Source organism: Macrosteles quadrilineatus, unplaced genomic scaffold, assembly GCF_028750875.1.
Source record: "Macrosteles quadrilineatus isolate MER2022 unplaced genomic scaffold, UCM_ALF_1.0 Scaffold_5__1_contigs__length_97177068, whole genome shotgun sequence".
NCBI lineage: Eukaryota > Metazoa > Arthropoda > Insecta > Hemiptera > Cicadellidae > Macrosteles > Macrosteles quadrilineatus.
In genome coordinates this window covers 21718771-22007128 of record NW_026542598.1, presented here as the reverse complement: position 1 = coordinate 22007128, position 288358 = coordinate 21718771, and the positions used below count along the sequence as shown (strand labels likewise).

The 288358-nt window shown below is 31.7% G+C and overlaps 1 protein-coding gene across 2 annotated transcripts; it reads right to left on the bottom strand.

Annotated features, from left to right (window-relative positions):
• Nucleotides 1–147522: 147522 nt before the first annotated feature.
• LOC128995955 (neuropilin and tolloid-like protein 2) lies at nucleotides 147523–254387 on the bottom strand. 2 transcript variants are annotated; one of them, XM_054421030.1, is made up of 11 exons: nucleotides 254233–254387; nucleotides 175322–175611; nucleotides 159859–160053; nucleotides 158495–158752; nucleotides 156461–156624; nucleotides 153909–154152; nucleotides 152809–152927; nucleotides 151667–151813; nucleotides 150833–151039; nucleotides 148990–149117; nucleotides 147523–148137 (listed from the first exon to the last, which is right to left on the bottom strand). In XM_054421030.1, exons 2-11 carry the CDS (start codon nucleotides 175380–175382, stop codon nucleotides 147942–147944), a joined length of 1719 nt encoding a protein of 572 aa, XP_054277005.1. In that variant the 5' UTR covers nucleotides 175383–175611; nucleotides 254233–254387; the 3' UTR covers nucleotides 147523–147941. The 2 variants fall into 2 exon arrangements, with proteins under 2 accessions (XP_054277005.1, XP_054277006.1); XM_054421031.1 differs by lacking the exon at nucleotides 254233–254387 and adding an exon at nucleotides 207415–207449.
• Between the last annotated feature and the right edge of the window lie 33971 nt (nucleotides 254388–288358).

The following is a 288358-nucleotide window of genomic DNA, read 5'->3' as shown; positions in this document are numbered from 1 at the left end:
ATATTATAGTATACAAAACCACACATTTACGTAATTGTTTTAAACTTTTGACATATAATCAAAATAATTTACTCACGACTAAAAAGCCTTACAAGTGTGTAAACAATGAAATGATTCAACAATTGTATTGTTAAGTGAATTCAAAAGAAGCTTTCGACTTTAAGCAGCACAATTCTCGACGAAGGTCTTCTTTGATGTCAGTAGCAGACTTGAATGCAATATCTCTTGTAATGGCTTTTGAATGTGGTTGTTACATTAATAGTACTCACATTGCTGTATAATAAAACACACATTACAAGTATGCAATATTTAAATCCACCATTTGAGTTGAGCAAACAAAGATGTAAACAAATAGTCTTATTTATCCTATTTTTAATTATTTTTAACATATCTCAGATATAACATAACAATTTAATCTATAAGTATAATATCTCATAATAGTAAACATAAGAATGATTAATACAATTTTTATCATATGAGTTCGTAATTCATTTGAAACCCGACGTTACAAGCAATATTCCTCTCTTTCTATCTCCTTTTTCATCACTGTCTATGAATGATCTTGACTATGCTTGTAACTCTCCCTTTTGAAAATGGCTCAATCAGCAAACCCTCAATGGTTCTTACTTTTAACAAAACTACATAAGTCAAATCTGTGATTTTCCAGGCCAACTACAGCCTTAAGTGCATCCTTGGCCACCAAAATAAGATCCACATATTTATATCTCTCTTACAACTTCCTCTAAAGCACTATTTATTTTCTTATAATTTGTCATTGTACATACACGTTGTTACTTAGTAGCCATCAAGGCAACCGATAATCCTTAATGTCAAAACGTGTATTGCTATGTTAGTTTAAATTCTTAAGACATTATCAAATTGGGATTAATTAATAAAATAAACACATTCTCATTGTAGAACTAACCTTGGTAAGTCTGGCTAAGATATGTATGTTCAGCCGGAATTGCGTGATGAGATTAGAAAATTTGCGTAAGGTCCGATATAAATTAGCCATTAAATTGCATTTATTGAATAGCAAGGACCGTGATCAAGCAGAAGTGATGCATTAAACTAAACATCGTTAGGTTAAAATTATTGTACAAAAATTACGATAAAAAGTGTATAACGTGATTAAATTAAATATATGCAATTGATGATTTGGTACGCATAGTTCCATAGACGTAAGAAAGTTTTTACAATAACTAGCCTGTTACCCACGGGCATCACCCCGTTTAACTTCATAAGCATTAATGAAATTATTGATTGGTTATGTTAAGCTGAAATAAACAAAACAGAATACAGTAATACAAACAAATTAGTACAGCTGAGGTATTAGGTATATGGAAAGTTCCCATTTAGAAAGGAATTACGACCTTGAAGGACAAGTTTATGAAATAATGGATAGTTTTGCGCAAGGTTTCTCGTCATGACGAACATTTTAAGTATATGGTTAATGGAGGTGTGACTTATAGTTTTCTCAAAAGTTCATGGGTACTTTTGGCTTTATATATAGAGAATAGTATGAATATGAGCAAGTACTTTAAGTAACCGAGATTCATACAGTGTGTTTAGTTTGACGCAGAAGGAATTTGAATTAAAGAATTCAATTTAGCACATTCCAAACATTGCCCAGCACACCACATTAAACAGTAGAGAGGGAGAAAGAAAACTTTGTTAAAGCGGTTTTATATGAAACAGCTAAAAATTTCATTCGATTGTAAAGAGCTAAATTTTTTCGCTGTTCTTTCTTTGCTTCTGTGTTTTTTCTGTTTTTGTTGTACATAGCTTATTTGTTTTAAATTTCTCCCATCAAACTAGAGGGACAAAACGGTATTTTCTGCCCGACTCTTTACTTTTACAAATTCATTTCAAAAACAGCTCACCGGATGATGACAACAATATTTCAAATTGAATCACCTGCATCTGTTCTTCGGGTAAAAAATTTATGGTGCAATAGTATAGAGCTATTAACGTATAAATTATAATCCCCCTTGAAAGATGGTGGCCAAAATACGGTTTACAACAACCAGTATACAATATTGTTTAATAACGTAAAAATTTAATAAGTAAGTAAAAATGCAACAAGTCAGAGTTATAAGTAAACGTTTTCAACTTCTTAATTGATATGGATTTGTAAAATGTTAAATTAGAAAGATTTATGTGAAAAATACCAATAGAGTTGTTTATTGCAGTACAACCTCGATAAGAAGACCCTCAATAACAAGTCACCCTTGATAACAAGAGTCATTTTCAAATCCCCTTGTAATTATTTTACCCTTAATCACATGTTATAGCTAACCTCGATAAGAAGTCAACCATGATAACAAGTCTTATTTTATGTTCCCTATGAGAGTCTTGTTATCAAGGTTCTACTGTATTTTAATCCCAGAAACATCATTGCTGTTTTTAAGTTCGATAGTAGAATATTGAGATAAACCACTGCCCGCTAAAGTTTAATTGGAAACTGAATCAAGTGAAGTGACAAAGTAAAGAGGGATTCCGAGCGAAATTAACATTAATTGGACGTTTGAAGTTACACCTGAAGATTAACTTTCCTTTGTGCCTTAAGTATCTCGGGAGGTCTAAAAAGCTCGATCATTCATTTTAAATATAGTTTATAACAAGGGTAAAATAAACAATAATAATAATAATAAATCAAACTCTTCATTAATAATAATTAATGTACATGGTTTGTTTAACTAGTTTTTTTTTTTGAAAATTGAACTATTTAGAAGAGTTATAAAAACATTAAAATTAAGATATTAAATCCTTCATAACTAACGCGTTTTAAATGAATAAAACTTTTTTCTCTCAATCTAATTTCTTGTCTAGGACCGAAAATGAGGTTTTGCTGGCTCGAGATAGTTTGTAAGTTTGAGACGAAGTCGAGAACTTAAAATGATCGAGAGCTGCAAATCATTTCGGTCCGTGGTACGAACGCTATTTTTCACCACACTATACCCTTTTACCACTATTCATCACAATAACAATGCACACTGATAGTCAACACAACTACAAATTTAAGGTTATGTGAAGATATAATTTAAGGAATCAGCAAAAAAAATAATAAATAGTTGCTCTGAAATGGTGACAATAACACAATTATATTACAATGCTATGGATACTGATTGTGTATTTAATATGCATTCATGTTTTAAGAAAGTAAGCGGACAGCTGATATTGTGGCCATAGGGATGTAAAAACCTGCTCAGTTCCCAAATTACTTACAGCTGGTATGCCCAGCAAAACGTAGCTTTCAGCCACCAATTAACGTATGTAAAACAGCTAAAAACATCATAGTGTGGTGAAATATGATAAGCAGTCGTAGACCAAATCAATTGCAAGATGTTCATCTAACCAGCAAGAAAACTTGTACTATGCTAGTCTTTCATTATAATTAAGTATACAATTATCTAAAGGGGTTTTCATATTTTTATTCATAAAGCACTGTTATGACGCTTTTCAGTTAATAAATTATTCATACAGCGTACGAGGGAATTAATAAAGCCTTCGGGCAAGGAATAAATCATCGAGTTTTATTTAATCCTAATAGTACTGAACAACACATTATTTAAATCCAGTCAGAAGATTATTAACAAATAGACGTATATTTTCTACCAACTTTACATTATTACACGATTTTACTTTACACTAAATTGGTATCACCATATAGTTGTAGATGAAATGTTACTCGTATTTAGATCACGATAAAAACTAACGAATGATAAAAAAATCCTCGTATATTAATTTTTATAAGGAAGGAATTATACAAAGGGAACCAAGATTTCATACAGTTGCTAAAATAATGTGTTGATAAAATTCTTGGATAAAACCATTGACAACTTATTACGAGAGCAGTTTGCAACTTGTAACTCTCCTAAAGGTCTTTATAGATTCTTTGATATTCGACCCAACTGTAAAGCAAGTAGAGCCAAACCTCCTCGGAACCAATGTATTTCAAACAATTGTTTCTTTCTGGGACAAGTACGTTGTTTGAGACACCATCTTAATGATTTACCACCCTACAATTATATATGTAAAAAATAATTTTGATACAACTATGCATACATTTATGTTTTTAATTTATTTCTATTTACAGTTGTTATCACTTATTGTTGGCACATTAATTCTAACGTGTTTTCTTACTCAATATAACACTGCAGCTGACTATGACAGCATATATTTTACTTTAAGTTTGTGTGAAATGACAAGCTACGTTAAGGAAAATGGTCCAAAGTGGGTTGGTTGGAGCTTCGTGGGTTGTTTATGGTTCTGACGCCACATAACTTGTGTAGTTAGGAAAGTGCTTACAACACCCACATGGTCACATACGCCAACATAACATTACACTACCCAAGGTATAAGACAAAACATGACATAAGTAATTTACGATTATTTTTAATGATGTACAACGCTGCATTCAAATGTTTATTATCTTATGACAACAAGCCAAACTGTACTTAAATATTAATTTTGCATATACATTTCACTATCTCTTCGAAATATGTCTGGCAAATGCTATATTGCTGTAAGCCTAGCACCCAATTTTGCTGAATATAGAATGTAATTTTCATAAAGATGACACTTTAAGATTTAACATTAGTTTCAATTGGCCTTAAAAATATAGTTATCAAATACATCTTTTAAATTGGCCGATAATTATTATCATACTTGAATTCCAAATGCACTTGTAAATTCTATATTACTTTTCTCCGTCAGTTTTATTAAAATTACAGCATCTAATAGGTTTTTAATTTGTCTTTAGCTTACCCCTACAACCATTTCAATTATCTACCCATTTACCGTATTTAAAAGAAAATCTCATTTCAAAAGGAACACTAAAAAGTGTCAAAGATAATCATCTTTGTTTTACCAAAACTATGCTAAAAACTACTAAGATCTTATCTTACTTTATTTTTTATTAAAATGGTATAATATTACCTGTTTCCGTCTGTGATCCTACATTTGTTGTATAGAGCAACCGGTTTCAAGGTTATAACCTCATCTTCAGGCTCTTGTTGTCACTCTTTTCGAGATCGTCGAGTTTTATGAACACACAAAAACACTAACATTGAAATAAATAAACACGAGACATTGACAGACGAAGACGATTAACATAAATTCGGGATCTAGTTCCACACACAACGCGGCACGGGCAAACGTTTTGTCATGACTTTTGATTATAACTTATTATTATTATTGATTATAGCTTTTGATTTGAGTCGTGACTAAACGTTTGCCCGTGCCGCGTCGTGTGTGAAACTAGTTCCCGAATTTATATGTTAATCGTCTTCGTCTGTCAATGTCTCGTGTTTATTTATTTCAATGCTAGTGTTTTTGTGTGTTCATAAAACTCAACGATCTCGCAAGAGTGACAACAAGAGCCTGAAGATGAGGTTATAACCTTGAAACCGGTTGCTCTGTACAACAAATATAGGATCACAGACGGACACAGGTAATATTATACCATTTTAATATTCAAGAAGTGATCCGGGACCAATTAACATCAATGTTTATTTTTTAAACGGTGTCACTTTATTACATTGGCACTTAAGGATGAAATTTGTTTCACATCATAAGTAATTATTACATGATACATTACTAGCAGATATAGATAAATTGTGGAGAATTATCATTACAAATAGTCCTTGAAATCCATAATATACCTTCGAGTGTTATTAAATTAATAGCGTATGTCGCTGTGTTGAAGAGTCGATACTTATTTATATTAGCGTGTCCAAGCAACACACCAATACACAGAGCAGCAATACGTGTATTAGCAGTTATTTTGATAAGTCATTTTAAAATTACTTTTTAGTTTCACAAAAATTGCAAAAAGTATGAACATCCTCAACAGTTTCCTCCATGTTGCCTATTTCTATCTTATGGTGGCTGGTGTTCCGCTTGTTGCAAAAGATAATAGGATCATGGCATGGATGCGATATTTGTTCACATCATTTCTTATCGGAACTTACTTTCCAATGGGTTTCACTTGTTTTTATAATCTAGTCAGGACAATTTATCATGCTTTCGGGTTTACAGCACTCCTAAACTCGTTTTCGACTTGGATATTGGCTGTTTGTGTAATCATATCTGTAATTTCACAAAGGAAAAACATTAGTAAGCTGTTCCGAGACATGTACGAGATTCACCAACATATGAACGACACCAGTAAGAACAAGGTTGGATGGTTTATGATCTTTTCATTGTTAATGCCCCTTACATATACAGCCTTATTAGTTTGTAATTTGAGTATAAGCAGAAAGGCGTACGTCAAGAAGATAGGAATGCAGTCTAACGCACGAGAACTTGCTGCTCTTCTGGCATTTATTCCAATACTGGTTTTCTGGAGTTCTTTTAATTACAACATGAATGTTTTAAACGTGTTTGAGCTTAAAGTCCTGAAAAGCCTAGTCAGAAGAGTGTTCTCTACTAGCCTCTTTCAAACAGCGGACAGACAATTTTTGGTCGATGGAAACAGAAGATGGCATGACCAAAATGATCTGCTAAAAGAAATGGGTAGCTACGGGCAAGTACAGTCACTGAGGTATGACAAGTTTTTGTTGACTGATATATCCAAGATGAAGAAATTGAGGTATCTAAGGAATAAGATTTACCATTTTCCTTGTGAGTTGGTTATCATAGTTACTATAAGTGGTCTCATGAACATTATTTTATTCGAAGATAAAACTATCAGAATCAAAGCTGGCCTGTCATTGTTAGTTAAAGTTGGTTTGTCAACTTCACTTGCAGTATCAATGTTTGTTTTCAACTGCTTATATTCAACCGAAAAAATATCATGTTCGACTAGACTGAAGCAAAAACTGCTTGTTACACAAAACATGAAAATGAGGAGATTCTTTTGTAAAATCAACTGTAGCATGGGTGACCCTTATCCTGAATGTAGCGGCATCCTATTCGATTTTGATGTTTCGATGCTGGTTTTGGTGGTAGACACTCTTAGTGTTTTAATCACTGCACTGTATGCAGGATGACGTGTTTTAATCTAGTTTCTTGAGTACATTTACTTTCCATAAACTCGCCGTTATTTAAACATTGAATGTCAATTTCAATTAATCGTTGTAACCTTGAAAAATATATGTTATTTACCCTTTAATGTTTACTCTTTACACAGACCTTTCCACATACGCAAAATATGCTTTATTTGAATATTTTTTACCAGTACAGACTTTTATTTTGCAATAAGTATTTACAAAATTAGTCCAGCATTTATGATGCGTTGAATATGAACTGAGAGTGTAACGCTTTTTGACTTGAATTGTTGTTGGGGGCATCTTGGAGATGACAAAACCTATGTTGTCGCCCAGTATGTCCCAAAAATGGAAGAAAGGGGGGGGGAAGTAGTGCGGAGGCGCGTTCTAGAAAATTGCTCATATCTCGTAAACTGGAAACGATGGAAACACGCTCTAACCGGCATTGAATTACAAACTCCATCTGCTTTAAAAACAATTGTGTATTAGACAAATCTTTTTTTCTCAAATTTGTTTGCATGTCACATGCAAAAAGGTTAACATTGCAGTCAATGACATGGCTCGGATTGTAACTGGGTGTTTGAAACCAACCCCAGTACACAAACTCTATCCTATCATAAGGATCGTCCCTCCATCAATCTGACGTGATGTCGCTGCCGACGCAGAAAGGACTAAGCAAGAGACGGATCCTCGTCACCCATTACACGGCCATTAACCTGCAGAGCGACGGCTTCGGTCCAGAAAGAGCTTTTTATCACGGACACGAGTCCTGGATGGATCACTCTCAAGCAATCGGGTGGCAAGGTGGGAGGCCACGTTGACTAACCCTCCCATACCAGCCAGGGAGGAACTGGCTCCTGGTGGAGGCCTTCATTACACGGTGTGGAAGACCCTAAATCGTATTAGGGTTGAGGTACCAAAATGCAAGACAAACATGCAGAAATGGGGTCTCTTACCAGACGTAGAAAACATCTTGTGCGCGTGTGGTGCTGTTCAGGATCCTTTCCATCTGCTGATCTGTCCACGCCTAGACCAGTCTTGTACATTAGATGATCTTCTACATGCGAATGACAAAGCCATATCGGAAGCTAATTTTTGGAAAAGCGAAGTCTGATTTCCGGACACGGAAAGTAAGTAAGTATTAACCTACTGCACTTACAAGTAAACATTCATATCTATTAAAAACATTTAAACTTAATCTTAAAGGTATTGTTGGATGCAACGGTTTTTAGGCTCTCGGATAGTCCGTTGTACAATGTGGGTCCGAAATATGAGAAACTTTTCTTTCCCAATTCCAAGGTGACCCTTGGCAAGTGAAGCCTCCCACCATGACGTGTCCTACGTTGTATGATCTCATCCCAGACAGAAAGCCTCTCGCAAAGATAGTCGGGCTCACGGAGAGTCAGTAACCTGTGAGGCATGTAGCACGTCAAAAACCTGCACATGGCTTCCATGGGCAACATCCCGGCTGATTCAAGGAAAGGGGAAACATGATCAATTTTTTTTAAGACAGAATACAAATATGATTGCTGAGCATTGCATTCGCAGTATTCTGCACATGTCTTCCTTAGTGATACTATTGCCATATGCAGGGAAGCAGTAGTAGACTACTGACAATATCAGTGACTGCATGAGTTGAAGCTTTGCAGCCCTAGGCAGCATACCTCTGAACCTGTACAGACCTCTCAGTCTTCATATTGCTCGTTGGGAGACATGATCTTTAAAATTAAAATTTCTGTCAATAATGACGCCAAGAGTTTTGGCTTTGTCACAGACTGCCAGACTCCTGCCATCAAGATTGATGCTCAAGCCATTATCTCTTAGTGTCCGTACTAGGTTCACAGGGGCAGTATGAAGTACAGTGCACTTGTCTGGATTTAGCCTAAGCCCATTAATGCTAGACCATTTGGAGATGTTCTCCAGATAAGTGTTGATCTTGTCAATGGCCTCACTCATGTAACCAGGTTCATAAGACAAGTGCAACTGGCAACTGGGAATCATCTGCATACAAGTGTGCAGTACAATGTTTTACACAGCTGGGAAAGTCAGCTTGTACTGATAACAACAATAACAACTGATAAAATTAAAAATTAGCAGACCATTTCAGGTGATTGGATTTAATGGTGTATTTGGATAGATGGATAGTAGGCTACAATTTATTTTAAAAACCTACGTGTTTCTTACAACAATAAATAGTTTGGTATTAAATGGTAAAATGTTTTACACCCTAACAAAGTTTTTTCGTCACAAGCATGATTAAATGAACATGTCCTGTGCAGAGTAGTAATTTCACCAGTAAAACTGTAAAATGAACCTTACATAAAATTATAAACCATCTATGCTCCATAAGGAAGCGGTTTTACATTAGAATCAGACTATTTCAGATTATTTAGTTTCTAGTCGTGTTAACTGATACTGCTATTGATTACACGTTCTCACTATTATTCGTCGTTTTTTATGGTTCAATTGGCCACATTTTATCATAACTATCCCTCATAATTATGTTAGCAAGAACGCAGATTCTAAATAAATACTGAAGTCAAGACAATGTAAGAAAAGACTTTTGCGTTACAATGCTGGCAATATATTGATATATAAAGTCCAATACATTGAATTTAACACATTGGGTTAATTAAGTGGTATTTTCATTCATTTATCGTGTTATTAAATGTATAAGCCACCGTAAAAGTATATAATCGGGCATCTTATACAATGCCTAAAATGAATCTGGAAACCAATGAAATAAAGTTTATTACTGTATATAGATCCATGTATGGCTCTAGGTTCTATAGAATGGCCGTTGTCAATACAAGTAAAATATAAATGAGCTGTTGTAGGACTTGCCTTTTGTTTTCTTGATTGGCATTAACTAATATAATAAAACCAATCTATATACAAAATCCTATCGTACTCCATTTCACATTTTGCCTAAAAGCTTCATACAATGTATTGGATGCCTAATTGTTTTTATAGAATACCTTTATTATGTACTTTGCCAATAACATCTACAATTAGTGTCGTTTAACTTTCTACTGTCGTTTCACTGTTCCGTATACGACCTTTATAATTTTTTTGTCATAAAACATCAAACAAGGCAAATGATTGATTTCAAATCATCGAAACTATTAAAACTTGTGTTACTAAAATGTATTTAACGAAATACAAATTGCTTTTCATTTTTTACATGAGATAAGATCAAAGATGATCAACGATCAATACAGCAAAGGTCTTTTTTGCAAATGTTTCTGAAAGTATAACACCTAAGCACTTAATATAATGCTTATTATTACACTTATGTATTCTATAATTATGACACTTGCTATTGTAGTGTTTTATTGATCAAAAACAACATTTTTGAACAAATAAAAAACCTACACAAGGCAAAGTTAAAAAAAAACTTATTAATTGGATTCAAATGACTTAAGCAATGTCATGTGTAGGATTGATGGATGAGGTAAAACAAAACAGCCTGAAGGAGTTGCATGTGTTCTGTAATTGGGTTGTATCCAACTGCCGATGGAAATGCTGGGCAAACATGGTTCCAGATTCGGAACATACACGAAATTAAATTACAACATTTTAAAATAAAACTTAAATTAAAAATAGCCTATTATTCAATATCATCAAAAAGGTGGTTGATAAGTTATACAGGGTGAATAAAAAGTCAAGACCCCCCCCTCTAATATTTTTCCTAGTAAATATACAGATATATCCTTTTGGTAGTCGAGCAATCTTAGCAGGAAGTTTCATTTTATCATTTTGAAATTTTTGAGGGTCCCCCAAAAGGGGGGATTTGGGGGGCAACTCAAATATTTTAAAAGTAAACCCCCTTCAATTGACATCTCATTTTGAAGTGTTTACAAAAACTTAAAGAATGGTGAAAACCAGAGCTCGCTATCTCTTCTCTATCCAAAATGGCAGCCAATATTAACAATTTTACCATTGATTTTCCACAACATTTGACGGGCTACCATTTTGGATAGAGAAGAGATAGCGACCTCTAGTTTTCACCATTCTTTAAGTTTCTGTAAACACTTCAAAATGAGGTGTCACTTGAAGGGGGTTTACTTTTAAAATATTTGAGTTGCCCCCCAAATCCCCCCTTTTGGGGGGACCCTCAAAAATTTCGAAATGATAAAATGAAACTTCCTGCTAAGATTGCTCGACTACCAAAAGGATATCTCTGTATATTTACTAGGAAAAATATTAGAGGGGGGGGGTCTTGACTTTTTATTCACCCTGTATACAATTAGTGAGGTATTAAATTATTTAAGTTATTTATGGTTAAAAGATGTGTCAACGTTGATCAAACTTCAATTCAATTAGATTTATAATATTAAAACACCAGTAAAAAATTTATACACTAGGAATATGGGGGTTAGGCTCCTTAAACTCCTATGGCTTAAAATAGAAAGAGGATTTACAAAGCAGTTTCATTCCCTAAACCTCATATGGGTCGTTGTCTGCTGTACAAACCAATGTTGTTTTGATTTTTAAAATATAAACAATATGATGGTAGTAAGAAATGCAGGCAGTTTTTATTCGTTAAATATCTCGATATTGTTAAATAAGTAGTCTACAGACCTAAGAGTAATCGACATTAAATTTGCATGCTAATACAGGGTGGTTATTTTAACTTATCTATATAAATAAAATTAGAGTTTTGTCTGTACATTGCTTAGAATAATGAACTTTTTGGTTATTTTTACATTTCATAGGTCAGAGAAACCGAATCAAACCTTATCTCAATTTCTGTCTGTCTGTCTGTCTGTCTGTCTGTCTGTCTATCTGTCATTCTCTTGGTAACGCTAAAATACGCACTTTATTACAACTACTCCTCAATAACTATAGCACTGTCCCGCCTGAAACTTATTTTCCAAATACTATACATATATGAGATGGTTTTAGACGTATTTCATCGAATATGAGACAGTTAGATATTTAACAGTAAACCCTTGAAAATCAAGTTTTTGTCGATTTTTGACGTGGAATTTCTGGAAGCCCATGTTAACCTTATGAGAAATGAAATTATTGAATCTTAACAGCTGTTTCAATTAAACAAGTTGGTTCTGTTCTGTGATGTTCAATAGCATTAAAGTTACAAGGATTACCAACAGGGTGCAGCACTAGCACTATTATTTCTTTTACATTTATGACAACAGCTAATTTGCAACCTGGAGGCGAGTGAGCGTAGCGAACGAGCTAACCTGAAGGCAAGTGAGCGTAGCGAACGAGCTAACCTGAAGGAAAGTGAGCGCAGCGAACGAGCTCCAACATACAGGTGAGTGAGCGTAGCGAACGAACTTCAACCAGGACGTGATTGAGCCATGCAAACGAGATCAGATAGTAAAAATAAAAGTAAGCCTACCGTTATAGGATCGACCGGCAGACACAGAGGTAATTTAACCTTTTATTGATTGTCATACCGATCCGGAACAACAAAAAACAACATAAAATGAAGCTATGTATAATAGTTTGGCCAGCATATCTTAAAATATGCAAACCAACTGCTGTTCGTTATATAAGAAGGTTTCAACTGAATATTATAAGATCCCCGTGCGTAGAACGGGTACACAGCTAGTTCAAAATTAAAAGTACAGAGCGTTACCGTTTCGAAACATTAAATCTTACCAACATATACCAATATATCTGTATTATAATTCTTAAAAAATAAAAGATGAAACTAGCAATTAGATACAACTTAAAATTAGTGAAACTTCCCATATTTCAGTAGTAACAAGAAAATTTAAATGCTTTTCATACAATGAATTATGTACAAAATTATAAAAAACAAAGGTAGCTTGTGGTCTAAAACATTACACTTGAACTATGTTGTTAAGTTTCATATACGTTGGCTTAAAATGAAACAAAACTTCACAAAGCAGTTTCAGTCCACTACAAACGACATGGTGGGCCGTTATCTACCGTACAGTGACAATATAGCCGGGAGTAGGGACATTAGACCACCAAATTGTCCTCTACGGAATTACTCTGTGCAGAATACCTGAATGTAATACCTTTTGAATACGATGTATTTAAAGACATGTCAACATGGAAAACATCTGTAAATGTATACACAAAACTTATTTCATCTTGTGATCTTTGTTCGGTAAAAAAATATTAGAGATGCATTTTTTCACACCTACATTTAATCATTCCAACCATAACTAAACAAAAAGCTTTTGATTATACAATTGATATTTGTGGTAAATAGATTACCACATCAGTTCCCGACTATTTATTTGTATAAATCTACTATTATAAAATGGAGGTGGTGTCTGTTTGTCTGTCTTTCTGGGTGGCTGTCACGATTAAAATACTAAACCAATATAACCAATGTTAACCACAAAGATGGTCTATACAGGGTGTCCCGGAACTCTCTACCAATATTTTAGGGCATTGCTTCAGGGTAAGAAACATACCTAAATATCATATTTAAATTGTCCGGAAGTCCTTAGTTACTCACACAGCCGCCATTTTGTTTTTTCCAGTTATTAATTTTTTTCTACAGAATGGTTAAACATACGAAATGGAAACTTTGCACAAACATTAATGACAACTAGACAAAGCTACAAAAAAATTATGAAGATTTTTCAAATTCATAAAACAAAATGGCGACCATTTAAAATGTTGTTTCTTAAATAGTTCAAAAACCGTTGATTTAATAAAAATTTTAAATGGCCGCCATTTTGTTTTATGAATTTGAAAAATCGTCATAATTTTTTTGTAGCTTTGTCTAGTTGTCATTAATGTTTGTGCAAAGTTTCCATTTCGTATGTTTAACCATTCTGTAGAAAAAAAAATTAATAACTGGAAAAAACAAAATGGCGGCTGTGTGAGTAACTAAGGACTTCCGGACAATTTAAATATGATATTTAGGTATGTTTCTTACCCAGGAGCAATGCCCTAAAATATTGGTAGAGAGTTCCGGGACACCCTGTATATCTATGGACGTCACTGGACTATTCACTTCCTTGAGTTACCCTCGGGCTTTGTTCCGTAGATGACCGAAGTTTTGAGGTGAGGATTTCAAAAGTAAATATTGATTGGTCTCCAGGACAGAATGAGAAAATGAATTATGTTTATCTTTGCTTTGACATTTCAATATAAACAAGAAGAACTGCAAAATGCTAATTTCACAATTTCAGACAGCTGATCCAAAGAAATTAAACATATTTTGCACAACTATGTTGTAGGATTATTTAATCTAAATCTTTATCATAGATTATTTATTCTTAATCTATGTCAAGGACTAAGAAACTGATTTTTATTCCCGTTGCGAAGCACGGGTACAGCAGCTAGTTACTCATAAAGCCAAATGCAAATATCCAAATATAATACTGTTAAGCATGGTAAAACATGATGGAAAGATACAGCAGAATATTACAAGGTAAAATCAGAATATTAATAAATAAATCATAACAATAAGTAATTAAGTAGTTCTTTGCTATGCACTAAAGGATAACAAGAATGTTAAAGAAATCTGCTTAGTATTGTCTGAATAAGATTTGTTTATACTTTTTACCTGCATAGTAACGCTATAAAAATCTTATAGTATACTATAGGATATAATGATATATCAAAATATATATATATATAGATAACTAAGAGTAGGGACGTTATGAATCATCTGTTTAGAATATTTTATTTATTTAAAACCATAGTATCTTACTACAACTGAAATTCTCCAATTAATTAAAGAGTAATTTTTTTGTCTACAACCCAGTAAAATTCACTGTTTTTGTTATAAGTATAGTTAAGACCATGGCAATAAACAAGTGAAGGAAATATTAATCCATACCATCATTCTTAAATTGAAAACAAATCTAAGTTAACCAACTAGAGTGGAAGTATTCTGCAATTATTATTCATGTAGATCAAGTCATTGTTGTGGGAAGACCCAATGGTTAGGTTTATTGTTATCTGAGAGTAAAAGATTAAAAAGGTATAAATCCACTTTTGCTGTTCAAACCACTCTTAGGCCTATATATTATTGTTTTTGTTTGTAATAAAAATATAGATGGCAACCAACATATATTAAATTTACTTCATATAGACACATATAGAAAAAGTATTTTCTTGTATTGGTACAAGAAAAGACATATACTCTTTTAAATACGAGTGTTTAAACTAAAATATTTAGAACATTTTTCAAAAACTAAAACCAACATTAATTGAAAGATTTGAGTTGTACTGCATGATAGTAGAATATGCTAGTAGGAAAGATAAGAAACTGGTGTTATGTTTAAATGGAAGCGAGAACGAATATTTATATTAACTTTCTATATTAACATTTTTTTATATTAACATATTCGATCTAATTTGTTGTATAACTAATCCTTCGCGAAAATAATATAGCTTCGAAATCAATGTGATATTTACAATACCAATCCAAGCGTTCCGTAAAGTAAAATATCTGAAAAAAAAAATACTTTACGGTACAGTCAAGGATGTGTGTTGAAGCTTTGATGATCAAGATATACCCACTGCATACAAAAAATATAAAATAAATTAACTGGTGAAAATAGTTTTTCAACAACATCGTAACTTTTAAATGTCATATCGTAATAAAATAGTCAATATATAAGAGTCAAAAAGTAATACTAATGTATAATAAATGAAGAGAATATTAAAGATAGGTTTTCGATTTTAAGAAACTGTCAACGGTAAGCATTCAGAGAGCATTACGAATTCAAAATATGAGAAAGGAAACTCAGTCCAAAGCTCAAGTCTATTACCATTACTCAGGCTCAAGAGTTGACACCCGAAAGGGAACCACCATCTCTTACGCAATTTCTTCTTACATGCATTTCGAAAAATTTGTATATTCACTAGAAGATTTATTAATTAAAGGGCCCCTATAAACCTTAAAACGTTTTAGTTTGAATTCGGTAAATCAAGTGGTTGAAGTGTAATAACAACAGTGTAGTCAAAAAGTTGCTAGTTTATCATAAGAGCAGTTTAAAGTTCTGAACCCGTGATTTGCTAGCTCAGAACTGAACCCAGCTTTCCTTAATCATTTACTATTCTCTAACACATTATTCTAGTAAATGAGCCATCTGATTCTTGTCAGTGACATTATTTTTCAACACTTATCGCTTGTTTTACAGCATTCTTAATTTTATCATACCAAAAGAGAATTACGAAAATGAAAAACATTAAGAACTTAATTTTCAGTAATTACATACTAAATTATTAAAGATTAAAAATGTTTAATTCAAGTAACTAGGGGTAATTAGGGGGGTTTTTGGATCAGTTTTTTAAGTATAAGAGTTTAATTTTGAAGTCCGAGTTAAAATCGTGATAATTTGTTATTGCCACGTTGATCTGGTGGGGGGAGAGTTACATAGGGAGGGATTTAGTTTTGCCAACATATTAACAAATATGTCAAGTAAAATTACTATAACTTGTCTCCGATATCTTAGTGTTATGTAAATAAAAATATAGTGTAACGTAAATAAAAAATTTATCTGTATCCAAAAATTACGTTACTTTAGTTAGATAGACAACTTCCAAATCTAGCTAACTTCTTAAGTTAGCTACAGGCGAGTTTCTGAAACTCGAAATAAGTGTACCTTGGTTTGTAAGGCTTTTCAATACAAAGTCTAATACTCTTAGTTTTTGTAGTCATTGTAAATGCTCAGCAAGATACTTTTTATAGTAAACAATCGGATAGCGATACTTTTGAAAACTTATAAATGACTTGATGTTGCCATTTATAAGGTGATATTTTCCAATTCTGAATTCACACGAATTCCTTTTTCTAAGAACTAGGAAAGTTGGATATAAAATCAAAGTCGTAAACTCACAGTGTCAGGCACAGCTCTTGGTGTCCATTACATGATGAGATTTCTGTGACAAGATGAAGCTTTTGTTTCCCCGCAAAATAAAAAAAATACTTCGTTAGTACATGATACATGTAATTACATAAAAGTTTTCCTTAAATACACCATTAGTCACGAAGAAAACTCGTATATGTGCTAACACACAGATGTGTGATTACACACAGTTTTATCAGCTGATATAGTCTTTTTAAATGTGTGTGCTATGATTCTTTGTCTCACTTCAATGACATACTTTAAATGCAGTTATATACCTCCAGTTTGCGAAGGTTGGTGAAACTGTTTTGTTGAAATAATTACTAATGAAGAAACACTGTTGTATCTAACCACAAGGATAAAAGGAATCTTATTAATTTATAATAGGCTATGTCATTTTTTTATATAAAAAAAAAACCTTAATATTCATATTACATCACATAAATACGGTACCACTGACCATCTAAGTCATTTTAATTAAGATATATTTATTGAATATTTTTTCAATCATATTTTTATTAGCAAATAAGTTGGTTTTAACGAAATACATGTATTCTGCCTGTTTATGGCTCAGAGGGGTTTGAGTATGCAGTAACGTATACAAGATAGCATTATTGGATGTGTAAGTAACAACTTTAATACAAAGAGGAAGATAACAACTTTGGACAATCAACCACACTTACATATAGTTACTGTTAGTGGGACAAATCATTAAAGTTGCCCAAAGTCAAACATTGCATATTTTAGTAATAACTACTACCTTTCTTTTTGTCTTTTTGATTACCAGTCTTTTCGTGTAAGACACTTTAAGCTTTAAACCATATATTGGTTTTATGTTTCCATTTAATTTCGCCCTCAGATATGCTATTCATGGTTGAGTTGAATACGGGTTGTTTTTCATATTTCGAATAATATGTAATAAGTTTGACCTTTCATGCATTAAATTTCATACATTTATTATTCAACTATGGAAACATTATTTTTATTTAATATATATTTAATAATATGTCTTTAAAATATGGAAATATATATTTAAAGGTAAAAAGTACGAATCGAATAAGATTATTTTAGTTAAAGTTTCAAGAGGCCAAGTATTACATTACATCCTTCTTGTGAGTTCAAGAGTAAAAGCATGTTCTTCAGTAACGAGAACTACTTGGTGTATTTACTCTTACCGTGAGATGTTCCACGTACGTTAGCAGTAAAGTATAAAGTTTCGTATAGTGATCTTCATCCTTTTAGCGAATTTCCCTATAGGGAAGTAGCTATTACCGTAGGTGGCACGGTAAGACCTAGACCCGGGACCGATTTACTTTTTCATTTTGATGTCCCCAGAGACCAAATACACCATTCGTTCAAATTTTTATATATGTATATATATATATATATATATATATATATATATGACGTGTTTTAATCTAGTTTCTTGAGTACATTTACTTTCCATAAACTCGCCGTTATTTAAACATTGAATGTCAATTTCAATTAATCGTTGTAACCTTGAAAAATATATGTTATTTACCCTTTAATGTTTACTCTTTACACAGACCTTTCCACATACGCAAAATATGCTTTATTTGAATATTTTTTACCAGTACAGACTTTTATTTTGCAATAAGTATTTACAAAATTAGTCCAGCATTTATGATGCGTTGAATATGAACTGAGAGTGTAACGCTTTTTGACTTGAATTGTTGTTGGGGGCATCTTGGAGATGACAAAACCTATGTTGTCGCCCAGTATGTCCCAAACATGGAAGAAAGGGGGGGGAAGTAGTGCGGAGGCGCGTTCTAGAAAATTGCTCATATCTCGTAAACTGGAAACGATGGAAACACGCTCTAACCGGCATTGAATTACAAACTCCATCTGCTTTAAAAACAATTGTGTATTAGACAAATCTTTTTTTCTCAAATTTGTTTGCATGTCACATGCAAAAAGGTTAACATTGCAGTCAATGACATGGCTCGGATTGTAACTGGGTGTTTGAAACCAACCCCAGTACACAAACTCTATCCTATCATAAGGATCGTCCCTCCATCAATCTGACGTGATGTCGCTGCCGACGCAGAAAGGACTAAGCAAGAGACGGATCCTCGTCACCCATTACACGGCCATTAACCTGCAGAGCGACGGCTTCGGTCCAGAAAGAGCTTTTTATCACGGACACGAGTCCTGGATGGATCACTCTCAAGCAATCGGGTGGCAAGGTGGGAGGCCACGTTGACTAACCCTCCCATACCAGCCAGGGAGGAACTGGCTCCTGGTGGAGGCCTTCATTACACGGTGTGGAAGACCCTAAATCGTATTAGGGTTGAGGTACCAAAATGCAAGACAAACATGCAGAAATGGGGTCTCTTACCAGACGTAGAAAACATCTTGTGCGCGTGTGGTGCTGTTCAGGATCCTTTCCATCTGCTGATCTGTCCACGCATAGACCAGTCTTGTACATTAGATGATCTTCTACATGCGAATGACAAAGCCATATCGGAAGCTAATTTTTGGAAAAGCGAAGTCTGATTTCCGGACACGGAAAGTAAGTAAGTATTAACCTACTGCACTTACAAGTAAACATTCATATCTATTAAAAACATTTAAACTTAATCTTAAAGGTATTGTTGGATGCAACGGTTTTTAGGCTCTCGGATAGTCCGTTGTACAATGTGGGTCCGAAATATGAGAAACTTTTCTTTCCCAATTCCAAGGTGACCCTTGGCAAGTGAAGCCTCCCACCATGACGTGTCCTACGTTGTATGATCTCATCCCAGACAGAAAGCCTCTCGCAAAGATAGTCGGGCTCACGGAGAGTCAGTAACCTGTGAGGCATGTAGCACGTCAAAAACCTGCACATGGCTTCCATGGGCAACATCCCGGCTGATTCAAGGAAAGGGGAAACATGATCAATTTTTTTTAAGACAGAATACAAATATGATTGCTGAGCATTGCATTCGCAGTATTCTGCACATGTCTTCCTTAGTGATACTATTGCCATATGCAGGGAAGCAGTAGTAGACTACTGACAATATCAGTGACTGCATGAGTTGAAGCTTTGCAGCCCTAGGCAGCATACCTCTGAACCTGTACAGACCTCTCAGTCTTCATATTGCTCGTTGGGAGACATGATCTTTAAAATTAAAATTTCTGTCAATAATGACGCCAAGAGTTTTGGCTTTGTCACAGACTGCCAGACTCCTGCCATCAAGATTGATGCTCAAGCCATTATCTCTTAGTGTCCGTACTAGGTTCACAGGGGCAGTATGAAGTACAGTGCACTTGTCTGGATTTAGCCTAAGCCCATTAATGCTAGACCATTTGGAGATGTTCTCCAGATAAGTGTTGATCTTGTCAATGGCCTCACTCATGTAACCAGGTTCATAAGACAAGTGCAACTGGCAACTGGGAATCATCTGCATACAAGTGTGCAGTACAATGTTTTACACAGCTGGGAAAGTCAGCTTGTACTGATAACAACAATAACAACTGATAAAATTAAAAATTAGCAGACCATTTCAGGTGATTGGATTTAATGGTGTATTTGGATAGATGGATAGTAGGCTACAATTTATTTTAAAAACCTACGTGTTTCTTACAACAATAAATAGTTTGGTATTAAATGGTAAAATGTTTTACACCCTAACAAAGTTTTTTCGTCACAAGCATGATTAAATGAACATGTCCTGTGCAGAGTAGTAATTTCACCAGTAAAACTGTAAAATGAACCTTACATAAAATTATAAACCATCTATGCTCCATAAGGAAGCGGTTTTACATTAGAATCAGACTATTTCAGATTATTTAGTTTCTAGTCGTGTTAACTGATACTGCTATTGATTACACGTTCTCACTATTATTCGTCGTTTTTTATGGTTCAATTGGCCACATTTTATCATAACTATCCCTCATAATTATGTTAGCAAGAACGCAGATTCTAAATAAATACTGAAGTCAAGACAATGTAAGAAAAGACTTTTGCGTTACAATGCTGGCAATATATTGATATATAAAGTCCAATACATTGAATTTAACACATTGGGTTAATTAAGTGGTATTTTCATTCATTTATCGTGTTATTAAATGTATAAGCCACCGTAAAAGTATATAATCGGGCATCTTATACAATGCCTAAAATGAATCTGGAAACCAATGAAATAAAGTTTATTACTGTATATAGATCCATGTATGGCTCTAGGTTCTATAGAATGGCCGTTGTCAATACAAGTAAAATATAAATGAGCTGTTGTAGGACTTGCCTTTTGTTTTCTTGATTGGCATTAACTAATATAATAAAACCAATCTATATACAAAATCCTATCGTACTCCATTTCACATTTTGCCTAAAAGCTTCATACAATGTATTGGATGCCTAATTGTTTTTATAGAATACCTTTATTATGTACTTTGCCAATAACATCTACAATTAGTGTCGTTTAACTTTCTACTGTCGTTTCACTGTTCCGTATACGACCTTTATAATTTTTTTGTCATAAAACATCAAACAAGGCAAATGATTGATTTCAAATCATCGAAACTATTAAAACTTGTGTTACTAAAATGTATTTAACGAAATACAAATTGCTTTTCATTTTTTACATGAGATAAGATCAAAGATGATCAACGATCAATACAGCAAAGGTCTTTTTTGCAAATGTTTCTGAAAGTATAACACCTAAGCACTTAATATAATGCTTATTATTACACTTATGTATTCTATAATTATGACACTTGCTATTGTAGTGTTTTATTGATCAAAAACAACATTTTTGAACAAATAAAAAACCTACACAAGGCAAAGTTAAAAAAAAACTTATTAATTGGATTCAAATGACTTAAGCAATGTCATGTGTAGGATTGATGGATGAGGTAAAACAAAACAGCCTGAAGGAGTTGCATGTGTTCTGTAATTGGGTTGTATCCAACTGCCGATGGAAATGCTGGGCAAACATGGTTCCAGATTCGGAACATACACGAAATTAAATTACAACATTTTAAAATAAAACTTAAATTAAAAATAGCCTATTATTCAATATCATCAAAAAGGTGGTTGATAAGTTATACAGGGTGAATAAAAAGTCAAGACCCCCCCCTCTAATATTTTTCCTAGTAAATATACAGATATATCCTTTTGGTAGTCGAGCAATCTTAGCAGGAAGTTTCATTTTATCATTTTGAAATTTTTGAGGGTCCCCCAAAAGGGGGGATTTGGGGGGCAACTCAAATATTTTAAAAGTAAACCCCCTTCAATTGACATCTCATTTTGAAGTGTTTACAAAAACTTAAAGAATGGTGAAAACCAGAGCTCGCTATCTCTTCTCTATCCAAAATGGCAGCCAATATTAACAATTTTACCATTGATTTTCCACAACATTTGACGGGCTACCATTTTGGATAGAGAAGAGATAGCGACCTCTAGTTTTCACCATTCTTTAAGTTTCTGTAAACACTTCAAAATGAGGTGTCACTTGAAGGGGGTTTACTTTTAAAATATTTGAGTTGCCCCCCAAATCCCCCCTTTTGGGGGGACCCTCAAAAATTTCGAAATGATAAAATGAAACTTCCTGCTAAGATTGCTCGACTACCAAAAGGATATCTCTGTATATTTACTAGGAAAAATATTAGAGGGGGGGGGTCTTGACTTTTTATTCACCCTGTATACAATTAGTGAGGTATTAAATTATTTAAGTTATTTATGGTTAAAAGATGTGTCAACGTTGATCAAACTTCAATTCAATTAGATTTATAATATTAAAACACCAGTAAAAAATTTATACACTAGGAATATGGGGGTTAGGCTCCTTAAACTCCTATGGCTTAAAATAGAAAGAGGATTTACAAAGCAGTTTCATTCCCTAAACCTCATATGGGTCGTTGTCTGCTGTACAAACCAATGTTGTTTTGATTTTTAAAATATAAACAATATGATGGTAGTAAGAAATGCAGGCAGTTTTTATTCGTTAAATATCTCGATATTGTTAAATAAGTAGTCTACAGACCTAAGAGTAATCGACATTAAATTTGCATGCTAATACAGGGTGGTTATTTTAACTTATCTATATAAATAAAATTAGAGTTTTGTCTGTACATTGCTTAGAATAATGAACTTTTTGGTTATTTTTACATTTCATAGGTCAGAGAAACCGAATCAAACCTTATCTCAATTTCTGTCTGTCTGTCTGTCTGTCTGTCTGTCTGTCTATCTGTCATTCTCTTGGTAACGCTAAAATACGCACTTTATTACAACTACTCCTCAATAACTATAGCACTGTCCCGCCTGAAACTTATTTTCCAAATACTATACATATATGAGATGGTTTTAGACGTATTTCATCGAATATGAGACAGTTAGATATTTAACAGTAAACCCTTGAAAATCAAGTTTTTGTCGATTTTTGACGTGGAATTTCTGGAAGCCCATGTTAACCTTATGAGAAATGAAATTATTGAATCTTAACAGCTGTTTCAATTAAACAAGTTGGTTCTGTTCTGTGATGTTCAATAGCATTAAAGTTACAAGGATTACCAACAGGGTGCAGCACTAGCACTATTATTTCTTTTACATTTATGACAACAGCTAATTTGCAACCTGGAGGCGAGTGAGCGTAGCGAACGAGCTAACCTGAAGGCAAGTGAGCGTAGCGAACGAGCTAACCTGAAGGAAAGTGAGCGCAGCGAACGAGCTCCAACATACAGGTGAGTGAGCGTAGCGAACGAACTTCAACCAGGACGTGATTGAGCCATGCAAACGAGATCAGATAGTAAAAATAAAAGTAAGCCTACCGTTATAGGATCGACCGGCAGACACAGAGGTAATTTAACCTTTTATTGATTGTCATACCGATCCGGAACAACAAAAAACAACATAAAATGAAGCTATGTATAATAGTTTGGCCAGCATATCTTAAAATATGCAAACCAACTGCTGTTCGTTATATAAGAAGGTTTCAACTGAATATTATAAGATCCCCGTGCGTAGAACGGGTACACAGCTAGTTCAAAATTAAAAGTACAGAGCGTTACCGTTTCGAAACATTAAATCTTACCAACATATACCAATATATCTGTATTATAATTCTTAAAAAATAAAAGATGAAACTAGCAATTAGATACAACTTAAAATTAGTGAAACTTCCCATATTTCAGTAGTAACAAGAAAATTTAAATGCTTTTCATACAATGAATTATGTACAAAATTATAAAAAACAAAGGTAGCTTGTGGTCTAAAACATTACACTTGAACTATGTTGTTAAGTTTCATATACGTTGGCTTAAAATGAAACAAAACTTCACAAAGCAGTTTCAGTCCACTACAAACGACATGGTGGGCCGTTATCTACCGTACAGTGACAATATAGCCGGGAGTAGGGACATTAGACCACCAAATTGTCCTCTACGGAATTACTCTGTGCAGAATACCTGAATGTAATACCTTTTGAATACGATGTATTTAAAGACATGTCAACATGGAAAACATCTGTAAATGTATACACAAAACTTATTTCATCTTGTGATCTTTGTTCGGTAAAAAAATATTAGAGATGCATTTTTTCACACCTACATTTAATCATTCCAACCATAACTAAACAAAAAGCTTTTGATTATACAATTGATATTTGTGGTAAATAGATTACCACATCAGTTCCCGACTATTTATTTGTATAAATCTACTATTATAAAATGGAGGTGGTGTCTGTTTGTCTGTCTTTCTGGGTGGCTGTCACGATTAAAATACTAAACCAATATAACCAATGTTAACCACAAAGATGGTCTATACAGGGTGTCCCGGAACTCTCTACCAATATTTTAGGGCATTGCTTCAGGGTAAGAAACATACCTAAATATCATATTTAAATTGTCCGGAAGTCCTTAGTTACTCACACAGCCGCCATTTTGTTTTTTCCAGTTATTAATTTTTTTCTACAGAATGGTTAAACATACGAAATGGAAACTTTGCACAAACATTAATGACAACTAGACAAAGCTACAAAAAAATTATGAAGATTTTTCAAATTCATAAAACAAAATGGCGACCATTTAAAATGTTGTTTCTTAAATAGTTCAAAAACCGTTGATTTAATAAAAATTTTAAATGGCCGCCATTTTGTTTTACGAATTTGAAAAATCGTCATAATTTTTTTGTAGCTTTGTCTAGTTGTCATTAATGTTTGTGCAAAGTTTCCATTTCGTATGTTTAACCATTCTGTAGAAAAAAAAATTAATAACTGGAAAAAACAAAATGGCGGCTGTGTGAGTAACTAAGGACTTCCGGACAATTTAAATATGATATTTAGGTATGTTTCTTACCCAGGAGCAATGCCCTAAAATATTGGTAGAGAGTTCCGGGACACCCTGTATATCTATGGACGTCACTGGACTATTCACTTCCTTGAGTTACCCTCGGGCTTTGTTCCGTAGATGACCGAAGTTTTGAGGTGAGGATTTCAAAAGTAAATATTGATTGGTCTCCAGGACAGAATGAGAAAATGAATTATGTTTATCTTTGCTTTGACATTTCAATATAAACAAGAAGAACTGCAAAATGCTAATTTCACAATTTCAGACAGCTGATCCAAAGAAATTAAACATATTTTGCACAACTATGTTGTAGGATTATTTAATCTAAATCTTTATCATAGATTATTTATTCTTAATCTATGTCAAGGACTAAGAAACTGATTTTTATTCCCGTTGCGAAGCACGGGTACAGCAGCTAGTTACTCATAAAGCCAAATGCAAATATCCAAATATAATACTGTTAAGCATGGTAAAACATGATGGAAAGATACAGCAGAATATTACAAGGTAAAATCAGAATATTAATAAATAAATCATAACAATAAGTAATTAAGTAGTTCTTTGCTATGCACTAAAGGATAACAAGAATGTTAAAGAAATCTGCTTAGTATTGTCTGAATAAGATTTGTTTATACTTTTTACCTGCATAGTAACGCTATAAAAATCTTATAGTATACTATAGGATATAATGATATATCAAAATATATATATATATAGATAACTAAGAGTAGGGACGTTATGAATCATCTGTTTAGAATATTTTATTTATTTAAAACCATAGTATCTTACTACAACTGAAATTCTCCAATTAATTAAAGAGTAATTTTTTTGTCTACAACCCAGTAAAATTCACTGTTTTTGTTATAAGTATAGTTAAGACCATGGCAATAAACAAGTGAAGGAAATATTAATCCATACCATCATTCTTAAATTGAAAACAAATCTAAGTTAACCAACTAGAGTGGAAGTATTCTGCAATTATTATTCATGTAGATCAAGTCATTGTTGTGGGAAGACCCAATGGTTAGGTTTATTGTTATCTGAGAGTAAAAGATTAAAAAGGTATAAATCCACTTTTGCTGTTCAAACCACTCTTAGGCCTATATATTATTGTTTTTGTTTGTAATAAAAATATAGATGGCAACCAACATATATTAAATTTACTTCATATAGACACATATAGAAAAAGTATTTTCTTGTATTGGTACAAGAAAAGACATATACTCTTTTAAATACGAGTGTTTAAACTAAAATATTTAGAACATTTTTCAAAAACTAAAACCAACATTAATTGAAAGATTTGAGTTGTACTGCATGATAGTAGAATATGCTAGTAGGAAAGATAAGAAACTGGTGTTATGTTTAAATGGAAGCGAGAACGAATATTTATATTAACTTTCTATATTAACATTTTTTTATATTAACATATTCGATCTAATTTGTTGTATAACTAATCCTTCGCGAAAATAATATAGCTTCGAAATCAATGTGATATTTACAATACCAATCCAAGCGTTCCGTAAAGTAAAATATCTGAAAAAAAAAATACTTTACGGTACAGTCAAGGATGTGTGTTGAAGCTTTGATGATCAAGATATACCCACTGCATACAAAAAATATAAAATAAATTAACTGGTGAAAATAGTTTTTCAACAACATCGTAACTTTTAAATGTCATATCGTAATAAAATAGTCAATATATAAGAGTCAAAAAGTAATACTAATGTATAATAAATGAAGAGAATATTAAAGATAGGTTTTCGATTTTAAGAAACTGTCAACGGTAAGCATTCAGAGAGCATTACGAATTCAAAATATGAGAAAGGAAACTCAGTCCAAAGCTCAAGTCTATTACCATTACTCAGGCTCAAGAGTTGACACCCGAAAGGGAACCACCATCTCTTACGCAATTTCTTCTTACATGCATTTCGAAAAATTTGTATATTCACTAGAAGATTTATTAATTAAAGGGCCCCTATAAACCTTAAAACGTTTTAGTTTGAATTCGGTAAATCAAGTGGTTGAAGTGTAATAACAACAGTGTAGTCAAAAAGTTGCTAGTTTATCATAAGAGCAGTTTAAAGTTCTGAACCCGTGATTTGCTAGCTCAGAACTGAACCCAGCTTTCCTTAATCATTTACTATTCTCTAACACATTATTCTAGTAAATGAGCCATCTGATTCTTGTCAGTGACATTATTTTTCAACACTTATCGCTTGTTTTACAGCATTCTTAATTTTATCATACCAAAAGAGAATTACGAAAATGAAAAACATTAAGAACTTAATTTTCAGTAATTACATACTAAATTATTAAAGATTAAAAATGTTTAATTCAAGTAACTAGGGGTAATTAGGGGGGTTTTTGGATCAGTTTTTTAAGTATAAGAGTTTAATTTTGAAGTCCGAGTTAAAATCGTGATAATTTGTTATTGCCACGTTGATCTGGTGGGGGGAGAGTTACATAGGGAGGGATTTAGTTTTGCCAACATATTAACAAATATGTCAAGTAAAATTACTATAACTTGTCTCCGATATCTTAGTGTTATGTAAATAAAAATATAGTGTAACGTAAATAAAAAATTTATCTGTATCCAAAAATTACGTTACTTTAGTTAGATAGACAACTTCCAAATCTAGCTAACTTCTTAAGTTAGCTACAGGCGAGTTTCTGAAACTCGAAATAAGTGTACCTTGGTTTGTAAGGCTTTTCAATACAAAGTCTAATACTCTTAGTTTTTGTAGTCATTGTAAATGCTCAGCAAGATACTTTTTATAGTAAACAATCGGATAGCGATACTTTTGAAAACTTATAAATGACTTGATGTTGCCATTTATAAGGTGATATTTTCCAATTCTGAATTCACACGAATTCCTTTTTCTAAGAACTAGGAAAGTTGGATATAAAATCAAAGTCGTAAACTCACAGTGTCAGGCACAGCTCTTGGTGTCCATTACATGATGAGATTTCTGTGACAAGATGAAGCTTTTGTTTCCCCGCAAAATAAAAAAAATACTTCGTTAGTACATGATACATGTAATTACATAAAAGTTTTCCTTAAATACACCATTAGTCACGAAGAAAACTCGTATATGTGCTAACACACAGATGTGTGATTACACACAGTTTTATCAGCTGATATAGTCTTTTTAAATGTGTGTGCTATGATTCTTTGTCTCACTTCAATGACATACTTTAAATGCAGTTATATACCTCCAGTTTGCGAAGGTTGGTGAAACTGTTTTGTTGAAATAATTACTAATGAAGAAACACTGTTGTATCTAACCACAAGGATAAAAGGAATCTTATTAATTTATAATAGGCTATGTCATTTTTTTATATAAAAAAAAAACCTTAATATTCATATTACATCACATAAATACGGTACCACTGACCATCTAAGTCATTTTAATTAAGATATATTTATTGAATATTTTTTCAATCATATTTTTATTAGCAAATAAGTTGGTTTTAACGAAATACATGTATTCTGCCTGTTTATGGCTCAGAGGGGTTTGAGTATGCAGTAACGTATACAAGATAGCATTATTGGATGTGTAAGTAACAACTTTAATACAAAGAGGAAGATAACAACTTTGGACAATCAACCACACTTACATATAGTTACTGTTAGTGGGACAAATCATTAAAGTTGCCCAAAGTCAAACATTGCATATTTTAGTAATAACTACTACCTTTCTTTTTGTCTTTTTGATTACCAGTCTTTTCGTGTAAGACACTTTAAGCTTTAAACCATATATTGGTTTTATGTTTCCATTTAATTTCGCCCTCAGATATGCTATTCATGGTTGAGTTGAATACGGGTTGTTTTTCATATTTCGAATAATATGTAATAAGTTTGACCTTTCATGCATTAAATTTCATACATTTATTATTCAACTATGGAAACATTATTTTTATTTAATATATATTTAATAATATGTCTTTAAAATATGGAAATATATATTTAAAGGTAAAAAGTACGAATCGAATAAGATTATTTTAGTTAAAGTTTCAAGAGGCCAAGTATTACATTACATCCTTCTTGTGAGTTCAAGAGTAAAAGCATGTTCTTCAGTAACGAGAACTACTTGGTGTATTTACTCTTACCGTGAGATGTTCCACGTACGTTAGCAGTAAAGTATAAAGTTTCGTATAGTGATCTTCATCCTTTTAGCGAATTTCCCTATAGGGAAGTAGCTATTACCGTAGGTGGCACGGTAAGACCTAGACCCGGGACCGATTTACTTTTTCATTTTGATGTCCCCAGAGACCAAATACACCATTCGTTCAAATTTTTATATATGTATATATATATATATATATATATATATATATATAGACTTATATATATATATATACGTCCGTGAACGCGATAACTTGAGTAATTTTGGTCCGATTTTGATGAAATTTGGTTTAAAGGTGTAAAGCGAGATAAACTTGAATGAGTTCGCTAACCAGCATGATCGGACCATGGAAACGGGGCTTTAGGAGGGGTTTTATGGGGTAAAAATTGGTTTTTCTCACTTTTGACCCTCAAAACACAAAATTTCCCAATTTCTCTTTAGACCTTTTTAAAGAGCTTAAAAAAACAAATAATTTAGTATATAAAAGTATTTTTGTTCGATTATTAGTAACGGATTAAATTAAAAAAATTGTAAATTTAAAATTCCCATGTTATTCTTATGGAGAATATTGTCAAATGTTGTAATTTGCTTGTTTATGGATATATTTTGATTAAACTTGGCAAATTTATTTATTTTGTACTAAGCTATCAATATTTTACTCAAAAACACACTTTATTAGGTTCCTTGTAGCAGCAAACCTAGGTACTCGTTAAACCTAATGTTATTAAAATATATTTAACTGAAAATCAATTCAGACAAATGGAAATTCGCTTAGTCGGCAGGTTTGCTGCGGTGGGGGTATTTAATTTAGTTATTATTATTGAGCACTTTTTTCGTTATCGGATGACATGGAAAATGTGTATCCAATAGTCAATGGTAATACTTACTGTAATATATCAATTTAATTTTTTGAGTGTTCTCATTTCAACAAATAATCCAATAAGTAATGAGGGATGTAAGACGACAACGTTGAAATCAGCTGCGCAAACGTAATAATTGAAATAAAATGGGTCATTTTCCAAACAAAACATTAAACAGAAAATTCAAACAAATAAGTATAGCAAATTTGATAACTAAAACAGATAATTAGCATATAAATAAGTAAATAAACAAAAAAATAAACAGATCATACGATTAATGAAAGCAACTTAACTTCAATATAAATAAATTCAAATTAAACAATTAAAAGTTTTCTAGCGAAAGTGAAACTGACTTCAACACCACTCTATTAGCATGGATTCAACCTTTAGTAATAAATAAATTGGATCGTAAGGTAAGCCTTAGATTTAATTATGTCCAATAACGATCCAGAGGCTATATCTCCAAATCAACCTTTAGGTTATTCTCCAAATCGTATAACGAAGTTTCCACGTGGTATTATATTATTTATGAACAGCTGGTCAGGAGAGCTGAACTAGGTCACTATGTTAGTGTACCTCAGGGACTGCGGAACTGCTTGTTATTTTGCAGATTTATGGCTATTCCTTACCTACCTGACTGAGAAGTAGGAAATTCTACTTTCCAATAAACGATCCTGAAGAAGTTATACGATTTAAATGTAAGTTTACCTTGATGCTTCCTTGGTTGTTTACACAATTACTTTGAGACGTTGCAATAGTAAAAAAAAATTAAAAAATTGTTATAAACTCAACATAAATGGTAAAAACCAAAAAGTTTACAACCATAGAGTATTTTACGCGAACTAATAATTTAATAACACTCAAATTTAAAAAAGCAAGGTCAGCACAACTAGTTATTGTTTCATACGTAATAATGTATGAATTTTGATGTGGAAACCTATTTTAAAAAAAGTGATTCTTCTGCAGAAACCCAGAGATTGTTTGGACCACATTCCATCCTTGGTCAACATGGCGTTGTTCCCGCTTGGAAAACAATGGTGAACTGGGTAAAATTATTTAGGATAAACGCTTAAACCTAAAAAATAATTGGTGGGTGCCGCAAAACTATTTGTATACCAGCAATTGTTAAAAGAGTGCGAGTCGCAGTAACTCAAAGTCCAAAGGGATTTTCCAGGAAGCTTTTGTGGTTTAAAGCTTTACGTTGGCACTTTTTTGGGAGGAGGGGGTTTGTTCTAGTAAGCTACTTGAAGTTCGAGGCTTTTCTAAGTCGCCCCACAGATTTGCTTGAACTGAAGCTTGAAGAATCGTCCAAAAACTAAAGTGAATCTGAAGAAATGCTGGAGGAGTATTTGATGGAATGTCAAGTAGGACAAGGACGTCACATGCAGGATTTTGGTCTCAAGAAAGGGAAAAATGACTTTGTTAGTTTAAAATGGCAAAAGATAAGCTGTGTTTTTATGTGCTATTTATCTATAGGGTGATTATTATTGAGTTTGTACAACTTATAAATTGGGGTTCTTTCAATGCCCCACCCTGTATTTGGTATTGAAAAAAAAACATGTTTAGACAATATTAAATGTCGTTGGAATGTAACTTGAGTATTAAATTTGGTTTGAAGGTGTAAGGCGGGATAAACTGAATGAGTTCGTGAACCAGCATGATCGGACGATGGGAACGGGGTTTTACGGGTAGTTGTATGGGGTAAAAATTGGGTTTTCTAATTTTTTACCATCAAAACACAAAATTTCCCAACTTCTCTTTATTTTCTATGTGTTTGTTGCTATAAAAACTTGTAATACTATTATTTAATATTTTCTGTCGAAGATGAACCATGTAAGCTACTCCCGGTTTTTGGAATGACGGTGGCTACATTACAGCACGAACACGTACATAAGACAGCGAAGGTTGTGTTGAGAGCTCAAGTCATTTTACTTATAAGTTCGACCCAGAAAAAACTAGTTTCATATAACCTATGTTTCATGTTTGTAAGTTGTTGGATATAATATGAGGTATGCGCCAAAGTAGTGTAAAATCTAAGAGACGAACTTACATAAACCTCATTTGAATCTTAAAAATAAAGTACATGTGAAAACTTAATATTCAACCAAAATACATAAAACGAATACGAATGATTCCTCAAATAGTGATCAAACATTTTTCATTTCATTCACCTATAAAACTGTTAAATCTTTTTCTATCAACCTTAAAAGAATAACTTAAGTGCAGTTGTTAAAAGCATCGCAAGTTTTACACTAGTTATAAACGGGTTTGATCTAACGTAAATGATATATCCGTTTCAAAATCAGCTTTTGATATTCAATAAAAGTGCTTAATAGTCTGACTGATCCTTTACAACCAATCTTTAACTTAAGTTACTTTTTAGTTCCCTGTTTATTCTATAAAAACAAATCGTGACTAAATCTATTTTTAAATTAGAAACTCTGTCAAAATGTTGCATGTTTTGTTATAAAGGCGGATAAACTGTGACAAAAACAACTTTAAAAATCTATAATATTTAATAACATTTTTGTTGGAAAAATATTCCAGGAATTGATAATGACGAAGAAGGTAAATGTTAATGTTAATTTTTCATTGGATTTTGTAATCAAAGTGTTTTTGTGAATAATAAGTCTAAAGTCACAATAAAGCTTTCATTATCACTCAGTAATTATCATCATACTATATTTAATTTCTTAAAGAGTTTGTAACTATGGCTGTCTTTTTTAACGTGTGTAATAGCAGTTAAGTTCCAAGCGCAGTAAAAAGACCGCAATGCGGTGAAATATAAAAAATAATTAAGTTTTGTCTCAAAAAGTTAGTCTATTAAATAACCTTAATCTTGACCCCGACTTAATTATTATTCTCACTGCTCTTTATATTTGTAAGTTTAACAAACAATGATATTCTATGATGGTATTATCATCCAGATCACCAATAAGTATGAAAAGCTATGTGAACACCTGCTTATATAGTAATCCCTGTTATCGCATTTAACAAGTATTTTGGTCCCTTAGTTGGTGTTATTTTCAGGCTGTGCGTGAACAAGCAATCTTATGCTGATCACCTTATTTTTATTTTTAACTTAAAGGCAGATTTTTTGTGAACATTCATATACAAAAAATGTAAACACCCAGAGCACATTTACCCTGGACTGCAGTCAACCCGACTAAGGACCGATTATTTTTTATTATACCTAGCTGTAATCATGTACAGCTTGAAGCCACCAATTTGGCACTGAAACTAGTTTACATTTCCCATTCAAATCTGGTATTTAAGGATTTTTTAAACGTGTTTTTGGTATTATCAAAATACTTTTGTGTTTACAAACATCATATCATGTGATATGATGTTAAGTAGTGACATGTGTGGCAACCACTTGTGTATTAGTATAATATATGATTATATTCAGTACCATTTGTATTAGGCTATGTAGTATATTATGCACTATGTAGCTATGTAGTAGGCTAATGCAGACCAGTCCAGTTGGCAGAGATGATCTAGTAACGTGTTTAGCTTTAAGTTACCTTCTGTTAGTCCAACTCTGTGGATTTGATTAGTCCACATTACATGAGAACAGAAAATCTATTATGCTTCAAGAAACTACCTTTACATTCTCAGAGTTATAGAATGCAATTTCCTAAAAACAACTTTAGTCAATAGTTAGGCCTAATTTGAATACTCTCATCATCCATTCAACGTAATGTAGTTCATACAATAAATTGTGAAATACATTAATTATTTTAAAAAATATCCTGGATAATGAAACAGCTTATCTTAGTCAGTAATAAAGCTACTCGGATAAACACACTATATTCTAAACTCATACTTCACTCAGATTTGGGTTATAATACGCACTACAGGTTCAAATACGTGGTCTAATTATCTACGGCTTAATTGAGATGGTGGTAGGATGAATTAAGTTAAAGTGTAAAATACGCTCAAAATACTACATAGAAACATTCCATACACATCAGTAGTTTAAAATGGAATGCGATTTAACATAAAAGTTTGAGTCCATTCTAAACGACATGGTGGGCCGTTATCTACCGTACAATAATAACATAGCTTGGAGCAGGAAACATTAGACCAACATATTGACCACTACAGTATGGCCACGAGCAATATGCCTATTATCTGCATAAACTACTTGAAAAAAAAAAATTATTGTAAGTCACACAAAATGTTTGATTTGGTAATCAATTTGTTTTAAAGATGTGTTCTTAACGATTTTTTATCATTATGTATAAACATGATATTATTAACAAATTCTCTTTAACCACCCAATCTTTCTTAAGTATTGATACTATTGTTTTTTTAAAAGTAACAAGATGGTAGAATGGATGCCTTTATCATCCAATTATGTAAAGGCAAACAAAAAAGTAAACATTAGTTATTAATATCATCACTGTGATATAATATTTGGAATGCAAATAATATATTAAATGACTGAAGGAGAATGTCAAAGTTTGACGAGGTAAAAAAAACAGTAGGAGTATCGTGTTTATACCATGTTTGATATTATTATTATTATTCCCGTCAGAAGTTTTACAGTGCTTAGTGTCATAAGCACCGTGGGTTGGCGATTCAGTAGATAGTGCAAGAACTGTTCCAAAGTATCATTGAGATCTGCGTCCTGGTGCCGCCATTAATATTTTATAGCTGCAATTTATTCTTACATTGTCCCGGCTCACCTATAGCTTTGTTTTACACGTTCTACATATTGGGTTTTGATGTTCATATAGACGTGTAAATGTAAGATTGAAATAGATCCCCAGACAAACAAAAAATATACTTCCCGCACATAAAATATAATACTACTGCTGGTATTAAATAATCAACATATTACGCTACACTCCGTCCTTATATTCACTAGGTCTATTTCAGGGTTATTTTTGTATTTTCTTGTCACCAACAATGGATTTAAATGAAGCTAAATTAAACCGCCTGAACCGTATAAATTGCTCTACGGACTGCAATAAAGTTCACTTAGTCCCTATTGTTACTTGATCCTCGAACAAAACTGTTACTTTCTCTACTCGTCGACTTTTCCAGAACTGGGGGTGTTTTTTTAATCCTTATTTTCACCTTCCGTAATCATTCACATTTCACTTTGCGATTTAATTTTGCATTTTTAACTGGGTGATTTTAAAATCTATTCCGAGAGATAATGTAGAAAAAAAAACACATTTTTAAAATTGTGTTCAACAGTTGAGTTTATTCACTTTTACAGTGTTGCCAAGTTTGTTAAACTAAATATTTTTTGAACTATTTTTCTCAAATAAATGTTTCTGTGAACCAGTAGCCAAATAAAAGAAAGGTATTATACAGCTGAGAATACCGGTCACGTAATTATGTACAAATTCTATTTAATAACCAAATAAAAGGTTACAAATGTTGCCATTGAACTGATTGAGCCTAATTACAAATAAATTTATTTTTTGCCTATTAAAACATCTAAATTGTTCACGAAGTAACTTGAAATTTACCATGGCGTAAATAATAATATGAGTAACAAAAAAACTGTCGGACAACAAACTTGTGACCGATTATTTACAAATTTGAATGTAAACGTGGTTTTGGTTTTTATATAATAATTATCTCCCGGTTTTCTCAACACAATTTATGTTTATTATTCTGTATCTTTCACCACGTTCAATTATTGAACTTCGAGAGAATACAGCGTTGAGGAGGGGGGGGGGGTATTATATCATACTTTACTTTAGTATTGTTTAGTTACACAAAAAATTATATATACGTTTTAGCTTAAGTAAAAATGGATATAGTACAAACTAATTTATTACGTTAGAAGATTTAAGACTAGCATTATGTAGGCCTATTAACATTGAAATATGGTGTTATCTGTCAGGTTTGCAATTTATTTATTTTTCATAACATCTGCATTCTGCATACAAGGATTGCCGAGCATATACTCGTCTCAGTAGGTCAGTGTATATCTTGGTCTAATAAGCCAGACATTGCTGCCTTGAGACTGCTACACTATTGTATCACTTCGGTCCAATATGTTTTATACAGTAGTATACTATAACTATAGAGTATGTTAAATTTAAGGGTTATTTCTTTGCTGTTTAGGGATCGTCACACAGATCAGTTATCCACGGTGAGGGAAATTGAGGTTTATTTCAATACAAATAATATAGCTAATATTTAATATTTATTATGAAAATGTAGTATAACAGTAAAAATTAAATTTCTTCACTAATGCAAGCAGGAATGTTACCTAGGTTTTTAATATGTTTTTATTGATAGAAACCAAACTAAGAACATTTTTAAATCAATCTAGATTTACAAATGGTTTTAGGCAGGTAGAGCATTGTCTGGAAATATCCTAAAAGATATTATTTAAAAAATAAATTATTTATTTTTCACCAAACGACCTAACAAAGTAACATAAACCTTGGTCCCAATTAGCCAGGCCTAGTAGCTTTGTTGTACAATTTAAAGTGGCTTTTCAGCGTAACTACCTAAACTGCCGGGCTGCGAAATATGCCACACATACATTTCCTGACTGTGCTGTCTCGCTTTACCATACGGATTCCTATTGTTTTAAAACTCATATTAAATGTTTTTATTGTTCATGCTATGTTGGATAAATGCTAAAAACCATTGCCAGGCCTAATTAGTTAGCTAATTACCTTAAATTCCTTACGACAAATCTAGGCTACTTTAGATGTATAATATATTTTATGTTTTGTTGTGTTAGATGTTAGATATAAGAAATATCAATTGTCTTTTTAGACAAAAGAAATCATCTGAGAAACCCATAACAAACTTCGTAGATACTAAAAATCACAACTAAAAATTATTGTTATTATATGTTACATTACAGTGATTACGTTACTAATAAATGATCAATTAGAGATTTAAAAATAAATAATATAAAAAATGGTAAAATAATTATTTACTTATTCACGGAAACAGTACTTTTTACATATACATGCTCAAGAGCTCGCTAAATAAAATGAGGAAATTGGTAGATTAAAATCAATGTGGCTCCACTATTTATAGTAAACCTTATAATCCTCTGATAAACATGCTCACTTCTGTAGTATATGACAAACTAGTAGTAGGCATACATACACTATTTATGTACGCATTCGTTAAGGTGAGCTCTGGGAGCGAGCTGGTCTAGTGGTTAGAGCGCGGGACTTCAGTCCCTGAGGTCCCGGGTTCAAATCCCACCAAATCACCAACGGATTATATCTTAAGTGATAATGCCGCAACCCCTATGTGTAGCCTGAAGTAATGTGAAAAACAATTCCGGGCACGTGCCTAGCGTCTTAGGACAAAAAAGTGAGCTTCGAAATCAATGAACCCTAATACGACAATTTAATTAACCTTTTAATTGCAATAATGTGAGACATTCTCCAAACAACACATTGAATTGTAAATGCACTCGAATAAGTTTAGCAAGCACGTGATGAATAATTAAAAATAAAATACATTAAATAATTAAGCAATAAATAAACATGGTAAACGATGAATAAAAACAATTTTAACCATAATATCAATTCAAAGTAAAAACAAAAAAATATTCTCGAAAAAAACTCACTTGAATTGCACTCTCTTTCCATGATTGATTCAACCATTAGGCCAATGTCCCATATATAGAGAGGTTTCCGTGTGGCATTCATTATATTATTATAGACAGCTGGTCAGGAGAGCTGAACTAGGTTACTATGTTAGTGTATCTCAAGGACTGCAGAACAACTTGTTATTTTAAAGATTTATGACGATCCCCTACCTGACTGGAAACCAGAAAATTCTTTAACAGCAATAAAAAAACTTTACTTGAAAATTTAGGCTGTGATTCCATACAATTGTAAATCTACGTGTGTACTTAATAAATTTATGCATGTATGTGATGCATGATGCAGACCTAATTTATTAATTTATTTATTTCTTGTATGCTACTTGACTTTTATTGATGTGTGCGTTTTTGCAACATTTTGTAATTATTTTTTGTGACGAGACTGATAGCATGTAATTGTTGAATGGTCAATAAATTCTTGATTCTTGATTCTTGAAATTGATACATATTTATAAATAGTTGACAGAAAACATGTTAAAGTAAAGATAAAATGTTCATCTAAGTTTACTTTAAGGTTTCATTGGGTTCATCTACAAATACTTTGACCACAGTTAACACTCTAAACTGAAAATTTACAAAGAATACAAAATAGTTACAATCAAAAAAGCTTACAACCATTGACCAATTTTAATAATTTGATAAATATAAATTTGGAAATCCTAAAAATCATTTAGAAAAATGTATTTTACCTCACGTTAGGATCTTAAACTCCCTAACGCTGGCTTAGGCCTAACCTCTCTAACTGGACCCTGTCTTTGACAAACACCTAACACTTAATACTTCATAAAACTGCTTCTGATCAAGTACTCAGAATTTCTTAAAGCATCGGTGTTCCGCCGGTCAGCACAACTAGTTAAGTTTTTATAATAGTCAAAAGTTTTTCAAAATATTAAAACTAGTTTTCAAAGAAAGGTGGTAACAATAATTTAGAAGACATTTTACAATCCATATCTAAGTTGGGCCTTTAAAAATTGTAACCTAAAATGTGTTTTGCAAAAATTAGTTTTGCGAAACTTTTAGTTTTTCTGTGATGTTTTTAAGGTGTTATTTCTTAAATTTTATATTTAATGATATTGATAGGTTGACGAATTTCAATATTGTGACACAGTGCTGTACAAAAGTACAGAAATATAATTTTTTTTTACCTTTTGAAGATATACTTACTAATTATCAGTGCAGCCAGTGCATGCAGCACTCAGATGACCTAGGAACAGTTAGCCATCTGTGAAATGTATAACGTTTATCATAATAAAAAAGAAGGCAACGATAAAGAAACTAAAAAATCTGTGAAATAGTATTATTTAAGTTGGAAAAATCTCCAACCTCAATCGCTCGAGGACTAACATTAGGAGTTTGAAAGTTTTATGAATAATGCATGAAAGATGCTGGTGGGTTAGGATAGTTCTTCGGCTCGGAAATCATAAGGTTTACTTTAACTTAACGGCTTCCCTCTTTTAAAGTAAGAGTTGTATTTAGTTACTATTGTTAAGTCGAGTTTTTGTGGATATTAAAAGTTGATTAAATAGCTTGAAGTTGTAGTAAGATCATATAATAACGATTGATAACGTAGTGGGACTATGTAAAACTAAAATAACTTAAATAAATGTTTTTGCATTAAATATCCCTGAAATAGTAAATCTCTCTTCCTACATATGAACCAGTTGTCTTTTTCGATAGTTAAGGTAAAATAAGTAAAATCTATATTATGATTTTACTTTAATCGAAAAATACAGTGTTCAATATTTTTTTTCTTTAAATTTTTTAAAGTGATATTTAGTATCCTTTTCCAATAATAACCTAGTATAAAGCACTCCTGTTTTGGATTGATACAATTTAAACATAACACGTACGTACGTAACAAGAAGAGTAGCTTGTTATGACAGCACAAGTCATTTTACCGACTTTTAACCCAGTTGTATCTTCCAAGTTTCTAAGTTTCCTTAGTTTCTAAGCTAGGACAACGTTTTATGTTACTAAAGTTGTTAGATAAAACATGAAGTATGTGACGAAGTAGTGAAGTATACGAGACCAACATAAATAATGCTAGTCTTCTGCAAAAGAACAAAGCTTCTGTTGAAAAAATGCCATAGATACAAATGTCAAAAAATACTAAGATTAATTTACCAAATAATGAATAAGTGAATGAATATAGGCAGGTTATTTTTTTTTTCATCTCAAAACTATGATACTATGCAACTTGTTTTGGACTCATTTTTATCGAGCTTGAAAGAAATAGTGCACAGGTTCTTAATGATGCCATACAATGTCTAAGACAATAAAATAAACCTAATTGTGTTGTGTGTTGTGTATTATTTTTTACTAATTGATGTGTTGATAAAATTGCTCAAGAGATTTTGTTATCTTCACTTACCTTCTGAAGTTTACTAAAGTTTCTTGACAGCCAACTATTAATCACAGCTATCCGTCTACTTAATTTTATTCTAGATAAATAAAAATGTGATTAATTGGGTCACTAAGTATAAAGAACATTTTAAATAATAGGTTATATCATAAAAGTTATCATATTTGAAAAAAATGCTATATATAAAATCGTATGTTTAGAAAAAAAATTAGACTACAAATAACGTTATTTGTATCACCTTTCAGGATTTAATTCTTTAAAAATAAGCTATATGTATTTTTAAAATCAAAATAAAATATAGATCAACGATAATTTTTAGCTCATCTTCTGCTGAACACTCTCTTTTTCGAATACCATAAAGGTAAAACGGTAGAAACGGTTAGAGGACGAGTCTTTTGTGTAGTCACACTGACTAAGGAGGAAAATAATCTTATAATTTGCCATCCCTAGCGGTATTATATACAATTCAGTGTCAAAACTAGCAGTCAAGTACTATTTAAAGCATGTAATAACACAATAAAAGCATTACACATTACAATAACTATACGTGTACAACGTGGCATGCAATAAGATGTGTATAGTAACATGTGATAGCCGCATTAGTAATTGTAGTAACATGTGCAGTAACCTGAGTATTAGGCTGTGTACTAGTATAAGCACTTGGGTGACGTAGACCTGTCCAGTAGCCAGGGATTATCTGGGTCGTGTCAATGCAACTGTAGCCTAATTACTCTATAAGTCCATTTCTGAGGAATGTACAACATCATTCCTTTGTTTGAAGTTCATTGTTGATAATGGTGAGTTAATGTTGTTCAAAGGTTTATTGCGGACATTTTCCATCACGAATGTAAAAAACAATACACAACGTTTCGGGATCTGGAATCTGATCCCGTCCTAAGGTGAAAAAGCTTAATTAATACATCACAACTAACAATACACAAACGCCCAAGCTAAGTTGGAATACACTACAGAGGGTAGTAGTCAAAAATATGCACTGTATAGAAGTCAAGATACAACATGCAAATAATAACAAATCACAAAACACTATAATCTATAAAAGGTTTAACGCAAAAAGCTCACACAATGGAACGCTAATAGCACCGTTCGCAATGACTCCACCAATGAGACTGACCATACAACATCATATTATAATTGATTGTCCATTATACTTGTATAAACTGACTAGTCATAAAATCATTACATTTTAGACTGGATCACCCATTACTATTTTTTAAGTGACTGTCATGGTTTTCTTGAAAAAAAAATAGTTTCATATCAAATGAATTTAAGTAAATTTAAGTAGCAAATTTTACAACTATTGATTTATTAAACCGGGGTTAGGGCTAGGTTATTACCCCTTTTAGTCTAGCTTAGTCAAGTGGAAGATAACTCTAAAACGGTAGTATGTTCTATTCTTTTAGTTCCTAAATTATGAAACAAAATTGATAAAAGTATTTTAAGTGTGCAGATCGATACATTAGTGAAAGTCTTGTTAATACGAAAATAATAGACAACTATTTATCATCATTTATCTGCACATACATTATGCATTTATCTGGACCAAGATATACAGTTTCTGAATGACGTGAACCATTAGCAGTTCAGTGACATTAAGGCTAAACATCCCTGAAAAAGTTGTGTTTCTGGCCCGATAGATAGCAGCACCACAGTTGTGCAATGCGTTTCCGGTGATTCTAGACAACTCACCTTCCGGGCCTTGACAACTCGGGTCATTCTAGTTTGGCGATTTTCGGTTACAAAGTGAAACCATCACTCAATAAACAATCACGTCCTTTAGTAGAAGTTAAAAATTTCACAAACCATTTACTAAAAATAACACTGTAGGCTATAGAAACAAAATACTATTAACTATGTTTAACTAAACCAAAACGTTTCTTGCAGAAGAAGGATTGTTTTAATATCATTTTACGCGTTGGTGTTGCTATGCAAATTTAGAAAATATGTCCTTCGAAGCTATTTAATAAAGCTATATTAATAATGATATAGCTATATAATATAGCTATTAATAATGAAATAGGACTGTAAATAGATATAAAAATGTTATATGATCGATGATCGATCTCGAACAGTAATTTAATCCAAAATAATCTATGAACTAATATAATTTGCTTGAGTGATGGATGAGATAAAACAAAAACAGAAGAAAGGGATTTCATGTGTATTCCTCTAATTGGGTCATGTCCCACAACTAGTATGTCACCAATTCCAAAGAAAATCAATTACCAAAATTTCATTAGCTGAGTTTTATCAAATTAATATGAATCTTAAAATTTGATTCAGCATGTACTGAGAGAAAAATCAATATTAACAACACCTTGATTAACAATATCTGGACAACTATTTAGGTACCGGTAATCAATGATTTAAGATTTATCTTACCAATATAATACACATTATTTTATTTTACCTTTTTCTATTTTACATAAAAAGAAAATGTAACGTTTAAATTGATCAAACTGCAAATTGTTCAGAAACACTGCTGTTGCAAATGAAGTAGCTGACCATTATCTCTAAAATAAATTATCCATCAATTTATACTGCTCATGAGGTTTATCATAGATAAAAGGCATATTATTTGAGTTCACTTATAATATTGATATGCCGTCCAGTTACTAATCACAAATTTACTTCAGGGAGTTAATAGCTTTAACCAGTATTGGGAAGAATTTTATGTAATCAAGCAGTTTATAGACCGTCTTTTGGTAAAATATCTCGGTAGTATGTTGAAAGAAAATTGTTTTTTAAATTCAAGAATACTATAACTGCGATCTGATTCTTATTATTAATCATTACACAAAGTGTTTGTGATGAAGGTCAATCAACTTGGTGGTTCCAGATGTTCAAAATTAAACTTTATTTTAAATCAGGGTTAATCCATAGTAGGTTGTGGACCATTTAAGCCAAATACAATGCATGGCTTGGCGTTTTAAACCAAAAGCCTACCAAGAAAAGTTTTCGTTAGATTATGTTTAAAGTTTATGTTAAAGGATATACTTACAGATTGTAAAATAGGCTATTTAATTGATTGTTGAGAATTTTGTTTATCGTGATTGGAAAAACAAAGTTAACAGCACACAACAAAAACGTAACAAAGTACTTGGTTATAGATTTCAGGGCTAGTACAGTCTTTGAGTAATCAGCATTACTATTTAAGGTCTATGTCATCATAATTATACAGGATATTGTATGATATTGTATGATATGATATGATATGATATTATATGATGATCCTAATAAACTTAGTAAGCAGATAAACCTTAATAACTTGTTAAGCTCCACATATTCCGTTGGTTTTAAAATGAAACAAAATTTTACAAAGCAGTTTCAGTCCACTACAAACGACATGGTGGGCCGTTATCTACCGTACAGTGACAATATAGCCGGGAGTAGGGACATTAGACCACCATATTGTCCTCTACGGAATTACTCTGTGCAGAATATCTGAATGTGATAAATATAAAACAAATTCAATCAAAATAATCAATAAAGATTCAACTATATTAGTTGTTTTATATGCATCTTAAAATAAGTTATTTATTTTCAACGAAATGTATTTACAATAATAATCTCTATATATAAATTATTTTTATCACACTAAATAAATATAATTAACATAATAGTGGACAAAACTTGTCTAGAATGCTAAAACATTTTATTCCATTATTTTTGTATCTTAGATTAACTTTTAGTTTGAAATTAAGTTTCTTTGTAAGAGTTTCCGATTTTAAGTCGAGACAACGTCTTTGTCGACTAGCTTCAGAGTAGCCTCAGTGTTTATTTAAATTTCGATTCCTTCGGCTTATTTTATATTTGGTATATATAAATACATAATAAAATAGTAGGCTAACTATAAACATAAGTTTAAGATTGGAGACCCCACACATCATGAACACATTTTCTAGTAATTTTATGATTTATAAGGGTTAAAGGTTGAATTTTGTGGTTTCAAGTCAGGTAGGGAAAGAATGATCATAAATCTTTAAAATAACAAGCAGTTCCGCAGTCCCTGAGGTTCACTAACATAGTGACCTAGTTCAGCTTACCTGACCAGCTGTCTATAAAAAATATAATGGAACATAGTAAATAGTAAATAGTATATTTTATCACTAGGGCGTAAAGTGGCTCTTTTTGTCCTGAGGAAAAGCCGAGCTCGGAAAATGACTGTGGTTTGGCAAGGCATTTCGCCTGAGTGATGAACTATATTTTAAAAGTTATTATTTAGGTAAATCTTTAGATTTTAAGGTCCATTTATGCTGACAAACCTTTTTTACGTCATTCTTATGTCAGCTGTAATTTAATAATAGCTGATCCTTCAGTTGATTTTTTTAGATACAGTAGTATACTATTAGACGGAGCAGTTTATGAGAATTTGTTTTAAATGGCTACTTTTTCATATCATTGTAGCATAATAAGCAAGCAATCATAATATATTATGCAGATTTATCAAATAAAAAGTTATCTGTTTTAAATCATTATTTTTTTATTTTTCCATTTTAAAAATGTACAATCAATAAATGGTAAAAGAGAATAGTAATATCATTGGGTTCATTTTGCATTGGAAAATACATTTCTAATCCCTTTAAAAATGTGCAATTTGCGTACTGTACTCCATCCAGGTATTCTCGTTACATTTATTTGTATATATATGAATTATTTAATATTGCATCATTATTAATACCGGTAGCTACTCCAGTGAAATTCATCAACAAACCTGCACATACAGCTCGACGTTCAAAAATATATATTTTAAATTGGCACATCAGAGAAATAAACAAACACAACACCTGCAATTTCCAGCTATTAAATGTATGTGCAATCAAATTATGCACTTTTATAAAACATGTTTTATTAAATATATAGTCTGTTTAGTACAACCACTTTCGGGAAATTACAAGTAACACTCTCTATCTTAGTCGTGTTTGTTTGTAGGAAAAACAAAAGCGTTATCTTTTCACAGAAATCTCATCATGTAATGGACACTAAGAGCTGTGCCTGACACTGTAGGTTTACGATATCTAGCTTTCTTGGTTCTTGGAAATAGGATAGTTTGTAAATAAATAACAAATTGCAAAACGACTTTTTACAATTAAAAAAAAACGACCGGCTTTTACAAGTGTTGTAATGATTCAAAATGAGCCAAAGCTAATTAGATATTTTGCATTATATGGAAACCCCTTATTTCCCTTGTGAAGTGAGGTATATCTAGTTCAAGTTTCAGAAACTCACCTGTAGTTAAGCTAACATAACAAGTAAACTAAAGTTATAAGTTTTCAATCTAAGTAGCGTAATTTGTTTGAGGATGCAGTGTAGAAATGTTTACATTGAAGTACATAAAGTAGCACATTCAAAGCAGAAATCTTAATTATTACATAAAATATTGAGTTGACACAAACTTTAAATTATTGAAAGTGGTCATTTATATAAAACACATTATATACAAGTACTTACTCTAAAAAGAAACATTCAAATTATTCTAACTTGTTTTATGTTATATAAGAAAATACGAGGGTTTAATATTCACATCTCCGAGCCATGACGTCATTGTACTGCAAATAACTGCCCAAAACGTCGTTTACATCGGACTTTAACCTAACTGCTTTGCAAAACGCCATTCCATTTTAAACCACCCAAACACTTGAAATTCAACCAGTTCGTAAGTTTTTATTACGTGCTAATGTTATAAAAATATAATGAAGCTGTAGACATTAAAAAGCAATTTATGTGTTGCTCTAAGAACCATAAGGCTAGAAATTAACAATGTAATAATTTAAAAAAATAGTAGGATATTTTGACATTTTACTAACAAAAACTATAAGATCTTTTTCTTCAGATACAACTATAGACTTGTATCTTACATACAAGTCAACAGATACAACTATGTAATTGGACTTAATGTTCATAATTATCCCATCATAAACAACAGAAGTTGTTAAATTTATGTTGTATATTCATGAATAAATTTTTAAAATTCATAAATTTCACTATACAATTTAGTAACAATTATATAAAATTCATTGTATATTCATACATTTCATGAATCAGAACACTGTTATATACAGAGTTTTTTACAAATATCGTTATTACAGTAGTAGGATATATCCCAATTAGTGATCGTACAGTCATGCAATTCAAATCCGTTACAGCTCGTGACACCTAAGCTGGCACTTGGCCTAGCGCGGGCAGTGTAGGTGGGAGGAGGGTGGAGGTAGGGAAAAGACCGGACTGCAAACATTTCCGCTGCCTCACGGGGTTGACTCCCCTTGTATTATGTACTTGAGCGCCTTCATATGGGTCGCGAGGCAAGTTGATGCAACCCGCTTAACGAGACATAATGTTTTTGAAAAAGGTACTATTAGCGATCGGCCAAGTGCCAGCTTAGATGTCACGAGCTGTACATGGTTTTGTTTTATGGCATCCATCAAAACACAGTATGATATCAGTTTTCACAGTTAGTTTTGGTTAAAGTTTTTGAGGTTTACACAATCGTAATATTCCTGAAGAATATGAAATAAAACAATCTGATAAATAGAATCGAAGAATCCTAGAATTTAATGTTACGTCAAAAAGTAAAAAACGTTTATTTGTTTTATTAAGGATATTATTCATAAACATTTTAAGTGGAGTGCTTTTATATGAATATTTAGGTCGCTCTTTTGATTTCCTCAGTCTCCAAATGTGCTTGATGGTGACCAGTGTAGCTTACAAAATCAATCAATTTTTATACATTTATATACGTGCTGGATAAATGTTATAACGAATAGTGATGAATATGTATTTAGGCCTACTCATGGCAGTAAAAATGCTGAAATACTAATCAAGACAATATTCATCCCATTTTTTCTAACAATACAGATTAATAAAAGTTTTAGTTGAAGATGTTGACACCAGTCAAAAAGTGAACATCTAGTATAGTGACCGATTGTTGATGGTTTCATTTGTAACCGTAAATCACCAAGTTTGAATGACCCGAGTTGTCAAGGTTACGTGGCTTTGTTTGGAATCACCGGGGACAACACTGAACAACTGTTAATTAAAGGCACTGAACTGTTAAACGGTTCTCTTCACTCCCAAACTACTATGTCTCCACTGGGACCTTTAAAACCATATAGTTTACTGTTATTTACGTAAACACTATGTTACTGTTCCTGTAAAAACTAAACTAGACTAATTATTTTGCTGGTGCTCATTGTAAATATGTCGAGAAATCTTTTATTATTTAAGAACTAAATTAATGGATTAAACAAGCTGCCCTTATAGACTTATCATAATTATTGCGGCCTTAGTCCCTAACAAGACTACAAGATAGCGCCACTCATCCTACACTCTTCTCCATTCATACTTGGCTTAAAATACCTACTGTGTATGGTCGCCATTTCAATGAAAAGTGTTAAAGATAAGATACAGTTTTTGGTTAGTTATATCTGGTTTTAAGTTGATTTGTTTTAACCATAGGTTTAATATTTTAAATTTAACTGGGTTTAATGGAATTTAGACAGAATATCATAATATATTGGTGTATTCAGTCGATATGTACTGGTAAAAGGAGTAAACCAAAAATCATAAAATAAAATAAAAAATTAAAATGGTAAAATTTTTCGGATTGGTCTTAGCAGTTATCTTTATGTAACTGTCTTAGGAAATTTATATTGTTTGATGAGAACTTTAAGGTATCAATAAAGGATAAAATGTAAATTATGATTAACAAAATTGCTAGTTATAAAAATTATTATTTATCAACGAAATGTTTTGCCGCTAGATGATAACAGAGCCCAAAGGTAACTATTGGTAGTTTTTACCTCCAATTCTCATCATTACATTACTTCTCTCTTTATTAGGTTGGTTTGTTAATTGCAAATAATATATCATTGAATATATATATAAAATATCTTCCTCGAATCTTGTAAAAAAAGGGTTGAAAATACTTCTATAAACCTATATTCCTTACAGTCCAGCACAAGACAGTTTACTTCAGTTTGGTATTCAAAGTAGCGCAACAAGCGTTTTGTTTTTACTATTCAATTTTTTATTACTAACCAACCTTAAAAATATTTTGACAGATCTTAAAAAATATAGGTTTATTGAATTATTTGCACACCGGCCTCATAATAAAAGAATTGACCACAAAAAGTTAAACATACCATACGAAGGAGGCAATCTTTGCGGGAATGTTGTCTGTGAATTTGTGGAATAAGATTGCCAAAACTAAACAACACAACCAACACTACAACCACAATGCAATTTTGGTAAGTCAGTAGATTTTTTCGATACGCGACAGACTCTGAGATCAAGGCTGTGATGTTGTGGGTTCGCTTCCTGGTACTGCCAATTAACATTTATCATTAACATTAATTATTAGCTATTTTCAGCTAAATACCCTCAACGGGTTGACAAATATACGTAAGACCTGTTTTAGAATTGATAAGATCAATTTGATGGAAACGCTAGTTAACTAAAATAAACGTTTATTATTTATTAAACAATATATGTTATCAATGGAGCAGAAAAAGGACTTAAGATAGCCTGTCCTGTTATTGATTTAAGTATCTCATTTTAATAAGCCGGCTCCTTTTAACGAAATGGACGTTCAGATCTAACAATATACAGCGCAATCAATTCCTCAGAGTTTGACTAATAGATCGAAATATACGGTTCAGTTCAACACGTTGATGCGATCAAGATAATCCATGGCAACTGGACTGGTCTACATTAGCCTGGTACATAAGCTGGAGCACAGCCTAACACACATGTTACAGATACTAATACACATGCGGTTACCACATATTTACTACACATATTATTTTATTTTGCGTTGCGTTTATTACAAAAAAATATAATCCTGTTACAAATATTAGCTTGAAGTGTTTTTGATAATTGTGCCTTTACAAACTATGAATTAACTTTGCGACTAGATTTTGACACTCATACAGCCAAGGTTGGTAGTATTTTCTTACTAAGTTTGTGTTTGCAGTGATGGCTCAACTTCCAACAGGTTTCGTAATATTGTATGTACTCCAATGTAGATTTATGTTTTTTAGAGACCATTAACAGAAGATAATAAAAATATGTTTTTGTACAGCCTGAGTAAGTTACAGCTTTGGTGAAAAAAACTAGCCAATTATAAAAAACTTAGGGATTTACCAAAAGAGATTCGTCATATTCCTTGGAAGAGGTGATAATATCATCATTAAGTATTTTTAATTTCTTTAACTTATTAAGATGAAAGAGTAGGAGGGACGCAAGCAGCGAAAAGCGTCATTACAAGTTGCAAGGGTCGTATTTTTATATAGAGTAACTTTTAAGGTGATCCCTTTATTAGTGTTTATACCACCACGCATTGCGGCTTTTTACTATACTGTTGAACAAAAAAGTAGTGCATGAATGTAAACAAAGAGAACGATTACAAACTAAAATTTCAAATAAAAATTTATATGTGCTATTGTACTGTGGGTTATTGTTCATACATAATTTGTAAAAATGTTATCGTGAGTTAACAATCTCTCTATTGTTTTAAAACCAAACGTAGCTGTCAAAAAGCGTCGTGAGATTTTGGCAAACGTTAACGTAGAGTAATAACTGAATACACTGATAAAAAATATCGAAAGTTATCTATAAAATTTAGGCTATTTCAAAATTTGTATTAAACGCAAAAATGTTAAAGATCGGAAATTATAGTGTGCAATTAATATACTATTGCACAAAATTATTGATTATAAGCTCTACAAAATTGTTGATTTAATTAAATTTTAAGGAATCAGAGATATAATAAAATCAGGAATTTATGAAATCAAATGTTCTGACTGTGATAAGTCGTACATTGGACAAACAAGCCGAAGTTTTGAAAAACGATTTAAAGAACACATTCAACCGTTAAGATCAGGAAACTGAACAACGATGAAATGTAACATTACAGCACATTTGATACAAACAGATCATGAATACAAAAGCATACATGAAACTTAACAAATTCTTCATATATGAAAAAAAACAAATCAAACTTACATGTTTAAGAAGATTTTTACATTTACACAACTATAAACAACACAGAAAATTTACCAAATAAAATGAACATTAATAAAAATATTTGAAAAATCCTGCAGTTAAATTAAGAATTAAAGTGATTATAGTATACAAACCATTTAAAAAAGACGAAATCACAATTTATCAATGCGTATTAAGTCAGATGATTTTATTTATTTATTTAGCAAAAATGTTTATTGTATTTGTTAAGATGGAAACAACATGACTATCTCTATAAAATGAGTTTCAAAAGGTTATTCATTTTTCAATAATGTATATATATCTCAAAATTGTAGCCCTAATCACTATAATTTTCATAATTGTTATTTTATTTTTTTCATACGAAAAAAGCTCTTAAAATAATATTTAAACCTGTTGCAAATCTTTTAGTTTTATTTGAATAATGGAATGTATATAATATAACATATTGCTTGAATCTTGTTAAGGGATTGAAAAAAGAAATGCTGAATCAACTTTCCTTAATAACTAACGCCATCAATCATTTCAGAGGACAGTCAAATCTTGATTGTTAAATAATTATTTCTTTTGAAAATGGAATATGGCCCATCCCGATACTGAAATCTAAATGTTTGCATTTAAAGATTGTCAATCTAAGAACTGTTATATGTTTGCGATTGTTTGTTGCAATCGTGTGTAAATTAATCGTCTAAAAATGTTGTGAGATAATAATAGATAGTAACAAATTTGGTCAGGTTTAATAATCTAACACAAATTTTTTTGAATAATAAAAAAAAAACGTAAATGTTATGAGAAATATAGCCTTGTTCAGTAGAACATAGGAACAATTAATTAATTGTGCATGATTTAGTTTTCACAATTTATTCATAAAAATGAAATATTTAATTTGCCTCCTTTACAATGCCAAAATTTATCCGTCCTCTATCTTTGTGTATAAAAGACTTGTGTATTCTTCGAGATCTTGTGTAGGATTAAAGTTCTCTCGTGTAGCTTTATTGGGTTAGGGAGGATGATATTTGCTCACACCGAATTTCTAAATAGGCCCCACTACAAGTAAAAGCAAATTATATCCTACCGTACGTTTATTCTGAGTACGACATTTTTCTTAGTGATGTGTGATCAAAAAGATGATGAAAGAATTATTTGTGTTAGTTTTTTTCATAAAATTGCTCATTTTGTTAGCTAATAAAACATACGTTGCACACACTATACTTAAGTTAGCTTGATTTAAATTATAACCTTTATAGTTTCATCAATTTGTCTGCATTCATTCTCTATTTAGATCAAAAGATTTAGATCAAAAGACGACATAAGTAGTCCTTGTGAAGTGATTAATACAAACTAAAACATAATACTTAAAGTCACTGTTAAAAAAAATTAAGCGAATTTCAACGAGTTTAAAAACCTTACACATTGCATTTCCTTAGTAACTAAGTTGGATGATAGGCATACTATTTTATTTAACGTGTGATCAACCGATGATTTTTTTTTTTTTAGGTAACCTTAGTAAACTTATTCATCAGTCAAGATCTCATCATTGCACAGTCTCCACATGATACAACTGACACAGACGTATGGCACAGGATTATGTTTAGACGATGCATGTCTACAAGCTGAGGTGATAATATGATGAAAGTGCTTGGTTAAACTTAATTAGTTTGTTTATACAGTTAAATAAACTTTCCACAGTCAGTAGGTCAATCACTTTATCGTATTCTGTTAAATAACATTGGAATAAACGCAGTGATCTTTTCAGTACCATTCTGAGAATAAAATGAAAGATGTATGAACAAAATCATTGGAAAGATTTTTAAAATGTTATCAAAGCTAGTGATAAATTCAAGGCATATTTTAATGAAGTGTATGTTTATTTTGGTTAACGTACACGTGCACAAGATTATGTGTATAATTAATCAGGTAATTCGGATTGAGTATTTTTTTTTTAGTCTAATTAAATCCTTAAATATTTGTGTTTTTTGTTGCTGTTCAATTCTAAATAGTAGACAGCTTAAAGAAATATAATAGTGGAACGATTTGTATTTTGCTTTGTGATCCAAACATTGATACGTTATTGATGTATTATTGCTCGATTTTTGCAAGCACCAACGACTCCTGTCAAAAGTAGGCCAACTGTAATGTGTATACGTTATGTCTGGGTACACTATTTATATTCTACTTTTGTGATTTATTATACATTTAATGGAATAATGTACACAAAATAAATAGTGTGACTACAGATAACGGCTAAAATTTTACTTAAACTTACATACAGAGAATTTTTTTTAGGGAGAGGAGGTAAACATGCTTTTACGCACACAGGTAGCCAGCCTGTAGTGTGAAAATCCTGAGCTTGTCAGACTACTCACTACAAAAAACCCTCTACTCTATTGGACACAGACCTGGGATTGTTTGTCATATTACTTCAGGTCAGGTCAACGTGTGACCTAAGCCCACAGGGCTCGCGCCGTTTCTGGCATTCAATTTCTTTATGACCTAGACTACAACTCGGTCAAGCTCTAGCTTCTTTGTGCGGAGAATACCCTGGACGAAATGGGACATACAGGTCCAATTGTCCTCACCCTCCGTCATCATCGGAATGACCGTGTCCACCAAAAACTGCCGTACATGTTGTTCAGCCTCCAGGCGGGAACCTTCCCAACGCTGGCAGTGGAAGAAGTTGTGCTCCGCGTCGGGAGTGCCTGGGCAGTAGATGCAATCGGGTGACACGACTTTGCCCTTCCTGAACAGGTACGACCGAAATAACCGTGACCTGTCAGAAACTGGGTAAGGTAATAGTCCACCTCACCGGTCAACATACAGAGACTGTGTTGTAAAAACATGATATATATATTTAATACGTAGGTTATGAAGTTATTCGCCAAAAAGAAACAAAATAAATTATACAGAATCTTTGGTAGCTGTAGACCGTACGGTTAGTATTTGATTAATAAATTTTGAATAAAACGATTTAATAAGTAAAAAAGTGTTTAAAATTGGTGAGTATTTGCTGTCAGGAACAGACTTCCGCGAATACAACGTCAATCCAGATGTCAATAGAAGTTGCATCATCGTAAAAAAATGAAACTTTTAGTAAAATAGGATACGTCATGCAAGGATTGGCCTTTTTTCAGTAATGCCATTTAAAACTGTAATCTCTGCCATAGAACTTTCTGTATACAATAATATAATCCAACGATTTGTTCATTTTTAATTATAATATAAGATTCATTTAATATTTGACATATTATAAAAGATGTTGATGAAACTTTGGTAGGCATAATACATTTATAGCCTACCATTGATTTATTGGGTACTATTGCAGTTAATAAACCTTGTTAAAACACCCATTGGATGGTTTGTTTCATGTTTTAAAATATCACACCAATGTTTTACAAAAACCTTTTTTATGAATCAAACCTATCGAACGAGAAAATACAGGAACATACATAACACTATACAGTTCAAAAAGTTGGTTTATAAGATATGTATGTAAGTACAAGACTGTCAACTATCTTATTTGTGTACTAGTGTTCTAGTTTCACTTTGTCTTTTCAAAGTTAAAATAAGCCAAGTATGTTACGTTATCTGCACTTCTGATACAAGTTATTGTGAACTTCATATAACATGTTTTATAGTAACATTTCTGAACAAATCTAAGTTTTATATAATATACTGCATAACATCTGTTGTTATTTGAAACACGTAATCCACCAGCACGACTTGGATAAGTTTGTTTATCTGTTACCAGTAGATGTTTTCTTTTAATTATTAGTTTTCAGTTATGTTTTTTATGTAGCTCTGAAATACATTTGTTGATAAATCATTATAGATCTAGCAATACAAATACGAAACGCGGAACCAACTTTGGTTCTTCCGCAAAAATGTTAGTACAATTACTGACCATATCTTATATAAAGTGAATAGTAGTTAACCTTTCAATTAGTTTGTGTAAAATGGTGTAAGATAAATGATGTTAATTTAAATAATTATATAACACTAGCAGAGTACCCGTCTTTCGTACGGGGTTGGCGTATAAGTATAAAATGCTTTTGCAGTTATACTCATGCTTTGCGTTTGCAATGGGGGAGGATAAGGTTTGAGAATATGTCGTTCTTTATATTTACGGTATGCTATTGCATTACACATCTACCAAAGCCATACTGTTATACCAATGCACCCAAACAATAGAACAGTAAAGTATAATAGTACAGCACTTAAAACAGTAAATCTTTAAAGATTCGCACAATATCACAAATTATTTATTTACTAAACAATACATTCCAAAGCCACTGGGGTGGAGCCTGAAAGGCTTTTTGAGATAAGAATATGCTTGTATGTTAATCAGGAATGTAAGCTCATCATGCCGAATTTCAGCCCAATCCAATAAATGTGTGTAAATGAGTGATTAAACTTCAAACAAACAAACACAGAAAATCAAATGCAAATATATTTATTTAAGATATTACAAGCATGGCCTCACCAAGTTTACAAAACTTGTCGTAGAGGACCAATATACCAATAAAATGACAAAGTTTACAGATTTTTTCTTTAGTTTTGTTTTCTGAGTGCAAAAAAATATGAAAATAGTCCTAAGGTGGTTTGTGGCAGGCACTTATTTATAAACAAGAGTATTTTGGCAGCTAGACTTAATTCTAAAGGTATTAAAAAGAAGTGTAACAATAAACAGTAACAAATAAAAAGATACACATTAATAATATTACTATGATAAAACATTATAAGTAACGCGTTGATTCTTAAAATTAATGTACGACAATGACTTAACATTTAAATTTAAATTAATACATATGCATGTTTATGATATGTAAAACAAATTAAAACAATTCAAAATGGTTATAATTTTTCTTAAAAAATATTAATTTAGGTATTTACTTACTGATAGTCTTCACCGTGTAATGTAATAATATGATTAAAAATTTCTAAATGAATCTAATTGTATTTTAATGACCATACAAACACATTAACTCAATAGAAATAACAGATAGAGTGAGCTTTTTATAATTGTAAAGTTTCGAAGACATTGTGTTGCTAAATGATATATTTTCCACAGCGTAGCATTTCGGGGCGTGTTACAAAGGCACAAGTCCTGATCTAAATTCCAATCAGCTACTGGCACATGCATTGAAACTATCACTCCACATTTGTGTTTGGTTTTTGCTCATAATGCTTCTAGGGACTAGGGTAAAACCAATTTTTATACGTGGTATGGTTTCTACAAGTCAAAAATTTACTTATAATCTATTTCCATTCAAAATGTTGTCTAATAAAAAGTATCTAAACATATTACGATAACTGGATAAACCTTCTTTGTCATTGTTTAACAAAATGTTATGTTTTGTTTCTAGTTATTGTAAATTATTGGAAATGAATAAATATCATCACTATATATATATCAGTGCTGCTATATGGTTTATGACCGTTGGTACAGGGAGTTCTGAAATTCAAAAAACGTTATATTCGTTGTAAAAACCTATTTCTTTGTTTTCTTGATAAGTAGCTTGAATGTAGTGTTGAACTTCTGAGTAACCAAGACATGTTCACAGCTAGAAGGAATTCATTTACGTGATTAGCGACTTGTGTACTTAGGCCTCCAGGATGGAAATCCTCTGATCTAACTAATATACTAGCCACGGCACCCTACGTTCAATAAATTTACCGTCCGATCCATGCGTGCCACGTATGAATAATTCATAGTCATAATAATTTACAGTATGTTATTTCTGTCATCCAATATATTATATAGTTTATTTGACTAAAGTAATTTAATTTTATATAGTTCAACTTGATTGATGCATATATCTTGTGAATATTGGAATTCCATCTTTGACTTACTAGAATTAAATGTAAATTAACATACAATTATAAAAAAAAAAACGTGTAAAATTCTGTTTAGTAGATGACTTCCATTTTAGCCTTTAACTTTGCTTTGGTTGAAACTAGTTAAGTGTGTTTAGGTAATTAAAGGACATGCCACAAAAGCTAGAGAATCGTATAAAAGATCTGCAATAAAATCACTGTGAAATAGAATTAACCATCTAAACCTTTTTGTTACAAACAAATTGATTCCGATAAATAAGAGGATGTACGAAAGCGTCCATAAATAATTTGTGTAACTAGTGCGGGAAGAGACTTCGCGCTTGTGTTATACGTTAGATTTTTTTCTACAGTCGCAATAAAGCTTTTAACTATGGGTAATTGTATGGGTAACTTGCTTGATGCAGGTTCACAAATTATCAAATCTAACCTAACTGGAATTATCTTACAAACGAACCCTAAATAAACCTGCATTAAATTGTTTCGAAATTAGCCAATAAAATGTAATTTCACTACCATAATGAATTTTAATCTTAACATCATTATTGGTTTGCTATGTTTATGTTAACACTCAACAACAGGTTATAGGTTCAGGTAGTCCAAAGCGTGAACCTTTGTTGAATGACAAATGAACACTGCACCAGTTAATCTAATTAATAGTGATGCCAACTTGTTTTCAATACACGCACACTATTTTGTGTTGTTTTACTGAAAAGTACGGAAAAGTAATACGAGTGCGAGAAATTTAAATGATTGCGTGAAAGAACAGTAAGTAAAAGCAATAGTCAACTACTTTGTGATAATCAGTGCAAAAAAGCCCGCTTTGTAAGGTAACTGTGAGGAAAAAATACACAGTTTTGTACATATAAAATCTGCTATAGCAACCAACCTTGACTTTAAATTTTCAAATGTGTTGTATTTTATGTTAAGCCCTATACTTTGTAATTATTTTAAATTAAATAAGTATAGATTATGAAATCAGGTGCTTTATAATAAATAATATTACATGTGAAGTGACTAATGAAAATGACATCCCTTTAATCTCTTAAAGTAAAGGGAATTTGCTCGGGCAAAATTCTTTTAGTTAGCAAAGTTAAATAAGAAATTGTTGATCAAACCTGACTTGGTTTGTGGACAAGGCTTGTCATGTTACTTAAACCTATTATAAGGAAAATACTTACCTTATAGAGTCGTGAAAGAAATTATCAATTATTTATGTAAACCGTTTTTCTTTGTATTACTAAATCTGTTACCTAAGGAAACATTGCAACATCAAAACATATACAAAAAGGGTGTATAACCCATTATGAACAACTCTTTTTTTTAATAAGCATTTTCGGAAAAAAAAGGTTTATGGTGTATGGATTTAATTTTATAATGAAATCAAATGAATGTGGTTTTAATAGGATTAGAAGTCAATCAACAAAACGAATCGATTGAATCAGATAATAGTTCAATGACAGCTGCCAGCAGTAATCTCCCGATTCAAACCAATACATTAAGAGTAATGGACGTAAATAATCTTGACATTAGCTTCATTTCCGTTGAACTCTTCAATCAGTAAAACATTCAATCATATTGTAGTGTTACTAAGTGTCAGTAACTCAGTTTAAATCCAAGTGTTTATAAATATTTTCTATATGAATCCTAAAAACATATGGACTTAAAATGTATAAAAGTTATACGTTGATAAAGCTTAAAATCCAGTGTTGTTATGTATTTTATTGAAATAAATATTTTTGACTGAAAAGGTTAGACCTATACTAAAACTTAATTATGTGTATTCGTTAGATAAGTGTAACGTTTAGATTATCTTAGTAACTCATATAATTTATAACAATTCATAGAAATAATTACATATATTAATCGCTACAGTTTTATCCTTGATAAAATATGAAATCCCTAAAATAACATCAATATGTTTAGGCTTGACTTAAATATCAACAATCAACTACACTTTTTAAAAATTATTTTGTATTTAAAATGTGAATGGTGAAAGTCTTTATTTATTAAAACAATATAAACCGTTGAAATGAGTGTTAACAATACTTATTATTACTGTTATGAAAACAGGGAATAATTCCTTTTCGTTCCATAAACACTTATTTATGGTGATGTTCGAAATCATTGTTTAAATTAATACTAGTGTACATGTTGCTCGAGTTCGAGCAATTGCAAAGTATTACAGGAGTTATTTCAAAACGAATAACAGTCATATTTACATTGAGTTTAAAAGAGTCAACTCAAAGATTACTGGCGTGTAACTCAGACCATGTTTATCTTCGTTATTGATAAACCTAAAGCATACAAGCCGGTTTTCTCCTTCTCAAAATGCCTCGCTGTACAGGCAACACAGGTCATTGATAGAGGGCCAATTAAGAACGAAAAGTCGTTTCGGGGTAGTGTTAGGGCCAATCTGTAACTTAATAGTTGAGATTGTCCAGGGTCAGGTGCTGACTGTGATGAGTTAAGCCTGCGCCACTGTTCTGTAGCTGCGGTCGTTATCACGATTACGCCTCCTGCCTATGTTTCGTTGTCGTCGCGTCGGAGGCATTTAAAAGAAAAAAAAAATAAACAAATTATAGCTACACAAAACAACGATAAATGCACAAATTTATGCTACAATCATGCTAACAGGATCCGTCATAGCGACAAAAAACAACGATAAATACACAAATTTAAGATACAACCATACTAACGGTCCGTCTTGGGGGTTATGTTAAAACAAACTCAAATAGTAAATAAATGTACTCAATGCAATTCATTGAATTGCAAAATAAATAACAGCAATTAAATTTTACAGCTGATCAATATGTAAACAATTATGCTCTTCATAAGGATAACATGGGAACTTTCAAAGCCACTGGGGCAGAGACCAATGGACTTTTTCAAAAATGTAAGGCCAGTTTGCAAATCTACGCGACACGCTCTTTCCAATGAATCTTCAATGGATAAAATCGGTTAAGAAATAGCAGAGGAGTTCAACCGACAAAGTTTCATGTAGCGTATTGATTATATTATAGATGTATACGGTAACTAATTATGCAGAGTGTCTCAGAAGTCCACATAAGCTTACAATTACTTTAAATTTAGTGTTTACTATGTTTGGTGCAATCAATTTCTTCCACTACTTTTATGTATTTAAATAATGGTTTCAGGTACAATTCCGCATGCTAAATTTAGGAGAACGTATAAAACGTATATAAAATGTTGTTGAAGTTAATATTCAACAACAATTCAGTATGTCAGTTGATGAACAACAACTGTCCAAGGAAGATGTCCTTTGATGTCAGTTGCAGGAGGTGGGCGGTAATATTCCTGGAGGGCTGTTGAATGTGTAATGATTACAAAAGTACATTTACTTTGTACTATGAGGAAATAGTTCACCGCAGTTTTGCCTAAGCGAACTTGTTGTATGAGATAGTAAAATGGTAAAACACATGTAACTACATTACATAGTACATCTTACATATTATTATTGAAGTGTGCACAAAGGTATTTATTTAACCATTTTATTACGCATGAGTATTGTATGTGTATTTATGACAAGGCTTGTGATACAACTAAATAGGGTTTGTATTCCACTGTATATACAAAACTGGGAAGGTTTTGAACTAAAAAAAAAAAACACCCGTAAGCCGTACAACTAACTATCAACTACATACTTGAATGAATGTTCTTGATGTAAAACTTCCCCGAAAAATATAAGTTTTTCAATAAACCCTCTTATAAGGGCAATAATATCAATTAAATTCGTGCATATTGTATCACATTGAGTTAACCTTTTGATTCTACCATAACATAGACAAACATTTTCTGCATAAAACATAAATTTTTCAATGTTCCAACATATTATGATACTGTTATATTACTTGCATAAAAACCTATGCTATATAAACTATAAATATAGTGGTGGTAACATTTCTAAAAAGGTTCATTATAAAACATATGTATCTATTAACCTTATGATGTTACATAAATACGACAAAAATGTAGACTTAAAAAGTTAAATAATGTAAACGTATGTACCAACTGGAAGTTCCATATAAATTATCAGTGTCATAGAAGCTAGAACGGAAATGACTTCGCAATCTGAAATTCAAAGCATGACAATATACATTTCTGAAGTTTCTACATGTTTGCACGATCAACTTCAAATACATGAAAACTTTGTTAACAGTAAACTGTTTGGCTTTGAGATTATGAGAGTTTTTCTTAATTTGTAAGATTCTTTCAAATAATGAAAGCATTTTGGAGTGATGGACAAAGAGATAATCGCTGTAATATAGATTCTCATCAGAATTGTGGTTACTTTTTAACTTAATGACTGTAATATACTTTATTCAGCATTGCCTACAGGATTAATTTAAGACAATATTAAATAGGTTTATATGCCTTGCGTCGTCAATCCTAGTATAGTCTCGGGCAAGTATGTAATATACTCTCAAAGTTGACAAAACTGCCAAATATGGAAAAGATTACTTAAATACAACATATAAATAATATTGTTTTATAGGGGCAATTTAAACTTAATGTAGTTCATATAGTCTGACAGAACCTAAATTCAAATATTATGAAAATAGCTCAAATTAACCAAATTAGTTTGAAATTAATGAAAAACACAAAGTATCAATCAATTACTTTTACAAAACCCAAAAACTGCATAATTTAGACACAAGTGCCCTTAAATAAAATACAGAACGATTTGATCCAGGATTATTGGATTCATGAAGGCTAGCTCCTCTATGTTGATTGCTTAATGTAGTTTGTTGGGAAATATTTGGGACTCATGAAGTCATGTTCTTTAATCAAAACACTCTTTGTTTAAAAACAAACTTTTTAATGGATACTTTAGCTTAAACATAAGGCAGGTCTCATAAAATCATATAGAATATTTCAAACTTACAACGAAATACACAATAAACAATGTTTTCCCTACAGTTACCTAACATAATGTACATGTTATCTCACTGATTTGAGAAAGCAAAGTGGCCAATTCGCTCACCAGTCACTCTAATTACTTTGTCTCACTCCAGATTTGCAACGTGAAGGCACGAAATAGTGAGCGCGTAGCATGCAGGCAAGGTCGTATGCGCGCGAAATACGTTGCCAGCACTGGCTGTAAATCAGCTGGTCAGCTGTTGTACTGTTGTATCATTAAATGTCATATTAAAAGTTCACTTCTGTGTAAATAGTATATTTTGTACCTAGGGCCGAAAATGAGGTTTTGCCGGCTCGAGATAGTTTTTAAGTTCGAGACGAAGTCGAGAACTTAAATCGATCGAGAGCTGCAAAACCATTTCGGTCCGTGGTACGAACGCTATTTTTCACCACACTGTACCCTATTACCACTATTCACCACTATAATAATGCACACTGATAGTCAACACCATTGAGATATAGATTATAACTGGAGTCACTACTCTCTGGTTAAACGTTGGAGAAAAACGTACCACAGTTTTGGCTGGTTTGTTTTTGGTGTTTCGTGTTGTTAGGTTGGCCGTGTGATCGGTTGGTGGGATGCTGTCAAATAATTCCAATTCATTCTAACCTAACGATACTATTTATTTGGGGTTATGTTATTTCAAGGACTTGTATCAACAACTTATTTAAGTTATTGCACGTTAAAACCTCTGTATTTAAAGTTATTTGAAACATTATAAATTGTTTTTGTTTGATAGTAAATAAATACTAACTTATTTACCTCTTTTCAAGCTATGTGGTGAAAATAGGCTAGTAAAATTTCCTGGTATGGAGATATTGGTTTAGGCCAATAGCCCTATGGCATTAAAATTAAATAACGACTATCGGTTTATGATCTTGTTAAAATGGGTTGCTCTTGCTCGTAAAATAAATAAATAAACCTATATTTCAATCATAATGTTGAGTTTGCAGAGTTTTGTTTGCTACTGTATCAACAAAACAGGATGACGCCATTTTGATCTTACCTCTAATTTGACAAGTCCCACCAACCCGATCACCCGGCCAACCTAACAAAACGAAACTCTGAAACAAAACCAGCAAAAACAGTGGTACGTTTTTAAAACACAGAGTGGTTACTCCAGTTATTATTATAGCTCAGTGGTCAACACAACTACAAGTTTAAGGTTATGTAAAGAAATAATTTGAGGAATCAGCAAAAATAAAAATAAATAGTTGCTAGGCAACGGTGACAATAACAAAATTCTATTGCAATGCTATGGATTTTGATTGTGTATTTAAAATGCATTCATGTTTTAAGTAAGTAAGCAGACAGCTGATTTTGCGGCCCCGGCCTGTAAAAACCTGCTCGGTCCCCAAATTACGATGACAGCTGAATGGCCAGCAAAACGTAACTTTCAGCCACCAATTAACGTATGTAATACAGCCAAAAACATCATAGTGTGGTGAAAAATATGTTACGTTTCTTTACCAATTTATTTGTTTTATGGTAACTGTAGGAAAAATATAATGTGCAACTCGAGTGCAAAGTGCAATTGCCTCACTCGAGATACCATTCCTCACTCGCCTACGACTCGTGAGTAAGTATTTCTCTCGAGTGAGTCAATTTCTCACTTTGCTCACTAGTTGCACAAATAACTATTGACAGACAGTGTTATCTAACTATCATTTCTTAGACAATCCAAATTTTATGAGTTAATTATGTAACCATTTTATTACTTCATGGATATCGTATGTGTATTATTATTATTGTATGAATATTGCACACTAAACAATTAAAAACTGAACTTGACTTTAATAACAATATACAAATATGTATACGATATGTATCCACAACAACACGTGTTATCCATACAACCGTGGCATACTTATACTTTCTGGTACATGTATTGTGAGTATTACTACTTGCACTAAAGTATTACAAACGACATTCTCCTTCCTGCTTTAATTTCAGTTTTTTTTATTTGAGAATTTAGATATAAAAAGCTAAGGTTTTATTATATAATTTGGATTTACGGAAAATAAAATAAACACTGTATGTATGGGATAGAATAAAGAGACAAACCCCCACTTAGCCTACTTCAGTGATAGCATCGTTAAGTCGATAGTTATCTCTTAAAATGTCATATGTTACTTGGAAGGAGGACATTAACGTTATAATTTTGCGTTTCTTGCCAATTTTTAAATTACCCTTTCAAAGTTAAAATTTATGTAAACGATAATCCATGTAATACAACTATTGAAGATAAATACCAAATAATATGTGTCACCTTTCTTGTGAAAATTCATGTTTCCACAATGCATTTTTGTACAGTAACTGAATGACTAACCAAAAGATAAGGGTACTTATTCCTTACAGCTCTTAACATAATTCAGTCAAAATACTTACCTAATAATTTTTTGAGTCTAGCATAATAGATTACGTAAAAAACTCATTAGTTTTTTTCGAGTAAATATTAATATTTGTAATATTCAGTAGGTTAAGACCAAGTTAAACAGTAATCAGTTTTCTTGGAAGAATAAAAAATGCTTCGAGTTAAAAGAAGAAATATTGAAAACGGGATTAGGAGACAATAATAATAAGACATCTTATGCGAATGAGGAGAGGGGTCTAACAGATACCCATCCAGATAAACATTCACTTTGTGAGATAAGTAATGTTTGCCAGTTCTGCTATGCAACTTACTTTGGAAGTGAAAAAATATACGAAGCACATAGTGTTGAGTAAACTTGCCTAATGTATGATCAAATGAATGCATGTAAGAAATGTTTACTTCTGACACTGACAGAATGAGATTTTTTTAAACATTTAAGAGAAACTAAAATTAATGCCTTGGCTATGATAAGTTCAAGTAGTAATATAATACCAAATCTTGGCGCACCTTATGTTTTTATTGTAAACTTTTTTATTAGTCGCTCTACTTCAATTGAGAAAAAATGCAAATAGATTGTTTACTTATAGGTTATGTTGCCAGTTCCTTGGACAAACTTATACAAAGTTTTTTGACTGAATTCACCAACACAATCCAGATATTTTAAGTGAAAATAAGAAGTTCCAACAAATCATTTGCTATTGAAAGTTTTAGTGGCAATATTCCACCAAAACACAAGTGAAGGAATTAGTGTTTATGTATTCAACGATCGAGTAGTTACGGTCAAGTTTATTTTTATGATTCGGGAGAGGCAATACGCTGTTCAAACAGAGAAAATGAGAATTGCTATCCAAATCTTATAGCTACAAGAGTTATCCAACCTATTTCGACAAATGAATCCATACTTTCAAAAGGAGAAACTCAATTGAACAACGTGAGAACGTTCTGATGCGGGGCATATACTGTGACTGACAGACGACACGTTAAAAATACCTTAACCAACTTTCAATGATGTTGCTGCTTCAGCCAATTCAAAGCAGATTATGACTGTCCAGTTGGTAATACAGAGTTTGTGTGTAAACAACGTAGCATATAAAATATATATATCACCCAAATTTTTAGGATGCTCTACGGAGAAAATTCGTTGGTTTATGGGGATGTCTCAAATTAAAGTAAAAAATGACCCAACTTAAATTACTTAACACAGGTTATCAGTAAGGCAAAAGTTTTCTTCAATTCTCGAAGCTGGAAAAACTTTGTTGCAACATGTTAACTCGAATTGAAGCAGATCCTTTAGCATTCATTAGAAGTTATGAGTTAAAACTGAGAGCAGAAATAATGCAGGTGAACCGGGACGACGCAAATGGAGATATTTCAAATTAGTTTCTAACAAGTGTAACTCTAAGATGTAACTAGAATTACTCGAATTTAAGCATAACGTTTCCTCGGCATTATATTTCATACTGTGCGGCTCATTGAGTCGGACGGGCTCTCTGGTATTAAAATAATTGAATTCCGTGAAAAATATTATGATTTTACTAACATCATGTGAAATGCGAGATGGTACTCTCATCTAAAGTTGTGATTTCCGAAAAAAAATCGCCAGTTAATTCCTTTCCTTAGCAATCTCCAGCCGTTGCTTTAAAATATTCTCTTTAAGTTGAATAAATATTCAGTTCGTACATTTCAAGTCTATCTGACCTTTACTTGCACACATCTGCAATGCTATTAATGCAGGGTGTCCCTAAACGTTCTACCAACCTTTTAAGGTATCGTTCCTGAGTCCGATACAAAATAAAAGATCATTTAAACATTTATAGAACTGAAAGGTCACCGGTACAGCCACCATTTTATTTTTTTCTTCAGATAACCATGTTAAATTTTTTACGGTTGTTTGAAGTGAATATAAAATTGGTACATAGACTACTGTACTAATGCACAGTCTCATTTTGAGAAAACATGTTATTTATTTGTAATAAAGAAACGTGCAAAGTATAAATTTCAAATATGTATTTCACATCTATATTGTCATTTTATCATACAGTTACAGTTCACGCGAACACGCAAAAACAGCAGCTGTCATCTTTCTGGCATTTAAGAAATTGTACGTTACATTAAAGAATATCACATGACACAATTATATTACGTACTGCCACTAGTTACAAATTAAATGTGAAAGACATATTTAAAATTTATACTTTGCACGTTTCTTCTCCCAGTCAATTATTGGTCACTGTAATTACTTTTTCCTACAAGAGATAAAGGTAATTAACAAACAGTCGCCTAAAGTCATTTCCCCTCGAGAGAATGTGATGAACACTTTCGATTATGCTACGTTTGTAACTGGGTTAATCGAGTACATAATGTAACTGCTTTAGGCCAAAAGCCCTGCACCAAGGCAGGAAAAATTGTTTACACAATAACATCAGTTTACAGAGCAATACCTGCATTACAGCTATAATGCCTTCGTGCAGGGTTTCAGGCCTAAAGCAATTAAAATATGTACTTGCTTAACCTCGTTACAAACATAGCAATTTCCTACCATTGACCTTTTATATCCAGGTTGTGTTTATATTATTAAATACGAAAGAAGTTAAACTGAATTGTTTTATGGTTTTCCAAAGGATTTGTCTGCAGCGTTCTTAATACAAAAATCAGGCAAAGTCCAACCCATGTTGCCATTATGGGTTTATTTATGTTTTTAATTTATGGAGGTACATTTAAAAGCATTTTCAGGCTATTCATGTAGGATAAACATAAGGTTTTTGTTAAAATTCAACGCGTCCATAAAAAGTTAATCTATCTTCACATAGGCGGTAGTAAAAAATGTCAAATTGTGTTTTAACTCAACAGACCGTTTTTGTATCCAATCAGAGTATCTAATGTAAACATTTGTTGGATATCCTGACAAATTGATAGTCTAATGACAATGGCATCTGGGTTCTGACCACTTGGATCAAAACATCGTACCTTAAAATTCGAAATAATCTACAATCAGACTCAGTTTTAAGTTACCCTGACCACCAAACAACTTTTGTTTTGTCTAAGTACTACAGTAACTAATAGTTAATAGCTTATTAAAATAGTAGCCTTAGTATGTTTTGTATTAACATATTTCCACAGAAAATATACAGTTGTTAGAGAATATATAACATATCAAAAGTATTATTTAAAATGTCCATATAGTGTGTCGGACCTTTTTATAAGCTACATTAAAAAGAATATTCAGTAAACATTTATACAATGTAGAGGTAGATAACCCCTGGATATAATTTCTCGTGTGGAAAGTTGTAGACATAAAGCAAGCTGTAAACATAAATTTCCTAAATACAGTACTGTTAAAATGTCTTAAGAGTTTCATAGTCTAGAGTAGGAATATTTATGACGTACAAGATGATAAAATGACGAATTTATGACGTATGATGGTAATGGTGAGTCATGATTTTGGTGAATAATCAAAAACCCTGGATACATACATTGATTTTTTTTTATGTTATAGTAAAAAACTTTTAAGTAATTTTAAATATGTTTATGCTAAAATTTGTAAACATCAAATGGATGAACACATTTTCCACAACAGTTTCTCATGTATTAATATTTGAAATTTAACGAAATAAAATCAATTTTCGGTATTCATACGAAACAATGAAGAAAAAGATGTTAATTATACCTGGTAAAATTGTAAAGGTCAAGTCATTATTACTCAATTACTGTTCGGGGTATAAATGTTTTAAATAAAAAATAACTAAATCACGTTGATCACTGATGTAAATGTTGTTAAATGTTTTGTTTATATATATTTTTTTTTATTCCTAATGTGAATTTTTGTAAGTAAAAATATTAGTTAGGGTATTGAATAATAAGTTATCTATTTGTATCAAGATATGTTTACCACTTCAAAATATTGCAAAATGTGCTTGAAGGAATTGTGATAATATAAGTGTAAGATTTTCCTCGTCGCGACTTTAAAAACACTATTTTAAGGGTTGTTCAATTCGTCCTTAAAATCGTTGCCTCTGCTTTGTTGGCTTTCAATAAGACCACACAACATTGGAACTGATAAAACATTGGATTCTTTATACGTGATTCATTATGTCGTACTTTTGTAAAAAATGATAAAATTATGTAAATGATCTACAGTTCAATTGGTAAGCAAAAATTTTTAATATAATTGATTAATTTTTCTAAATGATATAGATATTGTAATTCTCCATATCAGTTTAATTTATTTTAACCACTAGACACTCTTATCCAAATTTAAAATAATAATAGCACTGCAGATTGAAATTATAAAGTAAAGAACAATATAAAATGGTAAAATGATCTAAAATATTAATGGTTTGTTAGTTAGTCTTATAGTCGACTTTAGGCTACTTAAGGATGCAAAAAATGTGTTGTACCAACAAAACATTTATGATTTTGTTATGCAGATCTATGTTGTACGTGTATTGTTTCTATTATTTTCCTAGAAAGGAAGTAGAACCACGTTTCTTTAACGAAGCAAAGTTGCAAGTTATCCAGGTAACTTTTATTACTTGATCTTGTTAGACCTTCCTTAAGCTCTTTTCAAATAAGGATTGTTAACAGGAACCAATCACTCGCTGTATGCCTCGCTTTTCTTGATGTTTTGTAGTTATTATCATAGTTTGGAATTTATCTGAATACTATTAAATAGTTTTATTACGGCTAAGAATCAAAGAAATCAGTTAATTTTGCATTGGATGACATTTTTTGAATAGTTTAATAAATCTTTACAATTATTTACAATACTCTTAGAATATTTTTGGTACGACTAAACGTTATTGTAAAGTAAAAAAAAACTTGCTTCTATAAACTAACTTGGAGGTTGATAAACAAATTGTAAAAAGTGTATTTTAACTGTTAGCACTATTTATAAGATATAAAATCGTCTCAATTTAAGAAGGCTACACAATAGTTTGGAGGTAAAGCAAGATGGTTTTATCAGGTAATAAATTAACATTTTGATATTCACAGAAATATGAAGAAAGATATCATTTAAGATGTAACGATATACACGAGTAATTAAGTAATTTTTCATCGCATGTTTCTTTTTAACTGTCCTATACATTAAAATGTAAAGAGTGTTTACTTGAATGGACTAACTCAAGTTAATGTGCTGATTCGTTTATTCTTGTGTACACAACTAATACCTAATGTAATCTATGTCTAATGTGTATTAGTATAGTCAAAATGTATTAGGATATAAAATAAATAACAAGTTTTGAACTATTTTGTTATACAGTTATTACAATAGTAACCATTTAAATACAGATAGATGATCCCATTCCGTGATAAATCTTAAGATAACAATTATGTTACTTTTAAAACAAAAATGAACGCAGTTAAATGATAACTTATTGGTATTTCAAATCTCATCAACTAATAAAATATCAAACACTTAGTGAAAAAATTGAAAAAAACAGACTCTATGAGAAGCTTATTTTAATATGTTTTATTGAAATAAATCTTGGGTACGGCTGTTCTATATAAATGAGATATCTACTGCAGTATTCTCAAGTCAATAATAGGATCATACGATTATCATCATTTTTTGTTTTAGAAAGAAAACAAATTCTAAGACTAATATGTAATTTTTATTGCAAACTCTTCCCAACATGTGTTTGTGGCAGCCAATAAAAGATTAAAACATTTAGCACAGACCATCTAGTGTAACGATGCGGAAATGTTCCGGCTGTGTAACTTGTGTAAAACACATGTTTTGCAGTTATGTTATTATTTTTAGCTATTCGAGTGATAACATAAGTAATAACACTATGCACGATGTCTATGTTAATGTAAACTACTTATATTAATAAGGTGTAGGCTTTAAAAATAGATCATTTCATGTTTAAAATTGTAAATATAATATTTCTTTAAAAATCTTGGATGTTTACAGATGTAGCATGATATCTCACATAGTCCTGTGTAATTTCTAATGACAAGAATTACTTGACATTTCTACTTAAATACTACTATATTCGACCTACCGTATGTTCCGTGAATTAATGTTTTTATATTAGTCGTATGTTTAAAATGTTTAATAGCTATTTACATTACAGGTGTAGTAAAAGCGTTTTTACATCACGCAGGTCCTGCGAGTTGCATAAATCACCTAAGTGATGTAAACACGCTCTTGCGTAACTTGTAACGTACAAGATTTTACCTGACCCGACAATATACAGGGGGTTACATACAATATATTTTTCATTATCCATTTCACTCATCTTCTAACAGTAACGTTCTTTTACAAAAAAAGCTAGGTTAGGAAAATTCTTAAAGCATAATAATAAAATTCAAGCGCACAGCTGATTTCGAGCGTTGAACGTCGTAAGCTCCATAGAGGTATATCTTTTTAAGTTGTGCGCTCAATGTTATTTAAATGGGTTTCATTACTCCACCGAGTGAGTTTTTGAAACTTTACTTCACTCGTGAAGTAAAGAAGTTGGGTACATCACGCTTGGGATCGGGAAGTTTAACATGGCGGGTTAGGTAAAGAATATAACACGTGTTTAACCTTAAATAATATGAATTTGGTCAAATATAGTAGTTGAATGGCTGTGTTCTATTTACCAAATTCAGTTCTTCTTGTGTAAAATCATATGTCTACTGTGTATCGTTCTTAAAATGATACATAGCTCTAAAATCCTTCAAAATCCAAACGTTTTAATCACTCCAAAATATTAACTATTAAAACTAACTTAAGGTCTATTTTGAATTTTCAAAGTGTAATAGTTATCCAAATCTTCGTTGAATTACTCTAGTATTTTACGGGCTAGCATTACACGTGTATTCCTAAAGCAGTTACTAATTCATATTTGGAAATTTTATCATTTAAGAACTGGTTGATCTACTTTTCAACGGGACTAAAAGAAATATACTGCTGTTTTACTCCAATGAAAGTGGCAAAATTTAGACGTAACATCACCAATACATAGCATCAGTGAAAGGAATATAATAGGTTTTCTTAAACTTTTCAATAACCATAAATGCTGAACTTATGGAACTTACTAAATTTATTCTAACTTTTTAGATACCTAGGAAAAAAATATACTCGGCACACACAACACCACTCAGAAATTGTGTTACACTCCTGGCGCTCAAAGCCAGGCGTCATGTGTCCCCAAAAGCTCATTTCGTTCTTGTCTCGAAACAAAGTATCATAGCATTTTAAGCTGGCCTATGCTGCCCTTTTGAACCAGCAAAGTACATTTAAACTTTTACATAAAGTAAATAAACATTCGTCTAATAACAGTTAAAACGTATATTTACACTTTTGGATTCACAAAACAATAAATATTATAAGAGTTGGTAAATAAGGTAACTGATTTAGGTCAGGCGCTCCAATCGGAATAGATCACCACTGAAGAACGTTTCGTTATATGAATGAAACAATGATAAAGAATATACTAATTGTAAATTGTTTGTAATATTAACGAACAAATCATAAATAAAAAAGAGATAAACCAAATTGGTCTATTTGAACTATTAACTGATATTAACAACAAAATAATGTTTGGATTTATTTTATTAAAAATGGAAACTAATTTGCTGTTGTAGGCCTACTTAGGATTTAATGACATTTATGACAGAAAACCCCTCAGCAAAAGACCGTGATATCTGAATCGTTTTAAGAATCAACTCCTGAAAGTGTTTTTTTTTATAATCAAATAGCTGAATAGAAAATCTGCATTATTGTGGTTTATTGTAAAAGGATTAAAGTGTGTGAGTTCAAGGTAGGACTAATCTTTAACTATGTTTCACATTAACTTTCTAATTCAACAATGTTGTATACAATTTCACACTTGAGATGGAGAGACAGGTCTTAGAGGTAAGCATGAAAGCATTACAGCAACAATACACATTGTAACAAATAATCTCTATAATATACTCTAGACTAAGTCTCCATTGTTTGCATTGTTCGTTGTCACACAAGTTCATCGTCAAGCAATGTTTATTGTTAAGAAACATTTTGCTTGAATACAATGTTCCTCGGAAGAAAATGTAGTCTGTATTAAGAACATGTAGTCTGGTTATCCATAATGAATCATTCTAATTCACAATTTTCTTTTTTAACTATTTAAGTGAAAATTGTATCTTTTGAAATTTCTACTATGCTTTAGAATGTTTTTCGGATGTATTTTTCCCCGTATAGTATAAGTGTCTTGACATTAAATGTAGACTCATAAAAATTCAAATAATCCTTTGTAATAAAGAAAAGGCGAAAGAGTGTTTTTACAATTTATACTTATTTTCAATATTTGATTTTGTTTAACCGAGCTATCTTTCTAGGATGAAATTGTTTAGTATGTAAGCCACTTTAAAAGACATTTAAGACATTGGCTTTTTTTGTTGACAAAAGAATTATATCTGTGCGTTACAAAGACAAAAGAAGGTGTAAACCACCGACTCTTACACAGTTTCTAGCCGAGGTGTCTTCAAGGAAGTCTATTGTATCCTCATCACTTCATTTATATTGTGGTGGCTTCTGACAGACTACTCGTACAATCTTAGATCCTTCTACTCTTCAAAGTTTCTTCACGTTTAAATATGTTTAAATATGTTTTAAGACTTTATCATTAGTATATAAAACCCGAAGATTTTAAAAACTTCAATCATACGTTTTTCAAGTTTTCGGATTACCATTATTGACTTATGATAATATTACCCAAAATATATTTTTTTGTTAAAAATGAATGCAGCTCAGTATTTCAGAAATAGTTTAAAATTCAAGAATCAGTTTTTAAACCTTTATAAACTTTATATACCATTAATTTATATTCAATCCAATGACTGCTATGCTAAATTAAAACTAACACTATTGACAGATTTCCTCCACATTTATTGCATATTAAGGGTGTCAAGGTTGTCAAGTTAAGATAAAAACTATTTAGAAATTTTCTTACAGTCCGTCACAATTCATAACTAATCATTTTACAATAAAAACAACTGAATACTGTACTGGGTATAGCGGTTGGATATAACACTTTTAACTAAATGTTAAATGTTTATCAATATTGCTCTACTATACATTTATTGGTTACTGTACTGCATTATTTAACAAGTATACCCTTTAGTTAGCTATTTTAATGTCCAACATTTTTTTTACTATTGTTTAATCTGAGAGTAAAAGAAATACAAGAACATTCAAAACTAATTAGTCATCACTTATTTGCTCTGTGGTTAGGTATTTTTGGTTTACTATAATGAAGCACTTGAAAGGTTTGATGACAAACAAACACAATTAACATTCTCTAAATACAACAAATTTCTAAGTACTGTAAAGTAAAAAAAATGCAATGACAAGTATTTTATTTAAAAATCATAAAACCAAATTCAACTAGCATGGTAGCAAAAAGGGACAATTCCTACCTATTTTAATTAATAAGAAATGTTTATATATAACAAAAAAACTTAAAATTATACATAAAACACTATAGTGAAGTTAATCCCTAACCTACAGAGAGTAATGTCCAGTGACAAAGAGAATGATAAAGCTCATCTGAGAAGTGATGATGTACAGTCGGGTTGATTACTAGAGGGACCTCAAGCCGGACAACTGAGGGCAATGTTTTATTGTGAAACATAAAAAGTCTACTTATTTTACGTCTAAATACATTTCAAACTACTATTTTAATTAATTTAAGAGCCATTCCCTCAAAAAATTAAAGGTGTACTAGAGTCAATAGCTTCACAACGGGGTGATGATACAAAAGAGAATAAAGTGGGTCCTATTCCAGTACCTGGCTGTAAAGAGTCTTGAATATACCAGTTGTTTCAAAAATCAGTTTACCGAGTAAATGTATTTGTTTGAAGCAAATAATAAATAAATTTTATTTATATCATAGTTTTATTGAAACTGAATTTACACTACACATTGGTTTTAAACTTAAAACAATTGTTCAAAACAATTTCCACTAACTTAAATGCATTTTGCATCTAGTTTTTGTACACTTATAACAATTTTTTGCATAGATTTTGATTGCTATTTAAGGCTCAAATTCTCTTGCGATGGCTGCTCTCAACATCTAGGGGCCTAACTTTTTTTAATGATCCCCCAAATAGAAACGTCTAAAGGTATAAGATCGCAGTACCTTGGGGCCAATCAATTCACAAGATAATTTGACGCCTTAAAAAAACAATTAAAATCTATGCAAAAATATTGTATCAAGTGTAAAAATTGTTGTGAAAAATGCATTGAACTTAGTGAAAATCATTTTGAAGAATTTGTTTAAGTTTACAACCCGTGTGTAGTGTAAATTAAGTGTCAATAAATGATAATGTAAATAAAATGTATTTTTATTTGCTTCAAACACACACTCAATAAACAGATTTTTGAAACACCCGGTATTTATTTGATGTGTTATTCTATCGTAGTTTTTTATCATAAAATTTTAGGACCCAAATGAATAGTAATATGACAATCATCTGCTTTTCGAAGTTACATTTTGTAAAGTTAAGCTTAGGTGACATTATTCAAGAGATTATTCTGGAATGCCCATCATGATTCGAATTTTGCACGGGGTTTTTGGAGTCTCTGAAGTCCGATCCGATTTTAAAATGAGAAAGGATGACACTCATTTTAGCCATGCACTCATTATTAATGTGATTTTTGTCCACCAAAGCATTGTATGTTATATTCTACACAAAATATAATTAGAGAATACATAGAATCTCTTAATGACTTAAATATTGTGTACTAAGATTTATTAATGACTTAAATATTGTGTACTAAGATTTATTAAATAAATAGAAAAGTAAGGGACCTAAGTACCACATTAAATGTATTTACTAAACCCTGTATCCCGTATCAGAGGAAGCTGCTGAAAGCAAAATCTTATATTCCCTTTTGAATACAGATAAAGACGCGTATGAGGAGCGCTTTCTTTACGACCCTCGAGGTATTACCGAGAGAGAAAGCAGAAAATAAATTTCCTGCAAAGAACACGCGTGATAAACAAATCCCGTTTTAAAACATTCTTAAACATAATAACACTTTATTCATCCCACCTAATTTACGAAAAGTTTTCTTATGTAAGAATACTATTCGATTAAAAGGTTGTTTTTGCTCATTTGTGTTTGAAATACGTCACGTGCTTCAAAAATGGAAAAGAATAATTAAATGTTTTGCCTTGAATTCAGACTGGAAAATTTTAAACGTAAAACGTACTCAATAACTCATAGAACAACTCATAGAACAACAACTAATAGAAGTAAAAAATGGTCTTAGTCGCAACGACTTTAGTTGTAGTTTAGCTGAACCTATGATTAATAAAAGTTCATTCTGTATACCCATATTAGCATGATTTAAATAAAAAAAAAACTACTGATCATAATGAAAAGGTTTGATGGCAAGACAATATTTCCAATTTTGCTTTATTAACCCGGTAAACTAATTGGTATTTCTAAGCACAACATGTTTTTCAGGCGTATACTATGGAAAAACTCTCGTCAATAAAAAATATGGTTAAATGGTTCAATAAAGCTTTCTCGATACATTGTAAACAGCTTTATTAAATGAAAATATATGAGAAGGAAGTGTAAAAACTAATTTTTGTCTGAGGGTTTCAACGTTATATGCCAACTCACCTCTTCAGCTAACCATATGCATGTGGATAAATGGTGTACTATCTCAAGGTTATGGTTAAAATAAAAAAAAAACCAACAAAATTGACTTGCGCTATAATACGATCACAAAAGGTCTAATACAATTAACCCTCTTGAGATACAATATAAGGAATTAATTACTTCGGCGTCATAAATATAGCTGATATTCATCTCAGTAGCTTACTACAGTAGGTCATTAATGGTATGGTCAGGCTTGTGAGGTAAGTATAAAATATTGATTGATCTTAAACTTCTGAAAAGATCTTTTGTACTAAAGGAAAGAGAGGCGAATATTTCAAACTAATGTTCACAAACGCGACACAAAACATATTTATTATTATTGTCTTAATTATTAATTTTTTTTAATTATTTATGCGTATAAACCATTTTGCAATTTTTTTTGCTAGTTGTGGTAGATCATGAAAGAGTACACTCGATTAAAACATCAACTGTTATACTGTATACAAGTGTTGTATTCGTCAATGCTTTCAACCTCTCTCTCTGCTTTGTTAAACGTGGTGTGCTGCGTAGTGTTAGGAATGTGTTAAATTAAATTCTTCAAATAAAATGATTTTTGTTTGAAAATAAATTTTTTTATTGGTCTTATTGCAACTACGTAGAAAAAAAATTAACATTTCTTTAATATTTTATTTGCTTGAAAACATTTACGGGATGGTTTACTGATATCGCAGTAAGCCAGACAATAACCCTCATACTGTAAAGCGGTGGGATTATGATATAGGTAAAATTACAAAATTGCAATAACATTTTAACCTTAGATCTTTTAGTGTTGGAGGTTTTAACATTTCGTTAAGTAATAAAATATCTTTGAAGCCTTTTTGTGAAATCCAATTTCTCGTAATCTTTTGATAATATCACCATTAAATACAATGTATCCATAACCGGATCCTTTTTCCACTATCCTCACCGATAGCATTATCCATGTATATTTTAGAACAGTAACTATAGATCATAAACATAAACAAGTGACGAAAGTGGCCTGAATCTCATCCCAATGACTCAGGTTTGGACCTATTTGACAGCTCTATTTAAAAAGGACAAACATGTTTACTAAGCAAGAACTATACTGTGTGTGTTCTAGTATCCGTGTCATTGGCCCATTCAATGTTTATGTACTTGGGTCTGAGACTGATGGAGGCCCTGATTTATTTGTGAGCAGTAAATAAATAAACACTAGACCATTGACCTTAATTTCATAAATAAAAATCAAATACTCTTAATAGATTGAATTTTGATGAAACCCCTAAAAGAGTTATGAAAGCCTCTCAATATGAAAAAGTGCAAAAAGTTTTTGCATTAGATTTCTATTATTAGTGCAAACATGTAACTTAATAAATAATATTAACATTGAGTTGGTTGAATTAGTCAAAATTGATATTCCGTTGACTATATTTTTAATTATTATTATTGTTTATTCGTCCATTTTTAGTTTATAAAATAATGATATGGAAGATGTAAACATAAAAGAATGACTTTAACCCTACGCTTTGTAAATTGTAAAAATATGAAACATAAACAATTGAAACACACATTGACATAATGTGGTTACAGTTAGATTCCCGTAAATTACAGGCCGAGTCCTGCTCTCTTTTGGCAAAGACATAAATCTAAAAAGGAAAATAAATTACTCGAGCACCAATAGCTCCGTTTATAGAGATTCAGAGGCTTTTAGGTTTTTGGCTTTCGCTGTTCTAAGCTATCGGGAATTATGGCTTTAGCTTTTATACTTATAGTAAAAGTCAAATGTTTTTGGATGTTGTATATTATTCTGGCACTTTATAGTAATCGATTTATTGAAACAAACCTTGGCTGAAATATTTTCAGGATACTCAACATGTTGATATAGGCCTAATGTTTAAGGCAGGGAATGTACATAAGTGTGAAGTAAAGAATTATATGAAAATAGTTTTTAGTGATATGTCACAAATTGTCCAGTGACTGTACCGATGCTCAACAGTGTTTAGAATGCGTAAAAGAGTTGTTTGAAAATAAAATTACTTAAAAATTTAAGTGAACGTAAATAAATGGAAATAAATTCAAGTGGACTGTAAGTTAGTAGGATAGCTGAGCGGACATAACGGTAGAGATATACACGAGGCTAAAAATATGACAGGATGCATAATACATCACATAGACAGCTGCTGTCGTGTTTCTGTAATGTAACTTTGAGTTAGTCCATCTATAGTGGGTAAATATTTGCATCATTTTTTTCGCAATGCTTCCTTTGCAGGGCTGAACAGTTAAACACCTCTTAACTCAATAATATTTCAAATAAGGTATTTTTAACCTGGTCTAACCAGTTATTAAGGGTTTCGAAATTACTAACGTATAAGATAATCTACACAAACATGATATTCAAAAAATATTGAAGATCAAAATATTGTAATAGGTAATTGTTTTCATGAAAGAGGAAAGACAGGATGAATTTAACTCAATCTCTTTACTTAAGTATCTGTATGACAGACACGTCATTTCCCAGTGATGTGATGAATAATTCATAAATAAAACGAAAGGGTTAAAAACATTCGAGACGAGAGAAATGAATAATTTGACTTTTTGCATCAGAGGAAAAATTATTATTTTTCTACATAAGAGTCCAAGGTAAAGCGTGCATATATTTAGATTGCACATATCGTTTGTAAATATAAATTTCGAGTATTTGGGAAGGCATAGCCTACGATTAATGAGTCAGCATGAGCTATTAGGAATTTAGAGTATGAAACTTAAAAACATTCCAAGCTATTCTTGTTTAAAAGTATATTTTTAGCGTAAAATGTCAGCCTTTTATGGGTAGGCTGAAATATTAAACACTATGTAGTGTAATATAAATACTTATTGTGTTGTTTAAGACAATCTTTGGGATAGTCAATCTTTAGTTTTGTTTCGGTCCTATAATTTCAAGTTTTCCATAATTTCAATTTAATAAAGAATTACCCAACTAGTTTTCTACCAGCTATCGACCCCGTCGGTGTTTTAGGTTGTGTATGTTGGTTTAAACGTTTTGTTTAACAATTATAAACTACTAATATTACATGAAAAAATCTATGTAAAAAATAATTACCACTTTACGTACCGTCATGCCGTAAGGAGTAAATAGTAATGGTGGGGCAAAGTTTCTATATCTACTACCAAGTCATGTGGTAACCTATTAGTCTCGTAACACCTACCAACATGAATAGTCGACAAAGCATATGAGTAACAATGTGTTTATTTTTTACTGTTTTTACATCAACTAGCCATACGTTGACTCTAAAACTATTTAATAAGACTATCAAGTAACAAAAAATGTTATGTACAGAGACATAATGTGCAAGGTGTTGGAAGTAACAGAAAAACGAGCTATTTCCAGAATTATATTCAAGATTTTCTTTCATTGTTGTGGTAATAAAAGCGAAACTTCAAGGTAATTTTAGGTAGGGCCTACCACATGTTTCTCTCTTATATAGTTTTGTTGGATCCATTGTTTTAAACTTGCATTCTTGAACATGACGTGTAAGCTCCTTCCTCCAGTAAAGAAGTATATTAAAGAAAATATTGACGTATTCATTAAAGGTTTACTTTCAAAGTATAATACAAGAGTTCTTTAAAAAACATGGCTTCCCAAAATTGATAATGCTCACCAAACTTAATGCACACATACAAACACTTTCACCCTATCATCAAACTTGACGATTCGTTGATCTCTACGACTTAGCTGAGAGGTTCTACGTAATTATTTAATTTTAAATACTATTTATGTACCTATGTTGTAGTATCTCTGCTTTTCCTAAATGACGATTCTTGTCATCAAAGGTTAACGAAAGAATAGCAAAAGTTTTCCAATGAAAAAAAAAAATATATTTAGTTAATTTTTTAATAGAGACTCTGCACACACCATTTAGGGTTGTTAAATTTGTCCTTATCATCTCTGGCAACACTGTCTGGCTTCTGAGAGAGAATCAGCTGATTCTTAAAAGGTCCTAAAAATTTATTTGTTTGTTTGCTTTGTAAGTATCTGTGAAATTGAAGATTCCTTTATTTACAGCTTTATTGAGAAATTGTTCAAGACTATTCATATCAACAACGATAAATTAAACGATAAATTATGTAATATTTAGAAATCCTATTTAATAAACAGTATTATTACGGTTTAATTTCTTAGAACTGGGCTTATTTTCTTAGTTAAACTTAATTTAAGAGGTGATTACGAAAGGTTGTTTTACGTGCAATAAACAATCTCAAAATTTAAAATTTAAATCTAAACAGTAGGTTTTTATCCATTATTACTTCTTAATATTGCATACTACTAGGCATTTTGAATGAATGTAAGAATTAAAAATATATATTACGGAATTAAATTTATGTACGCTAAAAATGTTTTCTAGTCTTCATGAGTTTGAACGTATTTTTACTTAAATTCACAAAAAGTAAATTATTAAGCATGCCTTTTAAATGTTCTGAATTGTTTTCAATTTATGGATAACTTTAATTCCTTTAAACGCCACTAAACAAAAATTGAGATCCTAATTCTACAATTATAAATTATTTGTTTGTTACAACTCGATTTGTCTAGAAAGTCAATTACAGATGTGCAAGATACAAAACACACAACAAAATAAAAGTTTTATCAACATGTAATGCAATAAGAAATCATATCAAAATAATTATATTCATATATTTTTCATACTTTAAACAATTTACTTAAGTTATTCAATATGTGTGTCGTAAGTAATTCGTATCCATCGTGTCTGACGAGTAAGCAGGATAAATGACAGCAAACACATTAAGATACTCAAACATATATTCTAGCCAAAGTTAAATGTATTTTCAAACAGTTCCAAAGATATATCGTGATGACTAATGTGTATTCTCACAATACATATGCAGGCCTAACTTTCATAAATTATTGTTGTTGTGTTTTATAAAGAATATTATGTATAACAGATTACATATACATGTTGTGGCAGCATTGATTAATTGTCTTATTATAGTTAAATGTCTTTAAAAACTTAATTCTCACTAGGTAGTATTAGTGTACGATAAAAAGTAGGCTAACGTTATTTCTCTTGTATGATTTATAACATTATAATATTGTTTAGGGAATCAAATAATACCAGTAGAATAATCGTTTAAAAGTATAGAATTTGGTAAGTATAGAATTGGTTCAGTTTGACTGTTTTAAGCATCTTAAAACACATGCTTACTACATTATATTCTAACAAATGCATGAATCAGTTTTTACCAACCGGAGAGGTGTTCAGTTTATTTTTGCACATTCATCGGTGCAATGTTTCGTACTGGAACTGAAAAAAGTAATTTAATTTGAAATTTACATATGTCTAACTATTTGCATTCCGTTTTTGTATTCAGTTATGAAAAATAACAATTTCATTTGATCCACAACACATAGGGATACACCACATGTTTGCTGCAAAATTAATTGAATTATCAACTTAGATCAGTTACCGTATTAATTTACACTTACTTTTCTAATGGTTCGTTAGAAATAGTAAGGCTGTGATAACATGTTGTTATAATTTTAGTACAAACCAGTAGTATCCGAATAACCCAAAACCCAAATCCAAATTTTGATGTTTTTCGAAGCACGGGGTTGAAATAATAAAAGCATTCCTTGACAACTGACCTTGAGCTAAGTCAACTACAGTTATTGTTTGACGAAAACAAATTTTATATAGTTTAAAAACTTATTATAAAAATAAAATTTACTTGTTAGTTTTGCTTAAACGTTTAATTTTTATGGATAGTTATACTGTAGTACAAAATGGGGAAACTTCTACATGGAAATTCTTAGATGATAAAAAATACCCTTTGTAGTAGCTAAGATAAAATAAATGAAGATGATGAGGATAAAATTGAGTCCCCAGGGTTATGTCTCGTGGTGTTGTAGGGAGGGTGTTTTACGCTTTGTGATGTCTTTGTGTCGCAAAGATACAGTTTTGCTTTATAATAACAAATATAGTTTTAGGTTGGATCTCAAAAATCATTACTAATAAAATATTTTACATCCTAAAAAGGTAAATTAAATAAACATTTTGCTTATAGATACAACCAGAAATTTCATTCCAATGTCTAGGTCGTTGAAGAAAAATTTGATTTTTCTTCTGGGATTTTTCTTTAGTTTTAGACCGATGGAATTAAATTTACTGTTGTATCTATAGACATAGTTTTTATGTAATTAACCCTTACATATTTAACTTTCCATGGGATTTTAAGTAGTGCAAAACTGTGCTTAAAATTATAGACTTCAAATTCTACGGAAAGTTGAATAAATAAAATAACTTATACGTAAACTAATTATAAAGAATACATAGCCTACTAAGTAAGTTCAAAAGAACCGGCGGAAACAATTTTGGGACAACTTAGTCGTTTGTGCGAATAACAATAGAATGAACATAAGACCTAGTCTTGAATAAAACTAAACAAAGTAAGGGGATTTGTCATTAAAACACATTTAGCAATTCCTTGTAATGCACAAAATGTTTTATTGGTTACGATGTAAAAACCCCATAATATTCTTAATATTTAAGGATATTTACTATTGTATGTTTGAACTTAACGAGGGATGTATAATCGCAGTCAAATGGTCTAATGTTCCATGTAAATAAATCGTATACGAGTATTCGCTACCTTTACTTTACGATACCTTAAAGTTAACCTATACTTTACCTTACGATACATATACCCTAATGTCAAGCACTCTTATTTAAATAATAACGTAAACAATTATTTTAACAACGTACATTGTTTTTAACACTTCTAAACACTATGGTGAATTATACATTATGAACGAATTATATTACTTATGCTTTATATAAATGTTGTTATCAGTTTCTTTTATACGCTGAGAATATAGGAGATGATAGTGTTATTAAGCACATTCTGAGACGATATCTGGCCCAAGGGGTTCACCGTTATATCTGCTCACGCCTCCTCAGCTGAGAAGACTGTTGAGTAAAGATGATTGCGTGTTGACAAATTTCATCTGCCTATGGGAAAAAGTAAGTTAGTTGAGATAGTTTTGTGTATTTATTTTCTTGAGCATTTTTGGAGGTTTCATTGTTAAATCATATAAATCGTTGTTTTTTTAACTGTTTCATTATTAACTTAACCTTTAATCGATGATCTTAAATTTAATTAAGATATCTAGATATCAATAAACACTACATCTTGTTCAACCTGATCATGGGTTATACATTTTAAATCGTAACAGTGTACTTTCATGGTTTAAAGACTACTTAAACCATTTAGTTTATGACAATGTTCTCACTTAGTTGAAAATAAAATATATAAACACTTTTATACGTAATTTACCTGATTAAAATGCAAAGAATGGAAAACAGAGTGATGTATCAATTTATTCCACAAAAGGTTGTAAGAGTTTAAAACTTAAACTATATGTATAAAATAAAGTAACAGATAATTATGTTTTCTAAAATATGAGCTTAATGTGAAAAAACAATAGGAAACACGAGGACAAATAACTTCATAATTCATAGAAGATGTTAAAAGTTTCAATCTAAGGTATACTGTATGACATTCGTCAACATGGACCAAACCCTACCTGTGTGTTGCTGTAATCATTTAGCAACCTTAGCTGATTAATTTGTTAATTAGACGATGGTATATTAGGCCCTATTAATGAGTTTGAATTTTATTACCAAATGGATAGAAAGATCAATGTTATTTGAATTGACACATTATTGAACATAAGGGATCTATAAAAAAGGTCAAAAATGAACGTTTTAAGCAGTCCACCTTGAGTTTTAATTTTAAAATTTTTTTTTTACAAAACTTGTTGATTAATTCGTTCCATTTAATATTAGGCTTACAGCTACCTCAAATAACAATTTAAATATCTTGCATGCACCACTTTTTTTCTAACAGTCCGTATAACACACAACTTGAGAGGCTTTTACTACTGAATTTTCCTCCTCTTCTTTAAGGTCATTACTGACGCCCTTGTATCTTTCAATATCTTTATCACCCACCTAATTGGAAGGGTGTGTGGTTTATGCCTAATGACATAATTATCTTGGAAAGGAAGCAAAATAATCCATAAATCAATTGCAGTTAGTATTACGATGACTTATTTGGCTTTGAATTTTCCGATTTTGGCCATGATGCAAGGCCTACAATAATTGATGAAAAGTAATACGAATGATGTCAGTGGGAACATTTTAAACGTTAGTCGTTTTGATATTACAACTTAAGCCCCTTTAAAACATTACAAATATTTTATTTTGTACAGAAGGTTATAGTATTTCCACTTTTCATTTGCTTAAAGTATATTAAATGATACAAAGCTTACAGGTTTGTTTCTGGTCCCTTTGGCAAAGACATACATCTAAAACTCATTAAAGTAAACTACTTTTGTACTAATAGCTCAACTTTCAACGATGCCGATACTTTTAAGATTTTGGCCTTAGGTAAACGAAATTGTCGCTTTAACGGGCAAGACTTGGAGTAGCAGTGAAATCTCGTTATTTACATGTATTATTTGATTGCTTGAAAATTATAAATAAATAACGAATACCGGACTAACCTTTAAACGGGTTTTAACAATTATGAACAATAAGGATTAATTATCTTTTATTATAAAGGATTTAGGCTATAAGTTTTATTTTTTTTTTTTTTTTATATTATATATAGTTTAATGTAGGTGATAAAATACATAATGGCCATTCATTATGTTTGACTCGTTTTGCTTACATGAGGTGTATTGATATAAATGTGTATTGATCAAAACACATAAACCAAAATTTTTTTCACAACAAACGTTTTCTTTTAACAAGACTTTAAAAATGAGGGGTCACAACTTGGGTCTTTATATTTGAAAATTTTAAGTTGTCCTCTATCCATCCTAAAAGGGGAGGAGATGTAAAATTTAGATTTCTTGTAAAAACCAGAAAACTCATATTAGGTACAATGATATGTTTAAGTTGGAAAATATTTTCTTAAGCCGTTTGTTCACTTTACATTTTGTTGTGTCAAGACTTTTTCTACATACTGTATATTAATTTATGTATCTATTTATTAGTTAAACTAATTCACCAACCTACGTATGTACCTGTAATTGACTTAAGAAATTGTCATTTTTAAATGCCTTTTGAGGGAAAATCAATCAAGAATGAGGAATGAAGGTTAAATATATTTTTTGTGACTTAAAATGAAGTAGTTGATTTATACGTGACGACTGCTTTATTAAAGCTTTGTACGCTCAATGAATAATTTATAACTTCCACAGCGTAATGATTGTCCTTTTACGGTGATGAAAACATTTTGCATAAGTTTTTGATGAAAAGTTGCACATTCACGCTTACAGTAAATATATATTTTACAGGTACTGTATTACTTTAACAATACTAAATACTTATAGGCCAGTCAAATAGTACACTAGAAATAGCTAAAATCGCAAACACACGGCTAGTTCTGATTTTTTATTATATTGTTAGGACCACTACCAGTAGTGTATTTCCAAGTTTGCAGCTTCGAAAGACCTGTGCTAAAAGCGTAGCACTCGAAAAACCATATAATTTTAGCATTTTTTTAGTTTTCTTCGCTATATCTCTTAAAATATGGGATTTGCATGAAACATGTTAATTACATTTTTAAAGTGCATTAAATTTTCTAAAATTTGAGACCAAAACCACCTCTGTAGGAACAGTAGTTACCAATATACATCCCTCAAATGATTTACAATTTTTTGTAAACAAATTAAATTTTAAGAGTTGGTCAACTTTTAACACCAAAATCGGAGATAATACTCATTTACGACTTAAGTTATTTGGAACAGATGTTTTAGTACATTTAATTAGCTCTAATTTAAGCACAAAACGACGTCTCTCGGCCTGATAGTTCTCTCATAACGCTAATAAATAAAAATAATGGGAATCTGTATTTTTGTTAAAGTACTTGATTTTTAATAGCTTGATTTATTGCTAGGCTACCATAATAATCCAACATATAATTCTGCAAGCAAAGTGTTTAAGTAAAAATATTGTGTGATTTTGGCAAATCACAGGTCTCGATCCCAGTTACTTTGGAAAAGATAGTGGCATTTCTAAAAAGTTATCAGTTAACTAGATATTACATAAAATATCCCCCATAAGAAAAGCATAGGGATTTAAAAACAGCTGCTTTGTTTTCGAACCGACATGTGTTCCTACTTGAAGTTATGGGCCAAGGTCCCTCCAAGCCATTAGTTATTCCCATTGTTATTAGTAGATATTTTGTTTTGTTTTAAGTTTATATTGGTACACCTGCTTTGCTGGTGTTGTATAGCTGTACAGCTGACAGGTATTTCAATTTATCAGACAACCAATTGTTGTCTATTTAAGGTGTTTGTATTTTACAACATATGATAATACCAATGCATACCAAATCCCATTATTGTAATGTAAACAAGTACCATAATTAACTGGAGTAAGTGATTAGTTTGTGCGCGAATGAAATAATGTCGGCTCCGCCGGGATGTTGTTTTATTTGTAACAATACACTTGATGAAGGTAAAGTTGTGGTTGTTAAAACACGTGGGATTCTTTCTTTAATTGAAGTAAGTGACAAACGTGGCCTACTGCATAATAAACAGTTTCTGCAAGGGTTGGATGAAGTTGGTATTCACGACACATGCAGAAAGAGATACACGGTTGAAAGTAATATTGTAGCATCGGTTCGCCGTGGTGGTGATGAAGCTCCTAAACCATCAACATCCAGAGGATCAAGAGGCTCTTCAGGACAATGTAACCTGCAAAAAATTTGTTTCCTCTGTGGGGACGAAATCACCTCAGAATTTCTCAACCTCCAAAAAAAACTACCAGTTTCTCGACGGAATATTGTTCACACTGTTGAATCTCTGAACGTCAGGGCGACCATCCTTGAAGCAGCTGGGCGTCGAGGGGATGAATGGGCACAGCTAATTATTCATCGCCTTGCTTCTGTAAATGACCTAGTTGCAGCTGGTGCTAGGTACCACAGCCAATGCCGCCTTAAACTTTACAAACCTCCACCAAGCATTGCACTCAAAAGAGGACATTTTGAGCCAAATAACATCACTGAGAGTATGGACTATATATATTCTTTCCTGGCCGAAAACAGAGATGAATGCCAGTTCTCGTTAAACGACCTAATGGCCCAGATCAAAGGCGAGTTCAAGCCTGATGTCAGAACCGTCAAAAGTCATCTTGAAAAACATTTTGGAAACATGATAATGTTCTCTGAGATTGGCCGTGGCCACAGCCATCAAACAGTTCTTTGTTTTCGTGACATTGGGAAAAAGATCCTGTACGATACCTGGTATAATGATAGAAAAAGTAACCCTGAAGAAGAGCGACTAAGGGTGGTGAAGGCTGCTGCAGAAATACTTGTGCAAGACATTCGTTCAGTGGTATATAACGTCAGTGAGTATCCTCCATCCGATAATTTCTTAAAAGATGCTGACTCTGACATTCCTGAATCTGTGAAGCTGTTGCTCGAAACTATCGTGCTAAAAAATAAACGTAAGGGGCTTGAAGACTGGAGAAAGAAATGTGTGGGATTTGCTCACTTACTGATATCTGCAGTAAGGCCAACGTCTTTCGTTTCTTCGTTGAAGACCAGTTTTGGTACATACCTATACAGGAAGTTTGGTTCAAAACATCTCATTAACCTCTGCTCTGCAATGGGGTTTTCATGTAGTTACAGTGAAGCAGTGCGAATCGAAAGCTCAGCCATTGTACATGGAGAATCCTCACCCCACATTGAAAAAGGATCCTTCATGCAGTTCACATTTGACAATGCAGACTTTAATGTAAACACCTTGGATGGAGAAAACACGTTTCATGAGATGGGCGGCATCATGGTTATCACTCCATATACTGCTGTGATGCCCGGTAAGATAATCCCGCGCTTAAAGAGCTATGTCTCTGCTGACACAATTGCTTCTTACAATCTATCAGATGTGAAACAGTGCAACGTAAGAAAGAATGCTGGTTTGTCAGCTATACCTATCACTGATGTACATGAGATGTTCCAAGTTGCTGGTGAAATCCTGCCCTCACCAACATACTTGTTATGGTTGTAAGGAAAAGTGTCTCACTTACCACAAGTACCAGGCTGGAATGGGTTCATGGAGCAGGTAACAGAAAACCTTCAATTCGATCGTTCCAAGATTGTTTTCCTCCCATTTATTCACGCCCCACCCACCGACTATGACACCATTATGACAGCTCTGCTTGAGGCCAGTCAAAAAAGCAGGACACACTCCCAGAAAACTTGCTTCGTCACTTTCGACCAACCCCTCTACATGAAAGCCCGAGATATCGTTCAAAGCTGCCCGCATCCTGAGTTAAGTAATGTAGTGGTGCGTCTTGTTAGCTTCCACCTGTTAATGTCATACATGGGGAGCATCGGCGCGATAATGGCAGGTAGTGGCCTGAAGGAATTGCTGTTCACCATATACGCCGAAAACAGTGTAGACAAGATCCTCAATGGTCACGCCTATTCTAGGGCTGTACGAGCTCACATGCTCACTAACTTAGCTCTTGCTCACCTGATTTTAACTGATGAGGTTCACTTCACGGAGGAAGAAAAAGCTGAAATGGATAGGATCCTGTGTGACAGTGACAGGTCGACAATTCTCCTCATGGAAGACAGTGAAATATTACAGACTTTGAGTGCCAAATTTAAAACTGCCCTGGATAAAATGGAAGCAAATGGCCCAACATCAAAGCTGTGGGTTCAGTATTTTCGGATGACCACGCTAATGAAGCAATTCGTCCAAGCTGAAAGGATGGGGGATTGGAAGCTCCACCTAACCACAATTGGAAAAATGCTACCCTTTTTCCACTCTGCAGGTCACTTTTTTATGCAAAAAGTGCTAGGCTGTACCTACAAGACATGGAAGGTTTAGAAGAGAAGATGGACCCAAATGAATGGAGCATGTTCACAAAAGGAGCTTTTACGATTCGCCGCTCAGACAAATTGTGGTCGGGACTATGGTCAGATTTGACCATAGAACAAGTATTGATGAGGTCAATGAAAAGCCAGGGAGGGTTGACCCATGGTCGGAGGATATCAAGTAGCGTTCTTTCACGATGGACTGGAGGCATGGTGTTCATGCTCAATATATGCGAGAGCTTAGAGAGGTATTGGGACATTTCGTGTACAACCAGTGAGCAGCACGTTGATATGAGAGCAGCACAGATTGAAAGAGACGCTATTGATGTGGAGAAACTGAAGCACTACCTTGACATACACCCTCCATTTCCATTGACAGACAAACTGCTTTCCATCAGCAGTGGAATAGTTGGGGCCCCTGAGATTAATTGCCACATGGCTCGAGAAATGGGAATAGAAGGTGTCAAGAATATATCAGGCAATTCATTTGGAAAGGTTTCCTTCAAGCGAAAAGACAAAGTGCAAACTTTAGCATCAATGAGCACTTCCATCAAAGTAAGAGACAAACGTGTGGATGTAGAGCCACTAACTATCTTCCAGCGTTTGTGTATCATCAAACAGTCAGACAAAGAGTTGATGGAACATTTCAAGTACGAGTTGGCTCCGTACCCCATGGCATTGTTCACAGAAGAGGGTATGCGCAAAGGAACAAAATCAAAGTTCTTCTCAGCTTTCACTCCGCTCCCTCAAAATATCTCAGTAGCAGCCAACACGTTTGTTGTGGTAGATGGGGGTTACTTATTGCACAAGGTGATATGGCATCGTAACGACTCTATAAGGGGGATTGTCGACGGGTACGTCAGCTACACACTTAATCATTTCGGACGGAACGTTGCTGTGGTGTTTGACGGATATCCTGAGGATGGGGCAGAGATGAAAACAAAAACTGCCGAACGCATAAGGCGCTATGGTTCTCTGCAGTGCAACGAAATAATCTTTGAAGAGTCGACAACCATAAAAATGGCCCAGGAGAAGTTGCTGGCCAACGACAGAAACAAACGACGACTGATTTCTCTGATATGCTCCGCCTTCCAAAGACAGGGAATCGAGACGAAGCAGGCAGTCGAGGATGCTGACTGCGACATCGTCAAGTTGGCACTTGACAAAAGCACCTCTTTTAAATCTGTGCTAATCATTGGAGAGGATGTGGACCTCCTCGTTATTCTCAATGGTTTGGGATCAGCTGTGAAGAACGTTTTTTTCCAGAAAAGTGGCAGAGGTGAATGTGGTCCCTTACAGTATTCGTCAACCTCATTCAAACATGGAGTTTTGAAAGTCCCCTCAGGGTTTGAGTTATTTCTCCACGCCTTCACCGGATGTGACACCACCTCTGCCATTTTTGGGTACGGGAAGAATAAACTGTGGAGCGCCTTCGAGAAATATCCTGAACTTATCACCACAGCTGAAGTTTTCCTCCAACCAAATTCCACCCACCAAGCCATCTCAAATGCCGGAGCAAAGTGCCTAGTAGGTCTGTATGGAGGAGACTACAGTGTGGATACCCTCCAGAGACTGCGCTACAAAATCTTTGTAAAAACTGCCGCTTCTGCTAAGGTTGACCTCACCCGTTTGCCTCCAACAGAAGATGGTGCAAAATTCCACGCCTTTCGAACCTATCACCAAGTTCAGATGTGGTTTGGGGTGGAAAAAGATGCCACCCAATGGGGATGGAAGAAGACAGACCAGGGGCTCATTCCAATAAGAACGATGAATGAAGTGGCTCCCCCCTCCCTTCTAAAATTTATATCATGCGGGTGCAAGAAAGGCTGTAGTGTAGGTGGCTGTACGTGCCTAAAAGCAGGGCTCAAATGCTCGGCACTTTGCAAATTTTGCTCCGGCGTCTCTTGCCAAAACGGCACCGTGGTTCAGATTGCCGAAGAAGATGACGACGACGATCAACTACCGGTACCTATTTTTCAAACTGAATCAGACAAATTTGAACCACCCAGGAAGCGGGCAAAATGAACTACAGTATTCTAACCCAACAATATCCTTTGTACATATATGCATATTTTATTTATTTTAAACACTGTTCATTATTATAAGGCTGAATATATATTTATTTTGGATAAAATTGGGTTTTATTTCCAACCACCATCAAACCATCATGAGATCTCAACATAGCAAATTTGCGAAAGACATTTTGTTTTCTCAAATTTCTATATATTTTAGCATTGTGAAATGGCTATCAGGCCTACATACATCATTCTGGGCTTAAATTAAAACTCATAAAATTTGCTACAAGATCTTTACCAAAGGCTTTTTTTATTAAATAGGTAATTTCCCTGATTTTGGGGCTGGAAGTTGACCAAACCTTAAAATGTTACTTTTTAGAAAAACATCTCCAATTTTTGGAGGGCTGTATCTTAATAACTACTGTATCTACAGAGCTGGTTTTGGTCTCAAATTTTAGGAAATTTAATGCACTTTAAAAATGTAATTAACATGTTTTATGCAAGTCCCATATTTTAAGAGATATAGAGAAGAAAACTAAAAAAATGCTAAAATTAGATGGTTTTTCGAGTGCTACGCTTTTAGCACAGGTCTTTCGAAGCTGCAAACTTGGATATATACTACTGGTAGTGGTCCTAACAACATATTAAAAAATCAGAACTAGCCGATAGTTTGCGATTTTAATGTACTATATGACTGGCCTATTAAGGGCGGCAAGCTTTATGAAACTAGCATGTTGTTCATCAGAAAAACCTCATTACTTTTTCATTCAAATGATTGTTGACTTTTGAGTTATTGAGAATTACAGTATTGATTTATTGTGTTATATTGATTTAAGTAAATTAAACTCTAATACAGAGTAAGAAGTTAATTAAGCTTGATAGAGTTTAGGTTGATTGAAGAGTGGGCAAAAACAATACTTAACTTCTTAAAAATAGTGGTTGTTGGAATTTAAATAAGTTACACTTTATATAATTTCGTATTACTTAATCGATATTGTATATTATTTTTAACCAGTCTACGATATTTATACCCGTTTTAGAAACGTTTATTGGAGGTCGAAAGCTACGTATTGCTTACATGGTAGAAATGCCAGCTGAAATCGTCATTTGATTTTACATCGTATTGAACTTCGAAAAATCTATCTCGAGCCGGAAAAGTCTCGTTTTTGGCCCTAGGTAGGCTATATACAATTGGGTATTACCTGTCCGAAGACATTCTTATGACGTTATCTCACACATTTTAGATTATGCCTACTTATATTTAGTATAACTTGTAAATTTACAAGGAAGGATATCAATAATTTATTTAATCATTGGATGACATTAATTTGGCCTGTAATATAAATTTGATCTACTGCAATAAATGGATTGATAAATATTAGATAATATATGTTTTTTAATAAATTGTAACAAATATAATTACAATATAAGATAATGTAGAAATAACAAGAATACCTACTAGTAAGATCTATAGAAGTGAAGATCAGCTTAAAATAATTATTGTAAAGAAAAAAAATAAATCGCTGAATAAACTCTGTTCCTAATGACGGAAGCCATCAATCATATAAAAGTAAATGTCGATAACTTCATTGACTATTAAATCAGCTTTCAGATTTGAAAAGAAATATGATTAATGTCATCAGTTAGGGTTTATCGACAAACATAAAAACCTCTTGGTAGTATCATTGACTGTTAGTCAAAGGTAGTATAAAAATTGAATAGCATAATTTATCACATCTATATTATAAACTGTTATAAATTTAATATTTTGATATTTAATTCTATTTAAACACTGCCTCAATTGTCGTGTGTATTAAAATATGTGTATTTTGGAAAAACATGCTTATAGGTTTTTCCAAAATAGTACAAAACTTTGAAACTCACAGTTGTGTTAAATTAAAATCAAACGATTGATATGATCTTCTCAGTTCTATCCAACCAACCGTTTTAGTACAGTAGATAATAAATTACAAACATATGGTCTATTCTAATCAGAAATTGGCAAATAAACCATAAGACTCTTAACTTAACAACTTATGTACAATTAATGTAACAATTAATTGTATGTAAGGAATTCTAGCTTATGTAAAAATAGAAAAAACAGAAGAAGTATTATTTTTTTAATTAATGTGACTGTAAGTTAATACAAAAGTTGGTAATATAAAATTGAAATGAAGAGAAAGTGTTGTAAAATTGAATAATAAATACAACGTTTGACAGTTAATTGATTATCATTACTATTATACATTTCAGAAAGCATTTCGAAGGCATTTCGAGCTGATCACAAACTCTCTCTAACAGCTGTTTCTGGCAGTCAATAAATGATTGAAGCATTTACCACAGACCAGATGACGTAATGACCCGGAAATGTTCTGGCTTTCCAACACATGGAAAACATTACATCATTTTTGTTTTAGGGCTTCGAATTTTATCTGGGGAGGCAAAATCTTTTGTGATGCTTTGTTATGGTTTTTATTATTCTGCCATATATTAAAGAGGTTTGATAACTTCCTGAGCTATGTTGGCTTGGAGTAAGTGAATGGGCATTTACGTTTAACGCCATTATCTAATTGCAGTTAACAATATAAATTAATGTTTTCCTCATACTAGTATAAGGTGATTATTAATAAACTGCGAAATTCACATAAAATAAATACCTAAGTTTTGTTTGATAGACTGGCATTCGTTGAGCTCAAAATTTAATATACTTTGTTTATATTTTTACTGGAATCTTGTTTATATCGAAAGTTTTTCTATCCGTCTTAGTCGTGGCCGTTAAAAAGGTAAAAATTTAAAGTTTTCTTTAGGTTTGAGCTGGTTTAATGGTAGAGCACTGGATTTCGTTCCCTGATGCCCGGGTTCAAATCCCGCCGATTACTAATGCATATATGTCTGATATGATCCCTCTAAGCCCAGCCTGAAGTAATGTGTTAAACAAACGGTTCCGGGCTAGATCCTAGCATCCTCACATTTCAAGGTAAGGCCTAAAGTATATTATCTGTCAACGCTTACTCTATTTATAGGCTACCATTTATTTTATTAAGTTGAAACAAAAACATTATATTTTTGATTCAAGAGAAAAAAGGGGTTTTAAAGTGACATTATTGATGACTGTAGGTTAGAAACATATATATATATTTTTTTTTATCACAAGAACAGCTCTAAGTATCAAATCAGCCAAGCACTAAAACTGTCATCATTTAATGAAACCACTACTTTCAGATCAATGTTGTTCAAATTATACAGAAACTCATTTAAAATAGAAAATTTACAGCTAAGACATGATAGAAAATCTTGTATTGATTGACCTTTTTAAAAGACTATAAAGAAACTTAAGAATAATGATCAGTACTGTGTAACATCGTTTTACGAAAACAAAGAAGGGAGATAAAAATGCAGCGAAAACTATGTTGCCATGTATCTTAATGTTATTAGATTAATTATCTAGCGATATTCATACAAATTAACAATGCATAAAATGTATCAACATTATGCTGTGTGTTTTGTCTTTTTACTTTCTAAAACAGTAAAGTTCATCGCATGTGGAAGTTTTAGATGCATTATCAGAGGGATACATGTTAGGTTACAATACAAGTTACTCAAACCGGAAATTGCTTTACTGACACTTAAAGCATGACACTATATCCTAAAAGAGTATTCTGTGTGTCTGTTAAAAGCAAACTAGAGTAGCGCTTCTAGCTACCCTTATATATATAAACAACAAATGTGTTTATATATATAAACAATGGTGTTTGTTTCTAGAGTTAAACTTCAACTATCAAGCTTTTGGTAGGGGATAAAATTTTTTTGTATTTGATTTTAGGTTGTTAAAGCATTTCACATACTACCCAAAAAAAGCTTTTAATTATATATTTTATACATGCTAAGCGAAATAAAACATTAAATTTTAAACGTTTTTGCAACTATATTCATTAGTTATCAAAAATGTTTTCAAATAAATTATTTAATATATGTCCAACTTGATTTGTTTTGTCTGACTAGTAAACCCAATAAATTACAGAAAGTAAATTAAGACCCTCAACAATATATTCTAGCGTAATTTAAATGTATTTGGAAACAAGCCCAAAAGATATATTGTTTTGAGCAACATATTTGCGCAGAAATAAGAGGGGTTTATAAATTATTGCTGTTGTTACTTAGTCCCAGATATTTCTTGAAAAAATCTCATATTTTAATGCTGTAGCAGTCCCTTTTAAAAGATTATTTATTAGGTATTGTGTTTATTGTGTTTACGTTTGAGTATAAATATGTATATAATATTAATACGAAAGTAAAGCATATATAAATTAAAATAATCTTTATAAACGTATTATAGAATTTATAGCTCGGTGTGTTTTGTCGGATTAAAGATTATAAAGCATGTGAAGTGTATCTAATGTTCTTCTGTGAAAGATTTGTCCACTTTGGACCAGCCGTGGTCCCTACAGTTATCAACCTGACTGTACATCATCAGCTCTCAGACACTAAATAATTCTCTCTGAGACTGTACATTACTCTCCGTCGTTTAGATTCTTATTGTGTCATTTTGATTAGTTTATATACGTAGTCTAACAAAATGGTGAAAGAAGATTCGCACCACTCTGATTTCCTAGTTTTAATTATTACTAGCTGTTGTACCCGTGCTTTGCAACGGGAAGAGGACACGAAATATAAACATTTCGATCTTTTGATCTGTTGTGTAAAATAGTTACCCAAACATCCACCAACGCATTAAGAAACAATATTCAACCTTTATGTCCTTTATAGACACGTTTTATATCTTTAGTACACATTATTTCATTTACAAATGAAATTGAGCATTCAGATGACAGACAAAACGAATAAGATCATCAAAACATAAATGAACAAGTAATGTAATAGTAAGTAAAGTAGTTTCATGGCATCTCTGATTCTACTTTACAAAAATATCAACGAACAATATAATATAAAAACCACCGAGTAACATACAAATAAACTAAAATTGTAAGTACCTTGAGGGCAAATGTATTATTTTAAAAGTTTCTGAAAAACACTGAAACATTATTTTCTCTGAAAAACAGGGTGTTTCGGTACTTTAAAAAAATCATATAAACATAGGTACCTCAAGTGGTTCCAAAGCTATGGGAAGTTATGAAAAAAAAACATACACCGCAGACGGAAAACGAATTGAGATAGGGCATATGTTTATATAAAATTAATCTTTTCTTTGTTTTGACCTAAGGGACATGATTAAGGGGTTTGGGGAGAAGGTTTCAAAACACCCTGTATATGTTTAATTCACAGATGTTTGAATGATATATGGTAGAGTCTTAAAGAAAAATTAATGTAAATCTTAGTTACATTTCAAATTGGATACACTATCTCGAAGTAGACATTCCATTTACATTTTACAAAGGTGGCCGCCAGAGATAGGCCTATTTTTTTAAAAGTCCATTAAGTTTTTGGAATTGTTTAGTCTTTTTTTCATACAAATAAGATGACGTAGGTGACTTTCTTTCTTTTTTACCCTACATTAAGCATCCTGCTAGTTTATTAACTACCTAAAAATGTAAACATTTCACAATCATTGTGAAGTAATGTTTGGAATGGTTTATAATTGAAACTAACTTAACCATTTCTCCTAAATCCCCAAACTGTCCTGTGTATAAGGAGCTGCTGAAAACATCGTCTGATATTTCTTTGTGAATGCAGATAGAGAAGCTCGTATGTGACAAGCTTACTTTACAACCACACGTGATACTGTATTATCAACACAGAGATAACACCAACACAGTAATTCTCACGCTAAAACATCCTTGAACGTAAAAATGTGGTATGCATCGTCATCTTATAGTTTATTAGAAACGAAAAATTACCAATTCAGTAAAGTATAAATAACAAATTATGTAGAAATAACTGAATATAAAGAAATAGTTTTTAAGAAAGAATATACTTATTTAGGCTGGTAGCTTGGATTAGAATCAAACGGTTTGCGCCTTTTTATGCAATAGTAAATCTTTCTTTCTTCTCAGGGAGTAGGATATGATTTGTAATAATTATCTTGTATTCGTTTCTTTTGGAATTTCATTTAATACCACATGCTCATATTTTATTCCAAGTCAATTGGGTAATTTAATGTTTCGTATTTATAAATTACTATATAACAACGGTAGTAAGAAACAATATTTCTTTATGTATAATTCTTTATGAGTTTATTATTTTTACAGTTATTACGTTTAATATTTTAACAATCATTACCTTTACAAAAAAATCCTTTATAATTTATAAAACAAAAATACAAACTAAACATAGGTTATTAAACAAGTTGACAACGAATTTCAAAGCAAAAGGGTTCATGTGGTTAAGGTTGACAGCGACAGCACAGTCAGGAAATGTATGTGTGGCATATTTCGCCGCCCGGCAGTTTAGGTAGTTACGCTGAAAAGGCACTTTAAATTGTACAACAAAGCTACTAGGCTTGGCTAATTGGGAACAGGGTTTATGTTACTTTGTTTTGTAGTTGGGAAACATTTAAGTGATGACATGTTTAAATATAGACTTCAAGCATTGTATAAGTATGAATTTTGAAAAATAACATCACTTGACTACTGTGTGAATTTATTTTAACGCAATGAAAATGTCCCAATTTACATTATTTGTTTTGCTTTCAAGTTTAATATAGCTTGGCAGCTGAAAATTCAGGTGTAATTAGTTCGCAATAAACTTAAATACATAACAATCCACTTAATGAAATATTTCACATGAGTCATATGCGTGTGAAAGATTTTTTTAATACAGCAAAATGCCACTATGCGCAACAGTTAAAAAAAATAATTATTACCGTTGAACGCTGAAGTGCATAAATTTAGAATTCCATATGGAAACAGTAATTCCATGGACTAGCTGCAGACAATCATCAAACCAAAATATCATAATTGAATGTCATTTTCATAGAGAGGGGATTTATTTCCTCTTAAAATCGTAATTCTTTGTCAATCATAGGTAATATTTTATGATTTCGTCTAATATCTACCACAATTTGCTTATGGTACTATATATGTTCGGTGGTAGTAGTTGTGGACATAAAACATATATTATTTTACAGTAAATTGCTCTCAGTTTACACAGTTTTAAAGTTTTTGCATGTAAATTAAAAGAATATTTTACAGCCACTGTACTACTCGTACAGTGGGCCACTTCGGTGGCCCGGTTGAATTAACCCTTTCATTTGAAATATAATCAAAACATGGAGTCTCGATAACATCTTATACATTGTTCGGAATTTCAAAACTATCTAATTTCACACCTTGTTTCCGGTCAGCATTTATTGCAGTCTGACAAGTCATTCAGCATCTACTCCACAAAATTATGCAGAAAAATCAACTGTGCTTAATAATATTTGTTGACGTAAAAGGTTTTTTGAAGAATTGAATTTGAAGACGGAATTTTTCGAATAATTCAAATAATGAAAAAAATGCATCGGCTGTGCTAAGCCATAAATATGATTGTTAATAATACAAGACAACTTGTCGATAATACAGATTAGGATGTCACATTTCGACCATAAGTCATATTTTGCATCGTGTTTGAAATTGTCAACCCTATCGTTCAACCATATTACAGTAGTTGATTATAATTGACATTTGTCTTCATCTTGTCACATATCCCGACTCCCGAGATGCCACAGAAGAAGGAAGAACACTTCTGCTACAGTAGAACCAGAATATTACCTTGTAGCAGGCCATCCTCACGCTTCTCAGCTTTGTGGCGTTTCCACCAAGGAGAAAACTGGGAAATCCTTCACTAGATTGAGAACCAAATTATCACAGAATATTTTAAAGGTAAGCCTTTCGTTCTCGTAAAGCTTACTCTGGAACATGTAAATCGTTTTCCAACATTAATTCTTAATTATAAGTGGCCTTGACCAACTGAAGTTTTAGCCTTGTTGTCAAAATCAAATACACGCCCAGCTTACATAAAATGCTGCAAGTAAATACAGCAAAAACCAAGCCTAAAATAGAACTCAGCTGAGTAATTTATGTAATGTTTTAATTTAATTTAACTTGATTTCCTGTAAGCATACATTTGCAGATTTACAGTTATAATAAGCCAAAAACAGTACATTTGATAATAACCTATTTTATTAATGTATCCTGTGTATTCCTAAAGCAATATGTCACGGGGATTCATGTGGTCAACTAGTAAAAGGATATTGATTCTGGGAAACCAGAGATATTTGGTTCATAAATGATTTTGACAGTCAATGTCAAATGCCATCGTGATATCTGTAGAAGGAGGAAGCAGGAAAAGCCGTCATATTTGTGATTAAGGTTAGAATCAATAAATCATTTGATATGAAAATACAGTCCTGACAAAATTGCATTAGTTTTCAAACGGATAGTTTTGCGTTTTTTGAATATGCGTTTGTTGAATAACACAAGAATATTTTGTATACAACTTTCTATGTATAGAATGACGTTAAATATATTTATATTGACAAAACAAGTGTATTAAGGATACACTATTTAAACTATTGTATGTGCATTTATTTTACTTTCTCTCCCCCACTACATCATTACGAGTATATGGAAGAAGTAGTATTAATTCGCCAAAATGTTCAAGATTTAGTTTTTGGTGGAAATATTCGTTTTGGCTACCCTGTACTCAAAGTAAGTCTGTGAGGGGGGGGGGGGTCAGAGTTACAGACTTTCCAACAGTCAGGTTACTTTTTTTATTCGGTACAAGCCTACTAATCTATAGTATCTCCTGGCAATATTTTTATTTTCAAAAATTATTATTTTAAATGGTGTTTTCTCATAAAGTGACAGAAAAATCATATTTAAAAAAAAGAACACCCCCAATTACTTGGATTAGAATTCAGTAAATTATGCTCCTTTCAATTCTAAACTAAATAGAACAATTCGCAATGTTGTAAAAATTACGGTTCAAATTATATTGTCGTTTGTATGCTTTCCCTATTAGGTATAATATTTAATCACATCGCTTCCTCATTATACGGGTTGTTGTTAAGCTAATTGGAGAAAGTATGTGTCAATTTCCTGACACCGTCTATTTCGTTTCCCTTAACTAAAGTGTTAGAAGAAGGTTTACTGCAGAATGATTTTTTATTCCTTTTCAAAACGTTTGGTAATAGCTATTTGTGTATTAAAAGCGCAAAGTACGTCATTGCCACTCAAGAAATATAGATGAACTGTTTCAATAATTTATATTTTAGCTATTGAATAAATATCATTATGATAAACTCCATATTGAATGCTCGACCTAATCTAGGTATAATATGTTTTCTAGTGTAAAGAAATCTCTTAAAACACTATAGGACCATATTTCTATATTTCATCAGCAGACAATACCGAACACAAATTATTTAGCAGTGCAGTGATAATAGGTACTCACATTTTATACTTCAAACCCCAATTTAAAATGCCTCGACATTCTTTCTTAGACGTATAAGGCTTAAAGATTGATATGTGATAAGTAAATTATGCTTATGACAATTTCTTGAAACTTCACAAACAGTTTATTGTATAAACCGATGACATATAAGATGGAGGTGTTAAGCAAATGTTTAGATGATATCTGGCCCAAGGGGATCACTGTTGTATTATCATACGCCTCTTCTGCGGAATATACCGTAGATTATAAGATGAGTTTTATCTTATCATGTTACGAAAGGTACATTTATTTTTGTGAACTAGTTTTATGAACGTTTGAAAAGCCTTGATACTTTAACCTATGAATATTTTGGATAAGTGAAATAAAATGTATTAATTAGGTAAATAAAGATACGTCTTATAACACTTAAAACATGCAGTTGTACTTATAAAAATGTATTGGCCGGTGTTTCCAATAGGTATAATAGTAGCCAATAGGGTATAAGTAGGGACGCCATTCAAGATTCTTGTCATTCGCCTATTGGGTCTGATGATGATTAGAGTGTCCAATTGAAATCGATCACCTATTACCATCTTTGGTATATTTGCTGTCTTGTGAGTAACAGTATAAGCGTAAATATACGTTTTAAGTGTTATAAGACGTATCTTTATTTACTTTTCGTAAATTTAATAACACGTACAATGCTGATCAAGAAGTTATTAATTAGGTGTATTACTAGGCCGATTCTAGGACCATATTCATTTGAAATGTTCTAAGCTACTCTTTACCGTATCATGCATTATTTACGTGGTGAATGATTTCCGCATGCAATGTTTTAGAGTCCCAGCTTCATTATTAATCTGGTGATTTTTTTAAGTATTCGATACAAATTAAGTTTTATTGCTGTATGGCTTATATCAAGTTTCAGGGATACAAACTAACACAAATACGTTTCTTTGAGACATTGATGAGTTTTTTTACATTCATAGAAATTAATTTTATTACGTTTCTGATCATCTTGTAATAACCTTGTCTGTAATAAACCTTCTAAAAAAAAGTATTATCCAGACAACACAATGATACTCATCAATCCCAATAAATTTCCATAAAAACGTATCAAAGTAGCATCAGTTTTATAATGCTCACTCAAGAATGTTGTGAATAAATATTACTTACCCGATATTTGGTATCATAAAATAATTAATAGTATAAAGTGGACTTTGCACGGGTTTTAATAAAAAAGTTTCTTTAGGAATTTTTAGAGTAAGAGTGTTCAGTAGTTATTCCACGTACAGAAAAGAATAAGTTAGTTGAAGTTCCACCTAGTTCTCTTCTGAAGTTTTACAAGATTATTTCTAAGGTTAGGATCACCGGTCTTTCCGTGCAGGAAAACTAAAACTTTATATAAGTGTCCCAATCCGATAGTATTTACGTTTCAAATACATAAATCTCATAGGTACAGTCTCATAGAGACTAGAAAAGATTCTAAAAAAATATGTCATTATAATTGTCAAAAAACCAACCGTTATTTGAGTCACGGCTATTTAAAATGACATATAGTTTTTAATATTATCCAAAAACATATATTTCATAAAACCTTATGCAAATGATGATTCTTTTCTTCAATATTTCCTAAGTAATTCATATAACTTATTTTCTAGAATCATAGTTTGATTGATAACTGGACGAATTGGAAAGGCTTAGGGATATTTCTTATGTAAACCGTTTAAGGCAGACTAAACGATATTATTTTCCCATAAACCATTTAGATGCCGTTTAGCATACTGTAATGAGTCTTACAATTTAAGCCTTCATAGGAATTGTTATTCCGAACTTTACTAAATTTAGGATATCATGACAACAACAATATTAAGAATAAAATATTATACTGCTACTAACAGTAATTTATTACATTTAGGGCAATCAATAAAATTGTACTCTCCAGCTGTGCAAGTAAACAATATTAAGAACAACTATTGTAAACCAACCTCCAATATTAAGCTAAAATATCTTTTCACCACACTATCATATTTTTAGCTGTTTTACATACGTTAATTGGTAGCTCAAAGTTACGTTTTGCTGACCATGCCAGCTGTCATCGCCATTTGAGGACAGCAAAATCCGTTTTGAATCTGTTTTTACATCCCAAGGACCGCAAAATCAGCTGCCCGCTTACTTTCTTAAAACATGAATGCATATTAAATAAATATCCATAGCATTGCAATAGTATTGATTTATTGTCACCGCTGCTTAGCAACTATTTATTAGTATTTAAGGTGATTCCTCAAGTTATTTCTTCACATAACCTTAAAGTTGTAGTTGTGTTGACTATCAGTGTGCATTATTATTGTGGTGTATAGTGGTAATATGGTATAGTGTGGTGAAAAATAGCGTTCGTACCACGGACCGAAATGGTTTTTCAGCTCTCGATCATTCTAAATCTCGACTTCGTCTCGAACTTAAAAATTATCTCGAGCCGGCAAAACCTCATTTTCGGGCCTAGGTACGAAATATACTATCAACCAACTCTTAAGCTATTTTTAAAGTCTGTATGTAATGTGACAAAATTGAGACTTTAGGGAGAAAACTGTGCAGAACTTCCTTCTCTAAGTGGAAAATGAGGCCCCCCATAGCTTGTGTTCTTATCCCGAGTCACACCCAAAAGTAGACCATCCATAGTGGAAAATCGAAATAGTATTCATTCTGATAGCCCCTGGACTACGTATGTTGTTTCGTGTCCAAATCTCCCGTGTCCCCGAGTCGTGTATGTGTACTGTATTATGTGTAAATGTTGATGTTTTTGACGTGTTGCAAGCTCCGACGATGCTGCATTGCAACGAAGCATGTCAGCTTTGAACAATAAGTGAAGTTAGACACAATTTCGGACTACTGACGGTAAGCCTATATAAAGCCTATAAAGTAAAATATCAACCCTATTTCCAGGCGTATTTCACGTACCGTGGTGTTTGAGTGCACTGATGTACGTCGACTGTTGTGTTCTTGATAATGACATACCTATCATATTCTTGGATATAATTTTAACGATAAACGAATCATCTGTGTAAGGATAAAATTTGTCATTGATCATAACTATATTTTATAAAATGTAAAGTGAATAAAAAACAAAACAAAACAATAAAATTGTAGATGACATAAGTCTCAATTCAAATATTTTGTATTGTAAAATGCCTTTAAAAAGTCTACAGGTAATTACGGATGACAATAAGTTAATAAAGGAGTAAAATGTTTCTCCAATATTTTTTACCTGTTCAGAAGCAAAATGTATAAATTACAAGAGATATCGTATGGAATTCGATACAAGATATCGTACGGAATTTGTTTTAAAGTGTTACCTTTAACTATAACACCCGATTTATCAAAAGAATTTGAATATTAAATACGATGTAGGTGTACTTTATTTTACTTAAACCATTCATTAAAAGAGCTATTTAAATAACAGTGCTGATCAAAACAGAGTCTAAGATATAACAACTTATAATTAATTGGCATTTTATGAATTAAAATAGTGTAAAGTATTTCAGTATGGGTTACATTTTCTTTTCTTTATTGTTGAAAAGATAGTGCTACAAAGAAAGGAAATAATTTTTTTATCTAATAAGACTTTAATCAGAATTTATTTTTCTGCTATTACAACTGACTAATTACATATTGCGACACAATTCATAAACAGCATAAAATTTCATTAAATACTAATGTGTTACATAGCGTGAACGTTTTAAAAATACGAGTTAAGTGCTTATTTAGAAGCTGGAAAGAAATTCCAGCTCATTTGTGGACAAAGATCATACGAGTCTGATCGTGACGTTCTAGGAAAATGCTTAGGGCAGTGCAAAATGAAAAAATATTATTATAAACACAACATTTCAAAATGCGATGACCAAAAATAAGAAATACCAACAATCAAACTTAGAAATGGCCGTTTCTTTTATAATATTAGGGGTTAAAATATGAAACATTTCTCCCTCCTACATTGGGATATAAACAGTCATTTTCCTCCTTTGGAAAGAACTTGTACCCTACTTGACAGTCAGACAATTTTACATATGAGCGAACAGCAAAATAATAATCATTGTTAAATTAATTTTGTAATCCCTGACTTGTGATAGGAAACATGGTGTGCAACCAGTAAAGATGTCCTATTTAGAATGTTTTTGTTTTAACAGGATCACAAAGCCTTAGAAAAATAAGATATGGTAAGTTTGGGTAGTTATCATAACAATGCATGTAAGCAATTACCCAAGTCAAATTACAAGTCTCTTCGAGATTGTAAGTTCACTAACGATGTGTTGACTAAAGAGTTTACAGCAAACTGAAACTCTGCAATATAAGCAAAAACTTTTGATATGCTTCATCATTAGAACAATTAGGTTAGAATAGATTAATATTAGTACTATGCAAGTAAATGATGTAAGATGTATTATGTTTAACTGTGTTTTTTGTTACTGTTTATAAAAATAAAGCACTTCGTATTATATCTGTTTTTTTATTCTTACCACATGTTTGATCGGGGGAATCAATACTTAAGAAATGTAACAAAGTAATTACAGTCTTTATTCAATTAAAGTCTATATTCAAACTATACTATTCATTTCCCGAATGTACAAGTTGGTTGGTCATACTATTGCTACTGTTTTGTCTAAGAGTGAACCTCAAAACAGAACAAAATAATACTGGCCAGTGTTTAAATTGTAGGGACGCAAAAATGTGATTATAATATGACCATTGAAAACAAATTTTATTTACTGAAATATAATTTAAATAATTAGTTATGATAACAGAACAATGTTTTTAAAATCCTGAACGGTTTACCAAAGGTCCTTACTATGACACACAACCCAATTAGGAGCACAGCAACGCAACTCCTTCAGGCTGTTTGTTGTTTGGTCCCATCCGTCATGCAGACACATGGTTTGATTGATTCACGCTCCATTTCAGTTCAAACTTCCTCTACTCATACTATACAAAGGTTCTACTGCACAGTATTATTTCATCTGTTTGATCCGTAAGTGCCGCTTGTAAGTAGTTAATAAATATATACAGGGCGTCTAACCTAAAGCGAACTAATAGCCAACTTTTTTACTATGAGAAATAAAGTTACATACTTCTTAAGGGGCACTACTTTAATTTTTTTTTTAAAGTTTTATAGAATGGTTTGGAATTTAAAAATTATGTCTCCTATTTTAAAACATAGCCGACAACTTTGTTATGTTCTAAAGTACACCCTATATTTTATTTTAGAATATAAATATATTTTAAACACCTTTTGTATTGTAATTTTTTCTCTAAAGCTACTCGTTTAGGATTTACAGCGTGGTACACCTAAAAAATTGCTTGCGGTGTACATTCTGCATCCTGTAGCGCATAAACAAAACTAAAAAAAAAGTTAAAAGGTAAGGTTAGAGTGAAAATTCAAGGAATAAATGAGTCTTAAAATTGCATCTGTATTCTAAAATTGTTTGGAATCAAAAATATTGATTCAATCGTTTCAAAAATATTCACTAACCCTAGCATTATAACTTTGGTATTTTTTGTCATTTTAGATCACATATATTTGCAATTACAGTATAATTAATTTACATTATTTGTTGGAGTATAGCTCAAAATGCTTGTCATAAGCTTGGATAATCGTCTTATTACAATAAAGCATTTTGTGACTTGTCTGCTAACATGTATAATAAATCGTTTAGTTTCGAACAAGGGAATTACATAAAGCTCAGGATTAGTGTGTAGTTTATTAATTACTAGCAGAGTACCCGTCCTTCGTACGGGGTTGGAATATAAGTATAAAATGCTTATTGCAGTTATACTCAAGCTTTGCGTTTGCAATAAGGGAGGACACAGTTTGATAAAATTTGTTTTTTTAAATTTACAGTATTCTATAGTATTACACATCTACCATAGCCATAATGTTCTGCCACTTCACCTAAACAATAGAGAAAAATAAATTATCAACAATTCGCAAAATATCACAAATTATTCATGAAATGAAAAACATAAACATAACTGTAAACAATCCTACTTTGACAGTTCTCATTGCGAATCACAGTTTTTTTTGTTGCTGCTTAGTTCAAATTAGCTGTTTTCATAAATGCAAAAAATATAGTGCTGCACCCTGTTGGTAAATCTTATAACTTTTTAATGCTTTTCCATATCATAGAACCAACTTTTTTAGTTGAAACAGCTGACTATATTCTTTAATTCCCTTTAAATATGAATACTCATAAGGTTAACATGGGAAATTGAAATTACAGAGCCACTGAGGCGGAGCCCGAAAGGACTTTTGAGATAAGAATATGCCTATATATGTTAATCGGGAATGTAAGCTATCATCATGCCAAATTTAAGCCCAATCCGTCCAGTGGTTTATGCGTGATTGAACTTCAAACACACAAAAAAAACAAACACAAACTTTCACATTTTTATAATATTAGTAAGATAAGATTAATTATTTTGATATATAATAAAGATCATCTGTTAATGATTTGGAAAAAATATATAATCAGCATTATTTTGTTTAAATAACCAGAATACAGCAATGGAGAATGATATACAGTAGATTAATGGACAAAATGTTAGATGTGCTGAACAACCTGTTTTTAATCAGAATGTAAACAGTAACGTTTGTTCCAACGAAATTCTAACCAATTAATTTATTTAAAAAAAGATAAATGTATGTGATACAATAGGTGCAAAACTCGTACAAGGTGTCTATGCATCAAATTGCTAATGAAAGGAGTGATAATATTAACATAAATTAACATTCAACACAAATAAGTAAGAAGTGACCATTTTACTGTGAACTTAATAAGTAATCAACACAGTTCTTTGAGAGCCCTACACTGTTATATTGAGAAAGCGCCAAGCATAATACATATTATCATCAAACCACTGATAGTTGGTTTTAATCTAAAAAAAAAACCAAATATTTAGAAGGAAAAGACACATACAAATAAAGGGGTTTGCTGGTAAATGTAAAATAATTTTATCCTGTTTTACCATTGGTAAACGAGTAGAAATGTGTATCATCCTCATTGACTGACTTCGGGGTAACCCACAGTACTTTTTATGTTTAATCTTCTTTATATTTTATTTAAACATATATTTTAACTTAATAATGCAAATTTTACCCAAATCAGAACCATAAAATCTCTTAATAATACTACAAATACTTTACCATTAAAAGATTTTCACTCGGAAGTTGGTAAAAATTGAAAGTTATTCATTCTAATAAAAAAACAAGTTAAACTATACAATTAAAGTTTAAAGTAGAATTAGTTAGCTACGTATAAACTTCATGCTCTTATAAATATGATATAATATGGTGTTGTATATTTAAAAGCAAATTTGTTGTTATACAAGCAAAATAGTCCTTAAAAAATATAATTTCCCAAAGAAATCATTTAACATTAAGTTAACAAAACATTTTTGCATTTATGAAATCAATAACTTCTTTCTCCTATAGTAAAATTTAAATTATTTTAACTAATAGTTAGTCTAAACAACTTGAAAAAATAAACAATAGGCAATATGTCAACTCCGAAACTATAAACTAACTATGACTGCTCATTGAATAGAAACTTGTATAATTAATAATATCAAAAACTTTTATGTGTTTCATAGCATTCAAATATTAAACAACTCTAAATAAGCACTTGTAAACTTGTAAAACGTCAAGCATTTCTAAATTATATATGTTTCTCTGTTTTCCTAGGTTTTGTCTTTACCGGCTTATAAATTTCAAATATGTTAAAGCTGTTGATTTGTACGCTAATTAAATAAAAGAAATCTAACGAAAACTTAAAACAATATACTGTAACTGGCACAACTAGACAACATTTTGAATATATATGATAGATTGAGCCGTACTTAGCCAAAGTTCCATTACGTGCCTTGGACAGTTAGGTCCAAAGGACCCTTGACACTACCCATTGTTGTCTAATGATTGTCTTAATGTCTATCTGTAGTTACGTTAATTAGCTGGCATTTAACAGCCTACACACCCTCATTTGTATACCAATTTTCCTTTGAACTCACTTGATTGTTTGATTGGTTTGAAATTAAACTAAGTTTAGATGTACAGGAGTTTTAGGGAAAAACTATTGCACGGAAAAACAAATTTTAAAACATTCTTATATATTTGTAATTCATTCTAAACTTTGTACTGCTAGCACACACTGCATATTTACTGTGAATAGTGGCTATGCGGGTTGATTAGGGGGGGAAATTTTAAAAAGCAATACAGTTAAGTAAATCGTAACTTTAAATTGGCTAACAGTAGCTGCAAAAACGTTAGGACTATTAAGGGATGTTCATTACAATATTATTATTTTGGAAGATTACAGCTTTGAAATAAATACAGTATAATTCTATTTCAATATACAACTGTGCAATTTTTATTTGCAAACATTCTTACAGTTTTACTACATTGAAAAACTTGCATTTAGCTTGGTAATTATACATTTTCGGTTGACAACAAAGTGGTAAGTACAACCATTATTGTCTCAGTCACTATCATCATCAAAGATGGGTCAAAGTCAAAAAAGGTGCACGAATGCTTTGGGTAAGTATCGTCAATGTTCAAGATCAAATTGCAGAAGAACATTCTGCTTTTAGGAGTTTTAACCAGATACATCTCCCTTTTTAGCTTTGTTTTGTCTCTTCGTGTTGTGGAAATGTAACAACAATGATATGTGCACAATGACAAAGCAAAGAATGTAGCTAGCGGCATTTTACAAAGTAAATTCACATCAGTTTTCACAGTTAGAAACCTTTTAGTAAAATCAAAAACGCTGAAAAACCCGTAAGTAGCTAGAATGACTATAATTTCACAGGGGAAATGGAATATTTCATTTTTTAGATTTCGTAGATACTTCAGTTTTGCAATCGATTTCAAAAGTTTCTTAAAATATTCACTTGTGGTGTCTTTGTCGTATACGCTCAAACAATAATTGTTCCCAACAATAGTGTCCCTATTTGACACAGAAGATCTCCCGGTGAAGAGTTTTTGGTTGCATTCGATCTTTCCACAAATGTCGTCCAGGATTTGAAGCTCAAACAAGTTGAGTATGTTGATGTTGTAGAGAATGGAACACCAACATACGAATATTGGACCGAAAGTAAAAACGGTAAATATTTCTTTTCCACTGAATTGAACTCCCAATCTCTTTGAGTATGCGTCTATACTGTAAGCTAGGTTTAATGCAAACGATATCATGTACCCAACAGTTACAACTATTGTAAAGGAAAACAACAACTTGATTTTCTTAGTCATGCGTGTTACAGCGATAGTTTGTTGCAGGTCAAGCATATTTCTGAAAATTTGTCTTAGAGAATTTCTTTTTGAAATTAGATATATAACTATCGTGATTGTAGGGGTCCATATAAGGGCCGAAATCATGTACCCTTTCTTTCCACTTGAGGAGAATGCCAAATTGTACATCGCTAGAAAACCCACGGGTGAATACGAAGTGATCAGCAATGTCGTGAACAAGTATTGCAGCCATGTCAGGGTTCTGCGATCCTCTTCTAGAATCGGCATACCAGTCGCCACGAGGGAGAAGTATGCTACTTGTATGTAGAAGAAACCTTGTAATATATGCATGTTTGAATGTAGCCACGAAAAACTCAAAATCGTTTAACTTTTACTCAGAACCGTCAGAATAGTAAAGGTTTGCAATGTCTCTGTTCGGCTATTGATCGGTTTGATAGAGTTCCATGTTGTTGTATTAATATTCAAACGTTCTATGTTGATTGTTTCTCGGTTGCCTGGGTACATTGAATCGATGTAGTTATGAAAAGTAATGACAATACACTTAAGAATTATTATTATAGACACATGGATGTATTGGTTACATACTAAAGGCGGGCGTTTTGATGTGGGGTTTGTATAGTAGTTGCAACTAAAACACACTCTGATCAGAATTTTGAAAACATTTAGAATTCTAAATTGTAATAAAAAAAGTTCAAGTGTTAAGACACTTGGAAGATATACTGAAAAAAGTAAACACATTTGTTAAAATAGTCAAATATTACAGATTATATGGATAAGAGGTTCTTCTAATTCCCGTTCGACTACATGAGCTTACAAGGTGTCTTGCAGCTCATTTGGCAAAACAAGGCTCAGACCGCTCAATGCACGAACACAAAATAGTGATTGACTTGTAAATAGCCACACAAGAATAGACTTACAGGTTCTGTCAATATTAACAAAGAACAAAGCTACTTTTATTGTTTATCTTATACACCAAAAACAATATTGTTAAGATTAAAATTACACATGAACATGCAAACTATAACAAAAAATTGTTTTACTAAAATTATTAGGTTTTTCTTATCTAAAGGTGAGGTTCAAAAAAACAGATTCCAAATTAAACTAATGAAACCGTTGCTGATTTAATCCAACTACAGTGGGTCCTGAACTCGGTTGCTTTATGTTAACTTGTAAGATAGATTGCTAACTTATGGGTTTTTCCTGTTACAATTTAATTCTTCTATTTTACTAAAGCACATTTTGTAAACACATTTTACCTAAACAATATTCACCAATAATTCTCATTTAACAATACAATCTTAACTGTTTACACATGACCTACTGTTACCAACATAAATTAAATTAAATACAGCACAACTAATCAAGATTATATATGAAAATGATATAATAGTTAACTTTTTATACTATCTCTTTTACAATTAAAAGAGTTATCTAATAAAATGCAGTCGTAGGATCATAAAGGCAAGAGCTTAAAAAACCGTTAATTTTCTTACGGAGTGTACCGAACTGTGTTTGGTTGTAATGACGTTAAAATACAAAAATTAAAATATGTCATTTATTTAACTTTTGACTATTAGTGTTCTATATTGACTTTCAGGACTTTCAACAACACGACAAATCCTAATAACTAATTCTCTAAACCAAAACCATAAATAAATTAGCTGATGGCAGTGCTGCAGTTGATTTATTACTTCCATTGCCAACGAGGTTTATTCATGCACTGCCACTGGACTAATTGCTTTGTGGCTGCCTCGGCGTGGAACAGTTTTGTTCCTAGTTTCACTAACTAAAATTGCATTGTTTTCCTGAAACTACTGTTTCCTAGGTTTTGTCCGAATATAAGAAAATACATATTCCAACACAATACTATATAGTATTGACACTTATGATGTCAGCTACGCACAATTCAGTAATGTATATTTTTACTACAACGGCAACCAATCGGCCATCATTACACTTACTCGCACACTCTTTGTTCTGCATACAATATTGAATTACCGTATCACGAATTATGGAGATGAATTTCATACTGGACTTATTTTTACCCAGTTATCAATTATCGTTATGGTGGGGACGCCACCTAAGTGCGTATTTTAAACTAAATATGAACGAAACATGAGTAGTAGACGAGCACTATAACCACTCAGCTACCCAGCCAGTCTTTTAGTTATATTATTAGTAAAGTGTGAGTGTGGTATTAAGTCAGACGCCTCCATACTTTAATACTTTTCGATGAAAAGGCGCCATACAAAGTAGGTATTTTAAGCCAAGTATGAATGGAGATGAGTGTAGGATGAGTGGAGCGATCTTGTAGTCTTGTTAGTGACTAAGGCGGACATATTCCTTAGACACAGTTGTTAATTAATAGCCCATACAGCTAATGGCAACTAAGGGACCTACAGTTTAAAGTGGAATCCGAACCACATTTTTGCCTTGGTATATACGAATTGGTCTAATTATCAGGATAGTACTGCAGATAGTCGTAGTACTCACTCGTGCGGACGTTAATCCACACCGGAGAGTATCGCATCCACAGTGCATGCGTATAAATATCCACAATTCGTGACCTCCTAGTAGCTGGATTACAGGACGACGCCACCCGTCCCAGTCAATATACAGGGTGTTTTTTTTTTAAACTTGCATCTTAATTTATGTAAAAACTGCAATTGATAGAAATAGTCAGTTTGCGGGAATCATTTATTGACGTAGGGGGCCCATTTTTTTTAAAATTCAACGTTACCTTCACATCCCCCCCCCTTTTCCCCCTGCCCCCTACGTAATTTTTTCAATAGCCCTTGTGACATATCAAATAAAAGAGCATGAAAAAAGAAAATGTTTGATGAAAAAAATTGAAAATCGGTTCATAAATTTGTGAGATATAAACCCCCCCCCTCCCCGAAAATTATTTTTTTTTATAGCAAGGTACCCCTTGTGACATATCAAATGAAAGAGCATAAAAAAATGTTTGGTGAAAAAAAATGAAAATCGGCTCATGAATTCGTGAGATAATCTCCCCTCCTTTTCCCCTAGACCCATAACTTTTTTATAGCAAGGTACCCCTTGTGACTTATCAAATAAAAAATAAATTTTACCAAACATTTTCTTTTTTCATGCTCTTTAATTTGATATGTCACAAGGGATACCTTGCTATTAAAAACAAATAAAGTTCCGGGGAGGAGGGGGGGAATATCTCACAAATTTATAAACCGATTTTCAATTTTTATCATCAAGCATTTTCTTTTTTCGTGCTCTTTCATTTGATATGTCACAAGGGGTACCTTTGATATTTAAAAAAAAGTTAAGTTGGGGGCAGGGGGGGGAAAGGGGGGGAATGTGAATGTAACGTTGAATAAAAAAAAAAAATTGGGCCCCCTACGTCAATAGATGATTCCCGCAAACTGCATATTTCTATCTATTGCGGTTTTTACATAAATAAAGATGCAAGTAAAAAAAAACCCCTTAATAGTTTTGTTGCTGGCTAGAACCAACTGATTCGTCATACAGGACTACTTTTTAGAAGCACAAAAGATCAAGGATAGCTGAGTCTAGTTGAGAACCATCTAAAATCCAATGACTACTGGTGACCTAATGATTACTAGTATACGAACTATTGAAATATTAGATTTAAGTTTATTTTAATGTTTGATTCCTCAAGTTAGTGGAATAACTTGTTTTAGAAAACCAGCCCAAGTTTATAGGATGGAGAACAGTGGCAACAATGGGAAACAATACCCATAGCTAACAGATTGTATTAATTTGATACCTTATTAGGAAAAAAAATATCACAGGCCTATCACTCTAGAAGAGTGGAAAATAAATGGTGACCGTAAAAAATATGCAACATTTTCCACTAACACAGTTAACCTGAAGATACTATGTAGGTAGTATCAAAGAATGTGGTAGTAAAGACGTGTGTTACGTTTAACTTTGTTCTCATTAGTTCCCATTTATTTAATATCAATATCAATATGTATGCCCTTAAATGTTCTTCGACTTATACAGGGTTTTTTTAAAAACTTGCATCTTTATTTATGTAAAAACCGCATTAGATAGAAATATGCAGTTTGCAGGAATCATCTATTGACGTAGGGGGCCCAATTGTTTTGAATTCAACGTTACATTCACATTCCCCCCTTTTCCCCCCTGCCACCAACTTAATTTTTTTAAATAGCAAGGTACCCCTTGTGACATATCAAATGAAAGAGCATGAAAAAAGAAAATGTTTGATGAAAAAAATTGAAAATCGGTTCATAAATTTGCGAGATATTTCTCCCCCTTCCCCGGAACTTAATTTTTTTTAATGGCAAGGTACCCCTTGTGGCATATCAAATGAAAGAGCATGAAAAAAGAAAATGTTTGGTGAAATTTATTTTTAATTTGATATGTCACAAGGGCGGGTACCTTGCTATTAAAAAATAAGTTATGGGTAGGGGAAAAGGGGGGGGGATTATCTCACAAATTTATTAGCCGATTTTAATTTTTTTTCACCAAAAATTTTCTTTTTTCATGCTCTTTCATTTGATATGTCACAAGGGGTACCTTGCTTTAAAAAAAAATTAAGTTCCGGGGGGGGGGAATATCTCACAAATTTATAAACCGATTTTAAATTTTGTCCATCAAACATTTTCTTTTTTCGTCTTCTTTCATTTGAGCGTTGAATTAAAAAAAAAATGTGCCCCCTACGTCAATAGATGATTCCCGCCAACTGCATATTTCTATCTATTGCGGTTTTTACATAAATAAAGATGCAAGTTTAAAAAAAAACACCCTGTATAATCAAATCATAATGAGTGTTAAGCTTGATAATGTCGCTTTAGCAAGGTTTAAGGTGTCTGTGGTATAATGTGGTGCAGCTTAAGTCGTAAAACTTAAAGTATAAATTGAAACTACCTGCACACTTCTGCTATGAAATTATTATGAGTTGTACAAGGAGCTATACAGAATAACTACGAGTATATTACCTTAACATGAAAAGTTAAGATATAAAATCCTACTACGCAATAAATAATATATTATTTTAGAGTAATTTAAAAATAAACTTTGTTTGCTATAATATGACGTTATAGTATATTTCATAACAAGAGTAGGAAGTGACTTGCATATTTGAGACCTTATATTTGGAGTGCGAGATTTTTTGAACTCTACATGGCCGAGAATATTGTATAGACCCACTTTCACTAGTGTTTTGAACGATACTTTTCGCTACACTACAAAGACTAATTATTTTCTTAATTAAATGAGATATTGTATATTTCTTTATTACAGTTAATAATAATAATACATCTTTGTTTGTTTGTGTCAGTGAAATCCTAAAAGATAGTAAACATTAATTTCGAATAGTAAACATTCTTTTTTCGTAGTAAACAATGTAATGATGAATTTTTGCAGGTGATAAACATGTAACGAAAACAGGCCATTTCACAGTAGTGAAGCAAAAAATCAATTTACCTACCCTATATTAATTTATAATTCTTAATTGTTTTACTTTAGGAATCGAAAATGTCACGCACACTTTAATTTATTTCCGTAGCATTATTATTTTTAAGTAGATTAAAAAATAATTTAAAAATGTATTCGTAAATTTAATATTAAAATCAATTTATCATGAAGTTCACAAAAGAGTCTACTCATTTTATTGTATACAATGGTTTTTGTGACTGTCCCATCGGCTATTTTTATTGTTAGGTTGAATAAAAATGTATTTTAGTGATATAGTATTTTCTTGTGTTATAAAATCATTAAAATAATATTAATTATTTTAATGATTTTTATATATTATATTTTAATGATTATATATATTTTAATGATACTATCTTTAATAATATAGTGAGTAAAGATTTAATGATACATTTTGAGTGTCATTTTACTCACAAATAATAAATCTTTTAATTTACATCAGTTATAAACAATTACAGTATTTCCAAACTATAACTGAACCATAAAATTTAACATAATTATGACTATAATGTCTAGAGTGTTTCAACTAACAAATTAATTATCTCGATTTAAGGTTAACTAAATTAGTTTAGCCATAAAATAGAAGTTTACCATTTATTTTGTAAACTGGTCACTAAAAATATGCATTGCATTCAACCAGCGTTACAGATATTTTAATTTTCCTCCTACTTAACAAACTTGACATTATAATCAGTTTTTTTTTAATATTTTTATTATTATCATTAGGTATAATTATTGATTTATCTATAATGATATAACAGGTTTGCAGGATGTTATAAGTTAAACATTAGCTATATCTTCAACAAAGTAAATTATATATTTTCATAAAGTTCACAATCTATTACAGTTTTTAAAAATGGTTGACGAAAGCATTTTAATACGTGCTAAGCGTTCTTTGTTCCCTATGAAATTAGATTATACTAACTTTTGCATTAGATTTAGACGAGGTCAATCGATAAAGTATTAATTTTATTGGTGTACAATGAAACTAAATAGTTTACCCATAAACGAGAGACAGGGTCGTAGTTTGATCATTTACTTATCGATAAATTTATCTCGAATAGCTCCCACATTTCGATGCTTTGGTTCCTACATAATAACACAGCAAGACATAAACGAATGGGTAAAATTAATATTTGGACCGAAGATTCTTTAAACCTTATACAAAGTTTTAGTGTTTCACTAAAACTCTTTCATTCGCACTAGTTGTTTTCCATCAATATAATTCCTTTTTTATAAAGGCTAAATATAAAATATCAAATAAAAAGCTTTATTTATAGTATAGAGAAAAAAGTTCCCTGCCTTTCTTTGATAAAGACATAAATATAAAGCTGGAGAAAATAAATCACTGTTAGAGCAATGGCGCCACTTACAGCAGCGTAAAGACCCCTACCTTCTCCTTTGTATAGGTCTCAGTGCAGAAAATATCGTGTTAAACAGTGCTAATGTGTTTTTGTACATCACTAAATGTATATGTCTCTTTAGTTTTAGCTGTATTTAAATTCTATTCACATTAAAACTCATTATAAAAAGCTGTAGGCTATAAAATAATATGACTCTCTTCTTACCTTAAACAATTAATATAATGCTTACGAATTATATTACTAGAACAAAATCACTCATAAATAAAACACGTTTCGATTGCGTCCATTTAATAATTTTCAAAATTATTACATTTGTAGGTGGTACAATTCTAAACTCATTACTCATATATATGTGAAAAATTGCTTCTCTTAAAAGAATACCTATAAAAAACATTGCCCAATAAAGGATGTAACAGGGTGTGTTAGATGAAAGAATTAATGCAAGAAATGTTATATAATTGAGTATAAGTAGTTTTAAGTCTGAGAATATTATAGGAAATTATCACAAAGGGTAAAATGGAGGCCAAACTTTTGGTGGCAACATAAATAAATCAATGTATTCACTATTAACTATATCTTCACAAAAGAATACCAAATGCTTTAGACGAATAAAACACCTCTAACCAATGTAGGGCAAGACCTAGGAATCCAGTACTAAGGGAGTTGAATCCACAATATTTTATGAATCATGTTGTATTGGTTTTCTCTTGGTATTAAATAAACAACTACGATCTTTTCTTTGAGAACGTCCACCATACATCACTGAAATCGACGAAAAAAATAAATTTAAATATTATTCATGAGAAACTAAGTAATTTTTTTAAATTTAGAATTTTTTTTCATTTTTTTAGAGCCTTAACACTACAGGTAAAGAGCATAACTATTTTATAGGTTGTTACATTCTTTAAGATAGTGTTCTGTCTTACAAAGTAAATCCCAGTTATAGCAACGATTCTGATGTGTCTGCACAGGTCTACTGTCCCTTAACTTTTCTATGATAAATTGATATGAAAGAGCTTCTGCCAGTTTAAAATCCCTTATTCTAATTGATTTTGAAATGTATTGTTAAAGAGATACACTTAAAAAGAGATATAACTATGAAATTTCAACAGTCTTTTTATTTACAAAAGAGGTGGTATTGTAGGGTTAGTATTCATTTTTAGACTATTTAAACTTTAATATATTAAGGGAATCAATTTTATATATTTTAGAAGAATAAATTTTTATCTGAAAGACCAAACATATTGTTTAACATAGTGAATAGAAACATGCCTTAGGTTTCAGGAGTAAGGCATACTGTTTTAAGTAATATAAAATTTAAACTGAGCTAAATCTAGTTAAAAATCTTTATTTTTAAATATGTATTACAGTGGCAAGCTAGAGCGTGAATACTCTTCATATTATATTTTGTTTGCAAATTTCAAGAGATGGAACTAAATGTAAGTTACAAACCGTCACTGCATGTATGACCAGCAAATTGAAGTTTTTTTCTTTATAAAACTCACCGTGCTAGTTAAAATATATTAATTATCATTATTGTAAACATGCCAAATACATAACGATTTGCCATTTTATGATAAATAATTAACAATTAATTTTGCGTATGTAGATTTATAAGTAATTTGTTTATATTGAAACAAAAAAGGAATGCACTTAACATAAAACCTATTGATCGCACTACGATTTATTAATATTGAAATATGCATACGTTTGTAGAGTCTTTGATATGTTTTATTAAATAGCCTCATGGATTATTTATATTAACTTCCTTGGCTACTAAAAATAATACGCCAGCTTGATTTTATACTCTATACAGCATAAAATAAAAGCTTTATTGGGTTATGATACATACGTTTTAACTAAATTTTTATTATTCATATAACAAATATAAAAATGAGAGTTTAAATAATACACCAAATATCATCATGTTTGTTTAGTCAAAGAACATAATTAGCCTATTAAAATAATTATTGCTTTTTCCGATAAAGTAGTTCATTATTAACGAATTACATCACCCTTAAAACAATTTCGTATTCAAAGTTTGATTTAGTAGTATAGCTGTATAGTTCACTCTATAGGTTGTATCCCTTCAAAAAATTATATTAATTTTTTGCTATGTTACGTGTGTTAATATAGCACTGGTTTATGCTATTTTACTCATATCAGTAAAATAAAAAATATAAAATACTGCGAAATAATTTCAAAATGTACACAACTACTTGATATAAACAAACGGTAAAATTCAGGCGAAATTATGCCAAACATCCAACAACAGAGACAAGTTGAGTAGCTTTGAGATAACTTTATTGGTTCAAAAACGTGTTATGTTTCAAAATTGGTTAGGCCTCTAATTTAAGCAGTTTGATGACAAGATATGTTATTTATCTCAATTTAATAACAATCTTATTATAGAAATTGAAAAAAAATTAGCTTAAATAATAAGCTCAAAATAATAAAACTTACATTAGGTGTTTATGACCGATGAGTTTATAAGCTATGAGTCTTCCTTTGCGTTTTAATAATAATAATAATAATAATAATAATAATAATAAACCATTTAAGTCTACTAGTCTACTACAGCTTTGACACCATCGATAATAGTCCGATCCACTGAAAATCCTGATAAGCTATGCTATGAGGTTTTAACACAGTGAATGTTATTGTGGTATGATGGCTTTGATTATCTCCTGTTGTTGACTGAATATGAGTAATGCAAGGTTACTTGCCAGGTACATAAATATAAAAACTAGGGTTAGAGCTGTTTCACAACAAGGCAGAGGTAATATGTAAAAATAACAGAAATTGATCGAATTTCCGTTGAATTGTTGGATTGTTTTTGTTTACGTGATCATAAAGCTTCGAAAATGAAAAAATAATAACATAAATAAATGTTAGCATATCCTGTAAATATTAAACATATGAGTTAAGATAGATATAACTAACCGCTATAAAATATTGATATAAAAAAAATGCTGTCATAGTTTTAATAATATTATTTTTCTTTTGATGACAACATACAGATTAAAAACTGTAACAAAATTCCATTGGTAAGCCTGTGCTTATAAAAAATGTGCTGGCCAAAAAGAACGATTCTATTCAATCCTGGATCATTCGACAGATTCGTTGTTTTATATTCGTACATGAAATAGCATATAAACGTCCCGTAATTCACTGAGGTATCTTTGAAAATAGTTAAATATTCGGTTGTGTGAATTTAAACTCTATTGCGATTTATGCTTTGCACAGTTACGTCTATGTTTTTAATTTGATAAATAATGTATGGTATTGTGCGAATGCTTGATAATTAATTTTTCAAATTGTTTAGGTGATGGCAGAACATTATGGCTATAGTAGATGTGTTAATATAGCATAGCTTAAATTAATTTTAATAACAAGATTTTCTCAAACCGTGCCCTCCCCCATTAAAAACGCAGAGCACGAGTATAACCGCAATACACATTTTATACTGATACGCCAACCCCGTAATACAGTAAGACGGGTACTCTGCTAGTAATTAATAAATCATCAATCACTCGTGTTGTGTTCCTGTTATATCATATTCAGTTTAAATCAGTCATTTAACATCCGAGAGCTTATTTTTTTGTCTGTTGTTTTAACTGTGTATTTTAAAATACTGCATGGGTATCTCATACTCACACTTCGTTTTTCTCATTAATATTATTGTACAAACGCTAACGTGTTTTACATTTCACTTTAACGCATTTGTTTGTAATTTTTACTCTTTTCCAAGGAATTATTTTGTCTCTTGATAAGCCCTAAGCCAGAAGTGATTCAGATTATTTGGAACAGGTAAAAAACCTTAAAAAAAATAGCTATGTAGCTATCTAACTTTTGCAACGAAAAAACATGGGTTTAAATGTGTAAGGTTTACACTGCAACAGTTTTACATACTGTGTAAATACAAAACGAAGGTGAAAGTAAAAAAATACAACGAGGTAGCATCTTACATAGATGTAATTGTCGGAATATGCACGACACCAACCCTTCAAAATCTACCAGGACTTTGAAATCACAGAGAAGTTCTATGTACTAGTTAATCCTGATAAGTTATGCATGAGGTGACTTGTTGGGTTTGAACACAGTGAATGTTATTGTGGTATGATAGCGTTGGTTTACTCTTGTTGTTCACCAATATTGGTGCTATCAAAGATGCATGGATACTTGCCAGATGCATGAATAATATACAATGGATAGTGTTGATGCGTTTAAAAAGGAAAGTCTAAGAAACAATACAAGACAAAATGTATGCTTTATGTCATTTTAGATAATCATCAGAGTGGTATAGTGAATTATACCAGGGTGATATTAAATATTTAACGCATTACCATAAAATACGCAGATACCATAAAATATGCAGATACCATAAAATACGCAGATACCATAAACTCAGTATACAACATATGTTTACAATAAAGGTTTTACCGAAACACAAACGGAAAAAAATATATAAGTTCGATTTAAATGTAACTAAATAAACAGTCCAATAAACAAAAGCCTAGCTTTAGGTGTGTGCATGGAACCGAATGTATATGTTGCATATTTTATTGAGGTTTTGCAAGAATAGTTTTAGCTATGGGCTAAAACAGTTTACTTTATGGAATTGTTGTGAATTTGGATTCAAAGCTCTATTGAAAATCTGTTGTTAACAATCGATTAACAAAACTTAATCAGGTAATTTTATATTGTTTGAATAGTTTTATGGATTAAAATTAATCGTTTTCAATAACCACTTTGAATTATGGAAAACCATATAAATTAGTATAAATACATAATACACGTAATGCAACAACATTTATATTTGTTAAAGATTTACTTAATCATATAAGCCTACTATTGGTTATATACTTCTTTTGCTATCATACATAGTATTTGTACTATACTAATACGTGAAATAAAATGTTCATAAATGTAAATGAAAAATGTTTGATCTGTAATAGACAATGTAGACACTCAATGTTTATTTTATGATTAAATTGAGTAGTTAAATAATAAAATAGAAAAAAAAATTAGAGTATGATATATGATTTTATTCAGGTGTTGTTTAATGGTTTCAAACCTTTAGATTATTTAATCTTTTTATTTTACTACAGCATACATTATTGCGTTAATAGTCCCCTACCCATACCATACCTAAACATAAATATTATTATTTTTTTACAAACGATTTTATGGGATGTTTAATTAAATTAACATTATCGCAAAGGTTCTTAGATTCGTTTATAACTATCGTATAATCTACGTTTTAAGATGTTTTTTACAAAGAAACTAATAAATAAATTAGTAAACATTTAAGTTAATTATTAATAAGTAATAATGATTCATTGACACAGGTGCTGTTGTGTAAAACAACAAACCACCTTAGTATTACAGACAGGGCATTGTCTAGCCAGCTGCCTTTGTTCTACCAAAAGCCTCCATAAGCTATATTAACTCGGAATTGCTCACAGAACGGATCGAACCTATTGGGAGTCAAGTATGGAAACTAAAACCATAAATATATAACACATTGTTTAGTTGGAACTAGTTTAGTTTGATATTAAACACTCAGTGGTTTGGTTAATGTTGAGAGAGTTCAAGAAAGATCTGTTCTTTTTAGAAAATACATTTTAGGGTCCTTTGGACGATCTTCCTTTCCGCTTGGGGTGTCACATCCAATTAGAATGGTGTTACTTTATTCATCTCTAAAATTTAATACAGGCATTTTGAATTCCTTACATCAAACGCACACCATTCAGTCAATTGAAGCCGTGTGGAGCGCTAGAAATCTTAAGGTCCATTTCCTATCCTGCGACTGTTAGAGCCGCGCGGCTGAAATAAATGACTGCTTTAATGCAAAGTAAATGCAACCGTTTCCTATCGAGCGTCTACAGCCGCGCGGCTGAGCAGTTCAGTCGCTTCAGTCGCGCGGCTGTAACGAATTTATAGTTTATACATACGAAGTTTGAGGTGTGTACCTTCATAGATGATTCAAAGTTAATGGAACTGGTTCGTCACCACGTATACCCCCAATACTTGAAGAAGATGTCTCTGAATAAGAATACTCTGAAACCGCTATTTTCATCGTACCATGAACAATGGATTAGGTTGTTCATTGTTTTTTACCATGCACATTAATAATTCCTTTTCCTCCCTTTCTCCAAGTAATATATTTGCTGCCAACTGTGCTTATTCCATGACGGTCAGTAGTGCAATTTCACAAGTCACTAGTCGTGGGAGTCGTAGGAGTCGCGGCATAGGAATTGAGACAAGCGTCTCCAGCCGTACGGCTCTAGACGCGCGGCTAGAGTCGTAACAGTCGCAGGATAGGAAATGGACCTTTAGTATAGAGATGGGAGCGTTATAAGTTTTATAAGTAGACATTTTAGTCACCATCATATTTTGCAATGGAAAAAGATTGTTTTCTATTGTAATATCTACACTACGACGATGGAATTAAAACAATTGGTAAAAACGGGTAAAAATCGGTCCAAACTGAAGTCATGAATTGTATTTTTTTTTGCATAAGTCGGTAATCGAACCCGTCCCTTCCAGATCAAAATCTGAACTGCTAACCACTAGGACAGTTATTACCTACTTGTGCCTGCCTACTTCCTGCCTACCTACTTCTGCCTGCCTACTTGTGTGGATGTTTTCTTATCGCAACCGAGCGTGTCTACAAAATCTACATGAAGTGCGCCTGTCCCAAGCATAATATCAACGTAACATAGTGTTGGTGGGGGGGGGGGGTACTACACATACACAAACTTCAAGAAACAAGGCTTCAATATTGTGACACCCTTGGTATATGCGTGTCCACTTTATGATTCGATTATCTCCATTTTACCTTTCCAAGTTAAATGTTTAAATGCTGACTTTAAATATTTTTGATTTTATCGTTGAAAGATGATATACCTTTAATTAGTTGAAAATATTTTTAAGAGTTTATAAACAAATTTTATAATCGTATTTACAGTTTAAGGACGAGCTTTTGTGCATGATAATGTAAAAAAATTATAACTACACGCAAGTAATACAGACTTAAACCTGAGGTAATAAATATTTTCAATAAAGATTGTTTCTTGGGATGTTATAAATCATCGTGCTATAAGTTAAATGTTTCCTCTTTCAAGACAGCTATGAATGCAAGAGCACTAACACATCTTAAACATTATATTGAATGTGATTTATATATATATATATCCTTCTTTATTTCGCGGAATTCAATTTCGGTTAAATATCTTATATTGCTATTTCAATCAAGTATCTTGATAAACACTTGTAGATACATTTGCAATTGCAACTTATTTGTGTACTGTACATTCAATGTTTTCGTTTTACAGTCAAATTAAATTTTTGTAACCCTTTGTCAGTCACAGCATTTCACGGACGCTTTGTTTACTACAAATGTAATTTTGAAGACATAAAAGGTGACACGAGTGCATATAACAATTCTTCCTGTAGTAAGAAGTAAACGATGAAGAAGGCTTAGTGATAACTTAAATTGATACTTTGCCTTAATCAATATTTATTTATATAACAATGATTTTTCCTTCTTAGGGATTGATTTAGCTATTTCTCTATAGGAAAAATAACTTTTACTGTAGGTGGCACTAACAGAGGTTTAGTTTGAAGTTTGTAGACCAGAATTTTTAAATTTTTGTGTACCTACAGGCCAAAATTAATCTACTTTTGCACTCGCAAAATTAATCAATTTTCTATCTTCAACATAGACCAACTAAAATATAAAAATGGTTGAAATATCTTACTTCTACCTAAATACAAGTGGCATTGTTATTTCTACTAATATTTGAAAATGTTTAAAGTAATTATGCTTGTATTGAGTCTCTGAGATGATGCGCCAGATGAAGCTAATCCCTTACATGAGATAAAGCAGGTGGATTTAATCTTCTCTGGGCTTTTGTTTCACTAATTGCAGCGACATTAAATCAGACTTCGCTTCATAATTGTAGCCTACATATTAAAGGTTAATTGTTTATACTGTTTTTTAAACAACTTTTGAAGATTTGAAAAACACTCTTATATTTAACTAGCCATATTTTAACACTTGGATGGAATTTCGAGTGTTATATAGTGCATAACGATAAGTGCACCTTTGGGGACGTTGGGTTTTTATTTAGTTTCATATCTTAATAATTAATGATAGAGATGGTAAAATATCTTGTATATGCTATATTTTCGTCAAGAATAAAACGAAATTCCCCCCAAAAAAACAAATTCTTGATGGATAGTAAAATATATTGTTTATTCTCTCTTTTCTTGAGCAAAAAACGCTTTACTCAAAAAATAAAATAAAACTGATAAAACTGGTAGGATTATTTGATGTATTTTGCACTCTTAGAACAAAAGTAAGTAGTATTAGTAATTGCTTTCTAAGATAAAAAAAACACTTATGTATTAACACTTCATATATTATATACTGTGCATATTTTGTCGTCGTAAGCCAGTGCTATCTAGGAGAGTAATCATGCCTGCGACATCAGAAATATCGGCGACATTATGTCTGCGATACCGGTGTGTAGCCCACCTTAAAGGAAATGCATAGGCCAGTAGTTTGTTAAATATTTGTTTTATGATTATTTTTTACGGCTATATTTTGAAGTCAATTTCATATATTATTCAAAATAAATATAAAAATATCCATTAAACTTGCTAGATAGTTATTATTTTATTGTAATGCGTAATTTTCCAACAATTTCATTTACATTTATTACTATAGGCCAGGAAACCATAGTAAATCAAATTCTTTATTTTTCTGAATTCTAAAATTCTACAAAATTCTAATGTGACGAAATCTGTTCCTCATGTGGCTCTGAAGGTAAAGCCGTTCGTCTGTTGCCCTGAGACCAACATTAGGCGTTTGAACGCTTTATGAATAATTCATGAACGATCTCCTCTTGGACTTCGGTTCTTGAAAATACCAGTTTGTTGACATCAAAATGTGTCCTTCCTGTTGAGAACTTTAGTTATAACCTGATTGAAGACCTATTGTTTACTGTAATAGAAAATCAGCTCGTTCAAGTGACAATATTTTTGAAAAGGTAAAGCTTGTACTTATAAGTATCATATACCTCATTTTTATTATGAATACATTCCTTATGATTTTAACCGATTCCACTTGAACTAGTTTGTCAATATAAAAACGATAAAGTTCACATTATATTATTTACTAGGCAGACTTCTTAAATGTAATGTGTATGTGTGTGTGTGTTGGGTTGTGTTTAGTCCATAGTCAACGTTTTGTTTTATAATATAAAATCCATCTGTTATATAATTCAACTAGCAGAGTACCCGTCCTTCGTACGGGGTTGGAATATAAGTATAAAATGCTTTTTGCAGTTATACTCAAGCTTTGCGTTTGCAATAAGGGAGGACACAGTTTGATAAAATTTGTTTTTTTAAATTTACAGTATTCTATAGTATTACACATCTACTACAGCCATAATGTTCTACCTCTTCACCTACAAAAAAAATATAGTGCTGCACCCTGTTGGTAAATCTTCTAACTTTTTAATGCTTTTGTATATCATAGAACCAACTTTTTTAGTTGAAACAGCTGACTAAATTCTTTAATTCCCTTTAAATATGAATACTCATAAGGTTAACATGAGGAACTACAGAGCCACTGGGGTGGAGCCCGAAAGGATTTTTGAGATAAGAATATACCTATATGTTAATCGGGAATGTAAGCTATCATCATGCCAAATTTCAGCCCAATCCGTCTAGTGGTTTATGCGTGATTGAACTTCAAACAAACAAACAAACAAACACACAAACTTTCACATTTATAATATTAGTAAGATTGTGTTATATAATTCAATTGTTAATATTCTTTATATTTATAATATTAAAGTTTGGTTCATAATCAATATACAGGGTGTCCCGGAACTCTCTACCAATATCTTAGGGCATTGCTCCTGGGTAAGAAACATACCTAAATATCATATTTTAATCATCTGGAAGTCCTTAGTTACTCACACAGCCGCCATTTTGTTTTTTTTCAGTTATTAGTTTTTTTCTAAAGAATGGTTAAACATACGAAATGGAAACTTTGCACAAACATTTATGACAACTAGACAAAGCTACCAAAAAATAATGACGATTTTTCAAATTCATAAAACAAAATGGCGACCATATAAAATTTTGTAAAATAACGGTTTTTGAGTTATTTAAGAAACAAAATTTTAAATGGCCGCCATTTTGTTTTATGAATTTGAAAAAATCGTCGTAATTTTTTTTGTAGCTTTGTCTAGTTGTCATAAATGTTTGTGCAAAGTTTACATTTCGTATGTTTAACCATTCTTTAGAAAACAAATTTATAACTGAAAAAAACAAAATGGCGGATGTGTGATCAACTAAGGACTTCCGGACAGTTTAATTATGATATTTAGGTATGTTTCTTACCCAGGAGCAATGCCCTAAAATATTGGTTGAGAGTTCCGGGACACCCTGTATACTGCATATTTCAGGCAATACAGCTTTTGGAAAATCACCAGACTAATGGCCACCATTTATAGTCTGTGTGGCTTAGTCAGTAGCACTTCAAAATGTTAAGAGGCAGTGATGCCGTGAGTTCGCGCAAGATCCCACTACACTACAGGCATGAGTCCAAGATGTATGGAGTAAAAGGATACTACTGAGTCAAGCCGCGGTGACGTCATACAAGTCGCCGAAACTCAGCATAGCAATACAACGGGGGAAAAACGGGGTTTGGTGTCGCGCTTCGATAAAACTGTAGTCTAGTGGGGACTTGGTTAGATCTCCGGTCTAGCAATGTTTCTCAGTACAATACATTCATACTCGTATGTGTAACCTTATACTCCAACACGTCTCGGTCTCTTCTTAGCCTTTACCAGCTTATCTTTTATGAATGTTTTTAATAAAAACAAATCCAAAATCCCTTATTACGTGGGGATATATCTAAGATTGAATCGATAATTCTTCCAAAAATACCAACACACTGTAGAAAGCTAATAATATTTCTTCCTCATAAGTACCTTTGAAGCGCTACTGGCAGATTTTGACAAATGCTAAGCACTTGTTTCTTTTTAAGCACTTGCTTTCAGCTTAGGTAAAATTATCAATCGTTTTACAATCTGTATGATAAAAAGTATAGGCTATTTTAAAACAGTATTTCTAGTAATGTAATTTGAAAACAGTCAACATATTTGCAGCGCTACCTTAGGTGACTTTTTTACATAGAGTAGTTTAAGGAGTGGAATCTTTTACCTTTAGGTGACAGTTTGGTAGAACTTAGAAGTAAGTTAGCTGAACGTCCGAAGTAAAGTTTAAAAGCGTCCGACTTTTAGCCGTTGAATATAAAACGAGGTGACATCTAGGATTTTTGTAATATTCTTACACATAAGGAAATAACAATGTAAATACCAAAACTTTCATAATAAAATGTTTATTTTTCCCATATTTCAAAAATGGGCTTATTATTTTCAAACCAAGGTTTTGACGTCTTTAATTAATATAATGTGGAACCCATAATGAAATGTGGTTCGTATTATAATAGCGTTTCGTTTAATAAGCATATCATTTGAAACTGTTTTCAACAGCTCAGTCAGGTAGGTGGCTTTTGGTGTTCATTCTCTAGAGAATATGGAGCCTGCAGATTTGGTTTCTTCCCTAACTTAGGTTTATTTAATGTAAAAACGATGTTTGGCAGAGAAAATCAATTACATAAAAAATCAATGACGATCAATATCTGTAATTAATGTGAAACTGAATATTTGTTCATTAATTAACACAATATTCTTCTTCTTTCTTTGACACAATATTCTTCTTTTTTTGAGATTAGTATAGTGGATTTATATACGGCTTATAAAAATTTACAAAGTAAAGTGTAATACACTATCATACCATTTCAATATTATAATGGATTGCGTAAACTGTTTATAACTGCTATTATCCTTTTCGAACACTTTAACCACCATAACACTATGTTTGACATTAAATAAATCTGATTATGACAAACAAAGCCTCGTTCGGCAAACCATTTAATAATTAATTTAAAGTATAAATGTATATAAGAAGCACACTTTTGTTTGTAAAGGGGTTCCCTACTTAATGTTTGCAAGGTAGGCCCTACTTTACTCACAGTGCAAAAATAAAAATATTAGTTTATTAAGGAGTTATCATAATTCGTGTAAAAATTGCAATAGCTTATACTTATTTTATTTGTTTATATGAATGGAAACATTTTTGCAAATGTATTTGGTATATTTGAGATTTATTATTTATCGTTTTTAAATAATTCAACGCAAGGCAACAAACCTTTCAAACATGTATTGAATTTTTGTATTAAAATAATTACATACTTTAAAAAAATAAAAATTTAAAATTTGGAAATCAAATCGTTACAACAATAACTGTCAAAACAACAATTGAGCGATCTTTAAATAAAAGTAAGATCATATTTTCCGGCTCATTTACAGAATTTTATTTGATTACAATCATGTATTTAATTGTAAATATTACAGAAAACGAGTAAAGTATTTTAATTTAAAATAAAACTAGGGGCAATGGGCATTTACGTTCCCATTGTTGTGCCGTTTTAAAATATCAATTCTGTGATAAGTTTAATAAATTTTAGTATAAATAAAATGCTATGCTTGAACTATGAATATTACATGATTCCGATATTACATTTAAAACTAAACATAAGGTTTCTTTGATCTTGAAGTTGATTGGCAGTGACAAAATCTAGTCCATTAAGTCAATAACGTAATCTGTGGTGATATTCTCTCGAAATTTAATTTACAGAATATCATCAGCTGAAATAAAATACAAAAGCAATATTTAATTGGAGAGACTAAGATAAGTTTTTGATATGCTATAAAAATGATTCTGTCCCTAAAAAAAAATCACCTAAAACTTCTACTTTGCAATACAATTTAGAGTAAAATTTTAATAACACTTTCTACACGTATAACACGTTATTCATGAACGTTTTGAAAATCATCGAGGTACAAGATTACTAATCACAATCGTGATTAAAACTTTCTAGCGTGTTTCGTTTCTCATTTTACATTACGTCCTTTAATTAAAGTTTAGAACATTTACGAGTCAGGAGGTGTCTAAATAATGAGCTATGCCTGTGGTGTATTTGTACTAACTATTTGTGTGAGGGAATTTTTGAATGTGTGTTGATTTCGTTATGTAGGTGCTAAGGATACTACGTACGAGTTATTTCCTTATTTTAAGTAAAGTTTATTTTGAAAGCGAATTTCTTACATAACGGTCGTTCTCAATGAATGCCCTTTATCATTTGTTATGTTACCCGAATCACAATTGCTAACGTATTAATTTTTCTTTATTCGTGGTATTTTAAATTCCGTAAACTTCTTAAAGTAAATTATTTTCCAATAATTCAAATTACAAATCTTACTTTTATCATTACTATATTTACATGTAGGATTTGTAGAATTTGATAGCTAAAGACATTGCTATTTACGGGGTATCATATTGGCAGAAAGATCTCCCCACAAATCGGTAGTGTATAATGACAGGCAGATTAAATAGCCTAAATTAATTTCAGGCAAAAGATAAGCAATGCAATTTAAATTTAATCCTCTTACAATAAACATATTAATTGATTAAGAAACATTGTAAATATGGTTTAACCCATCTTTTCCTTTTAAAACACCAATATGAAGTTGATAATTTTAGTGACTTAAATCAGCGTGTTGTCGAATTCTATTGGATAAATTTTCTTCAAATTATATAAGTAGTGTTTTAAAAATAAGTATCCTACTTTCTTAATCAAGCATATATTTTTTAAACCTAACTTATGCTCCGTCCTGGGTTGCCTAGAACGTTGAGCCCCTTAAATTGAGGGAAAATGATTTTATTTCACTAAGTTTTTGGATTAATAAAGAAAATGGATAATGGATGTGTTGCTATATCATAAAGCTGATCCAAACAAGACATTCATTATTACGTTGCGCTTCCTATTCCCGTTGCGAAGTAAGGATTAATACAAGATAAACTAATACAACTTCTCCTAACTATATATTCTAATAAAATATCTTAATATCCTGATACAAATTATATTCCTGAATAGTACATAGTCTGTCTTGTTATGATAATTAAAAAACCCGATGTCTGTGCGTTTTATTTCTATCAAAGATTGAGAGTAGTTAGTTATTGGTTCCTGGAACCCCTGAAGCCACTTTGACGATCAAGATGTTCAGCTAAACTACGTGAAACGTTGTTTGACAAACAGATGAGGGCAATCAGTAGTAGTCTTGCTTTGAGGAACAAGTTTACACTTGAAACTGTGTTTAAGGCTACGAATACGTCAAGCAAATTAAACAAACAATTTGAGATCTGATTTAAAGTTTCCATTTACGATTGTCTATGCCATTGAATGGATATTAAATAAATTTAATAAGCGAAGATATGTTTATATTGAGTATTTTTATATATGTGAGTCGTGTTGGATTATTCAATATCCAACTTAGAAATCACTATTGCGTGTTATTAGATATTATCTTCATTTCTATATTTATGTCATCTTTCTAGATGTAATATTTAAAATCATCTAAATGGTTTAAATAGTTAGAAAATGATTAATTTAAATATGAAGTACACAACTAAATACATTTCAGAAGTGTATCGAACAACCTAAACTAGAAATTTACTTTATATAAGCTTTTCATTTAATCCCCCCCCATGATAAACATATTTGCTACAGATATGTTTTTCTTATAAACAAGCCATGATGGCTTCAAACTATTAAGCGACAGTTATGATTCTCATACTGCATACATTTTGTTCTTATTTGTGGAGCCAACACGAGAGTAATGGGATTAATTGTTAGATTTGTGAGTATTAATCCAAATAATTACAAAATATCTAACAGTATTAATTTAATAAGCACAAAAATATTCGACAGTTCACAACTAACATCATTGTCAGAACGCATTACCTATCTCTAATTTTTATCCCTCCTCTTACCCCTTGCAGTTTCCAGATGTATAATTCCATCCAGCACTACCTGACTATTGATTATTTATGGTATAAATTGAAAGGTACTATACTGGATTCCACCCAGAAACCACAGAGATTGTGGTGTAATAGTAAGAGCACTTCACTGATCATGTTATACCCGGTTCGAATTTCCACTGTAGTGTTAACTTTTAATTCCATTTTTTAGGAAAAAATTATTTTCTTTCCAAACTTTGTTGGGATTTGAGACATTTTCAATTTTATTTTGTGATCAAAATTTGTTTGGTATATTTAGTTATGTTTTGTATTTATTCATTTCTTAAAAAAATCTATTTAGGTAAGCAATTTATAAAATTGAAAGGCCTGTATTTCCATGAGAAGTTTAAGGTAAGTATTTTAATTACTTAAAATGTTTTCTTTGGCCTTAAAAACTATTGCCCCCCTTATTTTATTTTAAACCCATATTTTTACCCCTAATAATATTTTATACTCGTGAACAATGTACACTCAAAAGAAGACGTGAAACATTAAGAAGGGTCTCCTTAATTTATAATCAAAACCAAATAATCAGTTCCAGTAACTTTCATCAGGCAACCATATTTTACCCAGTTGCTGAATGTTTTGGTAAATTAAGGGCATTTAATTGCTATTTATAAAACAGTTTTGAAGTGTATAAATAAACTGCACTTCATTAAAGATGAAGCATAATGTAAATTAAGATGACAAATGTTTTGTCGATATTTCTCGACGAAATGATATTTGTAAGGATCAGTTTTATTTTTATTTTATTTTTATTTTTATTTATTTTTTATTTAAATGTACTGAATAATTATTCATAATTATATTGTGAATATAGGTTACTGCTTAATTTTATTTCTTTAAAACATTAAACCTATATAATAATAATATAATAGTTTAACATAATTATTTATTTAATCACAAGATACCTGACCTAAGGATTTAAAGAAGAATGTATAGTCAATGATTTCTAAACAGTATCATAAGCAAATAGCAGATACTGTACTGTTGATGTACTATCAAGAAAATTAAGAATATAAATAAATAACTAAATCCTGATTTAAAATATTAATTTTCATTCAATTTCAGAATATTTTTGTATTTTAATTTAAATATTTTTCACCCCAGCCTGGATTTGAAAGATTTAATTAAAAATATACATTCTTACAATAATGAATGATACAATAATGAATAGTAGGCCAGATGGGGAATATTTTGTGTATTATTTAAATCCAAGTATTAAAACTTGATTAAACTTTCTGGATTTTAAAAGAACGACTTTAGTCAAATTGAAACATTTGTAAAATAAACACGAGTTCAGTGAGCAAAACTATAAGAATCTATAACTATGTTTGTACACATTATAATTATGTTGGGCTTTATGAAGTATTGGTTAGAAAAGAAATATTGTCCTGCATATCTATATTATATTACGAGAACCTATATAACAAAATGATATTGATGAAAAGTCCTTTTCTCAAATACAGTAAACAATAAACAATGCCTCGTGTGTTACAAAATTTTAAAATAAGTTTATCCTAATTTGATATTTTTAAGAATTTTTATTTCAGTAAGGAAATGGAAAATCAATAAAGTGAGCGTCAATTTAAAAATTCACGATTATTTTCCGATCCAATAGGTAATCCTGATAAGCTATGCATGAGGAGACATGTTGGGTTAGAACACAGTGAATGTTATTGTGGTATGATAGCGTTGGTTTTCTCTTGTTGTGTATTCTATCAATAACGCATAAGAACTTGTCAGATGAGTACATGTATGTATAATAGGGTATGAGCTGATTCCCACCAATGTGGAAACAACATTAATAAACTAAGGTAAGTTAAACAGCTACGGTAATATTAGGCCAGCTGAAAGAATGATCCTCTAGGAACTTAGTTTTCCAAAGCGTATTACCTTGTCGAATGCTGTATTTTAATAACAGTTTTATCCATAATTTTTTTTTTTTAAGTTCCGGGAATTCCATGTTTATTATTAGTGTAGTATTTGACTTTTTATTCGAAAATTTCTCTTCGAATTTCCAAACAAAGAGCGTTATAAAACATCTACTTTGATAAAAGGTTTTAGTTGTAGAATTAATATTTTCATTGCATGTATTGTAGTTATTATAAAAATCTCATGGCACCTTAAAAATATCGATATATGGTTAATAAGGTCATAGTAATACTTTATTACGTTATCACTAGATTACGTATGAAACTAATTACAAACTAAATTAAAATGGGTATTAATACTCCGAACCTAGTTTTCAGGAAGGAAGGGAGGGATTAAAACTCCATACGAAAGAAAAACGAATATATCAACTTATATTCAATGTAAACAGTCCAGCGGACATATGACTAGTTTTATGTTTGTCCATGAAACCGCATGTAAACGTTGCACCGGAGTTAACGCTAGAATAATCTTATTGTATTCTGCTACTCTAACTTATTCAATACCGGTACATAATAATTTATGTTTAAAACCTAAATCTTTAAATAGTCAATAATAATAGTAATAATAACCCTGCCGCAGCAAATCCGCAGGCGAAGTAAATTTCCATTCAACTGGTTGAATTTTCACTGAAATATCTTTTTAAACATGTCATATATTAGGGTGATCAATTATATTGAGGCTATGGGTGCTCACAATCCCTCGGCTTCACCTGTGTATATTAAATCATGGCAATGATCATAAACATTGGCCATGGTGCCATGAACACTTCGAACCACCAGCCAATAGTTCAGCCAACCAACTCCTATGTTACAACTATATTCTGTCGGATTAAGCTGATGTTGTGCTGTATAGAACTTTTAAAAATTAAAGGAAAGAAAACTTACACATTTCAAAAACTTCATACTTTTTATGTCGTTAATTTTGATGTCTTCTATCACCATCATTAAGCTGTAAATATTATGACATTAAGTTAGTTACCAACGGGTTATAATTAGCCATTGTCCACAGGAGCTGTTGTGTAAAACAACAAACCCCTTTATTATGACAGACAGGGCATTGTCCAGCCAGCTGCAGCCTTTGTTCTGTTAAAAGCCCCCTAAACACACGATTAGCTCTGAACTTCTAATCAAAGAGGTTGCATTTATTTTCTTTCTGCAGTATTTATCTATATTTATTCTATTATTTTAGTCATATATTCTCTATTATACTTAACTGCACCACATACTTATTTATTAAATTATCACAAAAGTAATCAAAACAAAGTAAAATAATGTATTAAAATGGTATATAAATACAGGGTTTTCATAAATGAAGGGTGCAGTTTTGAATGCTTATAAAATAATTACTGTGCGAGGTAGAAAAAAAATGGTTGGCACCTCTGAATTCTTCAGCTCATTTAGTTTTATTACTCTAAACAGCTGTTTCATTGTTGTTGGTTAAATTGTGCAATAACCTCAAATATTCGATTCTGATCAAAAAACATGTTTTCTGATCAAGAGAAAGCCAAGTGTGTGCTGTTGTTGAGTGAATTAAGGTCTGTTGTTTTAGTGCAAAGGGCTTTTAGGGGATTATTTAACAAAGCTCCACCTCACAGAAATAACATTACGCGTTGGAGTAAACAATTCGTAGAAACTGGACCGGTACAAAAACGGAAGACTTCTGGGAGACCGCCTGTATCAGAGGTAACAATTCAAAACGTTAGCGAATCTTGTCTTAGAAGTCCAAAAAAATCTCTTCCACGTCGGAGTCTGGAGCTTGGAATCCCAGTGACAACTCTGCATAAAATTTTGCATAAAAGGCTGCATTTTCATGCGTATAAAATTCAACTGTTGCATGGTATCAAACCGAATGATAAAAATAAACGTGTGGAGTATGCAACTTACATCTTAAATCAGATTGAAGAAAATGAATAATTTTTAAATGATGTAATGTTTTCAGATGAAGCAACTTTTCATGTTATTGGGTGTGTTAATAAACACAACGTTCGAATTTGGGGTTTTCAACGTCCTCATGAGATCATCAAAAAAATCCGAGACACACCAAAAGTAAACGTCTGGTGTGGACTGACTAAAAACCAAGTAATTGGACCTTTTTTCTTTGCCGATAAAAGTGTTAATGGTAATGTGTACCTGGATATGCTAGAAAATTTTTGTTTTCCTCAAATTGACGAGTTTGATAATGTCAATATGATGTATTTTCAACAAGATGGAGCACCAGCCCATTATAAGGACTTTGTTCGTGTTGCTTTGAATAACAAGTTTGAACAAAGATGGATAGGTCGAGGTGGCCAAATAGCATGGCCTCCTAGAAGCCCGGATTTGACTCCATGCAATTTTTTCCTGTGGGGATACGTAAAAAACATCGTATATTCTCAGAAAATCCGTGATGTTGCTCATTTAAAGGAAAGGATTTATGAGGCAGTATCATCGGTTACAAGAGACATGCTGCACAGCGTATGGGCCGAGATCGACCATAGATTAGATGTCTGCAGAGCTATCGGTGGTGGACACATTGAAATGCAAAATGCATCAGTATATAAAACTGTTTTTAATGGAGATTCTAATGAAATAAATATTTTTAATGTACTTTATATAGTTTTCTTTTAATTTAAAGTTAAAATTGCACCTGTTTACAAGTGAACTCATTTTTTACCCAAAATATATACTATACTAGCTGTACCCGCGGGCTTTGCCCCGTTTAACTTCTTAATTTTCAAGATGAGCTCGTTCGCATGGCTCAATCACGTCCTGTTTAGGTTGTTTAGGTTGGAGCTCGTTCGCTACGCTAACTCGCCTCCAGGTTGAAGTTCGTTCGCTACGCTCACTCACCTTTTGGTTGCAAATTAGCTGTTGTCATAAATGAAAATAAACGGTATCAGCATTCTGACACATACTTTCTCCCATAAGTTTGTCAACAACCTTTATCATGTGTAAGTGGTGAGAGTAAATATACGGAAATGGGATTTGTAAGATTTTCTTCAGAATTTAAAGGACTATAACATACTAAATTTTTATCAAAATCGTTCGAGCCAATATTGGGAAAATATGATTTTCCGTTATTTTATGGGGTTTTTATGGGGAAATAACATAATTTACAATAACTTTTGAACCGTAATTTTTACAGAGATGGGATTTGTACCATTTTGTTCAGAATATAAAGGACTATAACATACTAAATTTTTATCGAAATCGTTCTGGCCATTTTTGGGAAAATCTTTTTTTCCCGTCATTTTATGGGGTTTTATGGGAAAATACCCATTAAAAATAAAAATTTCTAAGAAATGAGAAAAACTATCAAAATTGTAAGGATCATAACATACTATGTTAAATAAAAACGGATTTTTTTGTCTAAAATCCTATTTTTCGTTATTTTATGGGATTTTTATGGGAAAATAACATAATTTACCATAACTTTTGAACCGTAATTTTTACAGAAATGGGATTTGTACCATTTTGTTCAGAATATAAACGGCTACAACATACTAAATTTTTATCAAAATCGTTCAGGCCATTTTTGAGAAAATCCGATTTTTCCGATTTTTTATGGGTTTTTATGGGAAAATCCCCATTAAAAATCAAAATTTCAAAAAAATGAAAAAAACGCCTGGAGATACCATGGATTAGAACCTACATACCAAATTTCATCGAAATCGGACCACAGGTGTAGTCTCTAGCTCTGTACACATCCAGACACACAGACACACAGACACACAGACACACACACACACACACACACACACAGACATCACTTCGAAAACCACTTTTTTGGGTCCAGGGGGACCCAAAACGAATATTTCCACTCAAAACTCAAACTCGAAAATTTTGACGAAAACAATACTTTCTCCATATACTATGGTATAGGGGGAGAAAGTAAAAATAATAGTGCTGCACCCTGTTGGTAATCCTTGTAACTTTTATGCTATTGAACATCATAGAACAGAACCAACTTGTTTAATTGAAACAGCTGTTAAGATTCATTAATTCCATTTAAATATGAGTACTCATAAGGTTAACATGGGAAACTCCAGAGCCACTGGGGTGGAGCCCGAGAGTCCGATCAGAATAAAAAAAACTTAGTTTTCCTGTTTAATGCCTAAAGAATCAGTGTACCAAATTTCAGCCTCCTAGGTAAATGGGAAGTGGGAGAATTAGTGATGAGTGAGTGAGTCAGTCAGTCAGTCAGTGAGGGCTTTGCCTTTTATATATATAGATTAGTAGCTGTACCCGCGGGCTTTGCCCCGTTTAACTTCATAAGTATTGGCATGGCTCATCTACGTCCTTAAATCAGATTGAAGAAAATGAATCATTTTTAAATGATGTAATGTTTTCAGATGAAGCAACTTTTCATGTTAATGGGTGTGTTAATAGACACTGTTAATAGACACTGGAATTGGAGTTATGTATATGAAGGAGGACATGTTATGCAACTGGTTGAAGTTCGTTCGCTACGCTCACTCACCTTTAGGTTGGAGCTCGTTCGCTGCGCTCACTTGCCTTCAGGTTAGCTCGTTCGCTACGCTAACTCGCCTCCAGGTTGAAGTTAGTTCGCTACGCTCACTCACCTTTTGGTTGGAAATTAGCTGTTGTCATAAATTTAAAAAAATAATAGTGCTGCACCCTGTTGGTAATCCTTGTAACTTTTATGCTATTGAACATCATAGAACAGAACCAACTTGTTTAATTGAAATAGCTGTTAAGATTCATTAATTCCTTTTAAATATGAAAAATCATAAGGTTAACATGGGGAACTACAGAGCCACTGGGGCGGAGCCCGAAAGGATTTTTGAGATAAGATTATGCTTTAATGTTAATCGGGAATGTGTGCTATCATCATGCCAAATTTCAGCCCAATCCGTCCAGTAGTTTATGCGTGATTGAGCAACACACACACACACAAACTCACAAACTTCAAGATTTATAATATTAGTAAGATGTATGGACTTATCATGTTATGCAAATTAAATCTAGATCATCAGCTTTATAGAGAGAACACAACTTGATTGACAATTTACTTATACAGTTACTTAATTATATTCTAGCAATAAAAATCGTCCTTAACAGTTTAAATACATCATTAGTTTTAAAATACCCAAGGTATGTCACGTGAAAACTACACATTATGTAAAAATAAACATGCTACTATACATAAGCAAAGGACATGCACAAAAATTAAACAATCCACAGAATATAAGAACGAAAATTATTCAGGGAAGGATATAAATCATAGAAACATGAGTTAAATGTTTCCTATTTCACGAGAGTCAAGAATGAATAATAGCTTTATGCAAAAGCACTAAAAGAACTTAAGTATCTTGTTGGATGTGATTTATTTATAATCCTATTCCATGTACCGTATAATCTCAAAAGAATCGTTTATTATGTTGTTATATCAACTTTACTCAAGACTTTCCGAGAAAATATGTTTAAATGGTTTTCAGTATCATTATTTACGTTTAACTTTTTTATTTTCATATGGAAGCCCTTATTTTATAATAGCTTTTTTGTATCTTGTAAGTCATGCTATCTTATTGTTGTTCATTGCGTAGCAGCATTTTGAGCAAATAATATGAATAAATGCCTTCATTTTCTTGGATTCAATCTTTTTTCAATTGTATTCTATATACCTATTGAATTAATAGTATAGTAATATAAAAAATCAAACATGTACCATAGTTTTTGCATTATAGAGAGTAGTTATATATTCCACTGATCATACCAGGAAAATACACGTTGCTTGCGAAGCTCCCCAAAGACCAATGCTAGGCTTTTGAACACTCTATGAATAATTTAAAGTAGAGTTCCCTGGAACTTGACTGTGAACATGAAGTTTACCTCGCTTCCATCTAATAAGAATTGTATTTTTAAAATTTAATGTGATTGTTAATTACTTTTACGTCTTGAAACGGCCGAATTTTTATGGTTGTAGGAAATTAAAAATTAAAAATTAATTTATAAATAAAATGTATAAAAACATAATGTAACACAATATTTGTTTACTTGATCATTTTATTGCTTATTATTGTCATGAAAAAGGTTCGCATTCCACCTATTTTAATTGTCTTTAATTTGTTTGTGATAATATCATAAATAATAAAATTTACAACAGTACACTTATTATTGATGAATTTGTCCCAATATTATTTATACAAATTTTATGTCTTATTGTTGCTGCCAAATTTTATTAGCTTTAAATTTTCTTATATTATCTATTCATGAGTGTATTTCTTCAACAGTGTTTTTTTTTTTACTTTGAGAATAGTTTAATTCTGGAATGGATTAAGCGATATACCTTTCGTTGTCCTTAATGATAGTTAAATCAATGGGATAACACGATCCTAGTTAATAAGGTAAATGTAAATGTGTGGTTCTCCTTTGATTATATTGCAAAATACAACAAAACTTACACAATTTTTTGCAAGCTCTTTATTTTACAATTAGGAGTGTTAAAAGTAAATAATATCAGAACATTTATCATCTCAATTTATTGCAACAGACGAAGCTTATCCTTTACATGAGATAAAGCAGGTGGTTCTAATCCTCTCCGGCCTTTAAGTTTCACTAATTACAGTGACATTGAATCACCCTGACAATAATAATTCATATTAACAATAATATAAATTAAAGAAATTTGTTTACGTTTAACTGTGATCACAAATTATTGATTTACTTTGGATATTTATATGAGTTTTAGGTAAACATATTTAAGGAGTTGTATGGTACATTACAGTGCCTTAAAGGAGATTAGGATTGATAAGGTTGTTCTAAAAGTCTGTTTAACATATTTTTAACATAACCTTATATTGTTTTCAAGTATGACAACAAGGTACGGCACCGCATCTCGTGACAAAACAGCTAAATGTAAAAAAATGAAAAAAAAACAATCTAAAAGTTATTTAAATTTAGAGTCCTATATGTTGTATTTCCTAATTTATTTTGTTATGTAATCATTATGTTTTCTATTTTCTATTTTTCGTTATGTAATCGTAATGTACATTGTACATAAATTGTGTAATTCGTTTTACTTAAATCTTTGTCAAACTCCACACGAGCAAGACATCCTCGAACTGAATATGTCCTATGGCTGCAGTCAGTCGAACTACCAAGCTAAAATAGGCTTTACCTTCGTCACTGCAGCTCAAATTCTTGTGGTGTAACTACGTTACGGCATTACAATGCCATCGTCAGACTACAAAAACACAAACTCGGCTGAAGTAGCGTCGTTGAAGCTTAAACACGTAACACATACGAACAATAACACACATTTAAAATATTTACAAAAACCAAACAGGCCTGTCGTACTAACGGGTGACATGTTCCCGTTCCGAGCAAAAACCCACCACTACTACTAAGGACTACCAAGGACCGTCTTTGACAGAAAAACAGGTAATGAAATTAATATAAGCCTACTGTATATTAGTTGTCAAGTAGTTTAGCTATAGCTTATCTACTTATTTAAAATATATCTTTCAACATGTTTATTAAACATATGAATAGTTTTTTCTTTAATAGCGTTCAATATTAATAAACCTAATTGGTTGTAATAGTTGTTATATACGAAACAATTCTTGATCTGAGCTCTTCTAGAGAACCACTTTCAAGGTAAAAGTTGGCCAGAAGGCTTATTAGTTTAATAAAAACTCATAAAATGTATAACCTTTTAACACTGACTTCGTTCCACCGTGTATATTAACAAAAATAAACAAACAATACATTTACATTAACAAAATGAATGAACTGTTCAACACTGACCCATTAAACCACAACCAAATAAACCACTCTAACTCGTGTATATAAGAATTCCACCAAGGCAACGGGTCAAAATTATCAATTCAAATGACATAATGTAGATAGTGAATAAAGTAGGTTTCTATGATTATTCAACTAAATCAAAACAGTTAGGAAATGTATCGAAATCCTGGTCTCATGGTAAAGCAGTTCGTCTGTTGCCCTGAGACCAGCATTAGGCATTGCACGTTTTATGCATAATTCATGAAAGATTTTCTATTGGGCTTTGCTTCTTGTAAATATGTTGACATCACAGTTCCTTTTCCTTTAGAAGATATAGAGTTTTTATCTAATCTGTGCCTGCACCATTACAGCACTCAGATCGTTCAAAGTGAAATAACAGATGGTAGTTTGAGGTAGAATAGTTATGAACCATATTAATTTATAAACTCTGTACACAAATAATATGCTATTTAATTTTTGGACAGTACACGATTTTAAAAACGTGAGGAAAATGAGTATAAAAAGAACTTGTACAGTGAGTACATTTGGAAATGGAGAGAATGGTTTGGGACAAATAGTCACCAGAAAAATACAAGAATAAAATTCCAGATAATATGTTTGTAGGTGTCAGTATATTTTGTTTATTGTGTTTAAATAGTTTTCAATTTCTTGACGAAATCCTTTCGGTGAAGGAGGTTTTTTTATTTGTCTATACTTATCACCAAGCTGGCGATAGGGCCCTTCTCCTGATTGCTAAGGAAATGAAGAAATAGTTGTAAACATGTTTTGTATTATAGGATATTGCTGAACAGACTTACCTCCGAAACAGTTTTCAACACAGTCGAGTCAGGTAGCTTGGATTCTCTCCCTAGGGAGTTTATAGGCTGCCTAATTCGCTTTTTCTTACTTCTATCTTAATTTGGGGAGCGTTCAAATTGAAACTATATCCTATAAAGTAAACAAAACTGAACATCAATCCATAATTGGTTGTCTAATTACTAGAGATTAGGAGATTTATTTATTATTAATTATTTCAGTGGTCTAGAAATTGACAAAAAAAATGTATTATACAGACTTCTTTATTTTTACCCCACGCTGTAAATAAAACATATCATGATTATTTAGTAGTCTTCAATTTGTTTTAATTTTCTGTTTATATATTGTCATTATTTTTTCACCAGCATGGCAACCCATGAAACCTATGTTCATTTTTTTTTAATGTTTAATTAACTTTTTTTTTGTAATTATTGTTTAGTCTATTTTAATTTATAAAAGGATTCTGCAAATCTACAGGAAAATATCTTTATAATAGTATGTTTAGATTTACCCTGCGATGCACAAGAGCTGAGAAGAAATGTTTTAAAGGAACATGCTTGCCTATTAATATATAGATTGAGGTTCTGCTTAATATTTGTTTTTTCTGAATACATAGTATTTTTATATTTTGAGTATAAAAGTTTACGTAAACATTTAACTAATTCGTATGCTTAAGACTGTATTTGATATTTTTTTACCCGCAATACCGATGAGCGAAAGAAACTAAGTCTATATACATAAGGACTGATATAAATCAGGACATCTAATCAATTTTTGACCATATTTATATCGTGACATGTGTTTGACTGAATCGAAGAAACGCATACCCTGTATTGGAACTCTGTTACAAGTTAATCATAAAAAAATAAACCCTTAGAGTTTTTACCTACCATTTTCATTCTGAGGGTATTTTTATAATGTTTTTTACACCTTATTAACTCTTTATCTCACACTATCAATATTCTACTTATATATAATTCAGTTTTAAAAATATTTGTACAACTAAACTGGAGTTCTAATGGACCGATTTGATAATTTAATGGGTCGTTTGAAAGATTGATTCGTTTAAATTAGAAAATAATTTGGAAAGTTTTTTTGTTATGATTTATGGTTGAAAAAAACATGTTTTCCTTAAGCAATGCATAAAAAATAGGGGGTTTTCACATTTTTTATTTGGGTGCAACTTTTGGCTGCCTTTTTGAGTATTTTCAAGAAACGTATGGTATCAATTAGTATGGATTTTTATTCTCTTTTAGAATATCACCTTACACTTTGGTCGATTTCCTCACCATTAAAAATTTATTTGCAAAAAAGCTAATCAACCTCCAAATTTATAGTAGTGAAAAAATACTGAGTTAGTGATATTTATGTTCAACTTTGTACAACTAAATATAAATTCTACTGAACTGATTTTGTCAATTAATAGGTCTTTGGAAAGCAAAAATTATGTAGATTTGCAAATATTTATAAAAGTTAGGTTTTATTAAATATTTGTGGGAAAAAAGAAAAAATAACATAAATACATTAAAAACTGACTTTTGAAGTTTCTGTTTTCTGGTTTAAATTAGTAGCCAACCATAAGCTGTCTTTATTGACTATTTTCAAGAAATAAATAGTAGTAATTTGTAGGGAATTTTATTCTCTATCAAAATATCACATCTACATTGGTAGAGTTTTTTTATAACTAGGACGTTCCGGGGTCGCACGATTGTGCAAGTTTATGTAGTTAAAGCAAATAATTATGAAAGTTTCTTTTTGTGATGATTTATCGTAAAAATTTAAAATAAACAGTCTTTCCATAAGAAATACATTGAAAACTGTGTTTTCAGATTTTATATTTAGAGGCAACTTATAACTAACTGCCTTTTTGGGTATTATTTAGAAATACATAGTACTAAATTGTAGAAAATTATATTCTCTATCAGTAACTTACCTTCCTCTTTGCTTGATTTCCCAACCGTTTAAAAGTTACTACTTAGCAAAATAGCTAAGCAGCCTCCGAATTTATAGTGGGGAGAAAATACTGAGTTAGAGATATTTTTGTTAAACTTGGTACAACCAAACAGTTCTACAGAATCGATTTTGTCAATTGATGGGTTGTTAAAAAGCATAATTCGTGTAGATTTACAAATAATTATGAAAGTTTACTTTTGTTAAACTTTCCCTAGAAACCATTGTATTTAACCACAATGGTATCTGTTGCTAGTTTGTAATAATATACAATATTTATAAAAAGGCTTAATATGGCTAAGCGTTGTAAAATAAGAAGAAACCTATAAAAAGCAGAATAAAGTATGTTTCCTATTTATCCATCAAAGCCAAACAATACAAACGTTAAACGTTGATATTCGAATTGACATAAATCTGATTTACTCAATCGTTCTGTCCCTTTCATTCTATCGTTATTGATCAACGCTACGGTCTGCGGTTTCGGAAAAAATTCCTTTGTCGTTATATAATTACGAAAGTGGATGAAACAGTACTCTCCAAATAACTAGCTAACAGGGATGACATATTTTAGCATTATTTTTAGTTTTCCTAAGATTAAAGCATTAAAAAAATAATTCGAGTGAGTGTAAAGATAAATATTATTAAGGTTTTAAAATGCTATTAAAAACCTTTTTTACCTGTATTGCATTTTTTAAATTTATTCCCTGTTTATTCCGTAATAATGTATGATGTATAATGTAAAAAATAAACATATATACAGCCATCATGAACATTCAATCGACTTCTTTAAAAATGATTCACAAAAAATAAATAATTTAATAAAAGCCAATGGATTTTTTTTAATACAACTATTAAATAATAAATAGACATATTTTATATATTGAATACAACAATTCTAATAAAATAATGCCATAGGTAATGTTGTAACTGTTATGATCTATTGTTATTCTCAGTCCTTATTGTGGTAAGGTTATTTTTATATTGGCTTTAACGACAATTATTTACCTTAGATACTTGAGTGATGGAGTAACTTATGCTTATTTTAGCTATTTTACTGTTATCCTATACACATATTTCACCACTAGTGTATATGATATATCTTCATGGATCTTAATATTTTCGTTATAAAGCTTGGCGCTCACTGGGTCGGTACTGGATTTTTCAAAAGTTAAAAACAATGAATCAAATGTGCATATGCACCCACTGCGTCGTCACTGACGTTAACAGCATACATGTAACTCTTAAGAATAAATTGAAGTAAAATTAAAACTAAATTCCACTCATTAGCTGTAAACTCACTTCATAGTCCTAACATTACCTATTTAGAAAAATTATTGTTCAAAAGATATTTTTTGATTTAATTTAATTCTTGACTTTAAAAATGTATACATTTATAATCAAGAAGGAAATATTGTCAAGAATATATTGAACTGTATACTGAATTACTTTACCTATGATGACCCGTTTTACTAGTTACCTAAGTTTAATTTATAACTTAGGTTATGATTAAAGGTTTTTGTATTTTTTCTCAAAATAACCACCAAAGTAATATTTTAATCGTTCAAGTTTGTGTATCCTGATGATGTTGTGTTGACATCAAAACTCGTAGTCCATTCTTAGAGTAGAATATAATTAAGATCAGATATCGTAACCTTTTTTAAATTTATCTCAACGTGATAAAGAATAAACAATACAGCACTTTGCGTTCCTGATACACATAAATTGTACCATCAATCAACTGTATCACCAATTAAGTGGGTAGTTCACGCAAAAACGGCCTAAAAAAAAGATTTTTATGAAAAATTATTTTTACATTTTTTAGTTTTGTATTTAATGCTGAAAAAGAAAATATGAAATATAATACCAGAAGATTTTTTAAATCATGAAATATAATTTTTAAAATTTACAATTCATGGTTGTTTTTTTACCTCAGAAGCCAGAGTAGCAGCAGTAGGCATAGACTCATCTTAGTCATTTTATTACCTTTTCCGAAAGTTATGTTTTTATCTTAGAAATAATAAATCTCAGCATCTTGATAAGATAGAGTAATGATTTTTTCAGCTTGTAAAGCTCTATGATTTGTTGTATGATTATGAAGATTAAATAAATATAACATATTTTTAATATTAAATTTTCCAAAAATGTTAACGTGAAAACAAGTTATAACATTTCAAAGTTTTTGGGGCATTTGTATATAAGTAAACCCATAATAAAGGTTATGAAAAATACTTCAAGGAATATTTAGAAAAGAAAATTACTTAACTACCATTTATAGATTTTAATCTGTACGCAATCTTGTGAAACCTTGCAAATCGTGCAAAATCCCCAGCCCCCTAGGGGGAAAAAAACCCAACCCATTTTTTTTGTTTCCATAGTTATATGGAATACCCAGAAGTTTCAATATTTTAGACTAATAACTAAAGATTTTGAATTTGTTTATGAATAAGTGGGTTTCACGTTATAAGGAGATTTGTCCACACAAAAAATTAACTTTAGGAATACATAAATGTTCTCTAGACTAGACGTGCTTTGAATAAATCGTAAAATGCAATCCATAACTAATAATTGGTAAATTGAGATCAAAGTTTCACTCAAGATATGGAACTGAAAGGCTGAGGTCGTGTTCAAGAGTCTTAAAACCTTATAAAACATGTTTTTAAGTGAATAAGTATTTACTTTGCTTAATGTAGATAGATTTTTTTTATTTGCAAAGTATTTACATTGCTTATAAATATAGATAGCAAAATTTAAATATTAGCAAATTAATAATAGTAGTTAATTTTTTTACGTATTACTCGTTATTCATTACTGTTATGTGTATGAAACGCATCGGGGTATAAGATTACAAATCACAATTGTGATTAAAACTCTCTAGCGGGTCGTTTCTCATTTTACTTGACTCCCTTTAGTTTTAATAAAAGAGCAAAAGTTTATAATTATTTACTTCAGTATTAACTTCAAAATCTACTTTTTACCCATAAAACTATATGCTTGATCAACACTATCCAACCGTGGTCATCAATCATCAACTGAATAATAGATTAGTTCTTACAACAAATTGTTTTAGTACATGTACACATGTAAAAACATTGTCAAAATACAGATTAAGATCTATTTTTTATTGTACGATCCTTTGAAATTCTTTGAGCTATATCTTCAACGAAAGAGGTATAACAAAAGAAGAGATATAAGAGGTATAACAAAAGAAGAGATATAAGAGGTATAACAAAAGAAGAGATATAAGAGGTATAACGATAGAGCTTAATAGAATAGTTTTACATCTATACCAAATCCTATCTAAAGAAACTGTGTTGCCCGATTAAAAAAAGATTAATTCACTATAATGATGGATTCAGCATCGTTTCCACCAATAACTTTACTAAAGAGGCAAAGTTATGAGTATAATGTGATTTTACATCTAACGAGTGGGTTTTATTTTTATCTCATGTTGTATTTATACCATCATTGCCCTTGCAGAAATATTATTCTTACATGAAAGTGGTGTGGATGGAAAGCTCAATATCCTGGACTTGACGATGACAACCTGTTATATTTCAATACAGGAAACGCATCCAGAAGAAAACGGCTATTATAAAAACTCCAAATCCACCGGCTCGGCAACCAGCCCCAAGTACGTTTTCTGTGCCCAAGTGGAGGTAGATGGTTGCATTGCAATAGTTCTTCAACGATCAACTGATGGCAGCACTAGCTTAGCAGTTCTGGAATGTCCCTATATTGCCTGGCGCTCCAGTTTTAGACATATCTACGAAAAAACCCTATCTAGAATATACCTATTCAAAGGGAGTATATTTTAAGAAAAAAGGACTGGGAGCTTCTAGAGAGAACACGGATCTCAGTTTTTGGAACACCGTTGGAGATCGCCTACGTAGATGTCTCAGGTAACCTGCTGGGCTGTTCATGCTGAAATCGAGGTGGATCTCAACATGGTGTTTTTAATGTCCAGCTGATTGTTCAGAACTTTGAGCTGGTGTTTGAATTCCTAAAGATACAATATCTCAGGAGTTGTTTGGGAAACATTTCCTCAAAAAATGAACATCTATTAAAGTGTTGTCTTTAGTTTGCTTGGCCTCGGGAATGCAGGTTCACTTCAGGTGAATTTCTTCGGTCTAAAGCATAGAACTTCGGAAAAAAGGGGTTGTCACTAAATTTTTGAAATTGCGGTACAGTAAAATTATGTACATTTTGTTTTCAATGTTTCATATCATTATAGTCAAGGTGATTTCCATGTCCATAAAGGGTAAAAATTTTAAATTATTGCAATTCCCAATAACTAATTATTAGTGATTGCATGTTTACTATTCAGTTGTTGTCATTGTTGTTTATTGAATGTTTCACATATTAGAAATTCTTAGGATAATGTCTAATTTTTACTCCATGCTATAACATATTCCTTCTTGTACATAATTAATTAAATACAGTTTAATGTGAATGCATAATTGTTTGTATTTTTTTTGTTTATGATTTGTTATGTATTTAAAGATTCTAAATCATGCTGACTGTTGAAAAATAAATAAATACATCTTTCCAACTAGGTCGAATGTTAACCAGTGAGACAGGTAAAAATCAATGGTAATTTAACATAATTTTTTTTTGTATATTTATCACAACGTATAAATTGACATTATAATTCATTCTAAACTCGTCAGTGTTTTAAGGCATACTTAAATAATAGCCCCAAAAAGTAAAATATTAATATGGTGCTACTTTTTGGATACGTGGTAGCTCATAACTATACTGTTGTTTTAAATTGCTTATGGTTTAGCAAACAGAGCCTCTATTAACACAGAAGTTTAAATAAGTAGGGATTAAATAATTTACAACAATTAAGGCATACGAGTTTCTTAAAAATATATTTTTACATCTCTTACAAAATAACTTCCGTATATATAGTTCCTTTTACAGTAAAAACACGTTGTTGACAAATGGGAGCAATGTCTTTGAATGAAACTGGGGTAGAATAAGCAAAAGGTCCACATTACAATCGTGGATGTCGCAGATGCATTTTCAACCTTGTGCGTCTTTGTTAAAACAAAATATTGCTGTAAAATATTTGGTTTGAGCTAAAAGAACGATTAAAAGGAAATAAGGTTAAATTATAAAACATACAATTGAACATGGTAAAAAATAAATTTAGAAAACAATTACACAATAAATTAGCTATATAAACGATATCCCGAGTACACTTAACATTAAGACTGATGATGAGTTTGTTGTTCTGATGATGGTTATGATGACTTTTGTGAAGGGGTCAGTGGGTAACGATGACGTCAGGAGCTGACTTTGTAGACTGAACGCTGAAGGGGCGATCACTGCTCTTTGCGCTGTCCGTCCGTTTGCTTAATTCAATGACCGCCTCTGCTCGAAATCGAGGCTCTGCGCTGGTCTTTTGTTTTGTTTTCCCGAACGTGGTGAACCCTGGACTTGCAGTCGATCTGGGAGTTGACCTACGTGATTACGTTACATTAATAACCCAATACAAGTGTTAGTTATAGTCCACGCAACGATTGAGTAAAAATAGTGTTAACGACACCAGTAGAAAATTTAAGGTACGACCCTTGGCGAGTGCCTTAAAAACGTCTCAAGTTGCATACACTACTTTACCTACGACAGTGTTTGAATTACTAAAAATCCCTATTCAAAACTTCCAAGAGAGGTTATGTTTTCGTTTAAAACCTCTCATTGCCACTGACAGTGATGCAACAAAACATTGTGCCAAACACTAATTGCACCAATCAACAATTAAATTGGCCTGAACAGCTGATTAGTTGAAGTTGATTATCCTTTAACATATGAACTTGTGTTGTTTACTTGTACGTAAATTTAAAACATTTAACAGTTGAAGAACAGTCTGTATAAAAAATATAGCCTATGTTATGGGTTTTTAAACATTTCTACTTCTATTCTGTCTTATAAGGTTGGCAGCTTTGATTAACCTTGAATTCGAACGTCTCCATGTGCTTTTGGCCTTTACAAGGAACCTTTCAGGCAAAGCTATGAGTGAGCTATATTAAGGTACAGTAAAAGAACGACTATTCTGATGGGTTTAGTTTTGGCCCTGGGACGTAAACTGAAGACATCACTTCCATAGTCACTTCACTGAGTCACCGACTCACCAGGTCTTCCAACTAAAATGTTAACTTTAAGATCTTAAGATCTCTAAAATTATTGCGTGCAATATCTTTAACATTACATTAATTGTTGTGATCTGTTCTTGTTCTTTGTGATCTGTGACATCAATAAGAACAGATTTTTATGTGCAAACCATGTTTTCCCTTCACTAAGTCTCTCGCCCTCACCTAGGAGGCCTGGACGTCGGTGGTGGTGGAGGAGGTGGTGGAGTGAACGAGTCTCCCCCAGAACTGTTAGGAGTGAAGCTGGCCATGTGGAACAGACTCTCCCTGGTTTGGCACTCCGAGTCCCGCATCTGGCAACACGAATTCAACTATTAAATATGGAACCTAGCAGCCTTAACAAGAACTTGTGTGGTGTGTTTCTAGCCGAATGGTTAGTGCCTGAGACTAATGTGTGTGAGAGATAGGCTCTACCCTGCCATGTCCACAAAGATTGAGTCTGTCCACTCTTTGATTAGGATTGCTTCTCCGTACTACACCAAGGTAAATATTTGATTGAGTATTTTCTAGTGATATTTATTTTGCAACATGAAGCATTATCTAGGTTTTTAGAAACAAATAGCATTTTTAAGTTATGCGCTCTCGAATAACTACTTGTTTTCAAGTAAGCACAAAGCTTTTTTGTTTATGAAAAAGGTGAAACTTGATCAATACGTACTGGGTGATGAGCTTACTAGAGATGGGTATTTACTCAGGGGAGGTATAGAAGAGGCTACGATGACAGCTGAGGGCTTCTTATTAGCTGAGGGAACGCCATTACCGTAACAAAACGTTCAACAGCCATCGGCCTCGGTGGTCTATTGGTTAGCGTGCCGGGCTGATATACGATAGGTCCCGGGTTCGAATCCTGCTGGTAGCATTAACTTTTTGTCCAAGATTTTTTTATTATCAGCAAGTTTGGTTGGTTTGGTTTGGTTATTACAGTTTAATTTTATTATTAAGTAATTATAAAATTTTAATTAAACAATTTCTAGTTTTATTTAATAAAAATAATTATTTTTCCGATTACTAAACTTTTGTTATATTATTTCTTTATCAGCAAGTTTGGTTAGTTCGGTTAGGTTATGATAGTTTAATTTTATAATTAAAAAATTGTAAAATTGAATTTGAGGCATTTATAATTTTATTTTATGAACAGAACTATTTTTGCGACTAGTAAACCTTCATTGCCAAAGTGCTCTCTACTACAGCGCTGTTCACGGAGGAATTTTGAACTAAATGCCTCATTTGTACCTCCCCTAAGTCAGACCCATAGAGATGTTCTAAAACTGAAGTTGTATTTAGCCGTGGATAGGTTAGAAGCTGTGGCATGAGCTGAAGGTTTTTAGAATGGTGTGTGCTGCTAGATACAGACCTAGCACAGCTGCTGGTCAGTGGTCAGGGAATGGTTGTTTATTTTATTTGTTGAGGAGTTTCGGCGGGTTCAGCGATAACGTAGGATGGTTGAATTGTTGATGTTGGTTAGGTTGGTTTAGAAAGTTTGTGATTTGGTCAGGTGAGTTTGGACAAATGGGAAAACTCTTTTAAAACAATCGTTGAGGATTTAACTCATCGCTGAGTTGCAGGCATGGTCGAGTTACTTCAGGTTGAGATAGTCGAGGAAGTTTTTGGCTAAGGGTACGGAATTGAGTTTTTGCGCCTGTACTTCGGTTTATCTAGTGCACAATTTTGGAGCTGACAATAAGACATGTTTGCGGTAGCTTATGGGTTTAAAGGTTTAGTTTACTGCTGTCAAGAGGATTGGATGACATTAGGTAAGAGTGGTTGAATAGTCAGGGCCGTTTTTAGAAATGGCTCAGGTTATCCAACCAATTTAAGCACAATATTAGGTTTGTTGGGGATGCAAGGAAGAGAAAGAAGCCCTTATGTAGGTTGAGAGGGGTGCAATTATCTCCCGGGCCCATAGCAAACCAAATCACATGCAAACTACTGACATGAGGATAACAGATTATCACAACATTGCAAAGCTTGCGGTGTAACCAGGACGGAAGAGGTTGCTGTTGCTCACTTCAGGGAAGTGTAGGTCCAGACTGCCCGAGTTCCGCAGTATAGGCAACAGCTCCGTGTCCGGCACGTAACATTCAGCACGTTGTGAGATGACGCTGCTGTCTGTACTGTGACTGTGGGAGGTTGGTAGCACCGTCACGCTGGAAACAGGTGGTTTGCCCATTCCTAGCTCGTTCAGACGAGAAGCTCTGGACTCGGCCATTTGTTGCTGCAAAACACAAAAATAGTAAAACTGCATTTACTAATGAGAAATATACGATGGAATATTACCTAAAAATTAAAGAAAACGATGTGCTTCAGAAAAATCTGGATTGCCAAGTTCGACTATATTCTAAATATAACCGGGTACCATCAACAATAGATGAAATAGTGTTTCAGGAACATCTGGACAGCAGAGTCCAGTTCTTTTCTCTGTGGAACTCAGCGTTTCAACACCAATTGCTAATCAGAGGTGCGTTAAATATTGAATGCAATGGTATTGATCAACCACTGTTCATGTTACTGTCCCAGCACTAAGTGTGTTGCGGATTATGTAGTTAGCTTAGTGATCAGTGTTTAAAACTTCATTGCAAGTGAGAAGGGTTCGATCACACCCAAAATAATCCCATGAGTAAAAGAAACTGTTTTTATAAAGCATGTAGAATTAGCTCATGCAAGATTCACACTGACAATAGGTACATTACAAGGTTAGTTAAATTGTATATAGTACTAATTTTAAGTAATCAAGTATTTGACTTAAAACTCATCAAACACATGAAATCTTAATAGAATAAAAATGAAAAATACGTACAATTCAAAGTACGTAAGTATAATTTTTATTTCCCTCGTAACAAACCTTTATAATGTGGTGGTCCCTGATGAGTTTTTTGCTGCAGTTGTAGATGAAGGTGGAGCACATCCCAGTAAGGATGATGAAAAACAAAGCCACAATAGCAATCATATGCGTCTCTGCAAACAGCTTCCCCAACACACTTACGTGTTCCTGGACAAAGAAGTAATTTTGTAATCCTTGCAACCAGGAACACTGTGATAACATGTAGGAATGTAAGAAATGTTGGGTTATGTCAGTTAAAGTAATTACCTATAGCACACCCTGAGGTAACAAGTTTAATTGTTTGTGTTATGAATGTGTTAGACGCAATCGCTGTGGTGATGGAAACCAATTAAGTTTGGAACTATGCTTGAAATTGCATTTACTTTATTAAAACATCGACCGCGAGTAATTTCATTGAAACATCAATCTAGGTTGTGTAACTAAGAGAAGCAATTTTGTGACAGTAACGCAATCTGTGAGAGTCTGATTTAAATATGTATTTTTATAGTTACAAAAAAAGTAACATATAGCTATCCTAAATAGATGGAATGTTAACTGTAGTATCAAGCAATAACTGAGCATAGACAAAAAGACGGGCAAACTATCATATGTTTTAAGGTACCCAGCTTGCATCCTGCATGAGAGTAAATGTTCGTGGTTTTTTTACTAACGGGGCCTGTAAAAAACTACTTAGCGATCCGATTAAACTACCTACATTTCCGATTTATATTTTTTTATTTGTCTTATTGGGAGTTGAAATATAAAAGTGGTTTTTTGAAAACAAATCTAAAAATAGAGCTATAATAGCCATTATTCAACTATTTAAGTAACAAAAATGTTATTTTAAATAACTAATTCGACTTAACATCCTTTTATAGGGGTTAAAAAGTAATTAATATGTATATTAAAATAGTGGGGTTGTTTTGTTTTCTAAAACGATTTGAATGCATTTACTAAATTAATTTTAATTTTACGAACTTTTTAAAACGTACGAATTATGTCATAAATATAATTACTACTTAATTGAAACTATTGGGTAATCTAGCCAATACTTTCCTTGCAACTATATTATACTAGGTTACAGTATTTAGATTTCCAGTGATACCTGGCGCATTTCACCTTCCATTATCTCTACACCGTAATTTTTAACGACAAAAACTTACAATACAAACTTCTTCCTTGTCCTCATCCCCTCTATATCTACAGTTTTCATTTTCATTGCACTTGAGTTCTATAGGAATGCACGTAAGATCTTCACAATCAAACTCGTCCTCGGCACATTCTGCAACATATCATTTTATAATAATTTCTTGTCTTCATTAGACGAAATAGAACAGTTAGGGTATGTTTGTGCGTGGCTTCCATTTGGTTACAGTTATGTGTTACTTTCTAACTTATCGCCATTTCAATATTCATAAATTTGTAAATGGAATATTACATTTTTTAATAAAAAAAATCCAGCATTCAACGGATACTTTCTTTATAGTTCATGTTTTTCTTTTACTATTTAACCGCTTTAGTTGCTGTAACTACAAATAAACGATTGTCCGCATTAGAGGTAAAATAATCATTTTTGTTATTAAATTCGTATTTGTAATATTGGTTTTAATATAACCAAAGAATACATATGCATGTAATCTTTGATATAACTGATATATATAAATTAAAATAACGGAAGGTAAAGTGGTCTATACTGGCTCCTGAGGATATCAGTCTATCCTGATCCTTGAGACTATGGTGATTTTTTTGTTTTTATTTTCTCTTTTTTGTTTCTTGATAATTTTAAAAGGATTTTTTTTCTCTTAATAGTCCTTGTTGCCGAGACGTTCTAACTCGCAAAACAATTAAAGAACAGCAAAGAACATTTCTAATCCAGAGTATAATAAACATTTAAATTACCCTGGCGTTTGAAAAAAAAAATTGAGATGGTAAATTATCTTCAGTTGCTGTTTAAAATTAACGAAATTAACATTGCTCTTATGGCGAACAAATCCATGATGGTCGTTAGCATGATTGGACACCCTTGGAGAACAATTTAAAACTATAAAGAACATTTCTAATCTGACAGTATACAAAATATTTAATTGTAAATACCTTTGGTGTTTGGAAAAATATTTTTAGACGATAAATAACTTAACTCTTAAGTAGCTGTTTGAAATTATCCAAGATAGCTGATAGCCTCCAAGGACTCGTTAATATTTACTTCATATCAATCGCCATCATCATCGAGAAGCCAAATAATTAGCAGTAAAATTTAACTTACGCTCGTCTTTTTTGATCTGGCGGAAGGCTGTCCACAAGATGGCGAAGGAGGAGTTGAAAGCCTTTGGTTCCGCGACGAATCGGATATGGGAGACATTACTCATGACTATGGTGGTCTTAGCAATGGACCCGCAGAACTGGCTGACTCTGGCAGGGAGTAAAGTGACGTTGGGAAACACTTCGATGTAGTTGGAGTCGCATTCATTTGGCTTGTCCATCTTGTAGTGGATAAACTGTAGCTGCAACTGAAAAGTTAATTTTATTTTTATGATTAAGAGTATCCGAAAATTGTCTACAAAGGTACAATAATGGCACACATTGTTGCCTTTCATATAAAACTCAAATATGCATACCCCGACATAATAGATTTATAACAAATAAATAATCTTATGAGATGAAAATAGTTTAAAAATACAGAAGCCCACAATTCAAACTACCTAAGTAATATTTTAATTTTGCTCGGAACAATATTATTATTAAAAATATAAATAATAGGATTCTACACTTCATAGAAACATAAACACACAATAAAACTGTGGAGATAGGGTACACAATAACCACTAAGCACTCCAAGCACTTTTTATTGTTTTGTTAACAATACTAAAATAATACTTCCATACCATTATATGTTCACTGACTGTATAAAATCATATTTTAAAATCCTTTTGAAAATAGGCAATTTTTTTACTATAGTTTTTGTTTGGAACAAATCTGGTACTATGACCGTAATTGGTTCTGAAGTTATGTATTCCTAAAATAATTTAACAGTTATCATAATCATGTTTGGTTATAATAATTGGATGTAAGTCAAACAATTTGTTTCTATGGCCTTTTGTGAACCACGTGATACTAAAAAATTTCAAAAGTTTCCTGCATGCAAAAACAATAATTACCAATTTCTATAACCGCCAGTCACACAATGCTGTTTTTAAGTTTATAATTATGAAATATATTGCAAATTTCAATTAGTTTTTTTATATTTTTGTAAAATAATTTTATAACAATATTTTTTTTCTAAATTTGTTAACTCAGTTTATTATTGAAAACCACTTAAAAACTAATTAACGATGTGTGTTTAGGACGGGTTAACTTTAACCCTCAAGGTAATGTGTTATCTTTGTAGCTCCAAACTTACACTGCAGCATCCCACAAGTATGCGTCTCCTTAAACTTTAAGAGTCTGTTGCACAAACTGCTTCGAAACTATACTAAATATTAATAATGCTGTAAGCTATGAAATAAAACCTTACGACTTGAAGACTACGATTACATTTCTTATTTTTTATACTAAGGAATTGTGTGATTTGTCTACCTCAAGAAAACTATCGTTTAGTTTGACCTTGGGTTAGTTTATCCCGATAATATATCTATCAATTTTTCTAATTTAGAACTTACAAAAAAATTGCCTCTAAATGACAGTTTATCTTGAAGAATTGTTGATTACTAAGAATTTAAGACTCATAACGGGGATGTGATATAAAATTAAGCTATCTTAAAATAGTTATTGTGAGGAATGTTCAACAATCCACCACGATCTAGATGTGCGAAACAGTCTCAATTACGTTGAGATGTGGAATTCTATCATCAAACATTTTGAAAAAATATAAACTATTCTATTGTGGGCAAATTAGAAGGAATTTAGTTTTTTTAAGTGTTTTGAAAGTTGAATAACAACAGAAAAGGCTACACGTGATCCATCCCATTTAAAGTATAGCCATATTGTGTATCATGGTTGCTGGGCTTTCAATGTGTTGGCCATATACAGCTGATCTCAGTCAGTAACAATGCAACACAAATAATCTCAAACTCCATTTTTCACCTTCACGCACATCTTAACTATGATTGTGTTATTCATATTGGAGCAATGTTAAATTTTAAACATTGTCTGTTAGTAATAAACACTTGTTGCTTAACACTTATTACTGAGTGTGCATCATAAATTCAGATGGAGATGCAACCATGTTTAAACTTAGTTACGCGTGTTTGGTTGATTTAGTCTTCAGTGAATCGGGTAATATGCCGGATTGAGGGAAAATGTTATTTTACTAACCAAGACCAGTTTTTTTTTTTATTTTTTAGATTCGTTTATAGATCACTGTTAAGGCCCAATCAATATATAATCAATATTCAACTTTTATTATATACTATACAAACACAAAGAAGAAATTAGAAACATATGTTATCAAGCACCAAAAAAACTACTACAAAGATTACAATATAAATAAAGACCTGAAATGAAGTGAGTGAATTTCTTGAGTTATTTTCAATTATTACTTTCAAACAAAACTTTATTTATTATTTACATTTAAACAAAACTTCATTTTTATCAACTTATCAAAAACAAGCACAATAATCAAATTCAGTTAAGTCGAAAATGTGATATATGGTTTTACATAAAAATAAACTAATGCCACACCATTTGGATGGAGTTTTCATCTAAATGTTTGATCACGTATTGCTTTTGCCTAATCATCATGTATTGTAGCTGTAAAGCTATTGCCAATACTTCACCATACTTTTTACCCAACTTCCCAGTATCTCAAGATTCACTTACATTCCAGCCCGGCTTGACGCTGATGATGAACATGCAGTCAAGCTTCTCATTGTACATCTGGTGCTGAACCAAGGTTTCGTTGCTGATATCAGTCTTGTTCACCCAACCTTCCGAGCCGTTCTTGAAGAACAAGCAGGGCTCCATCTTATGCATGCTTTGGTCCGCTGCAAAACATCAAAGAACACATTAATGACGATAAAACTGGTATTTCACGACTAAAAACTTAGTTCAAAAATAAGAAGGGCGAGGCAAATGACATAAAAATTATCACACAGTTCACTCTGGATAGTTATCTCTGGATTCCTCATAGGACAAAATAGAAGTTCTTACCTCCGTCTTTGGACAAAACTTCCTGAAACAATTAAAAACATTCAAAATTCTAATTTTTTTGCTACATTAGCAGCATTTTCAATGATTGAAACAATTCAAAACATCAAAATATAATATAATTGGAAACTAAAATTATACAAAGCAAAACCAACGTACATGTTGTAAGTTTGAGTTGTTGGTTGTAAGTTGTTGAGTTTGATGTTGAGTTATATATTTTATCTCAATGTTTTGACGTAAAAGAAATCCTTTGATAATTTTTCAACAAAACTAGGGTTTTTTCTGATAAGGATATCCCTACAGGTGGAGGAATAGCTATTTACATTACAAGTGTAGTAAGAGCGTTTTTACATCACGCAAGTGAATGTTGTGCAACGAGCGGAAGCGAGTTGCATAAATCACCTAAGTGATGAAAAACACGCTCTTGCGTAACGTGTAACTTAAGCACTCAATGTTATTTAAATGGGTTTCATTACCTCACCGAGTGAGTTTTTTTCAACTTTACATCACTCGAGAAGTAAGGAAGTTGTATACATCACGCTTGTGATTGGGAAGTTTAACATGGCGGGTTAGGTAAAAGAGTTTAATTCATTTTTTTTTCTTGATTTGACCAAATTAAATTACGGTTTAAACAATTTTCTATTTGTGGTCTAACTGAAACCAAAAACTCTTACAGACGTCTGACGCTATATTCATTAGACTTTTTTATGTCTTTACTTTCTATGGTGCTAGGTTCTAGTCCGCAACTGTTTTACACATTACTTCAGGCTAGTCCTAGAGGGTCACGGCATTATCATAATTTCATAATCATTGGATCGGCGGGATTTGAAACCGGGACCCCGGGCTCAAAGCTCTACCACTAGACCAGCTCGCTCATCTACCCATTAGTTTAGAGGTGATCAAATTAGTATATGTTTTATCCAATAAGTTTCAATAAATGAGGATAGTTGATACGATGGATTTTATTGAAAGGAATAATAAAAATATTGCATTGGCAATTAATTGATATCATTTTAATACATTTATATCGAGTATTGCCTTACGATTTTAAAAGTTTAAATACATTTCTAGGTAATGTTGAGGGCAGGGAGAGACCATGATTGTTATCCGCTGGTCTGAGCATCACGTAGCCCTTGTTACTTAGATAACTTGTCCAATTACTAGAATTTCTTCAACTCTGGATCCTCTGTAACCCTTCTTTTGACGTCATGTATCTCAAATATAATGAGAATAGGATTCTTATCGAAAAATAAAAATGTGCTTCTACTTATAAAAGACAATCGCACAGGATTTATCAAATAATGTAGATACTGTTATCAACTTCTAATTAGATATTTGGTAAATTTAAGGATCATCATCAAAACAATATGTAACATTAGCTGAAACACTTGGACTAATTTCAATAAACATTCTACCTCTTATGAAACTGTATACTACCAGCCTTTAAGATGTTATAAAATAATAATGATATTTTCATATGCATTCAAAATGTAACATCTTCTGTGCAGCATTGTAAGGGTATGAGTTAATTAAGGTGTATGAATACACTCAGCACATCAATTATTGTTATAAAATTCAGTGTGAGAAGTTGAGTTCAATCCTTGGCTTGAGGGTTTTGAAAAGCTTTGCAAATTTTTGTTTAATAAATTTATTATATAATTCCTTCTAAAAATACTCTTTACTAAATGAAACGTTAAAAACACTCACTTATAGGTTTGTCTATGAAGGTGTAGACTGCCTTGAAGCCCGAGTACTCTATGCTGTCGTCCGACACGAACCGCAGCCACAAGTATCGGTCGGAGCTGGTGATCATGTCGGGGAACGTATTCCCGCAGTAGGAGCCTATCAGGTAGCTGTAGCCGTGGAGGCCGTCACGAACCTCGAGAGAGTCAAACTTGCAGTCGGGGTCTGACTCCATCATGAACTGGTCACGGAAGTCCATCCTGATGATCTTTCCTTCTGGAGCTGAGGACATAACAAGTAAAACACTTAATTAAGTGTCTACCTGACACTTTGGCATATTTTAATTAGCCTTGCTCTTGAATAGGACCAAGTCATAAAACATCCCCGGTGTAACCCAATGAAACATAACGCAAGAAGAGCCTTGGAGTCCACTTGTACTGTATAGGATCTTTGATGTACTCCAGTCATATGAAATAAACAGGAATTAGACGTATGTTGTACATGTCTTCGATATATGGTACAAGGCGCAACTCTTGAACACGAAACCACTTTTGGTACCCTTTTGGAGTTTATTCAGTAGACGTTGTCCATCTTTATGTACATGTAGGACATCTATAAAATGAAGTACACTGTATAATATAGTTATGAACCCCTCATAGAATAATAATGTACTATTCGAATAAATATTTGTGTATTCGAGGGAAATAAGTAATTGTCAAAGGACTCTAAAGTGGCTCAACTAAACTACGATTATTTCAAATCTGAAACTGACCCCAATGTTAACGTAGGAATGTCTGTTTTGGTAGTCTAAATTGACATTTAACCAAATTTCATAAAAGACCATGCTATTCTAAAAAAACAACAGATTTTGTCTACTAATGTATATTCCAGAAAACATGCTTGCATGTAGAGCAACACGTATAATATCACAGTTAACTATTTTTTTTTAATTTTATTCTTAACCATCTCATGATATAACTGAAGCCAAGGAATTTAATTTCATGTATGCTTTTTTCCGAATCTAATCAGCAGTGCATTCATACAAAAATTGTTTTTCTCAAATATACTATGCTAGATATTCCAGAAGTTAAAATCATGAATATACGTACAAACTATGTAGCAGTCTTTAGACCATAATTTCATGGCCAGTGTATTTTTAATACAAGAACCTACAATCTGTATCCGTATCATATAGCAAAGGTGTTTTCATAAGTACGTTACACTAAACCACCTTACGCATAGCATTTAAAGTATCCATCAATCTTTAACAGAAACTTCACCTTTTAAACGTTACCTCAAATAAGATTGATCTGAGAACTATATCCCTGAACAAATGGACCATGATAATTTATACTACGCATCTTCCATGCCTAATCATCGTACTGTACCTTCAATGATCTTTAGGCAGTCTATCTTGCTGGGGTAGTTGTCAGGGTAGTTAGGGGAGTAGAACTCCATAAGACTTGGATATCCAACGGAGAACTTCCAGCAGGGGTTGGTGGGATCTTCCACCTCGTCTACCTCCTCCCCATCACCAGCTTGTCTCCTCACCAGTGACGTCATGGCAGTGTGCTTGGAGTTACCTGGAAACCCACCAAGACTTAAGTAAATCATAAAAGAACAATTTTTACTTAGACGTATTGTCCAAGTTAGTAATAAAATCCCAATTAAAAAATGTAATTAACATTAAGTTAGCGCTACTAAAACAATCATCCTAAGGTACTGTGTTACTGTACCAAGAAGTAGCCAATTTCTTATTCAAACAGAGCTAACAATATGTCACTCACAGAGTGTGCTATCGTCAAAACTCAATTTACTCTTTTAGTTTTTGATGATATGATATACCCTATAATCTGACTTGAAAAGTGCAAGAGTATTTATAAGCTTGTGTTTTAGCCCAAGGATATTGACACGTTTGTGAATTAGTCCACACGGAAAACTGTAATTTAGAGCAGCGGACTTTGTAATGGGCTTAATTCTAATAGGCCAATAATTATATTTTAAAACAGGATTTATCTTATACATGGGATAGGAATATAATTCTATCAATAGTCAAGGTGATACTTGGTGATACGCCGTTTACTTTTTGGAGAAACACAATTTAACCATAGTTTATTACATTTTTTGGGTATTATGGCAACTATTATAAATTTTAATAATTTTAATATTTATTACAGTTTTTAAATATTCAATACGTGATTGAAATTATTTTGATTTAGCTGTGAAATATGGTACATTTAATAAATATTTGTTAGTAAGGAGTATTAAATCGTCAAATGAATATTTTTTCATGGCAATTCAATCTGACATTAAATCTGCTTTATAAAGAGTATGTTAAACTTTCATCTGCAGTTTTAGAATAAAATTTATTGATAGTTGAATTGAGCTACTGACAGAGAGTGCCAGTAATCGATGTTCTTTTGTTATATTCACAAACTGTTACACACAACTAAACTATAAATCATACTGTAAATTTTAGCGTCACGTAAACAATATGAGGTGTCTTAAAAAAGGGAGTTAAGATTCACAGTGGCACACGGGACACACGGGTTTACTATCGTCCTTTGATTAAAATGGCTTCAGCTAACCGATATAGATGGGATTCTCACTCTAGTATTCACAACTAAAGTCTAGAACTATTTGTATAATAGCACTCAACTTAATTACCATTGAAGACAACGTAAGAGCAAAACTAAACGCAACACTTAAACTGGCAGAAGCTTTAGATCCTTTTCAGTACAATAAGATAGTTGAGAACAGCTGATGCTCAGCTGTTTATAGTAGACTGATTGGCGTATTGCCAGGTCTGCCAACAATGACACAATAAAGAGCGCAGATCCACAGACAGTTGGACAGGCAACTGGCACGGTTGCTATAGTAGAGATTGATGTGAACCACTCTAGTTTTGACCAGCATTGGCAATAGTGTTTTGAATGTAGTTTGAACGAAATTAATATATTAGCCGACTGTAGTTCGGAACAAATCAAGCAATTAGTAAAACAAACAAAACTAAATTTTTAGGTCTAACAATAGATCAAAATCTAAACTGGAACTCCCATGTACAAGAATTAATTGCTAAAATATCTTCAGGTGTCTTTGCCCTTAGTAGATTGCAGTATTTCTGTGAAACTGAAACCTTAAAACTAGTTTATTTTTCATATATACATTCAATAATATCGTATGGCATCTCCTTATATGGTTGTACAAGCTTAAATAACAAGTATACAATTCTGAAATATAAAAAAAGCGGTGAGGCGTATATTGAAACTTCCACGAAAAACACATGTAAAAGAATATTTTATTTCACTTAAAATAATACAGTCTATGGGATGCATATATATCAAACTATCATCCACTTCAAGGAAAGGGAACATACTCTAAAACCATTAGGAAGTACTCATGAATATAATACTAGAAATAGGAACAATATTGCAATACCCATACATAATTTGGAACTATTTAAAAATAAACCTAATTATGCAGGAGCATTATTTTTTTCCAAATTACCATTAACCTTAAGACAAGAGCCGAATCCAAGAATATTAAAAAAGAAACTTAAAGATTTTATAACCACTAAAGCATTGTATAATATACAAGAATTTCTTGACCCAGAGTTTAATTCAAAACCTTCTGGGACTTGAAGGGCTTTTGGATGTTTGGAATATTTTACTGCTTTCTTATTTTATTTACTATTGTTGTTTGTTTTGTTGAAAATCTCTATTGTAATAGTATAAATAGCCTTCTTTTTATAGTAAAAATTGTAGAAATAAGTTAAAAAACTGTTTAAGTTATAATAAAGAAGCACTTTTCGACACTGTTCAATGTACTGTAAATATGTACTAAAAGAATAAAGATTGTTTGAAATGAAATGAAATAGTTGAGTAGTTTTGATGAATCTTGATCTTGTTTAGCTGTACAATTTATTAATCTAAAAATAACAAATATACGTATGTTTTTGATCGTTAAGTATACATCTATATAAATAAATGTTTTACTATTCAAAAAGTATATCACGTTATATTCCAATGGTATAAAATACAACGAATACAATAATATAAAATGATTGTTATTCCACTAGGCCAACTGAACGTAAAATCTGCCATTTCTCTGTTGAGGCATCAATAAGTTTGTCGTTTCACGGAATTGAGCTCAGTCTGCTATTACAGCAAGGTTCTTATTTATTTATTATTATTAGTTATTTTTTTCAGTAAATGTACTCGTTTCACAAAGTATAGATACAGGGTGAGGCAATGAAAGCGCCCCAATTTATAAATAGTACTAACTCAATAATATTCGCCCTATATATATAAATAACACATCAAAACAGAGCATATCTTTTGCCATTTTAACTAAAAAAGTCATTTTTCCATTTATTGAAAGCAAAATCCAGTGACGTCCTTGTCCTACTTGACATTCCTTTTTAGTCAATTGAAAACTCCATCAAATACTCCTCCAGCATTTCTTCAGGAATCACTGAAGTTTTTTGACAATTCTTAGCTTCGGTTCAAGTAGCTTATCAGAATAACCCCCCCCCCCCCAAAAAAAAAAGATCCAGCTTTACGCTTTCAACAACAAAAACTTCCTGGCAAATCTTTTTATACTTCGAGTTACTGCTACACCTTCAACTTTTGCTGGTGTGCAAAGGGTTTTGCGGTACTCACCGATTATTTTTAAGTTTTAAGCTGTTATTCTAAATAACTTTACCAGGTTCACCATTTTCCAATCTGGAAACACTTAAAATTAAAAAATTAAAAAAAATGTTCTAAATAATTAAATTATCTATTGTCTCTTTAAATTTGGTTTTGCTTTGGGAATTATAGCATGGCGGAAGCATAATCTTAGTGCATTTCCTTGTTGTAACAGGAATTCTTTTAAGCATTTCACGATGCTCTAAAATTAAACGTAAAATTTTGTATTCCTAGAAAAACTTTTAAACACATATCCATTTATAAATTAACTATTTCCTATCCAGTTAATTTTAATGTCTAATAAATTTAAATTGTAAGGGTGAAAAGGTTTCACAAACAATTTTGCTGCTTATCAAAGCCGGAGGTTAACCATGTAAACACGGTCGGGAAACGAATGTAAGGCGAGTTATCTTGGGCCCATTTTTCACATTATGCGGCAACAATGGCGGATCGCAGGCCTGGAGGGACTTCCACGTATCCCGCCCAAATATTTTACCAACACGTAAAACAACCTGGCCCTGAGGGGTTGTATGGGAACTTTGATGTACGACATTCCATTTACGTTCCATTCTCAGGGCGTTAATAATACATTTACACATTCTCCTGGTCATGGAGGGTTACATATATTGGTAAAATAGCAATTTTTTAAATGCCTCAATGCCCTGAATGTCTTAATGTCTTAATAATCGCTTATACTGTTTTTATGTTTGTAATTAATAATTTGTTATTTGTTAAAATTATTGTTTACACTATTTATAAATCGTAATGGACAACATGCCATTAACAGATTTTAATGAGATCAGGATATTGATCAGTAATTATTGAGTGTTAATTGAGCAATAAAAACAGATAAAAATACTTTGATTTCAGATTATCAGATATTTTATTGTACTTTTCAATTGCTGGATACTTGTGACTTTCACTAACGTAAATGGTAATTAATCTTGTTTATAACAGACTCTGTACTAATGTTTAATACCAATGTTATACTAATGCTAATTTTTAGAAATATTAAGGTTTAAACGATCATTGTTGGTAATTGTAAGTGTGTCTTGTTCAAAAGATTATAAAATTTTTTTAAATGTTCATAATAATTAAAAACACAAGATTATGCCTTTATTACAGCAAATAAGCGTAAGATTTGTTATTGAATGACATATGTGAAACTTGTGGGTTATTAACCCCTGCTGACATTTAAATAGTACCAGGTAAATGCCCCACCAATATAAATCTGCTGTAACATTTTTATAACACAAAACATCGTCAAATAAGCCTCTGTTAAAGTTACCTACTGTAATCATTTACATCCAAAATGACATATTAGTTGGCTTTATTAGGATTGGCCTTGTTATTTTTAAGTTTACAAGAATTTTATCATTTGATCGTACTGACTCGGTATTGAGATTTATGAGGGAGTGGCAAAATATGAATTACCTATTTAACATGAACGAGATTATGTTAAAAGAACTGGAATACTGGTTGTTATAATAAATATTACATAGTTTCCATCTAATAATGGTGGTACTCTATTTCATATCAAATATCTAGTAATTCAATTCCTGTCATCAGGTGACTTTTTGGAATTTACAGACCGTATCGGTTAATTCAACTAAAATTGATAAACAGCTTTAAAACAAACTATTATGAAGGGGCATTCAAACAAATCCACACTTCATCTATGAATCTCTTCTGAGATCTTCTCTGAAATCTTCTCTTATCTTTTCTGAGATAATGTAATAAACATATTTTATCCGAAACAAAATTTAAAATTAGATTAGCAGCCTTAGATATTAGTCTCCTCTGTTCAAAGAGCATAGGCAAAGTTTAGGAACATTGTATGAATGACGGTTAAAAGAAAAATTGTGATCTTATGACAATTTCATTATGCAAGTCCACAATGAATGTTTTGATTGGTGTAAACAAAATAACACTATTTCCTTAGTTAGTTAAAACTTAACCTTTCTTAACCAGCATTTGTGTTGTTATTACACTGCGGTTATTCGTAATAAGCTACGGAATTCAAGGGTACAAGAGTAGAAAGTAGTAATCTTACCATTACTTACCACACTCTCTACGTGCGTTGGATAACAGTCTAGACTAGATCTCTCTAAGGTGTGTTTAGAAAACAATACAATCATTCTGTATACACAATTCAATACATCTTATATTTATTTCTTACAAAGTATTGTATAATCAATGGAATTCTTTAGGACCAAATAGGCTAGGGTTGTTTTAGTATGTAGTCCAAAACGTATCATTAAATGGCTTAGATAACAGTGCAACTTTACCAATGATTGGGAATTCTTAAAATATATAATTGGTTGTTGACTTTCAATGTTTGGGTTTGATTCATTTACGTACTAGCATACAAAAAATATAAACAATTTATATCAACCTATTTTGTACATTATTGTTTTTACTATCAAACTACCACATTCCAGATATAATTGTTTAGTTTTTTTCCTAAGACGTAAGAGCCCGGAATTGTGACCTCAGGGACTGAAGTCCCGCGCTCTAGCCACTAGACCAGCTCACTCCACGGATAATTGGTTTTAAAAATATCGTAAATATTCTAAACACTTTTACGTTAACATAGTTAACGATGTGTCCCAGAAGCTCTCCATATTCGAATGGAACAACTATGGTATGGATATGCAAATGCAAAATTGAAAATTGAAGAAACACATACCCAACCTAATTTAACCTGTAATAATACAGTGTAATGTGAGAAGAGATGGAAAATAAAGCAGTAAATACAGTGGGTTTGTGCCCCTTGGGAATTTAGAAACGGAAATAGCGTACCTGGTTTTGTTAAGATGAATTTTATTTCGTTTCCATTTTAACCCTCTTACTTATTACACACATCTCCCTTTTCCACTTTCTAAAGTTATTTTCTCTATATTGCTGACTCTTTTCTAACTATTGCTGATGCGTTTCAATAATGTGTCTATAAAATCATATTTACTTCTTAAAATTCACTGATATCCAGTTCATTCAGTTAGAGTTCTAACCTTTAAACCTAAAGGCCGATGGTTCGATCCCAACTGGGGTCGATCTAACAGCAAGTCTACTTTAGATATTATGAAGACTGAGGGGGTTTGACCTTAAAAAATGCCTACTGTAAATAGATACAAGAATACAGTACCGTATATATGTGTAGATGATGAATTTCAGAACTAGAACTAGAAATTTGAGTGCAGGTTAAGTACTTTTTGTGTGACATTAGTATGTTTATATATGTTAATATAAATTTATATTACATTCCCTTGTTCACGCATATGCGTCCTATTTACTCGGTACGCTATGTATAGATTCCTTTTGTAAGGGAAAACAGACGTAAAACTCAACAAACACAATCGTTGTAAAATTGTAATTCCTTCCTGTATCGATTTTGATTTATTTACTTTTATAACCTACAAGAAGATTACAAAAAGCGAATCATTATTAAACCTCAATATGTATGAGATTATTGGGGTTTGCATCCCTTTTCTATCTCACGAAAACATAACTAAGCTAAGTAGAATTTAGCCATGATAATATTTTATAAAATATAATATTAACAATCATACTATATACTTCATCGATTTCGTATTAGTCTCTTGGTAAAAAAATAGGAAACATTAATGTAAATAGAGCACACACATAGTTAGAATTTGTTTGTTTTTTTCACACGACACATAGTAAGACATTTCACTGAAAAGGGAGAGCAAGTATTCGCTGACGTCACCCTCAGCCAGTGGGGAGGTCACGTCAGAATTAGTCCTCTCAAAATAGGCCAGAATTAATGAGACCCACAGGTGGGAATGCCAAAACGGTAAAAATTTCTTCTTTTCAACAGCCGACTACAAACAGGGCTCTTGTCTTTGCATCGGTCCTGGGTTTGTTATGAAAGTTTTGATCTCTTTCCCTTATAGCGGGCTCTTTTCTCTACGATTCTCAGATGTGTAGTGGGTTTAGTGTTTTATTCATGATTTGGTCTTTTAGGGCATAATATTCGTTGTTTAATTTATTGTTCAGCCAAGTAAGGTAACATTTGTTTTTAATTACAGTTTCTATTAAGATGTATTGCAGTCATGGCCTTATTTCTCAATACCAAAGTATCAAAAAAGCTCCCTTTAAATAACCAAAACGTGGAATTCACTATGACATTATATGTTTGTGTTAATCTAAGCTAATGGAATTTTTATGGGTTTTGTTATGAAAGGTACAAATTATAGTCTATTAACGTTGATCTTTGGTTCTACTGCAACAATTATATTGAAATGTAAATAGCAATAATTGGCATGTGGGTTTGAAAGTGGATTTGGGTTCCGATTTGGATCAAACCAGATCTTCCACTCGTCTATCGATACCACTACTCTCGTGAAACTGCCTAGTGCAATTGGTATTTTGTATTATCTAACAGAGCTACAAAATGTAAAATTTTCCATAGCCAATTTACTAAGCCTTTTTTTACTTTGCTTCACAAGAAGGATACAATTTTGTATTTTTTGGTAATGGATACATATGATTACTAAATCTTTGTAATGTTCGCGATTTGGGGACACAGTGTATTGTGAAGTTAAAGGCAGCGATGTTGTGGGTCAGCGTCCCAGTACCACTACTTTATGTTAATCAGTTCTGATCATTCTTGTGCTGAATCAGCTCACCCCTTGCATCGATTGAAACATTTCAAGTGCAGGCATATGAGACTCAAGACCACTGCAAATATGCAAGAATAAATTATATTGTGAACCTCTGAAAAAATATTAGAGATTGATGTAGATTCAAAGACTTTTTAAAATATTGTCAAGTGTCTAAGCATTAAAATGGCAAATTAGAGGTTAGCAGAGACCACTGGCCTCATTAAAAATATTAGTATTTTTACTTTTGGTTTAGTGATTAAAATATAGATGATTTTTTAGTTTGTATTCTCAAAACATTTTTTTTGACCTAGTTGTTTAGGCCTATCAACAAATGTTTGTTTGACAAAAAATAATGCTTGATACATCTTTATTTGAACCAAAAAGGGAAATTAAAAATTCCTTAACTCTCATTACTTAGAGGTACCTACAACAAGGAAACGATAAATAATAAAACATATTTATATATCGTTATAATTGAACAGATTTAATAGCGTGTTTGAATAAATGACGCTGAAATCCAAAGGGAACATCACAGGTAAGAATGTTACCGGTTTGAACTACAACAATTTTAAGAGTTAAGGGACAAGGGTTGGTGGTTGCGGTTACGCCGCCACTACGGACTGCCCGACATCTTTTAACAGGATTAAAGGGAGATTGCCCCTGCTGTGACCCGGTTATTAATTTCACTAGTTTGCCCTTTGCCTTTCTGATTCGTCTGAAATTGCTTCTCTACGAAGGTTCCAGACCACTGCTGTTAATGAGTTGTTGAGTTTTGAAGGAAATATCTTAGACAAAGTAGTCAAGAAGATAAGAAATCACTAATGTTGTAGTGTGATTTGTGAATGTATATACGTGTAGGGTAATGTAGAAAGAGAACAACTATCGTCTGGAGGCCAATGTATAAAAGTTCAAAAATAAAAAAAATGAATTTTTGCATAAATAAATACAGTTCTTAGGAGTTTTCCTCTTAAAATACTTGAAAAATAATATTTTACACATTTTTCTTTTACCACACTTAACATTTGAAATATAAAAGTTGAAATGTAAGTGCTCCCTTTGTGCAAGCTCTTGAAAGAGTAAAAACGTTCCAAACTCAACTGTAAATAGGGTTTATTCCAAAGTAACTCTCCTTATCAGAGGTTTGTTTCACTTTTATTTCGTAAAAAACACCAAAATAAATAAAAATCCTATTATATCCATAAAATCTAGATTACATCTAACCCAGGATAGTTTGCAACATACTTTTTTCTTGAAATAAGTTACCACAGTGTCTGACAATTTCTCGCTGATATTAAACATGTCAGTAAATCATATATTTCAGTACGTTAGCTTGGCTGATACAATACACATTGTGTCAGTTCGTTTTAATAAATGAGTAATTAAATCATACATTTGTTAAAACAATGAGTGAATTTATTATGAGTTTACAATTCAATATTTAGACGAGAATAATAAGATTCAAATAGTGCTTTGGAGTGTAATATTATGGTTTAATTTTATATCGTATTCTCTAAGTATGACATACTTGCAACTAAGGTAAATTTTATTTTCGGAGGTTGGCAGCCATAAATGACCAATTGCCAGTTGACAGCTGATCAGCCACTCTGGCTTGGTTCCAGCTTCACATGTCATTCGACTTGTCTTTCCCTCCAAAATAGATTAGATTTAACAAAAACTCCAGTCGTCAATCGGCTCTAGTGTTACATTTAACATAAACTTGGCTTAGTAAACTCAGGCGTATCTTTGTTGAAAAGTTTGATACCAGTCAAGTGTAGCATTCAATTATGAGAACGATTTTAAATATATTTTGAAGTTAAAACCCCTAACCTGCTGTTATTTAGGTAAATAAGCTTTTAATCTAGATGTGTGCTTGTTCAACATTTTGAAAGACCAGCTAAAGCGTTGCCATCATATCATTCATTCGACACTCTTCCTATTATCAACCTCGCCCCATCCCAAAATATGAGCCCAGAGGTAACGGCGTGTTGAAAATCTAAACAAATTTTCATAAAACTACAAGGGTTATTTCAGGTATATGTTCGTATTAGAATAGTTTATCAAAAATTGAATAGTTAAATAAAGTACCTATTTTTCTGTATAAAATATTACGTCTGTAGTTAATTACTAGCTGTGTGCCTGTTCTACGCACGGGGATCTTATAGTAGTCGGTTGAAATCTTCTTATATTAAGATTAAGAACAGCAATTAGTTTGCACATTTGCAGATATGCTGGCAAAACTATTATACAGGGTGTTTTTTTAAAAACTTGCATCTTTATTTATGTAAAAACCGCAATAGATAGAAATATGCAGTTTGCGGGAATCATCTATTGACGTAGGGGGACCAATTGTTTTGAATTCAACGTTACATTCACATTCCCCCCCTTTCCCCCCTGCCACCAACTTATTTTTTTTAAATAGCAAGGTACCCCTTGTGACATATCAAATAAAAGAGCATAAAAAAAGAAAATGTTTGATGAAAAAAAATTGAAAATCGGTTCATAAATTTGTGAGATATTCCCCCCCTTACCCCCCCCCCCCCCGGAACTTAATTTTTTTTAATAGCAAAGTACCCCTTGTGACATATCAAATGAAAGAGCATGAAAAAAGAAAATTTTTGGTGAAAAAAAAATTTAAAATCGGCTCATGAATTTGTGAGATAATCACCCCCCTTTTCCCCTACCCATAACTTGTTTTTTAATAGCAAGGTACCCGCCCTTGTGAACTATCAAATGAAAAATAAATTTCGCCAAAATTTTTCTTTTTTCATGCTCTTTCATTTGATATGTCACAAGGGGTACTTTGCTATTAAAAAAAATTAAGTTCCGGGGGGGTGAGGGGGGAAATATCTCACAAATTTATGAACAGATTTTCAATTTTTTTTCATCAAAAATTTTCTTTTTTCATGCTCTTTTATTTGATATGTCACAAGGGGTACCTTGCTATTTAAAAAAAAATTAAGTTGGGGGCAGGGGGGGAAAGGGGGGGAATGTGAATGTAACGTTGAATTCAAAACAATTGGTCCCCCTACGTCAATAGATGATTCCCACAAACTGCATATTTCTATCTATTGCGGTTTTTACATAAATAAAGATGCAAGTTTTTAAAAAAACACCCTGTATATAAACCTTCGCAAATACAGTATCTGACAGTAAGCCAAAATAAATGCTTCGCAATTAAATGTCACCCGGATCGTGTTGGTCCATAAGTCCAATGATTAAACTAAAAAATGTATTATAGATCCATGAAGCGTAGCCCTAAAGTAGGCCTATAATTGAAAGTTACTTTCCACATCGGTTAACTTAAACGTATTTAAAGTACTACCTCAACCTCACCATTTAACTCTTTATTCCGGTTGACATTTTCAGTATCAAAGGTGCTCTTGTCCATTCCGTGAAACACTGAGAAATAAGGACATTAATGCGTTACCAACATACAACAAAACAACACAATACAACAATCCAACAAAGGCCACGAACTATTGATACATAAACAATATAAAGGCGTAAACAATTCATGATGGTTTGCCCAACAAATGTTTTACTCAAATAGGTTATCATTTTCTTAGCATACCGGGTAAGCTAAGATTTGGAATCCAGACAGAAAAAGCAAAACTATACAGAGTTAAGACATCACTTAAATTGAATACGGACGGCTCTAATAAATAAGGTGCAACACCAACGATATCAAATTTGTAAACTACCGGTTCTAAGGAAAAGAACCAGTACCTACGTAAGAACCTACCTAAGAACTATAGTAAATTGGACCAATTAAATACATTAATATCTAGTCCCGAGGTTATTGATCTCTTGCTTTTGGATTTTCTCGTAAAAAGTTATAGCGTAAACTTATCGGTGTCAGTTTGAAAAAAAGCAACCTTACCCAAACAACTTTTTGTTATTTAATAGATTACGCATTCTCTAAACAATGATTAGTATATCTATTAACATTAGAAGGAAATGTGACGAAAATCACACAATGTTGGGGTTTTGGTCATTTGTAATTTTATTTTTTAAGTAGATAGGCCATGTATTCTATGGAAAAGTACCGGTATCAAGGATCGTCGTCAAAAAGGTTGTTATGAATAAATATGTAGGCTTACGTACCCAAGATATGAGCTATGGGCCTATTGGCTGTATGGTCCAGCGATTGCATCACACGGTGAGTAGAAACAGAAAGTGACACATTGGAAAAGCGAGTTTAGCACTTCCTCTGTTAAACCTCTGTTACAATCACCCACTGCAGTTGTGATTTTTTACTTTACACTTTACACAACCGCCATTGAAGCGCCGTCAATGAGTGGAAACCTTTTTTGTAAGCTATTGGCGACGATCATTTCAGTGTCACAGCCCTATACAACACTGATTCAAGGTCTTCTTCTTTCTGGTTGTCAACACTCAAGAAACATTTTATACTCAAAGAATTTCTGGTTCCGATTTGGACGATGTCTAGTTATTTAATTTCATTTACGGTTACACTATTAGACTATATTATTGCACTTGCGATTAATTAAATCCGTTATGTAAGAAAAACGTTTTTAATCTCACTTGGTTGGGATTTGCTTTCAAAACGTGATTCGAAATAGTTGCGGTATTTGTAAACAACATTTGTAAACATGTCATTGACAGCTAGAAAAAATAATCTTGATCCGAACAGCTGTTCGTTATTTCATAGACGATTATGTGATAAAAATTGAACGGAAATTTGACAAAAATCGCACAAAACTGCATTTTTGAACGTCCGTAATTTTATTTACAAAGTAGTGAGGCTATATTTAAATCACTAAAGACACTCTCGCCAATCCAGTGAATACATTAAAATGACTTGGATATTGATATGTACTCTGGTTTTCACGGAGAAGATTGCGTAAAATGCCATCTTGAGTGTTACAGACAAATGGACAGACAGACAGACAGACAGACAGACAGACAGACAGAAATTGAGATAAGACTCGTTTCTGCTTCTTTAATGTATAAAACGTAAAAATAACCTAAACGTATATAATTCTGAGCAATGTACAGACAAAACTCTAATTTTATTTATATATATAGATATAGAAGAGTTTACTACATTATTTAAGATTTCTCTCATCATTGCTTAACTAACTAATTAAAGTAATACTAACTGTTATTATTATTTAAAAATAGGTAGTAGGGTTTGTCAATTTGTAAATATTTTGAAAAACAACACAAAAAGTGAATAAAAAATTTACAAATGCTTGTAAATACATTTAAAGCACAAAAGTAACTATTTTTGTACTAGTTGAACTAGTTATAGTTCTTTTGTAAAATATTGGTATTTAACAATATTTTACGTAAACCCAATAAAGCGGGATTCTTTTGCTCTAGACTCTTTTTAAAAATAAATAACCCTTCTAAATCTCAAGTGTAAAGGTTTACGTCTAGTATTAACCTCGTTACCCAAAAGTGTGTCAAAATAACTGTGCAATTGTATTTTTATTTTTAAATGTATTTTATGGATAGTTCATTTATTAAGGAAATATCTATTTCCAGTAACAGATTTTTACATTTATTTTTCATGCCATTTACACAAACCATTAACTTTTACACATTTTACACATACACTTGGCAATGTTGTTTGAATATTAATAAATAAGTAACTAGGTATAAAATAAATGTAGTTATGAGGTGGTTTTATTTATTCAACCGAATGCCAAACCGCATGTTTGCCAGCTACTCTGTGGTAATACCTTTTACCACTAAATGCATTGCGGCCATAACTAATTGTGGGAATATTAACAACTGTTTTTCACCGGTAGTATTAATAAAATAACATTCATTACTCGTGGATTTTGGTTACTTTGTATATTTATGGCGCAATTCTAATTTTAACCGATTTAAAATACCTTATCACTTAGGTAATGTTTAGGATTATAAAATAAGATATATAGGGTGATTGATATAAGTGTGCCAGGTGTTTTATTCGAAAACTATAAGAGATATAAAAAAAAGTTGTATAGTAAGTGCCTTGGATTTTTTATTAAAAAAATTGTAGTCAAGTCAAAAAAATATTTTACCCGCCATTTTTCCAATATGGTCGCCAATTTTGATTTTTCTTATGGAACACCCTGTATTTTATTATGTATTCCGGTAGAAAATGTAATTTCAAGACTATTTTATTCTTGTGTTTTTTTTCATAAACCTAACCATTTCAAAGATAATAATGGTTAAAGTTACGAAATTTCGAATGGTTTTCGAATAAAACAGCTGGCAAGCTTGCTTAGGCCTTTATCGAAACTTTTTCATGGCGAAATTTCAAAACTTTAACCATCATTATCTTTGAAATGGTTAGGCTTATGAATAAAAGCACAAGAATAAAATTGTCTTAAAATTACATTTTCTACCGGAATACATAATAAAACACAGGATGTTCCATAAGAAAAATCTAAGCTGGCAGCCATATTAGAAAAATGGCAACTAAAATATTTTTCCGACTTGACTACAATTTTTTAAATAAAAAATCCAAGGCACTTACCATTTAACTTTTTTTGATATCTCTTATAGCTTTCGAATAAAACAGCTGGCTCACTTATATCAATCACCCTGTATTTTTTATATTTGTGATGGGGAGAGTATCGCCATAACATATCTATTCAAAACATATACATATATTACATATGTTTAAAAAAATTGTTATAGACAAACTCCTTTAAGCATTGTATTATAAAATCTTTCAAGGACTTATAAACCGTGAATAACATCCCTATTTAAACAGATGTATTTGTCAATCACAGGACTTGATAAAGGATTTTCATACTTTGGAGCAAAATATCTACGTTAAATAGTACAAATCTAGGGTTTGGAAGACTCGCAAAACATTTGTTGCTAATGGCGCAAAACATAGGCCTAAATAAAACACAAATAAGTCAGGATCCAATTTTCTGTGGTAGAAATGTTAAAATAACTACCCCAATAATCCTATTATTTTACTCTTTAGCAAAAATGTTAATGTTTTTACTCCTGTGATACGCTGCAAAAAAACAACCGTTTAAAATATGTAGTATGTTGCTGCCACTTCAATATATTGTATTAATTTTTCAACTGTAAACGTCTGATCAAATAATATATTAAATATTATATTTGCCTATTTTTACATTCAAAGATTTAAGATATTCAAATTTGTTTAACGTCCAAAAAGACTCAGTGACAGATCACCACTATCAGGGAACCCACCTGAGCTGCCTATTTATCTGCTATGTTTGGACTTCAGCTTGTCTGAGAAAGATTCATCCTTATCATCCTTTAACTCTTTAGAGAAAAATCCCACTATTTTTAAGATCACTGTAAAATTCTCTTTTGTATGGCCAACGAAACTTAGGATATTCAGAAAATTTTACAAGAAAACCATAAATATTGCTTGACATTTATTTTAAAATTTTCCTTTTATTATCATGTTGCCAAATCTTAAGTATATCTCTATGTTGTCCTTTAGTGTAAGTTTTTCGCTGTTTATTGGAAACTAATATTATATTTTATTTTAATAAAACTATGCTAGTTTGTTGTGTATTCAATATACTCACCCAAATTAGGAATGCAGAGCAGGAAAAAGAAGGCGAAATAAAGAGGTCTTGTACACGTCATACCTAACCTACGTCACTAACACATTCTGGCACTATGGCACTTTGGCACTGTGTACATTGGCACTTGGCGCACTGGCACGCAACAATGTGGCACTTTGGCCCACCGACACTGGCCTCTCTACACTGGATATTTTAACACTTTCATCTTTGTCACAAAGTACACTAGCAACATTTTAGTCACTTGATCCTCTTGCATGGGTTAGAGCTGATCTCAGACTTCTTATCAGCATCTGTAACAAAAACGAGGTTTAAGCAATCCATTATATTATTTAAGTGATACAATCAAATTTTATGTAAACGGTTAAGGCCATTTACCAAATAAAAATTTGCCAAAAAGTATTGATATGAACGAAATCCCTAAGGGATCTGCCCCACAGGCTGATTTCTAAAGGGCTACGCCTTGCATGTTTTGGAAGTTAACGTTATTCGATTAATTTAGTGAACAACAGCTGGTCAATGCATTTGACAATATAATTTGTTTGTTTACAATTATGTTTACTCATTTTATTATTTACTTTTTATATGTTTTTAAAAGAGGTGCGGTGAATGGACAGTGAAGCTATTTATAGCTGTTTGATACAAGTGAGTGATTAAAGGTGTTAAAACACGATGAATATGAGATTAGCAAACCATGTATGTTGTTCGTTCTAAGAGGTTGTAACCTATGACAACTTATTAAAGGGTGATCTATTAAAGGGTGTTATCTTTAATAGGTCGCCAGTTCATTGAAAAGTATTAAAGTAAAGTTTTAAAGTATTAAAGACATCGTGAAAGAGAGCGGTGAGTTAAAGTACAACCGTGCCCACCTCGGCCATCTTGCTTTTAACATCCTTTCAGGTGACAATTTCTCGATCTTTGACTTTAAATGAAATAAAAAGTCAAACTTGATTAAAATTAATTTAATGGTGGCTTCTGTACACCCGTGAATTCGCGGGTAGAACCTCTTGTAAATAAAGAAATAAGCATAAATAAAGAACTGTCTTGTTAATTTGCATAGGATGTAAGCTTTTTAATTGAGATACCTCAATTACCATATACTACACTTATTTTCACTTATTTTCACATATATTAATTTAGTTTCTCCAAAACTCAATATAATGCTCTTGAGCATTACTGCATGAATGCTCAAAATAACATAACAGTACCTAGCTGAAACCACTTTCCAGATAATAGTTAGAAATTTAATTAAGACCTTTTTTATAATTATATTACCATAGGGCTGGACAGGTCATGAATTTTACGACTCATAGGAATAAATCGTACGTTTTAAAGCGACATTTAAATTGAAAGATTTTATCTATTTAACTTTTCTAATAAGCTAAAATGACCAATTCATTTTAACGGAAGGATTGTAAAAACCTAACATAATTTTAATTTTTCTAATTAAATCTGTAAAAAACTGCCTAAAATTTCTTAAATCCAAATTTTTATTTTTCCTTCCAAAATTTAGTTTAGTTTTTTTATTTTAATATCTTTAACTTTTGTCACAGTAAATAAACCTTCTTTAACATTACATTAAACAAAGGTAAAACATAATATATATAAAAACTGTAAATATTAGTTTTATGAATCCCTGATTCATTCAGCATAAAAATCTGGTTGTAATTGATTGACTAGCCTAGATACTGTAAAACAGTTATCAATATGGCTATAGTAATCCATTACATTTAATTTCCCATACCAGATGATAAGTAAACTTCTTGTTAAGCAACACATTTTTTTAACGTGCTATTGTATACCCCCACAAAAATAAGAATAATAGATTTGGTGAGTTGGGCTTGTAAAACCGTTGTAATTTACGCCAAGAAGGTTCACAAAAGAGGCTGAACAAGGATACTTTACAAGTCCAAAGGGAGGTTTAGAGGCGCCTTTGGCAGTAAATTAACTTCCTTGGAACACAAATGTTAACAGTAACAACACACATAAAACACCTTAATTCTTTGGTAACCCAAAAAGTATTTTACTTATAAGATATGGCGTTTCCATTATCTAAACGTTTAGGACTTTTTAGCCAACACTTTTTTACAGGAAATTTATCGTTGCATTAAAAAATTCCCAATCGTGTAGGAATTTATTTGATTTGTTAAGGTAGATAATCATGTTATTTTTTTAACCAAATCTAAAAAAACTCTTGCGTCTATACTCGTGACATGTTGAAAATAGAAATAAACTGTTTTAAGGGAAATCAGCTCAAAACCCTCAAATGTTTATCAGGTTTACTTAATCATTTTAGAATCTTATTTTTTGTTCATATCCATACTGTAAATCCACAGTTTATCTCATTGTTGTAACTAAAACATTATAACAGTGTATAAAACTTCTCTCCGTTGTGGCTGAATAATTAAAAAAAAAGTATTAAGATACGAAACACACTGTTTATCTAATAAAGTTCAAAGTTTCCAGCATAATTTGGATAAAACATTAACAAGAGTAGTTAAGAAACGCCCAAACTTGTAAAAGTAGTCGTTTTAGACAGGTGATCTCGTAGGAGGCGCCTCATTTCCCGCGTTTCCGCCAACCTCTCAACACAGACCTCTAAACTTCACTTGAACTTCTCGGCTTCCTTCCGCCGAAATTCTCAAGTTTGCAAAACTCGTTGTGAATTGTTTAGAATCTTGGTAAACAATGAGTGACATACATTATTCAAGTTTGTACCAAATATTTTTTAGTATAAATTCAAAGGCTGTACAAATGCTTTGTTACGTACTGTATAGATAAGTTTGTTTGAAAGAGAAAATTTGTAGTTGTCGATCGACCATTTTAGACTTTAGTGAGTAGCGCTTTGAACTGTGAAAGCATCGATGTCATAAGTTTGTATCCCTGTTCCTTTAGGTATTGGCCCTACTCGCTCGCCTCTCTACGTTTACTAGATGAGCGGGTTCACTTTGAGGAACATAGGGCAGGCAAATACAAGACTGAAAGGGGCTGATTATTATCTATTAGAATTGGGATCGATTAACCGAATGGAAAGCGTTATCAATTAGATAGGGAATTATGGCTCTAGGAATCGTGGATGTCTCACGAATTTACACTACAATTGAAACAAAAAATGTGTTACATTATGATTCATAGTTAATAAACTTCAAAATTGGTTATGAACAAATTTTGAAAGCAGTAGTAATATCAATGCAATACCTACAATTTCAAACTAGTCCACGACTTACTATTATTGGAAATGGCATGTAATTTATTAACTGAGAGATCTAGAATTAATGGTTGTAGTTTCTCAGAATATATCTCAAAATTTAAAATATAAAATGTTTTATTTAACGGATAAAAAAACATAAAAATAAAACCTTTAAAGAAACAATATCAGCAAAATAATCCACAGAAATTAAATTTATTATACCACAAATTGTTGCAAACTGAATCAATTTTTTCCTAGATAAACAACAATGTTGTGAATATCAGATGATTGTGCATGAGTAAAACCGTTTTACTTGAATTCTCCAAGTGAGATATAAAAGGATGGCTTTCAAATCGGAGACAGGTGTTCTCACAATCGGAAGCCATTACTATCAACTTCCGATATCACTTTACGAAAAATGTTACGCTTCAACTCCTTGTTTCACTTCGTTTTGTGTTCGATCGATTTTTGAAGCTACACCTAACAGACTTTGGTTTACTATAATATAATTTAATATTATATAAGAGAATATTTTTGATCGCATCTACTGCAAAATTTGTTTGGCGTCGTCTTGATGCTTGCTAGTATTCAGACTAAAATGTTGCTATTATTTCTACAACTAGTTGAATTACCTTAGTTTGATACTACCATGAATTACCTTTTTATTTTAAGTTGAAAATTATAATATTATCCATTAATATTACATTTTCAATAAATTAAATATGAATAGCTGATCAATCAATCACTACTAGTAATACATTTAATCTTTTAAATTTAAACACATTTAGTATTAGATGTTTAAAGAAAAAAAAAACATTACAAATAAAAGCTTGTACTTTGGCTGAGAGATCAAACCAATTACATTAGTCTGAGTGACCTGATGACATTTAAAGTGGTCTTTTGGTTGATTAGTGTAATTGGTAATTACAGTTTAACATTTTTGGAATGTTTACTTACCATTGCACTGTGCATCTCATTATCTGTACCCTGCTACTTTTAGGGCAAATATAAAAAAATTAAGATTGTCTGCATTTCATGCTAAACGTTAAAGAATTACTTGTTCTTAGAATAAAAGAATATGTAGGGTTATCAGAGTTAATCAGGTAAAGTTCCATCTTATATATTTGAATTATTCTCATAGTTTTCTTTTCCTAAGACGCTAGGCACGAGCCTGGGATTGTTTCTCACATTACTTCAGACTAGGGGGTTGAGGCATTATCACTTAAATAAAATCCATTGGTGCTTTGGTGGGATTTGAACCCGGGATTTGAAGTCCCGCGCTCTAACTACTAGACCAGCTCGTTCCCCATTCTCATAGTAGTTCTGTGCAATAGCATAAGTCATAAGTGTAATAAATACAATTATTCCTCACTTTATTCTTTTAATTACTTTATTAGTATGTATTCCTTGAAATGTTGGTATCGCCTTAGTATAAAAAAGGAATTACAACGACAAAATACCTTGAATTAAATTTTCAGTTTTGTTTGATAAAATATGATGTCTCAATGAAGTGGACAAAATAATCAATTGAATCTTGCACCTATATTATTATTTACCTATTATTATAAATATTTTATGAGATAAATACTGTTTTTAGGGTTTTATCCCAAATTAAATGTATTTTGTATAGTGAGGTAGTATTTATTTAAGTTATAACACAAGTCTTTATCATTTAAACACTCAGTTATTCATTGTTGTTGTTGATTTTGTTGTTAGGTTTGAACATTTGCAGTTTCTTATTTAGCACTTGTATTGCTAATTATTGTACGTTACGCGTTCAAAAGTGTGTTCACCAGTCTTATGCTATTGTGTTTATTATTATTGTTAGCTAGTAGGTTATTTATGTTTTCGAAATTGTTATTTTCTATTATTTCTCAAATTGGCCTTCATGCGCTATTAATTAGATCAGTGGTTTCTGTTGTGGTGATACTATTGAGTATAATCTATGGGTTGATTTAATTTTCTTATTTCATTTATTAGCTTACGTCTGATAGTTTGAATTTAACAATTGTTCTGTAATTGTTGATAGGCCTCCGGTAACATCAAATTAATTTAAAATCAGTATGCAGAAGAGATTGTTACAATCGAGCGGTTGAGATTTGTTATAGTTAGAGTTTAAAGTAGATTCCGAGAGAGATGTTCAACCTTGCCGCCTCAGAGGGTGGCTAATCGGCCGTGAAACGGTTCAGTGACGATTCACGATACTTCTGTTTCTCCACTGAAAAGGTTAAATGGATCCTGTCGTTTCACCTGCTCCACCTGTTTTAAGCGGTCGTATACCTGACTTTAGTTGAACCGTCACTAATCTCCTGTGGCCTATGTTATGTTTCATTCGACTGGGTGTTAACGAGTTACAAGCGTTGATTTCATAAATGTTTCAATGCGTATATGGAAAGTTATTCATTACGAATCATATTTTAGTACACAACCAGTTATTATTTAAACCTGTGTGTTTATAAACTGTGATCAGAGTGTTGTTAAATAATAATATTAATAATACCATTACCATAATAAGATACTTCTAGGTAGTAATCGTGTCGTAGAGCTGTATTTTGATCCTGACGTTTCGAAGACATTGACCACCCTTATCATCCAAAGACAGTTAATTAATTACTGAAGGCTCTTTTCGAACTAATCCAAGGGGTAATTGTGTTAAGAATTACTCCACGTCCAAAACGAGCAGTACAACGAGTATACATTTTGTGAAAAAGACATAGGAAGTCCACATTCCTAATCCAAGTAATTGCAATAACATACACACCCAGCACCTTCACAATTGGACGCTATTGATCAACCTAGGCACAAACAAAGAAAACCCACTCCGATCCATTTCCAGTTTCCCTTTCGAGGAGTGAAACAACTTTTCCTTTCGGGTATTATCCTGAGACTCCTAGTCGCGAGGGACCAATCTCTTCCGTAACGACTCCCTAATGCCGAGGCCATAAATTACGAATGGGTCTGTTCAGTGATGCAGAAGTGACGAGGGTTAATACATTCTCTTTTAAAATGCCGGTATCAATGAGTTTAATCTGTATTACAGTAAATATTAGGTTAGGTTATGTTAAGTTAGGTTAGGTTAGGTTAGGTTGATCAGTCAAGATTAAGTGTGAGCATCTCAAAAGTACGAGAGTCGGTAAGCTGAATTAAAATATACATTAATGTTAATTTAGGATTCGAAACGTATCATGTCTGCAACGAAATGTATGTAAAATTCGTCTACAATGCTTAAGTGGGCACACGCCTTTACCGCACTCCATTGCTTTTGTGAATCTCAATTCGTCGGCTGTCAAAAGCTGTCCTTTTATGGCTCGGCGCTGGGGAGAATCGGCACTCGGGAAACGGAATCAATGTAAGAAATTTTTATAGCCTGATGTCAAATGGATGTCTGGAAAGTAAGCATTGACTTACTCCGTTTTAATGGGAACTAACCGTAACAATTATATCAGGTACTGACTGAAAGGGAACCAGTTTACCTTACGAAGAGACTGATGCAGACGTTCAGTGGGCTGGGAATGCATCACTGTAAGTGTAAGCTATGTACCGACTGTAAATTTATATTTTAATAACTACTGTTTATATTTTGAAAACTCGAAAAAATCATTTAGGTTTGTTTAATAACTAACATGTTTTATTGTGTTTAAGATGTATCCAAACGGTTAAAAAAAACACTTTTTTGCTAGGAACGCCAATCACTCCAAATTAATGAAGGTTTATTATTATGTTATCAACCATAATGACGTTGTTCTGGTTTAGTAAAAATACTATTTAGTGTTAGTTACAACTGAAAAAATTCATAGTTAACAGAGTTTTTGGGTTTGATCAAACAAACTACGCAATAATGTATTCAACTTTTTACCTTATCTTAAATGAAAATTTTATGGTAGATGAAAACTTATAAATTACGACATTTTACATGTCAACGCTAGTAATTCAACTGTTTGCCAAATAAAACTATTTCGTATTTATCTTCCACCAAACATTGCAGTTGGTGTTTTATTTAGTTCACACTTTATGAATCTGTATTGAGGGTGGCATTGTGGGCATTCTGTGGAAAGACCCGATGTAGGAGGACCTCCCAGTTCTAATAATAGGCACCAGACTTGGCGTGTGTGTGAAGCCGAAAATATCCACCATTGTCACATTAACACCCGCCTTACTGCACGGTCCAGTCTGTCGCTGCCTAACTCCAGCTGTACATTTAGTGAATATATACTTAAATTATGTTTAAATATCCACCATTGTCACATTAACACCTGCCTTACTACACGGTCCAGTCTGTCGCTGCCTAACTCCAGCTGTACATTTAGTGAATATATACTTAAATTATGTTTAAATATCCACCATTGTCACATTAACACCTGCCTTACTACACGGTCCAGTCTGTCGCTGCCTAACTCCAGCTGTACATTTAGTGAATATATACTTAAATTATGTTTAAATATCCACCATTGTCACATTAACACCTGCCTTACTACACGGTCCAGTCTGTCGCTGCCTAACTCCAGCTGTACATTTAGTGAATATATACTTAAATTATGTTTAAATATCCACCATTGTCACATTAACACCTGCCTTACTGCACGGTCCAGTCTGTCGCTGCCTAACTCCAGCTGTACATTTAGTGAATATATACTTAAATTATGTTTAAATATCCATTATTGTCACATTAACACCTGCCTTACTACACGGTCCAGTCTGTCGCTGCCTAACTCCAGCTGTACATTTAGTGAATATATACTTAAATTATGTTTAAATATCCACCATTGTCATATTAACACCTGCCTTACTACACGGTCCAGTCTGTCGCTGCCTAACTCCAGCTGTACATTTAGTGAATATATACTTAAATTATGTTTAAATATCCACCATTGTCACATTAACACCCGCCTTACTGCACGGTCCAGTCTGTCGCTGCCTAACTCCAGCTGTACATTTAGTGAATCTATACTTAAATTATGTTTAAATATCCACCATTGTCACATTAACACCCGCCTTACTGCACGGTCCAGTCTGTCGCTGCCTAACTCCAGCTGTACATTTAGTGAATATATACTTAAATTATGTTTAAATATCCACCATTGTCACATTAACACCCGCCTTACTGCACGGTCCAGTCTGTCGCTGCCTAACTCCAGCTGTACATTTAGTGAATCTATACTTAAATTATGTTTAAATATCCACCATTGTCACATTAACACCCGCCTTATTGCACGGTCCAGTCTGTCGCTGCCTAACTCCAGCTGTACATTTAGTGAATCTATACTTAAATTATGTTTAAATATCCACCATTGTCACATTAACACCCGCCTTACTGCACGGTCCAGCCTGTCGCTGCCTAACTCCAGCTGTACATTTAGTGAATCTATACTTAAATTATGTTTAAATATCCACCATTGTTACATTACAACCCTTCTTAAATTAAGACATGTGGTATTTATTAAAATATATGTATTTTTCTTTAAGTTGGAGGATAGCGATGCATTAATAAGACGAATGCGTGCAGGTTTTCGTTTGATCCAAAAGTTACTAAGCACACAATAACATGAACAAATACTGTATAAGATAAATAAGTAATTTTAAAATATAATAATTGTAACTAAAACCGCTAGGAACATTACAATTCATTATACATCAGGCATAGTTTTATTATGATTTATCTTATGTTAAGTGCCTTTTTCTCTTACTGTTTTTGGTAGAATCTGAAGAGGCCTAAATCTAATCTATTTTGTTTTTGTTTTTGTTAACTAGGCCTAGCATACGTTTCTTAAAATCGATATAAAATGTGGTGGAAAGCTTTGTAAAAGGATGCAAATAGTTTCAAAGTGTTAAATTGAAACAAAACCAGATATTTAATTTGGTTCTTAGTATTTATGCATTGAAATGCCTATTTAGACTAAAGATTATTCGATAATTTTTTATTAAAAGGTAAAAATATTTACTTTATATTGGAGTTTGAGGAAAACTTATATTAATATCAAATATGTTTCAAAATAAAGTGCGATCTTATCACGAGTTGTTGTTGATATCGGAATATAGATTATTATCATTAATAATGTCTGAAAACATTTTTTTATTCGTGAAATAATATGATAAATGCTGCCCAGATGACTAGGATATTTGTCTTGAAAGGATTATTGACAGCCGAAATGATTTTATTAAACTTGTCGATGCCAAACGTTGGTGAGAACAGTTACTTCGGAGTGCGATTTAATTTAAAAGAAAATTCGAGTAAAATCCTCCAATAGGGTTTTTGAATTGCTCTAAATTTTTGTAGACTTTATATATTTATGATTTAGTTTGAGTTTCATATAACATTATACAAAATTGTATAGTTACAGATTTTTTGTACAAAATAAGCGTTAAAATGTTTAATACAAATTACAAGCACAATTATCTGCAAGAAGTGTCCATATAAATGAAAAGGCAGCAACAATAGACAAAAATATAGAATCGAAAAATGTTCACTGTGATAATGTAATAATTTTCAAAATAACTTGTTATATTATAACAATAATAGAACTTGGACAGCTCGATGTTAATTGAAAACAAAGCTTTAATACATTTGTACGATATTTAGTACATCTTTAAAGATTAAATACATAAATAAATTACATAATAACTTTTTAACATTAGTTATTTTAATTTCTTTTTACATTTCATTAAAAAAGTCATTGCCGTTTCATTAATCACCGTTTAACTTAGTTTATGCTGATAAATACCTCTAGTTAAATTGACAATTAAGGCAATTGGAGTTTTTAAGATACAAAGTAAACCAATGGAAAAACTTTAAGAAATTCATGACGTAATTTACACCACGAAACTTCATGAAAGAGTCCCGACTTGGATACTTTACAAGTCCAGAGGGGTTTCCGGCGCGAGTTGTGTCATAACCAGGGGAATTAGCTCAGACAGCGAGAAAACTGCTCTACTATTTTATCGATGGTAAATATAATTTTAAATTAAAGTTTCTAATAAAAATAAAGTTTTTGGTGATTAGCTGTTTGTATAATTAAATGAGAACGGTATTGTGACGTTCTCTCTCTCAAGTGAGGTCCGGGATAGCTCAGTGCTTGCTGGGTATCTGTTCCAGGGGTCGAAACAACGGGAAGCAAAGGAATGGCTCAGATTCGTGGCACACCAATTTTCAAACAGCCTATGTCATCACAGCCACAAAGGAAAGGTTGTGGATAAGGAACTGGGAGGATGTCTGAATTAGTGCTAAACTTCCAACTAACAGGATCTATGATTATGCTAAGATTACTCTAGCAGGATCGGGTCGTGTGCTAAGATTGCTCTAGCAGGAAGGGGTGGTGTGCTAAGATTGCTCTAGCAGGAAAGGGTCGTGTGCTAAGATTGCTCTAGCAGGAACGGGTCGTGTGCTAAGATTGCTCTAGCAGGAACAGGTCGTGTGCTAAGATTGCTCTAGCAGGAGCGGGTCGTGTGCTAAGTTTGCTCTAGCAGGAACGGGTCGTGTGCTAAGATTGCTCTAGCAGGATCGGGTCGTGTGCTAAGATTGCTCTAGCAGGAACGGGTCGTGTGCTAAGATTGCTCTAGCAGGAACGGGTCGTGTGCTAAGATTGCTCTAGCAGGATCGGGTCGTGTGCTAAGATTGCTCTAGCAGGATCGGGTCGTGTGCTAAGATTGCTCTAGCAGGAACGGGTCGTGTGCTAAGATTGCTCTAGCAGGAACGGGTCGTGTGCTAAGATTGCTCTAGCAGGAATGGGTCGTGTGCTAAGATTGCTCTAGCAGGAACGGGTCGTGTGCTAAGATTGCTCTAGCAGGAACGGGTCGTGTGCTAAGATTGCTCTAGCAGGATCGGGTCGTGTGCTAAGATTGCTCTAGCAGGAACGGGTCGTGTGCTAAGATTGCTCTAGCAGGATCGGGTCGTGTGCTAAGATTGCTCTAGCAGGATCGGGTCGTGTGCTAAGATTGCTCTAGCAGGATCGGGTCGTGTGCTTACCTTACTATCGAAGTGTACTGGTCAGCTGCCCGGGAGCGAATGAGAAGGATGTCCTGAGCAGCCCTCCTTTTATGCGAAAACCTGGTCAGCCTGGTGGGGGTAGTCCGCGCATGCGCAGTAGTCCTGAAATGGTTAGTCATGTCTTGGACTTTTAGGGGTGAGGATCGGACAATCTATTTGCATTGGAAATTGATTTTTGGGAACATTTTGAGGTTATGTTAGGATGAACAGGTTTGGACAGGAATGGAAACTGCTGAATGGTGTCGGTGGTTTTAGGGGGCGACGTAGGGCGATAGAAGGTGACGTAGGCTAGGAGAAGGAGACGTGTGGGTAGAGGGAGGTCGAGGGATGTAGCGGAAGGAGACGTGACGTGTTGGAAGGCGACGTGGGGCTACGGAGGGAGACGTGGAGTGTTGGAAGGAGACGTGGGGTAAGGGGAAGGTTGGACGATGTAGCGGAAGGAGACGCTGGGTCGGGGAAGGCGACGTGAGGCTGCTGAAGGAGACGTGGCATGTTGGAAGGAGACGTGTGGTAAGGGGAAGGTCGGAGGATGTAGCGGAAGGAGACGCTGGGTCGGGGAAGGCGACGTGAGGCTGCGGAAGGAGACGTGGCGTGTTGGAAGGAGACGTGTGGTAAGGGGAAGGTCGGAGGATGTAGCGGAAGGAGACGCTGGGTCGGGGAAGGCGACGTGAGGCTGCGGAAGGAGACGTGGCGTGTTGGAAGGAGACGTGTGGTAAGGGGAAGGTCGGAGGATGTAGCGGAAGGAGACGCTGGGTCGGGGAAGGCGACGTGAGGCTGCGGAAGGAGACGTGGCGTGTTGGAAGGAGACGTGTGGTAATGGGAAGGTCGGAGGATGTAGCGGAAGGAGACGCTGGGTCGGGGAAGGCGACGTGAGGCTGCGGAAGGAGACGTGGCGTGTTGGAAGGAGACGTGGGGTAAGGGGAAGGTCGGAGGATGTAGCGGAAGGAGACGCTGGGCCGGGGAAGGCGACGTGAGGCTGCGGAAGGAGACGTGGCGTGTTGGAAGGAGACGTGGGGTAAGGGGAAGGTCGGAGGATGTAGCGGAAGGAGACGCTGGGTCTGGGAAGGTGACGTGAGGCTGCGGAAGGAGACGTAAGGTTAGGGGAAGGTCGGGTAAGGGTCTGGAAGACGACGTGGGATAGTGGAAGGTGACGCAAGGAAGCGGAAGGTGACAAGGGGACTGAGGGAGTCAAGGGGACTGAGGGACAATTTAATATAACAAAATGGGGAAAACAGACAGGTGTAATTCGGGCACGTTACAGTATCGTTATTCACATAAAAAATCTGATTTATTTTAAAACGGTTCGACTGATTTTGATGGAAAATTTTATGTTATGATTCTTTAAGCTCCTGACAAAATAGTACAACCCGTATTTCTGTAAGTATTACAGTTTAAAAGTCATCGCAACATTTGTGGTTTTCTTCATTAAATATCATAACTACTCCCACTACTCGCCAAAGATAAAGGTTGTTTACAAGCTAATGGGAGAAATATCTGTTAGATTGTTGATACCATTTATTTATGTTGTATTGGCATAACAAAGATATAATAATAATTGTTTACAGCCGTTACAGCTTTGATATCCTTACAGTCGTTGACTTAGACGTTTCGAAAACTTCAATCACTTACAAAGAAAATGTTTATTCGGATTATACTGGAAGATTTTAAAACTGTTATACACAATTTTAGATATTTTAAAATCCATGAATTTTCTGTTAAGGCTTTTGACTAAAATGCCTTCAATGTACTTTCGTTATTCTATGAATAACATCTTTTAATAGGAAGGTAAAATTCGGTTGTAACTAAATTCTTTAATATTATAAACTCTGTAAGAAAATAAAGAAGGTAAAACGCATTCGTAACAGATTTCTTTGTTACAAAAAAAAGTTGAATATAGTATAATACTGTGCAGATATAGTGTTATAAGTATGATCATTTTGGTTGTGCTCTCTGGCATAAAGTGTAAATACTGTACTGAAACAGGCGTGGTTAAACCTTTTACGTAATCTGAGTGGGAGAAAACTTTATAGGACAGTTTTATATTACATTGGTTTTTACGTTTGGAGATAAGATACCTTTTGCAAATATTGCTTCAACCTAATTTACATATTTTTCGCAGTTCCTTAGCTGAATCAGCAGTTTGGATGCTGGCTTTGTAAATGAAAGAAAATATTTGTCTTCATATAGAAATTTAGGTTTAATTTGCAAATATAGTTGGATATAATTTAATAAAATACAATATTAAGAATACATGTCATATTCATTATTGTCTAGGTATAAATTTTTATCATTTTGAAAAAAAAGCACAATACCAATTTATAATAATAAAAAGAATTAAAGCTATTTTGAGGAGTTATATATATAATGTTGCCTCGTTAACAGTACTTGTTTGTGTTATTCATCTGATTTAAATTATTAAATAGAAATTGAATTAAATGCTACAATGTTTTTAAAATTAAAACTAATCGTATATTTCTTAAATATAACAAAATTCTAACATCTTATGTTCCTATGAACATAACTCTTTTGCCCCGTTTGAAGCTTAACTTGGGTTTGGTTGTTTGTTTGGGTCTACGGTAAATGTTTACGAGGATTCTCTTTCATGGCTGATTCTCCATGTTTCCAGAAGTATTTATTATGTGTTATTTTAGGTATCTCAGAGCGGTGTTTATTTACAACCACGCTACAATAGGTATACATAAAGTGGTAATCTCTAAAGTAGTATTGAAGACCTAACATAAATTTTTATTAGCTCAGATGAAGTTTAAAAATGGTTACCTGAAAGACGATGAAATATATAATTTACTCTGAATGAAATTCATCTAGAGGTATACTATGAGATGCATTCCCTTTTAGATGATAGACTGGAATTTAAAATACAAAATGCATTTTAAAAAATCCCCAAAAATACCTCCTTTCAGTTGACTTTTGAAGAAAAAGTATTTTTAAGACAACAAGATTATTTCTATTTCAACATGATACATTTGCTTGATAAACATTCATTTTATGACGCGTTAGCTATTACTGTCTGTGTACAATTGTAATTAATGTACAATATTATTTATTGCCAATACAGTAAATATCGTTGATATTTACTTTATACACAGTTTTCCAGCGTGGTAAAATTAGTATTGGCTAAAATGATTTGTTGTTATTGTGTTTGTTTTAATTTCGCATATAAAACTCTTTCATAAAACACATTTGAAAATATAAATTATTCTTTTTAAAAGAAAAATAATTTATGTATTGTACTAATAAAAGTAAACTATCGAACGTTTGCTCTACTAAACAGAAATAATAAAAACATTGACAATGATTCACAAAATAAACAAAACATTGCTTTTATGATAACGTTTGTTTGGTTTTGAACAAATACACAAACTGATGTATAAACAACAATAGTGATTGAGCTGATGTACTGATCTAGAGCTATTGTTTTGTCAATATAATATTCAAAACATTGGCTTCCTGTTGCATGACAGAGGAGTTGCCTTGTCATCTTCTGGCTTGTCACACTTGCCGCTTGTCAATTCAAATGATTGACAAGCTCTATCCTCTTAGTTAGACATTTATTGGAAGCTACTTTCTCGGTTTTAAGTTATCAGCGCACGTTATAAAAAATAAAAGAAGTCATGAGTCATAAGTTCTTTCTTAATCATTCTTAATCAAACGTCAAACAATTTCAAAGAACTTAATTTAATTTAATTCCAAATATACACTGAGCATCATTAATAAAATATATTTAGAGAACTTTTTGTTTGAACTTATTTTGTTTGAGTGCAATTATTTTTAAGTAAGGTCTACAGCACTAAATCAAACATATTGGGATTTGTAATTCGCTATTTTAATTCCATGTTTGATAAGTAGTACCCATAAAAATGTGATTTCCATAACAAGTTACTTTAAACACTAATCCAAACAAATACTCTGTACTAAAAAAAGTAGTTTCTACAGCGATAAGATCAAGTCATTTCGAAGCTTTTGAAAGTAATCACAAAATAGTGTTAAGCATTCAGGAATATTCATTTCAACAGTAAAAGCACCGATTACATTGATACCGATTGTGTAGAATAGTAAATAAAAAATAACCATAATGGGCTTCAATCATTTATTTATAGTTCTCCTCTATTAATCATAATTGATAAAAGCTATTTAAACACAACCAAAAAAAACCAAATACAGTATAAATATAATGAAATCAAAATAATGTTTTTTTTTTATATATAATGCACGCTAGAAATAGTTTATGATTTATTTGGCAGACAACATATATTGTATTTACACACCGTTTTGCACTACAGAATTGGAACGTAAATAAATGTTGGTAAATGTTGTCAGTCCTGTTGCGTTCAAAAGAGAAAAACATCGCTCACAGGATTCTTCAGTGTTTTGTTTTGTTGGAAGTCACGTTATTTATTTTCCAAACTGTGCAAAAGGATTCAAGTTTTTAGAAATATTTAGTTTAGTTATTGTGAAAAAGTATTGTGTAGCGGGTTACAGCCGAGTAATAAATTTCCTTAAAATTATAATATTATCTATAGAATAGGGCTTCATAGTTTTGATTTATAAATTAAATTAAATGAAAAGTTTATAATACTACTACTCTTTTATTGTTTATAATACTTTGATAAATGTTTTTATGTTTTTAATATTTAACATTGGAGAATTTAAACGTTGTTGAGTGCACAGGTGTGCTGCGATTGGGGTTTAATACATTTGGACTAATTCAAAAGTAAAATAGTTTTCTGTGCTGCACTCTGTAGAAACACTGTGGCACTATTTCAAATCATGACTAATGCTAATACAGAATGTTGTGATTATTCAAACCTTCAATACAGTTGGTGAAAGTATCTGCTTTTAAATTATATTTATTTGTAAACATTGTAGATCAAAAAGTCTGACATTGGCCCACTTAAAATACTCTGGAGCAGAGCCCTTTTGACGGATCTGCACCAAACTTCACTAGAAACCATCCTTGAAAGATGTTTAATAATGCCTGAAAGTTTCATTACAATCTGTTGAGCGGTTTCGGAGTCCATAACGTATATACATATATACACACATACATACATACATAGTTCCTCTTATATAGATATATATTTTATTACAAGTTTTGCTCGATTTCGAGCAACAGGTTATCTAGTTAACCTTAAAGGTAGTAAAGCAAATGCTCATCAAGTCGCAAACATAATCTTAAAAATTAGTACTTTTATAAATAGTCTTATCCTACCTATTTTAAGACCATTCAAAAGTGTAAAATTCGCATTGTAAAATCTTCAATTTGTAAATTGTTTTCTACCTTTGTATTCAGGAAAGGTACAATTTGGAGCATATACCAAAGGTGGTAATTATAACGATTATAATGCAACAAGGCAATTTCAATTGCGTAGCATAAAGTAAAATAATACAAACATGTTTCACATGGTACAATTCAAAACATTTCCTAGCGTTGTAAGCTGCATACTATGTTGGAAATCAGGGCAACCATAAAACGTTAGAGCTGCCACACAGCCGTCATAAAAGTCTCGGTTCGGTTCAGTTCTGTTAGTTTAGGCTGGATGTAAATATTTGAGTGAATCCCCATCCATTGGTGATTTCAAAGGATTATAAAGTTGTCGTCGAGTTTTGATTTGGGTCTGGTTGAGTGGCTTTTATATTTACAACATAGATGATCGCCTTAAATAATATGTTTCATCGAAAGTCGTCCACTAGCAGACACTTTTGTAAAGCAACTAAGTATTACGTTTCTATGATCTAATTAGTTTGAAAATGAAAAAAAAAACTTTAACGTTGAATTTAAAGTGTGACTCTTAAATTTATAGATTTAAAATTTGATAAATATATTAAACAATACTATATCTTGAAACTGGCATTTGTGGTCAATGTTAACTTACATTGGTAGCAAAACGGGAGTGCCGATGGAGACCTGTGGGGGTGCGTGCGTGCATTTAAAGGGACTTGGCCTGGTCTCCATCGGCACTCCCGTTTTGCTACCACTGTAGTGGTCTTTTTTGTGTGGAAATCTAAGTTTTAACAAGCTGGATATACTGCTGCACCGGTTTTAAATTGAATAGTGAACTTTAGGCTACAATACATCTGTGTGTGCCATAGTCATAGTCTTAAATAGAACAATTAATTATTAAATTTATCTTAGCAATTCCTTTAAGTTACTTTACGTTTATTCTACTCCAGTGAAAATGTTTAGATTATTTCAGATAAATATGAGATAGCTAATGTATTTACAAATTCCTCAACACCTACATAAAGCGAAAAACAAAATAATATTTAAAAGTGAAGTAATAGCCAGCAAAGGTCTAATGTAGAATCAGAGGGCGGATGTTGTGCACGGTAGGGAAACTCCTTCAAAAGCACAACCAGATTTAATTACCCTGGAGTCTGAAACAATTAGAGAAATGATTCTCTCCAAGCTGAAATACAACCTAATAAAAACTTTAAACTAACCTAATCCAATAATTTTCAGCAATTGGAGCATAAAACTTTCTGAATTCTATTTTCCGTTCTTTGATGTGTTTAATAATGTATAATTTTAAAATTTTAGTAATCATTATTAATAGTAATTAGAAATTATTATTTATACCTCTATAAACGCAAAATTATGTTACACGCTTTATGCAAACCCAAATGTTTCTGGTTTTTTGTTTCCATTTGACAAAAACAGTCTACAAATTTGCATCACCTGATCAAAAAATTCGATATTTTACTTGAAAATATAAAAAAAATCATAGTAACAATTGTTGACGTATCATAATTAATTATGCATTGTTAAAAAAAGTAGATACTCGCTCATGTATCACGTGTGAACACAGAAACACAAAACTTTGGGTGCAAAGTGATGCCAAGGAAGAGTAGGATCTGTATAAACGGTAACAATCAAGTGCCGGAAAATGACTTTTAGCACAAGATGTGAACTATACTTTTTATCACAACACACAAATACATAAACAAATACGGGCACCAGGTATAGCATTATTCTGTTTACATTTAATTTCATAAACTTCATAAGCAGATTTTAATCATACAAATGTATAGTAAAACGAAACTAGTGCAAGTAGTAGGCAAATAAGGAAATCTTTCAGAGCATAGGAAACAACATTTTAAGTGTTAGTGAAACATTTTGGACTCATCAGCAGATCGTTTTCCTTTGTTTTAAATTTGAGCTTGAGAAACAACTAGTTGCTTTGATATCATGCAAATCAATCATTTATGATTAATCTACAGAGTGCGAAGAAATTATTTTCAATCAATTTTATTTAAAAAAAATACTTTAAAACCACAGTTGAAGCAACAAGTACGAGTAAATAAAGATATAATAAATTAAATTTGAAAAATAAGTGGTTTAAAGCATAGTAAATTAAATGTTTGTTTCTAATAGGCCTATATGAAATATTATTTGAAGTGATTTGTAGCACTATCATATTTAAATAGTTTAAACAATTTGATATAAAAAAATGGACTTATTTAAGTTTGTACTATTTTTATTATTTAATTTTGTAGTTTTTATATTTTATGAGGACTGGTAATTCAAAATTGGCATGGCAATGTCTTAATGATTATTATGTGTTTAGGATGATCCGACAAACATATCTCCTGCACATCATTAGCAATGGATATCAACATAATCACCCTACTTAATAGACATGCTACATCAATACTAACTGATACGAGAACGTAGTAATGGATAATCAACTAGGCCATACTAGGATATTAATATAGATTGACTTATCACAGTCAAGTCGAAGGATTGTAAATAACGACACATCTAGCATGAAAAAATAAGAACTAGCTACATTACCATTGATTAAAGCTAGATATTCCAGTCATATGTTTAAGTTGTTGACGGGTTGAGAATAAGAACGAACCTAGTTAAATTCAGTCTCCAAAAGAATAACTTACTGTTAATCACTATTTTAGTTACCACTATAAACTAAATACTACGGCCTAACAACAACAACAAAAAATTAAATGTTGATACTAACTTTGTAAGTGGTTTATTCAACATAATTAAATTTATAACATATGGGATACCGCTAGAGTAAATAGATAGAATATCCACAATGGTTTCGAAAGTCACTTTTGTGTCATAGAATCACAAAACTAAGGACGTGGGCCTAAAAATAATACGAATAGATTACTTGAGGAATAACTGAATATCTTTATCAAAACTAAATGATTAAAGTAAGAAATGTTATTTGAAGAGAGAGGACTGCTTATTACCTTAGTAAGCAACATTGGTTGATTCGAATTAAAAATTATCTTATCCTGCCGGACCCAAATACTACCAGGTTTTCGTTCTGAAAACCCGAAACCCCTTAAACTGAAACCCGTAAGTTATTTTAACTTAAAAGTTAAGATTCTGAAACCACTTTAATAATGAAGGTATATTCTATGCTTCCATTTTTAGGGTTTCTTTTTGTTCTGTTAGGAGATAAAAAGAGACGATGTACTCAATTATTCAATAATAAATATTTTTCAAATGTATAACTCATTACTAGAGAGATATAGAATTGAACCTGTAAAATAAGGAATGTTTAACATATCAAAGCTACAAACAAATTTGAAGAAGGAAACAAAATATTTTAAAACATTGTGGGAAAACCAAACAACTTTCTAAAGTGGAAAGTTAGAGAAATACACTGACATAAAATATTATTCATTACAGGTTTTGCTATAGGTGAATGGCATTCATGTCAATTTGCTAAGGTCTACTTTATCAAACATTCTTGACTTATAGTTATGAATGTATTTAAATACTGTTGATTGTCAATTAATACCTGGCCATAATATAATAATTTTCAAAGGAAAGACCTTTTAAATATTCTGAAACATTGTTATTATTTCACCTGTTGAAGTTGTTGATTAAATATGGAAATATGAAATGTAAAGAAGGCCTAACCCTAAGCCTCCGTATATCTCCAATTTAACCGAAATGTATGAATATCAATTTGTGTGTTCGGTTTCCTCTCCATATCGTTAAGCTATAAATCCACTAGCGATGTCTCTAATGGGACGATCTATTGAAATATTTCCTTAATATTGTATAAGATAATTGTTATTATTGTTAAATGTAAGACGTACTGTGATTTACATACTACACTATAATCTTTACACATAAAACATCCTAGGTTTGCCACACGGTTTAATCTTTTGGACCTCAAAAATAATAAATACAAGACTATAACTATGTTAGATTCATCGTTATAATTATTTAAGAGCATATTAAACTTCAAAAAGGGAAATAAATTCATATTACGTGTACAGAAAAATAAAACTTAATGACAGCCGAAGAGGGTCTAAATTAAAATTACCAGTTAGATGTCCTATATATTTTAAGAAGTATTAGTATTTTTAAATGTTCTAGAAAAGTTTTGTAAAAAATCGCAATGGAGTTGAGATGCAGATGAAGGGATATTTTATCGTCAAATATCTGTTAAACATTTCTTAAAGATTTTTATTCTAAAACCACACATTATTTTTATTTATATTTATTTTTCATTATTTTTATGTTAAATAACCACACAAGTGATAGTCCTTTTCCAATACAAATCTTGTAAATAAACAAAAATAAGTAGTAACTTAATTTCTATTACAGTTAAATTTACATAACCATTAAAGTTTGTTCTTAAATAAGATTAATCCCACTCATAAATAGCTCTATGATAAAAGATTGAAAGCTTAAATTATGTATCTAAAAGTCTTTGTGACAGATTTACAAAATGGTCAGTAGGAAATGTTATACTTAGAATCTTCTAAATATAGAAAGATGTTTTTTTTTTTATTCAAAGATAACGCATTATGTTTAGTCAAAGAATGTTTCTGAAAGAAGCGAAGTTACCTGGAACAGATAAAATGCCAAAGAAGTATTTTATTTCGCACGAGAAAAACTCAATTACTGAAAGGATGGTAGATGTAAAATATTGAATCCAAGAAGAGCTTAACCTCCTTCACTCCGCAACAGATAAAGCATATTACCATTTTTGAATATCAAATGTGTTTACATGTTTTGCACCGTTGCTCCCTGAAAATACATCACATAATACTTTCATTAGTAAACACAGAATATAGACTTTAGGTATTTTTTTTCCTTGGTATTAAGCATCGGTCTCACAATAATAGACAATGTCTAAACACAATTCCTACATTTAAGGTTTTAGACCAAATAGTATGACTGAGGGTGCTTGATAAAATAAGTAGTAGGTATTATACTGCAGATTGTATGGACATATTAATATGGTTTGATGTTGGCACCTAACATTCTCAGGTATTTAAGGGTACCCTCTACATCTCGGGCTTCAGTAGCTTTGATGCACCATTGAACAGTTCCGCGAGAAGCGCTTGCAGGCATTTAATCCTCAGTTAACTTTTAAAACTTGTTTCGTCTGCAGAAGGTTTCAAATTCCTTAAAAACAAATCTATGACTCTCTGGTTTCAATTTCCATCAAAAAATTAATTCTCATGAGTAAAATGCTTTAGAAAAGGTATTACAAACGTAAAGGCCTACACAAATATGAAATTAATAAAGTAAGATAAATAATTTTTCCATCGGTTGAGAACCAAGCTGACAGTGACGGAGATCCTAAACCCCATTAGCGCGCGGATAACAGGTAGAGTGCACAATTTTAAAGTAAAAACTACTATTAATGCATTTCAGTTACATAAAATTAAAAAGAGTAATATTAATTACTAAAACTAACAATTGAATAATTATTATTCTTCATTTGTTCAATATATTAGGAGAATGCTCAACCCATGAAATTATTTTCGTCGTACAACATTCCACATTTTGTTTAGATTAAACTAATAAAAAAATATATAAGACTTTCACACGGAATACGAAAATATTTGCTTCGCAAACCTTTTAAACATCTTTCTGTCCGTAGGGTTTACTAACAGAACTAAATAAATTAGTTTTTGTGATGTTTTAAACATTATCATAACATTCAGAAATCAATTAAATTAATAGAGTTCCATTTTAAACAGATGTTATAATTATTTGAAAAATACTCAGAAGGGAATGTAAGGAAAAACGGTTACGGTTTTGTACAGTAATTCTTCATGTTTCGCTCCTAGGAAGATTTTTGAATTTTCAGACAATAAAAAAAAAACGAATACATATAAATTAGGTTATCAAATAAACACGATTAATCTAAGTATGGACGGTATAAAATATATAAAACAGTTATTTATATTTTAGAAAAAAATTATGCATCGTCGTTTGAGCTATCTCTACTAATTCATTTTTCTAAAAAGAATAACTTAAAAATCTAAAAAGGTCTACAACATACAGTGTTTCTTTTAATTTCACTACGTCCCAGTTGATCCAGTTGAATTGTTGTTGATCCAGTTGTTGTACACTTTTTGTAACCATTATCAGAGTATTTTTGTATAATATTTAACATTCAAACTGCATGATTTTGAAACGTCTTTCACAAGTTTTTAGATGAGTTGACCTGCTATGATAATGTTTTGAAGAAGCTTATTTCTTTTTGTTATCCAATGAGACACGCCACATTTCCCAAAGCGGCTTAAGAAACATGGAAGATACATTACTTTGGCGTCCCTTTAGGACTGTTCCCCAATAGTAAGATTTCCTCAGACGCGGAACAGTTCTTACGGCCATAACATATTTTTAAATAGAATATATAGATTCTTTAGTAATTTCCTACTTTATATTGCTGTGAGGCTTAACCAAAAATCTGTAAAAAACATAAATATGTAAATAATTTTAAGTTCCGGTTATCTTGTATTTGGTTAGTTAGTGTATTAGTTGTAAAGTAAAGAAAGATCATAACATTAGATACTTGGAACATTATTTACTGTTAAAAAAACTCTAAATGTTACACGTTCACTTCATACAATGACTAAATATAAGTTCAGGTTTACGAATAGACAAATAAAAACATGATGAAACAAAATTAAATTTCAATAATTTACCTTTAAAATAACTGTAATATTTTAAATGCTGATAAATATTACGTCACACAATAAAAGTAAATGGATAATAACTATGGCTTAAAATCTATTATATTAATAAACATTCCATAAAAAGATTTTAAAAATAAAACATGTTGACCTGCTTGAAACCTATTTCTTGCCACATTTAATTATATTATCAACATTAAAAATTTCGGAATATTCTTCAATATAAGGAATATTTAACGATTGAAATATATTCGAAAGAGCTTAGCTTTTCAACTTTGCAATCCGCCAAACGTATTACATTATCGGAATATCAATTTAGGTACACGCTTCTGTTATTACGATATCAGAAATATCTTAGCCCTCTTTTTCAGAACACAGATCTTTTTTTTCGGAAAAGTCTTTGAATCTAATATAATCGTTCAGTTATATATAAACTCAGAAAATAAAGTATGACATACTGAAATATCTCTAAATAACTGTTTCGAAACAAATGGAGAAGGTCGATAGCTTTGAATGTTCTCTATTTGATTACACACACACTATTGGTTTTATATTTTAAAGTCAGCTTATTGTATTCCATGAAAAACACATTCGAAAAGCAATTTTTATTTACCTCTTTTCTGTTGTAAATCAGAAAAATTTAAAATTCGATCTTCATAACCACTCGGTTTTAGCAATAACTTAAAATGTTTAGGATCAGTAACAAACGTAAAGATAAACAAAATTCTTACTTAACTCAGAAATACTGCCCAATCTTCTCAACGTGGTTTCAGAAACATAAAACATGTAACGTTGATTCCCTAAAGACGGATCTCATCACAATCAAATTTGTTATACACTATTCGTTATATTATATTTAAATTATATTTTTACGGCAAATCCACGTCGGTAGTGATACTCTTAAGGTTCATATGAAGTGGATAATGGAACTCTTCATTAACATACTAAAACTTATTAACCAACTAAACTTTGACTTTTATGCAAGTATAGTTTGATTAACTATATTTTTCAATGCTTATGTGTTAAATAATTCAAACTGCATTTTTTGGGAAATTTAATGTTGTTCAGATTCATCAGATTATCAGAACTTCTGGTTTTAGATACATAAATGGGTCCTTAAAAATGGAGTTTGTAATTCGTCATATAAATCAAATGAATAGGGTGGTAACTCAATATAATTTGCCAGACTTGTTAGTTGGTTATGAAGCAAAGTTTTCTCCAAAGGTCGCATGTAAATTTATTCAAACTCAGTGATCCGTTTATACACTTTTCAGCAACTAATAAATTAAAATTAAACTTACTTTATGAACTAATGTGAGACACTTAATTAAATACACGCTTAAACTGGTTTACTTAATGAACTAATTTAAAATTACACTTAATTTATTGATGTCTGTGTCAGCTGGTTTAGTCTTAAGGTCAATTTCTGAGTAGTATTTAATATTCAGGTATCAAAAATCATTACATAACATTTATGCAAATATGATGTGTTTTGATTCATAGACTCGTATTTCCATTATCACTCATACTGAAATGTTTTTTTTTTAATACGAAACAAATAAGTATTATATTAGACATATGTATACATCTAGCTAATATTAGACCATTTTAATTAGAAAATTCATGTTGTAATTGATTGTTGAAATTAACAACATTGTAAACTATTGTAAACTATTGTAAACTAATTGTAAACCAAGATGTACGCTAGCGATCATAAGCACATTTATTTATAGCCAGACAGTTATAACCAGAAACAGTTATTTTTTTTGGCGTAATAACTTGAAAACTTATCATTTGTTATACTCATCCAGCAACGAAGAAAGGGTTGGTTGGCTAAATAATTCAAAAACACAAAAATTAATATTTAAATTAATCGATATTTGACTTAAAACGATCGTAAAATAATGTTTTATTGTTAAGGGCTTTTATCAGTTTTGCTTGAAATTAAAATTACTATTCCTTGAAAAAAAGATAACCCAATACAGGAATTTCACAATAACAGGATTAGTATACAAATTTATTTTTACGTTAGCTATTGAAAATATTTTCAATATAATTTCGTTAAACAAGAATCAATTTGTGACACAAGTCAACAAAAACAAAATTATATTTGGTAAATGACCATATAAAATATTATAGTTTGTTCTTTGTTCATATGCGCTGGGTGAAAATATGGCAAAACCTCAGTATAAATGTGTACTGTGAGAGAAAAAATAATAGTGAAACTAAATATTTCCAAGCCATAATTACAAGTAACGTCTGCGTCATAGACGACTTCATAAAACGCTCCAACAGTTTTCTCTAAATTGTTATAAATATCTTAGTTTTAGCTTTGACTCTGTTCAGGGAAAATTCGTTTTTGGTTAAAGACTTTAAATGAAATTTTAATATTTATAACATTGGCATTATGGATTGTCAAGTAGCCACGAAATTATAAAAACAGTAAAAAAGAAAACTTAATTCCTAAAAATACAATTGACCATTGGTTATGTGATATACCCTGCTTGTATTACTTAGCAGTGGGATAAGTACGACTATTTAAATACGAAGAGTATTTAACGCAAACATTACACTAATATTGATCAAAGAGTCTTAAGGAAACCCTATTCCCATAAGAAATAAGTTTTTAAAGTGTTTAGTTTATGCTTAAAATCGTTTAACTGAGTAATGTAAAAACTACCGATTTTAAAATACCTTCGAAGGAGAATTAAAGTACTTTTTTAGGATAAGAAAAATATATTTTACTAGAAAACTGCTTTTTAAATTTGTTGTAAATTTAAACCCGACGACCAAATGTTCTAAGTGACTTTCAATTTATCGTACTATGTTGGCTTAGTAATTAACCTACTTGAATTATCTAATTGTTTTAAAGGTTTGACGTGGAAATATGTAAAAGGATTTAAGATAGCCATTTCAAAAAACTTTTTTAGTAAGCTGTTAGTACAGTTGCTAATATTTTATTTCGAGATTTTGTGTTGAAAGTTCAATTAATTATGTGTTAATTACAATGATTTTTATTGACTAAGGATGAGAGATGCTGATAAATTGTTGTATAAATAAATAGAACCAATACTTGAGTATGACAAAATGTTTAAGTATAATTCGTTTCATTACATATTATATACAGTATGTTAAAATACTAATGTACTTGATATAGAAAATGAAAATCTGTTGTAAACCATAAATATAAAGGATTTATATTTTTAAACTCCTAAACAAATTGAACATCACCGAGCGGTGCTCGGTCCCTTGGGACTTTTTACATTATTCATCAATATAAACAACTTTTGTCAAAGTGACTCTGGAATCACAGAAGATACATTACAGCTCTGTCCCTATAGGACAACCAACAAAAGAAAGATTTCCTTGTACGTTTGAATCTTTATCCGATAATCTTTTATTGGAAAATCTATCTTCATAGAAAATTGTTTGGTATCTATGATGTATCTTTAATATCGTATTTCCAACTATATTAAATTTTAAAGCAAATAAATAGTGAAGTTAACCAGCAAGTACAGAGAATATAGTGTAGAGTAATAGGAATAGATAGTATAGAGTAATAGCTATAGAGCCGAGTTGCAGTGTTCACGGTTGCATGAATATTAATACAAACTCAGTGATTCGACTACGAACCTTTGAGAATGAATTAATTAATATGTCAATTATGATATTAGGCAAATTATACGAAATTGAACATGGTATTAAAGCAGTAATTTTTGCACACGTAAGAAAAACCAAAGGTACCACATCCTGTTTTTATGTATAAAATTATGTTTTTGTTTATAGGAATCCTACTGTCAGTATTATTTCTTAGATGAAGCTAATAATACAAAAGAAAAAGTTACAATTATTTGTTGGAATTCAAGTTTTCATGATGGAGGGGTTATATTATCTAATAATCATAGTAAACGCATTTTTGTTATATAAAATATCCGCAATAATCGATTAGATGAGTAATGATTATTTTTTCAGTAAATGATCAATTTAAATATCAATAGAAAAGAAAAAATATGAAATAAAAGTGTTACGATTTATAGTTTATACAATATCTGGTCAGTATGAATAGTAAAATTGATTTTATTTTCAAACAAACCTTTCTTGCAATTCAAACAAAAACTGAGCAGCATTATAGATTTTCAATGATGTTTGTACGTAAGGTAAAGGTCGATGCTTTTGTTAGAAATTTTATCTCTTACTTTAAAAACTGAACGCCTATAATCATCAATCAATACTTTTAAAACGTTAGCTAGTAATTTAGAAAAAGGAAAATGTATCTTCGAAAAACTTTACCACAGCTAAATAACTTAATACTGAACTATTATCCTGATGGAAAATGTGTTGTTAGATGTAGCAAGCAGTGTGTGCTTAGTTTTTATTGTAAGTAGGAGGAGGAAAATAAAATTAATGTGGGAATAATTGTTAATTGTGAATACAAAAAATAATCGTTCACAGCACAAAACATTTATAAATCAAAACGCAGTTAACGAATACACAAATCAACAAACATATAAGTGATTGATATATAAAAAATATAACTATTGATCATATTTATATTGCATTTTCCAACTGAATCCCTATTCCATTAGTGAGGAAAGATCCTTAAGGCTTAAAAGGGAAAGATCTTTCCAATAATTCTAGGGATTACATGATTACAGAAACCTTTGAAATCAGATTACACGCCCATATGAGCGGATCACTCCATACACGTGTAAAACCTTCCTTTTTACGATGTATTTGTGAATGTTTATTTATTTTCCCGTGTTAAATATTGTTTTATAAATTCCTTAAACGAATCCATACCAGAGGATTACATAATTTTAGTCCAGTTTGGAAACAACTACTAGTTTATGCCAGATCATTATCTAGAACAGTGATCATGACTATCCTGAAATATTTTATCACTTTTAGTTAGATTTTATTAATTACACCCAAATTGGTTAAGGTTGTATAATTATTTGTTTGGTTTACTTATTGTTTTCTAATATCGCAGCCTTTTTAGGTCTTAAGAAATTTAATATTTAATTCGTCTTTGAATATTAATTATACTTATTAATCACAAATCTGGTTTGATTCCTAAAATGGTTACTGATCCAGACACCAATAGTCACTGAGCTACAAATCAGATGCTTAAAAAATGTATTAAAATAATAAAAAAATGTTGATTTTAGATGGCAAAGAGATCAGGGTTTACACAAGAATTTTGTGCTCTCACACAAGAACGTAGAGAATTTCAATAGTGTAAATAAATACATGGATAAAATCTGTACTACTTCTTGCAATGAATTCTTTGCAACACAATTCCTCGTTTAAATGGTGGACTTAGAATAATTTTAAATCACGACGTTATATACGAGTACCTTTCAGCGATTTGATGTTTTCACAAATTGGCATTTATAATAAATATATCGCTTATTCTGCATTGGAAAATGTAATACAATAGAGCCAGACAGTGTTACAGTTCTAAGAACTACTTGCAATTTAACTTTGTTCATATTTATACTATAATTTTTTTTATCTCCGCCAATGTCATTATTCAACGTTTTGAAAGGGAATGGCTCAAATCCTAGTCTTGTTACTATCTAAAGTGGACCTTTTTGTTAGATAGCATCATTAATTCACAGCTCAAAGACATAATGGCATCTAGGTTTAGAAACGATCCCTTTGAATCGAACCAGCGACCTTCAGATTTGAAGAAAAGCACTAACCCCTTGGCTACGCAGACAATGAAAGCAGGATGCTTTTTTCAATTTAGCAGAACCTTTTTTTACAAATTAGATTAAGCCTTCAAAATATTATTTAAAATACTTTTACAATTTCTTAACTTTTATAGACTAACAAACAGCACAGTTCACCGGTGATAAGTACTGCAGCATGTTAAATGGAAATAATTAACTAATCCTTAACCATTCATCATGAATGAACAAATTAGGCTCTCTGTGAATTCTTACATTTTATATTATAGTTAATATAATGGTTAAACGAATTTTGATTTGATTTAAGTTAACTTCTATTTGATTTAAACTTAAACATAGCAATAATATTACTCTTGAGCTCTAAATAGCTAGTTATTTTTTAGAGAGAGTCCACATTTAATAAAGAGCAATACAGTAGTTCCACGAGTTCTTCTTCAAGCGTTCAATTAATGATCCTCGCTAACGAACCAGCTGGTCTCAGTAACACATTTACAAAAACAAGCTTCCAATTTACAACCAATTTACAGCCGACTCATATTTGTGTCGGATACGCAGTAGATGCGATTTCATTATACGTGTAATATAGTGCCACATCTTTCGTCGTCTCTATTTAATTAATAATTTAACTAGTTCAGAAATCACGTTTGTTATTTACGTTACTTCATATTTAGGAACTCATTCGTGTTTTTATACTGCATATTTTAACAACATGCTATTATGAAAGAATCCAAATACTGTAGATATGATGTTATTCTTTAAAATTTTTAATTTAAACATTGGCCATACTCAAAAGTGGGCCGGTTTTGCCTCCAGGTGCTCAAACGAGTGCTTTTTCCAAAAGAGTAGGTAAATAAATTTAAGTTTCCTTTTTGAACACTAGAATATGTTTCAAAATTTATATTAAGCGTCTGGGTTAACGGATGATCCTTTACCTTTTTACTTCCAATTTTAAAGTTTTACCATAAATTGAGTCTTAACTTAATCATATGCGAGTGATACACATACTCCCACTGGGATGTCGTGAATCATATATTGTAACAATGCAAATATTGTATGTTTTTAAGTTACATTATATAGACAAAACCATTAATCATAAGCATTGAAATAATTTGCTATCTAAGCTATATAAATGCTAATAAATAATAAAGACTGAAGTTTCAGTGCGGAACACCAAAGTTATATTGCTTTCGAGCGATCTGTCGAATGGGGACGAGTTGGGAAGTTAAATGAAATTCACAAGCTCATACTTCGCCTATTGAAAAGTTTGTAGTGATAAACAAAACGTGACAAAACAGCCGGATTCTCTTTCAATGATGTTACTGGGGTTAACAGAAAACACAACTTTTCTGCTATAAATAATATTATCAATCCATTTTATTGTTGTATGTATCGATTTTTTGCATACATTTAATATTGTTGTATCAATTATGTAAAATAATATCAAATGCAATTTTAGTTTCTTGTAATTTTTTGGCATACCTCTTTCTTTATGGAAATGAAAAATCATTATACTATTAACACAAGCGCAGAGGATACGCGTCCGGTAACCGGACGTGGATTAGGCGTCCGGCAGTTACTGTCATAACCTAACCTAACCAACCAAACTTGCTGATAATTAAAAAATCAAATGAAGGTTCAATTCTCTTCATAACATAAAATTATAAATGCCAAAAATTCTAACAAAAGATGTACAGTTAAGAAGAATTACATTCAAAGCAAAATCTGTGACAAAAAGTTAAAGAAACCGATGGGTTTCGACCCAGGGACCTCTGGGATATCAGCCGAGCACTCTATCCACTACACCACGAACAACGCTGACCGAACATCGTATCGTTGTGGTAATGGCGTTCCGGGACCCCACAACCCGGTGACGTCACTGCCGGACGCCTAATCCACGTCTGGTTACCGGACGCGTATCCTCTGTGTAACACAAGACTGTATTAGGCAATGAGAAGGCATACAACAAAACAAAAATATGCAAGCTTAATAAAGGGGTTTTTTAATTCCACAAAATATTGAACCAAAGTAATATTTGAAATATGATTTTAGGCTACTACATACATATACAAAGGGGTTACCAATTATCGTAATTTATCTTATTTTTTTATATAATGATTGTGTAAAAATAGTATAATTTTTAGATGTCATTATTATAGGATATTACAAGGATAAGAGTTAAAACGTATAGCAAGATATATTTATATGCACACACCTCTAATGTGTGATATTAAGCCAATATTCAAGGTAGATTTTGTTCAGAATTTCAATTCTAACAAAAGTAAAGTAAGCAATATAAAATAGGTTACGTACCTTACGTCGTCAATCCTAGGATAGTTTTTTTCAAGCGACTAGTTCCGAAACTGACGTTTCATTTTCAAGCCTTGTCTAACAAAAAAATATTTGAACCGCGCGTCTTTCTGTTACTTAATGTATTTTTGCGTGTTAAATGTTATATTTTTGTATTTTAACGACGAAATTATGTTCGAATAGTTTTATGTTGTCTTAAATCATTCCTGGAGGCAATACTGAATAAAGCAAACAGAATGAAATTACTTGCATTAACAAAATATGTAAACATGCAAGGAAGTTAATTTAATTTAATTTCAACCCATAACAAACTTTTTAAATTGTATAATGCTTGTGCATACGCATGATTGTCTATCTGTGGTTAAGAAACCCATTTATGAATCGATTTAATCGACCACGAATCATTAAACACTACGTGCAACGTTTTATTCATAAGCCAATGTTAAATTAACCAAGTAATTAAAGTTGGTTCAACAAGTAGACTTTGGCTGTCATCTTGGTCTTGTTCTTATTAATATGTCAAACACTAATTAATAAGCTCGAACAGACTAACAACAGTTAATATTACCTTTCGAAATTTCAAGAAGCTGCATTCTATAGGTTCATATGAAACTGTGTTATGGATTTATTTTGGTTTGTTTAACCCCAGACAGTAGGTTACTCATACACAGTATTGCCTGTGATTTTACACTGGAAGTGTTTTTTAAGAAAGGGGACCGTCTGTATCCTGGTCATTGTATGCTTTTAAATTAACTATTAAATGCTCAACATTAATTTTTATTTCGTTCATAATTTTACAGTAGTCCATGCGTGAATAAATTTATATGCTATCCAACCCTTATGAACAGAGCTATCCAACAGAATACACCAACAGAAAAATTATTAATTACTCATTTATGATAAGGATTTAAACAATACAACCAAATAAAATTTCATATACTGATTACAATATCAATAACCTTAATATTTTAAGCTGCATATTTACCTTATATTTTCCAGTTACGTAGGGCTCATCTCAATTGGATCATTGACAGCGTGCTATGGATATAATTTTACTGTGGCAACTTTATTAAAATTTGACTTGTTGAGTTTGTTTAATACATTAAATGTATTAAATTAATATATTTTATTATCTAGTGTAAATTGTAACTAGATTTTGAGAATTATTATTCATCCCCAAATTAGCAAACATCATATATATATATACGTATATATAAGCAAACATGTATATATACGTAAGCGTATCTCTGCATCACAATTAGTTAGCAACGACAGGTAACATTTCGTGGTTGAGATCGTACTGATTAAATCAAAACTCTCTGCGAGTTTTGATTAGTTCTTCATATCAATTTATCAGACGAAACTATGTTAAATACTATAAGGTTACGTTTTCAAATTATTTTAAAGGTTCGTACAACGCAAAAATTTCAAAAAATATTTTTTTTATATGCTAATATAATTCAAATAGATGATTAAGTTATTGTAACGCCTTAATTGTTCTTTATAAACCTTTATATTTATAAAATAAGAAACCTAATAACAACCAACCCATATTAATTATGGTGTTTATAAGATAAAACTATTAAAGTAGACATTGCATTAGAATATATTTTAATTATTAATAATATATATACATTTACAGGCCTACATATTAAAATATAAGGTGGTAAAAAAAAACAAATAAAACATGTGTTGGAGAAAGAACAATATCCAAATTGAGATATCAAATCGGCAGGTATATTGTTTTATTCTGTTATTCCACAATTTGTATCCATAAAACCAGTGAAGCTTTAACTGAATATACACTAGGACATAGCCATAAATGTGTAATATGTAGCCAAAACACGGTTACTGGGTTGTTGATTTACATATATTCTTTTAATGTTTCCACCTTTCTTCATTCGTTTGTGCGTTCTTTCACCTACTATGAATTCAAAACGACAACGCCCTTAAAATTGTAACATAATGTTTCCCAAATTATTAATCTTCTGGCATCGCTACAAAATCTTAATCTTCTGGTAGTTGGTTCAGTCAGTAAAAAAATCATGTTTACACTTCAATTGTATTAACACCACCGATTAACTGCTTACAAAGTTACGAGAAACATATGTGATAATAAATATACAAATATTTACATCTTAACGCAAAGTTAAAGTTAGTTGCGTTTAAGAATCAGTAGGAAAAGTTTCGAATTCCCTTTTCAACACTACACACTGACAAGTTTAGAACTTTTGCCCAAGTCTAAAAGTTGAGTCTCATGTGGCAATGTGCCTTTACTGAAGTATACAACCACCAAAAAGTCAGCTGGTTTTAGCTTCCTTTGTACTTTATGTAAAAAGTTGGCGTTTTAAACAACACCCATAACCCAAGATATACATAATTTTTATACGTAAAACGTCAAAGGCCAATAAACTAAAAACCAAGTATGACTGTTATAAAATATTTGTTTACTAATCATACAGACTATTTTGAGTTTTAACCACATCTTATGAGAAATGCAAAATTTACAATTTTTTTGGTAATTGTTTTTAAGCATCATAAAACAATCGGTACACATTTTGAATCCAATAAAAACTTTTACTTTTTTGTAAGGCAAAACTAATACACCAGTGTATTATATAAAACGAGGGGTCCGTGCAAAAAACGTGCATTTTTATAGGATCCAAAACTCGAGAAGTGAGTGAATGAGTGAAGAACGGAGTGAAATACGTTCAATATATCTGTGATGGACTTAAATTAATATATACTAGTGTCCCTGATGCTCGAAATCGAGCAATTGCTGAGTATTACAGGCGTTATTTTAAAACGAATTTCAACCAAGTCAGCAAGTTTGCAGCAAACTGTTAAATTAGCAAAATTATTGACTGTTTACAATTAACATATGCTCTTCTTCTCACTTTTGATTTCTTACAACAGCTGGAGTTTCATAACAATTTTTGTATCCAATGTTAATCTTATGGAGAAATACGAAACTTTAAAGGGCTCCATGGCCTCACTCTCTCATTATTTCCCTAAACAGAAAGTTTCCTGCACAACTTCACGTTACGCTCTTTCCAATGACACCAAAAACATGACAATCGGTTCAGTAGTTTCGGAGGAGTAATTGTCACAAAAAATCTGCTTGCGTATTAAATAAGTATAGATTATTTTCATCATTCCAATGACGAAGGAAAAACAAGTTCATTTTTGATCCACAAAAATACTTTTACTAACTATCACTACCCACTGCAATGACACCGATGACCTTCTGAAATATATTCAGTAGTATCATGATATTAAGACAACAAGAGAAGATGCACAAAATTAACTAATATTTTTTTTTTAACTAGATGATCAATCATTACACTTTTATGACTTTAATTAAATAACTTCTTGATCAGACTACCATGACTTCAATTGTCGTATGGTGAATATAGTAAACTGTAAAAACGTTTAGTAACTTTTTAATAAAGAATACAGTTTAAGACATGATAACACTGAATCATTAATTGTGCGAATCATAAAAACTGCCAAACAGTCCTGTATAAACTTAAACAAAATACAAAAGCTTTACTTTGCTTAAGCTGAGGAGAACTTGCATTAATACAAATGGGCCTATTGTATAAAACATGGAGATTACTTGGCAACAAGTACGACATTTAGGGACATAATTGCCCTAGAGGGGTGCAAACTAATTAGCCCCTGGGCCGATTCTGTAGTTTATTGCCTGTAAACGTGCTGCAAGAGGTGTTGTGTAGTGACACTTAATTGTATATTTATTCCCGTTTTAAATAACATTGGATTTAATTATTACCTTCATTTGCTGCTAAGGAGAAGATAAAGATTCTTATTAATATTTTATATTTTTTTTTATATTATATATTTATATTTTGAGTGAAACTGTTATATGACTACCACCATAGAAGACGGACTTTTTTCCCTTATTGTCTTTATTTATATATATTGTAATACTCTTATTAAAGTTCTTTTACATGAATAATACTACAGAGTAATTGGCATGTGCTGTTTTGTAGCATTGGAAAATAAAATAAATTAGTTAATAGAAAGTGTTTTTGACCAAAAACTTATAGTATAGGATGAATACAAATTTGGCAAATTTGGTCAACATATATCCAGAAAAAGGTTAAAAACAGTTGCCTTATCAGAATAACATGGGAAATAACAGTTATTACAGAGAATTACAGTTTTTTTTTGTTAACTCAGTTACCTGTATTTAATTTGTACAACAATGCTTTAATATAAAAAATTATTTGTTTTTTAAGCTCTATGTGATGCATGTAATTACAATTGAGCATATAAATGTTTTCAGAGGAAATATTTGTAGCAACCCAACTTATCAAACTTATAAACCCCCATAATACTCCGTTGATGGTTTGCGAACTTATTGAAGGGTACACCTTCTAACCAAATTTAAAGTCGGTTCAAAACTACTCAAGTTATCGACAAGGGTAAACCAGATGACTTAATTATTGGATAAATGCACTGCTCAAAAATAATTTCAATGAAGAATATTAAATAGTTACAAATCGAGATAAATAACCATAAATTATGTTAAGGTTCTACGTGAATTACAAACACAATGATTTTAGTTTTGGCATAGTACTTCCAAGCCAATATATTAATAGATAAAATAATAGTCATTAGTAAACAGTGCATCTCTCATTTGAGGTATTTTCTCTACACGTTGTTTTAAAAGAAGGTATAACAAGTACTTAAAGAAAGGGTAAAAATATACCTTGCAGCGTACTTATAACGAAGAACAGATATTGCCCTAAACTAGCAAGTCCTTAACAATCTTAAATTACATGGTTGCATATTTGAATGTGATTTGCAGGGACATCAACTAGTAACTAGATTGGTATTGCAATGATGTTGTTGGAAGCAATAATTTGCTGTGGTAATGAAAACCAATTGGGCCATTAACCACGTTTGTAATTGGCTTTAGGTAATCCAAAACGTCAATCAACAAAAAACAATAAGAAATATTAAATATAGTGGATTAATAAAAGTCATTACTATGATTGTGCAATGTGCATGGGCTTACGAAGTGTAGAATGTCTTATTAAAACGTCAACTAACTTCGTAATAATTATTGTACAAAAAAAGTAAGTACGAATTTAAATAAAACGCAGTTACTATAGGTATATGAAACATTCTAATGACTCCTGTCCAGTGATTTTAAAAAGGAGTTAGCTCAAGTAAATGAACAAAAATACCACTAAAACATCAATTCCAAACTGAACCTTCAATTGAAATTGTATACTAAACATTTATCTGTACGAAACATTTATATCAAATCATCTTTTTAATGCAGTAAAACAAAATGGTAAAGCTGTTCGGATTGTATTTTTTTGTTTATTTCAAACTTAACACATTCAACTAAGTTTTAAACACGTTCAAACAAGTTATAGCATAGCTAAGCATATTGAATGGGTTTTCCTATTGATAATTGTTAATTTATTATCCTTAAACACATACCTTACATATGACAAGGTAATATAGCACCAAGAGACAATCTGCAAATGAATATGCATTCCTATGATTGAACCAAAGTGATTCCAATTCCCGGTAGCGTGGTAGAATTAACCGAGAACAAAACTTAGGATATATAATTATTGCATAAGATAATTACAACTACTCAGTGTTGCTTAAGTAAAATCCAACATCTGATGTTAATGCTAATAAAATATAATAAGTCGATGTACTATTTTACAATAAATATGTATAAGTGGGTGGATAAAAGCTATCTTATCTTTTTGAATAGAGTATTTAAGTGCAACAAACAAAGTGATATTTAACTACAATAGGGTTCTATAGGATTTAATTGAAACATATTACACTACTAATGTTATAGTTTCATAAACATTAGATTTATGTAATTAGATTATATCTATTTTTTGGGTTATTTAAAGTTAAAGTTTTAAAGCTAATTACGTTATTATTATCTATAAGTGTTCTATAAGTATCTATAAGCATACCCCTATGCTTTAAATAGTTACAAGAAGTGGACAATCTTGTAACTGGTATAAGGCCCAACTGAACTTAATAGATTTTTTGAAGTTACGAATTCTTGTCATATATTACCTAATTTGCCCTATTTTGCCCATGACAAATAGATAAAGATATTTCTTATTATGTTTGATATTGCTATGAAGCAAATATTCTTTTGTTTGGTCTAATGTAATAAAATACTTATTTTACATATAATACAGGATTAAAAAAGTCCCCTGCCTTGTAGCTCCAGGTAAGATATAAGACGACGATAATTATATTACTAATTTTATTTTTATTTTCAGGAAAACTAAGCAACTGTGATAAATTAATTGTTCAACTAAACAACTAACAGCTGATAATTTAAGTTAGGTAAATTACAGACATAGTTTAAGGCCTGATTGGTTTTCATCACCGTGGCAATTTCATCCGACGCTCGCATGGCACTAGCAGTTAACCTTGTAATGATAGTTAAAACTGTTACCGGGTTACATTCAATTATTTAACTACATTTTAGTTTAATCTACTGACAAATTGGAAGGTTTGATTTATGGTTTGTAAAATGTGACGATATTTAATAGAAAAATTTTTACTCTTGTACTTATCCATTCTTATAGTTATCTAAATATATGAAAGGCTAAGCCCTCGCTGACACACTCACTCACTCATCACTAATTCTCCATTTCCCATTTACCTAGGAGGCTGAAATTTGGTACACCGATTCTTTAGGCATTAAATAGGAGAACTAAGTTGTTTTTATTCTGATCGGACTCCCGGGCTCCGCCCCAGTGGCTCTGGAGTTTCCCATGTTAACCTTATGATTTTTCATATTTTAAAGGAATTAACGAATCTTATCAGCTGTTTCAATTAAACAAGTTGGTTCTGTTCTATGATGTTCAATAGCTTTAAAGTTACAAGGATTGCCAACAGGGTGCAGCACTATTATTATTTTTTTAAATTTATGACAACAGCTAATTAACAACCAAAAGGTGAGTGAGCGTAGCGAACGAACTTCAACCTGGAGGCGAGTTAGCGTAGCGAACGAGCTAACCTAAAGGCAAGTGAGCGCAGCGAACGAGCTCCAACCTAAAGGTGAGTGAGCGTAGCGAACGCACTTCAACCAGGACGTAATTGAGCCATGCGAACGAGATCATCTTGAAAATTAAGAAGTTAAACGGGGCAAAGCCCGCGGGTACAGTTAGTCTATTTATATAGTTGTAGTCTTAGTTTGATATATTGAGAGATTGACTATGTCCTCGGCTTCGACCTGCATTTGTTATAAGTGTAAAGATTACAATGATCACTTATGTACATATTCATTAGGTTTTGACGTATTTTGTATGCTTTAAGGTACATATACTTGTAACATCTATTGTATCACATTTTAACACTATGATTTTAATTGAAATATAAAAAACCGTTTGCTATATGTTTCCAATGATTTTTATAATTTTCATTAAGTGTTATTAATTGGTAAATAGATAATTTGGTCCATTTTCAAGGTCGTAGCAATGATATTGTGTCAAATTAAATAGTTAATTGCATTTTATAACGGAAGTTTTTCTTGTGAAAAGGAATATAATGTTACCATTTAACTAGTTTTCAAAATATACCTACATTTCTTTCATAGAAAAAATATAAACCTGATTGAAGTTTACATCTCAATGACCTAATGGTGTTTACGTCAATTAAAATAGAATTATGTACGAAAAGTTAATATAACAATAAAGTTAAGTTAAATTTATATTACCACCGTGATAGAATGAATTAATCAGTAACATGCATGGAAATATTACGCTTCGGTAACACTATCCTAAGGCTAGATATCACGTTAAACGTTGATTTAATTACATTAATTACATTTTGTTGATTTAATTTGATAAATACAACACAATAAACTGCCTGGTATTTTGTTTCCATAATTTCATTTTGTTTTTGTTATGATTGGTTATATTTTTAACTAATAAATTATATAAACACCTTTTTTCTAACAAACAAATTACAGTGTTCAAACAGTCGTTCCCATTTCCTAAACATGTCATAAACAATATAAATGATTCATTATTTTTTCAGAGATTATTACAAACACCTCTAACCTCTGGTTGAATAATATTGCCTTTCCCGGCCAAATAGTCCACATAGCCATTATCTTGTCTAATCTGAGCGAGGAATTAGCCGTATGAAGATAAGGTACATGTATGGACTGTAATGATAAATTTTAGCAATGGCACCCACGGCATCACTGTCATGGTTCATCGAACTACCAACAAAGGCACAAGTGTATAAATCAAATCCATATATATCCGAATAAAGGCCTAAAGCACGAGAATCGATTAAAGATTTTATTTCATAGTTATTATCATTGCCATAACATTTCTAAAATTATTTGATTCATGTTTACTGACTTGTGACTCCTTTAGAACGTCGGTCTAAACCTACATTGTGTCATGAAGGACATGTGTTGATAACTTGTCGAAACAGTCGTGTTTATTTATTCGCTAGTTTGATTGTTTACGATTGAACTGTCTTGTAAACACCGTTGATGGTGTTTGTCTGTTGATTCAGTCCCAGCTGTAGATGGTCTACAATGCCAGGAATGATTAAACGTTTCTTGAAATTGTAGTTAATTATGTAATTTTTGTCACGTTAAAGTTTGTAACATACGTCATACTGTAGATACATCTAACGCTTAACAGTCTTTCAGTAGCGCAATAATAAGTTACATTTTTACCAAAGTAACTATAGTATACACTCCACAAACATCTAAAAACCTGTAAAACATAAAAGACTGTATCATTTGAGTGTTCAATGTCTTATATGTATGATTTTATATGTAGGCTATTAAACTTCTTTCTATCATAAGTAGAATAGGTTGTAGATTTTGCTCCCAAACACTATGTATTAGATACCTATCAATATTTTCCCAAATTTCAACTGAACCTTAACAACCAGTTTTCATCTGTAATAGACAATGCTATATTGTTGTTGTAGTGCGAATAAATTAATTTAAATTCAAATTGGCAAATAATCCACATTTTTACCATAGGAGATATCTAAAAAACTAACAAGAAGTTATATAATATAAACCAGTTTACTGTACACAACCATAATAATTAATGTTTACTTTAATTAAGATAAATCAAGCAATTTCGAAATCTGTAACGTTGAACACTTTAGAACATGATATGCAATCAAGACAGATTCCTATGCAGAAAGCGGAGCGAGAGCTAAGCAGTATAAACATTACACGTAAAATGGCTGCCAAGCAAATGCTACTACGTCGTATATAGACAGACGATTCAACGTTGTTTTATCCTATGTTATTACAAGTTTTTTGCTTTATATGTTTTGTTATATGCAAAACATACGTCATACTGTAGATACATCTAACGCTTAACAGTCTTTCAGTTGCGCAATAATAAGTTACATTTTTACCAAAGTAACTATAGTATACACTCCACAAACATCTACAAACTTGTAAAACATAAAAGACTGTATCATTTGAGTGTTCAATGTCTTACATGTATGATTTTATATGTAGGCTATTAAACTTCTTTCTATCATAAGTAGAATAGGTTGTAGATTTTGCTCCCAAACACTATGTATTAGATACCTATTAATATTTTCCCAAATTTCAACTGAACCTTAACAACCAGTTTTCATCTGTAATAGACAATGCTATATTGTTGTTGTAGTGCGAATAAATTAATTTAAATTCAAATTGGCAAATAATCCACATTTTTACCATAGGAGATATCTAAAAAACGAACAAGAAGTTATATAATATAAACCAGTTTACTGTACACAACCATAATAATTAATGTTTACTTTAATTAAGATAAATCAAGCAATTTCGAAATCTGTAACGTTGAACACTTTAGAACATGATATGCAATCAAGACAGATTCCTATGCAGAAAGCGGAGCGAGAGCTAAGCAGTATAAACATTACACGTAAAATGGCTGCCAAGCAAATGCTACTACGTCGTATATAGACAGACGTTTCAACGTTGTTTTATCCTATGTTATTACAAGTTTTTTGCTTTATATGTTTTGTTATATGCAAAGAAGGTAAATTTACATATTGCCAACTAAAAAAAAAAATACTTATATACAGTGTGTCACAAAAATCTAGAAATGGCTATACATAACCATATTATATATACAAAAATAAATCGAAAATGTTCAGTAAAACCTTTCCGATTTCAACTTTGTTTAGCAGGTATCCACCATTTTGAATTTTTTCACTTAAACATTTATATTTTCCGTAATTAATTGATAAATGTATCAAATTAAAATTTGGTATGGAGCTGTAGAGGAAAAATGCCTTCCACAAAAAATATTTTTTCCTGACGTTTATTTTCAAAATGGCGGCCACTTTAAACTTGTAAACTTAAATTACTATCGAATGGCTGAGTTTATGAAAAAATGTCAAGCACACGTTTATTTAGCAACTTTAATTCCCCATCCAACGATTCCAAGTTCATAAAGATCGAATAAGAAATAGTTGAAATACAATTTGTTTGATGTAAAATGGGGCAAACCTGATTAGCTTAACCTAATTCTACCCCATTTTACAACTAAAAATCGCAATATTTTAGCTTTGTGATGTTAGTAACAAAACTGTTTTTATAGATCTTTTCGTTATCGATAATGAGTTGGTGTAGGGATAGTTCAGTGTAAAATTATGTGATATTTTTAAGGTGATTGAATAAAACGAAAAGTTGAAGTCCACAGGATCAATCAAATTATGACACATGAATTCCCCCTGACAATATTGATTCTATTTCGTGCGGCAATTATTTACCATTATAGTAATTCAGGTAACCCCAAAAATTAACCAACATACCTGTACTTAATTAGATCAGTTTTAAGAACTAACCTTCAGAACTGATGAAACCTTGTAATAATCGATTATCATCTCAAAATATGATCAGTTTAAGTAATAATTTCCAGAAGAAAAGGAAGTTCTTAGTATGTTTAGCTCAGGGAAAGACAGGAAAAATGTGTGATTCTTAAAAGTTAAACTTTGGTTCTTATAATTGTTTAACATGTTATTACACTAGTGAGATGGCAGGAAGTTAAACGGTTTTAAAGATTTAAAGTTTAAATTTTGTTAAATAAATAATTTGTATTGATATTTTTTTCCGAAATACTCAAACTAAAAAAATTAAAATTAATTACAATATATAATTCCTTTGAAACACATTTTTCATCAGTAAAATAAATTGTTTCAGTGTTAAAAGCTGAGAGCAAATATTTTACATTAGTTTTCCCCAAGAGCGCAAGAATCGCATGAAAAAGTATCCGTCAACGATGTAGACAGAAACGTGTTCCTGAATATAAACATTGCTCTTTCGGCGTTGTGTCACCACTTGTGTCATCGGACTGAAATAAAATGAGCAACAAACTAGGCTACTGTAGATAAATAGCTAAATACGTTTTAAAATTTTAATTTTCCTTATGATTATGAAACATAATTTTTTTTCTTCTACTTACAACGGTGAGAGGGAAATAATAAATTGTTTGTGTGTTTTAAGTACTTTAAAAATCATTTACATGGTTGATAAGAGTGTAAAAAGTCAATCGTAATGCTTATTTTAATGAATATCTATTTCGTTTATGCTTTTGTATCTATCTAGCGGATTAAAACCGGACAACTTTATCAAAACTGTGGACGTGTAAAGTATATTAATAATACCAAAAGTTTTAATGTGAAAAAGATACACAATACATAGCAAATAAAAAGTAATGTAAAAGCTGACGTACATGTAATTTTTTTAAATCGGTTAGTAAAGTCATTTGAAATATACTTGACTGGAGGAAAGAAAAATAATTGCACTTTTAGTTTACTTATTCGATTCAAATTGGCATATTATTTGCTTACAATGCACGCTAGTTATTCATATAGCTGTGTTTTTAATAATAATGTTTTCTGTATGGATGTAAACAGAAATATACATTAGCTTTATTTGCATTGTAATGAAAAGTATCGTTCTTATTGTGTTTCCCAGAACTACATTTAAAACAAGTGGAATGGATATATATTAATTGTTGGGTAACATTTCAATATACTTCCCACATTTTACATATAACTGAAGCAAAAGCTATAAATTGCTAGGAAATTGATGTAAGGGTCTGTATAAATAAAATAGTAAATGGTATATAACAATGGTACAATGGCATTGTTTACTTGAAATTTTTGAAACCAACTGCAAGCTTACCAAAATTACCAAAATTAAGACATATTGTTGTAGTAAAGCCCACAGGTGCGTGCACCTACAAGTAGTTGAGAAAGCTGTTAAGTGTTGAGCCATCTGGCTCGGATAGTTTATTTGTTGTTTATGTGAACACGTTGGATAAGCTTACTTGATAAGCAAACTCGCTTTTATACAGCTCTTTGACTCTCCCTAGAACATTGAATTAGGCAAAACACATAAAAATATAATTTTACAAAAACTTTCTTATTAAAAGTAAGTACTTTCGCTGGGTTTCCGTTAAAATAAAATGAATTAGACAGGGCCAATTGACTAATTTAGCCTTTGGGGGAAGTAAATCATTGGGTTCTCTATTACCAGAGAAGTATTTCTCCTGATAGCGTGTTGTCATCATGTTTGGTGTGTGCGTTTTTGCTCATAATAATTATTGTTTGTTCTTGTTGTAGGATTACGTAATTCCAGTGGTAAAGTCGAGTATCAAAAATATAGTTGATAGTAGAGGAGAAAAGTACTCAACAGCAAAGAAGACATAAGAGGGATCAAGATGTATAGTTTACGAGTTTTACGTTGTGCTATTATAATCCGATCCCAAGTCGCAGAGAGAAGTGGCGTTAAGTGTGGGTTAAGTGTATGAAGTGCTTTAAGCCATTCTACTCTGTAACCATTTACATTACCAAGTCCTCACTCGTAGCACATTCAGAGCTAACGAGTTCGTTTAGCAACGTGATTATCTCCATTTATAAATTCTTGTATGGACCTATTACTTATTTAACCGCAAATTAAGGCCCTTAGATTATTCGAGGTTCCAGGCCCGGACTGGCTAGGTCCGCAGGTCCGCGATCACGGAGGGCCCCCGGCTCAAGGGGGCCCCGAATAGGCCCCTTCTCGCCTCAAAACTACAAAAACATTTTGTTACTTGTTAGAAGTTATCAAATGTTCCTAGCAACGTTTTATTTACATTTTCCAAACTAGAGAACTGGGAACTGTGTTTAACAACTGTTTGTATCTTGCCGTTTATATAAAGACATACAACATACTGTAGCCTATTGTAAGTTGAGTTACGTTGTTGTATACATCGTCTGCGCGTTTGTGTTGTGGTTAGCAGACGACGGCAAAGTGATGCTCTTTCATATCAGCTGATTACTCAGCATAAAGACAGCGCAAAAAGACAGGAAAAGAAGAAGAAGATACTGGAGTCTTTCCGGTAGGGATGTGCCGATTCTCGATGCTACCGATTTTGGAACATTGGTAAGTGTATCGAGAATAATTGATCGTCAAGAGTCAATGCCACTACCGATAACTAAAAGTGGATAGGAATAATTCAAATTCGAAAATCACATGACGAAATTCGACCATAGAATTCGATTTTTTTACACTGCCGCATCCAAAAAGCAGTAGAGGTAAGCTACGTATATGCCTGCGTTAACGCACGAAACACGGCTAGCACATAAATCCAACAGTAAAAATGTCAAACACAAAAAAATTCAGAGATAATGATGAATAATACATGAATAAATAACCATTCTATACAGAGTGTCCCACGTAAGGTGTCTCGAATTTATTACGGAAAAACTGCTTAACATACAAGGATGAAATGAAACTATACAAGGATGAAATAAAATTATACAAGGATGAAATACAATGATTTCCCGCTAATCAACCCCGAGAATTAGTGTAAAATATTTTTAACCTTTTTTCCGATACAGAGTGTGCCAAAACCTTAGGGTCACTAGTTCAAATCTTGAAATTTTTAAGATTTCAAGACGTAAACATATGTCATGTCATACATAATTTTAAAGTTATTTAATAAACAATCATTTTGGCGAAAACAGAAATTAATTATATTTTCCGTTTCTAAATGCCGGCTGTTTATTTTTTATTTTTTTATCAATATGTTTTTAATACACTGTGTTTCCTATACCAATGCACTAAGCCCTTCTTTGTGCACAATTAGCTGTTCTAGCTGCGCTGTAATCCCATGGTTACTTGAAGACTGGCCCGCTATAAAAAAGCCCTTCTCCGGTTGAATTTTTTTACTATATATGAAATTTGCTTTACCGTCACGGGTTTTTAAAATAATAAAAATTAAAAATAAATTATTTTTGTAATATTTGCAAATGTTTATTGTTAATTTTTTTTTATAGCATCATAGGTCAAGTGGCAAATCATTTTATAGGGTTTTTAATTCGTAACATACTTCGTAACTCTTTTAGTTTTTGTGTAAAAAACAAAGAAAACCCGAACATTCCTATATCAAATGCATGTTATTTGGTTTTAACACTAAATGAACTGGTGCTATTAGTGTTAAATCCCCAAAAAACATGCATTTGATATAGAAATATTAACAACAACCTTTTGAAATAGGTTCAGTGTGCTTAGAATACTACGAGGATGAGGCAGTATATACAGAATAAGTTATTGCTTTTTAAAAGCATCAAAACAAAAAGATTTTGACATCAATTAACTAAACTAAAGTGTGTATAATTCAAACCGCCTTAAAAGTCTAATACAACCTTAGATGTAACACAAAAGTTTAATTTTTTAGCTTAGAATAGCCTACGTTAATACAAATGGGCCTATTGTGCAAAACATAGAGATTACTTGGCAACAAGTACGACATTTAGGGACATAATTGCCCTAGAGGGGTGCAAACTAATTAGCCCCTGGGCCTAGTCTGTAATCTACTGCCCGTAAACGTGCTTCGAGAGGTGTTGTGTAGTGACACTTCATAAAAGGACGACATGGTGATTTTCAAATAGAAAAGATAATTAATTCCTCTTAAATAAATGCACCATTTTTCTTAATCTTTGTTATATCTATCAATGCTTTGGGCTTTTGAAGAGTATATTAAGATTTTTACACTTCCTTAAGAACAAAGTCATCTACGTCACGTTTGAAAAAAAAGAGTCACTTTTAATCGTTGAACGTTTTTATTATTGCATAAAATGTGGCAGAAGATAAATTTTAGTTAACGAACTATTTTGACGGGTTAAAACCCTATTCTAGCCATTTTTTACAATGGAATATTTTAATTAGTTATTCATTTTAACCTTTAATATTGCGTAACCTAGCACTGCAGGAAAACTACGTTTATTACTGGTACGGTAATCTTTGAAATTGTAATCAATTAACATTTCTACAGTAAACCACAAATAATTATTTTAGAAAAACTTAATCTTTCATCTAGATAGTATATCTTTCTTAAAGTGATTAAAAGGAATGTTCTGTAAGTATTAAAAGAAAGAGAAAAAACTATACTTTTTCAAGTATGATTCTTAAGGCAGTCATGTTTTCGTGCCCTTAAGTAGGCAATGTTACCAACCTTTACATCCTAAACTGATATGTTGTTAAATAGTTAGATGTTATTGGCCACGGTTTCAACACCAACTAGTTTGCTAGTGCAATGATTGTGCTGGAAGCAATAATTTGCTGCGGTGATGAAAACCAATCGAGCGAAGTCACGTTTGTAATTGACTTTACCTAAATCATCAGCCACAGGTGATTGTTATAACTTCAATCAAAACTGTGTTGAAATTAAGAGAAATATATAAAAATCATTGGATAATAATTTGTAAAAACTTGGAACCAATAACACTCATATTTTAACTCTATCCAAACTACCTAAAAACAGCAATTTGTAAAAATAATTAATTAACTTCGTAGGCCTAATGATAATTGCACATATGTATTTAACAAGCAATTTAATGAAAAAAGTAACAACTTACGTCACACAATCTAAACAGTATTTATTTCATTTAACAGAATAGTTATGAAACACCTTCAAATACTCCATTCAAAATCTTTGCACAAACCCCAGTTCACGTTTTAATATAAGAAGATTAAGCTACTCATAGTAATTAGTTGTTTGAAATATGTTCGAACACGTTTTTGGATGGTTAAAATACAATACCATATACAATACAATATAAAATAGTTTTTCTTATGATGATTGTAAATTGATAATGCCACATCACATTCCTTTCATATGACATGGTAATATAGCACAAAGAGGCAATTTGCAAATGAATATGCATCCCTATGATCAAACCAAAGTGATTCCAATTCCCCGTAGTGGGATTGTATTCATTAAGAACAAAACTTTGGAAGAATAATGATTCTGCAAGATAATTAAACTTCTGAGTATAACGCAAAGAAAATACCCCCGCAGCAGCAAACCTGCCGACTAAGCGAATTTCCATTCGTCTGAATAGATTTTCAATTAAATCTATTTAAATAGTAACATTAGGTTTAATGAGTACCTAGGTTTGCTGCTACAAGGAAACTAATAAAGTGTATTTTTTTGTAAAAGATTAATAGCTTAGTATAAAATAAATAACTTTGCCAACTTTGATCAAAATATATCCATAAAAAAGCAAACTACAACATTTTACAATATTCTCCATAAGAATAACATTGGAATTTTAAATTTACAATTTTTTGAATTTTGTCCATGACCAATAACCGTACAAAAACACTTTGATATACTAAATTATTTGTTTTTTTAATCTCTTTAAAAAGGTCTAGAGAGAAATTGGGACATTTTGTGTTTTGAGGGTCAAAAATTAGAAAACCCATTTTTTACCCCATAAAAGCCCCCGTAAAACCCCGTTCCCATGGTCCGATCATGCCACTCACTGAATCGAGGTTTGCGAACTCATTCAAGTTTATCTCGCCTTACACCTTTAAACCAAATTTCATCAAAATCGGACAAAAATTACTCAAGTTATCGCGTTCACGGACGGTCCCGGTCCCGGGCCTAGATCTTACCGTGCCACCTATGGTAATAGCTACTTTCCTATAGGGAAATTCGCTAAAAACAATGTAACTTGATGTCAACGTTAATGACTTGCCATAAGTTAAAAGAGGGTAAATTTATGCTACCATATCTTTGTATGTAAAACTGTTATTATTTAACTGTCACAAACAGATTTATATTTGATATCGTACTGAAACAGTTAGTTAGTTGTATTAGAATATTGTGTGGAATAATTGTTTTAAAAGATGTTTTAAAACATGTAACAAAACAAGTTGAGTAATTAAAGGTAAAATGCAACTAGGCCTATATTCTGGAAATAAAACGTTACTAAAATACTCAGAAGAGGTAGGCCTACAAGTGATTCTGCATATTCGGTCTTTCAATAATGTACTACCGTAATTTAAACTTAGAAAATGTTATTTTTACAAAGACAATCTTCCAGAAAGTAGACTCAATTGGTTGTTTTTAAATATGTGTGGTTAAATACTTTTTATAATCTGAATTTTTACTTATAAACTTAAATTTGCAAATGAACATAAATAACATTAAAAGTGAGTAAGCTTGTCCCAGGGATAAATGTTTGGTAATTAGATTACTTGTTTACAGGGTGTGATACAGGTTGTTCTTAAATCCCGGGTCGGCCGGGTCGGTTAAATAGTTTTACAAATATTTAAAATAGAGCTACAAAACCTTATACAAATTTAATGAGAGATAAAGATTTATTTTATAACATATACACTGATTCGTTACTTCCTCATGGGGACGCCCGCTAGGAGTCAGAAGAGAATCTTAAATGTAAGCATGGTTTGATAAGCATATTAAATTTAAGGTCTTCGTTAGTAAAATACTATGCTATAAACCTAAACTCAAACAGAAATTCGAGTCCAAGATGACAGTTATTCAAAGATGCATTGAATTTGCAATGTTATTTACGCCTATTATACGCTACCCTCCTCATGGGGGGGGGGGGGCACCCGCTAGAAGCCTAAAGAAAATCGTAAACGTATGCATAGGTTGATATGGACATCAAATTAAAGGGCTTTATTAGTAGACTTCAATGCTGCAAATATGAGCTAAAAAAAATTAGTAAAAAATGGCACTCGTTTAAAGTTTTTTAATTGCGGATTCAAGAAATTGCATCACCTTATTAAAACATTTCATTTTGGTTACCCATAAAAAAACTATCGTGGAAACTGATTTTTTATTCTCAAATAATGATAAGTTTAAGTAATGTCTGTCGTATACAAAATTATTAAGTCACTTAGCCAAAATTTAACTTTAAATCGGAGTACAGTATTTCCTTTGCATAAAACTAAATAACAACTTTGAGCCAGAAGAAAGCGAGGAATGATCAAAACGGATGATTGTAAAAAGATTTACAATGTTTTTAGTATATTAACATTATTGGAAACTGTATTTGTACCCAGGCAAAGCCAGGTTTTCTGTGAATATAAATAATATCCCCTGCAAGCCTGTAGACTCAGTGAATTTCCATCTACCTGGCTAGAATTTCAATAAATTATTCCTTTAAAATTGTCACAATTATTTCCTGTTTAAATATCATTAATGTTCATGGGTACTTAGGTTTACTGCTACAGGGAAGAAAATAGGGGGTTTTCATTGAAATGTTGATAGCTTAGTATGAAGTAAACAAAACTTCAAAAAGCTACAACCGTTTATTTATTCTCCATAAGAATAACATGATAATTTTAAATTTACACTTTTTGGGGATTTTTTAAATACAACAATGCTTCAATATACTAAATTATTTTTCTTTTGAGTTCTACAAAATGGTTTGGAAAGAACTTGTAAAATGTTATGTTAACTGGGTGAAAGATGGGAAAACCCCATATTTACCCTATGAAAACCCCCATAAACCCCTGTTCCCATAGTCCGATCATGCTGGTTCGCAACCTAGTTCGAATAAATATAGGTTTACACGTTTATACCAAATTTTATCAAAATCGGATAATTTTTGCTCAAGTTATCGTGCTAACGGGCACACATATATATACTGTATGTGAATTTGAACGGATGGTGTTTTTGGCCTCTGGGAACCTCAAAACGAAAAAGTAATTCGGTTCGTTGTCCAGGTCTTACCATGAGTACTACGGTAATAGCTTAATCTTTATATGGGAAATTCGCTAAAAACCAGGGCCGTAATATCAAAACGATACAAAAATACTATAAATAATTAAGGAATAGAAAAGAGTTACAAAGCATACGTTTTAGCTTTGTTGAACTGACATAGTTGTTCTTGTTTTGATTTCCTCGACAATAGCCAGAGGATATTGGTTGTTTTTGTTTGTATAGGTATTGGTACAAGAAGTAATAATCTCTACAAATCTGTGTACCTTGATGTTCTCCCGTCTTTGATATCAATATCATGCCGTTATTGCAGGCCATTTCTAAGAAGTCTTTGTAACAACAGGAAGTTGGAGCTCAATATGGGTGAAGTAGATGTCCCTTGATTATTTGTGATTTTTAATCAAACTTTACAAGAGAGAAAATTTAGTTTTAATTGTTGTAAGTTACGTTAATAATGTAATCATTAACAAACTTGGGGAAGGAAATAATCAATCTACCCACACGATTTACAAGATGAAAATGTATAGTGTATTCAATTTCTTTACAATAAACGGAAAAAAAACTTGGGTTACTCGTCTTAAAAATCAAACATTTTTCATAAATTAAAATAATTGACATTGTTTTGATTGTTTAATGACTTTTAGGGGAGGAAATGCACTAAAAAGGGATTGTTCAACTATTATGATTGGCTTCATTTGTTTTTTAGATTGGTGGACCTAGCACACGGCAAACTCTAAACTACTAGTCTGGCATATTCGATATCTAAAAACAATTAATATGTGATAAAAGTGTGATGTTACCTTAAAAAGCTAGCTTAATACTATTTCAATATGTAAATAACTAATCACGTTGCTAAAGTGCTTGAAAAATAAAAAAACCGGCTCTCACCCGAAACAAAGACGAATTACGAGGAACCAAGATGAATAGTTTTACGACGTGCTATTTTAATCCGATCCCAAGTCACAGAGAGTAGCAGCGTTAATAGTAAGAAGTTGAGTTTATGAAGTGCTTTAAAGCCATTCTACTCTGCAACCCTTACATTACCTAGTCCTCACTCGTAGCACATTCAAAGCTAACGAGTTCGTTTAGCAACGCTTAACTGTAACGGTTCTTTTGTTAATTCATTTGTAGACCATGTTTTATATCTAAGTCAGAAGCACTTTTTTAATGAGTTTGGCCGGTTCAGTATATGAATATTATGTACATATAAAGTTAGGTGGCGCACTGGAACACGAACCCTCGACAACGCTGCAATGGTCCACAGTATGTTGCGCTACCCACCGTGCCACTTCCTACAATAAACACGGATCTTTTTATGTACATGCTTAGTGTGAATATCTTTCACAGCAGACCGTTAAGTATAACGCGTCCATTAGCTTCTCTATTGTGTTTTGCACTACTTAGTTAATTAATCAATAATTTGAAGTCTGTGTTGTGCCTGTATTGTGTGTTAGTTAGTAGTTTGGAGTTTGAAGTTGAGTGTGTTTGGTGGACATTGTGTCACATGATGTTCAAAAATAACATCGGTTTTATAGAGGGGAGATAAGTTTTTAGTTGATAACTAGAAAACTAAAATAAAACCAGGCAATGTAAAGTAGTAAACATTGCTTGCAATTGTTATGCCTTCAAAATTATATGTAACTGATGCTTAATTATTTAAAATGTTTGATTTAAAGGCTGTTTTCAAGTCCGTGTTTTTAGATTTTTTTTTGTGATAATGTTATGATGTTACATTGCAAAATAAATCTTTTCTCATAAGGGATGTGAAATTTAAATTGGAATAGAGATATCTGTATATTTAAGAACAAATACTGGGTAGGCACGAGATATTCTACAATAGGATCCACCATTTTAAATTAATATATATTGTTAAATTATGAGTACCGGTACACCAAAATTTATGAATTGAAAGAGCTTTAAAATCTTATAAATGCCATAAAATATGTTTTTATTTTACAATTTTAAGACTTGAACTAGCGAACCTCTAATCTTATAACACCCTATATTACAAAACAATTATAATATTTTTATTTTATTCCTTGACGTTTGTTTACTGGGGAAAACACTCATTTTATCATTGAGGATCAAGGCAGGAGATATCAACAGTTTGTCTGGAATCAATGTTAGAAACTTGCGGGATTTACTCTGTATATATTGAGCGTCTTTATATTATTTATTCCTTTCTATGCATCCACGATAACCATCTCACCAGCTTTTCTCAAAAGCCAAGAAGGAATTCTAGACGCTGAATAGCTTTAGATATGTTGTTTTCATGTTTCAAACAGTTCATAAAAGGGGCTAACAGGCATAATCAAAGCGTGATGTGCAAACATAGTAGACTTTAGAGTTATTAGAGGCGTAATTATTTAACAAACTTTAGAATTAAGCTTTTTACGTGTTCGTGTTGTTATACGATTATAATGAAATATGCCTTTCAACGTGACTGTTTATATTACACCCATACACTTTTATATAATTGCGATTTTACAAAATGGTAAGGATATAGATAAAAAAATTATTATTGATTTTGGTCAGTCACGTTGGTCATCATCAGGCTTTATTGGAAAATGAGGGAATCAAAATGAATTACTTGCTTGAACAACATTTGCCACAAGAAGATACAACATAAAAATCTGACAAGGGAAAAATGTAATGGATTTTGAACATTTCAAAAGGTTGAATGATGACGTTGAATGTACCGGAATGAGATTTTTTACGTTACCTTTCTTATTTGTTTATTTATTACTTTAATCCATCGTTTGTCATATTTTTAACAAGCATTAAATCAATCGGTACAACCCTTATTAATCTAAGAATGAACAACGAATCTTAAAACAAAAAGAATATGACGTCGGAAGAGGTTAGTCGATTGAGGTCAGCGCAAGACTGATGTCTCAATTTGGACTTCTGATAGTTTCATTTCGGAGACTAGAGACAAATACATCAATTTCCTGGGGGAGATCGTAGCAAGGAGTTTGGTTTCTGGTTGCAGTGTCTTTGACAGGGATTAGTTACGTTTTCTATCTTAATCAAATACAAATTAGGCCAGTTTATTTTTCCTTATTCTAATACAAACGATTTTTTTTATTCGTTTTATAAAAAGAAAACCATTTTTACAAGTTTCTTAAAAATTGTTTGATAAAAATCATAAATTGTTATGAAGAATTGTTCAAAAACCAACAAATAAGAAAATATTATTAAATTAAACCTGAACATTACGTAGTACCATAAAGAGTAAAAAAAAAACAGTTAGTCCGTATGACTTGCGGACACAACTAGCCGAGTGAAATATCATGTCAAAAGACAAGTTCTTAGACAAATTGTTCAAAAAATATTTTTGTCAAGAATTGTGCGACACACACACTTAACTGTGAATTTATTTGAAAGTGATCAAATATTTCATCGTAACTTTTGAACAGATAGTGATTATTAATAAGGACTTGTTTGAAGTCGTATCTAGACTCGAATGGATGGAAACGTAAAAATGTAAAATTTCTTTAGTCTTTAACCATATAGAGAAAAATCTTTCCTGAATCAGTGAGCTAGTATGCAATTTCTAATGTAGTTATGTTAATAACGAACGATCTATAACAAAATCATGTTTTTCCTATGAAATTAGCTTCAAAGTACTCTAGTAAGCTTCTCGTAGAAGTCAAATGAATCTGCGCATCAAAAGAATGTGTATTTAAAGTATAACAACTATAATTTAGAAAAAGATTGGGAAAGTATTTTAATTTATTTTTTTTTTCAAAAATCACACAACAGTTCTAGACACAGTTGTAATGTGTTTGAAAAACAGTACTAAAGGTAAAAATCTCCTAACAGATTGACAAATGCTTAAAAAATTCCTAAATTGAATATGACAGTATAAAACATTGCTTGTATTTACTGTCTTTAAAAGAAGATAAAACCCTAGACTAATGGAAAGCTGCCTTGCGAGTAAACCTTAATTCCCTGAGACGGGCGGTGTGTCTTGAGAAGCCTAATGGAGATATATCCTTCATAAGTTTGTCACCATCCATTTCTTTTTATCCAAACACTAAAAGCATTTAAGTAAATTAAATACAAATTTCCCTTTAGTTTCCAAAATGTTTTAAAATAATTCTACAGAATTTGTAACTGTAACACATCATACCCTGGAAATCTGCATAAATTTGAATTTCAATTTGTATGATTAAATTTTTACTAAAATATTTCCATAAACGAGTCATATTTATTCCCCATTCAAATAAAATTCAATGAGTTTCAATGAGTTCTTAAGTTTTCTGCTACGGGTGAAAGAGTATTTCTTAAATAAAATGTTAATTATATACCATGAAAAAAGCTAAATTTTCTCAAAATGTATTCATAATCAAGAAAACCCCAACAGCTTTTTATTTCTCTACAAGTTAAATGGGAAATCCAAGTGTAAGGATTTTTGTTCAAGTTTATCCTGCCTTACACCTTCATGCTAAATTTCATAAAAATTAAGATTCAAGATTGCTGTTCATAAATTATTGCATTCACAAGCATGCACACACACAAAGGTGTCATGGCCTCATACCATACATGTAAATAGCATACATGAAATTTATATGAATTGTTATGAAACATATATTTTACGTTTTATATTAATGATAGACGGAGAGATACAGCCTGCAACACCTTTAATGTTAAGTATTACAAAAGAAGTGGTTAGCTCTTGTTCGCGGGTGGGTTTGCCACACTTAACACATCTAGATGCGGAAGCTTTTAACGTAAGTGCTCTTCTGTTTCAACTTCGTAATTTTTATCAGCAACTTCTGTTTTGTATTTAAACTCCTTCAATAAAGGCACGTTCCTTATTTTTTACGTATTTATACTTAGAGGGAGACGTAGAAAATAGTAATTTGTTTTGAAAATATTTTAAAACTTGTGGTTAACATGTGCATTAAAAACATTGAAAATTATTCCGAAAACGTATTGCACTAAAATCTTTAATACTATTATATACAGATTAATTAAAAAACAATCCTTTTAACAAATTCATGTCACACCAGAATCCACAATACTCAGAGCTTGGTATGTAATTATGCAAATGGCTCCTGGAAACAACGAACTTTGGCATCGTATTGAAGATAATAATAGTGTCCCACACTCGTTTACCGATTAAAACTACAGTAACACCTATTCGTCTACACGATTATAAATTATAAACAGATTCTTTTGTTGGTTATACATATTATATAGAAGTGAATGTCTTGATTTCAAGCAACATGAATAAAAAGAAGCATGAAAAAAAATTTGTTTAAATAGAAAGAACAGTTTATATTCCATTTTATTATTATTATTTTCTGTGCAGCCGAGCGGTATTTATAGCGATCACGTAATCTGGTTATTGATAAAATGATCATAGTTGTGCAATTAAAAAAAATTCTACCGTCGTTTACAAGTTAACTGTGTACATTTAAATAACATACAAACAAATGTTGTGAGACGGATTTTGTCATAGCCCCTCCTAATTTTCAATATAAAGTACCAGGAGAACTGCAGATTAGCAGCGTGATTTTATACATATTTACATAACTATTAAGCCCCTTTCGGATGCGTTTTACATAATTACTGTTCTTGTTTATTGTAGAGTTTTCATTGGTTTGAAATATCTTATGTTGTGAATATATAGGTCAATTTCGAATAATCCAATTTATTATAGAAGAGTAGTTGTAATGTCCTATTAATCCAATAATTAATGTTATAAGGAGTATCAGGCAATTTATTGATTAGATTAGGTTATATGTCCTCTAGCCTTAAGGTTATATTAAACACATTACAAAAGCGTTCCATTTGTTATAAGCAGCTGGTTAACGTACCTTGAAAATAACCAATATCTCACTTAAGAAGAACTTTCCCCCCTTCTCTAGCACACACCTAACTTATGTCACGATGCAATTCCATTAAAACTTGCACATAAAAATAAATACACGACATCGTACGAGGAATAGAAAAGAATAAAATCATGTTTAGGATGATAAAAAGAATATGTTTTTGTCACTCTCTATACATAGAGTGTATTCTTTCGAAGATGCAATACAACTCTAAGAAGAAATATTGTTTTACATTGTCTTTCTGAATACATCCGAGCTAGAAAGCTCTAGACACGCCAAACCAGTTTGCATAAACTGTCAAGTGGCTCCTCATTTTTCTTTTGAGATATTTTAAAAGCAAATGTCAACGTTCTTTGGGTAAAATAAGAGTAAGAAACAGCGTATGTAAACAATTGTTTAAAATATGTATGAGACTGACTTTAAGAAGGGAAAATAAGGTGTCACTATTCTTAAGATTGTTTGTTGGTTTTGTGCTAATAATATGATTCTAAATTAATAATATAGTATCAATAGAAAACGACCCAATCGAAGTTAGGGGTTTGTGATTTTTTTATTCAACCCGAAACTTATAAAACTAAATCCAGTCAAAAGAGTAAGTAAGTGCTGCACATACAACTGTGAAAGAAAATTAAAAATGTGTTTTTCCTTTTGTTAAATTTCTTCTGAATAAATTAAATTGCAAAAGGTTTTTATATAATAATATACTTGATACTCGCCAAGTTAAGTTTGATTTACGGAACTTTCTCTAAAGAGGATAAATCCTGATTCATGAATGAGCAACGCAATCAGTTCAATTTTGCTCAACGAAATTTTTTACTAGTGTATATAGTTGATTCTTATCGATAAATAAGCTTTATATACTTAAATTTTCGTCATTACTTATTCATTAAACTTTTAATCAATAAACAAAAAATAATGCTGAAAAAACGAAATAATGCTGAGCACAATATCTGAGTTTTAGATTAATCTAAAGTATTATACACATTTATACAATTGAATTATGTTTATGTAGATTTTTTAAAACATAATTTAAGGTGGGAAACAGGCTAAATTAATCAAGTATTAATTTCTCGTCGCTTGGACGATAGCATAGAGTTTTTTTTATCGTTTTAAAGTTGAAAACACAAAAGTTATAGTTTTGGATAGAAAGTATTTCATTACTGCAATACAAGAGAGCCGTATACCATTCAAGGGGAAGGAATGCCATGAATGTGACCCTTGCATTCCTCTAAACACGATCAAACGACTAGATCTTGTTTGAATATTGATGTGCTAGATGCAAGTAGTGTGTACTGTCCTGAGTAATTATATGTTAATTCATATGGGTAATCATTACTCATAGCTCGGTTAAAAGTAATTTGTCACTAGTGATACTGTACTAGGCATAGTTTTTTTTTTTTTTTTTGTCCTAGGACGCTAGGCACGAGCCTGGGATTGTTTTTCACATTACTTCAGGCTAGACCTAGGGGTTGCGGCATTATCACTTAGATAAAATCCATTGGTGACTTGGCAGGGATCGAACCCGGGACCTCACGGACCGAAGTCCCGTGCTCTAGCCACTACGCCAGCTCGCTCCCCAGTACTAGGCATAGTAAGCATATTATTTGTACTAATATATTTTGACAATTGTTTATGTATACATGAATGAGAAATGGAATTTAATTTATTTCAAAATATGTACAAGATGTATGTTTTTGAACCACTATTATTCCATACATCAAAATCGGAATTTAGAATTTCGGTAATTTTAAAATGTGTGTTTACGAAATATCTTTCTACACTATACCATTAAATTGCTCATGATGATTATAATTTAGAATGTCTAGCATATATTTTCAGGATATAAGTTTATCTTAACAATCTGTCAAAAATACTCAATTGAAAACAAATTTATATTTTAGCGATAAGTATTATTTTCTGTATCCTAGTGTGGTGAAATTTTCAACGTTTAACAGCCTAAAGATTGTTTAAATCCTTGTTAGCAGGTTTTACCCCTATATGTGTAATGGTTTGCATGGTTCATTTTACATCGATCTTGACTATATTCGTACCAGAATTATATTATTTATGCATCAAAATCCTCATCTACCCCGTTTATGCTTTAGTTTTATAAATTTGTCCATCGTCCTTTGAGAGGTTTAAGATCTCTCGGACAACTATTATAAAACATATTTAAACATATTTACCATCGGAACAATTCAATCCGGTGAAAGTGAATTGTATTCCATTTCCGACATTTTCGGCCGAAGACGGATGTCTCGATCTCAAATTGTGATAGTCTCATCTGTATTGACGGAAGCAACTTCTTTCATGTCAAATAAATATAAGGTTTTTCATTTCGGAGAAAACTTTAAGCTACATATTTTCTTTTGTATTTCTTAAAACTTTACTTACACTCAAACGATTAAATAGTCAAAGTCTACTATGTGTATAGTTTTCACTGATTTATTTATTTTATCATAAGTATTTTGTTGTAAAATGTAAGTGTTTTTAAATAAGTTGTGTAACCAAGATTTTTAGGCCTTTATAATGATAAATGTCCCTATAATTTATTAAATTATTTATTGCAAGGCATTAAAAACAAAATGTAAATAGGTCAATATAATTTAAGCTATTATATTTAGTCCATATTGTTATTATGATACCACATTTTATCTCACTAATCCACACTGCAATAGTCAAATAAAGAAGTATACCGATGTTCGTGTTTAACAACGCTTTAAAATGGCCAAATCGTTCATGAGTTTTTTTATACCTCGAAGATAGTATACGATAAGCATCTATATTAATAATAGTTTTTGTCAACAGTACCATATCGATTTTTATTTTTTAGAATAACTATAATAAGTGTTATGAGATACATTACATCTAGAGAAGTACAAGGGTTTAACTAAAATAATCATACCTCAGAGGAATATGATACATCATGTACGAAGAGAACTCTCATAACATCTTACTGTGACACGTCATAAAACTGCTATATCTCAAAGATAACATTTTTGTTGTTTACCGTCAGATTTTCCCCAAAATTTCGATACCTCTGTTTTCACATATGTGTCGTACTTTTATAAAAGAAAGGTTATGCTATACTAAACAACCTTTAGAAATTGTCATGTTTATGTTATGATGTCAATACAAATTTAATATGTATAAAATGTACTGTTTAAAATATTGCATTTCTATGAAATCATACGTATTGGCCGACAAAGCAACGTTATTTATTAAAGAGAAAGTGGACCGTAGTCACTAGATCGGTCGTTCAACTGGATATTTAGGCGTTCCACGTTCCCTACATTATGAAAAGCTTTTAACGTGAGTGGAACTCTATTTAGAAAGTTAAGGTTTTATTGATGGTGAGTACTTATCAACTATTTCTAAAATAATCATGGTTTTAATAGTTGGAACTTGCTTATTTAAATAAAAATTTGGTACCTAGTAGTAGAATGGTAGTAGTCAAGTAATCAACAAAACAAACTTTTTTATTGTGTTATTCTGATAACATGAGCATCATTTGACATGTAGTCCAGTCATTGAGTAGTGGAGGTTCAACAAAATTGATTCAAAAGGTTTTTCAACGGATTTAATTAGTTTTATACCTTCACACAACACAAAAAAAGTCTACCAAAATCTGACTTGGGGAAGTACCTGAATTATGGTATTTAAATTAAAATAATAATAGCCCCGTAAAAAAAAACAGATAAAATATTATTGCTATATATTGGGTGTATTATATCGTTTTTAATGTTTTGAAGGGTGGGGAAAGTAAATATGCAACTTAAAATGTGATTTGACGTCATTTGACACCACAATATGTCCGCAAAAATATTTTCCAAGGAGGAAAAACTAAAATAAAACTCACATTTAGATATAGGGTGCAGTATATCGAATTCAATGTTCAAAAGGGTGGCAAAACCAAATATACAACTTAAAATATGATTGTATCTAATTTAAAAGCATAAGATGGAAGTCACCAAAATACGCCCATAATGCCATAATGCTATGTTTTTGTAATCAGTAGCTCGTTACATTGATCTCTTATTTATGAGAGATTTTAGTTCGAAAACCTAGGACGATTCTGTAAATTAGTAACTACTTCTACTTTGAGTAGTGATATTTAGGCGTCAATAAATATAATATTTTATAGTTATCTCTCCTGGAAACAATAATAACCACATAGAAAATCGCCGAAATTGTTTAGAAGATCCTACCAAAATCTTACTTCGCTTAGCCTTAGGGTGCATATTATTTGTTCAACATCACAAACATTGTGAAAGTGTTCTTTAGTAATATAGAATAAACTATAAACGTGAAATTATTATTATTATTAGTTATTTGTGTAACCATTTCGCAAAGTGGCACTTGTAGAATTGAATTGAATTTGAATTGAAAAAAATCTTATTTTTTTTTAAGTACAATATGTATTGTACAATAGGTACAATACAATACATCTTTATAAGCTAAGGTTGTACATCAGTATTACATGTTATTGTATTTATTCTAACATAAACAAAATTACAAATACCCCAACTAATTATAATGTTATCGAACAATAAAGCCCTGAGGTTACAGAACCTGTGCGGGAAACAAACATTTTTGGTAATTGGCGCAAAACTCGTGGTTGGAAAGTCCAGCCCGTCACCATTACCAAAGTAGTTTTATTACAAAATTAAAAACAATATACAAAACTAGGTTTCAAACAATAGCTTTAAGTCAGCAACCTATCACAACAAAACCTTATCTATGAGACATATAAATTTGAAAACCAACCCTATACTGTCATTCGTCGTGATTATATTAAATTATATAATTTAATGATGACATTAACATACTATTTTAGAGTGTCTTGAACTTATAGCTTATTTGAATTTAACGAGCATCCCTGACTTAATAAATGCAGGATTATAAAAAAATATGCTATATTAAGTTTCGTGTTGATTTGCTAAATACACTTACGTTTTCACTTGTTTTGATGGGATCGGGGAGAAGGTTATAAAAAATCACTTTGCTGCACATGAAGGAGATATTGAAAATTTTCCCGAGTGCAGCAAAGACACTATGAGCTCGCGTTACACATTATAGTTTTCCTACAGTACTATAAATCATATAAATAATTAATCTATCAAAAACCAAACAACACGTTCTAGGTTAGGTTAAATTCTAGCGTCTAATAGCGTTAATAGCGTTAATAGAAGCACACTGTTTTCTGTTGTTTGGTTAAAATACAGGAGTGCGGTAAAAGTAAATAAAAACAGCAATTAGCTACTTTGCGTTACACTCAGTACAAGAAAGTTCGCTGTGTCAGGTGTGTGTAGGAAGAAGGTATATTTTTATCTTTATATGAGTGGTGTTTTCTATAAGGCCCAAAGGCTAGATCAGGCTGTGTAGATTGATGGAGAAAAGCATTTCATAAATGTGTTGCCTGGAGGGTTTTTACCGCTCACTGAGCAGGGAATGTTAAACCTATCATTGTGCTAAGGAAGCTCTCTTATCACAAAATGCGATTTAAACGACTAAATATATAAATAAAAAATACTATAAGCAACTGGACATGGTTTCATATTTTTTGAATAGTCAAACTGGGTTAAAATTGTTAAAATAAAACCTAAATAGTATTCACATTTAATAAGACCAATATGAGTTGAATAAAGCTATATTGATTTCAAAAAGCATAAAAACTAAAAATCTTTGCATACTAAAAAGATGTATGTATTTAATTAATATAATACTGACATATTAATTAACATAATTTATACTGACATATTAGTTTGATGTTATGACATAGTATGATCAATATAAATTTGTTCTAGGTTTTTGAATCTTTTTTATATTTTATTTGAGTTTCTCTGAATATATGCTGTACACATTTATTTTAAAAGAAATATTTTGTTACCTTGTAACATAACATAAGGACAACGTGTTATTCCTTAGACCTGTGTTATCTAGCAAAAATAAGATTTAGTTGTAATGTATCACTAAAATATAGCTAGTAGTTGAGTAATGCTAAGTTTTTGTTTATAAATAATCACCATCTTAAATCAACATATTAATAACTAAGTATATTCTTATTTATTTGATATCAGTGTGTTTAATATTCCGGTTATGTTTTAGTTTGAATTTTTTCTACATTTTACCAGTAAGACTCCCGGTACAAACTCCTGCTTATATAAAACAAAATTATCGCCTAATAAATGTTGAATCCCATAACGTAAAATGTAATCCAATGTTAATAGCCGCCACAAAAAAAAAACTTACAGAAACAGTATTCAACGTAAATTTAGTAAAAGACATATAGATAGTTTAAAATATTTCGATTATATGTTCATCTCTAACAACTATCACGGGTGGAAAAACTACCCGTTTCCAAAATATTTCAATTTCCTTTCTAAATGGACAAATCAATTTACGCCACGTAATGGTAAACCATTTCAAAGTGAATCCTCCCATTTGCCTAACGTTTTCGGACAACGATAAATGTCTCAATCTCGATTCGTGATAGCCTCATTGTGTATTGGTAGAAAATACATCAATCCCATCTAAAATTCAGTGCTTTGTTAAATGTTGATTGTAATAAATGAGTCTATTTATTACACGTCGTTTGCAGAGCATTACAAATCACAGAGCATAGTGTTATTGGGTTTTAATTTATTCTACACATAATTAATTTGGAACAGGTTATTTTATGAACAGAACTCCTGCTAAAATTTTTAAACCCATTTTGGTGTTTTTGGTGGTATTGTACAGAGCTCACTCTGAAGCTGTGTAGCATGGCTTTCGTCCCTCAAAGTTACCATGTTGATTTATGAAATAATAATATTGAAATTATATTTGTTATATTTTTGTATTTCAACTTTTACAAATGCGTCTTGTTTTTACAATTACTGTTATACACTTGAAGAAGGTTCTCTTTTAGGTTGAGAATAAATATTTTTACTTAAAAAAAAGAATGAAATTGGATAAGGAAGATTACAACATTTATAAATCTCAACAAATATTCGTACAAACTGATAGAAGAAACTGGAAGAAACTATTTACAAAATTATGGTAGCGTTGAAAGGTATGCCAAAAAGAGAAGATATGGAGCTATCCTTCATATTTTCGTATATAAATAATGGGTGATATATTTTATGAAATATACCATTTTTTACCACAGTAAAATGAATAGTAAGAAAATATGTCATAAGTTATTTGTTATATTAGTAAGATATAAAAAGATATGTTGCAAATTTTGTTTGACAGGAAATCCTTATTTCCAGTATAGCAATAACTTGTAAATAATACTAGTACATTATTTTAAAATTGATATTTTTCTACTTAAAACCATGTTATTGATCCCTACTCAAAAATGAATTTGAAAACTATTGTTTTCCATGACAGTATTAGTTGAGATTGATGTGTAAAAGGAGTTAAATAACTTCTTGATCAGCACTGTACGTGTTATTAAATCAATAGGAAAAATGGGGGATAGTCTATATATTTTAAGGAATTGTAAGAAAGGATATGTAATAAATGCTTGGGAAGAATTGTATATTTATAAGGAAAAATGTAAAAATATAAATAAGTTGATTAATGAACAAGTAAATTTCGATTCCAGTTGTACATATAAAAATGTATTGGCCGGTGCTTCCGGTAACCAAAAGGGTATAAGTAGGGACGCCATTCAAGATTCTTGTCATTCGCCTATTAGTACGGTGCAATTAGACCTAAACCGGGACATCAAAAAAAAAGTTTCAAACCAGTGCCAAATTGTTGAATACACTTCCCTCAATATGTAAAAAAAAGTTACACTGATTTGAGTGTCGGGTTTGGGGGGGAGGGGGTAAAAATGAGGTGAAAATAGGACTTTTTTTACTTTTTCGCAAATACCTCAAAAACGGTGCGTTTTTCTTAGAATATAATGAATTACAAAAATAATCTACATTAAATTTCGAACAAAATGATACCATACAATACCTATCTACTATGAACGGTTCAGATAATATTGAGGGGTAAATGTGATTTTTTTCTTAAAATTCTAAAAAAGTTGTTTTTTAAATGGAGGAAACCCATGGACACCCATAAAAAAAGTTTCTAATGAGTGCCAAATTGTTCAATAAACCTCCCTTAATATGTATAAAAAAGTTACACGGATTTGAGTGTCGGATTTGGGAAGGAGGGTTAAAAGAAAAGGGGGGGTGGATGGGACTTTTTTTACTTTTTTGCAAATACCTCAAAACCGGTGAGTTTTTCTCTAAATATAACACATTACAAATATAATCTACATTAAATTTCGAACAAAATGATACCATACAATACCTATCTACTATGAACGGTTCAGGTAATATTGAGGGGTAAATGGGATTTTTTTCTTAAAATTCTAAAAAAGTTGTTTTTTAAATGGAGGAAACCCATGGACACCCATAAAAAAGTTTCTAATGAGTGCCAAATTGTTCAATAAACCTCCCTTAATATGTATAAAAAAGTTACACGGATTTGAGTGTCGGATTTGGGATGGAGGGTTAAAAGAAAAGGGGGGGGGGGAATGGGACTTTTTTTGCTATTTTCCAAATATCTCGAAAACGGTGCATTTTTCTTAAAATATAATGAATTACAAATATAATCTATATTAAATTTCAAACAAGATGATGCCATACAATACCTATCTACTATGAACGGTTCAGGTAATATTGAGGGGTAAATGTGATTTTTTTCTTAAAATTCTAAAAAAAAGTTGTTTTTTATCTGGAGGAAACCCATGGACACCCATAAAAAAAGTTTCTAACAAGTGCCAAATTGTTCAATAACCCTCCCTTAATATGTGTAAAAAAGTTACACTGATTTTAGTGCCGGTCTTGGGTAGGAGGGTGTGAAAACGGGGTTGGGAATTTTATTCATAAGTAATTTTGTAAATTTTGTTAAGTAACACTTTTTATTTTCCATTTTATCACAAATATAACTACAATATAAATAAATATGACTTACCTACCTAAAAAAGACAAACCTACCTAGATACGGGAACACGGTGAACTTTCTACCGTTTGAGTTCTTAAGAAGATGGAATAAAAAACAACTGAAGTTACAACGATTTTTAGTTGTAAAATTATTGTGATTAAGGCTACGCTATTCAGGGTTGCCTCATTTTACAAATAAAAATCGTAATACTTATTTATTTTTTATTATTTTAAAAGCTAAATAAAAGTGTTACAGACATTTTTTCATAAAATTAGCCATTTCTAGCAATTTTAATTTTAAAAAATTAAATGGCCGCCATTTTAAAATTTGTATTGGATTAAGATATTTTTTTCTAACGTGGGTATATTTTACCTCAACATACATACCAAGTTTGTTAATGATCGGTTAAAAAATTCAGAGATGAAATAATGTTTTTGTGAACAAAACAAAATGGCAAATATCTGGTTAACGAAGCGATTTTGAAAAAAAAATACTCTTGATTTTCTTTTTATTTTCACCCATAGAACCATTTCCTGGGGTTTGGCTGTTTACTTACAGGACTCCCTGTATACAGGATGTCTCACCTAAAGTGAACCAATAGCTAACTTTTTTATCATGGGTTAATACAGTTAGTTGACTTCTTATGGGACACTCCCCTTTATTTTTTTAGATGATTTGGAATGGTTCCCAATTTTAAAAATATGTTCGCCATTTTCCAATATGGCCGACAACTTAGTTATTTCTTATGGAACACCCTGTAGTTTATGATTGTTTTAGTATATAAATCCAATTTAAAAACATTTTTAATTTTGACTTTTTCTCTTAAAAGCTACTCTTTTAGGAGTTACAGCATGTTACACTTATGGAAAAAGGCTTGTTGTGTACATTCCGCATCCTGTAGCTCATAAACGAGTAAGTTAATAGAGAAAATGCAAAGAACAAAAACTTTTTTATGGGTATCCTGCATTTAAAAACAACTTTTTAGAATTAAAAAGAAAAATCACATTTACCCCTCAATATCTCCTAACACGTTCATGGTAGATAGGTATTGTATGGCATCATCTTGTTTGAAATTTAATATAGATTATTTTTGTAATTTATTATATTTTAAGAAAAACGCACCGTTTTCGAGATATTTGGAAAATAGCAAAAAAAGTCCCATTCCCCCCCCTTTTCTTTTAACCCTCCTTCCCAAATTCGACACTCAAATCCGTGTAACTTTTTTATACATATTAAGGGAGATTAATTGAACAATTTGGCACTCATATTAGAAACTTTTTTTATGGGTGTCCATGGGTTTCCTCCATTTAAAAAACAACTTTTTTTAGAATTTTAAGAAAAAAATCACATTTACCCCTCAATATTACCTGAACCGTTCATAGTAGATAGGTATTGTATGGTATCATTTTGTTCGACATTTAATGTAGATTATATTTGTAATTTGTTATATTCAGAGAAAAACGCACCGTTTTTGAGGTATTTGCAAAAAAGTAAAAAAAAGTCCCATCCACCCCCCCTTTTCTTTTAGATCTCCTTCCCAAATCCGACACTCAAATCCGTGTAACCTTTTTATACATATCAAGGGAGGTTTATTGAACAATTTGGCACTCATTAGAAACTTTTTTTATAGGTGTCCATGGGTTTCCTGCATTTAAAAAACAACTTTTTTAGAATTTTAAGAAAAAAATCACATTTACCCCTCAATATTATCTGAACCGTTCATAGTAGATAGGTATTGTATGGTATCATTTTGTTCGAAATTTAATGTAGATTATTTTTGTAATTCATTATATTCTAAGAAAAACGCACCGTTTTTGAGGTATTTGCGAAAAAGTAAAAAAAGTCCTATTTTCACCTCATTTTCACCCCCTCCCCCCCAAACCCGACACTCAAATCAGTGTAACTTTTTTTTACATATTGAGGGAAGTGTATTCAACAATTTGGCACTGGTTTGAAACTTTTTTTTTTATGTCCCGGTTTGCTCTTTTTTTAAGCTAATTGCACTGTACTATATTGGGTCTGATGACGATTGGAGTGTCCAATCGAAATCGATCACCACTTACCTTTTTGTATATTTACCGTCTTGTGAGTAACAGTATAAGCGTAAATATATGTTTTAAGTGTTATAAGACGTTTCTTTTATTTTTTTCCGTAAAAGGAGTTGTAAAAGGCATTGTTATTCCTTAAACGAAATATAACAGTGCAGCGAGAACTGTTTGAATGGTAGTTTCCAAGGTAAACGTCCAAGCTTTGTTTTCATTACCCGCCTTAGCTACAATATTACGCTTTGTCTACTCAAAAATTTATAGAAGGCTCAAGTCCCCACTCCACCTTTCAATCTTCTTTCTACGTTCTTTACAAGTGTTCGTAAGTGCAAAGTAAGGAAACTTATACTCTTTAATATATAAATTTATGATTTTTAGTTTCACTTCATATTGAATGAATGGAATTTGTACAAATAAAAGTGTTATTCAGTATTAAACTAACGTGCATTGCTTTATTCTCAAATATTATAGTATTCATTTGGTGAATAATAATGTTGCGATACATTAAACGATTTTGATCTGAATGAATGAATGATTGAATAAGTAAGTGATTTAATGTTGCTTTTGTTTTTATATTCACAGATACCACGCAGGGAATCTGCTTTGTTTGATCTAAAATACGTATAAATTTAACGTGAAGATAAGATTGACCCGTTATTTAGTTTTAAAACTGCAAAAGTGTATTAGCCTTTGAGACACAAAATATAATTACAGTAATTTAATATAACCTTAAAGTAACAGATTTGATTTATTACGAGGATTAAATTATATTTAGTTGCATTGAGACAAAGTATTGATTTAGAAACTCAAGACTAAATTGCATAATGGTTTGTACGGATTTAAATACTGCTACTTACAAATATTACTTATATCAAACATTATTATATGAAATTATTTTCTTCACTAATTTGAATATTGGTGAAGGTTAAATTTCTTCACTATAACATATAAATATGCTCATTTAATGTTTGATTAGCGATCTGATCTGGGAGGGGTTTACACCTGGACATAAACCGTGATTTGTATATTTAACCTGATGTTCGCCCAACATATGTCATTATTTATGTCACAAATATACCACATTAGTCTAATCAAATTACTAATTACAAATTACTTTACTAGGTGATTGCTTCCATTTAGTTTCATTGTACATTGTATATTCCGTTTGTTAATGCAGTATTACTATATGTCTTAAATAGCAATGCCAATATTGATAGGTCCTATAAATAAAAAATACGTGTTTTAAATTGGGAAAAAATCCTATCTTTTATTTAGATTGGTTTCGATTCTATTGCGGGAGTTTTCTTCACACCGGAATGTCATTAATGTATGTGGATACTAGAATAGTTTTTCCAAAATACCGTTCTGCATACAACCCAAAAGCTAAGACGAAAGATGCGGAAAAGAGTCTGTAATTGATTTATGATATGTACACTATACAGCCACTTCTATCTATATACATACAATAAAAAAAAAACCTATCGGATAAGTGTGTTTAGGCGACGATGTTTTTGGTTACAAATAATTAAGATTACGTTTTATAAAAAACAAGAGCAGTCTTGTTTTCGTAAATTAACCTTCTACATTATATGTTTTTAATTTAAAGTTTAAAGTGATTGATTTCACTGTTATGTTTCAGTAGATATTTGCCAATAAGTCAATAATATAAGTCAATGAGTCATTTATTGGGCCAAACTGACAATAATTGCATTAGCCAAGTCAATACAAGAAAAAATAAATTTAGTACATCTTAATAACAAAAATTCATTACTGAAAAAAGTGTATAACTAAATAACTAAACATGCGCACATGACTTTGTGAATGACCACTAAAGTAGGTATTCACGGGCGCTGTAAAATGATTTATCTAACAACATGGACTTTAGACCTGTTCTAAACTTTTTTGGGTCTTGTTCGGCCTTCAGTTGAGGTGGAAGTCTATTAAATAGTTTTACGGAATTGTAATGGAAGTTTCTTTGAAAGAAAGAAGTGGAATACCGGGAAATTGGTAGATTTGAAGTATTGCGCAATGGATACCTGGAATTTTTGCAGATGAGAAAAAGGAATTATTTTTGATATGGAAAGATAGAGTTTCGAGGATGTAAATAGATGGGAAAGTTAAAATTTTAAATTCTCTGAATTAATCTCTGCATGATTGTTTTTTTTTTTTTTTGAAATAGAAAACACAATTCGAATTGTCCTTCTCTGAAGCCTAAACAAGAACCTAGTCCTCTCACTTTCGCACCCCCAAACAGGAACCGCATAAGTCAGATGAGGGTAGACAAGCCCATAATAGGCTGATAATAGGACATCAGTGGTGGCTGATTGGCTGAGAACTCTCAGCATTGTTATTTAACTTTAGTGATTACTATCATTGTTATATAAAACAATCTTTATAACTTGCCTGAACCAAAAGAGGAGTGAAATAAGGGGTGAATTTATAATAATTAAATTGCATCAGAATTTAAGTATTCGCCATAGAGCTAACCGTGTATACAATATACATCATTCCTAGCATTCCTAGTGTGTGTTACAGCATGAGTTCTACCTGTGTAGTCTCAATATTTGAGAGGCATTGAAATCCCACAACACCAAAATAAACCTTCTAGGGAAACTCCTTTGATATGTAAATATCTCGATCGTGTTCCATTAACCTAACACTAGCTGGTGGTTGCATATAGGGTCGTATCTTGCGTTCAAACAGTCTTACTAATTTTTTTATTACACCTTTTTTGATATTAATTGTTCTTTTTTTACATTATAGAAAATATGTCACTGCTAAGTTACATTATACCGAATGGTCCAGAAAATATTTATAACAATAAAATAATAATTATACTTTGAGAAGGAATTTTCATTAATCCAGCATTTGTACATGTCAAATTACCATTGTCTTGCATATTAGTGATGGTATTGAATTCAATGTAGAAAAGACGCGACTATCTATTCACGATGTACTGGATAGCTGCCCTGACGGGAATATGCCTGATTGCAAAATATTATTTATGTATTGCTTCCACCAGTAAACAATTACGCGTCATTGTATTTTCCCCAAAACTATTTCGTTTTCATACATTTGGACAGTAATTTTATTGGCACGATACAGACCGGAATCGATTGAAGGTAGTATATTGAACAATCAATGCCCGATGTAATGATGTGTTTGCCATTAAAAGAATAAGTTCTGGGAAGGGAACCCTTATATCTCAAATAGTAGCGACGTCCCACCGTCCCACGCACAAAATAAATTGGCCAGGCCTTCCTATGAGCATAGTTTTCCATCCTACGTTCTTAAGTTCCTATCCCATCAGTACCCATGTATTTCCGCATGTTAGCACGTTAAACTGATTCAACTCTGTACTTTTGACAGTTATGTTGGTGTTAGTCTGCTTAAAGTCCAAGAGAAGGTAACTTTATTTATTTTTAAGATTGTCTATTTCTCATCAGAGATATTATTACACCAAGAATCATCTTGGTGATACAATAAAGTGAAAATTCAAGAAATTTTGCAAAAGAAGTTTCCATAACAAGTGTACCTTCTTTTAACTTACCATAAGTCGTTAGATCCCGGTCAAAGATTACGAACTGATTAGTAACTAATTTCCATGCATTACTTTTAGCATAAAATTTTCTCCTCTATAGGTAATCGAAATACTATGATGAGAATCTCAAGAACAAATGGAGATTTAGTTTTCACTTGTCGTACCTACCTATCCAACAGATTGACCTATCATGGCAAACAGTTCAGCCAACTAGAGAAAACTAATTTAAGTAGCTAAGATAGATGTTGTACTGTAAGTATTTAATTACAAGGTGATTAAAAAATTCCAAAGCCAACAACGGGAAAATAGATTCAATTCTACCCAGACTTTAACTTAGTTGGTAAGCTCCAACAATCATTGCGTTCTTTCTCAGACTTCAGCTCTTACATTTATATTGCTTCATTTAAAAGTGCTCGGCTATTTTATTTTTAAACTCAAGCATGTAATTGTACATGTTTAGATTTGTCTAAAATACAATATTCTTACGAGGAATCTAAGTGCTAAGAGAACAGTTATTAACAGTTTTTGTTGATAACAATTTAAAATTTAAAGCATAGTAAACGCGTCTTTCTGATTATAACAGCGCATAGCATTGTTTACATGAGTTGAGTGTATAAATTGTGAATTTAATATGTTAATATTGCTGTATTTTTTTTTCAAACTGTACTTTTTTATCCATAGCATTGAAATTCTTTAGGGAGCTTATTTGGTTTCGAGAATGAATTTTATTTTTAATACGTCCTTAAAAAACTAATAGCTACAAAAAATAGCCGTACCAAAGTTTTGTGAAATGTTTAAAGCAAAATAGATTTTAAAAGCCATAAATGTGAAGAAAAAAACCATGTAATAAAAATTAACTATTACTAACTTACAATAAAAATTAGCAAAGTACTAGATTTGTATTTGCATGGTTAGGCATTTGATTAAATATACATCATGCAGCCTTTATTCAGATAAAAAATATATCTCTTAAATGCACATGTAATGTATGCAAGGGTGTATGTCAAAACAGTTTTCTTGTGGAAAACCGGTTTAATCTAAATGGAAAACTAGTATTTTCTGTATTTTCATTAGAAGTTAATATTTATTATATTTATTATTTAGCAATAGTTCTTTATAAGAATTACATAAATATAAGAATGATATCAATACTATCAACAATAACTTGTCTGTGTAAGAACGTTTTTATTCTTGAAAACATTATTTTAGAACTATGTTTATTCAAGCTATTATCACTACATGTTTAGAAAACTATTTACCAATAAAATCATGCTAGGCTATGATAACAGGATAAAAATATGAATAAGGTTGGTTTCATAAACAATTCAACAAGCTTTGACATTTGATCTACAAATTTTATTCAATAGAAGTTTACATCCTGACAAACCCACTGCAGATTCTATCGTGATGTCAATATGTACTGATCGTGACGGACATCACAATCACTATCACGTGGTCTAGCAATAAATGGAGGAAAATATAAACTGATTATCATCAATTCTTTGTATAACTTTAGTATAACATTCTTATTAAATAGCTGTATCAAAGTAAATTGGTTAGTGTATAGTTTAGATCACATTAATGTTAAACTAATCTATCCTACCGTCACCTTTGTGGACATAATCTGTTTGTGTAAACAGATAATAATGAATATTTTAAATATCAATTGTGAATAGTAATTTTTATACTGCGAGGAGCGAGCTGGTCTAGTGGTTAAATCACGGGGCTTCGGTCCCAGAGGTCCCAGGTTCAAATTCTGCCCAATCACCGCTAGTGATTTATTTATTTATACATGCCAACGGCTAAGCCAATACATAAATGAAAAAAACAAACTGAACAATAGTCAATAATTCAATACTCAAAAGAATACAATATACATAGATGAAAAAAAACAAGCTGAACAATACAATACTCAATAGGATACAATAAATAATCTGACAATGAATAAGTTAACAAAGACTATAGATATAACAATAATAAATATAACAAAAAGCAAATTAATACAACTATAGAAATTTTTTATAAAGAATATATATATAACAATAAAGGCGTTGAGGCTAGTCCAACATCTCCACCAGGGTTGCTTCGGTTGTCCTCCTTATGAAGGTGTAGCTGTCGGCGAAGAAGTCGACATCACGAGCAACTCTGTTGCCCAGCCTGAGGATTCTTGCCAGAGGACTGTGAAAGTCATATTGCCTCTGAAGCGACGGCCGAATAGGTCCCTGGATCTTGTTATGGTAAGGATTCTGATGTCTATTTCTAATAGCAGCTCTGGACAGCATATATGACCCCTTAGCAGCTTGTACAAGAGACCAACATAATAATGATGATGACGCAACCCCTAGGTCTGGCCTGAAGTAATGTGAAAAACAATCCCGGTCTCGTGTCTAGCGTCTTAAGACAAAAAAGTACCTTTTACACAATCCTAATGTTTAGGAAAATTTAATGATAACTATAAATTTAATAACGAAATAATTATCCTGTCAGGATACAGTGCTACGGTAAGTGCCTTGAGAAGATTTGTTGACGTTACGGGAGCATTTAAGAAAATCTGGTGTTCACTTACACACTTACCTCCAGGGATTTATGGTGAACTTAAAAAACTATTCTCTTACAGCCGTAGACTTATCATTGAGGTGGGTTAGTTATTAATAATTAGTAACAGTTATAAAAAGGAAAAGCTTTGACTTTATAGTTGTAGACTATGTTTTAAATGTTTCGTTTTTACAAAATAAGCATTGAATGTGTTAAAAACCAATCAACCCAAAAAACCAAATCTTCCTTAAAAGAAACTCAATATAGCCAGTAACTTATTTAATCAGACTAAAAGAAACATTTCTCAATCTAACAGTAGACCATTATTTTATTAAAAACGTATTTCTATAAAGAAATAACTAAATATGTAGATAACTTTTAAGTCTGATCAAAGGTTTGAAAATCAAAACCGTCCTATCCAGCTTCATAAAAGAGAGCCCCTTTTAAAGAAACATGGAAAATCACTAACGCAGAAGGTCGGGGTAGGTTTGTGAATAATTTAAACTGTAAAGGTAGAGAGGGCGAGAGGGTTTATTATCATTGGCAATTGGGTAAGTTTGGTCTGAAAACAGAACTCACTGAGGCGATACTTTGAAATCCTTTCACCTCGGAATAAGAGCAAGCTTAAATTACAAGATCAAAGGTTTTTAAATCAAACATAATTTTATATAAAATAATACTTCTTTGGCACTATCTCTTTATATTTACTTCAATTTGTAAACAGAATTCAACCAGTTTTCAAAATTACAACTTAAGTGTTAAAAAAAGGAAAGTTAATTTACAATGATCAATAAAATATAAATCCTATTAAATTACATCTAAAAATACATTTATGGTCTGGTAATTCAAATAAATCTTTTTACTTTTTAATATTTGTATTTAATGGGAATTAAAAAGTGCAGCCTATTACATGATTTAACAGAGTTAAACTACACTTACTTTGTGAACACTATCACATTTTAGACGTGAATTTGCGTAACTTTTTTATAGTTACGAGTAAAAAGAACAGAACTTTTTTACCAATGATGTTGACAAAATTAACTGTTTTAAAACATTGACGAAAAATATTTGTTGAAATATCGTAATAGTAATGGTAAATTTAGATCATTAAACTGTGGACTTCAGCTTACATAAAAATTATATCTAAAGATAAAAAGATCAAGTTTCATCTGGTATTTTTATTCGGCTTCCATTCTTGCTGTAATGAAGAGCCCTAGGCGGAAACACTTCGGAATTCGATGGAAATTCCTCTTCCACGACTCCAACCTCAAAGCTAGCTTTTATTTCAAGTTGTCTTTCGCTAAATATATGAGAAAATTCTAAATTATTGTCCATGAACTATTTCAAAAATATTTTTCTCTATGTTTCCTTGCCTCGTAATTGGTTGAATCCTAAAAAAGGTAACTAAAGGATCAGAATTCCAAGCAGTTATTTAATTTAAGAACTTTGTTAAATCATTAAAACCGTACAACCTGTGCACAATAAAGGGCAACCTACTGTCAGGGGCATTGGGTCTGAACCTATAAATAAAAAATAGTTAACTTCAATTTATGAAATAACTTTGTGAATCGTTATTTAAATATTTCAAACATTAAATAAGAAAAGAAATTACATTATGATATTTTTAAAAGTGATAAGTATATTGACAAACAATATTTGTATCCTGCTGTTTACTAGTCATCTTTAATGCACCGGTTATTGATTACTTTCGTTTTAATAGATTTTTTACAATTTGTTTTACCAATCTGAATATTAACACAGTAACTGAAGAACAGTTACAACAAGTGTTTGACTTTATACGTTATCAATATTTTTAGTGACATCTGGAAATGTTATGACATTTTCTGTCACGAGTATACATGTACATGTGTTTGTAATTACTGCAAATGAACCAATAGACATGCAAAGTCTTCGTTTACGAAATAAATCATTGCAAAAAATATAAAAAACACAAAGAGGCATTACAAAGGAAACGACCATAGTTAGCAGTAGCGCAAAAACGTTTTTAGAGATTGTGTACAAAATATTTTGGTTTCATAATAATAGACAAACTTGAGAAATGTTATGTAAAATTGAGGCATCATGTCAATGCTTTTACTTGGTAAATGACTCAATAAAATGAAAAATAGAAACCTTTAACTGTAAATGACTTAATGGACGATTTTGTCATTTCGCTGGCTGTGGCACTCACTGAACAATTCTCAGACGAATGATTTTAAACATGTCAATGTGGCATTTTTGGCAATGGTCCTAACCTCTCCTACTTACAAAACGGACACAGTCACTCCCTCTCCCCCCCCCTGATAATCTCTATCATTCCCCTCACTTACACTAACACACACATACACACACACACAGGTGGGCTTCTTGCCAGACTTCAGGCCGACGCGCTTCTGTTCTCTCAAAATTAGTCACAGGTTCAGAAACTCTCCACCGTCCCATTGCTTCTAGCCACACATCATTTCCCGGATGAGGTGAATTTCTTCTGCAGAGATTTATAACTACCCACACAAACAAATCATCACCAATTTAATGCGTTCTGAGATCGTAGATCTGTTTCAAAAATTCCTTGGATTACACAAACGTTATATTTTTGTGACGCTTACAAAACCATATTTTATGTTTTGGGGGATTTTCCATTGATAAAGGATACTGACTTTAAGTGACTTTTTTACAACTAAAATTGTTGCAATTTATACATGTGTTATTTATGTAAATCATGCATGTACGATTTGCCTTATGCCCTTCGTTTAGTATGTAGTTTGACTAGAAAATGAAAAAAAATTGAATTTAGGGAAATATAGTAATGGAAGTATACTTGAATTATATTTAAAACAGTGAGTTTCTAAAATTTTCAATTCGAAACACTAACGAGGAGGCCTTATGTGCCGGTTGAATCCTAAGGTGAGTCAGTAGCTTTTTGACCGTTTGAATTATGGACCCTGCAGTTTTCGATCAAGATCAATTGGTCCTAGAAAAGAAAAAAAAAATTAAAAAAACTCTGGTCTTTTACAATAAAGTTGAATGAGGCATCTCATTTCATTCTACACTAATATGCAAGCTAACTTATTTGTATCCATATGTTGCATTATTATATATTGATACAGTGGGAGTAAGCTAAACTTTGTTAAAGACAAATTTTAAGTATAGATAAGCTTTGGAGTTTGCTAATATATATAAATTAATAGCGTAATAAATATTATTTATTGGCTATGATTTTTTTATGATCAATGATATTAACAATTTATAAATTACAAAGGTAATAATTAGCATATTCTTCACATATTTAATTTATCGTTGATATATTTAATGAGTTTGACGAATGGTGTTTGAAAACACTCAATGGAGGGAAAACTAGGAAATTATGCAGTTGTTTAATCAAAGTTCATTGTTAAACTGTACACAAATTTGGGTAAAAAGTGATAGTAAAAAATATTTGCCGTACTAATAAAGCGGTTTTTCTTTGAAAAATAAGAACTCTTCTAGTGTTACACTCATATTGTTTCAAACGGTTTTGTGTTTCAAATTAAGACACCAAATAAGTCTGTAACTTTATTACTTGAACAGCAGAAACGTAACACATTTCAATGATGCTGTTTTGCTTAATTTAAAACTCAGTAGCAAAACATTTGCTTCAATTTTATTTGTGGGAATTTGATTTAATCTGATTACACGTTACTTAGATGTATTTGTGAATCCAAATTTGTATCACTGTTTTATCCAAATTTTAATAAATTGTTTACTAATTTATTTGGATGGTACAGGTAAAAAACAGTAGAGTTTATACATTATTGGAACGTTATTTGCAAAGGTGTAATGGTCACGGTCACGGGATGGAAAACTGGTTGAGTAACGACTTGAAATATAATTAGGATTACGTCAAAGCCTTTAATAACTAAAACTTGAAATAAAATTACCAACATTATCCATTGTAATGTTTATTTACTGAAGGTGAACTTAGTTGGTAATAAAAAAATTACGTTTTCTAGATACATAAAAATATCCTTCAAAATAGTCTCTTACAGAAGTTGCTTCCACGTTTGACAGTAATTTTTGAGTTCAGTTATTTTGCCGCGACACAGTTAGCCCTTAATTGGGCCAATTTCCTTCAGAGAGCTATTTTGGGTCCTGGCAACTTCGCGGAGAGGTTAGGCAAGCGCTCAAACCACGACACGGTGAGTGGACGGCCAGTCCAAGTATTCTTGTAGCATCGCCCCCCACTGATGCGAAAAATCCAATGCTCAATGACAAGAATAACTCTGCTTTCAAACTTTGTCGGTCACATTATTACCTCAAACTGATTAAATATATTTATTTACAGTATGATTGTAACTTGACCTCGCGGAGTTAATTATACTCGTCAGCAAGACCTGAATGATTTTTTAAAATTTATGTATCATAAAAAAGGGGTTTTAAGCGTGTCTTTTACATAAAAAATTGAAATAAATTTATTTGCTCCTAAGTGGTTAGTAACGAACGATTATCGAAGATTTATTAAAAGGGGAACTTTTTATTTTAATTACAGTGCGAAGAAATTGCCTACAATGTACACTACATACGCATAAGGTTATTAGTGAAACTGTGTTTTGATGTACCCCGATCTTTCCTCAGATTATGATGTGTTGTTATGGCAGTGTTAGATAGATGTAGTTGAAACAAGCTGAGTTGAACATAATATTTCGCACTAAACTGATAACTAAATAAACTCACATTATTTAATGTTATTCTATTGAGTATCGGAGTTATTGATTTTTTTGTCGCAACAACATATTTATCAATGTATTTTCTAAGCATTTGGCATGTAGAATTATTAATAATAGCGTTTCTTAACAAAGTTGAAATACCTTTTTATGGACTAAAAATTTTTCTGAAAGAATAATTTTAGAAAATTCTCATTACTAATTATGATCCATATTCTGTTTTAGGAAAATACAACACGTTGGTATTGGTATTTTGTTAATTTACTATCCTGTCTCAATCTAATCCATTGAGACTCTAAGACAAGTAAGAGAGGATTTGACTTAGTTGAACTTCGTGTGGAGTTGTAGGATCTCGAAGTTTTTGTCACTGAGTACAAAAGGCTTAACTAAGTCGTAGCTTCAAGAGTATCTACCACGAATCTGAACAACTTTAAATCAATCCTGTTCCTGTAACTAATCATCGCGCTGAATATACTTGGATTCGTATTCATTTGCTTAAAAACAATCGTATATGCATAGCAATGTTTTTAGTATTTTTGAGACATACATCACAAGTACTACAGAACTAAATTCAACACAAACTGTTATATTAGTGGAATATAATATAATATCGTTGCTTCAACTATAGTGTTAAAAGTACTATTATGAAAATTAATAAAATCCCAAATCAATCAAATTTAGTGACATCTGTGACACATGCTCATCTGAACCGACTGTTACTTAAACTAAATAGTAAATAAGAAAAACCTATTGAAATATCAATAAAAAATTGCAGTTACTAACTTGTAAAAATAAGTTAGGACAGGAAAATTCCATTTATAAAAAGAAATGTACAAATATTTACAGTATAGATTTACAACAATTATTGAATATAAAAAAATCCCATTCAAAACTAAAAATAATGTAAAAAAATAATGTTGTCTTATTTAAACTTATGCGAATTTATCTATACAGTTGTTACAATGAATTATGTTATATCAACCAAAGCTTGGTTGATGTCTTAAACTTAGGTGTGGGAGCGATCTTTTTAAACTCCAGTATAGTAAAAAATTGAAGGATTTCTACCTCTTTTCCTTATATTCAGATCTTTGGTGTTCATGATTACAAGATGCAATTAGAATTGTAGAAAATAATTTAAAATAATCAAGAGCTTACTAACCTTAAAACGATATCCTGTTTGGTGAACACAAGTGAAGTAGGTCCAAATGCTAGAACACTCACTAAATGTCAAAACCACAATGTAAATAAAGTATACAATAGTACTGCATCTTCACGTACACCCTCCGGGCGCGACGCGACGCTATCTATACCACAGTTACATAAGTACTGACTGTCCGGCTAGACGGGGCAACACTCGCACGCACAACCCCACACGCGCGCGCGTGCGATTCATCATCTCCAATTCATTTCTGGAATACAGACACCGAGTATGCTAGTCCGATTCTTCGCCAGTTATTGTCGTAGCAAGACATATTTTCCGGGAAAGCTTTTTGGTTTATTGGTGCGAAGGTGATTCAAGGAAAGTTAAAAAATGATGTAAGAGGTTGTAAGGAGCGATTCCCCTCATAAAAATAAAATTTATTTAATTTAAAATTAAATACATTGATTCTGCCAACCTATAGTTTTTTTTTTATTTAACAATAAAAGTAGATAAGTAATTTACAGTGAGACCGGGTTTTTCATAACGTGATCCTCTTAAAGGCTCACGATCCTAATTTTGAAAGCCAACGGCATTTGGGCTTTCTGAGGAATCGCTTGTTTTAAGCGTATAATTTTATTCGCTGATTATTCATGTTTAGATCCTCCAATTCTAAAATAGTCTATACAACAGAAAGAAAATAATTTATTTTTAATATTTTACAAGAATATTGTTGTCTACGTGACTACGAAAAATTAATTGATTCTAAAGAAACTACTATTTAATATATATTTTTAGATATAAAATTGTTGGTTTAATGTATCTATAGTCTAATGGATTTTTAAAGTTGGTTAGGTTATCACACATTTAACTACTGGTTTTTGCACACTAATGTTTTAAATTTTTTCCACTTATCTTTTTGCGGATAGATTATGTTTTTACTATCGTTCCAGCTATTTATCAAGTAGGTGATGATACTGTACAAACACACTAATATTATACTATAAATTATATACAATCTTTTAATAATAGGGCAAATAAGATCAAATAAACTTCTAACACAGACTGAACACAATCAATTAAAGCTATGATTTAATTGGAATCAGTGCAGCCTAACAACAATACACTGTCCTCTAGACCAGTTTACACCGGTTGATCAGTAGATCGCTTATTTAACTAATTATCTTCAGTAATTAGATACAAATGGAGAATAACTAGTGTAAAACATGTGTGCATTATGCGATAACATTGTGATTAGATTTCCATGTAAACAGTTATATTAAACAATAAGGAATACATAAGATTCAAAGATTCAAAGATTTTATTAGGCCATTAAGTTTGTACAATAGGCTACGTCAAAGTACAATAAAAATTCAATAAAACTGGGGTAAAATACATTAAATAAGGGTACATTCTAACTGTTTAGAAATGATTAGGCAAAGATGAAAAATACTGCCAAGTAATAAGTATATAGTATTATAAACAAAGTGAATGATATTAAAAAAAAAAAAATCAAAACCTTTCTTAAAACCATTTTTTATTGTGAGTATTTCGGATCATGTAAGAAAATAAGCTAACCCCTAGTCTTACTACGCCAACCCCTAGTCTTTCTACTGTGTAACTTCAACATATTTTCATATATATCATAATTAATTGATATCCCCATGAAAAATGTCATTTAAGTTTAAAATCTCTTCCGCGAGTCGTCAAAATGACAATCTGATTCGAAAGCAAGCATTTATAACCCTAGCTTTAACTGTTGATACTTTAGTATCTAATAGCCTTTGCCACTAGGTTCTACCGCATCTCCTCGAGCTTACCTTTAAACTTGTATATATATGAAAATAATACTCACCTGCCACATGAAAGTAGTCCTACACGGACAACATGTAGTTTAATTAACAGTTGAAATACAAAACAAAAATGTTTATGGTATTATGTTGTATATTTATGAAAATATCAGATGAAGTGGATCATCAATAAAACATTAGCTGCAACGCGGGGAAACCCAAATTGCAAATACAATGCAGCTGTGTTTTGGTAGTTCAAAATCCAACTTGCTGTAGATTTACCTATAAAGATCTCATTTGTATTAAGGACATCCTTAAACTAAAAGCCATACTACATAAGAATCTATGTTTAGTTTTCAAAAAATTTTTCTTAAAAAGGTAGATTTTATGATGAAGATTAAACATAGTGTAACCTAAACATTGATTCTACTTTAAAATACTGATTTTATAGCATTTTAAATATACACAGTTTTTTCTTAGAACCCCCTATGATAAAAGGGAACGTGGCTTTATAACCAATAAGGGTATTTTTGACCGATGCAAATAACGCATACGTCAATAAAGCTACGCTACTTTGCAAGGTTTATAACCGCGAACGTGAAGTGCACGATAACTCTGGCACATGACTAAGCTCACAATACTCCATTCTATTAGAGGCTGTAATAGGCAAGCAATCGTAATACACTGTTTATTGGTCATAAAGTGATTTATAACTTGGGCTAAACGCACTCGCACTAATGCCATTAGACTGAGGTTATTATGAGAGCTAATTTAAACTGGATTGCAACCATTTCCGTTCTTAAAAAAGCTTCTTGTACACTTGGAATTCGTTTTGAGACTATATGCAGTTCAACAACACCAAAAGACTAAAATATATTTATTCTAAATCTATCCTTAGTTAGGATGTTTAAGGAAACATAATTAATTTTCATACTTCTTGTACAGAATTAATTAATTAAATAATTAATAATTAGTATAGTCCAGATAAACGGCTGCAGCGTGAATAAATAAGATGCATACCTGTTAATGCTAAAGTCACTACAAAAACTTAGTTAATAGTAATTTTACATAAATAGTATCTAAAAAGTGATACTTACTTTCTTTCATATGTAAAAGCCCCTCATAATATTAAAGCATCAGAAATAACCATGATATTTTATGGGCAACACCAAAAAATATTACAATAAATGTTTAACCGTAAACCTTTACAGCATTTGAGGTTGTACTGTTTTGACCACAATTATTAGGACATACCTTAAAAAGTTGTAATCAAAATCGTTCCAGTTTTTTCTAATAAAAATCCGAATGTTTAGTTATTTTATAGATTTTAATAAGATAATCATCATTTAAACGATAATTTCAAAAAATTAGAGTGTGTTTTTCCAAGTTGTTTTCAAGAGGTTAAGAAAATAACTTCTTAAACAGCATTGAACGTGTTATTAAATTTACGGAAAGTAAATAAAAGAAACGTCTTATGACACTTAAAACATATATTCACGCTTATACTTTCAATTATGTATATTTTATGTATGTTTATTTACCATCTTGTGAGTAACACGATAAGCGTAAATATATGTTTTAAGTGTTATAAGATGTTTCTTCTATTTACTTTCCGTTTAGAAAATATACAGTTAAATGTATGATTTTCAAGCGATGTACATTAAAAATTATAGTTCATTTGTAAATTTTAAACTGAAATTAGCTATAAGAGAATAAAAGATTAATTAGGTACAACTTTGACTGAATATGCTAGAGTAGGTGTTTCAATTAAATCCATGTCTATATGCTTAAACTGATTGATTATTTGCATCCTCTTATTAAAAAATGCCTTTACGAAGCTTGATTATAATCGTTAGCGTATCGAAGTTTTAATAATTATACGTATTTTTAAGCCTAACAATAATATAACTGAGATATATTACAACACTCCAATGCCTTACATCACAAAAGGAGCAAAATCTAACAAAACTTAGAAGAATTAACAAAACAGAATTAAAATTTTTCTTCTCAACTTAAAAATTTTGTTTTATAAATATCAACCAAAAATATGAACGTGTTCACAAAAGTTCTAATAGTCCTAATACCAAAGTAATACCGGTCTACAAAACGCTCAAAGGCCATAATCTGACTCAGAATATGGTGGTCGTTTCTCTTAATTTATCGCAAACGTGTCTAGAATGAAACTACTTTCGATCGATCTTTATCTCGATGGCAATACTGGATATTCTACTATTTCATCATATACAAAATTATAAAAAAATACAACTTTAAATCATCTTCTTTTGTAAATTCACGGCTGTTTGGTAACTGTAAAAGGAAGTTCTTAGGAATTTAGCTTTCAATTTTTTATCAGTATTACTTTATCATTTCAAGTTAATTTCTACAACTTGGGAATATATCACGTAAGTTTATATTTGCAGTTATTTACTTCATTTCTTCATTATTAAGACGTAACGTACCAATGACAATTTCCTGACAAGAGAAAGGATAGAACATTATGGGTCACATTATTATACTCAGATTGAGATTCTACCACCTTTAATACCATATAATAACCAAAACTACAAGTCTAATTAAAATATTTAAAAATTAAAAAAGTGTTTACATAAATCCTGGTGATCGTTTATTTATTTTTTTTTACTTTAACCTTTTTCTTAGTTATCTGGCATACTATACTAATTTAATTATAAGCTGATGTTGTTGTAATAACGCTGAAAAGTGCTAAAAACCATTGATATAAACTATACATTTTACAATGCAATTGAAGTTTAACTTACTCCAATGGAAAAGTATCAAGTTGATTATTCACCATACTAAATTATATAGAAGTTAATGTAATTAACAAAGTATGTAAGTAACAAGCAATAAGACCGAAAAAATATATTTCTGTGGAAATAATAGAAAAATTAGACAAAAATATATTAAATATAGCCTACAAATATTTCTGTAATTTATAAATATACGTTCAGCTGGACTTAAAATATTAAATAATATCTTATTCCCATTAAGAATATTTCTAATCAAAGTTCCTAAAAATATTTGGCTGTCCAGCTTAGGCTATCAACCTTTCAAAGGTGAAGCAATATCACTAGTTTCCTGTTACCTTTTGTCTTTGTCACTGATCTGGCCCTTTTCAGTTTGTTGTAAAAGTTGTCTATGGTTGTTTGTGTTATAATCTGCTTGATGCAACAAGTAATTATCACAGGGAAAAATGCACCAATTATTTATAGCTTAGTTGATATAAGAAACATAAACTCAGTTTAATAAAGTTGCTATGTAATAAAATAGTAGATTTCATTAATAGTATTGAAAGTATTATTTTATAATGCGAGCTCAACGTGCAAAGGAAAGCATGTTAATTTATTTTCACGTACGAGGCAAGGGAATAATTGAAGTAAGCCGGGAAATCTCTTTTGGTATAAATACTTATATAAAGAAAAATATTGATCCATAAAATTAAATCTATTATATATTTCCTAATTCATATTATTGTAATATTAGCCAGTTATACCCGTGCCTAGCACATCATGTGAAAGAGAAAATGTTGGTTTTTCCGAAACCTTTAGCAAAATTTACAAATTTGTGAATTTCTAGGTCATATCAAAGTGTTCTATACAAATATAGAAATAAGGCTGTTGCTTTATTTAAGCCCAGACAGTTGTTAAGTGGATTTAATATTACAGTACCACGAACAAACACACACTCACTCACATAGAAACCACTTCTTCTTTATAATTTTAATAAAAAAAATAAAAGCATATAGGCTAAAACGTAAAAATTAGAAGTTCTAGTTCAAGATTATAATTATTGTGCCAGCACCCAATACAAGCTAGCTAACATCAAAAAGAGCAACTTGCTGGTTGGCGAGATAAAATGTCTTATTTAAAAAAATCGCATTTAAAAAACATTTAGTTTTAACATAACTTTGAAAGACGGTTGGACGTTTTCTGTTAGTTTAAAACAACTATGTTTTTTATGTTGAAATTTTATAATATTCTACAGCTTTTGTTTAGAAATTTGTGGCAGATGGCCTATAATTTACAATATTGTACGCATTATTGTATATGTTTTAAGAACGTCTTGAATGGGCTTTTACAATAGTTTAAACTACGTCGTATTAGATTTATTTATACGGATTTATTGTTGTCTGATGTGACTCCTGCACTGTTACCTTGATCTTACATGGTAGGTTAATATGCAAATATTTGTTGTCATAATAGGAAGGCTCCGAAGAAGTGTAGTTCAAATTAAGAAATTTGGATGCAAATAATTTTAAAATCGCTCAATATGAGCTAGTTCGTAATCAGTTGTTATCGGTTCCATGACTCTAAAGTATAATCGATCGTATTCCATATTAAATCTGTTGCTAAAGGAATGTGGTACCAATATATCATGGTTCCATAATGGGCGAATTTTCAGGCAAAATGGGACATCGAATAATTCATAATTTATGACCCCTACGTTCAGCATTGGAATGAATGCATTGATCAACCTAAAATGTTCAACTCGATAGTTAAGCAAGGTCATAACATTCCTATACAGATTTAAATATTTACATGAATCGTATCAGTTAGTAAGACTGAATAATATATATATATTATCTAAAGGGTATACTATACTACTATAGGTATATATGTATATGGTACTATAGGTACTATATGGTATATGGTATACTACTATAGGTAGGTAGTACGTAGGTAAGGGTAGGTATACTAATAGGGTACTATAACTTAATTGGTAATTAAACTAAAAAATACAGAAATACCCTGTAGTTATTCGTGCAAAGAACAAACAATTTGCTTTATTGCATTTTGGTTCAAATATGTTTATAATTAGCCGAAGTTCTACAGTAATGTACCTAATTGATACAGAATTTTATCAAAAACAAATTTTACATATAAGCTGAAAGACACTTTGAGCTAGAAAGCATAGTATTATAAAATTCATACTTTTTAAGGATAGATTTTGATGGTTTTCACTCTTGTTAGGGTGTAATTTAGATTAAGGAACCTAGATATAAATTGACCATGTACCAGCTTGGGAATTACTTTTGTATTGTTGTATTTTCCGGCGTTATGTACAATAAAGCTTAGTCTATTGCCTATTGTCTAACTTACAACTTTTTTTTATCGTGTCTACGCCAGTGGCATTTTTTTAATGATGTCAAACACTTTTAAGGGAAAGCGGTCCAAACCCATTAAAGTTTTCCGAGACCCTAACCACTATGCAAGCAACTTTGACCCAAGCCTTTTATAAATATTACCATGCTCAAAGATGGCTTAGGTTTGATGTTGAAAGGAATAAAGAATATTTTATTTTGTCCACATATGAAAAAACACTCTTGAAACATAGCAATTTTAAGGATAATTCTAGTTCAACTTAAATAATAAACTAAATTGAGTTCTGAATATTATAATCCACATTTTAAGGTTGTTTGTCTGCTAGCTCAGTTAATGCAACTATTAAGCTAACATGTAAATTACTCTAGTAACATTCTATTACAACAAACAAAGGCAATAAACCGTTTAGAGTCCATAAAGTCTGTAATTGGTTGCTTTCGCTCAAGACGGTTCGTAGCGGAGTTCATCCTTCTTGTGTTGTTAATGTTAACGTTAAACAGGTGTTGTGGTGTGTTGTTAAGGTTAAACACGAGGTTTTATGATTCTATCTCTACGCTTTGGTTAGTAAAAAATATTAAAACAATTTTTAATAGCTAGTTGTTTATTGTCAATATTGTAACCCCCATCCCTCTCTCCCCCAAAGCAAACCTGTAGACTTAGTGAATTTTAATTATACTTGATTTTTGTTAAAATATTTCATTAATAATATAAAATGAATGAATACGTAAATCGGTCCTGGTTCTAGGTCTTACCTAGAGTAGCTACTTACCTAAGGTAATATATGTGTCAACATTTCACATAAAAGTGGCTCTTTACTCACGTAAATTCGTTTTGAAAACAGGTAATTCTTAATATACCTTTATACCATACATCCATCGCTGACCAGTAAAGACTGGATAGATTTCGTAAAAAAAAGTATAAAGTGTTAATAGCCTACTTTAGAATTGGTTAACATGGCAGTAGGTCATGAGATCCATTCATCACTTTCCTCAACAAAATATTCACCAATGGAATAGAGAGGCCGTGCCTTTAGTAGTTCTTCGACTTTCTTTTTAAAATTCCTGAGAGGGAGTGACTTTATGTTCTTGTTCAGATGGTTGTAGAGCCTAATGCCAAGGACAGGATAGCAGTCTTTTTGCTTGTTCAGCCTGCAGAAAGGAATGTTTAAAATTTCTCCTCTTCTCGTGTTGTAATTATGAAGTTGGTTCAGCTGAGGTTGCCTATGTTTTCCTTAACATGCACCAGACAGTTGTAAATAAATTGACTGTAAACAGTCATCACTCCTAAGGCACGGAACAGTGGTTTGCAATGCTCTTGCCTTGCGCTGGATGTTATGGCTCTTATAGCAGCCTTTTGAGTTTTCAGAATGGTTCTTGTCTCCGAATAGTATGCAAAATAGTGTATTTACAATTAAATAAACAGCTGATCCACTAAGTACTTGTTTACTCTATAAATGACACGAAAAATCTAGAACTACTAGTAGAGGGGAAAATATTTATGAGTACATCAATGCTGATTTCACTAGTTATTGTTGATTTGCAAAAATTCTGGCCTAAGATTCAGAAAATGTAATTTTTCCTACAGTCACCCGACAAAGTTGGCTTCCTTGTACTGTTTATAGTACATAAAGCTGCAAATTGCTGCATATTTATACTTTGCCGTACGGTTTATACTTTGTCGTACGGTTTATACTTTGCCGCACATCAGGATTCCGGGCCGGCCGCACACCTGATACAGCACGGCACGGCAAGGCGAGGCGAGTTGTCTTTGTCTCGCCTTGCCGTGCCCGATGGAGATTTGAGATGCATACGGCACGGCACGGCAAGGCGACTTGAGCACCCACATGGTCGATCCCATGGTTTCAGTAAAGTGAGATACTGTGTGTTATGAGGTTTTTTGTACATTTTGTGACACTTTGTTCTACACATTTTGTGAGAATGGATGCAGAAGGCGAAGAAGAGGCTGCTGCCATCGTTGCTTTATGGTACCATTGACTGTTGTGTTTATATAGTCAATGATGGTACCTAATGAATGTAACAGATGATCTCCCTTACAGAGAATCGTGGGTGCATCCCATCAACCAAAAAAGGAACTTTAACCCATTCATTGCAGAACTAAGAGCAGATCCGGAAAAAATCATAATTACTAATCGTTGAAAGTGCACACTGATTTTGACAGGGGCTGTCACTGCGCTGAACGTGGTGTCGATCCTCGCGCATGCGCACATCGTTTTGCCTCAAGCCTTTTGCCCGAAAGACGAAAATTGAAAAGGCAGAACAAAGCGCCGTACGGCGCTGTTTTGCCTTGCCTTGCCGTGCCCGATGATGTGTGCGGCACCCCCATTTGAAATAATAGAAATCTAGTCGCAAAAGGCGCCTTAAGGCAAAACGTCGCGCCGTGCCGTGCCGTGCCGCATCAGATGTGCGCCCGGCCAACACAAAACAGCGTGGTTCTATTATGCACGTAATCCGTGTACGCTTGGAAATAGGTTGGCAACACTTAAAGATAATAATACTATGAGCAGCTGATTGACTATTATAACTACGATTTAACCTGTCATTTCGTGTTTATAGTTTCGGTATTACTGAACTTTCTGGACTTTTCTTTTAAACGTTTTAAAAACATTCCTACGATCTTAATAAACAAGAAAATACCTTTAAAGCATTTTTTAAGGCGCGGAAACCACTTCAAATTACAAAAACATACGGAACTATATTCTCAAAACGCGGAGCACATTTCTTGCCGAGGAAAAATAGCGGAGTGATACGGACCGCGGGTACTACTTTCTCTAGGGCACCATTTGTGTTGCCAGCTGAACTTAAAAGCGTGTTGTATAGTGTTTGAAAGACTAATTATTTATATTCTTTATAGTGACTGTAGGAAAAATATAATGTGTAACACGAGTGAAAAAGGCCTTTGCTGCACTCGAGATCATTCCGCACTCGCCTGCGGCTCGTGCGTAAACATTGCTCTCGTGTGCAGCAAAGTGCCCCTTTCACCACTAGTTACACAAATAACTATATAAGTAATGTTTTAAATTATTTGGTTGGACAACATTTTATTCAATTTATGTTTTATTAAAATATGTAACTACTGGACTAGAATTTGTATACTTATCACAATTTTAGACAAAGTATTATTGCAGGTTGTGTGTAAAGTGTCGATCAATTTCTTTCTCTCATTCAGCCAGAATAAACTTTTAAAGTGGATCAAATGACTAAAATTACTGTATGACTCGCCAACAGTGAAAACATGAGGTCTAGTTCTAGAAGTTATTTTTATCATTTACGAGCGTCAAAAAACCATAAAGCTGAATCAGAACAGCTGTTTTTGTGTGAGGAAACGCTTCACTGTTGTTGTTTTCATTGTTTAACTACTTAATAATGCGCACTAATTATACTGTCGTTAGGTAATGTATTTATTATAATCTTTAGATCACATGTTTCGTTAACATTTTTCATTACTAACTCATTCTCCCAAAATTTATTTATTTCGTCTCCAACTATTTTACTTTGTTGAAATTAAAAATATAATTTATTGTTTTAGTTCATCATGAATTAACATAAGCCATAAACTCACAATACTGTATTGAAGAACATCGTAACGGAGTACCTCATAACTATCTTGTATAATGAATGCCCAACAAACTAATATATATATTGTTTAACGTGTTCGTTTCAGTATAGGATTTCATAAATTTTTAATTTAAATATAACAAAATTTGATTTTAGTATTATTTTAACCTGCCAAAATTAGAAAAATGTTTGGAAAATTTGTGTTGGTGATTGAACGAAATATCTGCAATAAAGCTCTAGAACCATAATCGGTTTGTTTAGAGCTTTCGTAGTAATCGTCTCTTGTTGCACTGGTCGATCGAATGGCCCTTAGGGGTCAAGGTTCTCAGGATTATCTTTAGATATCGGCCAGACAATTTATATTAAATTGATTCATACTTCACATATAGTATCTAACATCGAAAATTAGTATTTTAAAAGTAATGTTGATGTTATATTTGATTTTTTTTTATTTTTTCACCACACTAAAAAGTTTCTCTGAAGTAAACAATCCAACTCCAGGAAATGGTTCTATGGGTCAAGATAAAGATATAGTAAGATATAGTAGTCCATAGTATCTCAAGACGTTTTTTTTCCATTTTTTTGAAAATTTGATTTTTAATGGGGATTTTTCCATAAAAACCCATAAAAAACCGGAAAAATCGGATTTTCTAAAAAATGGCCCGAACGATTTTGATAAAAATTTAGTATGTCGTAGCCCTTTAGATTCTGAACAAAATGGTACAAATCCTATTTCTGTAAAAATTACGGTTCAAAAGTTATGGTAAATTATGTTATTTTCCCATAAAACCCCATAAAATAACGAAAAAAAGGATTTTAGACATAAATCCGGTTTTGATTTAATATAGTATGTTATGTTCCTTAAAATTTCTATAGTTTTTTCACTTTTTAGAAATTTTTATTTTTAATGGGGATTTTCACATAAAACCCCATAAAATTACGGAAAAATAGGATTTTTCCTAAAATGGCCCGAACGATTTTGATGAAAATTTTGTATGTTATAGTCCTTTATATTATGAACAAAATGTTACAAATCCCATTTCTGTAAAAATTACGGTTCAAAAGTTATTGTAAATTATGTTATTTTCCTATAAAAACCCCATAAAATAACGGAAAATCAGATTTTCCCAAAATTGGTCGGAACGATTTTGATAAAAATTTAGTATGTCGTAGCCCTTTAGATTCTGAACAAAATGGTACAAATCCTATTTCTGTAAAAATTACGGTTCAAAAGTTATGGTAAATTATGTTATTTTCCCATAAAACCCCATAAAATAACGAAAAAAAGGATTTTAGACATAAATCCGGTTTTGATTTAATATAGTATGTTATGTTCCTTAAAATTTCTATAGTTTTTTCACTTTTTAGAAATTTTTATTTTTAATGGGGATTTTCACATAAAACCCCATAAAATTACGGAAAAATAGGATTTTTCCTAAAATGGCCCGAACGATTTTGATGAAAATTTAGTATGTTATAGTCCTTTATATTATGAACAAAATGTTACAAATCCCATTTCTGTAAAAATTACGGTTCAAAAGTTATTGTAAATTATGTTATTTTCCTATAAAAACCCCATAAAATAACGGAAAATCAGATTTTCCCAAAATTGGTCGGAACGATTTTGATAAAAATTTAGTATGTCGTAGCCCTTTAGATTCTGAACAAAATGGTACAAATCCTATTTCTGTAAAAATTACGGTTCAAAAGTTATGGTAAATTATGTTATTTTCCCATAAAACCCCATAAAATAACGAAAAAAAGGATTTTAGACATTAATCCGGTTTTGATTTAATATAGTATGTTATGTTCCTTAAAATTTCTATAGTTTTTTCACTTTTTAGAAATTTTTATTTTTAATGGGGATTTTCACATAAAACCCCATAAAATTACGGAAAAATAGGATTTTTCCTAAAATGGCCCGAACGATTTTGATGAAAATTTAGTATGTTATAGTCCTTTATATTATGAACAAAATGTTACAAATCCCATTTCTGTAAAAATTACGGTTCAAAAGTTATTGTAAATTATGTTATTTTCCTATAAAAACCCCATAAAATAACGGAAAATCAGATTTTCCCAAAATTGGTCGGAACGATTTTGATAAAAATTTAGTATGTCGTAGCCCTTTAGATTCTGAACAAAATGGTACAAATCCTATTTCTGTAAAAATTACGGTTCAAAAGTTATGGTAAATTATGTTATTTTCCCATAAAACCCCATAAAATAACGAAAAAAAGGATTTTAGACATAAATCCGGTTTTGATTTAATATAGTATGTTATGTTCCTTAAAATTTCTATAGTTTTTTCACTTTTTAGACATTTTTATTTTTAATGGGGATTTTCCTGTAAGACCCCATAAAATTACGGAAAAATAGGATTTTTCCTAAAATGGCCCGAACGATTTTGATGAAAATTTAGTATGTTATAGTCCTTTATATTATGAACAAAATGGTACAAATCCCATTTCTGTAAAAATTACGGTTCAAAAGTTATTGTAAATTATGTTATTTTCCTATAAAAACCCCATAAAATAACGGAAAATCAGATTTTCCCAAAATTGGTCGGAACGATTTTGATAAAAATTTAGTATGTTATAGTCCTTTAAATTCTGAAGAAAATTTTACAAATCCCAAATCCGTCTCACCGCTTACACATGATAAAGGTTGTTGACAAACTTATGGGAGAAAGTTTGTGTCAGAATGCTGATACCGTTTATTTATAATAGTATAGATAGATTTTTTTAATAATAAACGTAAATGTTTCTAGCAAATGTAACACTTTTAAAAGTCAGTTAAACATTCAATGAGGTCAATAACAATGTTGGCACGTAGGAGGAAAGGCGATTACCAGAATTATTGCGAGACAATGGAACAGTAGCTCTCTTCTGTTTACACATAGCTTTTATGTTACGACAACACTGGAATTCCGTATAATAAAACACAATATGCCGTAAGTGTAAAATTTAACATTGTATGTATTTAAAATTGAATGTCGTCAATGGAATAAGTCGATTGCATATTTATTTTAATATCAACATTTAATAATAACAGAAGTCTTCAATACTTAACCTACACATTGTTGTTAGCCATACTAACATTGGAACTGAAGGAGTTTAATGTGGCCGATCAAACAAACGACTACATTAATCTGTCATGTGTATATACCACATTGTAATTAATAAGAGGTAAGTATCTATATTTTCAAAGTATATTCAATATTATCATTTGTGTTTTATGATTTCCTATTCCCACCTATCCCAACATGATACTCAGACATTTGAGGGGTACAAATTGAATATGGTATTTGGTCATGGTGGAATGGGTATATTGGACCCTACAATATCTTGGGAGCTACCTTATTATCATCCATAACGCTATTTCTTGAGCACTTAAATTTCCAGCAGTTACTTAAATCTTGCAGCTTTTCTACACCAATACTACTAATTATAAAAACAATTCCCATATAAGTAAGCGTTTCAAACCAATTATGCTTCCTCTACACATTTATTCCTTTTTTTAGAGTTTTTTTTTTAAATCCACTAATACAGATAAAGTTATTTTACAGACACAGAGTAGTACTACTCTTTAATCTATATAGAAGCTATTTGCAAGATCTTGTCCAGGGTCTTCACAAGTGATTTTCTGTCTTTAAAAGTCTTACAATTGTGTTCATTACGAATGATTTAAGAGTATATTTCATCACTAGGGCGTAAAGTGACTCTTTCCAACCCAAGCCCAAGTTTCAGTTTGAATAAGTGGTCGACCAGACGCTGATTGATCACCAAACGTGAATTCGGCATCGGCCCTGTAATTTAAATGTATTGTCACGAGTGTTGTAATCTAAATGTATTCCCCTTTTTATTTAAAACTTTTGCCGAACTTCACATGAGTGATCATTATCAATACATTCTTGACCTGAAGATGTGATCCGCTTAAAAAACACGAAACAGCTGTAGTCGGTGTACTCCCCAGGATCGTCTTACTGCAAACAGGTAATCTAAATCTATATTAGTTTATTTAGACAATCAATATGCCATTCAATCTCGGAAAAGTATATGATTTAACATTTAAAGAATCCAACATCACTATACATTATACAATCTCAAAGCTTGGAACCCAACTGTCTGGAATAACCGTTTAAGCTAAGTCATTTCAAATCTAGAGCGATTCTTTGCTTTATCTCATTAGGTTCAAATTTGAGCTTAAGACTAAAGACAACTTAGTGCGTCTCTCTTTTTTCTATTTGTAATATCTCATGATCCATGAAGTTTAGTTACTGTCGAATATTATTTTTTCGTGTAGAACAGGGCTGTATTTTAAAATCCAAATAATCAATTAAAGCTGCGGATATTGTCTTTAACTATTAAATAGTTATAATTGCAAAAGTGTTTAATAATTGGTCATTTTAACATTTATTTTAAACAATTCAACGAAGACTATTCGTAAAATGTCCTTTACTGTGAATATAATGCTTCGTTTAGCATTATATCCATTATACAGGGTTAATAAAAAGTGTGGAGACCCCTGTTATTTTTGTAATGGCCCATACTAGAAAGACTAAACTTGGCACACCTTTATGGTATGTTATGAAGTACTTTTTGGGCATAACCGCCACTTGGTGTACATCCCCAAAACGGGGGATTTTGGGGGAAACTGGACAATTTCAAATACAAAGACCCATCGAGTGACCCCTCATTTCGCAGCTCTTGGTAAAAGAAAACCAACAACTCAAATTAGAAGTCTCTATCTCAATTCAGTAAAAATGGCAGCCAATTGAAATTCTCGGTAGTTAAATTTAATTTACAGCTTTCCTAGTCTGAAGACCCCCTGTAAATTTTGTAATGGCTCACACTAGAAAAACCTAACCCTACACACCTTTTTGGCATGTTATGAAGTACTTTTTAAGCCTGGTAGTCACTTGGTTCCCAAACCCAAAATGGAGGATTTGGGGGAAAACTCATAATTTTTTAATGATAATCCCCATCGAGTGACCCCTTATTTTGAAGGTCCTAATAAAAGAAAACTAACAACGCAAACTAGAGGTTTTTATCTCAATCCAGTAAAAAATGGAAGCTGATTAAAATCTTTAGAAATCAGAAATAACTTGCAATTTTATATTCAATTGGCTACCATATTTTACTGTGTTAAGATAGAGACCTCTAGTTTGCGTTATTAGTTTTCTTTTATTAAGACCTTCAAAATGAGGGGACACTCAATGGGGTTTTAATTTTAATTTTTTTAGTTTCCCCCAAAATCCCCCATTTTGGGTTTGGAACCATGTGGCTATTAGGCTTAAAAAGTACTTCAAAAGATTCCCAAAAAGGTGTGTAGGGTTTAGTTTTCCTAGTGTGAGCCATTACAAAATTTACAGGGGGTCTTTAGACTAGGAAAGCTGTAAATTAAATTTAAATTCCAAGAATTTCAATTGGCCGGCAATTTTTACTGGATTGAGAATATAGCGACCTCTAATTTGCGTTGTTGGTTTTCTTTTACCTGGACCTTTAAAATGAGGGGTCTCACTCGATGGGTCTTTGTATTTGAAATTTTTGAGTTCCCCCCAATTCCTCATTTTGGGGATGTACACCAAGTGGCGGTTATGCCCAAAAAGTACTTCATAACATGCCATAAAGGTGTGCCGAGTTTAGTCTTTCTAGTATGGGCCGTTAAAAAATTAAGAGGGGGTCTCCAGACTTTTTACTAACACTGTATAAGTTAAAAAAAATAATTTTCATTAGTTTGTTTTAATCCTTTTTATTTACAGCTCGTTTTTCAGAATATTGCAAAGAAATGTATTTGTGCATATTACCGTTAAATTTCATTCTCAGAAAGCACAATGGTTGCAGAGGTAAAACTTCGAGTACACTGATTGCATTATTGCATAGATTAGGTAGGGTTATAAATCGTTCAACCATAATTAAATTAGTTTTATATGTTTTTGAAGATTTTAAATAAATTATAATACTTAAAACCTTTTAGTATTAACTAACTGTGTTTGGTTTCAGCCTAGTAAATGATGTTCTGTTGTGTCACAACAGAAGCATACATCAATCATATGTCAATTTCTGGTGAGTGCATGTATCGTTGCCTTGTTGATGGACTGTCTCTATACATTAACACTGTTTCCATAACATTGGCATTAAAGTCCAGTATGATATCTAGTAACGATGAGGTATGTTACGTATATCATCATATACCTTGTATAGTTGTTAGGGAATGTTACTACTTACTACTTTTAATACTAATAATATTTTATAACTGCCTCTCTGCATTTGGTAATAGTATAGGCTAACTATTGTAGAAAACATGAGTCGGATACAGCCATGATTATTAGATCAGAAATGGCATGGATCGTAAACATAAGCAAATTACGTCACTGGCCCGGATGTATATACTAATAACAGTAACAGCTGGTTTGGGAGTGTTTTGACCGTTACATGATTAAAAAAATTTTAAAAAATTTAAATTTAGATTTAATTAACTAATTTATTAATTAATTAATTAATTAGATCTTATTTTAGATTTTAAAAAAAACTACTTTCGGGCCAGTGCCATAATTTTTTTATGATTAGGACCCATACAGTTTCTGCTTGAATAATCGTAGAAACAGAGGATCCTCCAATAAATTTTAGGTTGTCCGCCTAAAATTTATCAGACTTTAAAATGTGCACACCTTCTGTAAAGCAGCTGGTCTCTTATGTTAGCGAGTTACACCTTATCCTACAGCACGATGAGGAGACTTCACATGACTGAAAGTTAGGTTAGATAAACCGTATTCTATATATATAAAATCCAATGTATGTTTGTTTGTATGTATGTATGTTTGTTTGTCCTTTATGGACTCCGAAACCGCTCGACAGATTGTAATGAAACTTTCAGGCATTATTAAGCATTATTCAAGGATGGTTTGTGTAAAGTTTGGTGCAGATCCGTCAAAAGGGCTCCGCCCCAGTGGATCTGGAATTTCCCGTGTTAACCTTATGAGTACTCATATTTAAATGGAATTAAAGAATCTTAACAGCTGGTTCAACTAAACAATTTGATTCTGTGATGTTCAATAGCATTAAAAGGTTATAAGGTTTACCAACAGGAAGCAGCACTATTATTTTTTAAATTAATGACAACAGCTAATTTGCAACCAAAAGGTGAGTGAGCGTAGCGAACGAGCTCCAACCCAAAGGTGAGTGAGCGTAGCGAACGAACTTCAACCTGGACGTGATTGAGCGATGCGAACGAGATCATCTTGAAAATGAACGAGCATTTGATATAAAACCACATTAGGACAGGACGACGTCTGTCGGGCCAGCTAGTCTTGTATAAAATTCATAAGTACACTGACTAACCGATCCTAAAATTGCTTATACCCAGCAACACTTCAGCAATAATATGTTTCCTCTATAAATTAGGTTGAATATTAGGTTGTACTATTAGGCTGGTTTTCAATAATTTGTATATCAAAAAAAATTTTTATACATCAGGAAAATGCTAGGTAAATAAAGGTAATTTATTATTTATACATAATTTGTACAGCCTAGACCAGATGCACCGCAGGCCCGGTAGATACTAGAGAGAACATGTTTCGTATATTCCTGTTATTTATTTTACTTATTTATTTGGTTTCATCATATTTGTTTTACTTTTTTATTAAATGTATCGTTTATTGTGTTCTACTAAAATAAAAAGTTATTTAGCTTGCTGTATAATTGCGTCTTTCTCTTGTTAATACAAAGTATTCGTTCATTTAACGATCCAAATTTAACTCTTAGATCAATAGTCAGATTTTCACAGTAAACACAGCTGATATTATTCACCAATTTTAGTTTAGCTGTGTAAACGGGTAAACAGTTCACTTGATTGTATCGACTATGAACAGTGTGTATCTTCGTTTAAACACAATAACTGTCATTTAAATCTTACTAATATTATAAATGTGAAAGTTTATGGGTTTGTTTGCTTGTTTGTTTGTTTGTTTGTTTGAAGTTCAATCTTACCAAATGTGAAAGTTTGTGTCAACCCCTTTAAATATAAGTATAAATGTTTTTATCATTGAAAATATTAATCGATCATAAGGCAACTTGGCAGGTACGTTATGATAGAGACACATGTGCTGGGTGAAAAATGAACTTGGTTCAAGTTAAAAATGCAAAATGGTGGCAATTTTAATATTTATGATTTAAATTGCTAAAAATAGCTAATTTTATGAAAAATGTCAAGGATACTTCAATTTGCATTTAATATTTCCTATAAAACGACACAAATTCCAGTACAGATCGGAAAAAAACTAGCTGAAATATCATGATTTTTAGTTGTAAAATAAGGCAAAGGTGCAAGCCTATTTTGCCTCGTTTTGGGGAGCGAGCTGGTCTAAGGGTAGAGCTTGGGGCTTCGAAAGCGAGGTCCAAGTTTAAAACCCGCAACTCAACAATTGATTTTATACATGTGATAATAGCGCGACCGTCAAGGATTAACCTTAAGTAATGTACTTACTTACTTCATACTTACTTACTTAATACTTGATATGTACTTGTGTCCTTAATCCTTGACCAACAATGTCGGATAGACTGCGTCATAGGCATATTAACATACTATTTACAATTTATTTAAAAACTAATATTTACAAACTTCTTGCAGAAATACACTTAAAAAATTATACACAAAAAAAATTTTACAAACCGTTTCGGGCTTGGTTCTAGGGTTTAACGGTGGAAAAATAAAAATGTACCTCATTTCTTTGTGAACTCGGAGTCAATTGATAGAACATTTTAAATGCTAAATAGAAGAATTCACATTATTTTTAGAACTAGCCATTTTTATTCAACGTAAAAAAAATTAAATGACCCCCATTTGAAATTTTGAATTGGACATAGTGTTTTGACAAAGTTGTTTTGGGAAACAATCATTCCTAATTGTCTCTTTACCATAGATACATTTCTAGGAGTTTAGTTGTTTACTCACGGGACACCTTGTATAACAATAATATTTAATATTATTGGTGTTTGCGATTGAGCAATGCATTCAACAAAGCTCCGAACAAAACTATTGGTTATTCTAGAGCTTTTGTAGCAATCGCCTTGCCATTGCACTTGGTCGATCAAACGGCCCTAAGGGGTGTTGTATATTGGACCAGCTCTAGATACCATTGAGGGCCTGTTGTAACAGATCGGATTGAATTTTATTAATAATCATCTCTCACACATTGCAAATGTAAATGGTAAATGGGTAAATAGTAAATGGTGTAAATGGTGGACAAGTAAATATTTTTTTCTAAAAAGAAGATATTGTTAAGCAAATAAAAGTATATGGTTTCTTTTTAATACATCCCACTCCCCACAACCATTATTTTGCAAAGCATCAAGTTTCTACTTTGTATATGTACTTTCTAATAATTCGAAAAGGCAGCCATTTAATTTGTTTAAAGTTTAACAACCCAAAGACAATCGGATTTATAAAAATATTACATATTATGACAAAAAGATGGGCGTTTAGTTTTCAGAAATGTACAGTTTGTATAGGGTCAAAATACAAATACTGTAATGGAGTAAAATAAAGTTTTCTGAAGTTAAAACTAAATGTTTGGGAAAATTCAATAAATGACAAGTTATCACCTTTATAAAAATGAAATTTCCTCCGTTTTTTTTTTGCTTCTAACGTTTAGTTGTAAAGAGATTGTAGAGTTGTGAAGATATTGTACACAACGAAATGTACATTTTGTGTTGTTAGCTTTATATTGTAGAAACATTGTTTTAACTTTAAATCAATACGAGGTGTTAGCCCGTCCTACGTACGGGAGTAGTCGGTTAAAACTGTGTATAAATCAGAACAGCTAGCTTACACGTATAAAGACAAATTCTATAGCAGCCTACAGTAGAAAGAGTAATTATCAATTGAGATAGTGTATAGGCCTAGTCAACGATATCACCTTCCAATTCCATCGCATACCTGCCTCTTCCATAATCAATATCAACATAATACAATTAATTACTCATACTATTCACAATTTCCAGTAGGTCTGAATAGAAACTCCCTCAAATAAAACGAAAACATCCAATAAAATTCACAGTAGGCTACACATAATTATAACGTTGGTGTCCTGACATCATTAAACGAATCGTCCACACATATCCTTTATATCAATTTCACTACATCAATTACTAAATAAATAATTGTAAACAACGAAAATTAAAAACAACAACATATAGTTTGTTTTGGTAAACAGCTGAGTCAAAAATAAAATAATATTCATTTAATCAAAAGAACTGGTCACATGTTGAAGGAATTTAAAACGTAAAACACGCTAGTAAAGCTAGTGACGTAACTATTTGTCTATGTTTATTATCCATTCTGTTATCAGTTCTAATATCCTTAATAATTAAACCATCCTCATTGAATCCCAGTAATTCCCTATATTTATTTATTTAAACTATAAAATATTCAGCGCCTCCAAACGTAACGACAACTAAACACACGCCAAACAACTTTTTTAGATTTCATAAAAGGATGGTTATAGTCTGATTGCAGTATCCTAGGTCAATGATGACGTTGTGCTCAATCTATGTCATTCATATCTGTATGTCTTTGGACAAAACCTGTCTGAGGTTGTGGTGGTAATTTAAAATTGTATTCCTGAGGATTCTTGATCTCCTTATTTATGACATCAATATTTCCGTGCCTAATCAAAACAAAGTTTAATCATTCAAAAACATTGATTGTAAACAAACCAAGATGAATTAAAACGTGTAAAAATGGATTTTCCTACCCTTTCCTAAAAAAGTTGAGCAGTATAATAATTTGTATATCCTTTTTTTAAGACTCGTGTACACACACATCGACTTGTATACATCGATGGTGTTACTTTTCTTTGTGGTCTACTAATCTTACTTATTTCCTAAAAATCAATGACAAATCAGAGTAAATAAAATAACCTCATAGTCTACAGAGCATTTTTATATTTAACCAGCTGTTAGTTAAAAGAAAATTATGTGCACCAAAACAAACCGAAGATTGCAAAGATTTATTTAAAAAAATCTTTTGAACATCCTAGTATTTTACCTATGTATATTTAAATAATCTGTCATCCTCTTATCGAAGGATTGAACGTATCAATGATTAGCATTACACATAGTATAAATAAGTCAACCCTTAGTATGTCTTTTAATTTTATCCAAATGCTGAATTTGTGTTACAAATGCTGAATGTTTACAGCTGTCATGTTAAACAAATTTATTACACCAAAAGCTAGTTTAGAATCTTAGCGTCGGCTGCTAGACTTTTCAAAAATTAAAACTTAATTTCTAAATAACTGGGACCCTAAACTAAAATTATGGCTTCGACATTCCCTAGTTCTCAAAATTATCTTTCTTTCAACACAAAAGTCATGAAAATCCGTCGAGTGGTTGATTCAGAATCGTGAAATAAAAAACCCCTGTTTCGTTTTAATATTATAGATAGATTGTTTTAATGGCCTACTACAACATTAAGAAAGCATGTAATTTACTTATTAATTACATACCTTTTACAAGCTAGTTCGATTTAACGCGTGCCAGAGAGTCAATGCTATAAATTAGTTACTCTCTGCACTACGCAGGATTATCTTTAACCTTTACTTTTATATGATTAATCATACGCAACTGTTTACCAAAATATTATTGATTACGTGTGTTACATGGATAAACGTCGTAGGTGAGTAGGTCTGGTTGAATACTCTCATATACCAGACACATTTTACTGTTAATAAATTTGTCCAAAAACACCACATTTTTTCTTAACCAATATGGATTTATCTAGATCCCCGACAATTCCGATATAACTGGTATTTCTTTGATAAACAATATTGCTCTGTTATCAAGTTTCAGTGGTTTCAACGAAACCGATTGAACAAAGCTGTTGAGATATCAGTTTTATAGTGCATTACACTTTAATTTATTGACCATACATTGAAACCAAAACAACCAACTGGATAAAAAAGATATTCGGGTTCATCTCCGAACATACTGCGAAAGGTTTTATTGTATTAGTAAATAGCGCTATCTCATGTATTAGATTTAGAATAGTTTCATGGATTTATTTGCAGATCTATCACCAAAAAGATTATATAAAAAAATGCTATTCAACCGAATAAATTCATATAAATAAATATTCCTGATTATATTATGTAAGTGATTAATTTTATTTTAAAATAACAACAACATTTTCCATCTAATTAATATATTTTATTATAAGTACGCAAAAATACAAACTTAATATTATGACACTGTAATTGTTAATGTAGGTACTTCACGTGAATTTTAATTGAATTTTTAAATATACATTTTCTCATTCGGAATTGTACACAGTGAGTTGGTTGTGTATAACCTTTTCAGTTGATCCACTACTAGTTTTTACTGCAATGTATTATTAGCAGAAGTGTAATGAATTGAACTTTGGATAAGTTCGGTTAGAAGTAGAGTTATAAAACCCTAACTAAACCTAACCACAACAAGTGGTTGTGAATTAACGGAAAGGTCTTAATAATATTTTTTAAAGTTTCCAACAGTTTAATTTTTATTTTAAAATGCCCTTTATTTGTACGATACCGATATTTTAAAATAGTGTTTCCAGCCAATACATTCATACCGCTATATATACAATACCATAAATAAGTCCATTTCGTATGTTAAACCATTCTTTAGAAAAAAATTAATAACTGAAAAAAACAAAATGGCGGCTGTGTGAGTAACTAAGGACTGCCGGACAATTTAAATATGATATTTAGGTACGTTTCTTACCCAGGATCAATGCCCTAAAATGTTGGTAGAGAGTTCCGGGACACCCTGTATACAATACCGTAAATAAATCAGTATGATCATTAGATGTATCAAGGAGGGCGCAACATTTTGTGCTGCGTATGTTGGTTATATTTCGTTTGTATCAGTCTCTACCGTTGCGGCTTCGGTGTACTCCAGCAAGCTATACGTTGCTCTCGTAGTCTCCTAAACATTCGGCCATTGAAGTAATTGAAAAGGATTGTGATACAAGACTGAAATTTTGAAATTTCTATTACGGATTATAAAAGCTTAATACCATGGATACCAAAATCAGTAATTTATAATTTTGGCAATGCATTTTTTTAACTTGATTTAATTTACAATCTGTTCAAGTTGAACAATAAGCAAATGATATAAATAGTAATACAAAAATAACTTAAAGAACATGAGCTAGTGATTGACCACTGTCAACACTAGCTAACAAAGAGAATTTTGATTACACTTAGCCGAATCTGAATGGTAGGGCCAATATCGTATGTTGCTTCAGTCTGTAAATGGTGTAATCCAGTAAATTTGTATTTAAATTTACTCATAGCGAGAAAGTTTTGGGGTAGTTTTGATTATTTCCATTTCTTATGTATTTTGGGGTGCTGAATCCGAATCTGAGGTTTGCCAACAAAAATTCTTGACGCAACATTGACAAAAATGAGAAAAATATGGAAAAATGATATTTTTTGTAATATTTAGCTTATAACCTGCCTCATTACAACCCTCTGAGCGAGGATAATTTAAACGGCAACAGTTCGTGTAACTTTTCTGTAAACTAAATAAAATGTCAACGGTTCATTAACACAAAATTAATCAATTTTAACACTTTGTATTTATATAAGACCTTTGCCTGGGCATATACAATGAATATATGTCATTGACAGAATAATTGGAAAAATGTAAAAACTAACACAAAATGTTCCAATTTTCAAATAGCTCTGGAGCCTAAACGGTTCATCGGAGATTACCACATTAGGGGTACATTTTGTAGCAAATTCTGTGTACTTTAATTTTTAGCAACATACGATATTGGCCCTACCATTCAGATTCGGCTAAGTGTAATCGAAATTCTCTTTGTTAGCTAGTGTTGACAGTGGTCAATCACTAGCTCATGTTCTTCAAGTTATTTTTGTATTACTATTTATATCATTTGCTTATTGTTCAACTTGAACAGATTGTTAATTAAATAAAGTTAAAAAAATGCATTGCCAAAATTATAAATTACTGATTTTGGTATCCATGGTATTAAGCCTTTATAATCCGTAATAGAAATTTCAAAACTTCAGTCTTGTTTCACAATCCTTTTCAATTACTTGAATTGCCGAATGTTTAGGAGACTACGAGAGCAACGTATTGCTTGCTGGATTTGTACACCGAAGCCGCAACGGTAGAGACTGATACAAACGAAATATAACCAACATACGCAGCACAAAATGTTGCGCCCTCCTTGATACATCTAATGATCATACTGACTTATTTACGGTATTGTATATTAGTCGAGGCGCTGAGGGGGTTTGAGCATGCATAAAAGTGTAACGAAATTTGACTTTTGATTGTTGCTATGGGTACCTAGTAGATGAAGAAAATCGATGTTGTCGCATTTCTAGGTGGTTAATAACATGGGGGGGAGGGGGTGAAGTTGGGGGGCCGCCCGGGGGGCCGCCGCGCACAAAATAGCTTATATCTCAAGAACCAAAAGTCATATGAATACGTTAGACATGTTAAACTGTGCAGAAAATGCATTCTACAAAGAGATTATGTAGTAGTTTCACGGAAATTGACAAGAAGTTACTAAAAATTATATTTTTTAAATTTACGATAAGTATAATCAGGAGTATAATGGTTTTTGTTGTTGTTTAGAACCACTAATTTTTTTATTGACAACTTTTGAGAGTAGTACACAATAGGTAAATAGTATTTCTGTATAATGAAACTATTGCGGTACATAACTTAACAGCTATACAATCCTCAGATCCAATAAACATAACACAAACAAAGGCGCAAAACGCGTCGCGGTCATTGTTCCTGCTGCCGTAACTATTAATGGCGAGTACAGTTCAAGCTGAGACTTATATTATACTTTTAGAAAGATGGAGATTCTGAGGATTCATTTTCATATATATAAAATAGTATTGAGTGACTAGTTGTAGACTAGACTGTAGCGAGAAATATAGTTTGTAAATGAAGAGAGTTCAAAATAAATTTTGGTGGTTGAACGTTTCCATCACCTGACCAGGCAGCACAATTGGTGCAACAGCTGTTTCGGCGATCGCGTAAAGGTAGTGTAAACGATACGAGTAGAAAAAGTTAAATACAAGCCTTGGCGAGTGCCTTAAAAACTTCTACGAGTGTCGTTAACACTATTTACGCGAGTTGTGTGCACTAATTAACCTGCGACAGTATTTTAATTACCAAAAACCACTACTCAAAACTTAAAAAGAGAGGTTATTTTTTCTTTACCCCTCATTGTCTCTGACAGTAATGCAACGAATCATCGCACCAATCGTTAACAATTAAATTTGCCTGAACAGCTGATTAGTTGAAGTTCGAAGCATTATAATTTTACTTCTTCTCTCTCAATCCTTGACCCTATCTGGGTACCAGTGGTGGTTATATTTTGGCCCTTTTGTAGTGGTAACATATATTTTACCAGAGAACAGTTACATGCCCATATAAGTAGATATGTACTATATATTATGTTTTAGTGATAAATGTAGAATATAATAATATAAAAATATATATTTTTCAGCAATGCTTTTAAGCGTAGTAGCAAGAGGTTGGCAAATTTTTGGATTATGCAAATTAGAAATGTCCAAATCAACCCGCAAAAATAAGGTTTTTATCCATATTATCCAAACGTTAAGGTTGTGTAAAATATGAATCCTTACGTAGAAATATCAATGTTTTTTTTAAATACGCATAAAAATAAAATTATAAAAAACTACAAAACTATTTTAATTACCAAATTTTATTTAACTGTTGTATAAGAAATAAATTTATTGCATCAACAGTAAATAAATATTATATACTGCTGTAACAATTCAGTATTTTCACAAAAATTTGCAATACAATAATTTAATTTTTACCATATGTTTTTATTTTTATCAATATGTCAATCTATCTCCCTTTATCAAACCTTGTATAATATATGGCCAAACAGACCAATAGGTAATTGATTCAATACAATATAATATAGAACATTTTCAAATAACCTTATTTCATGTAAATATATAATAGCCTATAACTTTTTGTAACACAATTGCTTCAAATTCAATATAATTTTACTTAAATAACTTGTCAAAATTCAAATTTAGCTCTATAGCAAATGAAAATTGTTATAATATATGTGTGAACAGTGGCCTACAATTTTCCGTGATAAAGTCAGCATTGACATATGTGAATGCGACAATGCATCAAACCTTCCTCACTTCCAAGAGTGCTGAGCTAGTATGAAGGTATAAATTGAAAACTGCATATTTTAATATAAAAATTTATAAAAAAGTGCATATATTTGGAATAAATTAGTGAAATTTGATTAAAGAAGATCCGTCCTTGTTACAAACATTAATAACTACACAACATCAAGAAATTTAACTGTGAAGAAGACATCAATTTTGGTGAGATCACTCCAGTAGACATTTTCTTTCCTTGGATCGAAGCCATTAGAACATTTTTAAGCCTAACTTTTGAACTTTTGTACCAGAATTTAAAAGTCAAGAGACTAATAGAAGCTTATTCAGAACATTAATTAATTCAACCTATCATAAAATAATTCGAACATAATTTATATTTTAAAACAAAATTTAATTAGGCTATATATAATCACAAGATTAAATTCAAACGCCGCTCGATCACCCCACCTGAGATCCATGCAATATAACCCCTCAACCTAAATTAGAACTATTGTAATAGGCCTAGCCTAAAGCTTAAATTAGTAAATTCATTTGCCACCCTTTGTAAACTTTTATTGTGAACCCTTAGTTTCTTTTCTTTTACCATCAATTTTGTAATGTAATGAAATAAATTTAAGTTTAGATACTGTACATGGAGTTTCCATTGTATTCCTAGCTTACACTGGTTACACTGCATAATTAAAGAGTAAAAGTTCTTTCTAAAAATATATAGTTAAATGAAGTTAAAATCGAAATTTCCTGAGTAATTTACGTCAGAATGTGAAATATTAACATTTTTTTACGAAAACATAATTTTTATGACCTTTTCAAAACTACATAAAATTGTTATAACCAACCTCAGATTCGGAGATATATAAATTGTAGGGAATTTATTGCAGTTTCAGATCGTGATTGAAACGATCCACCACCAAAATATATTTTGAACTCTCTTTTTTTACAAACTATATTTCTCGCTACATAATAGTCACTCAATACTATTTTATATATATGAAAATGAATCCTCAGAATCTCCATCTTTCTAAAAGTATAATATAAGTCTCAGCTTGAACTGTACTCGCCATTAATAGTTACGGCAGCAGGAACAATGACCGCGACGCGTTTTGCGCCTTTGTTTGTGTTATGTTTATTGGATCTGAGGATTGTATAGCTGTTAAGTTATGTACCGCAATAGTTTCATTATACAGAAATACTATTTACCTATTGTGTACTACTCTCAAAAGTTGTCAATAAAAAAATTAGTGGTTCTAAACAACAACAAAAACCATTATACTCCTGATTATACTTATCGTAAATTTAAAAAATATAATTTTTAGTAACTTCTTGTCAATTTCCGTGAAACTACTACATAATCTCTTTGTAGAATGCATTTTTCTGCACAGTTTAACATGTCTAACGTATTCATATGACTTTTGGTTCTTGAGATATAAGCTATTTTGTGCGCGGCGGCCCCCCGGGCGGCCCCCCCACTTCACCCCCTCCCCCCCATGTTATTAACCACCTAGAAATGCGAAAACATCGATTTTCTTCATCTACTAGGTACCCATAGCAACAATCAAAAGTCAAATTTTGTTACACTTTTATGCATGCTCAAACCCCCTCAGCGCCTGGACTATATATAGAATTGTGAATGTATTGATTGGAAACACTATTTTAAAATATCGGTATCGTACAAATGAAGGTCATTTTAAAATAAAAATTAAACTGTCGGAAACTTTACAAGATATTATTAGGACCTTTCCGTTAATTCACAACCACTTGTTTAATGTGGTTAGGTTTGGTTAGGGTTTTATAACTCTACTTCTAACCTAACTTATCCAAAGTTCAACTCATTACACTTCTGCTAATAATACATTGCAGTAAAAACCTACTAGTTTTTACTGAATCAACTGAAAAGGTTATTATACACAACCAACTCACTGTGTACAATTCCGAATGTGAAAATGTATATTTAAAAACTCAATTTAAATGCACGTGAAGTACCTACATTAGCAATTAGTGTCATAATATGTAGTTTGTATTTTTGCGTACTTATAATAAAATATATTAATTAGCTGGCAAATTTTGTTATTATTTTAAAATCAAATTAATCACTAACATAATATAATCAGGAATATTTATTTTTTTGAGTTTATTCGGTTGAATAGCACTTTTTTTATATAATCTTTTTGGCGATAGATCTGCAAATAAATCCATGAAACTATTCTAAATCTGATACATGAGATAGCGCTATTTACTAATACAATAAAACCTTTCGCAGTATGTTCGGAGATGAACCCGAACATATTTGTTATCCAGTTGGTTGTTTTGGTTTCAATGTATGGTCAATAAATTAAAGTGTAATGCACTATAAAACTGATATCTCCACAGCTTTGTTCAATAGGTTTCGTTGAAACCACTGAAACTTGATAACAGAGCAATATTGTTTATCAAAGAAATACCAGTTATATCTGAATTGTCGGGGATCTAGATAAATCCATATTGGTTAAGAAAAAATGTGGTGTTTTTGGACAAATTTATTAATAGTAAAAAGTGTCTGGTATATGAGAGTATGCAACCAGACCTACTCATCTACGACGTTTATCCATATAACACACGTAATCATTTATATTTTGGTAAACAGTTGCGTATGATTAACCATATAAAAGTAAAGATTAAAGATAATCCTTTGTAGTGCAGAGAGTAACTAATTTATAGCATTAACTCTCTGGCCCGCGTTAAATCTAACTAGCTTGTAAAAGGTATGTAATTAAGAAGTAAATTAAATGCTTTCTTAATGTTGTAGTAGGCCATTAAAAACAATAATGATTTATATTTAAAACAATTTTTCTACAATATAGCTAACAACACAAAATGTACATTTCGTTGTGTACAATATCTTCACAACTCTACAATCTCTTTAGAACCAAACGTTAAAAGCAAAAAATAACGGATAAAATTTCATTTTTATAAAGGTGATGACTTGTCATTTAATGAATTTTCCCAAACATTTAGTTTTAACTTCAGAAAATTTTATTTTACTCCATTACAGTATTTGTATTTTGATAGTATACCAACTGTACATTTCTGTAAACTAAATGCTCATATTTTTGTCATAATATGTAATATTTTTATAAATCCGATTGTCTTTGGGTTGTTAAGCTTTAAGCAAATTAAGTGGCTGCCTTTTCGAATTATTAGAAAGTACATATACAAAGTAGAAACTTGATGCTTTGCAAAATAATGGTTCCTCATCATACACGTATCAAGTTTGAAGTTGTCACCTCAAGTTGTTCCAAAGTTATGGGAAGTTATGTAGAAAATGCATACATACCGACAGACGAGAAACGAAGCGAGATAGAGCATATGTTTATACGATATTTTTTTGTTTGTTTTAACTAAAAAAAAAAAAAACATGACAATGGAGTTTTGTGAGAGAGTATCGAAACGCTCTTTATTAATGGCTTGTCTACTAGTATGGTAATCGTAAAATTAAAGAATGTTACATTACGTGCAAAACTAAGATGTTGCAATATTTTATTTTTCGAATATTTTGCAAATTGATTTACCACAAAAATATATTGAATATGATCTGAAAAACGTGTAACGTAATATCACAGGTTGAATGGTGACTGGAAATTTTCCAGTCACCATAAAACCTGTGACTTATTAATAAATGAATAACCCAAACGCTTTTGTTAGCTGGTAACTTCAACTATAAACAAAGCTGTGGTGCTATTTTACAATTTATTAACAGCAAAAACTTCTCAACTCTCCTGTTTGCCATTTCAATTACTTTTAGTGAAGGTAGGAATATTCTATTGATTTCGTTCCTTTGTAACAATAATTAACAGCCATTAGTATCAATGTATAGAAAACCCCCAATTTTGAAGTAAACGGGGATTTATCTTGAAACTTTTACACCAAGGTGTAAGATGCTCTGGGCTGTCAATACACCCATAATTCTACCAACATATTCTTTATAACACTTTATGTACAATACTACTAAGTTATTAAATACTACTCCTAGCTAATTAGCCTACTACGAATAATATATTGCTAGCATTCAGTAAATAAATACTTGTTGAACAGTTTAATTTGAATTGAAATTCGTTTACACTATCTTTTATAAACCATGCAGACTACTCGGTCAGTTGGCTTGAACTCAATTACAGTTGGTAGATTGCAATGCCAAAGGAAAGGTTGTGGGGAGTGGGATGTATTAAAAAGAAACCATAAACTTTTATTTGCTTATTAATATCTTCTTTTTAGAAACAAATATTTACTTATAAGCTAACATTTACATTTGTAATGTGTGAGAGATGATTACTAATAAAATTCAATCCGATCTCTTACAAGAGGCCTTCAATGGTATCTAGAAATGGTCCAATATACAACACCCCTTAGGGCCATTCGATCGACCCAGTGCGATGGCAAGGCGATTGCTACAACAGCTCTAGAGCTGTTGTAGCAATCGCCTTGCCATAACCAATAGTTTTGTTCGGAGCTTTGTTGAATGCATTGCTCAATCGCAAACACCAATAATATTAAAGATTATTGTTATACAAGGTGTCCCGTGAGAAAACAACTAAACTCCTAGAAATGGATCTATGGGAAAGAGACAATTAGGAATGATTGTTTCCCAAAACAACTTTGTCAAAACACTATGTCCAATTCAAAATTTCAAAATTGGGGTAATTTAAATTTTTTTTTACGTTGAATATAAATGGCTAACTCTAAAAATAATGTCAATATTATTCTATTTAGCATTTAAAATGTTCTATCAATTGACTCCGAGTTCACAAAGAAATGAGGCACATTTTTATTTTTCCACCGTTAAACCCTAGAACCAAGCCCGAAACGGTTTGTAAATTTTTTTTTGTGTATAATTTTTTAAGTGTATTTCTGCAAGAAGTTTGTAAATATTAGTTTTTAAATAAATTGTAAATAGTATGTTAATATGCCTATGACGCAGTCTATCCGACATTGTCGGTCAAGGATTAAGGACACAAGTACATATCAAGTATTAAGTAAGTAAGTATGAAGTAAGTAAGTACATTACTTAAGGTTAATCCTTGACGGTCGCGCTATTATCACATGTATAAAATCAATTGTTGAGTTGCGGGTTTTAAACTTGGACCTCGCTTTCATCGATGTATAAAACTCTACATTATACATCGGAGTTATTATACATCGATGCTCGCTTTTGAAGCCCCAAAAGCTCTACCCTTAGACCAGCTCGCTCCCCAAAATGAGGCAAAATAGGCTTGCACCTTTGCCTTATTTTACAACTAAAAATCATGATATTTCAGCTAGTTTTTTTCAGATCTGTACTGGAATTTGTGTCGTTTTATAGGAAATATTAAATAAAAAAAATCAAATATAACATCAACATTACTTTTAAAATACTAATTGTCAATGTTAGATATTATATATGACTAGCTGGCCCGACAGACGTCGTCCTGTCCTATTGTGGTTTTATGTTACATGCTCGTTCATTTTCAAGATGAGCTCGTTCGCATGGCTCAATCACGTCCTGGTTGAAGTTCGTTCGCTACGCTCACTCACCTTTAGGTTGGAGCTCGTTCGCTGCGCTCACTTGCCTTCAGGTTAGCTCGTTCGCTACGCTAACTCGCCTCCAGGTTGAAGTTCGTTCGCTACGCTCACTCACCTTTTGGTTGCAAATTAGCTGTTCTCATAAATTAAAATACCCCCGCCGCAGCAAACCTGCAGACTAAGCGAATTTCCATTTGACTGATTGGATTTATACTGAAATGTCTACTTAAAAATATAACATTTATTCTTGATTTAAATAGAATTAGTTTAACAAGTACTTAGGTTTGCTGCATCAGGGAGGGTAAAACTGTTTTTTTTTTTTTTTTTTTTGTAAAATGTGAATAGTTAGTAAGAAATAAAAACATTTTCAAAATTTGATCAAAATATGTTCACAAACAAGCAAACTACAACAGTTTACTTACTCTCCATAAGAATAACATGGGAATTTCAAATTTACAATTTTTTGGAATTTTCTCCGTAACCATTAGGCGCATAATAACGCTTCAATATACTAAATTATTTGTTTTTTTAAGCTCTACAAAATGGTTTGGAAAGAAATTGCTAAATTTTATGTTTTTTGAGTCAAAAATGGGAAAAACCTATTTTTACCCCATAAAACCCCCCGTAAACCCCCGTTCCAATGGTCCGATCATGCTGGATCGCGAACTCGTTCGAATAAACGTACGTTTACACGTTTGTACCAAATTCCATCAAAATCGGATCATTTTTGCTCGAGTTATCGTGCTGACGGACACACATATATATATATATGAATTTGAACGGATGGTGTTTTTGGCCTCTAGGGACCTCAAAACGAAAAAAAATCGGTCCCGCGTCCAGGTCTTACCATGAGTACTACTGTAATAGCTTATTCCCTATATGGGAAATTCGCTAAAAAATATAGTGCTGCACCCTGCTAATCCTGAGAACCTGACCCCCAAGGGCCATTCGATCGACCAGTGCAACAAGAGACGATTACTACGAAAGCTCTAAACAAACCGATTATGGTTCTAGAGCTTTATTGCAGGTATTTCGTTCAATCACCAACACAAATTTTCTAAACATTTTACTAATTTTGGCAGGTGAAAATTATACAAAAATAAAATTTGGTTATATTTAAATTGAAAAACGTATGAAATCCTATACTGAAACGAACACGTTAAACAATATATATTAGTTTGTTGGGCATTAAATTGTTGCTGTACAAAACAGTTCTAAAACCAATTTGGACTTATGGTATTCAGCTTTGGGGATCAGCAAGTACCTCAAACATTGAAATTATTCAACTTTACTAATCAAAATTATTACTATACAAAATTATTTATGGAAAAAATCAAAACTACCCCAAAACTTTCCTGGTAAAAACACAAATTAACTGAATTAGTGTTGTGATTGTCCATTAAATTAATTGCAAGATGATTTTAATGATTTTCCAATTTTATTTTGTATTTTTCACTAGATTTTGTTATTTCTTCTTTGACTGTTCGAATTTGAAGATCATTGTGAAGTGTCCTGTTGGTAACAAACCAAGGAGCGTTGACAATTTTACGTAATAATTTTGATTAGTAACGTTGAATAATTTCAATGTTTGAGGTACTTGCTGATCCCCAAAGCTGAATACCATAAGTCCAAATTGGTTTTAGAACTGTTTTGTACAGCAACAATTTATTTTGTGTACTGAGTTTTGATTTAGATCCAAGAAGCCTATTGAGTTTAGTTGTTTTTAAATTTAGATGTAGTCGTTTAGTCCAGATATGTGCCTTCCAATTAAGCTTTGCATCTAAGTCCATGCCCAAGTATTTTATTTCTGTTACTTGAGGAGGGTGAATATTGTTCATGGATACTGGAGGCATGTAGACTGATTTAAGGTAAAAGTAATGTGTGCTGATTTATTTTCATTAATTTTGAACCTCCTGGTAATGCTAA

Coding starts and splice junctions, on each gene's coding strand:
- LOC128995955 (XM_054421030.1), bottom strand. CDS start 175,382: ATGACGTGTACAAGACCTCTTTATTTCGCCTTCTTTTTCCTGCTCTGC. Junction 160,054..175,321: donor GCTCTGCATTCCTAATTTGG/GTGAGTATATTG, acceptor GTGGGTTTCCAG/GTAACTCCAAGCACACTGCC. Junction 156,625..158,494: donor CTTCATAGACAAACCTATAA/GTGAGTGTTTTT, acceptor GATGTTTTGCAG/CGGACCAAAGCATGCATAAG.